Consider the following 246,852-nt stretch of genomic DNA (forward strand, 5'->3'; position numbering starts at 1 on the left):
CTGGAGAGACCTGGCCTGGCTCTGTGTTGGACTTGCAGAGTTAGAGGTAATTAGAGTGTGAGAGACCACACAGAGAGGGCTCTAGGCTGCAGGTCAGGCCAAGCATCGCCCTGGCTGCCAAGGGTGCTGGTGTGAGGGGACAGTGCCAAGGAGAATGACCCCAGGTCTGGAGAGGATTTATTTAAAAGTATAAGATTGGCCTGGCACAATGGCTCACACCTGTAATCCTAGCACTCTGGGAGGCCAAGGTGGGTGGATTGCCTGAGCTCACAGGTTCAAGACGAGTCTGAGCCAGAGCAAGAACTAAAAAAAAAAAAAGCCGGGTATTGTGGTGGGCACCTGTAGTCCCACCTACTTGGGAGGCTGCGGTAAGACAATCTCTTGAGCCCAACAGTTTTCTGTGAGCTATGACTCCACGGCACTCTACCAAGGGCTACAAAGTGAGACTATCTCAAAAATAATAATAATAATAATAAAATAAAATAAAGGTATAATTTTATAAGAACTTTAAACGTTGATAGGTTTTTAGTGACAGACAATATGATGGTATACAACAAAAAATGCTATTGTCAACAGAAAAGATCTCAAACTCTGTAAAACAAAGAGGTTTATTCTGAGCTGAATATGTGCAGTCATTGACCTGGGAACACACCCAAGAAGCCTCAAACAAGTGGTTTCACCCTGGTTGGTTGTGTTTCATTGTGGTTTTGTACATTTCAGGGAGCTGAGAATTACAGGTACAGTCATCAGTCAATACAAGGAGGGTGTATGTTAATTTGGACGAAAAGGCAGGATGCCTTCAAGCGGGGCACTACATGTTATAGGTGGATTTAACAATTCTTTGATTTGTGATTAAAGAAATGAAGCTTTGTCTAAAGGCTTAGAATGTTTTAAGATAAGGAAATCTGCTGATCAGAAATGAGCCACTCATGACTTAGGACACACCCCCAGACTCAAGTGATCTGTTAAGTAAATGTGTGACCTGCAGGTGTGATTGAAGCTTTGTCTTGCAAGGCCTTAGCCTGTTAATGAGCTACAGAGGACAATGCCAAGAAAAGAGGAGACGTGAGGAGATATGTCTGATCTCCCTCTCAGCCTTTGGATATTTCCTTGGCCATTCAGTTCCCTGGGGGGGCTTAAGATTTTATTTTAGTTCACAGTGGAATTTATGATAAGGAGTTTATCATAAATTTTAAGCCCCCTAGCTGACTGAATGCCCAAGAAAATACCCATAGCCGGGCGTTGTGATGGATGCCTGTAGTGCCAGCTGTTTGGGAGGGTGAGGCAAGAGGAAGGAGGTGGTGGCACAGCTGCCCTGGGAGGACAGAGGATGTGGAGAGAGCAAGGCCGGGGGCAGTCAGGGGCCAGGAGAAAATATTTACAAACAATATATCTTCCAGAGGATTATGTCTAGATTATGTAAAGAACACCAATAGGCCAATAATAAAATGACTAACAAAAATGGGCAAAAGACTTTGACACTGGACAAAAAGAGATATATGTCTAATCCACCAAGCACATCCCAAGGAGCTCAATACCAAGAGTAATTAGAAAAATACAAATCTGAATCAAACAAGATGGCATTTAAAACCCACTATAATGGGATTAGGGGAAACCCTCAGGGCAACAGGCCTGAGGTCCTGTTGAAGTTGGGAGCCATAACCTCCAGGAGGCTCCTGAGGGCTCAGCAATGGCATCCTGGGTAGAGGGGCCCGTGGAGTCCTATTGGGTGGGGGGCTAGCACACAGTGAGGCTGAAAGAACAGGGCAATGTTGGTGCAGGTGTGGGGCACAAAGGATGCAGAGACCCTGAGGGGTGCAGAGCGGGAAGGAAGTGGTGGCACAGCTGCCCAGGGAGGACAGAGGATGTAGAGAGAGCAAGGCCGGGGGTCAGTCAGGGGCCAGGCTGCCAGAGGCTCTGTGGCCCAAGGGCAGGGAAGGTGGGGAGACACAGGCCAGGGTGGCTGTGAGTAGGGAGGGGGCTTGGAGAAGAGGTCAAGATGCTGGACACTTAGAAGCACCTCTCCCCTTGGCTCTCCCTTGGCCTCAAGGCTTCAGCAAGATCTCTGCCTTCCTGCTGCTCTTCCATCCTACAGACAGGCCCAGGGTAGGCCTTCCTGACTCTGTCATAGCCAAGTGTGGCCCAGGGATAAGGCTCTGGCCAATAGAAATGAAGAAAGTGTTTTAGGAGAGTGTTTTTAAAGGGATGGCAGCCTCTTCTTTGGTCCTTCCTTTTCTCTGATGGGGAAATGTGGCTGCAAAGACTGGTGCTTGAGCAGCTATTTTGTGCCTAGAGGCTGTTAATTTAAAAAAAATAATGTTTATACTGTAGAAAAAGGAGACCTTTATTTCTTGTGAAGAGTTTTCAGCTCATGGTAGCCATTCATGCTCCAGCCATATCAAGTGAAAGAGAAAAGGGACAGGATTTTATACTGAGCAGAATGGCTAATTATATGTACTTAGCAAGCTGTAGGAGAATCCAGGAATATTTATGAAGAGAAAACACACTTGTGCAATTATGCATTACCCCTCCCATTCCTTCATTGCAGATGACTCAGTTTGAAGGATTTTTCCTGGGGTCCCTTTGGTTGAGAGGGATATGTTCAGTTAACATAGGGACTGGATTTTATTTTTAGTTCACAAAATACAATCCTCCACATCCCATGCTGGGCTGACCCTGGGTCTCCCATCTGTGGGGCAGCTGCATTCCTCGGTGTCCTTATTTATGTAAGAATGAAATAAGCCTCCCTGGTGACACCTGCGGCCACTAAGTGCTTCACGGGACACTCTCAACCTATATCCTCCTGGTACCAGGGGACATGTTTTTAATGAGGTGTGACTAAAAATCCTAAGCCTATGTACCCTGTCTCAGCTAAGGAGACCCCAGAGAAACCTTAAAACTAAGTTCCCAGCCCTGAGGGGATGGGAAGTGGGACACACCTCATTACACCCCCTCCCTTGCTAATGGATATCAGGCCTTGTGCTAAGAGCTGAGCAGAAACAACCTGGAGATCCAGACCGGCAATCTTCCCCAAACAGGGACCACCAGCCACAGAGGGGGTTGACCAGTCCACGGAGCACGTACAGAGGGTTTTCCTGTCCTTGCTTCACTGTTTGAGGTGGGGCCGACATTTCCGAGCATGACCCCCTGGAGGGTGTAAGCTCTACTGCACAGGTGTGTGCTCTCCTTTCAGAAATATTCACGGAGCTCTTCCTGTGGCTGTTAAATATGTGCATTTGCCCCTCAGCATAAATTCCTGTCCCCACAGTCTAACCTTTGAAGTACCTGCTACTGGCTCTAGCCAGAGGCTCTGCGTCCAGCCTTCAGGGGGGCCACCTGCCCACTGCAACCCTTCACAGGAAATAAAGCTCTTCTTCCCAGATTTGTGAAAAATCATCATTTTCTTTAGTTAACAGAAGATTAGGATACAAATACAGCATCAGGCAGTGCCAGTGGGCAGTTTTCTTAGATAATGTTTGTTGTTGTTGTTTGAGACAGAGTTTCACTATGTCACCCTCAGTAGAGTGCTTGACTTTGTAGCTCACAGCAACCTCAAACTCTTGGGCTCAAGCAATTCTCTTGCCTCAGCCTCCCAAGTAGCTGGACTACAGGCGCCTGCCACAACACCTAGCTATTTTTGTTGTTGTCATTGTTGTTTAGCAGGCGAGGGCAGGGTTCGAACCTACCAGCCTTGGTGCATGTGGCCGGCACCCTAACCACTGAGCTATGGGTGCTGAGCCTTCTTAGATAATTTTTAAAATTCAAAGCACAGGGCGGCACCTGTGGCTCAGTGGGTAGACCGCCGGCCCCATATACCGAGGATGACGGGTTCGAACCCGGCCTTGGCCAGCTAAAACAGCAGTGGCAACTGCAACAAAAATAGCTGGGTGTTGGGGCGGGCGCCTGTAGTCGCACGTACTCAGGAGCCTGAGGCAAGAGAATCACCCTAGCCCAAGAGCTGGAGGTTGCTGTGAACTGTGACGCCACAGCACTCTACCGAGGGCGACAAAGTCAGACTCTGTCTCAAAAAAAAAAAAATCCAAAGTACGATATAATATATATACACAAGTGTGTAAATATGTGATACATGTGGACACGTGGCTATGTGCTATACATTTACACACGGGTGTGTAAATGCGTGATATGTGCACACATGGCTATGTAGGATAAAGTAAGCTCTGCCTTGATATAACTGTGAAGTGTGTATGCTGAGTTTTTCTCAGGGCCCTGGAGCAGGGCCCCTCCTTGAAAGCAGAAGCCTCCACCCCTGTTAAGTCAGCCGTCTATTCCTCCTCAGATGTGTCTTTGTTTATTCATGAAGACACCTGGCATCACATGTACAGCGTTGATAAAATATTTATTCCCACCAAGAAAGTATCTCCAAACATAATGTAGTAAGAGATTTTCCAAATCTGAGAGCATAAAATATTAAAATTCATTTTTCTAGTTATATAGTAACCTTCAATATCGTAAGTGCAGCACAAAGTTGGGTTCTGTTTTGTTCTGTTTTGTTTTTTGCAAGAAGGTGTTTCCTTTTGCCAAGTCAGGTGGGGCCCAGCCTGCTGCTTTGCTTGCCTGAGAACCAGGTGTGGAAGGAAGTCATGGGTGCCATGTACTCTCCTTGACATCCTCCTCCTCCCTGGGTGCTCTACCCTGCCTGTCCTGGACACCTGTGAGCTCAGGGACACAGGGCCTGAGGAAGCCTCCACCTTCATCCTGATGCTCTCTCTTCTCTCCACTGGGCCCACCCTGCCTGCCTCTCACAGCAGGGAGCACCACCCTGAAGCCAAGCTCAACGTGCCTGCGGGGCTGGTTTCTTCTCTGACCTCTGCGTGGCTTTAAGGTGGACATCTCCCTGTACGAAATGTCTCCAAGCCCAAATTTTCCCAAGACCGCTTCCAAGGACAGGGGTCATTAGATTCAGGACCCACACTTGACCTTGCTCTAAGTTGATCACCTCTGTAGAGACCCTATCTCCAGGTAAAGTCACATTCTGAGGTTAGGGGATAGGAATTTAAGAGGGACACAATTCAGCCCATAATACTTGCTTGCCCAGAGAGTGGCAAGAATTCTGAGCATTTGTAACTGCACCAAGCAAAAGCCAGCAGTGTGGTTGAATTGTTTTGGTTTTGGGTGGTGGGAGCACAGGACCTTGTTCTGTCATTCAGGCTGGAGTGCAGCATCACACTCACAGCTAACTGCAGCCTCTGACTCCTGGGCTCCAGTGATCCTCTCTCCTCAGCCTCTCGAGTAGCAGGACTGCAGGCATCACCACACCAGCTGGTTTTTATTAATAAGTTTTCTCTGCAGACCAGGTCTTGCTGTGTTCTCTAGGCTGGTCTCAGACTCCTGGGCTCAAGTGATCCTCCTAACTTAACCTCCCAAAGTGCTGGAAGTACAGGTGTGAGCCTGGCTAGTTGTTCTTTAAAACATCAGGAGATATGTTTGGATGGACTGGAAAGTTGAGGCTACAGCTCCTCACGCCCCATGTGATGCTAGAATTAAAACCCCGCTGGGCCTGGGCACATCTAAAGAGAATTTAGTTTAAATGGACCTGGAATCCCAGCTCCTGAGGACAGGTGAGGAACTGGGGCCCTAGCTCTGCCCAGCCCCACTCTCCGGAGAGCAGGCTGCTATCCTTTCTGTGGGAGGTGGAGGGGGGGAAGCATGGAAGGTCCCTGGGAGTGTGTGAAGGTTGGCAGCCAGGCCCTCTAGGGAAAAATAGATGAAATCCCTACTTGGGAGCATTTGTTCATTTTCTTTGCACAGACCTTCCTACCATGGCCATTGCAAACTGCTAGAGAGTTAACACCCAGCTCACCAGACTGCCATACGCCCAAGAGAGGACAGGGGTGCAGCACAGGCCAGGTGACCCCTCAGGACAGCAGGATTCGTGGGGGGCCTGGGCCATCACTGGGCCTGCTGACAAACCTGCACCCCTGCCCAGCATGATGAGCATGGACAATTCTGGGGGCCCATTCCCTCACTTTATCTTAGGGTACCCAGGCCCTGCCCTCACTCTGTCCTGGGGGGCCTCTGCCCCACTGTGCCCAGCTGCCATCCAGCCTCTGGAGGGCACTAGCTCTGGCTCCCATTGGGGTCAGTACCGCAGGCTTGGCTGCTTTGCTGATGGCATGAGAGTTAAATCTCAGGGTCTGGGAATGGAAGCTGCTAAAATCTCTGTGTCTGAGCCTGAGCTGGTCAGGACTGTGGGAGAGGAGGGTGGGGCAGCAGCAGCCCTGCCCCAGCCTGTGCTGGAGAGGTGCCGTGCCACTCAGGCTGGGGATGGCCATAGGATGGCCCACCACAGCTGGGGCCCCCGGAGCTGCTGCTGGGGAGAGTGTGGTGCATGCACATGTGGAGCATGAATGTGAGTGTGGGTACGCAGGTGTGACTCTGGCCCTGAGTGTGGGAGTGTGCAGATGAGTGTGCATGTATGTGTAACTCTGTGGCCCTCTGTGTGGCCAGGGAGGCCCAGGACAGACCTACTTCACAGGTGTCGCTGAACACTTTTCAGGACCAGCCTCTGGTAATCAGCCCCTGGTAGGATAAGTGTCTGCTCCCTGGACAGGCAAATTCTGTTGTGTCAAGATGGCCACACAAGGGTGTGAGACCTTGCCCTGCAAGGACCCAGCACAGAGCATCAGACCTTCCCAACACCCCAGATCCCCTATGCCCCATCCCTCCAATCCAACACCCCAGCACCCCAGTGTCCACCCCCATCCCTCCATCCCAGCACCCCAGTATCTCCCATCCCCAATCCCTCCACTCCAGCACCCCAGCATCCCGTCATCCTCAGTGTTCCAGCATGTTTGTCATTTCCTGCATGTTGACCTCCTGTACCCCAGTGTCCCACATTCTGGAGCATTGTCACCATCTGGAGTTGCAAGAAAATGATCCTGCCCCGCCCTCTGCCTCCTCCCGTGCCTCCCCTCTGATTTACTTCACTATCTTTGCCCTTTCATCTTCCCATTTGTAAGCTCATTGCACAGAAACATCTTCATGGAGCCCAGAGACTCCCTGTCCCTCCTCCTTGCCAGCCATGCAGAACCCAGGATCCCAGTTAAATGAGAAGTTAGATGATTTTTAATACAAGCATGTAGAAATATTACGTGGGATATTAGAAAGCTTATTCCTTATTTATCTGAAATTCAGATTTAACTTGTCTTCTCACATTTTCATTTCATAAAATGAAATTTTATCATTTAATTTCTTTTTTCCCCTTTTTATTTTATTTATTTATTTTTTGAGATAGAGTCTCACTTGTCACCCATAATAGAACACTATGGCGTCATAGCTCACAGCAACCTCGAACTCTTGGGTTCAAGGGATTCTGTTGTCTCAGCCTCCGGAGTAGCTGGCACTACAGGCACTCACCACAATACCCAGCTATTTTTAGAGACAGGGTCTCGCACCCCTGAGCTCAGGCAACCCACTCACCTTGGCCTCCCAGAGTGCTGGGATTATAGGTGTGAGCCACCGCGCCTTTCCCCTTTTTAAATTTCAAAATATTAAGGGAGTGCAACTGCTTTGATACACAGGTGCACTGTGCAGGGCGGAGGCCAGGGCTCCAGCGTGCCTGTCACTAGAACAGCCCTCACTGTACCTGACAGTGAGACTTTTACCCCCACCCTTCCCCATTCTTGGATTCCAACACCCTTTACCTCCCTTTGTGCGTGTGCCCTAGACCAGCTCCCCATTATTACTGAGAGCACATGGCATTTGTTTTCCATTCCTGAGATACTTGGGATCATCAGCTACAGTTCCATCCCAGCTGTTGCTAAAGACCTTATTTCTTCCTCTGCAGCACTCCACAGTGCACACAATGCACCACATTTTCTTTATCCATTTAATAATTGATGGACACTCAGGTTGACTCCACATCTCTGCGATTATGAACTGTGCTGCCGCAAGCATTCGAGTGCAGGTGTCTTCTTTTCCTTTGGGTGTGGCCTTTTCACTGAATCCAGATTTTACAGAACAAATCCTTTTAATAAAGGGATTTGTTCTGTGAAGTGTGGATTCAGTTGAAGGGCTGCACCTGCCCCGAGGCCACAGGCTCCACAGGTCTCCTTCCGTCTGCATCCCTGACAGCGTCTCTTGTTTCTTGGCTTTTTAATAATGGCCCTTCCAGTGGCTCAAGGAGTAGGGTGCCAGCCCCATATACCAGAGGTGGCGGATTCAAACCGGGCCCCGGCCAAAAACTGCAAAAATAAATAAATAAATAAAATAAATAATGGCCCTTCCGCTAGGGAAAAGGGCATCTTTGCTGTCCATATTTCCACACCTGGCCTGACTTACCCCCCACATCCAGAGCACAAGTCTGGGATGGTGAGACCAGTGGTCCTGCCCTGGCTGCTCTGCATACGCTATCGCCAGGCCATTGGGAAGTCTGCTTCTACATGCGCCCTCACAACTGCCTACATGGGTCAGAAGTGAGCCCGAGTGGATGCTTGTCTTCAATCCACTATCTCTACCAGAATGAGGGTTGGCAGATGTAGTGAGACAAACCAAAAGCAAAATAACAACCAACCAACCAAACAGAAAAAGATACCTGGTTAAGTTTCAATTTCAGATGAGTGATACATTTAAAATATATATATATAAGTGTGTTCCATGAATTATTGCATGGGTCATAACGTTACTGGACAAAGAGGGTCTGGTCACCTGTCACTGTCAGCTAATATGCAGAGATGGGGATAGGTCCACCAAACTTTGTCACAAGGCCAGGATTCTGGAGAACAGTGAGAGTAGCCTCTCCAAGACTGTTCTGTTCTTCCATTTCCAATTACAGTTTTAAACATTTGAGTTCAAAGTGAAGACCATGTTAACCCTTATCTTAAACAATAATCAGCAGAACCCATGACTCGTAAACAATAAACAACAGTTAATCTCCTAAATCAATCCACCTAAACTACTCAAGATAGGCATCTTCAGGGTGGGAGCTAAATTTATAAAACAGTAAGAATGGGAGACGGGGGTGAAAGTCAGGCAGGACCGAAACTGACCAGACCAGCTGTGTCATACCTGCCCAGCCTGACAGACTCCATCCTATTCTCACTCTATGTGCTTTCAATACTTACACTAAAAATTATCTGCTGCTGACCTGAAATTCAAATTTTAACTACACATTCTGTATTTTATTTGACAACCATATCTAGAATCTTAAAACTGAGCATTTCATATGCAGCTATACTCTTTTTTTTTTTTGAGACAGAATCTTACTTTGTCACCCTCTGTAGAGTGCGGTGGCATCACAGCTCACAGCAACCTCCAGCTCTTGGGCTTAGGCGATTCTCTTGCCTCAGCCTCCTGAATAGCTGGGACGACAGGTGCCCGCCAATGCAGCTATACTCTTGTTCACTTTCACATCAAGAATGCAGGAAATCTGGATCCCAGATCCTGAAGAAGTCGCTGGAAGGCAGATCTCAGTACCCAGCTTCCGGCAGAGAGGGAGTGGTACCAGCTGAGTCTGGGTGAGAGGCTGAGGCCTGCGGACAGGTGTCAGGGGGAATGCAGAAAAGAGAGCTCACTTAAGCAACAATAGTTATAAAGGGAAGGGAAGGGAGAGAAGGTGGAAAAGAGATTTTTAAAAAAATTATCATGTGTAATTAATGTGTCAGGTAATAAAAATGACAATATTTAAATGCATAATTAGGCTCTATACAAATTAAGAAAGAAATTATCATCAATTAAACTCACCTAAGGCAGGGAGGAAGCAGAACCCTGCTAATTTTGCCATGGGCATGGTGGGAGGCAGGCACACTAGGAAAGGGAAGTTGTAATTATATAGGAAACCACAAGAAAAGCTTTACCACAGAAGGCAAATCCTCAGTCTTGGGAGGAAAAGTCACAGGAACCAAAGCATATAAATCAGAGATCATCTGCTGAGAGAAAAAGACAAAAAGCACAACATACAAATTCTTAAATACGATCATGAAATATGAATAAAGTAAAACACAAATAAATATAGTATGTAAGATACAATGGTGTAAGATTGGTGTAATATCTATAACTGTAAAAGGGCCAGACCTCCCTGCTGGAAGAACAGGGCTCGGCAGGAGCACAGGAGAGAGAGAGACGCACACGCAAGGGACCCAGGAAAGCTGGACATGGGAAATAAGAGAGGCCAAGCAGACAAAGTGGGGAGGGAGATGTCTTCTGGCATCAAACAAGGTTAGAATTTTTAAAAAGGCATTGCCTAAAAAAAGTAGAAAAATAATAATGGTAAGTTTGAATTCTGCCTCAGATCAAGGACAGATTAAGTAGACAACTGTAAGATTTTATATATTAAGAGACCTCTAACGGGAATGTTGTCCATGGAAAAATCAAATTCTGCCAAAGTATTTAAAGGTTATTCTAGGCCAGGATGAGTGACCTTAGTCCGAGAAGCACCATCTCAAGAGGTCTTGAGAAAATGTTTCAAACTGAGGTTACAGTTTGGTTTTATAAATTCGTGGAAATAGGAATTACAGGTGAAATCGTAAACCAACACATGGGAGGTATACATCTTTTCAGCCTGAAAGGTGAGACACCTTGGAGTGATGCTGACACATCACACGTGGGACATTGTGAAGTGAGGCTGACACATCGCACATGGGGTTTAGGGATTCTTTGGTTGGCAACTGGTTGAAAGAGTTCAGCTTGTCAAAAGGAGTGAAGTCAGGAGGAAGAGGTGCTTGGGTTGGGAGTCCTCTCTCACACCATGCTGTGCTGCCCAAGTCCAGTGGAAGTAAACCACATTATACCTGTTAATAAAATTCATTTAACGAGACCTTATGGTTTGTAAGGTGTGACTTCACCAGGCATCTCAGAAGGTGAGAGTTCAGTTCTCTCTCTATGTTTGTATCTTAGGCTGAAAACAGAGAACAAGCCTTTCTTTTAATGTGTTCATGGAACGTTCTACTATTGGTTACAAATTAGGTAACAAAAAACTCTCATATAGTCCCCAAAGTACAAATAGTGCAGAGAACAGTCTCTGATTGTAAGATGACAACATTAGACATCTAAAACACTAGACACAACAGCCTAAGTAACTAACAACTAAGAACACCCATGCCTTGAACTCCTCTCAAGTTAAATGTGCTGAAAAACAGTTATCTCAAAAATAACAAGAAGAAAAAAAATACTTCTGATTAAAACCCAAACAAAATATTTAACCAACCAACTCAAGTTTAAAAAAGAATCACATTGCCCTGAGAAAAGCACAAGGAAGGGATTAGAAAGATAATAGAAGATAAATAGAAAACAAAAGAACCAAAATGCTAACAAATAAATCCAACTCCTGATTAGCCTGCAGCTAATGAAGAAAAATGGAGACAGTACAAATAATAAATGATAAAGAAAACATCACATTCATTTAAAATTAAAAATCCTGCAACAATCCTCTGCCTTTATGGAAGGTTTTCTAGGAAACATTAAGCACGAAAATTCTCCCAGAAGCAGAGGAAGTCTCTCAAAGAGCCAGTTACCCTGGTAGAAATGGAAAGTTGCTGAAGAACTACCCACCACTGCCCAGAAAATAAGGCCAGACAATTTCACAGGGAAAACGTGAAAAATCTTTAAGGAAAAGGTAACTCCATTGCTTTTTAAATGGTTCCAGAGCATAGGAAAAGAAGAAAAGCTTTAAAATTAATTTCAGAAGGCAGAATAACATTGAAATTCAATTTCAACAAAGGTTGCATAAAAACAAATGTGACAAGCCAACATTGCCTATAAATATCAACGTAAACATCTTAAATAAGTATTAGACAGTAAAACTAGCAGTATATAAAAAAGAGTGACACCTGGTGACCAAGTGCGATTGTGCCAGAACACTAAATTGAGCTTGTCACTAGCTTAAACTGGGATTGTTTCCAGACATGCCCACAAGGTATTTGACAAAATCCAGCCTCCATTTTTGATGGAAAAACCCTAAGTGAGGAATCCAGAAGCATTTTCAAGATCCCACATATGAGGACATTTCAGCCATTCTCAACAGGTCAGAAACAAGGCAGGGATGTTCTGTATCTCCTTGACGCATTGATAAAAGAAAGAAATCAGAGACATAAGGATGAGACAGAAGGAGGTGAGATTACTGTCACGTCAGGCTGGGACGGCTATTCACCTGGACGCCCCAGGGACACCTGACAAAGAAGAGGGTGCCGTGGGGCTGGTGCAGAATTGATTGTAACAATCTATAGGCTTCCTGTAAAACGGACAGAAGGAAAATAACAAATGACCCCATTTACGATTATCACAGTAACATAGATTAAAATGCCCAGGAGCCAATCTAACAAAAAATAGGCAAGGTTATTCTCAAAGAAAACCTCAAATACTATTGAAGATCAAAAACGAAGACTGGAAAAAAAGAAGACTGCCACATTTTTGGATCTAAAGACTCAATATTACAAAGATATTAATTCTTTCTAAATGAAGGTATACATTTAGTGTGATTCCAATACGAATGCCCATGTGTGTGTACGCACACATGTGTGTAAAAATTGGGCATGATCCTTCTCTGTTTTTGGAAACAAATATACATGAATTCCAAAAATGTTCTGCAGCAGAAGTGAGGGAAGATGTGTGTTAATAGATAATAGACATTTCATCAAGGCAGGCAAATTAGGGCTGTCCTCCAGCCAGGAGCAGATCAGGGGAACAGCCAGAGTCTCTGGCACGGAGCGGAAACCACCCAGACACAGGCGCAGTAGCGGGTTCTGGGCTCTGGAAAGGGCAAGACCCAGCAGACATGAGTGGATGAACTCGGGCTTTACCTCGCTCTTACATAAAATAAATTCTGGAACAATCAACAAGTTGAACAGAAAAATAAAATGAGCCTAAAACATTCCAGAAGGTAGTAGGAAAATTATAAATATTCTTAGTTTGGGAAATGACTAAGTATGAGCAGATCCCAGAGGCCGTGAAAGAAAGATTGGCAGATACAACCACTTAAACACTGCCAAGCAGTCAGACCTCTCTGCAAATAGGGCAAAGGTGCTGGACCACTGAGGACGCCCAGACCACACTCCCCCTGGTGCCCACAGGTCACTGAGGAGAGCCTGCACACAGGGGTGGAAAAGAGCAGCTCAGAGGCAGTAAGAGGGGGTTGGGGGGAGAGAGTACATGGCCAGCAGATGGCAGGTGGCTGCAGGAGGGAAGCCAGAGGAAGACTTGGCTTTGTGATGCTTCCCCTTCAGCTGCAGTACAACCCCTCACAGGTATGGAGTCACAGCCCAGCTTCACCCAGGGTCCTACCAAGTCGATTTCCTGAGACCCCCCCTTCCTGTCTGGTCTAGTTCCTCACCCCCTTCCCTAATGTCCAAGTCTTTAGGCTCCTTTCAGCAAGTGTCCTGCTAGGCCATTTGGCCAGAGTCCCTACCTTGATATCCCCTTTTGGTAACTTCCCTCCATTGAGCGCCTTGCTGGGATCCCTGGCTGTGAATCTGCAGCCGCCTTCCCTGTCTTCAGAAACACATTGTTTGACTGCAGACTCTCCCTGCTGCAACAGTCCTGAGTAAAACGGCTTCACTGCTGTTACTAGCGTCCTGCTCTATGTCCCCTCACAGATGCTGGGCACATCTGGGGCTCCTGCCTGCCCTTCCTCCCCACCCCATAGGCCTCTTGTCTGCCCTCCCCTCACCAGGCCTTCTGCCTGCCCTCCTCTCCCGTCCCCTGCAGGCCTCCTATCTGCCCTTCTCTCCCCTCTCCCCACCAGGCCCCCTGTTTGCCCTGACCTCTTCTCCCCTCCCCTATGGTATCTTCTGTTTGCAAGTCCCTCCACCAAGTGGGCCTGTCCTGCACTGGTCTGGCCATGGCCCCTCACAGGCTCCCTGCCTCCCTGCCCTCCTGCGTCTTGGTGACTCCTGCACTGAGGGTTTCCTGAGGGGTCAATGCTATTGCCCTTGTTAGAGGTAGAGGTTCCTTGAGCCTTGTCTTCCTGCCCTGGGGATATACCCGTGAGAGAAGGTACTCATGAGCATTTGTAGAACAAATGGGGGACTCCAGAAGTTTCCAGTCCTTAAACCTCAGAGGGAGGAAAGAGTCTGAGCCTGGATTCATGGCAATGCCCTCCTCCCCCATCCTACTGAGGCCAGACTCAGAGGGCAAGGTGAGAGGCCTGCTTGGGGCCTGACTGCTCCTCTGGGGTGGGCATGCAGAGAGGCATTGTGGGCCCCCAACCACTCTGTGCTTCACCTGGGTGGCACCTGCTGGTAAGGGCCAGATGATGTCCTGACAGATGCTCAGGCCCTTGACTGGCTGGCCGCACGCTCATGTGGCCACAGGACCCAGGGAATGGCGGGAGGCCTAGAGGGACCTGGGCAGGGTGCTAGAGGGGACACTGCTCTGGCCTCCTCAGTCATGCTCCAGCTGCTCTGCCTGGCCGGTCCTGACAGTGGGCCCATCAGTGACAGCCCTAGTGGCCATTCTGGGTGATCAGAGGTGCAGGAAATCAGTGTGGCCTGACCTCCACTTCTAAGCACGCAGCATGGTGAGGGCAGCCTGGCTGTCCCCAGAGCCTGGGGTAGATGCGGGTCAGTCCCTTCAGGGGGGCTGAGGCCTGAGCTGGCTCAAACACCCATTCAAAGGCTGGCTGAGAGCCATGTGGGGTTGATGTGTGCTTAGGAGACTGGCAGGCCTGGAAGCTGCCTCTGTAATATCCTACCATGGAGTCCCTGGGTGGCCTGCTCCCAGCCAGACCAGGACACACATCACGCCCTTCTCCTGAGTGTCCTCTCTCAGGGGCCTGTGGGAGCACAAAGCCCAGGGTGCCCCACAGACAGAAGCCTCCCCCGAAGTGCCCATGCCCAGCCTGGCCAGGTCAGGGTTAGGCCCCGTAGAGTGGCCCCATCTTCAGGACTAGACCAGTCTGTATGCTCCGCAGCTTCAGCCCTGCTGTCCTTCAGCCTGGGCGGGGGAGGCTGCTTTGAGGCTGGTGAGGGGCTGTCCTGATTGAGGCACATGGTGGTTTCACAGTTAATCGTCCCCATGAAGAATTTAGGGTTTCTTGGAGCCCGAACCTCTGCATTTGCCTCTTTGGCTCTGACACGGAGGCTCTGGTCGCACCAGACACGTGTGGCGACTCGCTTTAGCACTCTAAGCATGGACTGACTAGACAGGGCATGGGGGCCCCTGCCCTGCACGCTCTCTGGAAGAAGCTCCTGCAGGCACTGTGTGCTATTCCTAGGCTTCCTGTGCCGTGGGCCTCTCTCATCCCCTCTGTGCAGCAGGCTGGGTATTAGCAAGCATCCCCTATTATCCTCTGAGCACCAGGACACAGCAGGCAGCTGTTCAAATGCAGGATCAGTCGGCTGTGGCAGGATGTGGTGATTTGAGAGAAAATGTCACAATTCTACCCACAAATCAGAAACTAAATTGAGATGTTGGCAGTGACCTCACTGTCATGCACACAGTGGGTTAGAGGCTGTGCGAAGCCACTGGGCCTGCTGTCCGGATGACTCTCAGTCACTGCCAGCAGCCCTGGGCAGGGCAATTCGGGAAACAAGTGGGAGATCTGGGTGCTCATGAGTCTGAGGCTCAGTGTTACCCGCAGGGGAGCCCAGCAGTGGGGGCCATCTCTGTACGGCCACCACCCAAACCCTGCCCTAGGTGGTGCACAAGCAAAGGCACAGTCTCCACACCCTCTCTGGTGAGGCGGCAGCAACTTTCAGACTTCTGACATGGGATTGGGAGGATCCCTGCAGCATGGGGTGAGGCTCATGGAGCAGGAGGAGCTCAGCCCTCAGCCCCTCAGCCCCTCAGCCCCGCCGGCCGTCTCACCCTCTCCTCCTCTTGGACAGGCAGTTACTCTCCCAAGAGGTGCCCTATCGGAACTGGAGTCCCTCCTTCCTCCTGCCATCTTTCCTGCTCACCACATGACAAAGTAGGGACTGCCTCAGGTTTCCCCTGAGCCCTATTTCCACCCCAGGCGTTTGGATTGAACGGTGGTTTCTTCTAGGTGATGCCTAGTGACTCTGTGCAGAGGACAGCTAGTGCCCTGTGGCTTCTTGCCTGGCAGAGGAGGAGGAAGGACCTCCACTCCTAGCTGGGTCCCTGCAGGACTGAGCTCCAGGACACAGGTTGATCTCGCTGAGGCTCCTGCACCATTGTTCCATCTTCTTCTGCCTTCCCTGCTCCTGAGAACGTGTGGTTGAACTCTTGTCCCAGGCCCAAGGCTGGAGCCAGCCCTTGGTAAGGATAAGGTCTCCCCTGGGAATGGAAGCAGGCCTTGGAGCAGACCCAGCTTGATGTCCAGTGGCCACAGCTGCAATTTCCGGATCTGACCCACAGGGAAGACCACACCATCACCCCTGCTGAGGGTGATAGACAGTGTATGTGGCCAGGGCAGCTGGGTCTCACAGGCAGCAAGGCTCAGGCCTGGGGTGCCCCTCCCCCACGATTTGAAGAGAATGTGTCCCCAGGCATGGCGGAGATGGGGTGGTACCTGCCCATGGAGATTCCGTCCTTCTGGGTGAGGAACCTGCATCCTTGAGGTCACACATTGCCTTCCTAGTCCTTAAGTGCTACCTTTTGGCTGACTCCAAATTTTACATAACAAATCCTTTCAGTAAAAGGATGCAGCAGAGAAAGATGAAGCTTTTCTTGCCTCTTTTGGTGCTTAAAAAAGAACGATTTTGAAATCAGAAGGCTGCAGGCTCTCACCCTGAATGGGGCTGCTCCCTGGAAAGTGACGGAAGTAACACAGGGATGCCTCTAGTGATTTCATCTGCAGAGACCCTCTTTCTAAACTGGGACAGGACAGGACTTGGATACATCTTCAGGGAAAGAGTGCGGCCCACATGGGGGTCCAGACACAGGCCACAGGGCTGCTGGCAGATGAAAAGCCCAGGAAATGCTTCTGCATGTGCAGCTGGACAACACAGCCTGGACCTGGGCTCAGGGCTGCTCAGAAGACAGAAGAGACTGGCAAAGGCTGGCTCCAACCTCAGATCTAGATTTTTATTTTTAAGCTTTAAAAAGGTAGAAAAGAGGATGTTACCAGTTAATAATGTTAGCAAGAATACAGGCCTCGTGTTTTGAGCTATTGAAATTAAAATTTTTGTGACCTCCTATCCAGAGTGGAAACTGAGCAAAGATGTTTACAAACACAGGTTGATAGAAAGTGAAATATGTAAGGCCTTCTTGTTATTCATTTTGCATTAACTGCTATAAATAGACTCTGAGCCTGGTTTGCTTCACAGCCAACCCCCTGGCTTGTAGATCGTCCTCTTTCCTCCCTCTGTCTATCCACCAACATTTCTGGTGCCTGCTCTGCGGTGGTGGGGAGCCCCAGTTCCTTGGGTGGGGGACGGCCGTGGTGGGACCAAGGAGAGGAGGCGTCTGGCCTCCTGGGAGCCAAGGTGGCTCAGATGCACATGGCCCTGCTCCTGCTTTCCCTGCTCCTTGTCCCCAGGAGCACCCCCAAGGCCATAGGTCATGGGCACAGTTGCACTGGATCCTATGCAATCAACAGGGGAGAAGTGGCCATGAGGACATGGGTTTCCTGGGGCTGTGGTAGCAAGTGACCACAGACTGGGCCACTTAAGGCAGACACTGGTTCTCTCACAGTTCTGGAGGCCAGAAGTCTGAATCGAGGTGTGGGCAGAGCTGTGTGCCCTCAGCAGTCTGCGGGGGAGAGTCTGCCCCTGTCCTCTGGATCTGCGGCTGCCACACCCTCTCCACTCCACTGTGTGCATGGCTGACCCCTCCCTGTCCTTTCTCTCATGAGCACACCCTAGACGTGGAGCAACCTCATCTTGAGATCCTCTAGTAATTTCATCTGCAGAGACCCTCTTTCCAAACTGGGACAGGACAGAACTTGGATACATCTTTGGGGGAGACGCCATTTGCCTGCGCCCGGTGGAGGTGTGCTCAGAGACCAGGGCTTCAGAGTTGCTGAGGTCTTAATCCAAGCTTCATTTCAAGACTTTAGTGAAAAGGAGACTGTTAGCAAGTGGCATCAGAAATCTAATTAAAAAGACAATGGTGTGAGGGGAGGCTCCCCACAGATCCCCGTGGGTTTGCAGGTGCGGGTGGGAGGTGGCCAAGGCGTCTGTCTGCCCGTCTCAGCCTCAGACCAGGCTGAGTAGCCCCAGGGACCAGCCTGCAAGACCGTTCTCAATCCACAGAGAGGGTGCAGCTCTTCTCACACCACTTCTCTGTGCTTGAGGGATGAGCCTCCGGACTGAGTGAGAAAGAGCCCTGCTTCTCCCTGTCGTGTCACCTCCAGTCCCGTACTTTGGAAATTATCTCTCTGCTTTCTCTCTTCTCACCCACATACAACTCCCTCCTTGGGCCCAGCTGCGGGGATGTAATGTGCATAGGTGGTTTGGGGGAAGCCAAGGAATGACATGACGGTGGAGATAGTAACAGTTGTGAATGTGTGGCGAGGAAGGGCATGCCGGGTCATTGGAAGGACATGCCGGGTCATTGCACAGCCCAGGTCCTGCCCTCGTTGAGCTGGGTACACGCCAGTGATGCACACAGAGGTCACAGCGCCACCCCCTTCCCACCAGGTCCCTCTGCCACAGCAGCCAGCAGGCGTCATCTCCAACACAGAAGCCACCGGAAGGGCTTCACCGAGACCGGATGCTGTGCTTTTGGGTCTGCAGATTCAACAGGTGTGAGGAGCAGCTATTGTGGTGGCTTTTTGTTACTTAGCTGTATTTTTGTTGTGTATAATGCACATGTTTTTGCCAAAATTTTTGAGGGATAAATAAGGATGTGATATACATGGTAGTACTAATTCTATCTATATAAATAAACATTTTTAATTTTTTTATTTATGCTTACGCATTAAAAGTGTCACTCTAGAAAGCAGTAATTATACACAGAAAATACTGGAATACAGTTTGATGCGCTTCCCACCCTATCTCCATCTGTAGCTACCCCCTCGCCAGTCACATGCTGCAACTGCAGGAGCCCCCAGCCCACCTGCCCACCACCCCAACACTGCCACCGCTGCCGTCTCGGAGCAGGTGCACCCCTAACCGTGTGTTGGTGTCCCGGGGCCTCAGAACAGGGCCAGCTACACAGAGACAAGGCAGCCGGTGAGGGCAGGGACCTATGGTCAGCAGCCCGGGAGAGGGAGGGGCTGCCCTGGCCCCTCACATTAGCTTCCTGGGAATAAGCCTTTGGGGGAGTTTCGGTGGAGTGTCTGTGGCCATGCTCCCACCGATATAAACATGGGTGGGAACAGGAAATGAGAGGAGTCAGGGACAAGGATGGGCCAGGAGGGGCCAGCTGGGAGAGGTCAGGCCCCCGGCTCACCTGGACCACTCTCACCTGCAGCCTGGGCTCACTCCCAGCTTCTCCACAGCGGCTGGCTCTGTACCTCATACCTCTCACGAAGGAGGCACCACTGCGTGGCCACTTCCGCCCTCCTTTAAAAAATTAAAACAGAAGCTTTTCTTCCTGAAAGTTTTGGTATAAAGTCAGACATACATGAAAGTTGCACGAACACTACAAGAAACTATCCCTATACCCTTTGCAAAAATTCACCATTTATAATTTGCCCCATTTCCTTTGCTGTTATTCTGTTGTACTGTTCCCTTTCTCACACGTGTGTGTGCACGCCTGTGTGGATGAGTGCCCGTGTGTGTACACATGTGTGCCCTCTGTGTACATGTGTTCCTACATGTTCCTGTGTGTTCGTGTGTACACATGTCTACGTGTGTGTGCGTGTGTACTGATGTGTGCATGTGTGTGCATCCCTCTGAATCACTTCAAGAGTGTGTTGTAAGTTGAAGACATCGTGCCAATTTATTGCTGAGTACTCAGTGTGTGTTTCCTAACGAGGATAACTCTTTCATTACCACAGTGTAGTCAAAATCAGGGAAGTTAGTACCAAAAAAATATCTAATCCAGAGTCCATACTCAAATTTCATCATTGTGCTAGACCGAGGATTAGATCTGGGATGGAATGACCCGTTTTATTTTCATAGTTCTTATTTCTTTTAGTTTTATATGTTTTTTTAACCCTTCTTTGTATTTCTTGACCTTGAAATTTTTGTCACATGTAGGTCATTTTGTAGAATGGCCCTTAATTTAGGTTCACATTCAGATTTTCTATTTTTACTGTTCTGGTAAATTGTATTTTTCAAGGAGTTTTCCCATTTCACCTTAGTTACCCAATTTATTGATGTTAACATATCCTATTCTCTAATTTCCCTTTTTAATGACTGTAGAATTTCTATACTTCCTCTTTCATTTCTGTCAATGGTAATTTATGTTTTCTCTCTTTTTAAAAAAAAGTCTTAGGGCAGCGCCTGTGGCTCAGTGAGTAGGGCACCGGCCCCATATGCCGAGGGCGGAGGGTTCAAACCCAGCCCCGGCCAAACTGCAACAAAAAAATAGCCAGGCGTTGTGGCGGGCACCTGTAGTCCCAGCTACTCGGGAGGCTGAGGCAAGAGAATCGCTTAAGCCCAGGAGTTGGAGGTTGCTGTGAGCTGTGTGAGGCCACGGCACTCTACCGAGGGCCATAAAGTGAGACTCTGTCTCTACAAAAAAAAAAAAAAAAAAAAAAGTCTTAAGTCAGTGTTATAGGAACATATCAACAGTGTATTAATCTTTTCAAAGAACCAAATTTTGGATTTGTTGATTTGTGGTTGTTTTGTTGTTGTTGTTGTTGTTGACACAGGGTCCCACCCTATGCCCCTGAGCAGAGTGCAGTGGGCGTGGCAGCTCACGGCAACCTCAGACTCAGGCTGCGGGCAGTCCGCTGCCTCAGCCTCCAGAAGCTGCTGGGATTACAAGAGCTCGCCATGGCGCCCGGCTGGGTTTTTCCATTTTTTTCATGAGTCGGGGTCTCACTGTCGATTTGTTTTTTTTTCTATTTTCTACATTATTGAGTTTTACTTTTTTTTTAAATTACTTCATTATTATACTTATCTTTTTAAAAATTTACTCATCATTTACCAGCTCTGGCTGGTAAGACTTGTGTCAACTTGACTGGCAGAAGGACGCCTGGGCAGCAGAGGAAGCTCGGCAGAGTAACTGTGACGGTGTCTCAGGGCATCACATTCAAATTGACAGACTGAGTAAAGAGGATCCACCCTCATAATGTGGGTGGCCTCATCCAATCTGTGGGGGCCTGGATAGATAAAACGGAGGAGGCAAGTGGTGGTGGCAACTGCCCACTCAGGATGGGCTCATTCACAGGGGGCTGTGGGGTGCCCCTTCCCACTTTCACTTGAGGTCCTGGGTTTTTACTGCAGAAGCAACACCCAGCCTCATGACAACACTGGAGACTGCCAGACAGGCCGAAGCTTGTGGTGTCCACAGGTGCCTGAAGGCTTCCTCCATCCTCAGAAGAGACGGCCCTGCATAGAATTACCTGGATCCATTGCACCCACCCCAAGATTCCAGGGTCAGGGTATCCCCTTTCCAATATCTGTGTTGACACCTGGGAGTGGCTAGGCTTGGCCCCTGGCCCCGGGTAGGACAGGCCGTCTCCCTGTTGCACGGGAAGCAGACAGTCACATGCTCTGTGACGAGGGCCCTGCTAGGCAGGGACCAGTCTGAAGGTGGCAGACACAGGCCAGGAGGCCAGTTCCTAGGGCTGGAGAAGCCGGGAAAGCTAGGGAAGGGACTTCAAGAAAACGCAGAGCACCTGTCAGTCACTTGGGGGTCTCACACACCTCCCATGAGCCATCCCTTGGCCATAAGCCTGCCCTTGGCCTGCAAAAGGAGACACTGGGGAGTCTCCAAGCATGGAGACCAGCCCGTTCCTCTCCCTGTAACGTGGTTTTGCTGCATGTAGCCTCTCTATTTTCTGCAGTAAACGCTGTTTGTGTGGAATGGCCTCCTGTCTGCGATCACTCAGTCACACCAGCCCTTCTGTCCTTCTTCCAAGCAAGGAGCCAAACAGCCAGGGCAACAGTCAGCAGAGGGGCAGGACTTTATATTTGGCGCCCAAACCTGGAACTTCTCTTTGGAAAGTAAGGTGACGTGTGTGTTTCTGGAGGCTGCCGTGTCACATCCTCTTTAGGCTTCCTGGCTTTTCTGAGTGAGTCTGTGAGATGTGAGTACAAACACAGGGCAGACCCGACAGCTCCTGTGCTTACGTTAGGACACGGGGTCCTGCCACCTGCTGGGCCAGGTCCTATGGGGCAGCCCTCACCCTCACCCCATGGGCAACCCTCACCTTCACCCCATGGGCTCCCTGCATCCTCACCCCATGGGTAGCCTTCGCCCTCACCCTATGGGCAGTGCTCCCCTCACCCAGTGGGCTCCCTTCATCCTCACCCTATGGGCTGCCCTCACCCTCACCCTATGGGCAGCCCTCACCTCACCCAGTGAGCTGTGCTCAGGCCAAGGAAGCAGTGGGTGGGTGAGAGACACCCTGACTGGTGTTGTAATTATTTGCCACCTATAAAAAAGACTCGGACCCCACTTCAGGGATAAATCAGATGGTGATTTATTACACCTGCGCAGGTGGGCCGCCACCCTGAAGTGCAAACGGCCCTGAAGAGAAAAGCAGGCTGTCTTTTATCTCCTTTTATCTCCTTTTTGTGCTACGTGGCAAGCCAAGCAAAAACAGAAGCAGAATGTGGCTGGTTAGCTCAGGGGTGTGGCAGGGGGGCTACAGCATGGCAGTTAGCATGAGGGCAGGGTTACAGAGAGTCAGGGGGGTTTGGCACCGGTTATAGTTACATCGTGGCAGCTGGCACAGGGACAAACTTAGGGGATGTAGAACTTCGCGTAGGTAATTTCTTTCATCATTGTTTCGCCATAGCTAGGGGGTTGGGGGAACTGAGAGAACTTCCCTGTTCTATGGGGGAAGTTTTTCCCATTGTTTTACCTGTTGCTAGGAGTTCTTGGGAACTCAGGGAACTTCCTTGTTCTATTCTGAAACCTGCCTTTGAAATTAACCAGGGTGGGGGGTTGGGGGGGGAGAACATGCCGGGGACCAAGGCTGAAACAGGCTAAGACAAACCTGGGTCTTTTAGGGGGCTGCTCTTTATTACACTGGGACCCTTCCTGATTGGTGGGGCCCACAGTGGCTGTGGCATCCCCTATGTCTCTCACCAAAACTTAGTCTCTAGTGTTGTGTCCCATGATGTCCCATGCTGTTCAGACAGGGAGCTGAAGGAAGACCGACCCCACCACCTGCCATGTAGTTACGGGGGGTGGGGAGGGCCAGGCAGCTTTCACTGGGTCTCCAGAGCCAGGGAGGGCTACAACCATAGGGACAGGACATGATGTTCCCATGGTGAAGTACTACCAGCAGAGGGACACCTAAATAGGTGGTGGCCAACATGTCAAGGCTGCGGATGCCTGGTTCTATGGGCAGTTGGAATAAAGGCTCTGGGCACAGCCCAACCAAGCATGCTCTAAGCCAAACCTGCTGGGCATGGGCACCTGGTCTGATGTGGAATCTACTCCTGGTCTATTATATTCTCTTCTCACACAGACAATGGAGCAGGAAGCCTCTGTTCCCACCAATCTCCCCAAATGTCTGCTAAAAACCTGGAAGACCCTTGGACTCTAAGCCTCTGCAAAAGAAAACCAATGTTGTTCTGTAAACCAGCCTTGCCTCCAAACCAAGTGCCAGCAGGAGAATCCTGGCCTAATAACAGGAGTCTTAAGCTTGGAGTGGTTTGTCAGAGTCTCCTGTGTTGGGCCTTTGTGTGCCTGAGCAATAGCTCTCATGCTGTGAGTTGTGTGTGGAGAAGAGTCAAGTTAGCAAGACAGAAAAGATCTGGGGGCTCTTTGGCTCCAGACAAACCTCAAATTTAAGAAAAGAAGTCAAGACAAGATGAAGGGACTGTGGCTGCAGCCTCTGCCCCAGAGGAGCTTCATACTTCGCCAAGTGTGGTCAGCCACTCTTTACCCCTCTTTTTCAAGGCCGAATCCACTTTCCATGTGTCCTGCATGGGAAGCACCAGGGCCCCCAGGACAGCCTGTGAGGCCCATGCCCCACTCTTAATGGGGGGTCTCAGCTGGCCTAGTGGGCACAGAGGAGAATTTGAACACCTGTGGTTGCTTCTGACTGGTGGGAAGGACATGCGGGTCTTGCTCTCACATTGCTGCCCACTGGACAAAGAAATAGGGGTGGGGCAGCTGGTCAGGTTTGTGGAGATCAGCTTTGTGCACTGAATGGAAACCTTGCTCCTGGGATTCAGGCAGTTCCAGTGGGCCCAGGGTGGAACCACCAGAGGGTCACCCCCCAGCCAGGAGAGTGAGCCTTCTGGGGCCTGAGAGCTCCTCAGGAGGGAGCTATTCAGGGGGCTTTCCCATGAACTGTAGTTGGGGGGTTCTGTGTAGGGGGCTCTAACCAGGGGGTTAGACCTTCTGAGTGGTCAAAGAGCTGACTCCACACCTGTAATGGGCTCTGGCCACCGCCAGGCCTGTCTGTGCTGGCCTAGACCCTCCTGCCCACTCTGGCTTCCCCCTCCGATTCAGTGAACACACTGGCCTAAATTATGTAAGCCCCTCCTGCAGCCTGGGCAGATACATTTAAAAATAAAACCTGTCAGGTGCTGTTACCTTCCACTGTCCCCAAAGTCCAGTTGTCTGATCTCAGGGCTATTTACAGACACACCTCAGCAGCATTTGCTCTTGGGGCACAGGCCGAGCCTCAGTCAGGGGGAGCAGGGACACCCTGCCTGGCCGCTAGGGAGGCTGGCTCTGCTTGGCTTCCCCACCTTCCCTCTGGCTATGCGGGGCTGAGCAGATTCGGAAAGAAGCCCTGGGGCGGGTGCCTGGCCAGTGTGGAGGTGGGGGCATGATACCAGGGATAGTGCCTCTGCCCCCCTGAATGATTGAGAAGAGATGGCTGGAAACCCAATCAGACCTGAGCAGAGGCCTGGGGCACATGCTGGGGCCAGGTCCTGGAGGAGGCCCTCTTCCCAACGCTGGAGCTCAGAGGAGTGCCCCGACAGGAGCGTCATCGCACCCAAGAGCACATAAGGCGCAGCACACAGACCTGCTTGCTCAGGAAAGAGGGCACGTGTGGGACGCGCAGGCTCTGGGCACTTGCAGAACCAAGTGGGGGCTCTGCAGATCCTCTGGTGGAGGGGTGACGGCCCTTGTCCAGACTTCCTGCCTCCTGCAGTAGCCAGTGAGGACACAGCCCAGGAGCCAGGAAGCCCCATTTCTACCAGACCAGGCTGCAGGGCAGAGGCTTCAGGGAAAAGGTCTGGACTGGGGGAGGAGGGAGGATGACCCCATGGAAACATGGCTCCCAATGGTCCCCAAGGCCCTGACCTCAGTGAGCTGACTGCCTGGACAGGCAGTGTCCTAGCCCCTGGCCCCAAAGTGGCCAGAGAGCACCAAACATGAGTGGCAGTGGAGCTTAATTATTTACCACTATCTTAGAAAAAAACAAAGGCAAGCTGGAGCCACAGTGACCAGTGATGCTGCTTCAACAGCCCTTCCTAGCGTCCCTGAGACAACCCCGGGGCTCCTCTCTCCCAGAGTGCTCAGAGCAATGCCCAGCCCCAGGTCCTCTCTCCGACTCTCCCTCCCTCCATTCCTGACCTCTAGACAGGTGTTTTCCCTACAGCCCCTCTGGCTTCTGCAGACCAGCCTCTCCAGTCCGGCCCCTTTCCTGCCCGCCCAGGTCCCCTTCCCCCTCTGAGCTGGGGTGCTGCTCATCCCTCCGCGGGGCACCACCTCACGGGCAGGCAGAAGCAGCAGTGCCCACAGGCTGCCCTCCCAGATAAGCCCAGAGCCGCTTGGCAACACTACCCTGCACCTTCCTTGGGGACGGATTCCTGTCATGACGTCAGTGGGCATTTGCTTTGGGAAGACTGTGTGAGGACACAGTGGGCACTTTCCACAGAAGGCCTTAGAGCCCACAGCCACACCCTGGCATGGCGGTGCTCTGACCTCCAGCAAGGGCAGCAGTGTGGCCTCATGTTGGAGCAGGCATTATGGCCCCAGCCAGCACAGCCTGCGGCCAGCGGGCATTTCCCATTTGTGGTGAGTTTTCAGACTTCCCCAAAGAGCCAACCGCATGTCTACGGCAGGGCCAGCTGTAGGCTGGGACTCTTCAAGTGCTGCACCCCTTAAATTCTGGCACTTCTTCGCCTTTTCTGATGGTTTTTCAAAATGACTGATGTCACCAGGGTGGGAATTCCTCATTCACATGGACTCTTAAAGGAGATGTCTGGCTTTGAGCTATGAAATATTTTTTCCTGGTAACTGATGCCTCAGTGAAAGAATACACATTCTCTTGGAAACGCTGATTTAAATTGAATCGAGATAACCTCAAGCTGCGAGTCTGCGACAGGATGGAGGGAAGTGGCTCTGATGATCCTTTGCTGGGGCTATTCTTCCAACTGTGGCATCCGACTTCTCAGAAAACGGTCTTCTTAGCTTATACATTGCTTGTTTTAACTCAATGTGAGAGAATGAAATAAAAGCAAAGCCCCAAATACTTAGAAAATGAAACGAATAAGGAATTTCAACTGTTCTCTAAAGTGCTGAGGACGCCACCCGCCGTCCTTGAATTGTAGGCCCCTGCATCTGGAGGACCCGGGCACGCTGCTGACAGGCAAGCGGCCTCTGCAGAAATGAGAGCCAGTTCAGACGGTGGAGGAAGGTGGCTGCTCTGATGTTTGAAAATGTTTTACTTTTTCTATCTTTATTTCCGGACATTGTACCTTTGCCACCCAGAGGTGACATACTAGTAAGAATAAAGTTTAAAGGAGCTGTTGACGGAAACATGCAGAAAGTTTAGACTTGTTCTCCATGATTTCACTTGAGTTGGAGTAGGTAGGGAACGTCCAGAATCAAAGCATGTTGCCTCTACCGGCTCTGTTGACGTCTCACAATCAGGCCTGGCAGTCACTGGGGTTGTGTGCAGTGGGTGATGCCCACATAATGCATCCCTTCCTCAGCTGACCATCTGCCTGGACAGCCTCTATGCAGAGTGTCCATCCCACCCCTCTGCCTGTCCACTGTGGTCACAATGACTGCTTTGCAGGGCAGCGAGGGTGGGCACAGGGCAGGCGTCCATAACACCCGGTCCAGCTCGCCTGCCTATACTGTTGACCCTGAGGAGTTGTCAACCCTCTGAGCTCCGTCCTCAGAAGTTTCAGTCTAGCACCTGCCATGTGGGCTCTGATCATGACGGGGACACGAGGCCTGTGCTATCCCAGGGGGAGCCCTAGTGCCCCCAGAGCATGCAGCCTGCCCTGATGTCTTTCTCCTGCCTCCGCCCCAGAGAAGTGGAAGCTGGTCACTCGTCCAGCTTCTGGTATGGGCAGAGAATTGGGGCTAGTGGTGGCCCTGGGAGGCAGTGCCAGGGGCCTCCCTGGGATGGCAGGACCTGCTCTATGGGGCGGATCCCCCTCCTGCCCCAACTCCCTATGTCTTCCCCACCTGGTAGCTCTTCCTAACTCCTACCTGGGATCTGCCTTGGTGGTGACTCGGCAACTGTCTAAGCTTCTCCCATTGCCCAGATCTGGCCAGACCTGGCTGGATTTCAGGGCCAATTGTCTCCTGGCCCTGGAGTCAGCCTGTAGTCCTCAGAATGACTTTGCTGAGTCCACACTGCCCATTGCCTAGAGTCATGGTCAGGGCTGGGGAGGTGTGGGTGGAGACGGGGTGGCACAGTCCCTAACCTGCCTCCTCCCCTCACCTGCACCATCAGCTCAGCAGACTGGACCTGGTGCCTCCTGGGGGCCTCGCTGGGCCTTCTCCTCTGGCAGCTTGGAGCCCAAGGTGATGGCCCACGTGGGAAGGGGTCAGGGTTGGAACACCTTGAGTTGTTTCATCTGAAGTGGACATTCCCACCATGAGGAGGAGAGAGGGATGGGCCTTGGTTAAATTGGACAGTCCAGATTCTGGCTCTCCATGTGAAGAAGTTCTGACTTAATCTCTGTGAGCCTCAGAGTCATCAGCTGAGCGTCCACCTGACACTCCCCTCCACGGGCACCCCTCCTGACAGGGCATGTCTGCAGGGACTATGGGAGGGTGGCAGTGACCCCTGGCCCACCACTTTGCCACAAGCCCACAGGCAGCCTGGGGTTGGGGCCTCCTATGGCGAAGTTGTCTTGAAAAGTTTGCTTGTGTAGATCACAAAAGGAACAACCAAACTGTCAGCTTCTGAACAAAACACAACTCAGAAAGATATAAATACATAATCCACCAAAGTTGTATCACTGGGTTTTATTGAATCTTTTTCTTAGATTTTTGAAGACAAATTTTACATTAATGGCAGCAACTGTGGAGCAAAAGAGAAGAAACCGTCTCTGCCACTTCCCTAAAAGTACAAGCAATTTAGTTAAAAATAGCCTCTGAGTGACCCTCTTCACGGCCTAGAAATCGCAGACGCATTTGCCTTGTCAAGAATGCAGTGTGCGGCCAGACATGTGGTGGGGACAGCTGGGCTGCCCGGCACAGCCTGGCTCTCGGCTCTGCTCAGCCTCCCTGGGGCCCGGGAAGGAACTGGCTGAGCTCGTGGCAGGGGCTGTCCACCTCTCCTCGGTGGTGAACACCAGAAGCGCCTCTTGAAAAGAGATGGATACTTTTGGTGTTGAAAACACAGTAGAAGTAAAAGGAAAAAAATAAAACTTTACTGTCAAAACACATCTTCATTTTTGCAAGAACTGGAGGAGAACCACAGGCCCGGGGACACTCATCCATACAGCAGCTCTGCAGTCCAAAGGCCATGTGGACTGGCATCACCTTTGGGGGGCACCACTGTGACACTGGGAGCCTACCTGGAGGGCCGGGGCATCTTTCTAGGGGTCCAGGGTGCCTTGCCCTGGGGTGTCTGTCTGAGCCGAGTGGGGCCCTGGGAGGGGGAGGCTGTGTCTCTGGGCTCACTGCGGGTGTAGATGCTGTAGATCCCCTGCCCGTGATCTTCCGGCCCCCCTGAGTCCTTTCCCACTGTCCTGCTCCAATCACAGACCAGTCAGATTCCTCTGGCCATGAGCTGGCCGTGCCTGGAAAGTGCTGACACCCTGTTTACTCCCCAAACCTCATCTCCATGGACAAATGGCAGCCCAAGGGCTCCACTGTGCAGCAATGGCTCCCCCTGGAATCTGCCTTCTCAGGTGTCCATCTTCACACCTTGAGCTTGGATGAACTCTGCAGGTGACATGTTTCCTGAGTGTCTTCACTTTAGATTGACAGGCAGGAGTGGGAGTCCACTTGAGAGCTGGAGCTTGGCAGGTGGGACGACGTTCAGGCACATGTGCCCGGCTCACGTTTTCCCACCACGGTCAGGGTCAGCAGATGACCAGGAGCACTCTCGGCCTCCCTGGGATGCTGGCCAGGGTCCCCTCTGAGCCTCTTGCTTTCATATGTGGGTTTTCTTTTTGGTGAAGCCGGTTTCCGGTCTGATCTGCCACACCCGGCCTTTCAGAATCAAGGTTCCCTAAACAGAGTAACGCTGTCTCTCACGAGGGGAGACAAAAAGGGGAGTTTCAGCGTCACCTGTGTTCCTCCTGTAGGACTGCTCACCCCTTGCTTTCTTGTCACCAGTTCACCTTTTGACATCGAAAGTGCCATTATGAAGCCACATGAGGGCCAACCTTCTATATGTCTCCTGATGCTCTGGTTGTTTCTGAAGCAAATTTGTGGGCAGATAGACCTTTTAAAATCAAGACAAAGCTTGGGTGGGCATGGGCTTCCCTCTCCACACTGCTGCTGCTTCCCCCTGATTTCGTGAGGTTGTCCATGTAAGCTCGGCCCTTCCCTGGGCTGGGGCTGGAAAACTGAAGACTGGACCCATGATTTTGTCACCAAACACAGTCAGGTAACTCCTCCGGCTGTGCATGTTGGAGCAGCAGTGTGTTCATCCCTGTCCTCCCCCCATCCTCCAGCCTGCATCTGAGCACAAGGAACAAGGGCTGGCCCTTGCCATGGACCCCTGGAACTCCTCTCCTGGGATGTCTTGGGTTCAGACTCTCTTGGTCCACTGGCCCGTGACACTGCCCTGGCAGGCCAGCATGGGCACACTTGCTCCGGGCACAGCCCAGGACGGCAGGCACCCTGGGGACTCCCCATGTCTGCCCCGCAGAGTGGACACAGTGACGTAAGGCCTGAAGACCAGTGTGTGGTTTTCTGCTGCACTTACAGGAACTTCTTCACAGTGCCAATCGGTGTAATGTCAGAGTGGCAACTTCTGTCTCTAGAGTTGACCCAGCTCCTCTACTTTCTGGAGTTTCCCTTAAAAAAATTCCTAGTTCGGGTGGCGCCTGTGGCTCAAAGGGGTAGGGCGCCAGTCCCATATGCCGGAGGTGGCGGGTTCAACCCCAGCCCTGGCTGAAAACCACAAAAAAAACCCAAAAAAAACAAAAAAAATTCCTAGTTTGTGACCAAGAACTCTACGTGGCCACACAGGGCAGTTTGCCAGCAGTTTGCTGGAAACCGGGGTGGGGGCTGCTAGCAGGCCAGCTTCCCTGTTCTAAATCCCACCCCCCATCCCACCCCACTCAGCACCTCCCAGACTCTCTGGATCCTTCTGTGCTGACTCGGGTTTTAGCTAACCCCCCCTGTAGTCTTGCCAGGCCCAGTCCCCACCCACGAGACACAGGCCCGTGTTGCTTGCCTAGTGCTGTGGGCTGTCCCCTGTCTGTACTCACTGGTAGGCCATCCCTAAATTCTCAGGGGTTTTGTGAGCTGGTTTTCCAGTGGCAGCTTGGCACCAGCAGGGCTGACTGCCTACAGGACAGAGAGTGCCCATATTATTGCACTTCAGGGCCCCTCCTCTGCCCCCAGCCAGCACTGGGCGTCCTGTAGAGGGCTTGTAGCCTGAGACCCACTTCTCTACTCAGTGGCCTGGCCACAGTGTGGACACTGAGCGTGGACATTGTGCAGGAGCCTGCGGGGGCCAGCTGGGGTTGGGGCCAGGTGGGGCCCGGCAGGTGCTGCTTTCTGTTCAGCTTGCTCTGGGGGCAGGACAGCAAAGTTTCTGCTCCTGGCTCCCAGGTCAGGGCCTGTCCTTTGGAAAATGCTGCCACCCTCCTCCTCCCCCTTCAGTGCCACCTCCTGCAGGAAGCCCTCTGCCACACAGCACAGGGCCATACAGCACACACCTGGGCTGGGAGAGACCAAATGCTGTAGTCCTGCGTGACCCTGACTGCCTGGCCAGCACCACACTCCCTGTACCTGCCCACAGCCCCATCCCAGTTCCTGGATGTGTGGCATCTATGCCCAGTCTCTGCATCTACTAAGTAAACGTCCATTTGATAAAAAGACGAGGGAGAAATGAGGCGCACCCAGAGATGCTCAGGAAGCCTGAGAGACATGCGTTCATTTCTCTATAATAACTGAGCTGCAATGAACTTGCTGTTTGTGTTCTTATTAAAAGGAAATGTGTGGAAGAAGTAATTGCCTGCTCCACAGTTATAAATTACTGTCTCTATTTTATTTATTGCGATATAATAAAACAGAAATGCAGTACATAATTTAGTGATTACAACTTTACTGACTTCATTTCATATAATTGGATGTTTTTATTCACTACAATGGTTGCCCTGTTTGTTCCCTTAACGCAGCCCCCACTCTGGCCTCATGCAGGCTCCTAACCCCTGGGTAAGGAAGGGACTCTCGGGCACTACTGTCCATCCCCAGCCCACAGCAGGAGCTGCAAGGGACTCACATATGGATGAGGCTGCCAGATCTGGCTGGTGACAGTTCACAAGGTTGAAGGCCACTTCTACCTGTGACCCAAACCCCCCAGCCAGGGAGGGAGCTTGAAGTCCTGTAGCCCCCCCGGTCTGGCTGCACCTGAGTCTGCAGCTCTCTGCCAGCACCCTGCCTTACATCCTGGAGCAGAGTCTGTGAGGTCCTCTCTCACTGGGGTGACTTTCCTGCAGGTCCTGTGGGGTGGGGAGAGCATGAGAGGGGCCATGGAGATAAGGATGGAGGAGTGGGAAAAGGTGCAGCTGGATGAGTGTCTGGCCCAGGGGCTGAGAGCATGGGGGCTGCGGCAGTGCCCAGAGCCTGCTCATACTGCACAGAGGACTTTGGGAGTGACACCCAGGACACTGGGTGGGAGGGACGGCTCAGTGACCATGTTCTTTGCTGAAGCCCTGGTAGGGCTCTGTTCAGAGCTCAGTCTTGTTCATGTCAGACGCAGCCTGGGTCCCCTTAGTACCAGCCACCCCAGTGCAGGAGACGCGTCCCCTGAGGGAGGGAAGGGAGGGGCCGCCTATCCTCTTCCAGGCCTGGGACCACCTGTACTTGCCCAGCGTCCAAGTGAGGGTTGAGCTGGGAAAATCGAGGCTGCTTCCTTCAGAGGGATCCCCAAGAGGTCCTGTATGGCTGGGGCCCCTGGGACGGTCTTGTCCCCTCACAGCTCCTCAGGTAGCCAGCTGATGTCCAGGGGTCCAGAGCTACACGAGCACCTCCCACCTCCCACTCACCCAGCTTCAGGGGCCCCTTGGCTGGGGACGCATCACTCCAGTCTCTACCCCCGTCCTCACACCGTCTCCTTCCCCTCGTGGCCTTGTCATCAGGATTGTAGCCATGGATTAGGGCCCACCCTGCCCAGGGCGCCTCATCTTGACCACATTAAGGTCACACTGGCAGGTTAGAGGAGGATGTGGATTTGGGGATCCTTCAACCCAGCACGTGGCTGTCAACTCCCCAAAGAACGGAGTGCAGTGGCCTGCTGTCCCTGGGAGGGCAGCTGTGACCTGGGGCCCTCCACCTCACTGGCCTCTGGAATTTCACTCACTTCAGCCCAAGTGTTGACCAGGCTGTTTCCTCCACTGAGTTACTTTTGTGCCGTTGTCCAAGCTCAGCTGAGTGTGTTTGGGGGGTCCATTCTGGGTTCCCCCTCTGCTCCACCAATACCACACAGTCTGAAGAGTAGGGCTTGAAATCTGACAGACAAATTCCTACCACTGTATTTCTTTTTCCCTCCCCTTCAATGTAAGTTTCAGAACAGTCTTTTCTATGTCAATAAAAAAATCTTGCTAGGATTCAGGTAGGGGTTGTGTCAAGCCCTGTACACCCTCCTGGGCTGTGCGTGCTGCGTCCCCACCTTGTTACATTTCCTCTGACTGAATTCATCAGCATTTTGTAGCTGTGCACACAGGTCTGGTGGTTTTATTATGAGTCGGTCAGTTTTGCTGTCCCCCTCCTCCCCCTTTTCCTCTCTCCCCCTCCCCCCTGCTTTCCTCCCTTATCTCACCTTCTTCCCACCTTTCTTCCTTCTTCTCTAGTAATTTGAGTAATATTTTTTTTTTTGTGGTTTTTATTTTTTTTGGCCGGGGTTGGGTTTGAACTCGCCACCTCCGGCATATGGGACCGGTGCCCTACTCACTGAGCCACAGGCACTGCCCAATTTGAATAATATTTTATCTTTAATGTCAATTTCCACATGTAATTCCAAGCATGCAAAAATGCAATTGATTTTTTTCTGCTGACTTTATACCCCAAAACCTTGTTATTCTAGATTTTTTTGGAGAGTCATTAGGATTTTCTACATAGGCAGTTATGTCATCTGCAAACAGAGATGGTTTTAGGTCTTCCTTTCTGGTGTGTGTGCCTTATATTTCCTTTTCTTGCTTTATTACATTGTCTAGAACTTCAGCACTATGTTGAATATGCGTTGATGTGACAGTGACCATCCTTGCCAAGTGACTGACCTTAGGGGAAGAATATTCATTCTTTCCCTAGTAAGTACGGGAATAATGTTGGTGTAGGGTTTTTAAAAAACGCTCATTACCAAATTGAAGGCGTTTCCCTCTCTTCCTATATTTATGAGAACTTTATCACAAGTATTGACTTTTTCAACCACCTTGTCTGCATTAATTGATATTAACACACGTTTTTTCTTCCTATGCTTATTACACATGCATTTGGTGCTATAAATTTACTGAGTAATTATTAAAATTACTGAGTAATTATTATTACTGTCATGGCCAGGCTTAAGGAGGGCAGGAAGGGTGGGCAGGAGAGGTCTGCAGGGGCTTGGAACAGCCTCTCAGGGTGCCTGCCTGGCTACTCGTGACCCACAGTGTGGCCGTCTGCCTGTTGGTCAGCCTGAGGTGCTGATGAGAGCTGGGGCTGGGTTGTAATTCCGCATCAAGAGAGACAAGTCTGCGGTAAGGCGCCAGCCCCATATACCGAGGGTGGTGGGTTCAAACCTGGCCCCGGCCAAACTGCAAAACGAACAAACAAAACAAAAAAAAAAAAAAAAAAAGAGAGACAAGTCTGCACTCACCCAGCAGGGACATGGAGCCCAGGATTGCCCAGCTGCTCCCGTGCTCCAGACCTGGGAGCCCACGGATCTTCCAGAAGTCCTGCCAGGTGCCACCTGAAGGCTGCTGAGACGGGAGAGGGTAGAGCAGGGTCACACGCAGCCCAAAGAGGAAAGACGTTCCCAGAGTCAGAGCCGCAGGTCTGGGAGCTCAGGGGACACTTGCTCAAGTGTCTGTCAGGGCAACACCTCAGGCACCTGCCATGTGCTTCCTGCCCCAACAGGACATTGGAATAGTCAGCATTTTAAAAAATGTGTTGGTTTTCCCTCTTAACAATTTTTTGGTACTTACACTGTCATAAATGAATAGAACTCAGATACATTTTACAGTTTATGTGGCCCATTTCGTGTCATCTACGTGCTTCAGGGCTTTGAATATTTCCCTTCCCAACATTCCTTGGAAGCTGCGTGCAGACCATGTCTCTGTAGGCCTGGTGTGTCCCACGAGGGAGCTCCATGGTCCTGCAGCTCCATGGTGTGGGTTCCGGGCGCTGTCTACATCTGCGCACTACTGGGATCACATTGCCTTGGGCTGGGATCTCTGAGCCAGGCTGGGAAATTTACTGAGGAAAGGGAGGCACAAGTCCCCACAGGCCAGTGGCCCCTTGACTCCACCTGTGAGTTCCTGGACCCTGCTGTGGACACAGTGACAGAGGGAGGGCTGGTGGTACCTGTCCTTGAAGGTTTTGGCTCCGCACGATGTTCTGTTGTCTTACTCTTAGGCCAGTGGGTGAGTGTGTGATGGGCCAGTCACCCTGTGGCCATGGCCCACTGCTGTGCCTCCCTGGCTGTACAGCCTGAGGTCTGAGGTGATGCTGTGTGGGACTCCATGTTGTCAGACTGGACTCTGGCAGCCTGTGCACCCTGGTGCAGGTCCCACTCTGATTAACCACTGTCCCTTCTGGGCAGAAGCGATCCATATAGTCAGCTTGCCAGCAGATGGCTGGTCAGTGGCTTCTCGTGCTGGTGCCACACCAGGATTTAGCACTAGCCACTCTGGGAGGTCTGGACCTTCAGCAGTGATGGTGGCCAGACCAGCCACGGCACTATGGACAGCCCTCACCCCTGCTGCACGCCCACACCATCCGTGTGTCCATGGCCACACCATCTGCACGTCCTCTGCCCCAGAACTGAGGGGACAGTGATAGAACTGGCCGATGTCAACTGGCCCAACTTTTGTGCCTCTCATTACTTTGTGTCTGATGTTATAGTCAATAAACCAGCTTTTGACTAGGATTTGCACAGAATTTCTTTTCTCACCCTTTAACTTTTAACCTATTTGTGTCTTTGTGTTGAAGCGTGATTCTTGTAAGCAGCGTATAGCTGGATCTTGCTTTTTGATCCAGTCTGACACCCCCCCTTGTAAGTGACGTGATGTTTAGTGAGACTTTAATGTGGCAGAATTCAAGTCTGTCGCCTTCTTACCTGCACTGTGTCTTCCTTGGTCTGTTTTCCCTTTTTCATTTTTCCCTGTCTTCTTTTGGATTCGTTCAATACTTTTGTAACTCCATTTGGCCTCCTTCAGTGGCTTGCTGGCTAGACCTCTTTGTTTTGCTATTTTAGTGGTTGCTTTACCGTTCATTGCCTTGCGATTAGTTCACACAGTCTGCCTCTAATGACATGACCCCCCTCTGTGGGCGGGTCGGAACTACTGAATGTGACTCCCCTTTCTCCCTCCTGCCTTTGTTCCTCTGTTGACACGCAATTCACTTACACTGATGTCCTGCGAAGTGCATGACCTTTGTTTTAGTAATAGCCCCTAAATAATAAGAAAACAGTGTCACCTATTTTCCAGGTGGTACCAATTTCTGAGCTCTTCACTCCCACTTGTGGATCTGTATCCACATCGCGGGTCATTTCCTTTCTGCCTGAAGAGTCTCCTCTAACATTTTCTGTAGTCTAGATCTGATGATGACAAATTGTTTCAACTACAGTATACCTAAAAAGTATTTTGTCTTTGTTTTGAATGATTTATTTTCTGGACGTGGATTTCTAGGTTGACAGGTTATTTTTTCTTTCTGTGCTTTAAACTTTGTGCTCCATCATCTTCACACCTGCACTGTCCCACTGAGAGGTCCCCTCTTGTCACTGTCCCTCTGAGGATTGTCTGTCTTGCAAGTTTGGCCTAGCTGCCTTTTCATTTTCTTTTAATCACTGCTTTGAGCAATTTCTGATGGGCCTTGGCGTGGCTTTCGTGAGGTTTCCTGTGCCTGAGTTCCATTGAGTCTCTCAGATCTGTGGGTTCACAAATGTAGGAATGTTTCGGTCACTATTCCTTTAAATATTTTTTCTATGTATCTTCCTCCTTTGTGGACCCCAGTATTTTCATATATTAGGTCTGCCAGACTCTGCCTCTGTTTTCGGAGCCTGCAGCACAGAAATTCTCTCAAGGGTGTGATAGTCCTGGGCCCACCTGGTCTCATGTATCTCTGTCCTTAGTCTCCTAACACGCAATGTCTAGAAAAATGTCTATTCATTGTTGTTTTTCTAAACAATAAGACATATCTGGCCCCTATTACTTCCTCTTGTCCAGCAGCAGAAATGGAGCAAATTTCTAAAGATTTTCTTTTGTAGATTTCACCATCTCCTTGGGTTGCTGTTTCCTCCAATTTCCTCTGTTGCCTGTTATTCGGCCTCTGCCTCTCAGGTTGAAGGTTTCCCCTAAACGCCCTGTGGGCCTTGTTTTCCACTCTCCTCTACAAGTCCTGCACTGCACCCCGGGGTGGGGTGTGGAGATATGGGCTGGTTTCCGGGTCGCAGGCCCCTGGGGGGAGGATGCCACAGACACAGCTGTGCACAGGCTCCTTTCCTCAAGCCCCCCATCCCTGACTGGGGATCAGCCCGGCCACAGCAGTCCTTTCCCAAACGTCCACCTTCCTGCTTAGTCCTGCCTGTGTAGGTGCAGGTGTGTCCGGACCCCAAGCCTTCCAGGCTACAGCACTGCCCACCTCCCAGACCCTCCCTCCTGACACATCCTTGCCCCGTGCGGCCTGCCCTCTCTGACTACAGCCGTCAGTGCCTCTCAGCCCTTCCCTTTGTTCTTCAGGGTTTGTGCGCCTTCTTTAATCCACTTCGGTCCTTTCGGTTCAGTATCAGGAGTGATCAGAGACAAATAGATGACAAGACGGGTCACATGCAGACATTGTTAGAATCAAAACAGAGTTGCTGTATCAGGCCTACAGATGGGAGCACCACCGAGGCTCTGATGCATGAATCTATGGCGGGTACAATCACACATCTGCAATGACCAGAATCTCACACAGATGGTTGTCCCACATGTGTCTGTGCAGCTCAGGCTGGCGTTGCCCTCGTGTTGACCCTTGTAACCACAGGCAGTAGTGTGATCCACCCCCCAGCACATGGTGACCCTGGCTCACACACCTCCCCGGGAGGCCCCTGCCCAGAGAGTCTGGATCAGTCTGGGTCTCCAGATGTTGCTGGTCCTGAGAACTAGTCATGAGAAGTTCCAGTGGAGTGAGTCGCAGCTAGAGTGACTTTGCCAAGGGCCCCAAGTGTCCACAACGTGGGTGGTAGAAGTGGCAGGCCTGGTTTGTGGCTCAGTCAGTGCAAGGCCAGGACACAGTCAATAGCAGCCTGGAGAATTCCTCCGAGGCCAAGCTCAGAATAGGAGAGGGCTGGGCATTGGCTTCCTGCTCTGCCCTGGGGTCCCCACGCCTTGGTCCTACCCCAGTGGCTTCTACCAGGCAGAAGCCCAAGGACCCCAGGCAAGAGTGACCCAGAGAACTGAGCAAGCCAGAGGAACAGCATCCCAGAGGAGAGAGCCCCTTGGGCCCAGGGGCAGCATAGTCAAGGCTAACTGCAGAAGGAGCTGGTGAGGCTGGCGGGGCTCAGGGTGCTCGGCGGTCAGCTGTGCGCCCTGCAGCTGTGAGGTGGCTCTTAGAAAACAAAGACAGGCAAACTGTAATTAACCTAAAGAATTGTCCGTAATCACAGTAAGATAGTAGTTACATTTCCCAAAATCAGGAATTGTGGAGAAAGATGGGCAACTGAACACTTTTCATCAAAAAGAAAAAAAAATATATGAAAATACCACAGCAGACTTAAAAAGGAAGAAGCATGCTCACATTTAAGAAATACATGTTCGGGTGGCGCCTGTGGCTCAGTGAGTAGGGCGCCGGCCCCATATGCCGAGGGTGGCGGGTTCAAACCCAGCCCCGGCCAAAACTGCAACAACAACAACAACAACAAAATAAAATAGCCGGGCGTTGTGGGGGGTGCCTGTAGTCCCAGCTGCTTGGGAGGCTGAGGCAAGAGAATCACGTAAGCCCAAGAGTTAGAGGTTGCTGTGAGCCGTGTGACACCACGGCACTCTACCGAGGGCGGTACAGTAAGACTCTGTCTCTACAAAAAAAAAAAAAAAAGAAAAGAAATACATGTTCACGTATTTTCTTCTTTCTCTTGAAAGTTTTCTAGACTTATAAGCAGTTTTTCTCCTCTAGAGTTTGGTTCTGTTTTTTCTAATGTGCACTGGGTTAAATAGCTTCTCTTTGTCACATGAGCATTCCAGGTGCCTCGGAGCCACACTTGAGTAGCTGCCAGCCTTGTCCCAAGAGTCAGGCCAGCTGTGGTCTGTGAGACATTTGTGCTAAGACCAGGAGGACCTCCCACAGCATGAAAGGAGGAGGCCTCAAAGGCCCCCTGTCCGAGTCCGCTGTGTCTCAAGCAGAGTCCTGGGCTCTGCTCCAGGCCAGACACACCCAAGATCCCAAAGGATCGAGCAAGAAAGTGCCCTGGGTCCAAATCTGGGCCTTGGACACAGAGGCCTGGGCCCTGGACCCACATGTGGCTTTGACAAGGAATCTACTGCAGCAGGGCACCGTGGGTCTGGAAACCCACTTTCTGCTTGGAATTGCAGTCAGTAGCCTTCTATCACAAGTCCCACAAGACGTGTCCAGCTGCCCAGGCCAAGGGTTGTGAATCAGCTTCACGTGGCTGTGGGATGGTGTGTCCACCTCTGGCTTGATCCTGGGACCCAGGGGCTGCACCATGTGGGGAGAGCAGGCGCTCTGGGCCCAGCCCCTTATTAGGGCTGAAACTCAATTCAGGGCAAGTCCACTCCCAACTGCCAGGCTCTGGCGAAAGGAATTCTGGGACATCCCCTGTGGACTCAGCTTATCTGTGGCCCTTGTGGCTGATGGGCAAGGACGGTGCTGGGTGGCAGGGCGGGTCCTTCACAGCTTTCTGTCCACTGTCGTGGTTTTTCCAACTCTCTTGTCCTCCTGGTGGGGCAAGTTCTGCTGGGCAGGGTCCATGGCCTCTGCATTAACCCCGAGCCCGGAGTGTACACAAAGTGTTGGGCTCTTCTTCTTAGCGCTCCCCGGGGCAGAGGTGGGAGTGGGGGGGCAAAAAACGCGTCAGCACAAAGTATGGTCAACACTGTCACTACTGCTAATGAGATGTTTACCGAAAAGCCAAAAGCCAAAGCGGGAGTTTTTCTACTTAATTAAACCAGGGCATCATATTCCCAGTGAGACCCTGTGGGTGACAGACACCAGTTCCCTAGAGGGGGCGAGGGACCCAGTAGTCTGGTGGGGAATGGGCAGCCCAGGACACTGACCCCGAGGCTGCCTTGATGTGTGAAGTGCGAGCAGACAGACACTTTGGACAAACCTTGGAGGGGATGGGGACCCTGGGAGGGTTTTTCCAGCCAGCGACAAGAAGAGTATTTGAATTTTCTTTTTAGAAAAATGAAAACAAAAACTGAGGTTTTTGTCTTCCCTCAACTGTGCTAAACACTCAGCACAGGCCGCCTCTTGCACTGGGCTGGGAGTAGTGAGGACACTGAAGCAGACCGGTGTGCCCCACGGTGGCTGAGCTCCTGATCGGGAGCCAGGGAGACGCAAGCTCTGAGGCTTCAAGGTAGCAGGGCTCGTTGTCCAGGGGGCTGTACACCTGGGGCTCCTCAACCCTAGGAGGACTTGACAGCCCAGTATACAGCCACAGCCTCCAGACCCCAGGAGGATTAGACAGTCCAGCACACAGTTGCAGCCTCCCGACCCCAGGAGGACTGGACAGCCCAGCATACAGCCACAGCCTCCTGACCACAGAAAGACTGGACAGCCCAGCACACAGCTACAGCCTCTGGACCTCAGGAGGACTGGACAGTCCAACACACAGCCACAGCCTCCTGACCCCAGGAGGATTGGACAGCCCAGCACACAGCCACAGCCTCTTGACCACAGGAGTACTGGACAGCCCAGCACACAGCCGCAGCCTCCTGACCATAGGAAGACTGGACAGACTGGCACACAGCTGACCAGCACACAGCTGCAACCTCCTGACCACAGGAGGACTGGATAGATAAGCACATAACTACAATCTCCTGACCCCAGGAGGACTGGACAGCCCAGCACACAGCTGCAACCTCCTGACCCCAGGAGGACTGGACAGATCGGCACACAGTCACTGCCTCCTGGCCTTGTGTGTGTGCAGTTGCTGTGCCCCAACGTTCACCCAGGAACACCAGGGTCAGCCACTGGGGAAGAGCCTGTCCTGCTGTCAGAATTTAAGCTTGGCTGCTGAGCGACCTCCTCAGCAGCGTCAGGACATCCAGGCCCCAGGCTCAGGGCCAATGGGCACAGGCTAGGTGGCCGAGCAGGCTCTGCCCACTGCCCAGGCTGCCAGCCTTCCCAGTGGGCTTGGCCTCTCCACTGTGGTATCGTAGGGGTTCATTTCACTGTGGTCTGTACCCTCGTGGAACACTGGCTGGTATTGGACAAGTCCCTTTCCCAAGGCCTAAGCCAAGCACTATAGCCCAACCTGGGTCCCGCCACACCTCCTGCTGCAGGGCCTGGGGAGGACAGAGCCTGGGGCCTCCAGGTGAGCAGGGCAGCCTCACCTGGAACACAAGACTGACAGGCACCCTAAAGCCTCCCCCAGAAGCCTCCTCCCAGGAGCTTCCAGAACTGACTCACTTTTAGAAATCTGATTAGAGCAATGATGTACAAAGCCCAAGGACCCCCAGGACAGTCTGGGTTCCCCACTGGTGTCCAGGGATCAGGACTAGTAACTGGGGAGAGTCAGGCTGCAGAGACCTTCCCAAAGGCCTGTTTGAGGCACTCTGAGAGCAAACATGTTCCCATCCTTCCCAGCCCAGCTTGGGGTACCCGTGTCCTCACAACTCTCCACTGAACAAAGCTGCCTTCTGGGACCATCTGATCCACAAAGAGCCTCGAGAAGCCTAGTCTTTCTCCCTCCTTTGTCCTCGGATTATTTGCGATCACAGCTCTCCATTCAGATAAAAGGAAAAGAGCTAAAAATGGAGCAGGACACTGCTGCAGCACAACCACCCCCACCATCTCCTGCAAGGCACTGGCAGGGCTCCCGGTCATGCTGTGTGACCCCTTCCAAGGCACAGAGAGGCCTAGGAACCCAGCTGTGGCCACAGACCCTTGACAGTCAGGACCACACTCCCCAGAAGACAGCTGTGTCCCCACACTTCCAACCATATTGTCTCTGAGCTGCTCCACGTTCTGGCAGGGACAAGCTACCTGTGTTTGTGGCAATGGCCTCCGGGTACAGGTGCTAACCCAGGACCAGGGCTGCTGCTCCAGGCCCACAGGCTCTATGGGAACTGCCATACAGGCAGGGATGAGCTATGGGACTGCCAGGTGGGGCCTCATTGCCTGTGGTAGCTGCCTTGTCCCTAGAAGGTAGGCTGGCACCAAGGGCCAGGGAGGACTCAAGCGAGGGAGGCCCCAGGTCCTGGGACACTCCTGACACACCTCGTGCCAACTGGTGGTCCTCACAGTCGCTCACCCTTCGCCAGAGCTGGGGACCCGGAGGGGCAGGGTGTTGTCCAGTGGCCATGGGGCTGTCAACCTCCTATGTTCTCGCTCTGGGAGGAAACATACAGGCTGATTCGATCCCTAGCACCATAATTTTATACAGAGTATTTTTTTAAGAGGAAAAAGGATTTTTCTACCCTGAAAAATAACATTTTGCTTTTGTAAAATCTATAAAGAGACTCTGTGGTTTCTCTTTTGTTCAGTGCAGCTTATTGAGCAGTGAGGCTGGAATTTCCTTCTGACGGTTTAATATCCAAAGACAGCCAGGCTGCGCGGCAAGCTGCTTTCTGAACAAATGAAAAAACATATCTTTCCTGATTTAGATAAAGGTGAAGGCTGTCTTGGGTTTGAAATGTTTTCTTAAGATGTGGAATAAATGTGCACCACACACCCCTGAGATTCTTTTCAGCACTTTCTGTGCTCGGGTGCTGTCATCCACGCTGGCTTGCAGGTGTGAGTCTCGGCGTGGAGGTGCCTGGCCCTCTCTTCTACATATCCACATGCTCTGTCCAGCTGGGGCTTGGGAGTCCTGGGGACAGCAGCAGTGTCCTTGTGGGGACAGGGGACAGTGAGAGCCCTGAACACTCCTGGTTCACACAGCCACAGTCTGAGCCGGGGGTGAGGGGGGTGTGGCCCAGGTGGAGCTGCAGGGCCTGAGCCCCTCCTGCTGCCCACTGGGGAGCAGGGCAGGCACCAAACACCTTGTTAGATTCAGCTGGACATGGAGGGCATGTCCATAGATGGGACCTGCTGTCCCCAAATCCTCAGTGCAGAGTCCGAGGTGGTGCCTCTGGCAGGGCACACGCTGCAGCGTACATCTAGGGTATAAGTCCATAGCAGAAGTGCCAGCCACGTGCGAAGTCTTCAGACAACGTCCTCTCTGCATCTCCAGAGCCAGAAGAATGGCCTCGAGAGGGCTCAGAATCTGGGCTATTGTCTCCGTCTCTGCCTTCTGCATGGAGGCGCACCTGAAGAGAGGGCTGTGCCCCGTGCAGGTGTCTCTGGATGGAGCGCCAGATGTGGGTGTCATCAGCCACTGCCCCCTCCCCCCAGTCCCCTTGTAAGACCAGCTGCCTGAGCCCTTGGGACAGCACTTTACTTGGAAGGAATCTGCTGGCCTGTTGTTGCTGCTTAAGGGAAACTCTCAGGCACCTGCTGGCCTCGGGCCATGTGTCTCCAAACAGCCCTGCTCCCTGCCCAGCAGGTCCTGCTATAGCTCTGCCTCCCCTGTGGTCTGTCCTGGACCAGGTGCGTTTACAAACACGGTTCAGCCTCATCACCCACAAGAGAAGGCACAGAAACTGCCGCCCAGACCTCAGGGGTCAGCACAAGGTCTGCTTCTGTGGCCAGATTCTACCAGGGTCTGGAAATAATCATCCATACTCACAGTGCAGGCCTGGCAGGAACTTCTGCAGCACCTCTAGACCAAAACAGAAAGTGGGTAAAACTGCTGTGACCACAGCAAGAGTCTGGGTAATGCCTGACAGCTGTGACACACAGACATACCCATGGAAACACACGCACCGTCCTGCTGGCCCAGAGCAACCTGGTGCCTCAAGTGAGTCTTGCAGAGGAAGCCTCAGGTATCAGAGCCTCCACGCAGGGCCCTGGGGCCACTCCTGCCTCGGCCTAGGCCTGGTGCCCGGGTGACCGCGTGGGGCAGTGTCCAAGCTGCAGTGTGAACAGGCGCAGGAGAGGGCAGCAGACCCATCTGCTGAGAAGAGCCCCTGCTGCTTCCAGGTCCAGGCCACCGGCCTTGCTGAGGGAGGAGGAGTGTGCTGTGCGCGAGCTGCTTGCTACAGGTGGCCTTGCCCTTCTCAATGCAGAAAGACGCTGCTCTTGACCATGCCACACGGGTGTGCCTGAGCCAAGGCCTGACCGTGTGTGAGCCGACAACATGTGAGCTGACCAGATGTGCCTGAGCTGAGGCCTTACCACATGTGAGCTGACTGGGTGTGCCCCGAGCTGAGGCTGATGAGACCCCCTGTCTGACTACCTCACCTGCTACTGACACATCTCCTATGAGCCAGAAAACACAGTTCCCCGTAAGAAAGTGTTTCCCATGCAGAGGTTTTCAGGGGGCTGCATGGCAGGCAGTGTTCTGACTGGGGTCTGGTGCTTTGCAGAGGGGCATTTGGGTCAGATGTGGCTGCCTAGTCTGGGTAGTGTCTGCCTGGCCAGCTCAGGGCCCTGTGTGGGTCCCTGGCCATCTGCATGTGTTCTCAGAGCGTCTTCTTTTCCTCAAGGGTCAGCAAGGAGTTTGGTATTGGCCTAATTTGTTCTGTGTTTGATTTTTTTCCTCCATGGATTAAACACTAGCTGCCTCTGGAAACTTGAAATATGCTCCTTTGTCTCCAGGGAGCAGAAGTCCCATTTAAAGCTCCACCCCAAGCATCTCAATTGCTTTCAAATAACAAGGAAATGTCACTGCATCCACCCTCGCCAGCCACAAAGGCTCTCATTCCTCTGTGTCTGAAAGCAGCTGCTGGTTCTCTATGAGAGGGGGAGTTGGGGTGTCTCTGTGTTGGGCACAGTCAGGGGATGGATTGGGCCTGGAGGCACTCGGGAAGGGATCCCACACAGTGTCCAACTTGGGTGGACACCCTACAGGTCAGATGTTCACGGCTGTGCTGTTTTTACCTGTCCTCTGCTGCCACAAGAGCCCGGCTGAGCAGTCCAGCGTGGCTTGGGATCACAGGGCTTCAAATTCAGCCTCTCACTTTTGTACAATGTGGATAGGTAATCAGCCAGATATGAAAGTCGTGGATATTTTTCTAAGTTAGCCACTGTCAGAGGTGAGCACTCACCCCTGCGCTGTTCAGTGGACCTGGCTTGGGTCATCCAATGGTACCAGCAATTTGGGCTGAGTCAAAGGGACAGAAAGAAACTCGGGGAGAGAAGAGAGGCAGCTGGGCTCCAACATAGCAGAATAGAAGCAGAGTTTATTTAAAGTGAAGGAAATGAGCAAAGGAGAGCAGAGCGTGGAGAAGGGTCCCCTCGAGAGTGAGAGGAGACCCTGACAAAGGCATGGCACCCACATAAGCACTTTCACCCTGATTCCTCTCACAGTATCTGTCAGGGTCCCCACAGCACCACCACCACCCCCAGGCCTTCGGGTGGACTGTCTGGTCTCATTGGTGGTGGACTACCTCAGTTGCCACGTAAACCCAATTTCTCTACTCTGTATCGATAATTACTAGCTACTGTTTTACTAGCAATAGTATGGCAGTCTGTTAGTCTCAGCCTGGTGGTGGCACCCACAGTGTGCACTGCTCTGTGCCAGGGTCCTCATCTGTCTATGGGGGGTCACTTACCAGCCAGAGCACATGGGTCCCAGGCGAAAAGCCACATTTTGTAGGAACAGTACATTGTGCTGTTAATTAGTGCTGAATAGTGTTAACTAGAGCTAACTAGGGCTAGCTAGTGCTAACTAGGGTTAACTAGGTCACACCCACCCAATACTTGTTTTGCCTCAGGGCCCCCTTTTCAGCTGTCCTGTCCAGAGGCCACTCTCTCCCACCCCTGCAGCCCCTCAACTTCTTTCCATCCCTAATAAGTCACCTGATGTCTGTAGAGCTTGGGTTTCTCACAGACGCTGGGCATCAGGCGTCATCTCATGAGTACCAGGGTGACAACTGACACTGGGAAAAGCCACAGACATCTCATGAGAGCCCAATCAGGAGGCAGCTCTGCTCATCTGGTCTCCCTGCCACCTGCCCAGGCCTGTCCCAGGAGGGGACTGGAGTCCACCAGGGGATCATGGGCCAGCAATCTGCAGAGGGGCGGCTGCTCAGGGAGCTCATGGTGGCCAGGAGGCAGGGTCACGGCTGCTAGAGGTTTGACCTCAGCTCCCATTTGCAGAGACATGGCCTGCAGCCCTGGCACACAGCAAGTGCCCCAGAAGCATGTGGAGGGAGATACAGGGGTGGGGGTCCGGGGGAAGGGCTGCTGAGGGTTGGTTCTGATCAGCTTTGGGGGGAGCAGTGCCCTGGGAACAGTGGTGGCCCAGTGTGCATCCCCTCTGTAGGTGGTGTGAGATGGGGAAAACCCTGGGTCACCCAGAAGTAGGAAAGCCCAGAGGTGCAGCTCTGTTGGACTGACCCTCTTGGGTCACAGCGCCCCTGCCCAACTGAATACCTGACAGGCCAGAAGAAGCTCAACCCAAGGTAGGCCAGGGCGTGGTGTCGTCTGTCTGCAGGATCCCTGGCTCCTCAGTGGAGCCCCCGGGCATAGCCAGGCCCCTGTAGCTCACCAAAGCCCCCCTCCCCCAGCATCAAAGGCAGGACCAGGACTGGGGTAGAGGGACTTAGGAGCAGGGAGGGTCTGTCACCCACCTGCAGGCATCAGGGCCACCTCAGCCCATGCCCAGCTGCCTTGCAATGTGCCTTGCAACTTGACAATTACAGACTACTTCTCATTTCCCAGATATTCTTGCCTTTTAAGACCCTAATGTTTTACTTTTTTAGAGTAAGTGGTTGAAGCCTAGGCTTATATTTATTAATATAAAGTCAGTACAGTGTCCCTTGTCACTGGTAACACACAGCCACATGTGGCAGGGTGCAGGCTTGGACTTCTGAAAACAACCCTGACGTGCTGGGCACCATCCAGAGAGGGGGTTGCCCCAAAGCCCAGGTGCTAGTCCCTGTCCCTCCTGTAATACTGCCCCAGCGAGTAAAATTTCCCCAGGCAGGAAACCCAGAGCTACAATGTGACGGGGCAGGTATGGACATGGCTCTGTCCACCCTGGGCAGCTTTCCTGAGTCTTGGGGGGACTTGCCATGAGTCTGGGCTTCTGTCATCCCCTGCTGCCTGTTTGTGGGCATCAGAGTCGCTTTGCTTAGCTTGTGTGAGTGTTGTCTCACCCAACTCCCAAGCATCCTTCAGGCCAGCAAGGCAAGCTGAGCTCATAGTACAGACACTGGCCCTGAGGAGCCTGTTCGGGGTCAAGCAAGCCCGGCAGTCTTTGGGGTCCCAACAAATTCATCATTTGAAAATTAAACTGCAGATGTTTTGGTTTGGGGTTTTTTGTTTGTTTTCATTACTGATTGGCCAGTAGTTAGGATAAGCACAGGTCATAGGACCAGCCTGGGTGTCCTCTCAAACCTGGGGCCCAGCCCAGAGGTGACCCCCCAAGCCCTCCTTTCTGACACCAAGCCAGCCCCTTCCCCTAGACACAGGGGCCCCTCACGTCTACAGCACCTTCTCCCTCCTCACTGACGTTTCTCTAAGCCAGTGTTAGAGCAGTGCCCAGAGTTGGTGATTCTGGAGGATAAGTGTTGCACCTGTTTTTTCTCTAAACCTCACTGCATGGTAGTTAAGGGCTCAGTTTGTCTGTTGAATTAATAGCAGGATGACCAGACCCTTGGCTGGATGGATGGATGTGTGAGTAAATGGACAGATGGATGGGTGGTTAGTGGAGGCAGAATGAATGTGTAAGTGGATGGATGGATGGATAAATGTATGGGTGAAAAGATTCATGGATAGATGGGTGGATGGATGGATGGATGGACAGATAGGTGGGTAGATGGGTAGATGAGTGGATGATTGAGTGGGTAGATAGAAGGAGGGGTGATGGGTAGATGGATAAGTGGTAGATGAATGGGTGAGTGGATGGGTGGATGGATACATAGACGGGTAATGGGTGGATGGGTTGATGGGTGGGCAGATGAGAGAGGGGTGGATGGATGGGTGATGTGTGGATGCTGATGGAGTGGATGAGTGAATAAACATATGGGTAAAAAGATGGATGGTGGGTCCCTTGCTACAGGTAGGCAACTCTAGGGGGTGAAAAGGGGTGTGAGTAGTAGGGTGGCAGGCCTGGTTGAGGCCTCCTGGGGCGGGGAGCTTTGTGCAGCTCCTTTCCAGGATGGAGCAGGGCTGCTCAGTACTTCCATGGCCATCTTGCCCAATGCTGGCCCCTCTGTCCCCTGCTAGAACATTGCACAAACAATTCGAGAGCCTATCAGCAGCACCCCGTGGACATGTCATTTCCCTGGCAGGGGGTGTGACCTCCTGCAGGGCTGCCCCATTACTGGAGAGTGCTGCCCCATGCTGTCCCAGGCTTGGGGCAACACAGCTGCCAGCCAGCCTGCATGCAGCAGGAGACTGACCTCAGCTGTGTCCTGCCAGAGGGCACCTGCATTCTTCTGCAGGGGAGATACTGGGGCCCATCCAAGGGGTCAGGGTCCCAGGTGTGCTGCGGACACCTCAAGTTGACCAGGCACCAGCCAAGCCACAGAGTGGCTGGGGAAGGATGGAAACATCTGTGAGAGGCCTGTGGCTTGCACAGATTGGAGGCTGAGTCCTGCTGCGCCCTGTTGCGTTACTCTTCCCTGGGGCTCAGGCAGGGCCATGGGCAGGGTGGCCCTCTTAACTGAGTGCTTTCACCTCACTGCTCCACCTTACCCCAGGGAATTGGGCCAAACACCCTTCTCACTGGCTGTCTTTGGAGGAGCTGATTCTGCATGCAGCGGGGATGGGGAAGCGCAGGAGGGAGGGGAACAAAGGAGGGTGGGGTGCTTGGGTGGCCCCCTGTTACAGGGGCTTAGTGGTGAATCACTGCGGGTTCAGGGCCTTCAGGAACAATGGCACATCATGAATAAAACATCAGCAAGTCCAAACCCACAGACCAGGCTTGCCCCTTTTTTCTGTCATAAGACTTACGTGAGACGATATTGAACCAGGCCATGGTCCAAGTGCCAGGCCTGCTTCCTGGGCCTGCAGGCCTGGATGGCAGAGGCTGCAGGAAGTAGGTATCCACACTTCCCTTATGTCTGAGTTGGGACATACAGGCGGACAGAATGCACCATGTGGCCAGACCATATCTGTTCCATGTCTTAAGAAAAGACTGTTGCCACCTGTCACTTCTCTAGGATCTGAGAGGGGAAAGCCCACCCTTGAAGAGGTGTAGGTGTGTGTGTGGTTTTGACACATGATAGCAGAGACCCCTCGTCCACAGGGGCACATGCCGAGAGCCACTCTGTGTTTTAAGGATGTCCCAGTTCCCAGTGCAGGACCCACAGCTGTCCTCTGATGCCGCTGGTCAGCCCTAGTCACAGGTCAGGAACAGGCTCCCGGCTGGCCATGCTGCCCCATGCCAATGCATCTGGTGTGTCAGCCTTTTCCAACAGACACACCATTGTCACACCAGGCACAGCACCCTGGCGGCAGGTCTGGGAGATGCGGGAGGAGCCACTCAAAGCCAGCATTTGAAAGTCTTTTCTCAGTTAGACATGAAGAGGTCCATCCTTCCTCCAAGTCCTGGGCCCCCATCACTGGGTGTGGACAGTACAGTTAAAAGTAAAATTTTAAAAGCCCATTATCTGGCATCCAGAGCCACGTGGTGTTCCTGCACAGAGGCTCCTGCATGGTGAAACCGGCACCAGTAAATGTGATTCTCTTCCTTTAACAACAAAAGGTTTGTTCAAAATTTCTGTACTTTGTAACCAAAGCCAAGGGCACCTGTCACCGTGCAACAATCAAAGGGAAGGCAGATGTGTCCCTTGGAGTTGCTCGGTTTTATTTCCGGAGTGCACATCAAAAGCCTGTGGGTCCTGCTGGTATTTGAAGGCTGGGAATTCAAGACTATAGAGCGTCGCTGGTGAGGGCCATGAGGCCAATTCCAGAAGCTGCCTTTGAGGAGCAGCAACCGAGCTTTGCGGGTCCTCTGAGGCCTGAGCTCACGGCACAGCTGGCAGAAGAATGCCAAGAAGGCTGGCAGTGTCTTCTGGGGTCACGGCCAGGGAGGCTGAGTCCAGAGCTGAGGGGGGCGTTTGCAATTGATGGCTTCAGGAGGGCAGACCATCGGGAACCAGTGCCCACGCTGCCTTTGTCTACCTTGAACCAGGAGCTCCTGGACCTCATTACCAGATGAGAGGCAAAAGCCATCCCCACTCCACTGAGGAGCAAGGCTGGAGTTGGCCACTCTTGTGTATCTGTTACACACTCTTCTTCATCTGGAGCTGGGAAAGGCGGGAAACTCTGTCCCACCAGGAGGTGGAGGCAGCAGAGGAGAGAATTGGAGGCAACACACTTGCCTTGGCCTGCATGGGGTCACCGGATCCCTGCACTGCTTCCTTTCTCCCCCATGCCAAAGAGCTTGGGCCTGGCAGTGCTGTGACTGCACAGGACAGTGGGACTGGCCAGCTACTACATTCCCCCTGCCAAAGGAGGCCCTGGGCTACTTCAAGACCTCACACCTCAGCCCAGCTCCTGGCCCCCAAGGCTCTCAGCTCCGATATGGCCTCCACTCCTGGGGTGACCCAGCCTGGCCACACCTGACCTCCCTCCAGCTCTTCCCTGTGCCTAGAAAAGGTGCCCTATCTGGTTCGGGGATGCAATGTAGATACAACCCTCCTGGTATGGGGTACAGCACGGACACCCCTCCTTGTGTGGGGTACAGCATGGACACCCCTCCTTGTATGGGGTACAGCATGAACACACCTCCTTGTGCGGGGTACAGCACGGACACCCCTCCTTGTGTGGGGTACAGCACGGACACTCCTCCTTGTGTGGGGTACAGCAAGGACACCCCTCCTTGTGTGGGGTACAGCACGGACACCTCTCCTTATATGGGGTACAGCAAGGACACCCCTCCTTATGTGGGGTACGGAATGGACACCCCACCTTGTGTGGGGTACAGTATGGACACCCCTCCTTGTGTGGGGTACAGCACGGACACCTCTCCTTATATGGGGTACAGCAAGGACACCCCTCCTTATGTGGGGTACAGCATGGACACCCCACCTTGTGTGGGGCACAGTATGGACACCCCTCCTTGTGTGGGGTACAGCATGGACACCCCTCCTTGTGTGGGGTACAGCACGGACACCCCTCCTTGTGTGGGGTACAGCATGGACACCCCACCTTGTGTGGGGTACAGCATGGACACCCCTCCTTATATGGGGCAAAGCATGGACACTTCACCTTGTGTGGGGTACAGTATTGACACCCCTCCTTGTGTGGGGTACAGCATGGATGTATCTCCAGTCCTCAGGGCTTGGGTTAAGGTCTCATTCAAGAGAGGCCTCCCTGGCCTGTTCTCCAGCACTAGGTGCTCACTTGGGTCCAGCAGGAGCCCAGGGAGGGCATCTGAGGCACCCACAGGGACTCCCCAGCACCCTGTGGGGGTTCCCAAGTGATCCATCCATTGCTTGCCCTGGTCTAGGTGGGGCAGGGGCTGCCAAGCCCTTGTGGAGTGCCAGCAGCCCCCATCCCAAAGATCAGGATCACCCACAGGTGCAGGTGGTGGGGACAAGTGGGGCATTGAAGTCACAACTGGCCATCTGTAAAACCAGCACAGGGGCAGGACCTGGTTCCGGTACAGAGGACAAAAGAGCAGAGTGGCCAGGGTTCCTGCAGTGCCCCCACTCCAGACCCACTCCCTCCAAAGGGCTCCTCAGCCATGGCCCCCAAGCCACCCCCTTCTGTGTTGTGTGTTCCCTAGACCTGTGCTCTACTGGGGCTGGTGGGAGGGGTTCGGGTCAGGGGTGGATCCCTCATGGACTGACGTGGCCTCCCTGGAAGGAGCAAGTGTGCACCCTCCCGCTGGGTCAGGCAGCCAGAGGGGCAGGTGGGGAAGTGGTCAGTCATGTCCCTGCAGTGCCCACCATTGATGTCTTCAGCTTCTTGGAAGCAGCCTGGAATCTATGGGAGCAAGAGAGAAAACTTCTGCCCCTGAATTTAAGGAGAAATGCTTTCTAAAGTAGTGTAGTCACCCAGGCCGGCCCCAGACCCCCGGGGTCGGGGAGAGGATGTGGAGGGGTCTGAGGGACAGTAGCACAGCACTGCCTACAGCTTGACTGAGTCATCATGCCCCTATGAGCCCTGAAGGATGAGGTCTGGGGGGAGGTGGGGCAGGGCCCTGCCAGGACTGTAGGGTGGCGTGTAGGGGTCCCCATCCTGTGGAAGCTCCCTCCCAGCCCCCAGCTCCTCCATGGCAGTCAAACCCCACAGTACCCACACATTTAGGGTTGAGGCTCTGGACTGCTGACTCCACGCTAGAAGCCCTGGGGGCACAAGCTGCATAGTGCTTGTCCAGCTGAATCCCACAGCCTGTGAGCACCCCGACCAACTCAGAAACAGCTGGTGCCTCTGGAGTTCCATCCTTTCTCACTGGCTTTGTGTCACCAGGGGAAACCTTAATCCCCTTCTGCAGACAGCCTGGGTCTCTGCAAGCTTGTGGCCATGCTTGGCTCCCAGGAGCCCTCTGTGTCCAGTCCCTGTTCCTGGGTGGCAGGTGCTGGGTTCACAGGGCAACCTGTTGTATCAGAGGCAAGGCAGCATTGGTCTGGTTAGTACAAACACACCAGCAGCCATAGGAGTCACCCAAGAGCAGCTCAGGAGGCATCTGGGCAGTGGAGGGACAGGCAGGTGCACTGGAGAGAGGAATCCCTCACCCCACTCGGGCCTCATCCCCAAGGCGCTGCTCAAAGTCAGGCTGGTGGTCTGACTCAGGTTGCATGTGCCTAATTGGGATGTTCAGCCCTCAGTGTCTCTTCTGGAAAGGACCAAGTGATGGGAAAGAAAGGCTCTACCTTGGATAGAGTGGGCATCCCCTCCCTCGCTCGGGTCCTGGGGGCTGGGCGGAGGGAGGTAGCCGTGACTATCCACTGTCATCCGCATTCTTCACCCCACCACAGGTCAGGCCGGCCCACAGCTCAAGTCAGAACTTACATGTCCCCATCCTGGGCCAGCTCCCTCCTCTGCTGGGCCTCCCACCTCACATACCTGCCCCAGGTTGCCACACATCCCATACTGCCCACTGAGACCTCCCCAGGGCAGGGCTCTCATGATGTCTCTTCTGGCCTTATGAAATCACATGTTGACCCCTGAGTGAGGTTCAAGGGACAGTGGGCTACTCTGCAGGACGTCCTGAGGGGCCAAGCCACACAGTCCCTGGTATGGCTGCTGCCACAGTGGGGCCCAGGCAGACCCCAGGGTTTGGGATGAGTGGGTGCTGCAGAGGCTCCCTTCTGGGGCTCTGCGATTGTGCCAGGGGGACCCCTCCAGGCTGGCACACCCAGACGTGGGGGCCCATCAGCTGGGCTGCACCAGGGCTCTGTGTCAGTCTTCCCGGAAGGAAGCCTGACTGCAGAGGCCCAGCAGTTGGTGGTCTGTAGCTGCCTCCGTGCAGACCCTTGGGGCTCATTCAGCTGCCTGACCACCCTGAGCAAGGAGGATCCGGGGCTCCCCTATGCCCTGGAACCCCACAAGACCTGTGTCAAGTTGTGACAAAACCAAGGAAACCCCAAACACCAGAATACGAAGGGGGTGCCAGAGCTGGCAGAGGTGTGGGGTGTCTTGGTAAGGATGGATCTTTCATCCTGAACAGTCATTCTGACCCTTGATTCAGCAGGTCATTTAGAATTCTATGCACACAACTCCTGTTGAATAATGAATCAGACCATCCTGGCACGATTAATTTTTTTAAATGAGCTATTTGCATATTGTGATTAATCACAGTCCCAGCTGGAAGCCACTGAGATGGAACCACAAGAGCCGGTCAGGTGCCGGCATCTGTGTCCTCAGCCTGCTGTGGGCAGAAACCAGGCTGGGCATAGGGTCACCCCTCAGCATTTGTGGGCAGTGGTCAACCTCTTCTGCCCAAACACTGCCAAAGGCCCAGAGCTTGCTGCTTATGGAGGGAGCCTCAGTCCCGCTGACAACCAGCTCACCCGGCACCAGCAATCCACATCTTCCAGAAAAATTCTGGCCATAATGACTACAGCAGCTCACAGGAGACCCAGTGTGGGACTTAAATTTGGGCAGAGACGACGTAGGCCAGTGGCTCAAGACTCTCAACCCAACTGCTGTCATGAGCACCATTAAAGAGGAACATAGTGCCTGGACACTGCAGCTGGCTTGAGGCAACTCAGGCCACATGTGCAGGACTTGACAATCCTCGATCCCTGACCTAGGGCAGGCCGGAGACCACAGCGGCCTTCCAGTGGCAGACACCAGACAGCAGCACAGGCAGCAGGGCCAGTGGCCCCCTTGAGCAGGAGAGGTGGGAGGCTATGAGGAGAGCCCTCAGGGCCCTGGACACAGGACGGGAGCTGTGGTGAGGGTGAGAGTGGACACCACGCTCCAGCTAGGACAGCACAAGGGCAAACCTAGGAGAGAAGACTCAGGCCTTGACAGCCAGCTGAGCAGGGGTCAGGCTGCTGCACACCATTCAGGGAGCCATTGCTGGGGAGAGGGGACACTGAGCCCCTGGTCCTGCTGTCCTTTGTGATTGACTGGCGCTAGCAGGGCACTCAGATCATGCTTCCAAAATACTTCTTCAAGCGGACCCACCCAGCACTGCTCAGCCCTAGTCCTCTGGGTGAGACACACTCTGCATCCCCAAGGGCCTGTGCCCTGGCAGCTCCCCAGCAGGGCAGCCAGGTTCATGAGGACACTGCAGTACCTCCATGCAGGGCCCTTTGACTCCAGAAGTGAGACGCTCTGAGGACAAAAGTGCAAGGACACAGGTACTGTCTGCTCCAGGCTCCCGCTCCAGCTGGTGGGACGAGAGCCCCTGCAGCTCAGAGTCCAGCCAGCTGCCATGCTGACAGATGGCAACAGAGTCCCTCCTGCTCTCAGTGGCCTCCCAGAAAATCATCCAGAGGCTTTTGCTGTGAAACCATCCAGTTTCCAAAGGTGTCATCCTCTATGCACCCAAGAGTCGGCCAGGCCCTGGGGGCACAAGGGCAGACCTACCCAGTGTGGCCAGGAGCTCACAGGGGACTTCTCCTGCCTTGGTAAGTGCCAAGGTCCACTGGGGCCCAGGTGGGCTGACTACCCACTCCTGGGCCTGCAATGTGTGCAGATAGGGCTGGGAGAATGTAGTGCTGTGGCTAGAGGAGGGGACCTTCCATGCATCTTGCACCAGGGAACCAGGTGTTCATAAAATCATAAGAGGACTGGAGAATGATTGTAATAAAGACAGCTGAACAGAATGGTCAGCACATTTTTAAAACATTTATCAAAGTGAAACACTGGAAAAATATCCCAGACATGTAATTTTCCTTTTCGCTAAGCATGTCATTAATCCCGGGCATTGGGCTGAGGGTCACCCTTAGCTTTGTGCTGAGGGTCACCCTTGGAGACACTCTAGCCCAGCCCTACAGCACCCTGTGGAGCTGCTTCCCTCACCCTGAAACTAGAGGGGAGCTTGGGCAGCTTTCCAATCACCCATGTAGCTCAACTAGAACCCTTGAGACCAAAGTGAGATTTCCTGTCCAAGTTCATGACAAGAAAGCATGTTGTCCATCTATACTAGAGTAAGGTCACCAAGCCTGGATGTCAGACCCTAAGGGCAGCCTGGACACACCCCACCTTGTCACACCCCAACTTGGACCTGTCCCACCTGGACACACACCACCTGGACCCATCCCAACATGGACACACTCCAACTTGAACCCATCCCCACCTGGACACACCCCACCTGAACCCATCCACACCTGGACACACCCCACCTGGACATATCCCACCAGAACCCATCCCCACCTGGACACACCCCACCTGAACCCATCTCTACCTGGACACACCCCACCTGGACATACCCCACCTGAACTCATCCCCACCTGGACATACCCCACCTGGACCCATCCCAACATGGACATACCCCACCTGGACATACCCCCACCTATACACCTCCCCACATATGGTCACCCCCCCGGACACACCTCACCTAGACACACACACCCTGGATTCCTTCTCCCCTGCCTGGTGCTATGCCCCCACATTTGGGGTCTGGGCAGCTTCCTGTGGCTGTGGTATCTACGGACCTGGAGCACAGGGCCCCCGGAGAGGCCTCTGGTGCAGGTGCAGCCTGGTGGACTCATGCTGCAGTCAGGAGCCCAGTGGGAACTAGATGCTGTCCAGGCTGCTTCAGGTCATCTGGGGCCACTAGGGCAGGGCGGGAAGGTGGGCTAGAGGACCAGAGGGGCTCTCACAGCCTGGCCTTACAGCCCTACAAACAGGGGCTGTGGACCCCACTGTTAGCTCGGGATAGTCAAGAAGACCCCACATGCTCACCTCACCCTCTACCTCTTAAGCCCCCTTCCCCTCTCCCTCCTGGGCTCCCCTCCCCGGCCTTCACCACAGCCTGTGCCAGCAGCATCCTCAGGTGGCCCCAACTCAGGGTGCTCAGAAGACATCATGCCTCCCCCATCACATGGCAGCACCTTGGTGGCCTCCACCCAGCTGTCCACAACCTCTGGAACCCACTTTCCTGTTGGTGAGGGGGCCATTGCCCTGCCCTGTGGAGGCTCAAGCTGGCCAGGGCCACCCTCATCCCATACAGAAGCTGGATATATTATTGCCTGAGAGCCCCATGGCCCCATCCCCATCCAGGCTCTGCGTGTGTTGGAACTCCAAGCTGGCCTGGGGGGAGAGACTGAGCCTTGATACTGAGCTCTCCCCACTGCATCCCAGAGGCAGGCCGGGCACTGCCCAGGGTACCTGAGGGGCAGGTGATCGTCTCTGGCCCCATTTCCCAGCTGCAGGCAGCTCTGAGGCTGGATGGAACCCAGAAGCTCCTTTTATCCAAATGCAAACTTTTAATGGATGAAATTCTTCAACAGTGACTTTTTGGCTTTTTATAATAAGAAAAAGATATTTTCTTGTTTTGGGATGTTCTAAAATTTACTCATGAGACATTTTTAGAGCCTCAGAATCAGAGACCAGAGGAGGCCTGGCCCCGCCTGGCCCAACAGGCTGAGTATGATCAGGGGAAGGAAATCCAGAACAGGGACAGGACAGTGGGCAGGACAGTGGGCAGGACACTGGTCGGCCAGAGAGACAGACCCCCAGGCCACTCTAGAACATTCAGTCCCAGGCTGTCCTCCCACCACCAGGAGGTGCCAGCTGCCCTTCTTCTGTGCTGTTGGGAAATGCTGTTTGTCCAGACACCTCTGGACGGGACTTCTGGCCATCCGTATTCCCTATGTCCATGTGTTCCAGAGGCGGGAGTTCCTGGGCCACTGTCCATCCTCAGGGCTCCTGGTTGTCCTGTCCTCTGCCCCATGCTCTTTGAGTGACCTGCAGAAATATGTGAACCTTCCTTAGGCCTCAAAAATCTGAAAATAAATCAACATCAGCTGACATGCAAGGTGACACGGTAGAGTCTGCCTCTCCTGCCTCTCAGGGACCTCCTAGGGCCGCCCTATGCCCACGTGCCTTCTGCTTGCCTCATGCACCCTGAGGGCCGACACTTGAGGTTCACTCACACACAAGGTAGAAACACACTCCGCCTCTGGGCGGAGCCTGATGATCACACGTGTTCATGTGTGTGAGTGCCTACAGCATGCATATGCAACTTCTCCCCACCCCAAGGCGAGAGGTCTCTGCAGGCCCCACATGAAAGCCACCTGGTCTGTGCTATACTATGGGACAGCCATGCTGGACTTGGTGCCCAGTAGATGTGAGCGCCAGGAGCTCTCCCAGCATGCTGGAGACTTCCAGTCACTCCGAAGTATGTGTTAGTTAAAAAGCAAAAAGGAAAAAAAAGCCCCAGGTCAGAGCAGGCCATTCCAGGCCCTCTCATTAAGTAGGGAGTGTTTTTCTTTCTTTTTTTTTTTTTTGTAGAGACAGAGTCTCACTTTATCACCCTTGGTAGAGTGCCGTGGCCTCACACAGCTCACAGCAACCTCCAGTTCCTGGGCTTAGGCAATTCTCTTGCTTCAGCCTCCCAAGTAGCTGGGACCACAGGCTCCTGCCCTAATGCCCAGCTATTTTTTTTGTTGCAGTTCTGCCAGGGTTGGGTTGGAACCCCCCACCCTCGGTATATGGGGCCGGTGCCCTACTCACTGAGCCACAGGCACCGCCCGGGAGTGTTTTTCTGAAAGCTTCCTCCCGGCCCTGCGGTCCTCAGACACTTGCAGTCTCTACCTTCCTGACTGGCAGCTGGCCACCTGGGTCTCTCTACTCTCCTGACCTTCTGAAGCCTGCTGGCTATCCAGTCCTCTCAACATCACCCAGAGGAAACAAATCACTCTGACGACACCACCTCGAGAGATCAAGTGCTCTCGAGGCTCAGCAATCAGGCCCTCCTGGAAAGGCCACCCTGCCTGGGCATCCCATCTCCGGGATCCAGGGTCCCCAAAGAGGCAGCCTACTCTCCACCCTGGCAGGAGCCTGGGGGTCCTTTGGCCCAGAACAGTCTTCCAACCCCAGCATGCCAGGGGTCTTACTCCCTTGAGAAAGGAGATGGCCCCTTCCCCAGATTCTAATACCTCCTGGCACGAGACGTCAGGGTTGGCAGGGCCCCTTAATTGGATCTGTTCCTCAGTTGCCAGTTAATGTGACTAATTAAATCCACCACTGATGCAGAGACAGGTTCTGTGGTGAGAGTCCTCCCACGGCGGGATGTGAGCTGCAGCTCCCCACGTGGGGACTTGGATGCTCACTGCCCGCCCCGCCTGCTCCCTGCCCCCAGCCTGGACTCCTGTATTCCTGTCACAGAGATAAATTTAGCTCTTACTTTGAGTTTTGCTTTTTTGATGGGAAGAGAGCATCTTCAAATAAAACCTACATAAGCAAATTAAGTTCGAATCAGGGAAGGAAGCTTGAAATTAATTGTTCAGTCTTCCCTGTGTATCATCCCTTGCCCAGACTAATGGAAGCTACGACCGTGTGGGGCAGGGGACAAGGCTGTGCCTGGAGGGCTGGATTCCCAACATGTATCCAGGTCACTCTGGGCAGAGTGTCGAGGGGTTGGCTACCCTTGGAGACTGGCTGCCGGGAAGGCCCCGAGGTGAGTGTAGGTTTGACTGGAGAAGGTAGCTGTGAGCTATCCGAGGATGTTAGGTGTCGAGCACTCAGGTGGTTTTTCTTCTCCTTTGGAGGTTTAGCCAGGAGAACCTAACCAGGGTCCCTGGGATAGAACTGGGGAGTTCCTGGGAAATAGCAGGTCACCACCCAGGAGTGACATCCAGGTGTCTTCTCCAAGGTCCCACACAGGTGTCCCTGCCAGGTGTCCCCCACAGGCGTCCTCCACAGGCGTCCCTCACAGGCATCCTTCACAGGTGTCCCCCACAGGTGTCCCTCACAGGCATCCCCCACAGATGTTTCCCACAAATGTCCCCCACAGGTGTCCCCCATGGGCACCCCCATAGGTATCTCCCACAGGTGTCCGCCATAGATGTCTCCCATAGATGTCCCCTTCAGATGTCCCTGACAAGTGTTCCCCAGGGTGCCCCCACCAGGTGTGTCCTTCAGGTGTCCCCATGGGTATTCCCTGCCAGAATTCTCTCCCATCCAGGAACATGGTAATGGGAGACCTGTGTGCCCTAGTTTTGAGCTTCTCTGTAGTCAGGGCCTCGGTCATCAGCCCCCGGTGGTGCTTCCTGCAATAGGCTCTGCTGAGACATCCTCTAGTCAGCACCTCTGGCCACTTCGAGGCCCCCACAGGGCCCCACCTCACTTCCTGCATGGCAGAGGCTGCCCATGGACACCCTGCTCAGAGTGGCCCCACATCCATGGTCAGGCTGGGGGTCTGCCCTGACCAGCCCATCCCAGGGCCTGGCCCTGTTCCTGGATCTTACTCCACAATGCCCTTTGTTCACAGCCAACAAATGGCCTCCAGACACTCAAACTTCCTCTGCAGGCAAAGCCACTATGTTTCAGCCTCTGGGCTCTCAATACCACCTTCGAAGTGGCCCCCAAGTGACTGTGCTCACCGCCTTCAGGGGCATCTCAGGCATCGGGGGTGCTGTGGACTTGTCTTTCACAGTCACCTCTGGTCATAACTTTGCCTCCCTCAGAAGGCAGCACAGTCTATTGTCAGTGTGTGAGTGTGGAAAGAGGCCTCGGGGACACGTGATGACACTGACAGGATCAGCAGAGCCTCTCGGCAGTGTTGGCTGCGTGGCAGGCGTTTCTCAGCCCAGTCATGGAAGCCGCTGCAGGGAGCACAGAGCTGCAGCCTCCTCTGGCCCCCACGCCAGGCTGCTAGGACAAAGAGGCCACCCCATACCTACAGCCCACTCCGCCCAGATTTGTCATGTTTCAGGTAAAGATGGAGAGACCCCCGTGAGTGCTGGGAGGACAGAGGGGAGCTGGAATTTCTTGTTGAAAAAAAAAATTTTTTTTTTTGAGACAGAGTCTCACTATGTCACCCTCGGTAGAGTACCATGGCATCACAACTCACAGCAACCTCAAATTCTTGGGCTTAAACCGTTCTCTTGCCTCAGCTCCCCAAGTAGCTGGGACTACAGGCACCCGCCACGACGCCTGGCTATTTTCGTTGTTATTGTTGTTGCTGTTGTTGTCATTGTTTTAGCAAGCCTGGGCCAGGTTCAGACCCGCCAGCACCAGTGTATGTGGCTGCCACCCTAACCACTGAGCTACAGGCACAAAGCCTCTTATTGAAATTTTGAAACCGGTTCTAGGCCAGCAGCACCTGAGGAGGCCATTCAAGCTGCTGCTCAGAAACGGTGATAGAAACTCCTCCTGCCTCTTGCGGCTCAGGTCACCTGAGGATCAAGTCACTCAGGCTGCCAAGCTGCGGGATGGCAGCCCCACCCCGCACCCCACAGCCCTGCTGCCCAGCTATCCCCCCAATGGGCATGTCAGCCTCCAGTGGCTGCTGCGGCTCTGCCCCTGGGTGCCCCACAGGCAGCAGATGGCCCTGCCGTCAGATCTTGTCTCAATACTCCCTGAAGAGTATTTATTTGGCCTTTTTTGCCATTCATTGAAGTGATGGTTTTCTTCAGTTCAGAAAGCCAAGAAATAAGATTCCTTCCAGACATAATAACAGTCCTGAGTGGGAACTTTCTGATCCTCTGAGAGTCCACTGCCCACTTCTTCACCTGAGATCACAGGGAGCTAAGGAGCCAGGGAGAGCATGACCTCACATAAAAGAGTCTGAGCTGAGGGGCCAGTCTCTGAGTGCCCATGGAACGGGGTGCAGTGCTCCGTGGGGCTGCTGTGCTCCATGGGGTGCAGCACTCCATTGGACTGTAGTGCTCTGTGGGGTACAGTGCTCCATGGGGTGCAGCGCTCTGTGGAGCCGCAGGCTGATGAGAAACCCTCAGTCCTGGTCTTGGCAAAACCTCACTTGCCCAGCCTGCACCTGCCCCAGAACCCTGATCAGAACCCGCTGGACCCACCTCTCCTAACCCAGGGACTTGGCCCTTGCCCTCCTTGGCCATGAAAACCTGTCTGTCCATAGCCCCCAGCCATTCCCAGAGTCTGCTGAATTCCTCTGCACCAGGGACCCCAGGAGCCCAGCCCTTTCCTGTCATGTGTGGACTCTGCTTGAAGTGAGCGGCTGTGCAGACACTGGCATTGGGAAGGTGAGAGCCCCATGGAGCCACGCTCCTTATTCATGGACATGAAGCACAAGAGATAAAGCGGCGTGCCAGCTCCCAGCACTGACTGCGTGACAAGCACAAGCGACCCCACACCCACAGCCACTGCTGGGGTGACAACCAGGGCTGGGTCTGCGTTTAGTCTGGTGGCAATCTGCTTGACATCCTGTAGCATCCTACAGCCACAGAGGAAGCAGCCTGAGGAACAGGTGCCCGGCCCCTGAGAGCAGGAGCAGGAAGGTTGGAGAACAATTTGCGAACCAATTCTCAAGTGCCACTCCCAGGATGGCCCAAGAGCAGCTCCATGATCCGCCCAGGGAAGGCAAGGACAGTGGGTCCCTGGGAGCAGAGGGAGCAGCTGAGGGGATGTTAGAGTCATGCACAGCCCCCAAGCAGGAGCAGAGATTCTAGCATATTCTTGGCATCTCTCAAGACTTTAAGAAACCACGTGAACATGAGAGACAGAACGTAGCTTAATGGAAAAAGCACAGAATCATCTGGAAATCATCATTCTTTGTCTGCTAACAATGGCCGAGTGGCTGCAGGCAAGTCACATCTTGTCCTGAAAGCTGGCCCAATTCCTGTCTTACAGAGTTGTGGGTCCTTGCTGGCTTGGAGAGATTTGAGGTGGCTACTATTGCAGATAGGCACGGAATTCAGGCAGCTTAGAGATAAAGAAATCTGAACCAATTAGCAAATCAGTTAACTCACAGAATGGCTGAGCCCTCATTCATTCCCGAGCTCCCTGGGAGCTCAGGGAAGTGGGGCGTGCCAGTGTACTGTCCCCTGTAGACCCAATGCCCCATCCACACCCTGTCCTCCCTCAGCGTGGGGTGGAGGTGGGGAAGTGTATCAGCTAAGGCCATGAAGAAGGCCAGAACTTCCAACAGAGTGCACAAGCCCTTGCATGAGGGTCACTCTGTGGCGACACCTAGCCCTGGGGGAGCAATGCCCACCTTGTCTCTTGTGTGACCTGGAGCCAGCAGCATTGTGCTGAAGCCCACTCCTGGTCTAGGGGCAGAGCCTTGGGGCCTCCCAGCACCCGCTGAGCCCACCCCTCCTGCCTGTCCTGAAACACACCACTGGTGTCAGGGTCTGGCCCAGCCCGGCCTCTGTGCACCAGCTCTGGGCTCTCTCTCCCCTGGGAGGCTGCCCGGTGTCCACCCAGGTGGCCACGAGGGGCCCTTGGCAAGCTGGATGTAGGAACCCCAGCTCAGCAGTCTCCCTCCTGTGGCCACCCAGGGTACATGGTGGTCCCAGAGGCCAGCCGTGCTTCTGGGACCTCTGTCTCCCTCTTTGGGCCTTGCTGGGGCCTCTGTCACTTGGGCCAGGCTCCTGTGGGTCCTGGAGGGCCACTTGCGTCCTCTGCATTATCCTCAGGGTTTTCTGCTCATGGTCTTCATGGTATCACAGCTTGGCCCCACCACTTGGCAGTGAGTTACACTGTCTGGAATCCCGGCCACCTTGCAGCTGTGAACTATGGACAGGGAGGAATGGCCTGTGTTTCTGCTAAATTTGGTCCAAGTTCCCACAGAACCTGGATTTGATGAACTGGCGTTTATAAGGACAGCCCTAGCAGGGCTGGACTGCAGGCCAGGATAATTTCCCACCACCTGGTGCTTCCTGAAAAGAAAAAGGGCTGAGAGCAGCTATTTAGTGCCAGCAGCACTGCCAGTTCGCTCCCCAAATGCTTTCCATAGGGTTTGATAGTAATTAGGCCCCAAGTTTTGGCTCCTCTGGGGTTGGCCTGTCCTCTCCACCTCGCAAGTCCCTCCTACCCCACCTTGGCTGCACCTTCTGCCTCTCTGAGCCCCCACCCATCCACAGGGCTCCAGAGGAGGACATCTGCAGCCCAGGGCAGCACAATGGCAGAGCGGTCACACCTTACTCTGTCCAGAGCATCCAGGTCCTTCCGGGGCCTTGGAAACACCATGTCCAGCCTGGACCATGCTGACCACCAGCCCTCCCTCACGAGTATGGTGGGGGAGGTGCTAGGATAGCCCAAGACCCTTCCCACAGATCTTCTTCAAAATTTGGAGAGATGCACCCCCTGGGGCAGACAGGGCAGCTCTCCAGATCCTGGGTGTGGGGGCTGTGGCTTCCACCTTAAGGGAACCCCATCCCAGTTTCCAGTTTCAGGGTGGTGTCTGAGCTGCTCCAACACAGATGCTCACTGTGGTGGATCTCAGGGCCAACCTGAAGGCTGGCGATGCCCTGCCCCAGAATAGAGGCTCTGGCCTCTGGGAGGAGCAGAGGAGCTTCCCTGTCTCTGAGTAGGAGCTCACCGGATCATCCTTAAATGGTGGGAGTGTGGCCACAGCCTGGTAGGTGCCTGTGACCTTGGCCAGCTGTCCCCATGGAGCCTGAGGGCCTCACTGACTGTGTCCTCTGGTCCCCTGGCTTTCCAGGGTCCAGCAACCCAGGGCTGGGCAGCAGGGTCAGCTGGCCTTCTCTATGGAACTGGCAGCCACACTGGGCCACAGCACCTTGCACACAGAGGCAGAGTGCATCCTGCCAGCCATACCAGGGAGGACAGCACAAGGTCACAACTCTGCTCCCTCCTCTGCCACAAGAAAGCTGGGCTGCTGGAGGGTAGGCTGCCCTCACTACTCTGACATGGGGCTCTGACCCTGTGACCTAGGGTGCTCATTCAGATAGTGGTGGCTGGCCGTGGTGCTCTCCCACTGGCCTTTGCAGTCTTGCCCCAGTCGACGAGATGCCCTGAGTTCTCATGGCCTCCTCTGAGACTTATGGGGGAGGTCCATGGAGGTCTTGCATCCTGAACAGTCTGTGTGGGGTCCACATTACCACCTCAAGGGGCATCTTAGGCCAGTGCCCTGAGTTTCTGGGCATGGTAGCCTTTGCCACTCTTGGGAGTAGAGTGGTGTGGAGCAGCATAGGGCTGTGTCTTCTCTGAAGTGTGCCTGGGAGGCCCTGACCACAGCAGGTCCTGGCCTCTGCTTTGAGCTGGCCACCTCACCCTGTTTTCCCAAGGAAGCTTCTGGAGAAGGCCCCTCTGCCCAGCCTCACCACGTCTAGTGGCATCTCTTTGGCTTCCTACCTGACCTTGGACAGGCTGTGGTCTGCCACCCACTGTGTGTGGGCATCATTGTTCTGGAATGAGCCCCCTTGGAGGGGGACTCAAGCTCCTGTAGAGCTCACCGAGGGGACAGGCAAAACTCATTGGCAACATAGGGCCGGGAGTGGCCACAGGCCCACTGTCTAGGGCTGAGGACATTGCCCAGCCTCAGAACCACCAGCCAGGAGGACAGAGAGGACCAGGATGGCTTCTGATCTGGAAATTGTTATGAGCAGACTGTGTGAATTCAGTAGATTGGCCACACAGGACCCATAGGGGGACAAGTCCCATACAGAGGAAGAGGAGGTGTTTCCATGCTGAGCCTAAGGAAGACCTCTGCCCTACAAGGCCAGGCTCACATGAGTGGCAAGGGCCCCAGGAGCGACCAAGTGCAGAGTGGATGCTGGTCTCTCGGCCACAGGCTCGAGTCTGCTGGCAGTCCAGGGAGCTCTGTCCTCTTCCAGCCACGTCTGAATGTGAGAACACAGGCCAGACCTGCCAGGTACAGACATTGGACAGATCTAGCATGCACTCAGAAATGGCCAGGGCATTACAACTGAGACTAGGAGCTGAGGGGCAAGTGGCTAAAGCCAGGGCCTAAGGTCATGGGAAATGGCCATCAGAGATGGCATTGCCACAGGGACCTGTCAAGCTCACAAGGGCTACCCAAAAGCTCATTCTCCACACCAGGCCCTAGCATCTGTGTTGGAGCCCACAGGTGTGGGAATGGGCACAAAGGATAGAGTTGGGGGCACAAAGAACACCTAATCATGTGTGGGTGGAGTAGGAGGGCAGAGAATATCCACTCATCTGGGGCGGAGAGGGGGACACAGAGCACCCATTGTCTGGTGTAGAGAGGGACACAGAGCATCCACGTGTCTGGGGTGGAGAGGGGGACACAGAGCATCCACGTGTCTGGGGTGGAGAGGGGAACATGGAGCATCCACGTGTCTGGGGTGGAGAGGGGAACACGGAGCATCCACGTGTCTGGGGTGGAGAGGGGAACACGGAGCATCCACGTGTCTGGGGTGGAGAGGGGAACACGGAGCATCCACGTGTCTGGGGTGGAGAGGGGAACATGGAGCATCCACGTGTCTGGGGTGGAGAGGAACACGGAGCATCCACGTGTCTGGGGTGGAGAGGGGGACACGGAGCATCCACGTGTCTGGGGTGGAGAGGGGGACACGGAGCATCCACGTTTCTGGGGTGGAGAGGGGGACACGGAGCATCCACGTGTCTGGGGTGGAGAGGGGGACACAGAGCATCCACGTGTCTGGGGTGGAGAGGGGAACATGGAGCATCCACGTGTCTGGGGTGGAGAGGGGAACACGGAGCATCCACGTGTCTGGGGTGGAGAGGGGAACACGGAGCATCCACGTGTCTGGGGTGGAGAGGGGAACACGGAGCATCCACGTGTCTGGGGTGGAGAGGAACACGGAGCATCCACGTGTCTGGGGTGGAGAGGGGGACACGGAGCATCCACGTGTCTGGGGTGGAGAGGGGGACACGGAGCATCCACGTTTCTGGGGTGGAGAGGGGGACACGGAGCATCCACGTGTCTGGGGTGGAGAGGGGGACACGGAGCATCCACGTGTCTGGGGTGGAGGGGGGACACAGAGCATCCACGTGTCTGGGGTGGAGAGGGGGACACAGAGCATCCACGTGTCTGGGATGGAGAGAGGCATGTAACCTCTGTCCTAGCACACCCCCACCCAGCCCCCAGAAAATGCCCAAAGTCCTTATGAAGGTTTTCAACTGAGAGGGCTAATTTAGAAGGAATAAAATAAATGATATTGACCTTCTAAAAACCTTGCCCAAAATAATTTTTCCTTCCTTGTAAATGTTACTTGGACACTCTGAGACCTATGATGAACAGCGAAGCAGCTTGAGACTGCTAAAATGCTGCAAGGGCAGCTGGCCAGGCCACATGGCTAAAAGGCTTGGCCCAGTGTGGTCTGACTCCCAGTGGTTGTAGGTCCAGGGGATGGCTGCAACTCCCACAACCCCCTTGCAGCTGTACACACCTCAGGATGGATGAGAGCCATGTTGAGGACCTCCCTGTGGGAGACCAGCCCTGGACAGCCTCCAGACAGCTCCCCCCGCCCCAGCCCCTGGACAACTCTCGCACTGCCGCAGCCCCTGAACAATTCCTGCACCGCCACAGCCCCCAGACACCTGCTATGCCACAGGACGTGGCAAAGCCAACTGAGGACAGGGAGGAAGGAGCCCACATGGGCTCGGGTGGCCCTAGCTGCTGACAGGAAACACCAGAGGTGGTCAGCAGGGAGGCAGCCTGTGTGGCTGGAGGGGCCACGCATGAGGCTGCCAGCATGGGATGCCCACTTCCCCTTCTAACAGGGAGAAGGTGATTTAACCCAAAGAAGACTTTAGGTGCTCTCCCCACAAAAGCTGTAACTATGTCAGGAGGTTCTCAGGCTGATGAGCTGGGAGTAAAGATCACTTCACAAGTGACATAGATGAGAACATCACAGACTCCTCAAATATATTCCAGTCTATTTGACAAATTTACCCCAATACAGCTGGAAGAACAAGCTCCCTGTCTGCACCTCCAGGTACCCAATGTACATCCAGTAAAGCTGGGAAAACAGGCTCCCTGTCTGCACCTCCAGGTACACAGTGTACACCCCAGTACAGTTGAGAGGACAGGCTCCCTGTCTGCACCTCCAGGTAAACAGTGTACACCCCAATACAGCTGGGAGGACAGGCTCCCTGTCTGTACCTCTAGGTACACAGTGTGCACCCCAGTACAGCTGGGAGGACAGACTCCCTGTCTGTACCTCTAGGTACACAGTGTGCCCCCCAGTACAGCTGAGAGGACAGGCTCCCTGTCTGCACCTCCAGGTACACAGTGTGCACCCCAGTATAGCTGGGAGGACAGGCTCCCTGTCTGCACGTCCAGGTACACAGTGTGCACCCCAGTACAGCTGGGAGGACAGGCTCCCTGTCTGCACCTCCAGGTACACAGTGTACACCCCAGTACAGCTGGGAGGACAGGCTCCCTGTCTGCACCTCCCGGTACACAGTGTGCACCCCAGTACAGCTGGGAGGACAGGCTCCCTGTCTGTACCTCCAGGTACACAGTGTACACCCCAGTACAGCTGGGAGGACAGGCTCCCTGTCTGCACCTCCTGGTACACAGTGTACACCCCAGTAAAGTTGAGAGGACAGGCTGCCTCTGTGCACTTCCAGGTACATAGTGTACATACCAGTACAGCTGGGAGGACAGGCTCCCTGTCTGCACCTCCAGGTACATAGTGTACACCCCAGTACAGCTGAGAGGACAGACTCCCTGTCTGCACCTCCAGGTACACAGTGTGCATGCCAGTACAGCTGAGAGGACAGACTCCCTCTGTGCACCTCCAGGTACATAGTGTACACCCCAGTACAGCTGAGAGGGCAGGCTCCCTCTGTGCACCTCCAGGTACACAGTGTACACCCCAATACAGCTGGGAGGACAGGCTCCCTCTGTGCACCTCCAGGTACACAGTGTACACCCCAGTACAGCTGGGAGTACAGGCTCCCTGTCTGCACCTCCAGGTACACAGTGTACACCCCAGTACAGCTGGGAGGATGGACTCCCTGTGTGCACCCCTAGGTATACAGTGTACACCCCAGTACAGCTGGGAGGACAGGCTCCAGGTCTGCACCTCCAGGTACACAGTGTACACCCAGTACAGCTGGGAGGACAGGCTCCCTGGTTGTACCTCCCAGGAGACAGTGTACACCCCAGTAAAGCTGGGAGGACGGACTCCCTGTCTGCACCTCCAGGTACACAGTGTACACCCCAGTACAGCTGGGAGGACAGGCTCCCTGGTTGTACCTCCCAGGAGACAGTGTACACCCCAGTAAGCTGGGAGGACAGGCTCCCTGGCTGCACCTCCAGGTGCACAGTGACACGAACAATGTTGGTTTCAGGTACAATTGTGAAACTTTCAATTCATTGTCTGTAAGTGAAGAGGAAGGTCAAGAATGGACAAATGGGGCTGGTGAAGAGTACTGTACTATGAGCACTTCACTAGGAGGAGGGTGAGGGCAGGTGAGCACCTCCCCACAAGGAGGAGGAAATTCAGGATAGATGAGCTCTTCACAGGGAGGTAGGTGAGGGCAGGTGAGCGCCTCAGGGAGGAGGGGACAGGTGAGCACCCCGCAGGGAGGAGGAAAGTCAGAACAGGTGAGCACTTCACAGGGAGGCCGGTGAGGGCAGGTGAGCTCCTCAGGGAGGAGGAGGCAGGTGTGCATTCTCTTATTGTTCCTGGCTCCCCAACCATGGGCAGATTTCGTTTTGTTTTTTCAGTGCCCATCAGGAACTAGAGTCAGGCTATACCTGTCAGGAATTACTCAAAGGACTCTGAGAAATGGTGGATTGGGACATAAATTTTCTGTCCTTGCAAGCCACAGTGTCCTCATTCTGCCACAGTGCTAATAGATCAGTCCTGTCTCAGCGCAGAGTCAGGTGCACCTAGGTTGGAGCCGGGCTGGGCATGCTGACCTCCAGTGGTGAGGGCTCCCACCCAGCCGCACAGCCCTGCCGTGCTCCCTCCCCTCGCCTCCCCCTCTTGGCTGTGTGCCCAGGTCAGCGTGTCCCCTGGGGCTGTCTGGCTGGGCGGCTGCACCCTCCCTCGGGGGTAGATGTCCCCCTCCTCTCCCTAGTCCTGCCTGCCCCCTCCAGAGACATCCCTGTCTTTCCTCCCAAACCTTCCCCCACAGGCTTCTCACCACAGTGATTTTGATTTAATTCTGGACCCTCCTTCCTTGCCTGGTTTTTCTTTTCCCCCAACATCTTGTTTTGGTTTCTGGTTATAACATCTTAGACCTTGGGTCCTTAGTAACAAGTTCCACGTCTTGGTTTGTTTGTGAGGGAACTTGCTTTCGTTCCCCAAGGGCTGGATGTGAAAGAACCTGCAGGGATGTGGGGGGCTCTCTCCTGGTTCACCAGCATTTGGGGGTGGGAGGGAGAGGGCATATGTGGGGCAACACCCCCCTCTGGTGTGTTGCTGATTAGTTCATATCTGTGATTGAATTCCAGGTTTTATTTGGGTGTCAACAGGCTTGACCCCACTGCCCCTTCTCCAGCCCTTGGCATAGATGGCATTAGCACCATGGTCCCCCGAGAGGCTGCAAGGTAGCAGCACCCAGATATTTTTGTTTCGGTTCCCTTTTCTTTCCATTTCTCCTAAAATGCTTAGAGGAATTTAGAGCATTTTGCCTTTTCCCTGGGAAATAAAGAGTTCACTTGGCCCCCAAGGTCAACACAGTGATTTAAATTACCTGGAGAACATAAAGAAAGTTGGCCTTGCTGAGGGCGTGGACCCCTGATCGGTGGGAGACCTGCTCCATCTCCCCCAAGGCTCCTGCGGTCAGCAGGATGTGCACCCAGCACATCCAGACCACCCTGAGGGTCCCGGGGGCCATGCTGAGTTGTAGTGACTGCTGTGTTTGCCACTTACAGGAGGGTCCCTGGGCCGGTGTGTGCAGGATGGTGACCCCGCATCCCCAGCACAGCCCCAAATGAGAACTACTTGGCCAGGTGTGGTCCGGTTTCTGCCATTCACTAGAGGACGCCTGCCCCAGCCCCAGGACACCACAGGCAGAGCACAGGTGGGTAGCAGATAACACCATTGGTAGGGACCACAGCCACGTGGGGTTGGGGGACATGGCTGTTGGGCAGGGCTCTGGAAGCTCCCGGATACTGTCAGAGGACAGAGCCCTCCATGCTGTGGCCTGGACCCCTGGGACACAGGCCCATGGTCTCTGCCAGTGCACATCAAAGGCCTCCGCCACTGTCTTAGCACCACTTGGGACAGGCACAGGCCGCTAATTGGGCATCCAGGCCCTGTGGACAAGGGCCACTTACTTCCCATCTTGAAGGGACATGCCAGAGACCCAAGTCACAGAGCACATGGCTCAGCCCCCGGTCTGGCTCCACAGCAAGGGAGAAACAGCAGGTCTCCGCACGCAGCTGCCTGCTGTGTCAGTACATCTGCAGGAGGCATTAACACATGGTGGTCACATCTATCTTTTATGTGATGGAGTCAAAAACTCCCCATCTGTACATGATTCGCAAAAGCTGCTGACGTGGAGCTTCAAGGTCGCCCAGGACTCAGGCTTCACCCTACATAGCGAGGGCTGGGAGGGGCCTGAGGGCCTCCCAGCCTGACGACAGCGGAGCACCAGGGCAGGTGTCACACAGTGACCCCCTGGCTCCTCAGCGCCCATATCCACTGGGTCGGGTTAGGCCCACACAGCTGACTCCTATCGTCCCCTCTGACACACGCACGTTCACTGGGGTTTTAGCACCCAGTGTTTCTAGTGACTTCCAGACAAAAAGCGTCTATACTTGTTACCAGGCTAGCCTTTTCCAGAAAGGCCCAGAAAGCCAAGGTGTGGGGCAGCCTCTGGAAAACAGGAATGGCTGAGGCTCCAGGCCTGCCCAGCTCGGGCCTCCCTGAGGGCTGTGGGAATGAGAGGTAGACACCAACACCCCTGGGGAGCCTCCAGGAGCTGGCATGTATGACCAATCCTGCCCCACCCCAGGGCGCCCCCCTACCTAGCCCAGCCTACAGCTGCCCAGGGAAGAGGGAAGACTCTTCTCCTCCTATAGGTGGGCAAGGTCTGCACCCTCAGCCTCAGGGCACACATAGGGGGCCATCCACACAGATAAAATCAGTGCATGTGCCGCCTGTCCTACAAGACTATGTTCCCATCCCTGGTGTCTGAGCCCAGAAGTTGGCCTACCATCTCCACTTGACAGCCCTCGGGGCCCCCAGGTGCCAACCGTCGCCCTAGGCCTCCCTAGGGAGTCAAGAACTTTCCTCCTCAAGTCTTACAGCACTGTCCATGCTGAAAGTCCCGTGCCCACAAGACGAGGCCCCACCGCTGCAGGGACCCCACCTCCCCTCATCTGAGCCCTGCACCCACAGCAGGTGCACAGTGTCCTCTGAGCCCTGCCCTCCCCACACACAGTGGGTGTTTGGTGCTCAGAGGACAGGGGAGGAAAGTGCTCTATGATGAAGCTTGTGTCAAATTCCAGTCTTACAGATGAATACAGATACCTCATTAAGAGGCCAATCATTTCTAAAGGTTAAATATGATGGTGCTTAAAAAATAATTCTAGCTGTTTAAATTCAGGGCCAACAAAGTTCAGTCCAAGCACGTTCTCTGGCTCGAGGCAGGCAACATGCCCCTCGGTGGTGCAACAGACGCTTTGAGCTCACTCTCACCTCCCTCCCAAGGTGCCAGTGTGCATGCTCGATTTCCTGCAGGAAGTCATGTGGGCCCTGTGGCCGGCCTCTCCTGCCTCCCCTGGACAATCATGTCTCTGCCTCAGGCTGCCTCTCTCCACCTTCCTTGTGGGCTTCTCTCTCCCAGGAGCCCATCTAGAAGAGTGGGCTACGTCTCCTGAGGCTTCCCCACAGTTGCTTTATCTGGTGTGGCTCAGCCTCGGGGACCCACACCCCCATACCAGCCTCCTGACAGAGATGTGGAAGGCCTGCTGTAAAAGCCAAACCCCTGACCCATGCCCTGCAACCTTGAACTTGAATAAACAAAATCATAACTCATACTTTTCCATCAGTGAAATTCATCCATGTGGCAAATGCCCCCCTCTTTCTTAGAGACAGGGTCTTGCTCCCCCCATTTAGGCGGGATTCCTTATGTGAACACACCATTGACATAGTATTCCTTATGTGAATACTACCATTGACAAATACTTAAGTTGTTTTAAAACACACCTTTCACCATTAACTAAGACTGTCACTGGATTAAAGATTTAAACTTAAGACATGAAACTATAAAAATACTAGAAGAGAGTGCAGGGAAAACTCTTGAAGAAATCAGTCTGGGCGAGTATTTTATGAGGAGGACCCCCCAGGCAATTGAAGCAGCTTCAAAAATACACTACCAGAACCTGATCAAACTAAAAAGCTTCTGCACAGCAAGAACACAGTAAGTAAAGGAAGCAAACAGCCATCAGAATGGGAGAAGATATTTGCAGGTTATGTTTCCGACAAAGGTTTAATAACAAGAATTCACAGAGAACTCAAACGTATAAGCAAGAAAAGAACAAGCCATCCCATTGCAGGCTGGGCAAGGGACTTGAAGAGAAACTTCTCTGAAGAAGACAGGCACACGGCCTACAGACATATGAAAAAATGCTCATCTTTAATCATCAGAGAAATGCAAATCAAAACTACTTTGAGATATCCTCTAACTCCAGTAAGATTACAAAAGCCCAAGACCAGAAATGTTAGCACGGATGTGGAGAAAAGGGAACACTTCTACACTGCTGGTGGGAATGCAAATTAATACATTCCTTTTGGAAAGATGTTTGGAGAACACTTAGAGATCTAAAAATAGATCTGCCATTCAATCCTATAATTCCTCTACTAGGCATATACCCAGAAGACCGAAAATCACATCATAACAAAGATATTTGTACCAGAATGTTTATTGCAGCCCAATTCACAATTGCTAAGTCATGGAAAAAGCCCAAGTGCCCATCGATCCACAAATGGATTAATAAATTATGGTGTATGTACACCATGGAATATTATGCAGCCTTAAAGAAAGATAAAGACTTTACCTCTTTCATGTTTACATGGATGGAGCTGGAACATATTCTTCTTAGTAAAGTATCTCAAGAATGGAAGAAAAAGTATCCAATGTACTCGGCCCTACTATGAAACTAATTTATGGCTTTCACATGAAAGCTATAACCCAGTTATAAGCTAAGAATAGGAGGAAGGGGGAAAGGGAGGGGAGGGAGGGGGAGGTAGGCGAAGGGAGGGTGATTGGTGGGTTCACACCTGCGGTGCATCTTACAAGGGTATATGTGAAACTTAGTAAATGTAGAATGTAAATGTCTTAACACAATAACTAAGAAAGTGCCAGGAAGGTATGTTAACCAGTGTGATGAAAATGTGTCAAACAATCTATAAAACCAGTGTATGGTGCCCCATGATCACATTAATGTACACAGTGATGATTTAATAATAAAAAAAAAGGAAAAAAAAGTTTAACTTTTAGGAAAAATACTGATATTATGTGGCTTTCTTTAGTAGACATCAGTACTCATTTTTCTTGGGTAATTTCCCAGAATTAGAGTTTGGGGTCACAGAGTACAAGCATTTCAGCATCAGTCGATACCACCTACATTGTTTTCTAGAATAGTTGTGCCTGTGTGTCCTGCACAGACTTCTGGGCTCCATCAGCACATGTGATTTCAGTGCTCAGGCAAGGGGTGTGTGTGGTGCCTACTGCATCCCTACCCTGTGTTTCCTTGGTGACTCGGGGTGTTGACTAACTTATAACACACCTACTAGCCATTCAAAGACCTGCTTTTGTGAGGTACCTATTCACATCTTTTCCAGTTTTTTTTAAGACTGTCAGTCTTTTCTGTCATCGAGTTCTGGATGTATTCTGGATCATAGACACCTACATCTCAACATACATTACAATGTTTTCCAAGTCCACAGCTTACTTTCTCTTAATGGTACCTTTTGATGATATCCAGTGTTTTTCTGTTATAATCTTTTGTAATTATAATTCTGATATAATTTCTGCATGCCTTCTTTATAAAAATCTCTGCCTCTCCAAGGTCTTGAGAATAGTCTCTTGATTTCTTCCAGAAGTTATATTGCTTTCCCACAGGTCTGCTGAGTTTGGGGTAGGTGCTGTGTGTGTGGCTTATCCCTTTCTCCATCTCACCAGCAACTAATGCAGTAATACCTGTTGCAAGAGCCAGAATTGTAAGTGGGAGGAAGTATGGATCAGTTTCTGGGCTCCTCTGGTCCCAGGGTCTGGTCTCTGCCCTCGTGTCAGCAGCATGACTCATTGCAGCACTAGCGGAAGTCTCGGCATTTTAAAGTGGAAGGCCTGCAGCTTCCATTATCTTAAGATCACCTTGGGACCAAGACGAACGCCCATGTCCACCCTGGTAGGGGCCAAGCCCGGGCCTGGGTACAATGGTGCAGTGGGTGGAGTTCGGGCCCAGGAGCTCTGCAGGAACGAGAGACACAGGTATGCTTGAGAGCGATGCGCAGGCTGGGTGCAGAGGCAAAGTGTGGAGGGCCCAGCCTGGACGGGACAGCCCTGCTTTAAGACAGCCAGGGCTCTCGAGGCCACTGGGCACAGGGAGAGCCACACATCCTCTGACTACCAGAGTTTTCTTTATGGGAAAGTTTTCCAGTCTACGCATCATAGTTCTTCTGAGGTCAACAAGAATTAGCCCATGTCACCTGAATGGACCGATGCATGGATACAGAATTGTTCACCATGCTCCCTCGTCACATCACCTTTGAATGTCAGTCTGGTCTGTGGTTATTTGGCCTTTCCTTTCTGATCTTTATAACTTCTTTTTTCTAGATTGTCTTGCTGGGGATGTATGCATTTCATGAACGTTTTCAATAAAACAACTTTTGGCTTTATTAATTTTCTGTTTTATATTTCCCAGTGTCTGGGAAATTTACTGTTTCTATGATTCTACTTCTTTGGCTTTGACTAGCTATTTTTCTAGCTTCTGGAGTTGGAAGGTTAGATTATCAGTTTTCAACCTTCCCTCTTTCCTAATGTGCATTAGAACAGTACCTTCCCACAAGCTTTAGCCGCACGTCCTACCTTTTTATATGTACTATGTTCATTATTATTTAATTCAAACTTTTTTCTGTTTTTCATGTTAAGTTCTCCTATGACCCACGTACTATTTAAAGTGTGTTGCTTAATTTCTAAACACCTGGGAATCTTCCAGTTATCTTGTTCTCATGATTTCTATTTTAATTTTATAGTAGTCAGACATCATGCTCAGTATGATTTCAAACTTCTGAAATTTGTTGAGACTTGTTAATGCTGAGTGGCACTCTCTATGTTGGTAAGGTGCACTTGGAAAAGTCTGTATTCTCCTGTTGCTGTGTGTGGTGTTCAACATGTGTCAGTTAGGTCAAGTTAGTTACAGAGGTCATTCAAAGTGTCTAGAATTCAGGGGTCCTCAAACTTTTTAAGCAGGGGGCCAGTTCACTGTCCCTTAGACTGTTGAAGGGCCAGACTATAGTTTAAAAAAAAATATGAACAAATTCCTATGCACACTGCACATATCTTATTTTGAAGTAAAAAAACAAAACGGGAACAAATACAATCACACCACCTCATGTGGCCCGCGGGCCGTAGTTTGAGGACCCCTGGCTAGATTCTGACTGAATTTCTTTCTGTTTATTCTACTGTATGCCTAGACCCAGCTGTTTTCTGAGCCTGTCTTATGTCAAACTGCACACCCACTCCTCAGCCTGAGGAGTCCTTCCCCATGGGCACACCACTTCCCTGGTCTCATCCCTCTCAGATGCAGCTGTCGTTTGTTTGCCAAATCCACAGGAAGGAAGACCCTTAGAAAGGAGTGAGAAGGCAGGTGGGCAGAAGGGCACATGGACAAACAGATGAATAGATGGATGGATAAATGGATAGAAGACAGACAGACAGACAGATGGAGGAATGATGTATAGGCAGGTGGTGGAATGAATGAGTGGATGAGTATATGGGCAAATGGATGGGTGGATCAATGGGTAGATGGATGGATGAGTGGATGGGTGGATAGGTGGATGAGCAGATGGGTGGAAGGGTGGAAGGGTGGATGAGTGGGTAGATGGACGGGTGAATGGGCAGATGGGTGGATGGATGGGTAGATGGGCAGATGGGTGGGTGGATGGGAGGGTGGATGGATGGGTGGGTGGGCAAATGGGTGGATGGATGGGTGAGTGAGTGGATAGGGGGATGGATAGATGGATGGATAGATGGATGGATGGATGGATGGATGGATGGGTGGATGGGTGGATGAGTAGGTGGGTGGAAGGGAGAATGGGTGGATGCATGGGCAGGTGGGTGGGTGGATGGGCAGATGGATGGGTGGGTGGATGGGCAGATGGGTGGATGGGTGGGAGAAAGGATGGATGGGTGGATGGGTGGTGGATAGGTGAATGATACACAGGTAGATAGGTGGGTGGATGGATGGATGAGTGGATGTGTGGATATGTGGGTGGGTGGATGGATGTGTGGAGAAATGGACGGGTGGGTGGATAGATAGAGGATAAGCGGATGGGTGGATAGATGAATAGATGGATGAGTGGATGGTTGGATGGGTGGGTGGATGGGTGAATGAATGGATGAGTGGATGGATAGATAGGTGGATGGATGGATGGTTAAGTGAGTGGATGGATAGATGGGTGGGTGGATGGATGGTTAAGTGAGTGGATGGATAGATGGGTGGGTGGAAGGATGGGTGGACGAATGGGTGGACGAGTGAATGAATGGGTGGGTGGATGGATGGATAACTGAGTGGATGGGTGGATGGATGAATGGATGGGTGGATAAGTGGATGGATGGAAAGGTGGGTGGGTAGATGGATGGATAGATGTATATCTAGGGGTGGATGGATAGATGGATAGATGGCTGTGTGGATGGGTAGGTGGAGAGCTGAGAGCTGGAGAGCACACCCAGTCTTCATCAGCCCCCTGTAGCCATGGTACCTGGAATCCTGGCTCTTCACAACCCCCATATCTCCTTGCACTTGTCCCCTATCCCAGACCCAGAGTTTCCCTCCATCCCTCCTCCCCCAGCTTCATGCAGGGGACTCTCAGGGTATTCCCTGAAACCAGGCTGTTAATGGTTTCTTGGCTTTGTTTATCAAGCAAATTAGGAGACATTGAGGCCCCCCAAGGTCTGGGGATTCACTGTGGAGGAATGAGGGCCAACTGTCAAGACCACAATGGGAGCCAGGGAGGCATTGTCCGAGGTCCTCCTTAAGCTGCAGAGCCATTAACAGCAGCCACAAAGAAGGTGGGGTGGGAAGAGAAAGGCTGGGAAGGCTGAGATGGGGCTAGAGGAACGATGTCCGTGTAGGTACCCAGTAATGGGATCTAAGAGATTCCTCCTCTGTCCCCTTGGTCAAGCGCTGAGTGAGAGCTGCCATCTGGGCATAGGGGCACATGTGGCAGCAGCTGCTCCCCTGGACTCACCTCCCTGCGGGTCTCTGTCCACAAGCTCACTGCCTGTCCACAGCCTTGCCTGTCCACAGCCCAGGGCACAGCAGGGCTCCTCTCTTCGGGGGCCACAGCAGAAGGCTTAGGACCTCTGCCCAGGCCAGTGGTCAGAGCAGGAACAGGCCAGGGCCCAGGAGTCTTTGTGGTCTCCAGCACCTCCCAGCAGGAGCCAGCGGGCAGCTGTCCTCTGTGTCGAGGTTTTACCAACAGAGTCTCCTTCCCTGGGAGGCCTCAGCCATAAATGTCACTGCCCACTTTGAGCACCAGCCACTCCACTGATTCCCAGATAGCAAAGAAGCCCTAGTGCAGGACCCTGAGCCCTCATTACAGGAGCAAGTGCCAGGGTCCAGGGCTTGGGTCACAGGTCTGCCCACAGCCATGCGGGGGTTGCATAGAGGAGACAGCACGGCCCAGGCCTTAGTCACCATCCCTGCCCACCTGGAGAAGCAAGTTGAGGAAGATGGCCCTGACCCCCACCACACAGACACTGGGAGGTGCTCAGGTCATGGCCAGGAAGCCCATGTCTGTGGCAGAGACTCAGGGGACGGGGCCTTGGGGCTTCCTCAGGTGTGGAGTGGGCTGGCACCTTCCTTCAGCCTCCCGTGACTCTGAAGCATGAGGCGGGAGGGAGGGCAGAGGCTGGAAGAAGGAACTTGAGTCAACTTGAAAGACAACCCAGCCATCTGGCCGTGTCTAGACTGCATCTGAGGAAAGCTGCTTCATCAGGAATCTTGTTAAACCACAGATTCGGAAGGCTGGTTTTATCAGTAGTTTAGAAACAACTAAAGGCCACAACTGCAGGGCAACAGACCACAGGGCTTACCCGCACATTCCATGAGGACCCTGCACCCTGCAGGGTCGGACACCCTACGGAGGATGCCCAGGCAGGCTCTACTCTACCCCAAGTCTGGGGGCTGTACCTGCCCTTGTGCTCCAGAGGTTGCCCAGCAAGTCTAGACGCCATTCAAACTTGCTGGGCAACCTCTGCCTGGTCCCCACAGGTCCTGGATCCATTGCTGCCCCCCATGCCCAGGGGAGCAGGCAGGGAGTGACCACCTGCAGCTGGGGGACAGCAAGTGCTGGGGGTTCTCCCAGAGGAAGAGGCTGGTGTCAGCAAGTGGGCTGCAGGCAGCCTGTGAGCTGGACACTCCCTCCCTCCGCACATATAGGATGGATGCCCCCACCCTGTGCCCTCTTCTTCCTCATCTCCACCAAATCCTCCAGCACTGTGGGACCTCCTGGGCAGGTCTTGGCCATACTCTGGGGACTCCAAGGCCCTTCCGCCTGCACAGCCACCGGCTCCTTGCCTGGGACTCGCCTGCGCACACCCACGGCTTCCTTGGAGCGCCTGTGTTGCCTACGGCTCTAGCTGAGAGAGCTGTGGAACATATGGCCGCACTGGTCAAATATTTGGAGTTTGTGAGCTGTATTTTGAAATTAATGAGGATTTTAGCTTTTAGACTTCCAAAACACATAAACATGCTTCTGCGAGCTCCTGCATGGACTCGAGCTTCTGCGTAGAAGTAGCTCTGTGTTGGCTTAGCTGCTTTCTGCCCTGTGGTGTCCAGAAGCCGTGGGCGTCCCGCTCAGTGACACGTGTTGTGTTCATGCGGGTGCGGGGGGCCGGGGCGCTGTCCTTCAGGCTGTGCAGGATGCAGCTGACAGTGGTTTCCAAGAGGGTGAAGTCTTCCACGAGGACACAGCTGCCCCTGCCCAGCCTTGCCTGTCCACAGCCCTGGCTGTAACCTGCAGACATGGTCGGTACATTGTTCATCATTCCTGTGTACCCCGTGTAACCCCAGAGGGCAGAGCCTCCACTGTGCCCTCACTGCATCTCCTTATATAGGAGCAGTATTTAGAAAAACGGGAACGTGAGGGAGTCACCAATGTCCCTGAGGCCCTGGACGTGCACCAGCAACAGGTATATGAGTCTTACTGACCCACCCATTCGTTAGTATTTAAATTGCTCTAAATTTCTGCCATTACCAACAGCTCAAGGCAAGAAAATTATTAGAAATTTTAAAATAAAAAAGATTATTTTTAGGATCAAAGATATTTGAAATGATGGAAATAAATGTTTCAAGATATAAAGAATTGGACAATTTTCCCATGGTGCAAAAAAATTGTTAATCCTAGAAAACCAGGGACTCAGGAATATTAATTTTCAAATAATCATTTTGACACAATTGCTGGGTGGAACGATTTGCCTGAACCACATCTAATTTTGTGGATTTGCTCTGCCCAGTGGCCAGAAGCATTGGCAGGAACCAGGCCGGAAACAGTGCAGGGAATGGGGGGACAGTGACACCAGACACTGCGTGTGAGCTGGGCAATGGCTGGGTGAGAAATGCAAGGACCAGGCTGGTGCCCAGGATGGGACTGCACCTGCCCCACTCATTCCTCAGATCCGATAGCCCCGTAGATTGAGCCTACCCTGAGCCTCAGGCCAGGGAAGATGTTTTCTTAGTGACTGGAGAATGGCCTTCTCGAGCCAGGAGGCAAATGCAGGTGTGTGCAAGAGTGGCTGGTCCTGTCTGAGCTGGACCAGGACCCTGAGGGGTGTGGTGTGGTTTGGGGCCAGGCAGGCATCCAGCCACCATGCAGGGATGGCAGAGAAAGGCCCCAGAGCTGGGCCCACTCCTGGGAGGACCCAGAGAGAAGAGGGCAGCCCCAGCCCAGGAATGTTCTATGAAAACCAGGTCATTTGGCTAATTCTTCTCATCTAGAAAGTGGAAACTGCCTGATAATCGACTGCTTCTGTTTTGGCCTTCGTCCCACCTGTGAGATCAGGATAGACACCAGCAGGTAGAGAGGTGCGGCTCCGATGGGGCAATGCTGGATGGGACGGCCCCTGCGCTCCACATCTGTTGGTGCTCCCGAGGGCACAGTACTTCCCAGCTCAGGGAATTACCTGCACAGAACAGGAACACCAAAGTGCTCTGCATGTCTTTGCAAAGCCAGGGTTGCATGGCCTGTGCTCTGCCATCTGACCTAGTGGGACATTCTGGAAATACAGGAGCATCTGCTGCTAAGCTGAGCGGCACGTGTGGCTTTCCCTATGATTCACCCTCACTGGAACTCCATGCCACATGTGCATTGGAGTCTCTGGGAGGCCTTTTCACCCCATGCCTGTGGCTGGAGGCCAAGACCATGCTGCGGCCTTGGGCGATGCAGATGGTGACACATGTGACACACTCAGGAGCCTTCTTGGATGGCCTCTATGCTTACTCCCAAGCACCAGTGGTCCCCAGGTCTGTTGCACCACAGCTCAGGGACCGTCCATGCATGTCCAGGACTGTGACAGAGCCAGGGGGTGTTGGACAGCAGGCTTGTTGGAGCCTTGACCACTCACCATCCCTGCAGCCCACAAGCATGCCAACACACTCTGTGCCAGACCCCTCAGGAGCCAGGGCAAGGCTCTGCAGAGCTGTGCTGCACCATGGGCAGTGGGCTGCAGGTGTTTCCCAGACTCCAAGACCTGCCCCCCACCCCTGCCCCATGCCGGGCATGGCCTCCTGCCCTCCATAGTCTCCCTGCAGAGTTGCTTCTGCTGCTATGTGGCCAGCATTTGCTCCAGGGCCCAGCTCCTTGAGGGCTCTAGACAGGTTAGCAGAGCACCACGGTGAGCTCATCCAACCCATGGGCAACTGAGAACACTGGAAGGCATGTCCTGCGGGTAAAGGGGCCTGTGGGGCCTCAGGAGGACTGACCAGGGAGCAAGAGGCAGCACCTGCACTGTGCTGTCCCAGGACAACTGTGTGCAAACCCACCCCCACTCTCTGCCCAGACACTGCCATGTTCCTGGTACCACAGCGCACACACCGGCCTCACTGCCTCGCCCACAGCCTGCAGGGTCTGGTGGGCTCCGCTGCGAAGGGACACAGAGCAGGCAGGAGTCGCAGGTGCACCCAGCCACCGAGCCTGCACAGACCTCACAGGAGGGGACTCCTGAGAATCCCTGTCCCATCATCAGGAGCACATGCTGCTCCTCCCTCCTGCCAAAGCCCCACAAGCTCAGCACCTCTGAGGGTTGTGGGCAGGAGGAGTCCTTCACACCGTCTGCAGGGAGGAGAATGTATCTGATGCCTGGGAGGCCAGTGATGACCCTGCCCAGACCAGGGCCTCTCAGCACACCCCACCCCTCGCACCCAACCCAGTTCTCTGCAGTGTCCACACCCACAACTCACCCCAGGCCACCAGGGCCTTGGCTTTTGAGCCTGGACATGCCAGAGCCCCGGGTAACTGAAGCCTTACAGAGTAAAACCCACAAGAGACCCTCCTTCAGCTGAGGCCCAAAACAGCCTGCAACTGTCTGTGGGTCACAGGAAGCTGTGTACAGGGCCCTAGTAGCCTCCCAGCAGCTTGGATGGAGGCTGAACCCACCCCTCACCCCTGGGGCTTCAACATGTACTTTGTTAAAGCAGCAGCAGCTTTGAGAATGCTTTAAGTTTGTTAATTTTGTTATTTGGTTCTCAAAATAGGCTTAACCTCAGGATAAGAACCCATTTGTTGGCTCAAGTGTTGGTTGGAGATGGTCTGCACAAATTCAAATCCACCATGGGGGAGGCGGACGGTCACCATGGCAACCAGAGAGCCATATTTAATTCCGCTCTGAATGCAGCAGGGCAGGGATGCTGTGGCCGCATGTCCTGTGCCCGTGGGCCAGGCTGCCCACCCACCCATGGAGACTAACCACCCATCTCCACCTGTCTCCAGGGCTTTTGTGCTCAGGTTCTCAGAGTCCCCAGGAAATGATGGAAAGCCAGCAACTCCGAGATCTCCCAAGGTCAGAAAAGAGGCACATCCTGCCTGAGCCACAAGCAGCACCTGGGGCCCTTCTTATTCCAGACATGTGGGTTTTAATAAGCACCCCACACCCGTGTTGGACCCACAGCCCCTCCAAACCTCGGTAGAGAGGCTGGATGCTCACCACTCAGTCACTGGTCCACCCTGGGTCCTGCCAGCTATGGCAGCCCTAACCCTAACTCGAACCCACAAGACGCACAGAGAAACGCAGTCTCCTAGGCACCCTGTGCCCTGGGTGTTTGTGACCAAGGACCTCATGTCAGTGGTGCCTGATCTGTCTGAGCAGGGACTCGACAAAGTTCCCTCCCTAAGAGGGCAGTGCCCACAGCAGCCACCTGCCAGCTGCTCCGTGTGCCCGGTGTGCCCACAACAGGTACTAAGGGAGCAAGGGCCCTGGGAGGGCCAGGGCTTTGGTCAACGCCCAGTGTTTCAGAGGAGGGGCAGTTACCTCCCCATCCACAAGAAGGGCTGGTGGACCCCACATAGAAGGCACGAGGAAACTGACCCTTTAGAAGGGAGACAGTGGCTTAGCGCAGTGAAACGGAGGGGTAAGCACCGTCCACACTGGGGACACTTGTGAGCTAGCTGGGTGCAGGGGCTGCATCTGAAGAGCTCTCCTTTGTAGGATGGGTGGGGATGGCACCAAAGTGAGACTGTGCCTGTTCCCTGAGAGGAGGACCAGAGAAGGCAAATCCAGAACAGGGCTCCCCTTACTCATTTCTTTCAAGGACATTTTTGCTTCCACAGCAGGACTGGGGACTGAGGCCCAGGGCCTGCTGCAGTCCCTTGCCTTGCCCTCCCCTGGCTCTGCCTCCAGAGGAAGCCCACCTACAGCTGGTGACAGTCACACAGCCTGGCAGCTGAATGGTTTTAGTTTTGAGTGGTCAAAAAATCAAAAGAAAAATAATATATCATGACACATAAAAATTACAAGGAATTCAAACCTCAGTACCTGCAGACATGCCCTGCCCACTCACCAACCTCAGCAGTGGTGCTCAGCAAAGCAAGACTCCTGCCCACGAGGCTGACAGAGCTGGGAGGGCCTTGTGAGCTCTGCTGCGAAGGGACACAGGAAACATTCACTTGTGCTCACTGAGACTGCCGTCCACTCGGTGAGGCTGCCGTCCACCTGCCAAGGCTGCCATCTACTTGGTGAAGCTGCCGTTCATCTGCTGAAACTGCTGACCACCTACCAAGGCTGCTGTTCACTTCGTTAGGCTGCAGTCTACCTCCTGAGATTGCTGTCCACTCAATGAGCCTGCTGTCCACCTGCCAAGGCTGCCGTCCACTCGGTGAGACTGCTGTTCACCTGCTGAGGCTGCCGTCCACCTGCCAAGGCTGCCGTCCACCTGCCAAGGCTGCCGTCCACTCGGTGAGGGTGTCATCCACTTGCTGAGACTACCATCCATCTGGCGAGGCTGCTGTGCACAGTTCTCTAATCAGGTACCAACTCAGGTACTGCCATAGAGGGACTATGCAGACGCAGTTAACACCAACACACAGTCAGGCCATCTGTGCCTGGGGGGCCACGTAGGCTGACCTGGCCACTCAATGGATGAACAGGCTGCGGAGCAGACAGAGGACTCCCTGAGGAGAAAGGAATCCCACCAGGGATGGCAGCACCAGCTCCTGCCCCAGAGTCCCAGCTGCTCAGCCTGCCATCCCTCCTCTGTGTCAGCTGACTTCAGGCAATACATCTCTTAACCTGCAGAAGGACCGAACACAACATAAATAAACAAGGACATCCCCTGGCTCTGCCTCCAGAGGAAGCCCATCTACAGCTGGTGACACAGCTACTGAGCTGTGCAGGTGAACCATTCCCTGTCCAGAATCTCACCTCCTCTACCATGAGAACTACTGATCTGGTCTTAACAGTTTCAGTTTATTTGTTTTGGTCTCAATTTGCTTTGCCTTCTTGCCACTGTCCTGATCTACCCTGTCTTTTGTTCCTCTTATTCTCCTCTCAGCAGGTAAGAGAAGGAGGAAACTGGTAAGTGTCCTCAGCCAAGGGCTTCTGTGACACCTGGTGGGACATTTCCTTCTGACAGAAACTGGAAAGGTGAGCAGGTGGTAGGACCTTGCGTGTTCACTCTGCATCCCGGAGTGTGGAGGCTGCACTGATCTCCAGGGCAGGGCGAGCGTGGATGTTCTGGGGTTGCCAGGCAGGCTGGGCAGAGGCTCACAGCTGGGCACCACCCTGAAGCCTGCATGAGGCCGCATGATGACCAGGCCCTCTGGGATGCTCTGCAGCAAATGGGGTCCCTCCAAGCTGTGGGTAAGAAGTGGTCACGGCAGCTGCAATCTCAAGATACTCTGCATATACAAGCCTCTGGAGATGAGGCCAGGCCAGTGCGACGGCGCAGCAGCAAAGAGGAGGATGGACCTGAGCCTGGAGCTGCCAGGTGGAACCAGAGACCAGGGAGCTTCTGGCTGCTCCCTGCCTCAGTTTCCCCATCTCATAGGTGTGCTATTCTGTGTCGGGGCACAGCCTAGACTCCATCTCCATGTGGGGCTGTTCAAGAGGCAGTACCCTGTCCTTATACCCCTCACCCCCGGAAGCCCTTCTGGACCCTGAGGCAGCTGAGGAGGGACAGCTATGGGTGACTGGGGGCCGCCCCACCCCACCCCTGATCTTCACAGCTCTTGTCCATGTGGCCACCCCAGTTCTGTTCAACAGTCCCTCTCCTTCCCCAGTTAGTGCTGGTTTGGACTCTTGGGTGCTGGCCCCAGGTGGGTTATGACTTTGCCAGGCAAAGTGCAGAGGGGGAAACTGCACAACACAGAGTGCCTGTCTGCCTCAACCCTCACCTATGGAGGGGCCCCTAAAACACCCATGACCCTCTGTGCACCCCACTTCGACACTGAGGGAGGTTAGGGAGTGATAACATTTCCATTTGGAGCAAGTACATGCTGAGGACAGGGTGGGAGGGGCTCCTCAGGGCCCTGGACATGGCTGGCTCCCCTGCCCCAGCACATAGACAGCTTCTTCTATACATTCTAGGCAAGGCATCCTCCCCCAGGTTCTACTCTCCAGGCTCCGCACAGTGGAGAGACAGGCCCATGGCCCTACAAGGACATGGGCAGGGCTCCTGGCCAGGATGAGCTCTGATCCTGGGCCCAAGGCCGCCCCATAATGTGCTGGGAGCCCTCTGAGGAGACATAGGCCAATGTGTACCCACTGTCACAGACCACTCCCGAGGAAGACTCTAAAGAGGGTGCGGGGGGTGGGGGTGAGACTTCAGGGGCAGAACCCCTGGAGACACCATGGCCTGAGGCATCAAGGCAGAATCCTTGGATTCAGGGGGCCCTACCCCACTAATGTGCCCAGGACCACTTGCCAGAAGCAACCACAGTGGTCCAGGGCTGTACTGAACCCCAGGGGCAGCTGACAAGGGAAAGTCAGGGCAGCTAGACTGGGGCCTGAGGTTCTCTCCCAATTCAACACAGATCCTCTGGGGACCACATCCCACGTTCCTCATAGGAGACAGAGCTCAGCACAGCATCCCACAAAGGAGCAATGGGAGCACCGGTAGGAGAATAGAGCAGAGTGGGGAGCACAGGGAGGGAGGGGGCAGAGGAGGGAGGTAGCATGGGGTGGGAGGGGGCAGAGGAGGGGGGTAGCATGGGGTGGGAGAGGGCAGAGGAGTGGGGGGAGCATGGCGTGGGAGGGGGCAGAGGAGAGTGGGGAGCATGGCGTGGGGGGGCAGAGGAGGGGGGAGCACAGGGTGGGAGGGGGCAGAGGAGAGTGGGGAATACAGTTGGGGTATGGCCCAACAGGCCAGGAGCAACCCATTCTGAAGCATCTGCCAGAGTGCTAAGGAGGCCGTTTTTGCCTCCAATTCTACCTTCTTCACCAAGGCCCCACAGTAGGACAGGCTTGGAGCCCCTCATAATCAGGGCCTGCAGGGCCTGGGACCCTCCTTCCCCCAGCAAGGGCCAGTGTCCAGGAACCTGGGGTTGGAGCTGCCGCACAGGGCTGGGGCCCAGGAAGGAAGGGTGGGGTGTGTGCTGCCTCCCCCCAGGTGGCAACTCCCTGTTCACTTTTGCTGGGTGTTGACCCCACAGCTGGTGCCTCCCTGGAGAATTGAGCTAGTGGAAGAAACTAAATTCAGTGGTGACCCCTCTCTTAGGGTGGACAGCCCTGATAAGGGGGATGCGCCTGGCCTGAGGCAGCCACCCCCCACTTCAGGTGGGACACTGTGTTGCCCTCAGTCCCCTCCCAGCTCAGGGTGTTCTCAGTGAGGTTGGGGGGTGACCCTGGGCAGCTGGGATCTGAGAGGGGCTGGGAGCGAGTCCAGGGTGGGAGAGAGCACAGTCTGCACAGCTGCAGGCCTGTCTATACTGGCTGGCTCTGCCCTGCTGACTCACGCAGGGATGGATTCATTGTGGGTTCACTTCAGTGTTCCGCATATTTGCGTTTGAGAATATTTTAATGCAAGGACTCTGAAAATTCCTTCAAAACCATTTTTTTTTTTTCCTATTTCCATTCCTGGAACCGTCAACAGACAGAGATTTCCTTCAACAATCAAATCAGTCATCCAGTCCACCTTTTGGGGACGTGTCTCAATGTGAGTTGTCTCATTCTGCTGGAAGCAAAAGGCGACCCCAGGCCGGTTGTCTCTTTAAATCGCTCCGCAGCGTGACGGGCTGGGAGGAACCATTGCTCGGCCGCGGGGAGCCGCCACCGTCCCCATGGTTACACTCCCGCTGCCGGGCCAGTCCCTGGTCGCACTGTCGCTGTCGCCGCGGAAGGCGGGCGCAGAGGCGACTGTGGTGCTGGCGCGCGCGAAGCCGCCTGCTGAGAGCGCAGCGCGCGTCCGTCCCCGGCTCTGACTCAGCCTCTGCGCTCCGGCGGCCGCCGCCACCGCCCGCCGCAGCCCTGCAATCTGTTGATAACTCCGTTAGCCGCCGCCTTCCGGGATGGACTGCTGCCCCCCGGCCGGGGGACCGCGCCGCGCCGCGCCCGCCGCAGGCAGCTTCGGACCGCTGGCCATCCGGCTTCTGCCAGAATAGGTGAGAATGGGCCAGGCGCTGAGCCACCAGCCTCCCTCTCGGGACGCAGCGCGCCGGGCCCTCGCTGGGCAGAATCGCCAGCCAGGCGAGGCGATTCCTGTGGCTCCTGCTTTGGGCAAGCGAATTTCGAGCAACTTTGGGTTGAACAGGGGCTGGAGCCCCGGGCAGGTTCGGCACAGGCAACAGCGGCTCCTTGGGGACAACGCCAGCCCTGAGGTCAGGGCATTCAGGTTCCGAAGGTTCCGCCTGCCTAGGTCTGGCGGTGGGTTGGGAGATTCGTTCCAGGTACATCTGGTGCTCCTGGATGAAACTGACAGACGTGTCTGTCTAGCTGTGTACAGCTGGAACGGTTGAGAGTGGCTCTGGAGTTGGGACGGTAACCACAGAGCAGTCTTTAAATACGGAGAAGGAGGCACTCCTGCACATTGAGTCCTCTCTGGGAACCTCTCCATGTTGAGGACTCCACAGGCTGGCCTGGGGAGAGGGGCAAACTTGCCAGGTAGGGCTGTGAGCCAGGGTGGGGAGGACCCCCAGCCTTGTCTCTGACCATGCATTGTCTTCACAGATGGACGCAGCCTGGAGACCCCCACCAGCCCCATCACGGTCAGCCTGACGCCCGCTGCCTGGGAGCGCAACCGCCTGGCCGCTGTTTGGGACTTTGACCTTCCAGATGGCCATGGAGGCTGGTGGAGAGAAGGGCGCGACATAATCACCTGGCCTGCGGCACCTCCAGGGCACTCACACTTCAGTAACTTTGCAGAGCTCATGGTGAGTACCTGGCCCTTAGGGCCCCTCACCTGGGGCTGGCCTCGGGAGGGCTGCCACCCACTCCTTCCCTACAGCTGAGGGCAGAAGAGTTGTGGGCATTAGTTCTGGAGTCGGGCTTGGGGCTGGGCACAGGTCCCTCCCGCATGAGGGGTCAGGAGGCACCTGGGTCTCCAGGCAGCCTGTCTCAGCGCTTCTCAGAAATGGCTTGCTCTTGTTGATCATACTAATTAGTTACAGGCCTAGGGCAATGTCCAATCATTTAATCAGTGGAGGTGACATCCTCCAAGGCACTGTAGTGTCGACCCTGCCCCTCCTCCTCCACTTCTTCTGAGGGACGCCTGAAGCCCCTCCCCCACCCCCGTCAGCAACTTGACCCAGCCCCAGTGAGCGTGGGTGGGCTTCACAGCTGAGGCTACAGCATTGACAGCAAATGGGGACAGTGTCCTCTCGCCAGGAGGGGAGAGGCTCCTGCAAGCTTTTATTGTGGTTGCTGCCAGTCTGGATTTAGAAAGGTTGACAGCCGAGTAAACAATGTGTTGTGTGTGCTAAGGGACAGCTGACAGAGGCAGCAAGGACCAGGGTGCGTGCAGAGAATGCCGATAGCCTGGTAGGATAGGGAGGCCGTCCTGGCCCAGCGTGAATGCTCAGAGCCACTGAGCGTCTGCTCCGTGTGAAGTGGAGCAGGCTGTCCCGGTCACCTGCTCCTTTTCTTCCTGTGCCATTCAAAATGTCCAAATGAGAGAAATGCCTTTGGCCCAAATTCAGCATCAGCTCAAGGTGCTGCCGGGGCCTCTGAGCTGGAGGACATTGGCCACACTTGTCTTACCAGCATCTGACAAGGTCACATGATCTGACATGTAGCCCACCCTGAAGCTGCCACTTCTCACCCACAGGTGCCACACCCAGAGTGGCCAGGGCCTTGGGTTGGCAGCACTCTGGCTTTTTCTCCTCAAATTTAGACCCTCATTTGCAAAATGGAGATTTGCCATTGGCAGATGAAAGATGAGTTGAGGGTGCTTTGGAGGCTGGGGTGGCCGTAGCAACACTGATGGCTACAGCAACCCTGGTGGCTGGGGGCCAATCTCAGCCCCCTCCTCTCCTCTGTTCTGACCTTCCACCCTTCTGTGCAAAGCTGTGCAGAGGCTGAGCCATCTGAGCTGAGCCACCTGAGCGGTCTGAGTTCACTGCACACTCTCCTGCCACCAAGACTCAGAACTGGTCGCTTTGCCTGGGAATTTGTGAGGATTTCAGCATTTTGTGGAGTTGTGTTGTTAACAGATAGCATTTGCACCTGAGACATTGCTGAATGAAATAGAGAATGTGTGGTGTTGCGCTCCAAGTTGTATGAATCTGGTTCAAACACTTTCTGCTTGCTTCTCTGAATTCATGGTGTCATTACCTGGGTAGGTTCCTCTGGCAGCTGTGGGGTGTGGGAAGGAAGCTGGAGTACATGGCCAGGGGAGGGTGGTCCTGACTCTGCCTGACCCCCCACCAGGACTCCTGACACTTGCTGAGGGGCAAGCGGCCTTCTGAGTATGGACGTAAGTGAGAAGACACAGGCCTGCTCTTCGGGCCAGTCCCTAAAGCGTAAAGTAGCACTGAATTCTCTTGCTAGGGCCTTGAGCTCTCCTCTCTGCCTGCTCCCTGTCCATCTCTGGCACTGACAGACTAGACGGCAAACACCCTGGGCAGGGCCTGCATCGGCCTGGCATCCAGTATTTTTTTTTTTCTGAGACAGAGTGTCCCTGTGTCGCCCTCAGTAGAGTCCTATGGTGTCACAGCTCACAGCACCTCAAACTCTTGGGCTTAAGGCAGGCGTCCTCAAACTTTTCAAACAGGGGGCCAATTCACTGTCCCTCAGACTGTTGGAGGGCCGGACTATAGTTTAAAAAAAAAAAACTATAAACAAATTCCTATGCACACTGCACATATCTTATTTTGAAGTAAAAAAATAAAATGGGAACAAATACAATCACACCACCTCATGTGGCCTGCGAGCCGCAGTTTGAGAACCTCTGGCTTAAGGGATTCTCTTGCCTCAGCCTCCCAGGTAGTTGGGAATATAGGCACCCACCACAATGCCCGGCTATTCTTTTGTTGCAGTTGTCATTGTTGTTTAGCAGGCCCAGGCCAGGCTTAAACCCACCGGCCTCCGTGTATGTGGCCACATCCTATTCACTGAGCTATAAGCGCCAAGCCTGGTGTCCAGTATTAAAGCTGAACCCTCCTCCTCCATCCACCTTCACCCTGCTGTTAATCAGCAGCAGCAGGTGGGAACTAGCTGGTTTCTGCAGGAAGTGCCACGGGCACTTAGATCCAAGCAGACACCAGAGTGTGTGTTGTTTTGCACCCTATAACCAGCAACTGGTTGACTTAGAGTCATTCTGAAGGGAACAAGCTGATGGTCCCTGAAATCAGGGTATGGCATGTCACACCTCTGTGCTTTCTCTACATCTGCCCCCTTAGAAGTTCCCAAGCCTGGTGGGCAGATGGAGGCACCTTGGCCCCCTAGCCAAGCCAGACTCTGGTTTGCCCAGCAACACATCTCCTGGGGTCAGGAATTAAGTAGAATAATATGATTGGCACGACCAGTACAGTAGGGTATATATTGTCCGACATTGTGTGGTGAGGTGTGAAGCCCCATAGCACAGTGTGTGGTGAGGTGGTGTAGCATAGGGTAGTGTGGTGTGGCACAGTGTGGTATGATGTAGCATGGGGTGGCGTGATACAGTGTGGGGTGATGTAGCACAGCATGGTATGTTACAGCATGGTGTCGTATGGTATAGCGTGGGGGTTCAGCGTGGTATATTAGAGCGTGGTGTCATACGGTATAGCACAGGGGTACAGCGTGGTATGTTACAGCATGGTGTAGTATGGTATAGCATGGGGGTACAGTGTGGTACGTTACAGTGTGGTGTCATATAGCATGGGGGTACAGCGTGGTGTCGTATGATATAGTGTGGGGGTACAGCGTGGTATGTTACAGCGTGGTGTCATACAGTATAGCATGGGGGTATAGCATGGTATGTTGCAGTGTGGTGTCATACAGTATAGCATGGGGGTACAGTGTGGTATGTTACAGCGTGGTGTCACAGTATAGCAAGGGGGTACAGCGTGATATGTTGCAGTGTGGTGTCACAGTATAGCATGGGGGTACAGCGTGGTATGTTGCAGCGTGGTGTCACAGTATAGCATGGGGGTACAGCGTGGTATGTTGCAGTGTGGTGTCACAGTATAGCAAGGGGGTACAGCGTGATATGTTGCAGTGTGGTGTCACAGTATAGCATGGGGGTACAGGGTGGTATGTTGCAGCGTGGTGTCATACAGTATAGCATGGGGGTACAGCGTGGTATGTTGCAGCGTGGTGTCATACAGTATAGCATGGGGATACAGTGTGGTATGTTGCAGCGTGGTGTCATAGTATAGCATGGGGGTACAGCGTGGTATGTTACAGCGTGGTGTCACACAGTATAGCATGGGGGTACAGCGTGGTATGTTACAGCGTGGTGTCACACAGTATAGCATGGGGGTACAGCGTGGTATGTTGCAGCGTGGTGTCACACAGTATAGCATGGGGGTACAGCGTGGTATGTTGCAGCGTGGTGTCATACAGTATAGCATGGGGGTACAGCGTGGTATGTTGCAGCGTGGTGTCATACAGTATAGCATGGGGGTACAGCGTGGTATGTTGCAGCGTGGTGTCACACAGTATAGCATGGTGGTACAGCGTGGTATGTTACAGCGTGGTGTCATACAGTATAGCATGGGGGTACAGTGTGGTATGTTGCAGCGTGGTGTTATACAGTATAGCATGGGGGTACAGCATGGTATGTTGCAGCGTGGTGTCATACAGTATAGCGTGGGGGTACAGTGTGGTCTGTTATAGCGTGGTGTCATACAGTATAGCGTGGGGGTACAGCGTGGTGTCATACAGTATAGCGTGGGGGTACAGCGTGGTGTCATACAGTATAGCGTGGGGGTACAGCGTGGTATGTTATAGTGTGGTGTCACAGTATAGCATGGGGGTACAGTGTGGTATGTTGCAGTGTGGTGTGGGCCCTGGAGCGACTTACTTTCAATAATCACAGTGTTGAAGTGGTATGGTTTGGATAAGTTCACCCTCTCTTCAGCATTCAGGCCTGCTGCTGGTGCTGCAAAAACCTCATTTTAGTGACTGCCCGGGTACGACTGCCTGGTGGCTACCAGTAACCTCAGTAGGGTTTGGGCTCTCACAGAGAGTTCAGCAGAGCCCCTCAGCCCCGCTTGCCTTAAATTCAGGGCTGACCTTGTTGCCATCGGGGGTATCTTTTGCTGTGTCCTGCAGTGGTCTGGAAGCTGACATAGCAGGAGAGCCCAGACCTGACCCAGCCTCTTTGGGGCAGAGGAGCCCAGAGACAAAGCTTGTTCGGATGCCTCTTGGAGCTCAGCTCACGCTTCCATTTGCAAACATATAAGAGCCTGGCATTCAAAAAAGATGTGATGGAACCTAAACCTCCAAAGAGAGGGGCAGGTAGTGTGAAAGGGTGGGAACCTCAGGCTGCACAGGCAGCAGACAAGCCCAAGCACAATGCCAGGCTCATAGCAGCACCCCAGAGGCGGGGGTCAGGAGGTCCGAGAGGGGCACACTGGCAGGTGCTTCTGAGGCTCCATGAGGGATGGGTAGCTCTGGAAGGGCTGAACAAGGACTGGGCCAAAGATGGGTCACAGGGCATCATCTGAGTCATTAGCAAGCAGGTAAACCCGCGTGGTGGACCTATCTTCTCCAGAACCCTGCAGCCACCTGTGCCCAGGAGTTGGAAAGGGGCCTAGGAACTGCCTCCCCAGTGGGTGGGGATATCTGTCACATTTACAAACATTTCAGAACTTTAGTAATTGTTTTTGGTTTGTTGCTTTTTATTCAGTCCTATATCTAAATTACTAAAAACTGCCAAAACTACAGAGGGGCAAGTTGTCATCCCACCTAACATGCCCCCTGCAATTAAGAACTTTAAACAAGCAAGAAACATCTAGAGAGAAAGGCCCTATGATTTTTTTCAACTTGTTTTTCTCTAAATATCTTCATAATTTTACTAGCCTACATGTAAGAAAAAAGAAAACCACACTCCACCCTATATGCAACAAGGGTGGTCGGCGTGCTCCAAGAACAGATGTGTTCTCTTCTGCCTCTTCCTGAACATGGCCCTGAAGTGGTCAGACCCTCAATGCGACTCTTACTAAAAAGGCAGGTTCGGGCAGCACCTGTGGCTCAACGGAGTAGGGTGCCAGCCCCATATGCCAGAGGTGGCGGGTTCAAACCCAGCCCCAGCCAAAAATAGCAAAAAAAAAAAAAAAAGGCAGGCTCTCATGAAATCAGTCTTCCCAGCACAAAACCAGGAGCAAGAGCAAGAAGAAGGGAGAAAAGACCTGCTTCCTCCCTAGCCAAATGGAGCCCACAGTCCTGGTCCAGAGAGGAGGGTGCCAGCTGGTGGGTCTGCACCCCTCCCCGCTGCAGGCTCGAGTCTTGGTCAGACTCAGGCTCTGAGCTCTCTCTGCCCATCTTCCCTCCTTCCTCCTTGTCTTTCTTTATACCCTGACCCTTTTCATTTACAGAACACTCTGAAAAAGATGCATCCAGCTAAAATAATAATGGAATGTAAAAAGAAATTATGACTCTAGAAAAGGAGAAATGCACAGGAGCCCCAGGCCAAGGGCCGACCCATCTGTTGGTGTCGCTGAGCCCAGCCTGCAGGGAGCTGGATGCTTGGGTTCCTTCTGTCTGGCTCCTGAAGCAGACCAGCGGCAAAGCTGCCTTGATCCTTTCCTGCCGCACCGGGACATCTCTCTGCCTTCACAGCCTTAGAGGGACTTGTCTGTCCATCAGCCAGATTCTATGTAGCCACATATCAGACCATCATCGTGATTTCAAGTATTGGCAAAGTAGAGTCTTCCAAGAGGAACTGGTGCATGTGTGAACTTTAAAATATAAAATATATCTCTGTTTTGCATTACCTACTTTGAATTTTAAATGTCACCTCTAAAAATGTAGAAAGGCACTGTCGATAATTCTAATCTGGAGAAAGAAAAAAAGCAAACCGAACCAAATTGAATCCCTATTTCTTATCAAACATGTTCTGACCCCCAGGTCATTTGTCCCCCCAACCCGTCACAGAAGTTCTTCCCTACACAGTGAACGCCCCAGGCCCACATGCCTGAAGGCCCACCCATGGCCACGTTGGGGTCAAACGCCTCTCCTTGAGGCCTGGTCCTTGTGGATGGAGGCTCAAGATGTGGCTGTCCCATGAGCAGTAACCCCCACAGTGGCATGGCCCAGCTGAGTACCCCTGGCCCTGGCAGCATCCTCAGGACACACCTGTGCATCATGAACCAGCTCTCTGCAGTGTTTCCCTTGTGCCTGAAAGACAGTTCTGACTTATTTGGCTTAACATGAAGGTGTTTTATGTGTGTGTATAAAACCCACAGATAAGATGTGTTTAGACATTAGCTTTTTTATGTGGGCCCTGGGCACTGGTGTAATGGCAAGTGTAGCTCATGGGCACAGGACCACAGGGTACAGCTGTGACTGCTGCTCTGGGCCCCCAGCCAAGCCCTCCCACCCACCATGCCTGCCCCCCGCCCCCACCGCCAGCAGAGTAGCCTGAAACCAGCACCAAGACAGCCATGGTGAGGCCGTGGGGGGCTTGTGAGCACCCCAGTGGGGCAGGCCCACCTGCCCTCCAATACAATGGCCACCAAGTCCTTGTTCCAGGACACCCAGAGAGACCTAGACACAGAGAATGGACCGCACACTTGGCTTTTCCTGTATATCCAGACTTCAAACTAGTAATAGGACCATAGCAGGCATTACGTAAGGAGTGCTCAGATGTTCCACAGACCCTGATTTCACAGGAAGGAAAAGCTGCTGATTCTCATGGAGAGAACCGTATGGACAAGCTCCTGGACATCACTTGTGCCAGTTAAGCCTTAACTTCTGATAACCTCACATGCACTCCTCACCTCTCAGCAGCAGAGAGCACGTTAGGATTTGACCAAGAAAACTACTTCCCATGACTTTCAGAGTCACTTGCACTTGGCAGGAAGCTGGTGTGAATGCGGCCCATCCAGCCTTGGCGCTCACACGACGATGGCAGAGCCAGAGGTCAGGAGCACCCATTGAGACACAGTGTGGGGGAAAACTCTGGTGACCCTGGGAGCTGGCCCTGTAGGCAACAGCCCCCCAGCTGGGTCTGGGACCAGAGACACTCTGAAGAATCAGGACAGAGGCCCACACAGCTCAGCGTGCCCAAATGGGAGTGGGGGGTCTCCCAGATCCAAATCTGCCCCCAAATCCTCAGGAGTCTGTTCAGAGTGTGCCATGGAGCCAGCCCTGGACACAGCTTTCTGTCTCCAGCCTGGTGCTCCATGTCCAGGGAGAAAGGGACAGGCTCTGAACACGCCCTGGGGACGAAGAGTGCTCTGCCAAGACCTCCAGCTCTGCCATCGCTCTCATCAGGCAGCTCCTGGTTCCGGGACAGAGAGCCCAGCTACTGGCCACTCTGGCAGCTGGCACCGCATTTGTGCTTCCCTGTAGGCAGGGTGCCTGGCCAGGAGGCTTCCCTGGTGAGCTGGGCCAGCCCTCTGGTGTGTGGACCACAGACCCTCCCCCAGGGCCTCGGCCAAGTGCAAGCAAACAGGACCTCCAGGTCCCTCTCCAGGACCTGCAGCCCTTGGTGTTCCTGACATCAGGGAAGCTGCCCGCCAGTGGCCCTTCACACAAGGAGGATTCTGTTTTCTGAGTTATTCAGCCTGGAGCCAGCAGATGGCTTTCCGCTGCTCTGACTGCCCAGAGAGGTGCCAGCCGTGGGAAGCTTTGTAGGCTGAGGGAGGGGCTGGCATGGCTGCAGGCCCCGACTGACTGCCAGAGCAGCTCTTGTGGTCTCTCAGGGGACAGTGGGGGCAGCGGACACTGGCCCACCTGCCAGCCCAGGGCCTCTTCCTGGGGGCCAAGCAAAGGATGGGCTGGGAAGTGACTTCACCCTCTGCCCAAACAGCAGGCCCACAGCACCCCCCTGTGAGGACCTGCCAGGATGGCAGCACCCGTCCAGGTGTGTCAGTCTGCTTGTGGCATCACAGCCAAGCGCCCCAGGGCCCTCGAAGGGCTGGCCTACCGAGGCGGCAGGAGTTTGTGCTGAGGCCTTGCCTGGTCCACAGACACCCGTGTGTTATTTTCTTTCTTTTAGAAAAACCTGATGTTTATTTTCTACCAACCTTATGTCCATCTTGTTTAAAAGCTAGTGCAAGAATAGCTAAGACCACTCAGTGGTTGTTCCCAACCAATCAGTGGCCTGAGCAGTGGGAGCAGCAGACCAATCTCCGTGGCAGGCTGGGCACTCCAGTCTCCTCTGCTACCTAGGCACAGAGGGCACCTGCAGCCTTCTGACCAGTTTGCCACCTTGGACTGAGTAGCAGTGCACGCAGGAGCTGGGGCATTCCATTCACCCTGAAATTCCTCCTTGGTCACAGCTCTCTCTGCAGCAGCCTGCTCTTCCTTTTCAATCTCCAAGATCTCTGTAGAAGTAGAGATCAGGCATGATCTCCCATGGATGTTCACGGGAGAGGGTGCCACGCATGCGGAGAACTTCCCGGGGCAGCATCCACCACATCAGACCTACTGAGTGAGCTCCCTTGTTGTTGCCTGGAACGGTGACGTCCACATAACCCAGAGGAGAATCTGAGTTACACAGAGCAATGGGAGGCAGGTAACATACAACACCTCTGTGAGAGGCTGGTGATCAGTCCTAGGGTCAGTAACCACTAGAAGATGAGGCTCCCTGAAGCCTGCCTGGATCTGATTAGTGAAGGTTCCGGGAGTGAAGCAGCCAGCAATAGGAGTGACTCCCTGGGCAGCAGCAAACTTCAGCACAGCTCCCTGGCCAGTATTCCTAGAGGATATGATGCTAACATCAGCAGGGTTTTCAATGGCAACAATGTCCTGAGCTGCCAACAGAAGCTTCTCTCAGGTCCTCTCCAGATTTATGATGTAGATGCCATCACTTTTCCTTTTGTAGATGTCCTGTTCCATTTGGAAGTCGAGGTTGGTGGCACCTAAGTGGGTTCCTGCTGCAAGGAATTTGAGGAATCCTTCATTTACAGGACATCAAGGGCTCCAGACATTGTGGAAGTTTCCCTTTAAGTTACGATGGGAATCCAGAACAACGCCATGTGGACCCTCCCTGAGCAGGACAGAAAGCTGGCCGCATGTTCTGATGTGTCCCCATGCAACTACTGCCCACACACCTGCCATCCGTGTGTCTTCCTGTGCCAGGCACAGTGCACCTCTCCTCTCCCGTGTGACAGATGGGACATGACACCCTGTCTGGCCCAAACATGTCCAGCTGAGCACGCTCCCAACTCACCCCAGAGGACCCTGATTTCCTTGCACTCTGGCCTCAAGCCCTTACTCAAACCATGTACAACGTGCAGTGCAGCCGGCAATGTCCAGGAAGGGACACGGGGCCCCAGCTGCATCCACGGTGCCTAACAGCCTCTGCTCTTTCTCTGTGGACTCAACCTATTGCTACATGGACTTACAGAAACTGGGCACAAAATTCTAGGAGGGTTATAAGGAGGATTTCCCTAGGTGTGATGCCCAAGGGTGGGGTGGGTTACCTGTGCCTCCCCCACCTCTCTGAAAAGCCCACAACGATCCCACCAGGCGGGTGACATGCCATCAGGTGGAAGCCAGCACTGGTCCCTTCCTCCCACCAGCCATGTGGGATGAACAGCAGAAGTGCCACTCCCACCCCCACCCCGAGCTTGCCTTTAGGGCATGTAGAGTCACGTGGGCTGGGCACACTGGCCAGGTGCAGACAGACCATGTCCAGCGGCCATGCCATGAGCAGGGCCTTTCACAGCCACCAGCCCAAACAAGCAGCTCACAGGGGAGGCTGGACCCAAGTGGGGAAGCAGAGGGCTCGGCCACTGCCGAAGCCTGTGGCTCATCTAGTGTCCTGTCTCCTCCCTAGGATCTGAAGACCGTGCTGTCCCTGCCGCAGTACCCAGGGGAGTTCCTGCACCCCGTGGTATACGCGTGCACCGCCGTCATGCTGCTCTGCCTCCTCACCTCCGCTGTCACCTACATTGTGCATCAGAGGTGAGCCTGACTGGGATCCCATGCCCCACAGTGTCCTCCTTTCCCTTCAAACACGACTCCCCCAAAGTGAGGCCTCCTTTCCTCCAGGGGTGGAGGTGCTGAGGGCAGCCACACCCACCACTCCCAGCCTCCAGCAGATCTTCCCAAGGCAGCTCCTGTGCACTTGACAGGGTGAAGTAGGCTCCTCCTGAAACAACTCAGGTCAGCAGGGCATCCTGGGACCCCCCACATCCTGGGGGGTGGTGGAGTGGCCTGTGGAACACATGGAGATGCTGGGAAATGTGAGGGTCCCACAAAACAGGGTCAAGCATAGTCAAAGTCACGGGCAGTGCCAAGGCCATGGTCACAACCGTGGTCACTGGCAGAGGCTTGGGAGTGTCTGTGGCTGTGGTCCCAACAGGAAGCCGAGGCTCACAGGTAGAGACTTGGGCATGTCCACAGCCTCAGTCATGTGTAGAGACTTGGGCATACCCAAAATTAGATAGACTCAGTGGCTTGTAAACAGTAGAGGTTGATTCCTCGAGGTTCTAGAAGCTGGACATCCCAGGTAAAGGCACCAGCCAGTTTGGTGTCTGGGGAGGCTGCTGCTTAGTTCACAGACAGCACCTTCTCACCATGTCCTCAGGGGATGGGAGGGATAATAGAGCGTTTTGGGGCCTCTTTTATAAAACTCAATTGATCCCAATTAAGTCTGCACATGTGACTTGGTAGGGGACACAAACCCTCAGACTACAGTACCTGTGGTCACAGAAAGAGGCTTGGGCATGTTCAAGGCCATAGTCACAATCCAGGGATATTCGTCCCAGCCAAGCCTCTTCCCTAGGTAGCAGACATTTAGGGGGAGCCTGTCCTGGGCCCTGGGGAGCAACTTGTACCTGAGACTCTGCACGGTCACCGGGTCTCAGGGCCCAGATGGTCCCTGCTCAGACCCTGCAGACCCCCTTCCAGCACAGCATCCCAAGATGATGTCACTCGGGACCTTCCCTGGCACAACCTGTCTCTGCCACCTGACCTGGTCCTATGGACAGTCACTGCTGCCCTGCAGAGGGCCGGCCACCCTGAGGACAGGGCTGGGTAGGATGAAGGCTCAGTTCCTAACACGGGACCCCTCTCTCCACAGTGCCATCCGGATCAGCCGGAAAGGCCGCCACACGCTGTTGAATTTCTGCTTCCACGCGGCTCTGACCTTCACGGTGTTCGCAGGCGGCATCAACCGCACCCAGTATCCCATCCTGTGCCAGGCGGTGAGTTCTCTGGACCTCCGTGGGCCACGGAAGTGCTGTTGTCTCCCCCAAGGGCATGTGGTGGTGCTGGTCTTGTGTGAGACCATCTGCCCGCACTCGAGCCTCTTGAGGCCTGAACCCACCCAGCTATTTTGCTAAATGTTTTCTGGGGCTGCTCTATGCCCAGCCCTACCCAGGGGTAACCAGCCCCAACAGTCACCTCCAGGCCCCAGGCTCGGTGGGTGGGGGTGCCCCACCCCATATGCTGCAAGATGTCTCACCCAGCCCTGTGGTTCCGTCCCTCCCTGAGTGTGCCAGGCCTATGGGACCACACTCAGCCTGCTGTGCCCAGGCAATTTGGCTCCTCACTGGCCCCATAACTCAGCAAGCAGTGAGGATGGCTCTGTGCACAACTCCACCAGGTGCCTCCTGTACCTGGCACTGATGTTGGGCAGCTGTCTGCCCATACTGGTGACCTGTCTACCTGCACTGACAGTAAAGGCAGACCTGCCCTGGGGGTAGACAAAGGGCTATTCCCAGGGAAAGCAGGGCTGAGAATGCTGGTCCATCCAGTACCTTTCCCCCTAGCACTGGCGCAATTACAATTGAGGCCACGCAGTCCCACACACACAGGACAGTCCTGCTACTCCAGAGCCTGTGCACAGAGGAGACAGCCCATCTATATGACTGTGCATCTGGACCAGCCACCAGGAAGCCATGTCCACCGCCTCAGGCTAACCCATGTGGCCTAGCAGAGAAGCCTCCAGCACATGCCGGAACAGGGCCATGGTGGACACACTTCCTTCATGGAAACAGCCACAGAAAGCACCTGGGGGTCCAGTTTCTGTCCTCCCTGCTGGGGCCCTCTGGGCAGCCCTGAGATGGGTCATGTCTGTGTCTGTGCTTGGCCATCCAGGCGCCCCACACACTGCAGCAAAGCCACCAGCCTCACAGGAGCCCCCCTGGAGCCTCAGAAAACCTCAGACTATCCCAGGCCCTGACCAGGCTCCCCGAGAACCTCACAGGTGACAGCCCAGGGGGACACTCAAGACGTGTGATTGGGGGGCAGGTCTAAACTCAGGAGAGGTGAGATCTTGAGGACATGGGTGGGTGAGCTGTGCACCTCCTCCTTGGGATGGTGTCCCGGGGGAGACTGCTTTGCGTTCTGGAATCAGAAAGACAACAGCCTCTCCCAGGTTCTATCCTGGCCTCACGGTCACACTCCAGAAGGCGCTGTCCATTCACCTGGGGCCTACGGGGTGCTTGGCACAGCCACATGGAACCCATGTGCCCTGGGGGCTGTGCACAGCAAATGCACACACAGTGCCATGGGGCTGTCACAGTTGGAGAGGCCTAAGAGGAGGAAGTTGGGCTTGGGCCCCACGCGCTCCTTTACCCTGCGCTTTGAGGGCATGACCAGAGTACCTGTCACTGATTCTGAAGCTTCTGAAAGGCAGGGGTTGGGCAGGCTCCTCATGTGGGCCCCGTGGCTGCCCTCACCACCCTGCCAGAAGTGAGGTTTAAACATAGCCGCAGGAGGGCAGGCCACGCCCAGCAAGGGGTTCATGACTGCCAACCCCAGGCCCCTTCCTACTGAGCTAGCCCAGCACCCCATGGGGTGGGGCAAGGGGCGCAGCGCCCAAAGCCTTGGAGAGAACAGATGGCTGTCATGGCAGCAGATGACCACAGGCCTCATTAAAGTACTTAAGCAGCCTCATGAGCAAAGACAGATGGCCACCCTTGACTCCATGCAGCTGAGCCTTGGCACTGGCCCTGGACACCCAGGGGCTGGGGTGGGCAGCAGAACCCTGTCTGGACGCCAGGCCAGCATCCTCACAACATCTCTGTGTCCAGCCTGAGGGCCACATTTGGGAGACATGGTTCTATTTACACCTCCCGTAACCACTGCACACAGCTAGGCCTGGCCCTCCTGGCCCTCCTCACTGCCCAGGCAGCTCCCCGAGGCCCGAGGGCCGTTGTCTCTGATCATTTCTGGTTGTACACGACACCTACAGCCACACTGCTGCCCTCTTCCTGGGCCCTGCTTTGGCAGCACATGCGCCCTCACACATAGGGCCAGGCCCAGAGAAAGGGTGGGTTCTCTCTGGCCACCACCACATGCAGGGAGCTCCCCTGGAGCCGTGAACAAAGCCCCTACCTTTCCACCCCGCAAAGCCTTATCCATTATCATAGTATTTCCTCACAAGTAAAACTGGAGCTGCAGGTTTAACACATCATTACAATGGCACAATGTTAGCTTTATTCAGAGTCTCTGTGTTCCTTAAACATTTACAGCCTTTCCAATTATAGCAATATTTTACTTGTCATTTCAAAATGTCAGGTTATTACTCCAAGATAGCCTCGTTTTGTACACCCAGAGGGAGACAGAGTGTGGGATGTTGTCCCTGTCCCCTCCTGACACACAAGGTTGGGAGCCTCAGCAGGCTGGGGAGACCCTTGCCGAGGACACCCCCCGATTTGGACTCCCATGTGGGGCTCAGAAGCCCAACCCTCCAGTCCACAGGGCTCTAGACCTGAGCCCCCAGTGACCACAGGAAGCTGTGTGCACACAGGCCCCCACAGGCTGGCGCAGACTCACTCAAGGACACGCATGTGGCCCTCCAGCTGCTACGGGCTTCCAGGGCTCCCTGCCCCCATCTCAATTCAAGGGCCTTTGTAACCCACATGTCCCCAGTGAGTTCTGGGACCCCTGTGCTGTCCCCAGCTTCCCTGAGCTAGCCTGCTAGCCCTTCTGCTGCTGCCATTCTTGTCACTAGACAGCTGCCTCCTGAAGGTGCCCAGGGAGATCCAGGCTCCACAGCTTGGGCATCAGGGAGGCAGGGCTGGGACTGGGGGCCGGCTGACTGCTCCTTCTTCCAGGTGGGCATTGCACTGCATTACTCCACGCTTGCCACCATGCTGTGGATTGGAGTGACTGCCAGGAACATCTACCAGCAGGTGACAAAGAAGGCCCCACCATGCACAGACAGAGACCAGCCTAGGCTCCCCAGGCAGCGGCTGCTCAGGTACTGAGTCTCCTCACACACCTGGCCACCCACGGGGACCTGGGGTGAGGCCAGGTACATTTGCTGGGTCAGGATAAACTCCTCAATAGGCAGAGGGGGTCATAGGAGCCCATGTACCTAGGGGCTTAGGGGCGGAGAGGTGAGCCAGGGACAGAGTGGGGATATGAGAGGTGACCTGGGGACAGACTGGGGTCTAAGGGGTGAGCCTGTGACAGGGTAGATCTGGATGGTGAATTGGGGACAGGGTGTGAGAGCAGGAGGTAACCTAGGGACAAGACGGGGGGCCAGCATCTATAGCTGGGCCATCAGGTCTGGGGAAACCACCTGTGTGCCTCATGTGTGACACCCCTGTGCTGCTGAGTTACTGTCCTGAGACCCTTGATGGGGGCTGTGCATGGAGACTGGCCCAACTGGCCATGGTGGCCATCTGGCCCCCAGTGTCCATGGTAGCCTTAGTGACATTGGACACCTGTTCCTTAGCTGGTAGAAAACAATGGCTCACTCAAACACCAATTTCAAGGTGACCCTGACCTGGGCCCTTTGCAATGGGGCTGGCAGGCCTGCCCAGCTGGTGGTCCCTTGCTGGGACCAGGGACGTGCCTGGGGGTGCAGGCCAGCTGGAGGGCGAGGGCACGTTGCCATCTGCAGATGAAGAGGCTCCCCTCCCACCACTTTGGGGCTGGGAACCCCTGAGGCAGAAGCACTTGTTCACCATGTGCCAGGGCAGCAGCTTCCGTGGGGCATCCTCAGGGCTGTGCTGTTTGCTTGGCTGAGTCATGGCTTCATCGCAAATCCTAGAGTTGGCAAAAGCCAGATTTAGAGTGTGACCCACAAGGAGTGGAGTGTGGGCGCCAGCCTGCCCTGTCCTCCTGGTGCCCCCTGGGGCTCCTTGAGTGCCCACCCCAGATACCTGTGCATTTTGCCCAGGTGGTGCCTGCAGGAGGCATTTCTACCAGTGCCAGGTGTGGCCACATGAAGGCCTCAGCCTGGCAGCACCTCCATGGGTTGAAAGCAGCAGAAAAACTCATTCTGAAGCAGAAAGAGCTATGTCCTGTGTCACGTAAATATGGCTGGTTCCCACCCAGACTATTTCTGGCATTGATTTCCAGGCCCGGGTGAGCTGTACCCATGGCCAAGTGGCTGGATTCCATTACCTCGTCTCTGTTGGGGACACTTGAGGTTCCTTGTGTTTAAAAATCACTCTCACAATGTGTTTCCTCATCTGTGAGAGTGGGATGGGGCCACAGAGCATCGAGTGCTTCTCTCTGCCAGGGGCCTGCACGTTTGCCGTGGTACTCTGAGGGATCTCGAGGTTCCTGCCAGGGCTACCTGGAGACCCCACCATTGTCCCCCACTGGCCCCTTACTAGTATAGAAAGGCCTGGGCATTCTAAGGGCATCTGCAGGGGGGCCGTGATGCTGCAGAGTTCCTCAGAGACTGACTGGACTGGTCACTCCACTCTTCCCAGCCACACTTCCTCCCACCCCGTGGCCCGCCATGGTGGCTGGTTGTGGCCTTACTGTGTACTCCTGGTAGCAGGTGCAGACTCAGGGGTGAGGATGCTAGCTTTTCACTTCGTAGAGGGCCTGGTGCTCTCTCTGGCTCGGGTCGGGTGGAAGGTGAATGTGCAAGGGCTGCATCTTCTAGGGAGGCGGGGCTGGCAGGCGGAGTCTTTCCTCTCAGCCTCCAAAGGGGTCACTCTGAGGCTATGCCGCACAGCATGGGCTTCCCCCATGGTAGAACCACTATAAACACCCCAGCTTGGTCCTATGTAGGGGAGGGCACAGGTGAGCTGGGGGACAGACCGCACAGAATGCTGAGCACGGTCCTAGGGAAAGGTCAGAGAAGGCCAAAATGCCTTAGACAATGTGGTAGATTATGTGTCTCAAAGGTACACTGCTTGGTGCTCAGAGTGACCCTCAATAGCCACAGACAGCATTTATCAGGGGTCACACCTGCTCTGACAGCCAGTGGGATGGCATCGCAGCTGGAGACCACACCAGGAGGTATTGCCAGGTCGGCTGTGTTGACGCATCCGTTCCTCAAGGTCAGCACGCCCTGGTGTTTATTTAGGTCTTTAATGTCTTTCAGTGACACTTTGTCATTTTCAGCACATAAGTCTTGTACCTCGTTGGTTGAATTTTTCTCCCCAAGTATTTTATTCTTTTTATTATAAATGAATTATTTTCTTAATTTTCTTTTTGGATTGTTCATTGCTTGTGTATAGAAATACAACTGATTTGGGGGTGTTGATCTTGCATCCTGCGACTTTGTAAGTGTCTTCTATTAGTTCTGATCAGGTGTTGTTAATTCTTTAGGATTTTCCGTGTGTGTGATGATCGTGCTGTCTAGGCACAGAGGCGGTTTTATTAATACTTCTTCCATTCCAATCTGGGTGGCTTTTGTTACTTTTTCTTGCCTAATTATTCCAGCAAGAGCATCCAATGCAATGTTAGTCTTTTTGCTTTTTTTTCTTAATCTAGTGAAAGATTTACCAATTTTGATGATTTTACTTATTTATTTTTTGGAGACAGAGTCTCACTCTGTCACTCAGGCTGGAATGCAGTGACATCATCATAGCTCGCTGCAAACTTAAACTCTTGGGCGCCTGCAATCCTCCAGCCTCAGCCTCCCAGTGACTGGGACTACAGGTGCCACCACATCCAACTAATTGTTGATCTTGTTAAAGAACCGATTTTGGTTTCTTCGGTTTTCTCTATTTTTCCATTCTCTGTTTTATTTGTGTCTCTGCTCTAGTCTTTACCATCTCCTTTCTTCTGCTAGCTGTGGGTTTAGTTTTCCCTTCTTTTTTCATTGTCCTCATGGTATAAAATTAGATTATTTATTTGAGATCATTTTCTTTTTAATGTAAACATTTACAGCGATAAATTTTCCTCTGAGCATTACTTTTGCCACACCCTAAGGTATGTTGTGGAATTTTTTTCCATTTATCTCAAAAGTATTTTGTCGTTTTCCTTGTGGGCTCTTCTTTGGCTTGTTGTTTATGTTAATTTTCACAGATCACTAGGTGTTGGTGGATGGGGGGGATCCACCCTCTCTAGAATTGTGTGAAATTTTTAGAAACACCCTGAATGAATGAAATCCCAACTTCATCAAAGTGAACCCGTGGTTTCAGCTGGTTTGTCTCTGTGGAGAGACCCTTGTTACAGTGATGACAAACAGGATGTCATTTCCTCCCCCATGTCTGCCAAGAAGCTCTGTCTCTGGGGTCAGGCCGTCTGGAAGGTAAAGGCACGGGTGATTCTACACATCCCTCTGTGTGGCCTGCCACGGCCAGGTAGGCGTCATCTGCCTCCTCAACCCGTGAGGAGGGGAGCAGGTGTGGGGCCGGGTCCTGCCTCCAGATCTCACCAAACAGAGCCACCAACCTTTCTGGTGTGTTCAGCATAGGCATGGCTGTAATTTGAGGGTGAATCTTGTGCAGAAACCGAGACTTCTGTGTCAGGGCTGTGCTGCTGGAAGACCCCCCCATGAGCCTCTGGCCAACAGAAGTGCTAGGCACATGTGGAAGTCGAGTCTGGGGAAGGACAGGCCCGCACCTGAAACAGGTCTGGGGGGTCCTGTCATGAAGATGGTCAGATGGTCTGGCTGGCCCCCTACTCAGTGTCCATATGGACACAGCACCTCCCCCTCCTCAGTGTCCATGTGACCCGGCACCTCCCCCTCCTCAGTGTCCATGTGGACACAGCACCTCCCCCTCCTCAGTGTCCATGTGACCCGGCACCTCCCACGCCTCAGTGTCCATGTGGACATGGCACCTCCACCTCCTCAGTGTCCATGTGACCCGGCACCTCCCCCTCCTCAGTGTCCATGTGGACACAGCACCTCCCCCTCCTCAGTGTCCATGTGACCCGGCACCTCCCACTCCTCAGTGTCCATGTGGACATGGCACCTCCACCTCCTCAGTGTCCATGTGACCCGGCACCTCCCCCTCCTCACTGTCCATGTGACCCGGCACCTCCCCCTCCTCAGTGTCCATGTGACCCAGCACCTCCCCCTCCTCACTGTCCATGTGACCCGGCACCTCCCCCTCCTCAGTGTCCACGTGGACACGGCACCTCCCCCTCCTCAGTGTCCACGTGGACACGGCACCTCCCCCTCCTCAGTGTCCACGTGGACACGGCACCTCCCCCTCCTCAGTGTCCACGTGGACACGGCACCTCCCCCTCCTCAGTGTCCACGTGGACCCGGCACCTCCCCCTCCTCAGTGTCCACGTGGACACGGCACCTCCCCCTCCTCAGTGTCCACGTGGACACGGCACCTCGCCCTCCTCAGTGTCCACGTGGACACGGCACCTCGCCCTCCTCAGTGTCCACGTGGACCCGGCACCTCGCCCTCCTCAGTGTCCACGTGGACACGGCACCTCCCCCTCCTCAGTGTCCACGTGGACACGGCACCTCCCCCTCCTCAGTGTCCACGTGGACACGGCACCTCCCCCTCCTCAGTGTCCACGTGGACCCGGCACCTCCCCCTCCTCAGTGTCCACGTGGACACGGCACCTCCCCCTCCTCAGTGTCCACGTGGACACGGCACCTCGCCCTCCTCAGTGTCCACGTGGACACGGCACCTCGCCCTCCTCAGTGTCCACGTGGACCCGGCACCTCGCCCTCCTCAGTGTCCACGTGGACCCGGCACCTCCCCCTCCTCAGTGTCCACGTGGACACGGCACCTCCCCCTCCTCAGTGTCCACGTGGACCCGGCACCTCCCCCTCCTCAGTGTCCATGTGGACCCGGCACCTCCCCCTCCTCAGTGTCCATGTGGACCCGGCACCTCCCCCTCCTCAGTGTCCATGTGGACCCGGCACCTCCCCCTCTTCACTGTCCATGTGACCCGGCACCTCCCCCTCTCACTGTCCACATGCACAGCCATGCATCCTCAAGCACACTGCACATGGGACTCGCTGGACAGGCAGGTGTTTCAAGTGGGCAATGGCATCTCCCCCAGGCCCTGATGGTCAGCCCAGGTTCAGAACAGTCCTCTGAGAGAATGCATTTTTTCACATTTCCTACTCCCTTGGTCAGCTAAAGGAAGCCACTCTGGGAGCAGGCATATCTCACTGTGGTGTAGTAGATGCTCAGGGACTAATTCCCATTGGAGTTAGGTGTAATTGCAGCCTAGTTTTGTAGTCTCTTGCCCTTCCTGGTAAAGTGTGCCAAGGCGGTTCCTGTTACTTAAGGTCTGCTGGCAGAGAAAAGCATCACAGTAGCGCCAAGACATGGGTGTCCCACACCCTGGGGCTGGCATGGTGAAGGCCACCCAGGTCCCCTCTCACCCAGCACTGGGCACAGGCTTGTCCCTGACAGCAGAGGAGCATGCCCTCTCATCTTTGCGTGATTCACACATGGCCTCAGGGGTTGAAATAGCTAGGGCAGCTGGGAGCGATTTGGAGACGGGGCTGCAAACGCCCTGTGGCAAAGGTCTCAGGACCCCAACCCAACTCCAGCTGGCAGCCAGCAATCACACTGACCTCCAGGCCCAGATCTCTGCCCACTCATGGCTGTCTGCCTGTGCATCCATCTGCTGGCCAAGGTTGTGCTTGGAAGCAGGAACAGGGCCACAGGGTGCAGGCTGGGAGGTGTAGAGCCTGTCCCTTGCTACCCACTGCTGCCCCGAATCTTCACTGCCTTGGGTGTCAGGTCCTTTCTGGCCTCACCACCTGTGGACACTAGGACCCATGAGCCTTGTCCTGCCTCACCCCCCACACTCCTGTACCTGCCACTCCACTGAAGAGCGAGACCCCTGGAAGATCCTCACCTGGTAGCTGTGCAGTCCAGGGGGGCCTCAGTGCTCACACCACATCAGAGCACCCACACTCCAGTTGAGGCCTCTCCTGCCTCACATCTCTTGGGGTCCACCTGGGTGGCCCTGTCACCTGAGCTACACTTTGACCTGCTGCTTCTTGGAGGGTGTTTTTGGAAATGGTGTGTGTGTGCACATGTGTGTGTTCATGCATGAGTGCCTGTGTGTGAGTGCATGTGTGCTTATGTGAATGTGTCCACATGTGAACATGCATGCATGCCTATGCATGTGTGCACATATGCGTGTGCATGCACGTGTGCACCTGTGTGTGCATGTGTGCTCACGTGCCTGTGTGTGCCTGCGTGTGTGTGTGCATGTGTGCTCACGTGCCTGCGTGTGCCTGCGTGTGTGTGTGCGTGTGCATGTGTGCTCACGTGCCTGTGTGTGCCTGCGTGTGTGTGCATGTGTGCTCACGTGCCTGTGTGTGCATGCATATGCATGTGCCTGCATGTATGGGCACACCTTAGAGACACCCTGTATTTGGTTGCAGATCACCACAATAAAGGCAGTCACACGAATGTCTTGGTTTCCCAGTGCCTGTGAAACTTACATGTACACTATTCTGTCATCTATTAAGTGTGCAATTGTATCATGTCTAAAAAAATGTACATATCTGAATGTAAAAAAACATTATTGCTAAAAATGCTAGTGATCAGCTGAGCCTTCAGCAAGTCACAGTCTTTTGCCGGTGGAGGATCCTACCTGGATGCTGATGGTGCCGTCTGACCAGAGTGGTGGGTGCTGGAGGCAGGGCCGACAGGGGCAGTTTTTTAAGTAAGACAACAGTGAAGGTTGACTCATCCACTGACTCTTCCTTTCACAAGAGATTTCTCTGCAGCACTCAATGCGGTTCAGCAGCATTTCACCCACAGTAGAACGTCTTTCAAAAATGGAGTCAAGGCTCGGCGCCTATAGGTCAGCGGCTAGGGTGCTAGCCACATACAACAGAGCTGGTGGGTTCGAACCCAGCCCAGGCCTGCCAAACAATGACAACCACAATCAAAAAAAAATAGCTGGGCATTGTGGCGGTCACCTGTAGTCCCAGCTACTTGGGAGGCTGAGGCAAAAGAATCGTTTAAGCCCAAGAGTTTGCAGTTGCTGTGAGCTGTGACACCACGGCACTCTACCGAGGGCAACACAGTGAGACTCTGTATCAAAAAGAAAAAAAAAAGTGGAGTCAACTCTTGCAAACCTTGCTGCTGCTTTGTCATCTAAGTTGATAGAAGATTCTAAATCCATTGTTGTCATTTTAACAATGTCCATGCCACCTTTACCCGGAGTGGATTCCATTTCAAGAAACCACTTTCTTCACTCATCCCTAAGAAGCAACCCCTCACCTGGAATCCCTCAAGTTCCATCCTGAGATTGCAGCAGTTCGGTCCCAGCTGCCGGCCCCCCTTCTCATCCTAGTTCTCCTGCTGTTTCCACCACATCTGCAGGTCCTTCCTCCACGGAAGTCTGGAGCCCCTCAGAGCCACCATGAGGGTTGGGACCACCTCCTTCCAAACTCCTGCTCACGCTGATACTCTGACCTCCTCCCATGAGTCATGAATGTTCTTAATGCATCTAGAAAGGTGAACTCTTTCCAGAAGGTTTTCAATTTATTCATCAGATCCATCAGCGGAATCACTGACTAGGGCAGCTGTAGCTTTAGAAATGTAATTTGAAATAATGAGACTTGAAAGTCAGAAGTACTCCTTAATCCATGGGCTGCAGAATGGACATTGTGGCTACATGAAAATAGCATCAATTCCTTGTACGTCTCCATCAGAGCTCCTAGGTGACAGGTAGATAGATTGCCAGTGGACAGTAATATTTTGAAAGGAATCGTTTTTCTGAATAGTAGTTCTCAATGGTGGACTTACAATATTCAGCAAACCATACTGTAAACAGATGTGCTGTCATCTAGGGTCTGTTGTTCCATTTACAGAGCACAGGCAAAGAAGATTTAGCGTAATTGCTCTATAATTTTCAGAACGGTCAGTGAGCACTGGTTTCAACTTAAGTCACCTGCTGCATTAGTCCCTAGTGACAGAGTCAGGCTATGCTTTGAAACTTTGAAGCCAGGCACTGAGTCCTCTCCAGCTGGGACAGTCCTAGATGGCCTGTTCTTCCGACACGAGGCCGTTGCGTCTGTGCTGAGGGTCTGTCGCTAGTGCAGCCGCCTTCATCAGTGGCCTTCTGGGTCTCACTGCAGCTTCTCGTCAGCACCTGCTGCCTCCCTTTGCACTTTATGTTATGGAGGCAGCTTCTCTCCTAAACCTCATGAGCCAACCTCTGCTGGCTTCAGACTTTTCTCTGAAGCTTCCTCACCTCTCAGCCTTCCCCGAATTGAAGAGAGCTGGGCCTTGCTGTGGACTAGGCTTTAGCTAAAGGGACTGTTGTGGCTGGTTTGATCTTCTGTCCAGACCCTAAAGCATTCTTTGTACCAGCAGTGAGGCTGTTTCTCTTTCTTACCTTCTGTATGGCACTGGAGTGGCACTTCCGGTCTCCTTCAGGAACTGCGTTCATAGCTGGGCTCACTGTTTGACACAAGAGGCCCAGCTCTGGGCCTGTCTCAGCTTTTGATGAACCTTCCTCACTGAGCCCAGTCATTTCTGGCTTTAGATTTAACAAGACATGTGGCACTCATCCTTTCACCTGAGCACCTGGGGGCCCGGGTAGGGATATGAACTGGCCTAACTTCAATACTGCTGTGTCTTGGGGACAAGGGAGACCCAGGGAGAGGGCGAGTCAGGAATCGCTGGTCAGTAGGGTAGGCAGAGCCCACCAAACACTGCTGGATGTTAAGCCTCCCTGTCCTATGTTGGTGCAGCTCATGGCACCCCAAAACACCTGCAGTAGTGACATCAAAGATCAGTGATCCTAGAGAACCATAAAAGACACAGTAATGATGAAAAGTTTGACATATTGTGAAAATTACCAAAGCATGACACAGAGACATGAAGTAAGCATGTGCTGTCAGAAAAATGGCACCGATGGACCTGATGGCCACAGGGTTGCCACAAACATTCAGTCTGTAAAAGCCACATGGTCAGTGCAGCATAGTATAGAAAAGTGCAGTGTAAAGAGGTGTGGCTGTGGGGCAGCACCTGTGGCTCAAAGGAGTAGGGCACCAGCCCCATATGCCAGAGGTGGTGGGTTCAAACCCAGCCCCAGCCAAAAACTGCAAAAAAAAAAAAAAAAAAAAAAGAGGCGTGGCCACACATGTCTGTGTGCACATGTGTCTGGATGCACGCCTGCGTGTGTACATGATTGCACACACGTGTGCACGTGTGTAGGGCTGCACTGTGTATGACTGTATATACGTGTGTACAGCAAATGGTTGCAAGTGTGCTACAAGTGTGTAAAAGCAAGTGTGTCCTCAAGTTGTGTGTGAACATAAGTGTGCTTGTGTGGGATGTATGTTGATGTGAGTACATGTGAGTGCAGGCAGGCACAGGAGTGGGAAGAAGGGCGCAGGGCAGGGACAGCACAGATGAGTGTCCCACAGTTTGCTGGCTCAGAAGCAAGCCCGCAGGTGCAGGGTGGTCCTAGAGGAGGATCCTCTTAGGGAAGACGCCACGGATTTGGTTCTTTCTGTCGTCTTTTTCTTTTTTTAAATACTTCTTCAATTTAAGCTCTGAGTGTGTAATGGACACTGCACAGATATGTGCCACACACAGGGGAGGGACTCATGGAGCTGTGCGGTGATGGCAGGCGAGGAGGCCCTTTGGGCACCATCAGGCCAGCTGTGCATCTCCCGGCTGAGCACTGACTCCTAGCCGCGCACATGCGGGACCTGACTTGGAGTCACACACATGGGACCAGCATGCGGGTCAGCCCCATGGGGTCTCTCATGTCTGGTTCCTTCCGCACCTGCCTGCAGGGCTCACCACGCATAGGCCTCAGCTCTCACTTCCCCAGAGCAGCCTCCATGAGTAGGCCATGAGCCTACTCTCCACACTGGCACCAGAGCTGGGCCTCCCCAGCCTCTCTGGGAGACACCTGCTGAGACTCCTCCTTGGGCGCCCCACCTTCTCTGACTGGGCTGGGGAGTGGCTGCTTCACTCCACAGGGCAGCCTCGTTCAGCTGTGCGTGTGAACTTCCCCACTGCCACTAAGTCAGCTCTGAAGCAGAAGTCTGTGACTGCGACCTTGTGCTCTGTGCTTTTTTGTCTTACTTAAGGAATCTGGTCCTCACTTGACATTCAGCTCTCTCCCTCCAGCTCCAAATTCGCCCAGGTCACTTTCTGTGAATGGCATAGGCTGGACCACACTGCTGGCCCTCAGTGCTGGGACAAATGTCATGACCTCTGTGACTTAAAGCAATACAGATATAGCATCTAACTCCTGGGGTCAAAAGTCCAGCATCAGGTCACCAGGCAAAGGCAGGGCAGGGAAGTGCCTCCCTGCATGTCTCCCCAGCACTGGACACTGTCATGACCATCTGCACTCAGGACTTGGGACCCCCTGTGCTGAAAGACTGCAGCCTGGTGTCCTCCGTCTGCTCTGTCCTCTGCCCTCCCTCTCGTAAGGACCCCTGTGATGACATCAGCCCCACCCAAACAATGCAGGACACTCTCCGTCTCAAGACCCTTCTAACCACATCTGCCAAGTCCTTTTTGCTGTGGAAAGTAAGACACTCACAGGTCCAGAGAGTAGATCCTGGGCATTGTAGGGGACCAGGAACTGGCATCCAGTTCTTGTGTGCAAACTCTCATGCACCCCCCTTTATGAACAGCCTATCTATCCCCCACCACATGCCCCATGCGTCCCTGAGCCCCAGATAAAGTGCTGCGTGTTCATGCCAGTGTCCGGGATCCTGGCTTGTCCCTCAGTGAGCTGTCTCATCCAGATTGCTATACCCTGACAGCCCTCTGGAGGCCTGTGCTCTGCAGGGAGCAAGCTCTGGTTCTGGCATCTTAGGATCTGGTTCACAGCTTCAAAGGGGAAGCAGGATTTCACTGACAGTTTCCTTCCTAGAAACTATCACCTAAAGGAAGAGGTTCATCAGACCCCTGGAAGCCATGTGACCTCAAGATGTCCCAGCAGCTGGACACCTGAAGCCACACCAGCTGAACACCTGGAGAGCTGAGCTCAAGGGGAAGGGGCTGGGTTGGGCCCCAAAGCCAGGTTTACTAGGCCCATTGGTGTGTGCTGGGCACTTGGAAGACAGAAACTCACTTGGTTTAATGAAACTCAGTGCAACAGAGGTGACATTTGAGTGTCCAGAGAACGCTCTGGAAGGCCCCCAGGTTAGGCTCACACCCTATCAGAGAGGATGTGACTTCGGCCTACCTGGTGGCCAAGGTCTGCTGGCTGCCAGGCTAGGTGGGTTCCCAGCCCCAGATCAGCTGGACCAACTCTCCCAACACCGCCTGGCTGAGGCTGGTGCCAAGGTGCCCATATCAGTCTTGGTATGGTGGACACTGAGCTCAGCAGAGTTCCATGGTCATCCATACTGGTAACTAGCAAGTAGCAGCAAGAAAAGTGTAGCCAGGCCAGGATAGCTTGCAGAGGCCTCCAACATCCTCTCTTGACAGAACTGTCAGCACATGCCAGGCGGAGGGCCCAAGGGTGGGCTCAGAGATGGTGTTGCACATGGGAGAGGGGTCTCCTGCCTGGTCAGCTATGGAGAACTCCAAACCCTGTGAGCAGTGGCTATGACTGCAGGAGGTCCCCTGGGGTCACTCCAGGAGCTGTAGCCACAGGAAAGGCAGAGGGACTGGAAGTGCTAAATTTCCCCATGAGTCCCGGGCAGGAGCCCTGGGCAAGCCAGCCTTCACTATCCCTCTCAGGGATGCCCTGCTGCAGGGGTCCTCAGGGGCTCACCCAGCTCATGAGGGCCCAGGGGCATCACACGTTAGCCCTATGGAGCAGAGTAAGCCCTGAGTCATCTTGCCACATGGCTCACAAGGCCTGCCAAGGATGCTAAAGAGTACCTGTGGGCCTTTCTCTCATTGAGACAGTGGAAGGCCTGGGCAAGGAGCCCTCTGCCCACACAGAGCAGGTCCTTGGGCTCCCTGTGCACAGCATAGCAGGACCCAAGGGCAGGGCTTTCTGCACCAACACCAACCCTGGGGCACAGCAGAGAGGTCCCTGTGCCTAAAATCACTGGTCAGCTGGGCTGGACAGCCAAGCCCAGGGTGGAGCTCTGTCAGCCCTGCTAGAACAAGCTCTGTCTCAAGCTCTGTCCCAGCATGTGCCACTAGTAGGGGATGTCGTTCTGTGATTTTGTCCTCTCTTACCCGCTGACCAACATCGTGGCTGTTGCTTTTCTTGTTGCACTGGAATCCGCTTTTTCTAAATTTTTTTTTCTAATTATTGTTTGAGAATCACAGAATTAGGTTACACTGATTGCATTTGTTAGATAAAAGTTATAATTGTGTCCTGCCCCCAAGAGGCATGCCATACACCATGACCCCCATCCCCCTCCCTCCTCCTCTCCCCCATCCCTCATTCCCCTACCCCCCACCTTGTATTAGATCATCTATTACCTTCATATTAGAATTGAGTGCATTGGCTTCTTGCTTCTCCAATCTTGTTATGCTTTACTAAAAAAAAACGTGTTTCACCTCCATCCAGGTTAATATGAAAGATGGAAAGTCGCCATCTTTTTTAGTGACTGAATAGTATTCCATGGTGTACATATACCACAGCGGGTTAATCCATTCCTGGGTTGGTGGGCATTAGGTTATTTCCACATTTGGGCGATTGTAAATTGAGCTACAATAAACAGTCTAGTGCAAATGTCCTTATGAGAAAAGGATTTTTTTTCCTCTGGGTAATATAAGCCTAGTAGTAGGATTGCAGGATCAAATGGGTCTAATATGAGTTCTTTTCAGATTCTCAATATTTTCACCCCAAAAGGTTGTATTAATTTGCAGTCCCACCAGCAGTGTAAAAGTGTTCCCTTCTCTCCACATCCACGCCAGCATCGGTAGCTTTGAGACTTTGTAATGTGGGCCATTCTCATTGGGTTAGGTGATATCTCAGGGTCGTTTTGATTTGCATTCTCTGATGATTAGGGATGATGAGCATTTTTTGATATGTTTGTTAGCCATCCATCTGTCTTCTTTAGAGAAGGTTCTATTCGTCTCTCTTGCCAAGTGATATATGGGATTGTTGGTGGGGGGAGGTTGTTGATTAATTTGGGTTCTGTATAGATCCTAGTTATCAATCTTTCATCTGATTTATAACATGAAAATATCTTTTCCCATTCTGAATGTTGTCTGTTTTGGCAGTTGTTTCTTTACCTGTACAGAAGCTTTTCAGTTTAATTAAGTCCCATTTGTTTATTTTTGTTGTTGCAATTACCACAAAGTCTTCTTCATAAAATCTTTTTCTGGGCAAATATCTTCAAGTGTTTTCCCTACATGTTCTTTGAGGATTTTTATTGTTTCCTGGCTTAGATTTAAATCTTTTATCCATCTTGAATCAATTTTTGTAAGTGGTGAGAGGTAGGAGTCCATTTTCAATCTTTTACATGTGGTTATCCAGTTTTCCCAGCACCATTTATTGCATAGGGATTCTTTTCCCCAGTGTATGTTCTTGTTTGGTTTATCAAAGATCAGGTGGCTGTAAGATGTTAGATTCATCTCATGGTTTTCTATTCAGTTCCAAATGTCAATGCCTCTATTTTTTGTGTCAATACCACGCCGTTTTGATCACTGTGGCCTTAAGTCATAGACTAAAGTCTGGTAGGATGATACCCCTGGAATTGTTCTTATTACTAAGAATTGCCTTTGCTATATGGGGTTTCTTCTATTTTTGTCCCATACAAAATGAAGAATTATTTTCTCCAAGTCTTGAAAGTATGATGTTAGTATTTTAATAGGGATGGCATTGAATCTGTAGATTGTTTGGGAAGTATAGACATTTTGATAGTGTTGATTCTTCCCAGCCATGAGCATAGTCTTCCATTTGTTAATATCTTCTGCTATTTCTTTTCTTGGGGTTTCATAATTTTCTTTGTAGAGGTCCTTTATCTCTTTTGTTATGTAGATTCCTGGTAGTTCTTTTTATTTTGAAGCTACTATTAAGGGAATTGTGTCCTTGATTAGCTTCTCATCTTGGCTATTATTGGCATATACAAAGGCTACTACTGATTTGTGGACATTGATTTTATATCTGGAGACATTACTGTATTTTTTGATCACTTCCAGGAGTCTTCGGGGTTCTTTAAGTATAGGATCATATCATCAGGAAAGAGGGAGAATTCGACCTCCTCTGCACCCATTTGGATGCCCTTTTTCTCTTTCTCTTGCCTGATTGTATTGTCTAGAACTTCTAGGACTATGTTGAATAGTAGTGGCGATAGAAGACAACCTTGTCTGGTTCCAGTTCTAAGTGGAAAAGCTTTCAGTTTTACTTCATTCAGTAAAATATTAGCTGTGGGTTTGTTGTAGATGGCTTCAATCAGATTAAGAAATGTGCCACTGGATGGGACGGCGCCTGTGGCTCAGTGAGTAGGGCGCCGGCCCCATATGCCGAGGGTGGCGGGTTCAAACCCAGCCCCGGCCAAATTGCAACAAAAAAATAGCCAGGCATTGTGGCGGGCGCCTGTAGTCCCAGCTGCTCGGGAGGCTGAGGCAAGAGAATCGCATAAGCCCAAGAGTTAGAGGTTGCTGTGAGCTGTGTGACGCCACAGCACTCTACCCGAGGGCAGTACAGTGAAACTCTGTCTCTACAAAAAAAAAGAAAAAAAAAGAAATGTGCCACTGGATCAGTGTCTGTAGCTCAGTGAGTAGGGTGCCAGCCACATACACCAAAGCTGGAGGGTTTGAGCCTGGCCCAGGCCTGCTAAACAACAATGACAACTACAACCAAAAAATAGACAGGTGTTGTAGCAGGCGCCTATAGTCCCAGCTACTCCAGAGGTGGAAGCAAGAGAATCGCTTAAGCCAAAGAGTTTGAGATTGCTGAGAGCTATGACGCCACAACACTCTAGCAAGGACAACATAGTTAAGACTCTGTCTCAAAAACAAACAAACAAAAAGAAATGTGCCACCTTTTTCTGCATCTGTTGAGAGGATCATATGGTCTTTGTTTTTGCTTCTGTGGATATGGTGAATTACATTTATGAACTTGTGTATGTTAAACCAGCCTTGCATCCCTGGGATGAAACCTATTCGGTTGTGACAAATGATTTTTTAAATGTGTAGCTATAATTTATTGGATAGGATTTTGTCGGGAATTTTTGCGTCTATATTCATTTGTGAAATTGGTCTGAAATTCTCCTTTTTAGTTGGGTCTTTTCCTGGTTTGGGTATCAGGGTGATGTTTGCTTTGCAGAACATGTTGGGGAAAATTCCTTCCTTTTCAATTCATTGGAATAATTTCTGCAGTATGGGTATAAGCTCTTGTTTGAAGGTTTGATAGAATTCTGGTATGAAGCCATCTGAACCAGGGCATTTTTTTTGGGGGGGGGGGAGAATTTATTGTTTCTTAGATCTCAATTCTTGAAATCAGTCTGTTCAAGAGATCTATTTCTTCTTGGTTAAGTCTAGGGAGAAGGTATGATTCCAGGTATTGATCCATTTCCTCCACGTTGTCAAATTTCTGGGCACAGAGTTTCTTGTAGTACTCAGAGAAGATCTCTTGTATCTCTATAGCATCTGCTGTTATTTCCCCTTTATCATTTCTGATTGAGGTTATTAGAGATTTTACTTTTCTGTTTCTAGTTAGTCTGGCCAAAGGTTTATCAATTTTATTTATTTTTTTAAAAAACCAACTTTTTGTTTCATTAATTTTCTGAATGATGCTTTTGTTTTCAATTTCATTAATCTCTGTTTTAGTTTTGGTTCTTTTCTTCTGCTGGGTTTGGAATGAGATTATTCTTCTTTTTCCAATTCCATAGATGGTTCATGAGTTTGTTGATGCACTCTCTTTCTGGTTTTCGAATGTAGGCATCTAATGTAATCAATTTTCCTCTTACAACTGCTTTTGCTTTATCCCACAGGCTTTGGTAACTTGTGTCCTCATTGTTGTTATGTTTGAGGATTTTAATGATTTCCTCTTTTATCTCTTTCTGAACCCAACTATCATTCAGCATAAGGCTATATAATTTCCAAGTCTTTGTGGGGAAATGAACGTTTTTGTTGGAGTCAAGTTCCACCTTTACTGCCTTGTGGTTTGAGAAGATACAAAGTATAATTTCTATAATTCTTTTAATTTTGCTGAGGTTTGATTTCTAGGATGTGGTAGATTTTAGAGTACATACCATGGGCTGATGAGAAAAAATGTATATTCCTTAGCTTTGGGATGGTGTATTCTGTATATGTCTACTAAGCCCATTTGTTGTAGGGTCACATTTAAGTCCTTTGTATCTTTATTTAGTTTCTGTTTACAGGATTTGTCCAGTTCCGTCAGAGGGATGTTAAAGTCCCTGACTATTATGGTGTTATGGGATATCATATTGCTCGGACCCCTCAAGGTCTGTTTCATAAATCTGGGAACATTTAAGTTGGGTGCATAAATGTTTAAAATTGAAATGTCTTCTTGTTGTATTGTTCCTTTGATAAGGAACAATAAAGTATAAAGTATCCATCTTTGTCTTTTTTAACTTCAATTGCTTTAAATCTGCTTGTATATGAAAATAAGATTGCAACCCCTCCTTTCTTCTGATTTCCATTTGCTTGAAATATGATTTTCCATCCCTTAACCCTGAGTCTTGATTTGTCCTTCAAGGCTACATGTGTCTTGGAGACAGCAGATGGATGGCTTGTGCTTTTTTATCTAATCAGCCAGCCTGTGCCTCTTCAGTGGTGAATTCAGTTATATTGAGAATCCATTTATTGAGAGAATTTGTAAGTGTGGTGGAGTTTTATTCAGCTTATTTTGTGAAAGTCCATTGTGTAGTTTTATCCTTTGTGCCATTGTGGAAGCTAAGTTTTGACCTTTAGTTTCCAGGTGTTTGTTTACTTTGCTGGTTGTCCATTATGGTGGTTAATGTTGAGACTAGGTCTAAGTATCTCCTGTAGAGCTGGTCCTGTTGTGACAAATTTCCTCAGTGCTTGTATATCCTCAAAAGATTTGATTTCTCCATCAGTTTTGAAACTAAGTTTAGCAGAGTACAGAATTCTGGGCTGAAAATTATTTTGTTTAAGAATGTTACAGGTGGTGAGATCTCTTTCTTTGTTTCTCCTTACTCAACCCCACTTTTTTTCCTTCTTTTTGCCTCACTGTCAGCTGGCTGCCATAGGTCAGTGGAGAACATGCTGGCCCTTCACACCAGCAGCGGCCAGTTAGAACTTTGCCTAGGCCTGATTAACAAAAAGAAAAAGCAACCACAATATCTGTTATAAAATAATTTTTAAGACAACTTCCTTTTACTTAATTCTATTTCTCTGAAAAATATTAACCACCCCCCTCAATGCAATGCAAATGTACTGAATAATTTTTTAAAAGTTTCTCCAGGTAGGAATTGTGGTAAGATGGCTAACTAGAAACAGCTTTAACTAGAGGTTCATGGTCAAATGGAGAGATATTGGACTAAAGTGGATAGAAGCTGAATGAGAGGAGCTCTACACTCAGAGGACTGAATGAGGTACACATCACCCAGGCTGAATCAAGTGGCAGAAACAAGAAAGTGGAAGAAAAATAACACTGCAGCGGTGGCACTGCTCCATGGTGAAGAATGGAGTCATCAGGGACAACCTATGAATTCAACTAAAAAAGTATAATTAACATTAAAAAAAGAGAAAAAGAGGAAGAAGCTGAAAATACTCATGAGGAGGAATTTGCTGAAGAACTCTGGCATTATGAAATATCAGAGCAGGCTCAGCACCCATAGCACAGTGGTTACAGCGCCAGCCACAGACACCAAGGGTGGCAAGTACGAACCCGGCCCAGGCCAGCTAAACAACTGCAACAAAAAAATAGCCGGGCATTATGGCGGGTGCTTAGTTGCAGCTACTTGGAAAGCTGAGGCAAGAGAATCGCTTAAGCCCAGGAGTTCAAGGTTGCTGTGAGCTGTGACTCCATGGCACTCTATCAAGGGTGACATAGTGAGGCTGTGTCTCAAAAAATAACAAGAAATAAAGAAAAGAAAAGAACTATCATAGCAGATCAACACCTCCTGGGATCAAAGAAAATACAATAGAGAATCTCATCCATAGAGAAATTGCTGAAATTTCAGAAATGGAATTTAGAATGTGGATAGCAAATAAGATAATAGGAATGGAGGGAAAGATGGAAACACAGAACCAAAACACAGTTCAGAATTTGTCTCAAGAAATTAATGAATCCAAAGACAAAGTTAGCAAGGATGTGGGCACAATGAGGAAAGATATAGTAGAGCTTAAGGAATTGAAAAGGTATTTGAGGAGCTTCAAAACACAGGAAAGTCCCTCAGAAATAGAGTTGAGCAGTGCAAAGAAAGAATCGCAGATAAAGAAGATAAGACTTTTGAACTATCCCAAGCATTCAAAGAGGCAGAAAGGCTGGGCACCTGTAGCTCAAGTGACTAAGGCACCAGCCACATACACCAGAGCTGGCAGGCTCAAATCCAGCCAAGGTCTGCCAAACAACAATGACAACTACAACCAAAAAATAGCCAGGTATTGTGGCAGGTGCCTGTAGTCCCAGCTACTTGGGAGCCTGAGGCAAGGGAATTGCTTAAGTCCAGGAGTTGGAGGTTGCTGTGAGTTGTGACGCCATGGCACTCTACCCAGGGCAACAGCTTGAGGCTCTGTCTCAAAAAAAAGAGGCAGAAAAATGGAGAAAAAGGACAGAATATTCCCTAGGAGAGTTATGGGATCGTTCCAAGAAATCAAGCATCTGAATTATAGGAATTCCTGGAGGAGGAGAGGATGGTACCATAGGCACAAATTCTCCGCTCCAAGACATTATGGTGGAGAATTTTCCAAATATTGCAGGAGACACTGAAATTCAGATAATAGATAGTTTCAGAACCCCAGCACAACTCAATCCAAACAAAGCATCTCCCAGACACATTGTAATTAATTTTGCCAATGTTAATATGAAGGAGAAACTTCTGCAAGCAGCCAAGCATAAGAAAAGTATTACTTACAAGGGAAACCATGAGGATGACCGCAGATCTTTTGGCCAGAACTTTCCAAGCCAGAAAAGAATGGTCATTGACTTTCAACCTTCTTAAACAAAACAATTTCCAGCCCAGAAACCTATACTCTGTTAAACTGAGTTTCATTTGTGATGGAGAAATCAAATACTTCACTGACATCCACATGTTGAGGAAATTTGCTATGACTCGACCAGCTCTACAGAAAATGCTGAGACCCATTCTTCATAACATGCAACTGGAGGGTACACCACCAAAGTAAACCTACCCAGAAATTAAAGAACAAAGCATAGCTTCACAATGGTGAGAGGCATAAAATTAAACTTAGGACTTCTGAAAAACAGGATGTCCAAAACTCTGCCATATCTATCATTTCTCTCAATTAATGTGAATGGTTTGAACTCTCCTTTAAAGAGGCACAGACTGGCCGACTGGATACAAAAACTGAGGCCAGATATCTGTTGCCTATAAGAAACTCAGCTTACCTCAAAAGATAAAACAAGACTCAGGGTGAAGCGATGGGAAATGGTATTCCAGGCAAATGGAAAGTAGAAAAAAACTGGGGTTGCAATCTTGTATGCAGATACAATGGGATTCAAACCAACATAAATAATGAAAGACAAAGATGGACACTTGAAACTGGTCAAGGGAAACACAATATGAAGAGATTTCAATAGTTAACACCTATGCACCCTATCTGAATGCTCCTCCATATATAACTGATCTGAACAATATGGTATCTTCCCACATCATAATAGTTGGAGATTTTACTACCTCATTGGCAGTACTGGGCAGATCCTCCAAGCAGAAACTAAGCAAAGAAATAATCTAGCAATAACATAAAATAGCAAATACAGTTCTTAGAAATAAAAACAAATCTGGAGGCATCACGTTGCCAGACTTCAGATAATATTATAATGCTATAGTGATCAAAAAAGCATGATACTGGTGGCACCTGTGGCTCAAAGGAGTAGGGCACTGGCCCCATATGCTAGAGGTGGAGGGTTCGAACCCAGCCCCAGCCAAAAACTGCAAAAAAAAAAAGCATGATACTGTCACAAAAATAGAGACACAGATCTATAGAATAGGATAGAGAATCTAGAGATGAACCCAGCCACATATCATCATTTAATATTTGACAAGCCTAACAAAAACATGCAATGGGGAAAAGAATCCTTATTTAACAAATGGTGCTGGGAGAACTGGTTAGCCACATGCAGAAGACTGAAACTGGACCCGCACCTCTCAACATTGACCAAAATTAATTCTCATTGGATAAAAGATTTAAATTTAAGACACAAAACAATAAAAATTATAGAAGAGAGTGTGGGGAAAACACTTGAAGATACTGGCCTGGGAAAAACTTTATGAGGAAGACACCCCTAGCAATTGTAGCAACACCAAAAATAAATAACTGGGACTTGGTCAAGCTAAAAAGCTTTTGCACAGCTAAGAGTACCACAAACAGAGCAAACAGACAGCCCTCAGACTGGGGGAAGACTTCTGCATGTTATGAATCTGACAAAGGCTTGATAACTAAAATCTACAGAGAACTGAAATTAAACAATAAGGAAAGTGCAAATAACCCCCTCTACAAGTGGGAAAGAGATTTGAACAGAAACTTCTCTGAGATGACAGATGAATGGCAAACAAACACATGAAAAAGTGCTCATCATCTTTAATCATCAGAGAAATGCAAATCAAAACCACTCTGAGATACTGCCTAACACCAGTAAGACTAGCCCACATCACAAAGTCCCAAAGCTGCAGATGCTGGCATGAATGTGGAGAGAACGCTTCTACACTGCTGGGGGGATTGCAAGCTAAACAACCATAATGGAAAGAACTATGGAGAAGCCTCAAAGAACTAAAAGTCATTGATCTTCCATTTGATCCCGCAATCCCATTACTAGGGTCTGCCCTGGACCACTCCCGAACGACTGTTGGTCTTACCTGGACCACTCCCAGACAAATGTGGGTCTGCCCTGGCCCACTTCTGGATGACTGTGGGTCTGCTTTGGACCACTTCCAGATGACTGTGGGTCTGCCCTGGACCACTCCTGATGACTGTAGGTCTTCCCTGGACCACTCCTGGGTGACCGTGGGTCTGCCCTGGACCACTCCTGACATCCATGGATCTATTCTGTTCCCTTTGTCAGTTTGTCCTTTCTCTGGGACCACATTGTCTTGATTACTGTGGCTTTTTAGTATGTCTTGAAGTCAGATAATGTGAGTCCTTGAAGATGGCGTTGAATAGTCTTCTACATTTCTTTATAAATGTTGGAATCAACTTTTAAACTCTTACATAACCCCATCTTCTGGGGTTATGATTGGGATTTTTATGTCATTGTTAATAACATTTTATTTTCCAAATAACACAGTAAAGTGGGCCCCCAAACTGGGGTCCAACCTGGGACCAGGCTAAGTGGGTTCTTGGCTTCATGCAGGAAAGAATTTAAGAGCAAGTCGATAGAGTAAAGCAAAACCAAGTTTATGAAAGCAAGAAAAAGAGAGAAAAGAAGGCCACCCCATAGATGGGGCAGTGGGCTATCTCTCAGAGCAACAGAGAGTTTCCAGAATATACCTAGAATGTTAAGCAGAGCAAGAATTAGTCAATATTTCTGGGAAGTGGGTAGAGAGTTTTCCTGGAACTGAGGGTCTATCCTCTTTTTAAACCATACAGGGTAACTTCCAGGAGTTGCCATGACATTTGTAAACTGCATTGGCACTCGTGGGAAGTTCCTTTCGCAATGATAATGCGTTACAACTGGCATATAGTGGGCAGCCAGAGTAACCTGAGGTCAGCTTTCTCGTGGACTCTGGCTCCAACTGATTTTGGCTGGTTTCCCCACCACCTCCTGTTTCATCAGAGACCTTGGTTTGGACCTCATGACTATCGAGTGGGGCACGCTGACTCCCTATCTCACAAGATTTCCTGATAACTTATAAATATATAAATGATATTTGTATATTAACCTTACCACCTTCCTAATTCACTTACTAATCCTACAAGTTGTTTTTCAGATTCTACTGAATTTTTTTATGTGATCAATCAGTCCTCATGTCATCTACAAATATTTTGTCCCTTTTTTTCCTTTGCTCGCCTCATTACAAACACCTGTGTAACAGGATCCATGCAGGAGACGCCCTTGTCTTTGATCTTAGGAGGAAAACATTCAGTCATTCAACATGAAGAGTGACATTAACTATACATTTTTCATTTATGCCAATTTACAAATTGAGGGAATTGCCTTTAATTCCTAGTTCCTGAGATTTTTAATAAAGAACATGTAATTAACTTTGTCAAGTAATTTCCTACCTCAATTAGAACAATTATATTGTGTTTTCCTTATTTAGTTCATATGTTGAATTATATTGATTGATATTTATGAACAACAAAACTGTGTTTTTAAAATTATTTTTTCTGCTCTTTATTATCTTCTTCCTCCAGTTACTTTGGACCTACTTTGATCTTTTATGTTTCTACTTTGTTAAGGCAGATTCTTAGAATACTAAATTTTAGATCTTTCCTTTTTTTCTACTAAAAGCACTTAAAGTTATAAATTTCCCTCTAAGACCTGCTTTAGCTAGATCCCAGAAATCTGGATTATGTTGTATGTTCTTTATCATTTTTTAAATACTTTCTAAATCCCCTTGGGGTATCTTCTTTGCTCCATAATAAATATTTGGGTTTTCCTAGTAATCTTATTGTTAATTTCTCATTTAATTTAATTATCATCAGGGAATATATTCTGTATGATTCCAGTCCTTTTAAATTTATTGAGACCTGTTTTGTGGTGCATGGTCTCATCCACCATGGCAAACAGACCATGTGTGTTTGAAAAGAATGTGCGATGCCACTGCTAAGTGTGAGGTTCTATGAGAGCAGTTAGGCCAAAGTGGTCAACATTATTGTGCACAGCCTTGTTTCGTTACTGATTCCTGTGTAGTTCTATCAATTGCTAAGAGAAGGGTGTTAAAATCACCAGCTATGATTTTGGAATTGTCTATTTCTCTTTTAATTTTGCCAATTTGGGGGACTATTTTTATTTGTTGGTTGGTTTGGTTGGTTGGTTGTTCTGAGACAGAATCTCACTCTGTTGCCCTGGGTAGAGGGCTATGGCATCATCATAACTCACAGCAACCTCAAACTCTTGGGCTCAAGTGATCCTCTTGCATCAGCTTCCCACCTAGCTGGGAATACAGGTACCCACCACAGACAGGGTCTTGCTCTTGCTCAGGCTGGTCTCAAACACCTAAGCTAAAGCAATCCACCTGCCTCAGCCTCCCAGAGCGCTGGGCTTACAGGTGTGAGCCACTGAACCCAGCTGGGATCACGTATTTCGAATCCTTTGTCAGACATGCTGTGGCTGTGCCTGACAGAAGTGCACTAATGTCATTCTGAAGTGCTCCTTTATGTCCTTGTCTCTGGTGTCATGTAACCCCTCTAGTTCTTGTGGGCTCACAATAGGCACCACATGGCGTTTTCCATCTATTCACTTCCAACCTGTCTGTGTCTTTGTGCTGAGGATGTTTCTGTTCCAGACAACGCCTAACCGGGTCTTTCTTTCTTAGCTATTCAGCTTCAATGTCTGCCTTTGAAGAGGAGTATTTAGTCCATTTAAGTTTAGTGTAATTTTGTCTTGGTTGGACTTAGTGTCCAGTTGACTGCTTGTTTTTGTTTGTTTGTTTGTTGTTCATTTGTTTTTAAGGAAAGACTTTAATAGAGGGAAAAAGCAGAATGGAGACTGACCAGGTGTCAGCTCTCCATTTGACAACTTGTTTTCTTTTTTCCCCTCTTTTTGTTGTTGTTTGGTTGGTTTTTATTCTTCCTTTACTTCCTTCTTTTGGATTATTTTAATAGTTTTTACATTTTTGTTTTAATTTCTCTATTAGCTAGTGATTTTTTTCTGTGTGTGGTTACCTTAGCATTTAAAGCCCACAAACTTTTCAAAGTCTATTTAGAGTAGAATTTGTACTGTTCCACATAAAAATACATAGGGACCTTAGAAGTGTACAGAGCCATCTTCTGCCCTTTATGTCACAGATGCACATGGATCACCCACACACATTATGAACTCCACAGGGCAATGTTAAAATTCTTTCTTTAAACAGTCATATGTATTTTGAGGAAGTTAAGAGGAAACAAAATCGTTTGTATTACCTTGGTAATTAGGGTTTCTGGTGTTCGTCATTCCTTTCTAATGACCCAAGTTTCCCTCTGGTACAATGTCTCCCCAACCTGAAAAATTTCACTTAGCATTTCTTAAAGTACAGGTTGTCCGATGGCAAATTCTTTTAGTCTTATTTCTATTTTCAAGTCTTCATTTCACCTTTATTCTTGAAGGATATTAATAATTTCTTGGGATATAGAATTGTGGGGAGCAGATTCCTATGTGGTTCATGGAGAGTGACCCTAAGTGGAGCCACCTACCCCACCCTTGTGTCTGGAGTGCATGATGCTGTGCTTGCCAGGGACATGGGCTGACTTTAGGAGTTTGTGATAGATATCCAGAGGAACAGCATCCTGTTCGTGAGGAATCCTCTCTGAGGTGGCCCCTTCCACAGGCCAGCATGGCTCTGTGGGGCTGGCAGCTGTGGGTAGCAGCACGTGTGATGGGCCAGCATGGCTCTGTGGGGCTGGCAGCTGTGGGTAGCAGCACATGTGACAGGCCAGCATGGTTCTGTGGGGCTGGCAGCTGTGGGTGGCAGCATGTGCCAGCATGGCTCTGTGGGTCTGGCAGCTATGGGTGGCAGCATGTGTGACGTGCCAGCATGGCTCTGTGGGTCTGGCAGCTGTGGGTAGCAGCACGTGTGACAGGCCAGCATGGCTCTGTGGGGCTGGCAGCTATGGGTGGCAGCATGTGTGACGGGCCAGCATGGCTCTGTGGGGCTGGCAGCTGTGGGTAGCAGCACGTGTGATGGGCCAGCATGGCTCTGTGGGTCTGGCAGCTGTGGGTAGCAGCACGTGTGATGGGCCAGCATGGCTCTGTGGGTCTGGCAGCTGTGGGTGGCAGCATGTGTAACTTGCCAGCATGGCTCTGTGGGTCTGGCAGCTGTGGGTAGCAGCACGTGTGACAGGCCAGCATGGCTCTGTGGGGCTGGCAGCTATGGGTGGCAGCACGTGTGACGGGCCAGCATGGCTCTGTGGGGCTGGCAGCTGTGGGTGGCAGCACATATGACAGGCCAGCATGGCTCTGTGGGTCTGGTAGCTGTGGGTAGCATCACGTGTGACGGGCCAGCATGGCTCTATGGGGCTGGCAGCCGTGGGTGGCAGCACGTGTGACAGGCCAGCATGGTCTGTGGTCTGTGCACAGGTGGTGAGCTTGGTGCAGCTCCAGGTCCTCAGATGCACGGCATCCCACATCCAGGGTCAGACACCTGAACTCTGCCACTGGAAAGTTCAAGTTGGCTGAGGCCCAGTGGAAGGGAAAGTCAGCTCATTCCTGCCCAGTAGGCCAGCTCCTATCAGGATTAAATGCTGCCCTTCCAGGACACGAGGTCAAATACCTGCAGGCCCCAAGCAGCTGGACACAGCAAGGCTGCATGGGTCTGACAAGGAGCTGGATGGTCCCTCTGACTTTCTCATCCTGAGGCTATGAATGGGGTCTTAAAACTCAGGCACTGGATAGTAAATGGACCAGGCTGCCCTTGGGAAGGAGGCACGATCTGGGGACCCTGAAGTGGCCCAGGTAACTCCAGTCAGCATCCACTGGGATCTAGTCCTCACACTGTGGATGCATGTGACCTCTCAGTGTGCCGCCCTCCCCCAGGGCCTTCCTATTGTCCATATTGAATGTACAGTGGGAACCAGAACACACCCAAAGCCCCAGGGCCTGTCCAGGATCCTCTAGGCATGCTGTAGCCCGCAGGAGGCAGAGGGGTGGCCCTGGGCTCCTGGATGGGTGCTGGTGCTGGTCTGATGAAGATGAGATGCTTGGCCTCCCCTTCATACTAAGGAAGGTGGGAAAGGTAGTGCTGTCCTTCTTCAGGACTCAGGCACCTTCTGCTCTCTGACAGGTTCTACCTCGTCAGTGGAGGGGTTCCGTTCATCATCTGTGGTGTCACGGCTGCCACGAACATCAGGAATTACGGGACAGAGGACGAGGATACTGCATAGTGAGTACAGGGCCACCTGGGGGGTGGGGGGGTGGAGAGTGGGCCACCTGCCCGGAGGAGGGCAGCCAGGGAAGGCGCTCAGTGGTGTCACTCTCTGCCTATGGACCCTGAGCTGAGGTCCACCTGGGCAGGGGTCCAGCTACCCGCTAACTGTCCAGGTGCTGCTGTGAGGAGATCCCATGAGGTAGAGCAACCAGTCTTGGCCCCTGCCTGGAGTGGTGATTCATGCTGTGCCCTTACCCTGCCTGTGCTGCCCACAGATGGGTGGAGCCCTTCCTCCCTAAGGACTCAGTTCCCCCCTTAATCCCTTCCTGTGCACATGGGAGGCTGGGTTTTCTTTAGAAACAAAGGGCCTGAGGAGCCAGGTACAGGGGCTCATGCCTGTAATCCCAGCACTCTGGGAGGCCAAGGTAGGAGAATTGCTTGAGCTCAGAAGTTCAAGACCAACCTGAACAAGTAGGTCTCTTTTGAGTGAGACCTGTCTCTACTAAAACTAGAAAAACTAGCCGGTCATTGTGGTGGGCACCTGTAATCTCACCTATGCAGGAGGCTGAGGCAGGAGGACGGATTAAACCCAGGAGTTTGAGGTTTCTGTGAGCTAGGCTGACCATGCCACATCTAGACCTGGCAACAGAGTAAGACTCTGTCTCAAAAAAAAAAAAAAAAAAGGCTTGGGAGACAAAAGCAATTTGAGCTCAGTTGAGAATGGAAGCCCCATCTCTGGAGGAAGCAGGGAAATAACAGATCCAACCCATCTCCTAAATTGGGGCCCAGGGCCCACATCCAACATTCCTCACCATCCTCGCTGCCACCTCCTTCTCCTGCTGCCCAGGGCACCAGGAGCACCTGCTGCCTGCCCGCCCGCTCCCCCCAGCACCCCCTTACTCGCACCATCCACACACACACCTGGCTCCACCCACCCAGATCCATCTTCCAGGCCCGCCCAGCCTGGCACTCCCAGGGTCCCTGGCCCAGGCTAGCCCAGGTCACCTTCCCATGGCTGCCCCGCCCTCCTTTAGACACACTGACACAGACTGTCTCAGGGCAAGTGGGCGGGTCCAGTCCTGGACAGCTGCTGGGTACAGCACGCCTGGGACAGGCCTCAGGCTGGGTGGAGGCGCCCCAGTCTGGACGCCAAGGCAGCTGGCCCTCCTGACCCAGGTCTCCCTGCAGCTGCTGGATGGCCTGGGAGCCCAGCCTGGGCGCCTTCTATGGGCCGGCCGCCTTCATTGCCCTGGTCACCTGCTTGTACCTGCTTGGCACCTACGTGCAGCTGCGGCGCCATCCAGAGCGCAGATACGAGCTGCGGGCGCGAACAGAGGAGATGCAGCGGCTGGCGAGGCCTGAGGGCGGCCTGAGCCGCGTAGCTCGGCCCTGCTCTCCGCCCGCCCGCGACGCCCCTGCCGCCTCGCTGCTGCAGAACGAGCACTCGCTGCAGGCCCAGCTGCGGGCTGCTGCCTTCACGCTGTTCCTGTTTGCCGCCACCTGGGCCTTCGGAGCGCTGGCTGTGTCCCAGGGCCACTTCCTGGACATGGTCTTCAGCTGCCTGTACGGCGCCTTCTGCGTGACGCTGGGGCTCTTCGTGCTCATCCACCACTGCGCCAAGCGGGAGGATGTGTGGCGATGCTGGTGGGCCTGCTGCCCTTCCCGCACCGACGGCCCTGCTGCAGAGCTGGGGGCCCGCGCGGCGCTCCATGCCAACGGGGATGCACCGTGCCTAGGCCAGCTACATGGCTTCGGCCACACGCCCGGCCACTGCAAGATGACCAACCTGCAGGCCGCCCAGGGCCATGTCAGCTGCCTGTCGCCGGCCACCCCGTGCTGCGCCCAGATGCACTGTGAGCAGTTGATGGAGGAGGAAGCCCACTCGCACCTCCAGGAGGAGGACGCCTTTAGGCACGACCCCCATCTGCACAGGTGTCTTAAGGGCAGAACTAAGCAGCACTACTTTAGCCGGCCCCGGACGTCGGCCGAGCTGGAGTACCCCTACCACATCCCCTCCAGCCTGGATGGCAGCCCCCACAGCTCACGCACAGACAGCCCCTCGAGCTCGCTGGAGGTCCCAGCAGGGGCTCACACGCTGGCCTGCTGTGCCCAGGGTGACCCTTTCCCCATGGTCAGCCAGCCAGAGGGTGACGGCGCTGCCCTCTACGGCTGCCCCTCAAGGCTGGGCAGGGAGGCAGCCCTCGGCCCTGGCCACTTGGAGATGCTCCAGAGGACACAGTCCCTGCCCTTTGGGAGCCCAGGCCAGGACGGGCTGCTCCAGGGGGACCTGAGAGAATGCCTGCCATTCGGCACCGACGGGACGGGCAACATCCGAACGGGCCCCTGGAAAAACGAAACTACGGTGTAGATTGGGGGAGGTCTTGTCCCTGGAGGAGCATCAGAGCTGTCTGCCACATGAGGCCTGTGGGGGTTCTCCAAAGTGGCTGGACCTTTCAGAAGTGGTTCGCACTCCCAGCTGACCCCTTCCCTATAAAAGACCCTAGCAAGGGAAAAAAACACTCTTGCCATGCCCACTTCTGCTGATCCCAACGTCAGATTGCCTGTCCACCCACAGTCATGCCCTCTGTTCGCAGTATCCAGTCCCGGGATTCTGTCAAAGGGACACCCCACCCCACCCCCAGTGGCTCCACACTATGTCTGAGGCCTGTGGAGCCCTGAGCCCCTGCTGTGACCCAGCCTCAGAGAGGCTCCCTCTAGTGTCCCTTGTGTCCCACATGTGTCTTGGGCTCTGTCCCTGGCTTGGCAGCCCGGCTGCCCCAGTGCTATGGCTGTGAGCCTCTCCCTGTCCTGTGTCTAAGCTGCCCTTCGTCTTCATTGGGGAACCCCTGGCTCCTTTGCCAGCTCCGTGTCCACCGTCAGTCCTGGCTACCAGCAAGGCCAGAGAACTGTGCAGATACTGCAGGATGCAGACTTGATGTCACTAGAGAGAGGGCGCTCAGGGCCCATGCCCTGGGAAGATGCCCAACTGTTCTTTCATATACTCAACTTATAAAGCCAGCCACCCCCAGGGCTGGATGCCTCTCCAGTGGGGAGCTTGGGGAACAGATAACTCCTATTCACGGAAGAAGAGGAGCTACTGGGTGGGATGGTCGTCATGGACAAAGTCCCTTTCCTTTAGTTGCATCTCCATGAACATCTGGGCACAGAGCCCTGCCTTGAAGGACAGATGTTTGTGACAACAGGACTTCTGTGAGAGCAGGTGGCTCAGCCCTCTGTGCGAGGGAGTCCCCTGAGGCAGGAGCCCATGTGTCCAAAGGGACATGCATGTGAGACTGTGCACAGCTGTCTCTTCCTCCTCTCCTCCTCTCCCTCCCTGTCTGTGGCAAGTTTGCACAGGTCCACATACACACATGTACACAAATGTGCACACCACACACGTGCACACACTCAGAGGCAGTGTGTTTTCCAGCCTCCCCGAGCACTGTGTTTTCATGCAGACAGTGTCACAGACGTGTCAGAGTGCTCTGCCATCTGGGTGGGGAGGGCCACAGCAGGGGAACCCCCTGCTGCACACCTTGGAGGGGGGCATGGCGTGCTCTCCAGACAGCTGATGCTCAGTATCTGAGTACAAGGAGCCTCGCTCCCGGGGTGTTTGTGAACTAACGCTGGTGTAGCTCACTGCACCATGCTCCACCCACCACAGACCCATGTGTCTTTACAGGTCAACCAGACAAGCAATCGAATGACCGCCAAGCGGTTCTGTTTCCATCACTGTCCCCTGTTCACCTGCTCCCACAGCTGATATGACCCGGAAACCGCCGCTATGCTGTGTATACACAGTAGAACTGTCCAGATAAAAATCCAGTATTTTGCATTGTCTGTCCTTTGTGAGTCTGGTCAATGGCATCCCTGTGTGCTCCTTGCCACTGATATGGGCAGGGGGCACCTTGGTGTGTGGCCCCTGCTTCCGTGTCCTGGGTCGGGCTGGAGGCTAGCGAGGCTGCTATCCCTGGCTCTTACAGCACCGCCCATCCTTTCTGCCCTCAGCTCTCACTAAACAAAGAGGACCTCACCATTCAACCAAAGAAAGCCAGCATTAAACACTAATTTCTTCATGTCTCGATATTGATGTAACCTCTTGAGTCCATGTGGGGCCACGGCTGCGAAGGACCCATTGGGGTGTGAAGGTCCTCACCACAGCGGCATCAGGGAGCCTTCACATACAGTCAGTTTTCCCAGGCCCAACTCCTATTGTCTGTAGCCCAGTCACTTCATTCCTTCATGTGTATGCTAGTGTGCATGTGTGTAGGCAGGTGTAATATGTGCATGCATGCATGTGTGAGTGTGGTGTGAGTGTGCAAATGTGTGTGCATACATGTGTGTGGGTGTGGTGTGTGTGAGTGTTGGTGGTTCTGGTATGAGCGTGGGTGGGTGTGGTGTGAATGTGCGTGCAAGTGTGATGTGTGCATGCCTACATGCATGAGTGTGCATGTAGTTGTGTGTAGAGGTGCTTGCACATGAGTTGCATGTGTGTTGTGTGGGGCACACATGCACAACTGCACCAGTGCACATCTGTGCATGTACTCTTGAGAGGGACAGTGTGAGTGGGCCTAGTGTCTCACCAGGATGACATCCCTGATGACACCCTTTGAGGACTTTGATCTGCCTAAAGGACTCCAAGGCAGAAGCTGCCGGTGCCTTTCAGCCCTGTGGATCTTCTCTGGAGCAGACCTAGCCGAGGAAGGGCCTGGTCCTCCTCACATGGTGGCACCTGCTGCCTCTCCTGTGAGGCACCAGACAGGGCTTGGCTCTGGTCTACCTGCTCTGGTTCTGAGCAGGTTACTCCTGCTGGGGCTGGTGGAGCAAGGGGTCCCCCCAGCTGGCAGAGGCTCTACGAGAAGCAGATGGCTCAGGGAACTCTGGTCCTTGAGAGTGGGGGCTTTTGTGCATGATCTGTTCCAAGGGACAGCACTCTCTGCCCAGTGGCCAACTGTGCAGGCCTCCTGTAGCCTGTAGGACCAGTGACCTGAGCACAGACACACCTGCCCCACAGACAATCCTCCAAGGACCCCAGACGCAGGATACTAGGCATCCTCATGGGACAGCAGCCTGACCTCACAGAAGACAAGGGTGAGCCCACCCAGGCGAAAGTGGGTGCCAGACTCAGCCTTACAGCTTTACCTCCAAGAGTCCCAGGCACTGCCTGGTGCCATCAGGGCCCAGCAATTCCTCCCCTTCTGGTGCTAAGAGGACACGTAACATCGCCCCTAATTATTTCCATGCCACATAAGTTCCAGCACATTATGGAGGAATCAGGAGACTCACACAGAGGGAGTCCAGCTCAAGTCTGCAGGCCTCAGCTCCCTGCAGCCTCTACTCAGACGGGGCCATCTGCTGGGGAAAGGAAGCAGAGACCAGCAAGGCAGAAAAGTCCCCGCCCTGTCCCAGACGGTACTCTTGGTCCACGTCCCAGAGGGTGAGTGGACCAACCCCAACCCTAACCCTAACCCTAACCCGTGGTGGGGAGCAGCCCAGGTAAGCACCCTGTCTGTGTCCTGGTTCACAGAGTAATTTTGGTCCATGTCCCAGAGGGTAAGTCCCCCTGGTGGGGGCACCCCAAGGGGGCTCTCATTTCCTTGTCCTGCTGGACACTGTTGCTGCTCTGTCCAGTGAGCTGAGCACTTGTGTCTATCCCTCTGCAGGCGGGTCTGGGCATTACTGAGACCACTCTCCTGGTAACAGCGGAGTGGGTGAATGTTCACATCAGTGTGTCAGGGCTGGTGTTGGCAATGAGCAGAGCTGCTGTGCCTTCAGAGCTGTGTCAGTCCACCGGGTCTTTGTGTCATGGCAGTGGCTAGTGCTTGTGGTCTGAGCCACCCAAGCTGAGCACCAGCATCTGATCACATGGGGTGAGCACCACAGTCTGCACCACGTGTGGCAACACTCCTGGTATATGTGGCTGAAATGGGTGCCCATGGACCGTGGCCCATGAGGAAGATGGGGACCTCACCCTGTGTCTGGGGCTTGGGCACCTGGATGCAGTTTGGCCAGTGGCCTGTACCACGTGAATGGAGTTAAAGTCAATGATTGCCCAGCACTGCGTGTTAACAGATGGTAAGGCGACTTTATCCATAACCACAGAGTGATGGGTGCAGGGACTCCCCGAATAGGGTCTTGCCCTGGAGAGAAAGACCAGGCTCATCCCGAGTACCACCTGCCACATGGGGATTTGTCACCACACCCCAAGTGGGCTCGGGATGAAACATGACCCAGAGGAGATACCCAGAGTGAGGGAACCCAGCAGGGTGCTTGCTGGGGACAGGCCAAGGGACCAGTCACCAGCTGGAGAGGTGGAGGAGTTGCTGAGAGGAGGTTGAGCGGAAACACTGGCTGAACTGACTGTGTAAGAGCTGCTGGGCCAGGTTTGCAGGGACATTACAGACAGGCCTCGGAGAAGGTACAGGAGCTAAAACTGAATCAGGCAGAGGCCCTGCCAGTGCCAGGAGCAGCCTGAGAGGCCTCTGTCACCTCATGGGCTAGTGATCCCCGTGGAGAGCCACAGCCCTGAGTCCCCATGGAGCTGGCTACCAGTGCTCATGGCTGAAGCAGGATGACAGTGTCTGTGCTGCTGAACGGTCTCCTTTCCCCACTGGGAGGAAGTTCAGGAGACTCAGGATGCTGGAGCTCAGTGACAGGAAACAGGTCAAAACCAAATGTATATCACACAGTGCCACAAACTTGACGAAAGGGGCTGATTCCCAGGGGATAAAGGGGGTTTTACTCTGCTTCAAACCCACAAGAGAAACACCGCAAGCTAGAGGCTGACCCTGCTGGCTTCTCCAGAGAGTGCCCCAGGCCCATGCTAAGCCCTAAAGGGCTGGAACAAGGCCCTAGCGGGGGTCCCCATGCAGGCCAGGCAGAGCAGCAGGAGGTCCAGATCCCACTCACCTGTCCAGGGCTGGGAAATCAGAGTTGGCATTTGTTCTTGGCAGGGTCCCTCATGAATACATCCAGTGAAAACATGGGAGAACACACCACAGGGGGTGTCAGTCATTAAACCTGTAGTTGCCACAGTCAGGACACTCGCAGCCTTGAAGGAGGGGCGCTAGGCCCAGGGCCTGACGACCCCTGAGCCTGCAGTGCGGACTGACCCTCAACAAGCAAGGAGCTCTGCCTGGCTGTAGGGACGCACCACATCTGCCTGGGTCCCGGAATAAATACTCTACACCAGCCAGAGCTATAGACAGTCCCTCAAGGCAGGGCCCTCACTGCTGTGGATGGCCCAGTGTGGGGCCTCCATGCAGGGGAGGTGCTTCCCAGAACAGCAGGGACAGAAACAGGCATGTGCAGCCAGCAAGAGCCAAGGCAGGCTGGAGCACACTGCCCAGCAGCTCTTCCTAATGTAACATGCCCAAGTCCTTGCTCCAGGCACCTGTGAGTGGACCTTATGTGGGAATAGAATCTTTGCAGATGTGACCAGATTTAGAAGAGTCACCTCAGAGCAGGGCGGTTGCTCTCTGGGTGGGAAGAAGAAACTTTGGATGCAGAAACACTGAGACTGGAGGCAGAGGCTGGAGTGATGCATCCATGAGCCAGCAAGCATCCAGAATTGGTGACCCACCCACCCCCTACCCACCCCCACCTGCCCCCCAACCCCCTGCCGCAGAAGCCAGGAGAGGCAAGGGATGTCCTTGCCTTGGGGCTTCCACGTGGGCCTGACTTCAGACACCCGACCTCCACAACTGTGGGCCTCAGTGATTTGCTCTGGGGTCCAAGGAAACACTTACGGGTGCCCATTCTACAAGGTGCCCAGAATAAGCAAGATCCCTGCCTCTGCCCCCAGAGACTTCCTCTACGCTCCCACTGGCACCATGTACCCCAGAGCCTTTCCACTAGCTACCCCTCTGCCAGGACTACTCTTCCTGAGCGACTGGGGTTCACTCCTTCACCTCCACTTAGGAACTGGACAAACATGACCTCTGTGAACCCTTCCCTGATGGCTGTCCAAACTGTCACATCCTATCAATTTATACATACTGTATGATGTGCTTTTTGTAATTATATCTGAAACTTACTATAACCTATTAAGCCGGACAATAATTTTTCTTTTTTTTTTTGAGACAAAGTCTTACTGTGTCGCCATGGATAGAGTGCTGTAGCATCACAGCTCACAGCAACCTTAAACTCCTGGGCTTAAGTAAATCACCTGCCTCAGCCTCCCAAGTAGCCAGAACCACAGGGACCCACCAAAACACCCAGCTATTTTTTGTCATAGTTGTCATTATTGTTTAGCAGGCCCAGGCCAGGATTGAACCCACCAGCCACAGTGTATGTGACTGGCACCCTAGCTGCTGAGCTACAGGCACAGAGCCAAATCTGACAACTAAATTTGCAAACTCATCCAGGAGAAAGATGGATCATTACGTCATCATTACTAAATATCACTACAGTCACCTTCAAAGCATCCTCTTTGGAAGCTGTGCACTGACACCAGCCCCTAGTCCACTCTTCACAGCAATTTTGGAACCCTTTCTGGAATGGCCATCAGAGTCATCGTCATATTACCTTGATGTCCTGAATATCATCCAAATGTCTTCCTTTCAAAATTTCCTTTATCGGGCAGCACCTGTGGTTCAAGGAGCAGGGCGCCGGTCCCATATTCCGGAGGTGGTGGGTTCAAACCCAGCCCCGGCCAAAAACCAAAAAAAAAAAAAAAAAAATTTTTCCTTTATCTTTGGGTAAAGAAAAAAGTCATTGGCAGCCAGATCAGGTGAGTAGGGAGGGTTTTCCAACACAGTTATTTGTTTACTGGCTAAAAGCTCCCTCATAGACAGTGTGGTGTGAGCTGGTGCATTGTTGTGATCCAAGAGCCATGAGTTATTGGCCAAGATTTTCTGTTAAGATTTTCCTGTTTCTCTATTGATGTTTACTTGGTCTGCCATGCTTCTCATAATCAGCCCAGGATTTTGATGCACAATTTGATGAACTTTTGCAATGTTTTCCTCGGTTCTGCTTGTTACTGACTGCTTTGATCTCTCTTCATCCGTGACACTTTCTCTACCCTCGGAAAAGCATTGAACCCATTTGTATACATTTCTTCATGGCATTATCCCCATAAACTTGGACTAACATGTCCCTGATTTCACTTCCACTCTTGCCAAGTTTAATAAGAAATTCAATACTTGTTTGTTGCTCTAATTCAAGCTCCAACATTCTCACAACAGCACACAAAAGCATAATAATGATTGCCACTCAGCAGGATACCACCACACGTCCACACGAACACAGCTGTGAGACACTGGTACACCAGGGTTAGGAGCACTCACTGAGCCGTTTGTACAGTGCTGCCCACATAAGCACATGGTGACAAGTTCGTGAATTTAATTATCAGACCTGTATTTTGGCATAAATAGTGCCAGAGGAACAAACTAAAACCCTTTCAAGGGAAATGTATGGAAAACTGTTCCCTGACCTTGAGCATAGGCTTGCTTTCTGCTTGAGAGACCTCAAGAGTCACGAGAATGGCACATGAGTTGTGTACATGTGGAAGGGCAGAAAACTGACCTCCGAGAGAATGTGTATGTCAGCTGTGGAGATAAAGATTCTCTGGATTCCAAAGACTCTTGATGCTGGATGCAAAGGTGGTGCTCAAGGTCTGCAGTTTTGCAAAAGCAAAGGTGGAAACCTTCTATCTGGCCTTCTCCAGGTCCTCCCTATCAGGGCTGCTATCAGACAAGCAGCTTTTGTCTACTGCTTCCTGTTTTATGATAACAAATATGGACTCAAATTGCTCAGGAGGGGTCCTCCCTGAGTTCCTCAGTCCCCCAACACTGAGTTTGTGTCAAGCCTCTTCAGTCCTCATGTCAAAACCCCTTCAAGAAAGATAAAGTAAGCCTAGGCCTTCAATTATTGCCAAGAATACTTTTTCAAACACAGTATAATTTAGAATAACAAGGCACCCAAACAGAAAAGACCACATAAATAAAAACCAGCAGAAACAACAGACAAAAGGAAAAGACACATGAGGTGTCTACAGGAAAGGAAGAAGCTGAGGCGCATAGAAAGTTTACTTGCCACAGTGTGGACAGCTGCCCAGGATACTCAGACCTGCTCCATTTGGCCTTTGTGACCAGCAAGTTTTTAAAGACAAGAAGAGTGGACAGAGAGTGGCTTATATATTTGTTGGTCAGGAATTCTCACTGGTTTACAGAATTAACATTGATTAGTGATTAGGTATACATTGTTAAGCTATACAGTGTGGGTTGATGAGGCATTATAGGTTAATTTATACTTGTGACAACGGCAGTTTCAAGAGATGAATGCACAGGTCCATGGGATGCGATTGCCATCTCGCCTAATGATTTAAAGGGACTCACCCTCCTCAGATAAGGGTTGTTTCCTCAAGGGGTTGGAGTTCAAAGAGTTAACAGACACACCTGTTAAAATAACCATGAGTAGCTCAAGGATGTAAGAGGTAAGGTCAAGAAATTTGGCAGAGAATAAGAAATCATTAAAATTTAATATAAATTTTAGCACTAAAAAAAATAACTAGAAGAATTCAATGAGTGAGTTTAATGATAGGTAAGACACAGTTGAAGAGAGCTGTGAAATGGATGATAGACCATCTCTATTTATTTGAGATAAAGCTTAAAAAGAAAATAAAAAAGAGAGGGTAAGGGGCATAGATGATTATATGAACAAATCTCTTGTTCACGTAACTGAATGAGGGTGAGGAGCAGAGAGAGTACATTCAAATAATAGCCAAAGAAATAATGGTGACATCTTCCACAAACTGACTCAAAACACAAGCCGTGGATTTCCAGATATTCTACAAATCTCTATAAACAAAAAAACTTACCCACCGGCTGAATAAATGGCCCCCTTTTGGCCAACAGACACCCTAAAGCTGAGGTTCTGGCCAAGAGAAGGGAGGTCAGAGAGGCCTCCTCAGGCCCCTCCCTTCTTGGAGACGTCCTCGGTGACTCAGGACAGGCTAAGGGCACATGTAACAATGCTTGAACCACGCCTGGAGCTCATCAGGTCACTTGAGCTTCAGTAAATGTGCGGTGGGTCGTCCCTGATCCGTGGGCTTCCTTACCTAAACATAAATCATGCCAAGCCTTTAGCCAAAGCTTCATTTCTTTAACGTTTTAGGCAAAAAGAAATTGCTCTTTAAACCCACCTATAACCTATACCCCTGCTTTTGAGATGTCCCACCTTTTCAAGCCAAACCAAAGTACACCTTTCGTGTTTTGATTTACGACTTTACATGTAATCCATGTCTCCCTAAAACATACAAAACCAAACTGTGACCCCACCACGGTGAGGCCACTTGCTCAAGGCTTCTTTGGTGCATGGCTCTTCAGGCCGTGGTCACGTATATTCGGCTCAGAATTAATGTCTTTAAATTACTTCACAGAGTTTGTGTTCTTTTCTGTTGACACTTCCAAACTAACACAGAAGAAGACACAACAATAATTAATCAATACAGGGCAGCGCTTGTGGCTCAGTGGGTAGGGTGCTGGCCCCATATACCAAGGGTGGGTTTGAACCCAGCACCGGCCAAACTGCAACAGCAACAAAAAAAAATAGCTGGGTGCTGTGGCCGGTGCCTGTAGTCCCAGCTACTCAAGAGGCTGAGGCAAGAGAATAGCCTAAACCCAGGAGTTGGAGGTTGCTGTGAGCTGTGATGGCACAGCACTCTACCAAGGGTGACAAAGCGAGACTTTGTCTTTAAAAAAATAACAATAATAATAATAATTAATCAATACAAAATAAGTAGATAGAAAAACCAGCACATAGCAGGTAGAAAAATAGAAAACACTTTTAACAAAAGGTAGTTTTAGTGAACTAAATGCTCCAATTGACACACAAAATTTGTCACATCAGATTCGATTTGTCTTTTTCTATATCCATATGCACTATTTACAAAAGATACAACTTAAATATAAGGATATAGGAAGGTTACAAATAAAAAAGTAAAAAAAGCCCTCCGAGAAAACAGATATTTCATTAATATTAACATTAATACCAAACATTACAGATTTAAGGTCATGAAGTGTTTGCCGAAATACTTTTTAGGGCAAGAAGAAATTGCTCAAATGCACAAATAAGGAAGTAAATTTCACAGAGACAAGGAATAATGTAAATAAGAAAATATAACAGTCAGAAGTTTTGTATGTACTTTATAACAAATGTAGTAGGCCCTCCACAGCTGACCTCCTCCCCACATTGACCACCTCCTTAAGTTGACCTAATTTTGATAGCTCAGACTTGACCCACGTGTACTCAGTGGAAGGCTGACCTCTCTATACTAACCACCACTGTAGGTTTTATGTTGACCACTTGGTCTGTGACACACAGAGTCAATTTTCCCTCTATAAATTGACCAATCAAGTCCACTCTACACCACGAGGTGTGGGCTTTGCCCCTTGGTTATATTGGGATTTGGGTTTTTTGTTTTTTTGAGACAGATTTTCAAGCTGTCACCCTGGGTAGAGTGCTGTGGTGTCACATCTCACAGCAACCTCAAACTCTTGGGCTTAAGCGATTTTCTTGCCTCAGCCTCCCAAGTAGCTGGGACTATAGGCGACCACCACAACACCCAGCTATTTTGTTGTTGTTGTTGCAGTTGTCATTGTTGTTTTAGCTGGCCCAGGCTGGGTTCAAACCCACCAGCCTCAGTCAGTATATGTGGCCAGCGCCCTACCCACTGAACGATGGGTGCCACCCAGTTGTATTATTTTTTATTTCGTGTAAGTTCTTTTTTCATGTCTCATTATTACCACATGTTGGATTATGATTAATGTACTGTAGATGAAAAAGAAGCCATACTCTCTAAAATAATTTTAAAAGGTTTATTCTAAGCCAGATTTGAGGACCATGACCCAGAGACACACCCAAGAAGCCTTGAACAAGTGGTCTCATGGTGGTGGGGTCACGGTTTGATTTTATACATTTTAGGGAAGCAGGAATTACAGGTGAGGTCATAAATTGATGCATGGAAAATATACACTGGTTTGGCCCCAAAATGTTGGACATCTGAAGGCAGGGGCCACAGATTATAGGTGGGTTTAAAGATTCTTTAGCTGACAATTAAGCTCTATCTGATAGACCAGGAGTCAGTGAAAAGGGATGCTTGAGAGAAGGGTCTCTGGACAAACCTCAGGACAGTGCCCAGACTCAGGTGATTTGTTATGTATATTGAGGACCTATAGGTGTGTCTGTCTGGCAGAGCCTTAGGCCTGTTAGTGAGTCACAGAGGACGTCTCTGAGGGGGCAGGGCATGATGAGGCCTGTCTGATCTCCTTTCTCAAAGATAGCAACTCAGTTTTAGTAATCTCCTTGGCCAAGATGGGGTTCAGTCAGTCAGCTGCAGGGGTGAGGGAGCCTTAAGATTTTATTTTAGTTCACAATCCTACTGTCTCTCAGGTGTTGTGGAAGATTATTTCAACATGAAGGACTGGTCTGAATTGTGGGTACATCCTACAGTCACCAACAAATTTACAGTTAATTGAGGCATGATGGCCCAAAGGAAAGAACTCAACTGATGTTGAAGGAAAAGGCTGATCTTCTACATTTTCTGGAAAGCAGCAGCCAAAGAAAGGCAGCAGGAGATTTTTGTAAAGATGGTCAATCTTCTAGTGAAATGACAGAGAAATTCTTAACTATAGTTCTTCAGTAAGGACTAAAATCGGTGCTCCCCCCCACCCCACCCCATCTGCCTTCTCCCTCTGCCCAGCAGGCTCACCAGCAGCCCTGCCCAAACCCCAGCTCCCTTTTCATAAACCACTGAGAAGAACAGACAGAAAGGAAATGCAAATTCTTTCTCTTTACATTTCATCAACTCTCAATCTTCCAGAATCTTGTTGCTATGGCCTCCCGGGTTCCTGAGTAGATCCTGGAACAACAGGGTGTGAGCTGAGCCTCTGTCCTCACACCTGCTAAAAATGATATTTCAGAACAGAATCAATAGCAGGATCAGAAACACAGAGAAAAGTGTCTGCAGCAGCAGGACAGTTGCTAATCATCCTGGGGAGGACCAGCAGTGGGCCAGTGCCATAATGCTGTGAGTTTGGCTGCAGCTCCCTGGCCCTCTGCTAGCCACTGGCCTCGGGGCTGCCATTTCCTTTCTTTGGGGGGGGGGGGGGTGCTATGCTGTCTCCTCTTTTCTCTCCCTCTTTCCCCACACTCTTTCCCTCTCACACTCTCTTTCTTCTCCTAAGAAGATAAAATAATGACTATAATTTTATATCCTAATCTTGGTCTAGAAAAATTCTTTTCTCATCCCATGTAGACCACCAGCTGAGCTCCACCTTAATGACTGTGGTGTCAGCAAGGCCATGGTTAGCAGTATCCAACTAACGTGACCTGAGTCCTTGGAGAGAGATGTAGGGGAACATGGAGACTGTCAGTAGAAAAAGGAAAACTCCTTCAATGAAGCCAGTGAAGCCCCATGAAGGGCAGGTAACACCAAATCTCCAGGCCAATGATCCTAGAAGTTGCTAAAAAAATGTGCACATGATTTCAGGTGGCAGATTTCCAAGCATCAAGTGGTTGTCTCAAGAAATTTGACCTGTGATAGGAGATCTCCCAGGAAGTTTTGTGTGGTGAGTCCAATGAAAGTCCAGTAGGAGTTGTGGAGAGTTCACCAAAAAGTTCCTGGATTTTAGCAGAGGCTTCAAAGGTGACGACATCTTTAACAATGATGAATGCGGACGCTTCTCTGTCAAGGTGATTCCTGACAGGAGTCTTGTGATGAAGAGTGACAAAAATAAGAGTAGAAAACTTTCTAAAGAACCTTTCACATTCTGCTTTGTACTGGCTCAACTGGAGGGAAACTAAAGCCCTTGGTGACTGATGCATCAGCAAAGCCACTTGCATTCAGGACTTCCCTGTCACTTGGAGATCAGACAGATGCACATGGATGGCCGGGGTCCTGTCTGGGGAGTGGGTGAGGGGCACCGACGGAGAAGTAAAGAAGAAAGGGTCTGCTCCACTGACAGTAGACAGCTGTCCTGGCCACCCACAGGTGAGTCATCTCACAAATGTGACATTGAAATTCCCACCTCCAAACACGACCTCAAATATCCAACCTCTTGACCAAGTCACCATCAAAACATTTAAAGTGCATGACCGAGCCCAGCTCCTGCAGTGGGTCATCACTGAAACACCAACCTGTGGTCCCCCTGTGGGGGCGACCTCGCCTGCTGTATCAGTTAACACTCTGGACACTGTCCTCTGGGTCAGTGCTGCTTGGAGTAAAGTTCAGCCAGAAACGATGCAGAAGTGTTTCAAGAAAGTTGGATTTGTCACAACCTGAGAGCAGGATGTTTTGGCCCCACCAGACAGTCCGTCTCCCAGGGCAGATTTCATAGGAGCAGACTTGGAAGGTTTCATTACAATGGATGGGGTGGTGACCTGCAGTGAACCTGAGCCACACTGACCGAAGTACAGACCAGGTGGAAGTGCGTGACGCAGCTGATGAGGCGGAGGAAGCAAGGGGGGGAGCCACAGACACTGCGGAGACCCCACAGGAAGGGGGCCAGGTTCCTGGTCATGCACGGGAGTCGCCTGCTGAGGGAAAGCGCCCTGGTGTACCGAGTGGTGTGGCCGGCGTCCAGGGGGCTCTCTCACTACGTTTGTAAGGAGAATAAGAGACAGACCAAGACTGAGTCTTTTTTTCAGAAAGAATGATTAAACCACGAGAAAACAGTAAATGTACTGATGTCATATGAGGCAGTATGTATGATTTTACTGTTTTGATTATGTATGATTTGGTATGATATTCTCCAGGAAATGCTGTACAGGAAAGTGAAGTACTAGTTCCTTGTGTTGACCACCTCCGTATGTTCACCTGTCTGTTAAGTCCCTTGAGTGGTCACCTTACAGATGTGCTACTGTGTATCGAATACAGGCAGATTTAGTGCCAGTTCTAGTGTAGTGAATGGTTTTCACATACCTTTCTTAATACTAGAAGAACAAGCAGACTAAAATCGGATATGGAAATTTGAACCATAGGAGCAGTGACTGTGAACTAACAGCGTAGGGAGAAAAGCAGACTATGGGTCACAGTGGAGTAGACTCAGGCCACAGACAACGTCACAAACATTCTCCCATCAAAACACATTTAGGCTACCGATCATCCACAATGAGATCACCAGGAAATGCTCATATACTTGGAAAATTTAAGAAATTATTTGACCAAGGGCGGCGCCTGTGGCTCAGCGGGTAGGGCGCCGGTCCCATATGCCGGAGGTGGTGGGTTCAAACCCAGCCCCGGCCAAATTAAAAAACAAACAAACAAAAAAAAAAAAAAACTTACAAGAAATTATTTGACCAAAATGATAAGGAAAATCATTTCTGCTCTTATTTTTATGACACATCAAACCTTGTCATGCTGAAATAGTGCTTAGAGAAAATTTATAGCTATAGACAAATTTTTGTAAAGGCTGAAAATCAGTGAGTTATGCATCATTCTCAAGAATTTAGAAATGTGGCTCGGCACCCATAGCTCAGCAGTTAGGGCGCCGGCCACATACACCAAGGTAGGCGGGTTTGAATCCAACCCAGGCCTGCTAAACCACAAAGACAATGGCGCCTGCTAAACCACAATGACAATGGCAACAACCAAAAAAAAAAAATAGTTGGGCATTGAGGCAGGTGCCTATAGTCCCAGCTATTTGGGAGGCTGAGTCAAGAGAACCGGTTAAGCCCAAGAGTTTGAGGTTGCCATGAGCTGCAATGCCACAGTACTCTATCGAGGGCGACATAGTGAGACTCTGTCTCAAAAAAAGAGAGAGAAAGAATTTAGAAATGTAATAATAAATTAACCAAAAATAGAGCAATGGAAACATAAAAATAAGAGTAGAAATTAACAAAAGAAAAATCATATATTCTTTTAAAAGGTTAGAAAAGGTTAGAAAAATCATATATTCTTTTAAAAGGTTATGGCAAGTCTGATCAAGAAAAAAGACACAAGCAACAGAAACCAGGATCTGCAGGGGCACTACTACAGACCCCACACACTATAAACAGAGAAAGACGGTGGAGGGTGGAGGACACAGCGCATTCAGTGAGCTTGAAGAGTCAGGCAGAACAGACTCCTAGGAAAGCGCAACATCACAAAACTGACAAGATTATGAAAGCATCTAATAGTTACACACATACGACTATTAAAGAACTGAATCCATAATTCAAAACGTTCCCATTTTAAAAAAAGAAAAAAGCTTTTAGATCCAGAGATGGCTTCACCTGAGAATACCATCAAACAGTTAAGAGACAAAATTTTTATAAGAACTCTTCCAGAGAAAAGAAAAAGCAGAAACATGTCCCAGCTCTTCTATGAGGCCACACAGCCTTCACACTCAAAGCCAATAAGGACATCATGAGAAAAATTACCAGCCAATAAAAACAAATGCAAAATCCTCCCACAAAATATTAGTGAGCCAAATACAGTGATACTGGGGAAAGATAATATATCACACTGTAGTGGATTTATTCCAGCGATGCAAAATTAGTTCTCCTGTCCATTGGGCATCCCGTATGGCAAAAATATGAAATTTAACATACACGTTTGACCCAGGAATTCCACTCACATACACAGACCAAAATTCACGCACACACACGAATGAGAAGCCTGAACAAAACACACCTCCGGTTGGTTGCTTTGCCCAGAGTGCTGGGAAGCAGCCAGAATCCATCAACAGTGGGAAGAGAAAGTCAGCCAAATTGTTACTGTCCATAACAACATGGTTAAATCTCAAAAACATGCTGAGTGATAAAAGCCACACACAAAAATATAGACTGTATAATTCCATCATTCACAAACAACCAAAACCCAAAATGGGCAAAACAGAACTGTGGTGTTTAATGACATGTGCTCAGGTGGTGAAACTACAAAGAAAAGCAAAGAATTGTTTCTATAAAAGCAGGATGGTAAGTGCTGAGGCTGGGGTGGGTGGTGGGAGGAAGGCTGGTGGTCAGAGGACAGCCCCACACTCCGAGTGGCAATTCCCCTGATTTCTGCTCTTCTGTGTACAGCCACACGTTGTGCTGTGTGACCTAAAGTAAGTGTACAGAAAGCCTCTCTTTGGTGCCTGTGACCTGGCTTGACAGAGATGCAGTCTCTGTTGGCCCCACCCTGTGGCTGTGTCCCTTGGGGAGGCCTGGGCCCAGCGAGTCTGATCCTGAGACTGCACCCACCAACTCAGCTGGGTCTCCCAGAAGGTAGCAGAGGCTACCAAGGGAGAGAAACCAACCTATGACAAAGGACTTCGTTCAGTCTGGGCTCCATGCCGGGGTTGTGTGAGACCCTCCACACTTGTCCTGCTGTGTTGGGGTCATTAGGGATATGGCCTCTCCCTCTCCCCTGCTCACTGGAGGGGCCCTGCGTGGGGAGTGGTCTTCTTGTGCTCCCATCTGGGTACTAGTGTGTCCCCACTGGAGAAGCCTGTCCTTCAGTGACCTCATGCTCCCATCCTCTGGGCACTGCAAGGCGGAGTGTCCCATGCAGGCATGGTAACCTCCCAGGCCTCCTCCAGGAGCCTGGTGAGCTCAGCCCCCCTCCTACCCTGAGACTCAGTCCGTGACTCACAGCGTTTGTGTCTGCATTCCTACTTCAGACACATTCACGAGGCCTTCCTGAAGGGAACCCCAGCACCAGGGTCAAATAGGAAATCAGAAGCCACCCTGTCACTTCAATCAACAGAGAAAGGTGACTAGGAACAACAGCAAGACTGCAGGAAGCAGCCTGCCCACCCCAGAGGGGAAGGGACCCACCTGCTTGCCAGCCAGCGGCTGGGAGAGTGGTAGGACAGGGATAGCCCTGTGTGTGCAGAGACAAAGTAGCAGGACAAAGTGGCAGCCACACAGTGTCAGGAGCAGGCTCCAATGCCAACGGTCTACCGTCGGGTCAGAGCCATCTACCGTCAGGTCAGAGCAGTCTACTGTCAGGGTTGGAGCGGTTCACCATGGTGTTTGCTTTGCCTCTAACAGAAACATCATAATTTACTTTTGTCATTTACTTTGATGTCATCAAATGAGTCTTGTGGTCACTGAAAAAAAAAAGTTTCAAAATTTGTACATAATAAATATACAATTTATTAAAACTTACGTGTATATTTGTTGCAAAGTGTGGTGACGGGTCAGCTGAAACTACAGCATAGAGATGTATCACAGTCAGAAGTTCTGAGCAAAATTAAGCGGCCACAATGTGCCTCGGTCCAGAGCACCGGGAGGGAGGTCTCTGTCAGAGGAGCATATGCTTGTGTATTTTCTTAAATGATTGATGGTGGCTATCAAAACCACTTTCGTACTTAGCTTCATGGATATATTTACAAGCATGACTGACAGTTTTATTTCAAAGTCTCAATATTTAACCATACCAGCAATTACTTACATTCTTTGCAATTATTTATATTTTTATTTTTTTTAAACTATAGATGTTGACTTCATAATGTGTGAGTGGTTTGACAGCTTTTCAGAATTTGTTTAGGAAAAACAAGAGCCAAGGTTTTGCAGACCCCTGCCCCAGCGACCTCAGCACGCAGCCTGGTCAAGCTAAGCACCAACTGCATGCCCTGAGGTGCCCACTGCATGCCCCAAGCCAGGAGCCAGCCTCCTCTGGTGGAGACATGAAAGTCTGGAGAGCAAGGCTAATTCTGATGGTGTCTGAGGTGGCGAGGGGCTAGTAACTAGCACAGAGCAAGATCTTAGGAAGAAGTGTCCAGGGACAGCCCCAGCCAGGAGGGCAGTGTAGGTCAGGAAGAGCAGGCAGGAGAAGCATCCGTGCAGATGGGAGGATCTTGCAGGAAAGGGGAGGAAGAGAGAATGAGTAGATGGGCCCAGGAAGAGTGAGAAGTCAGATGTCAGGAAAAGGCATGTCAGGGGTGGCAGGAAGAAGTGATGCAGCCTCAGCACGCAGCCTGGTCAAGCTAAGCACCAACTGCATGCCCTGAGGTGCTCTAGGGGCCAGAGCTAGGAGGCTACCCTTGTGGCCTCTTCACAGCCCTTCCTGAGTAGACACCCAGAAGTTGCTTGTACACCCACATACACACCTATGCCATCTCACTAGGCCTGGGAAGATTTTGAGTGCCTAATCCAAACACGTTTGATCCCAGGAATCACTTCCTCCCTCAACGTAGGAGCACTAGGGCTCAAGGCCAGCAGCACACCCCACTGTGGAGCAGAGTGGGCTGCACACACAGGCGAGGGTTCAGATCTTGACCAGACCAACAAAGCTTCCAGCAGGAGACACTCATCACTGAATAATAAAGACCACAGGCCACAGACCTTTACAAGAAACAGCATGCAGGTGAGAGAAGAGATAGCAAAGCAGCCTGGGCGGGCCCTCCAGGGGCTCCTCAGCCCCCACCTCCTGGCTCCTCGGCTCCCACCCCCGCCTGTGTCCCTGCCCCTGTGCAGGAGTCCTACTGACCAAGGAGAGGGGCCAGCAGCTGAGTCCTTCCAGGCAGCAGCCCTGGTGTTCTGCATTTCACCCAAATTGGAGACACCTTCTTCCTGAAGTGGGTGGTGTCACTGGAGCTATGATGTGCCTGCTCCTTATAGCAGGGGTCTGCCTTTGCCCCTCCTGTCCAGGGCCTGTGTCCTCACCCTGAAGCCTGTGAGGTAACCTGCACCCAACCTGACAAGGTTGCACATTTGCTGACTGCAAGTTCCCGGGGGCCTCACTTTGTGGTCACCTCAGCCATGGTTTCCCCCTCCCCCAGAGACTCAGGATAGGTGGCAGGCAAGAGGCTCAAGGCTGTATCCAACCTCCACAAAGACAGGTGGCCACCCCCAGCCCAGCAGCAGCAAGGCCCAGAAGCCTAGGCGCTCTGATCTGTGGACCTAGAGCTGAGCACCTGCTGCCACATCTACCCACCTTCTGAGCCTGGGGCCCACAGAGAGCACTCAGGATGGCCAGCTGGCCACAGTCACACAGCTGGGAGACGTCTTTTCTCCAGCTCTGATGACATCCACTCCACTGGCTGGCTGCTCTGAGCTTCCAAACACCCCAGGAGGGAGGAGGCTGCACACCATGGTTGATTCAGTCAATTTGGGTGGGCCCTAGTATCAGCACTGAGTCCGAGGTGAGACCACCTGGCTGCGTGCAGGGACCCTGTCTCCTAGCACCTGCCCTGGTTCCCAGCCTAGAGCCTCAGTGCCCTGAATGCAGACCAGGGCCAGGAGCCACAGAGACCTGACCCAAGGACAGATGCTGGGATTAGCATCTCTGCCCATGCTTACACCCAGAGCTTTGTAGGCCCTGCCAAAAGCCCTGCCTTGTTCATTCAAGGAGCACTTATTAAGCACCTTCTGTGTGCCTGCCCAGGCTGTGTGCTAAGGATAGCCTGTCACATAGCAGAGCCAACAGCCTGGCTCTGCAATGTCCACTCTCAGGGGCTCTGACCCACAGTTCTCCTAAGTGGGAGTAGCAGGCAATGATGAGATTATCACCCACCCTCCTAGCCCTTTGAGAGGACATCCTGACTGTCTGCCAGGCTGGGATGGGGGTTGTCGGGGCCCTTGGGACTAAGCTCCTCCAATATTGAGGGAAGCCCAGGGAGTGGACCCTAATGGAAGAAGGGGTTAATCAAGAGCCAGCAGGACTGCCAAAGCGGGGGATGTGGCTGCTGCCCCACCTCCCAGGCGAACTCCATATCCACCGCCTGCCCTTCCGCCCCACATGCCCCCACGCAGCCACCTCTGCGGAGCCCCCTACTGCTGCAGCCCCGCCCCTCGGCCCGTGGGAAGGGGGCACTGGGCCAAGGACGCGGTGCCCTCCTCGGACGGACTCCACCTGCGGACCCGCCATGTGTCCAGGTGGGCACAGACCCTGGGGCCTCCTGCGCGCCTCTGAGGACTGCGGCCACACACATGGCTCCGCCCCCAACAGTCCCCGGCCGCTCTGGCCGCCGCCTCCAGCTCTGCCCCGAAAGTGGACCAGATGCCCAGGGAGCAAGGCCCAAGATTGCCTGCGAAGTCTCCGGGCGTCCCCCAGCGTCAGCCGCGGTGGCTGCGGCTCCGGGCGCCGCCCCCAGCCCCTCCCCAGACTCCCGGGGCGCGTCCCCTGCCCGGCGACACTGCGGCAGGCGGCGCACCGCGGGGCGGGCCCGGCGCGGGGGGCGCGCGGCGCGCGGCGCGTTGCCACGGCGCCTGAGAGCGCGTAGCCGAGCCTGCCCAGCGCGCGAGTGGGGCGCAGAGCTGGGCCACGGCGCGGGGGGCGGCGGGGACGGCGGGGACCGCTGGGCGTGGAGTGGGTTGGATAGCGCGGCGGACAGCGCGCCCCCAGCCCGGCACGCTCGAGGCCCTGGCGGCACCGTGCAGGATGCAGGCCAGGGATCCGGCCGCGGCGGATCTCTACGAGGAGGACGGCAGAGACCTGGACTTCTACGACTTCGAGCCGCTCCCCACTCTGCCGGAGGACGAGGTGAGCCGCCCGGCCCCACGGGGACCTCTTTCCCTGTGGAAGATGAGGAGCAGGAGAGCTGGCCCCAGGGGATCCCGCAGCTGTCCTCATCGCCCTCCTTCCACACTTTCTCCAAAGGGTCAGGACCCCTGGATAGAGCACCGTACAGAGTAGAGGGCACGATCACTGCAGAAGTTGGCACTCTCTGGGGGGTGGGTTCCTGACCATAAACGTTGGCTGGACGGTGTGGGCGAGTTCTGGGGGACACTGTTTACCTACCTGCCAGCCGCCTGGGAGGCTCTTGGGAGTAAAGGGCAGCAGACCCCATTCAGGTGCCCTTTGAGGGGGGGAGTGAGACCCCCCACGGTAGAGGTTTTGGAGCTGGGAGTGGACCATGCTGGATGAGAACCGTCCTAAGAGGTTCAGGAGCTAGGGGTGAGGGACGGGGCTGGATGAGACACCCCTCCCACCCCCACCCAGGGCTGAGGTTCAGGAAAGCCTCTGGAGGAGACCCCCCACCAGGGCTGAGAGCTACTCCTGCTCTCTGGGGGCTCCAGGCCTGATCCCCTCCCCCAGGCATAGAGGGATATGCCTGCTGTCTCCATCCCACAGCTTCTGGTCATGCTCTGGCCACATGCCCACAGAATCAGTCTGCTCGACTCTGGCAGAGAAGCAGGTCCCCACCTGGCCTGGGTCTGTCTCTGTGGCTCAGCTCTGGCTTCCCATAGTGCCCTGCAGGCTGTGGGTTGGGGTCAAATCAATAAGCTCCATGTCCTGAGAACAAGCCAGACCCAGAGGGATCCTCTTATCTCCTGTGGATATGGATCTTCCAAATGTCTGAGCACCAGGCTTCTGCAGCTGCTGGTGGAGCACTGCAGGGCCTGCCTTTTAAATGTCAGGCTATGATTCTGAAGACCCTCCACTTGCCCTTCTGAGCAAACCTGAGGCAGAGAAGCACACACAACAGCCATTCCCAGGGCCTTCCACCCTCTGACAGCCCCCGCAGTAGGAGAGGGCTCCAAAAGCCAGGAGCCCATGCTATGAAAACAGTGCTGTCCTTCAGGGAAGGTGCTGCCGGCCCCACAGCCGCGGGGACAGGGCTGGGGTTGGCTGCCTCACCCCCACAGTGGCCTGGATTTGGTGCAGCTAGAGGCTGCCCAGAGGAGAGGCAAAGGGACATCTCGTGGCTTTGATGGAGAAGAAGGGTGCACTCAGCCCACAGCCTTCGGAAACGCCCCAGAGGGCACATTTCACTGAGTGATCACTATGGGAAGCATCCCTGAGCACACGGCTCTCCTCACAGTGCCCTTTGTACCAGGCACCCAAGCCTTGAGGCAGCAGCTGGTGCCCTATAAACAGGGTGTGTGCGCCACAGCTCAAGCCCAGATCCATTTGGCTGTCTTTCCACCATCCCCTAGCCAGCACCCTCTCGCCTGGAACAGCTCCTGCTGTGCACAGTGCATGGGGTGGGGGGCTCCATCCTGTGACCCTGAGAGAGGCCTGCAGGTGATCTGAGACACCAGTGATTTAGTAGCATCCAGTGGGAAAGGCCAGGTGGGCTTCACCTGAGGAGGTGGTGCTGCCTTCACAGGGGCTCCCAAAAAGCGAGGACATCCCTAGGCGCAGCTCTGACTGATGGATTCTCTGTGTCTGAGCACACATCTGGGCCCAGACATAGCTTCTGTACACATCTGGTTCCTCTTGAAGGTTTTAGATCTACCTCAGGGCACATGTCCTGTAAGTGACGGTGTCGTCTGGTCAGCTCACATCCAAAAGCCGTCCTGGGTGGAGTAAGGGAAGAGTGAGGCTGTACCATTGTCCCAGGGGGCAGGGCCGAAGCATCCTCTGGAGAGACCCAGGGTGGCTGCACCCCTAGGGCAGCTGCCAAGACAGTGAGGTGGCACCAGGCCCAGAACACACACAAGCTGCAGAAGACCTAGGAATTCACTCCTTAAACACCTAATTCTGACAATTGACCACGGTAAAGTGGGGAAACAGAAGGCACCCAGGAGCCCCTGGAATATCCCTCCTCCGTCATGACTTCAGAGAAAATCCAGATGGCTATAACAGAGATGTTAACTCACTGTAACCAGGGCACGCAAAAAGAACTGCTGTGAGTACCTTCCAGACTGCCAGGCTGACCAGAAGTTAAAAGCCAGACAGTGGCTCGTGCTAGCCAGGACCAGCCCTCCCAGCTGTCCCCCTCGCTGGCAGGAACATGAACTCCAACAGCCTCTTTAGAAAACAGCTTGGTATCCACCAGTGAAGGACAGTTACTAGCAGCCGTGTCCCAGCGATTTCACTGGGGGTATGGGCCCCAGAGACATGCAGTCTGAGGGCAACAGTATGTGTCCAAGAACACCCTTAACTGGAAACCCTTAGGCATGTGGTGAGGGGACCAGGCTAGCTTGGTCCTGGAGGCAGCACCACAGGGTCAGTACAAGCCAAGGACTACTGGCAAACAGAGAGATGCTTTGCCTAGGCACTGAGCAGAGCACCTTGGGGAGGTGTCCCTAGCTGGATTCATGTGGGATTTCAGCCACTGAGGAGGGATGTGCTATCTGGGCAGGACATACCAGGCAGTTGCAGCCCAGAGTGGGCGACTCTGGCTAGTCCTGTCATGAGCAAATGGAGTCGTTGGGCCTTAGGGGAGCCGTCAAGGGCAGGTCTGGGGATGAAGACAGCCAGGTTGGGTGCCAGAGCCGGGGGTTCCCAGGTCACAGAGACTCCCAAGAGGCAAACAGCATTCTCCCCCTCCCTGAGTCTGACGAGTGCCTCCCAGAGCTTTCTGTGTGCTGGCCGGGCTCAAGATTTGAAGGTGGGTGAGCCCAGTCACTGCCCAGAGGAGCACAGGTTGGGTTACCCAGGGAAGAAGGGGGTGTCCCAGGGAGCCCCCCAGGCCTGTGTGACATCTGGGCCAGAACCAGCCCAGAACAGGAAGCCCTGGAGGGAGGCAGGGACTAAGGAGGTGGGAGCTTTGGGGCCAGCAGGCACTGGGGGTCTGCCAGCATTGGGGGAGGGGGGGTCTCAGTAGGCCCAATTGGAGTTTCATGTCAGCAAGTCCTATTAGAATATCCCAAGGCTGGCTCGGCACCCGTAGCACAGTGGTTACTGCGCCAGCCACATACACCAAGGCTGGCGGGCTAATCAACAATGACAACTGCAACAACAACAACAACAAAAATAGCTGGGTGCTGTAGTGGGCACCTGTAGTCCCAGCTACGTGAGGCAAGAGAATGGCTTAAGCCTAACAGTTTGAAGTTGCTGTGAGTTGTGACGCCATGGCGCTCTACCGAGGGTGACATAGTGAAACTCTGTCTCAAAAAAAAAAAAAAAGAACATCCCAAGGCTGAAAAAGTCCGTTGGTTATAAGAGAGTACATTTGAAACATGCAAATTGATAGATGGGTCTCCATGAAACCTCAGCTCAAAGTCTGCCTGGGAGGTTTCCCCAATGCAGGGACCCTTTGCCATTCCTGGGTGGGAAGCTGTCCTGCCCTATGGACCCAGGAGCCAGCTGGTGTGTCACTATTACCCCTGGGGTCACATCCGCCTGCCTTACCTTATCCCTTCTCCCACAATTGCAAGGTGGGGACAGGAGTTGGATGGTCCTTGCACTCAGATCCATAGCCACCTTGAGTCAAAGCAGGGTAGGAGACCCAGTGACCCTCAGGCTGGGCTGTGAAAACCCCAAGGCCTGCGAAAACCCCAAGGCCTGCCTGAAGAGCATGGTCTATACACTGTGGACAGATCATGTTGGCAGGAGCAGGGTGGGAGCTGTGACACCCCAGCCTACCAAGAGCCCTTGTGGTGCCCAGAGCTGGGCTGGCTTTGCTATTCATAGCACATCACCTCCCTCTGAAATGTCTGCCACAGCCCTGTTAAGCTCTTGTCAAGGCCCCCTCAGGGCCCTGCACCCTGGCTGACACCTCCTGGCCCCGCTGTGGGACTGGATCTGCCTGGTGGTGAGGTGGGCCACGGGATCCCCAGGCGGCCCCTCCTGGAGGCAAGTGCAGGTGTTGCTGCCACAAGGCCCCATGAACTGGGGAGCCCATGCTGAGAGAGCTGTCTATGTCCCACCCAGCTCTCCTCTCATCTCTGTCCCTGGCACTAAAGCCTGGTCTGTTGCTCCCACTTGCCCTAATTCAACCACTGTGCATTTGGGCAGGGGAGGGTCACTGTTCCTGTAGGCCCAAGCTGGGGGGATGCCGCAGGGCCTGGAGCCCTCAGCATGTGACAAGGCCCTCGTGTGCCAGGGCAGCCAGCTCCGCCTGTGTGAGCTGAATCCTGCCCCAGAACAGTTGGAGTTGTCATGGCTGAGACATTTCTGTCCGAGAGTGGAAGCCTCAGCCACAGACCCCATGGAGTCCAATCCTGCAGCCATGCAGAGAAAACCCTGCCAAATTTAGGCACTCCCACCTCTGGCAGTAGGGGTTGCAGAGTCCAGCCTTTCAGGCGGAAAGGACTCACCATCACCAGGCGTCTTCCCACTGGGCCTAAGCAGGAGGCGGTCCTGTCAGCAGCACACCTGACCTGGGTCCCCCATGGCAGCACATTCATCACTCACTGTGTGAGCGGGCTGGAATTGGGACTGGCTCAGACTCAACGTAATGGGCTGGCTTCATTCCCACTCAACAGCACAAATCCACAGTGTTTCTGGAGTTGTTTGTTACTTCATTTCATGCATGCCTGTGTGTATTTGCATGCATGTGTGCACATGAGACGGGCTCACCTGTACAGCCCTGTGCATGGTGTGCAGGTGCACAGGTGTGTGTACATGTGTGTGCAGCTGTGGTACATGCCTATGTGTATTTGCATGCAGGTGTGCACATGTGTACCTATGTGCTGCCCTGTGAATTGTATGCAGATTCACGGATGTTTGTGCATGTGTACCTGTGTGTTGCCCTGTGCATTGTGTTCAGGTGCCTGGGTGTGTGCACATGTGTGTGCAGGTGTGGTACATGCCTGTGTGTAAGGCATGCATGTGTGCACATGTGTACTGTGTGCTGCCCCATGCATTGTGTGCAGGTGCACTAATGTGTGTACATGTGTGTGCATGTGTGGTACACACCTGTGTGTATTTGGATGCACATGTGTACCTTTGTGCTGCCCTGTGCACTGCGTGCAGATGCATGGGTGTGTGTACATGTGTGTGCAGGTGTGGTACATACATATGTGTATGCAGACAGGGCCCAAGCACCCCTGCAACCAGGCCCATATGCACTCCTGAGACCTCCAGGTTCCCCTGAGGCATGAGGAGTCTCAGACAGTACAGAAAGGGCTATAGGTTGAGTGCAAATCAGAAAGACCTTTTCTCAATCAGGAAACCCAGGAACACTGCATGGAGATTCCTGCCATGGAAGAAGCTAGTCAGGAAGTAACATCATAATGCCCCTCCCTGCCGGGCAGGCGGAATGGTCCCTGCTGGGGGGCTGGCACCCAAATGCCATTGCTTGAGTGTCTCTTTCCTTGGCTTAAGCCCTTTGTCCCTTCACCTGTGGTTGTGGGGGCTTGGTGCAATACCCACTTCAGGTGGGGGAAATTCTAGGATGGGAGTCGCTTTTTAGTCTCTAGTGGCTTGGCTGTGCTGGAGGGGCCAACACACAGGGCTGGGTGCTAAGGCGCAGGTCCGCCTCTTTTATTTCACATCCCAGCTTAGGTGTTCAGCCTCCTCCTGGCCACATCCACACCCTCCAAGCTGCAATCCCAGCTGGGCTCCTCAAACCTTCAGCTCCTGTTGGGTGGTGGCACAAACATGCAAGCTCACCGAGGTGGTGGTCCTGGCACCACAGGCCTAGAGAGGGTCTGGAGCCCAGAGCATCTGGTGTGTGCATGTGGATATATGTATGAGTGTGTACTAAATGTGAGTGTGGAAGGATGTGGGGCCGTGTGTGAGAAAGTGTATGTGGTTGGCATGTGTGAATGTGGTTGCACATTGTGTGTGGATGTATGTGAGAGCATGCATGAGTAGTGTGTGTGAAGCGTGTGTATGTGAAGTTATTTGTGTGAAGTGGACAGAAGCATTGGAAGACTGCATTGGACACCAATCCTGAGCATTGGTGTCTTAGTATGTAGGTGAATGCATGTGTTGAGTTGGTGTATGTTGGCATGTGTCAGTGTGTTGGTGTATGTTGGATGGGTGCATGTGTACACATGTGAAAATGTCATGCTTTAGGTGGGATGTTGTGTGCACATGAGTATATGATGGGTGTGTGTACACTGTATGTCCAGGCAGTCATCCTGATCACAGCTGAGCCTTCACAGAGTCAGGGGTGAGGCCAAAGTGGAGAGGCCTGGGCACTCTGGCCATGCAGAGGGACCCACCAAGACAGGGTCAGCTGGAGCCATGCCTGGGCAGCTCTGTGACCACTGGGCCATGAGCCTGTGGCATTGGAGTGTCCTCGAGAGCAATTGTCACAGCTGGGCATGAGTTCTCTGGCTCCAGCCAACCTTCTGAGAGGGGCTGTGCTCCCAGCTCCTTGAGCAGACACCTGCTCTGGGCAGCACGCAGCATTCCACCAGGCATCCCACAGCTCTGATGTCCAGCAACAGCCGGTGACTCTTTGTTATAAGGAGACCTTGCCCCAAACCCTTCCCCAGAATTGCTGAGCCATTCTCAGAGAATCCCTCTCAGGACTGGGGTGCCCGGATGGGGCAGTGCTACCAGGCTCACACTGGGCCTCTCTTGTCAGGAAAACGTGTCTCTGGCCGACATCCTCTCCCTACGGGACAGCGGCCTCAGCGAGCAGGAGGCCTGGGCCGTGTGCCTGGAGTGCAGCCTGTCCATGCGCAGTGTCGCGCACGCGGCCATCTTCCAGACGCTGTGCATCACGCCAGACACCCTGGCTTTCAACACCAGCGGGAACGTGTGCTTCATGGAGCAGCTCAGCGGTGAGGCCGCGGGCCAGGCAGCCACCAGAGGGCATAGGGCGCGTGGGATGGGATGGGCTGGGTGGGAACTGCCACGCTGCTCCTGCCTCACATCCTAAGGGGAGACCCTACTCCTGGTCCCCTGGACCAGGCCTAGTGGCCCTGCGTGGACGTGGCGCCTCCAAGGTGAGGCTGGCCTGCCCCAGTGGGTGGCCTCAGTTTCCTTCTGGAAGCCGCAAAGCCCCGTGTGCTCCCACCTTGGAGCAGTTTCCCATGGTTACCGTTGAGTCACCTGCAATGCTTAAAGCACCTTTGGGCTCCAGGTCAGCCAGATCAGAAAGGGAGGACGAAGCTCCCGCTGGCGGGTTTCTTCCATGTGCGCTTCCTGGTGAATGAACGGAAGCCTTCTCTTTCCTTCCCCAAGATGACCCCGAGGGCGCTTTTGTCCCCCCAGAGTTCGATGTGACTGGAAACACCTTTGAGGTAAGTGTGGCTGGTTGGTGTGCCAAGCCCCTTCAAGGTCACCGTGGGATCCCTTCACCGTGCTATTAACTCCAGAAAGGCACCTACCACTGGGGCTGGGGCAGGGGGCTGTCACTGAGGTGCACCCACCTCTGTCCACCACCACGGTCCTGCATGGGCAGCCCAGTGACGGCTCCGTGTTTGAGAGCAGTGGCTTTGGACATGTCTGTCATTATTGTAACTTTACATTGTGACTTCTGGGATGCAGTTATACCACATGTAACATATCAAAAGCGCTTGAAATTACCAGTGATGACAAGCAGGCACCATGGTTCCTCTAAGGGGCTTGACAGGTATGTCTCTCTCAGTGCCCTGAGGAGACATGCAGCCTCCAGGTGGCAACTCCTGAGCTCTGGTGGCCACCACCCTGACAGCTCCAGAGCCTGAGTCTTGAAGACTACCTGAGGTGGCTGCTCCCAGGCACACTCCACCCACCCCGGGGCACAGCCTAGGGCCACTGCATCAGAGCCATGGCTGCCGTGTGGGCATCTGCTCAGCTATGCCCAGCCCTCAGGCTCAGGCTCTGTCCATCTGAAGCTGCCTGTCCATCTGTAAGGACCAGTCTGTCCGTTGGGTAGAGAGAGAATGGCCCACTCACAGTACCACCGTCATGAAGCTCACAGTCCTGTAGGATGACAGAAAATATAAGTCAATTGCTAACAGATAAATGTGCAATGACAAACTCAGAACTCTTTCCAGTGGAAGCCTTGGTATCATTAGCTTAAATTTGACCTTGAAGTAAGAGTTGTGGGCCTGACCTCTGTGCTTGCTTTCACTTAAGTGGGTGTGAGCCCTCACCCCAGAGGCTGATGTCCAGCACCCCCTCAGGCCTGCCCCGGCCCGCGGGGAATTCAACGGGGACCTGGGAAACAAAGGGGTCAGTCGAATGAGGGGACAAGAGACACGAAAGAATGAGAGCAAGTCAAGAGTCTGATCAAGCTCCGTTGAGTTTATTTTTCAGCTGGGCTTATAAGCACACAAACGAGGAAGTAACTAAGGGCTATTCCTAACAGGGCGGGGAGGGGGCTAGTTTCTGGAAAATTACTAGGAGAAGGACCCTAAGGCGGGGGGTGCATTTTTGAGGAGATACGCAAGGGGAAAGTACCATTACTGTTTACGGTTGAATTCCTGAGAACAGTTTGCCTGTAAAATCAAGATAGCAAGGGGCATTTTTGTGATATGTTTTGGCTCCCGGCACAGGCCCACAGGGCTGGAGCTCCACGGCTCAGCTTATTGGACCTCAAGGGTCTGGAATCCCAGCCCTCATAACCCCTGGCTTGTGCCAGTTCTCACCCTGGTCCATGCATGGATTTAGAATTTAAATGCATTTCTGGGCCTGTAACCCAGGCCAAACAGATGGCCAAGACCTCTTCCCACGCGTGCCCTGCCCCCCATGACGGGACCTAGCCTGTGTCTGCACCCCTTTTTGTTTTTATCTCACCGTTACGTATCCCTAAAAGTGATATTATTTCATGTGTGTGGTTTTTAACTTTCTGAAAAGAGTACCAGGCTCCATGTAGGCCTCTGGGAATCCCTTGACACACCCACTGCCACAAGGATGATGTTCCACTGGTGAAACACCACATTCAACCCACCTGCTTTGGTCGTGGGTGCCATTGCATTGTCCCCAGGTGTGTCCTGGCATATGCACCAAGCATGTATCCCCCCAAGTTTCTCCCAGGCAATGGGTTCTTCAGATGCCCCCACTTGTGCACCACTGGCGTGACCCCGTGGGTGTGGCAGGGCTGGGATCTGCCAGCAGGATGCGCCAGGCTGTATTTCTGCGATGTGACGTGGGGGAAGGGCTTTCTTTGGTCAAGACCCATTTTCTAGTCAACTGGGCTTCCTTTGCTGGTGCAGAAATTCTTGTCCGTGCTGTTGGGTTGGCGAATGCTACGTAGCTCCAGCGTGATCTGCCCAATACTTTCTTTAAAAAAGTGGTTTTCAAACTTTTTGGTTTCAGGACCCTTTTTCATTCCTAAAAATAGAGATCCCCTCACGAGCTTTGGTTTATATGGATTCTATCTCTTAGTATTTACTATAAGAGAAAACTAAGAAATCAAAAGATATTAAACTATTAACTCATTTTAAAATTACAGCAGTAATCCTGTTGTGTATTAACATAGCATATGTTATGAAAAATATTATTTTTCCAAAAAAAATTCATAAGAAGAGTGGCACTGCTTTACATACTTTTTGTTTTTCTTTTTTCGAGACAGAGTCTCACTATGTCCCCCTTGGTAGAGTGCCGTGGTATCACAGCTCACAGCAACCTCAAACTCTTGGACTTAAGCAATTCTCTTGCCTCAGCCTCCCAAGTAGCTGGGACTACAGGTGCCCACCACAATACCGGGCTATTTTTTGTTGCTGTTGTCATTGTTGTTTAGCTGGCCCAGGCCTGTTTGGAACTCACCAGCCTCAGTGTATGTGTCTGGCACCGTAACCACTGTGCTACGGGCACTGAGCCTGCTGTACATACTTGTAAGTCTCGTTGATGTCTGGCTTAATGGAAAGCAGCTGGGTTTCCACAGCAGCGTCTGTATTACTGTTCCATGACGTCACATGTCACTCTCCGCTGGGAGAGAACAAAGTGGAAAGGCAAGTGACATCTCAGTCTGTAGAGAGAGCAGTGCAACCTCTCAGACACATGCTAGGAAAAGCCGCCTGCAGGTACCTGCTGATGAAAAAGCTTCTCAATATTAATTGGGCAAATTGATTCACGCTTCTTTCCTGGTCAGGGTTTTGTGTTTTAAGAAACTTTCCCAATCTCAAGGTCCAACAGATATTCACTGACATTTCCCACCAAGAGTTGTAAGTTTTTGCTTCACATTTGATCCACTTGAAGTTCATTTGACATTAAAAATAAAAATTCAGCCAGGCTCAGTTGCTCACACCTGTAATCCCAGCACTGCAGGAGGTCAAGGCAGGTAGGATCCCTTGAGCTCAGGAGTTCAGACTAGCCTAAGCAAGAGCAAGACCCTGGCTCTATTAAAAATTTATAAATTAACTGGATGTCCTGCTGTGTACCTGTGGTCCCAGCTACTCAAGAGGCTGAGGCAAGTGGATCACTTGGGTCTAGGAGTTTGAGGCTGCTTGGAGCTATGTCACCACAGCACTCCAGCCTGAGTGACAGAGCAAGACTCTGTCTCAAAAAAAATTATTTTTACTAAGGAGTTTTAGAGTTTATTACATTTATTCTCAAGAATTTGATATTTTCTGATTTCATTCTAAAATCAATAGTCTGCTTTTTAATTATATTTTCTGCTTGTTACTAGAAATACGATTCACTTTACTATCTTAATTTTATATCCAGCTGTTCTTGCTAATTTTTTTTTATTATTTCCAATAACTTATAGATTCTTTTAGATTTCCTATTTAATCAAATCACCGGTAAAAATCTGGCCTCACCCCCCAGTGGTGGTGCTCAGATTCTCTGTCCCTCTCTCACCCTTTGGAACAGCAGCTCCCAAGAAGCTGAAAGGCGTCTGGAGTGGGCACCGCCTTGGGGGGTTACCCGGCCCTAAAGAGTCCTTCCCACCTTCCACCCCAGAGGGACACTCGCGGCCATGGGGTCCCTGTGGTGCTGAGCTTTTTGTGGTGTGTATGTCTTCTCTAGGAAATGCTGCTTCTGCATCTTTTGAAATGATTGCATTGTTTTTTATTAAGATTTTAATATTTACATATTCATTTTCTGGTATTAAATCACTCTTAGACTGGTATTAAATCACAGCTTAGACTGTCGGAGAGTCCTGTCTTTCTCACCCACTGTTACATTTACTAGTGCTCCTTTGGGGTTTGTGCGTGTTTTGAGCAGGGACTGGCCGGTTTTCTGTTCTGTGGACATTTTCGACGCGTGCCGGCCTGGGGCTTATTCTAGCCCTCTATGAGCCTTCTTTCTTCCTCTGCCCTGTGTATATAAGTCTGTTCCTCAGAGTCTAGTGAAACTCATTTACAAAGCCATCTGTTTTCTTGGAGAAAAGCTTTTTAATTACTGCTCAATTTTTAATAGTTACAGGCTAATCTGCATTCCTTAGTCAGCTTTGGGTCTGCAGTCGGCGGCTCACTGGGTCTCTTCCCTTCTCTGTCTTTCTCCTTCTCCTTAGCTTTTCCAGAGCCCCATCTGCCCTGTAACCCTCTTGAATGCTGGTGTTTCCCTTTCCAAGGTTCTCGCTTCTCACCCTCCCTTTCCCTGCGATGGTTTTCAGTCTAGCGTGTGCAGCCCATTCCTTTTCTGCACAGGGCTAGCGTTAACACTTAGGCTGTGGGTTCCCTGACACACAATTGGGTGCGTTCTGCGACTTTGCCGTGTAGTGTCTGCGTTATCATGTGCTTCTAAGTATTTTGCATTTCTCCCGGGATTTCTTTTTTTTTTTTTTTTGAGACAGAGCCTCAAGCTATCGCCCTGGGTAGAGTGCAGTGGCATTACAGCTCACAGTAACCTCCAACTCCTGGGCTCAAGCAATTCTCCTGCCTCTGCCTCCCAAGTAGCTGGGACTACAGGCACCTGCCACAATGCCCAGCTATTTTTTGGTTGCAGCCGTCATTGTTGTTTGGCGGGCCGGGCTGGATTTGAACCCACCAGCTCAGGTGTATGTGGCTGGCATCTTAGCTGCTTGAGCCACAGGCACCAAGTCAGCCAGGATTTCTTTAGCTCTTGTGCTATCTTGCAATGTCAATGGTTATTTTTTTTCTTGCTTTTATTGAGATATACATGCAGGAAATGCATCTGCACAGCATGTGGCCTCATGAACTTTCTCAAATGCACTCAGGTCACAGAGCAGAGCAGCACCTGTCCCGCCTGTCCCAGGGTGACACTCTCTAGACAAAAGGAGGTCCTGCTTTGTGCCTCCAGTGGATGGACTTATGCAGCACTGGTCCCATGTCAGGCTCCTGTGTAAGGTTACGTGTGTCATATTCACCATGCCACATGTGACCATGGGTCCACCATGCCACGTGTGGCCACAGGAGGGCACTTGTTCTGAACAATTGTTTCTGAACTTCTGAACACACCGGGGCTTCTTGTCTTTTTCTTTCTCTTTTTAATTTCCGACTCGATGAAACTCTGGGTAGAGTGCTGCCCGTATGTCCTGTCGTTTGAAGTTTGTCAAGGTTTTCTTTGTTTTGAGGAGAGGCATGTTTCTCATCCTGGGCTCTCAGTGTGACTCCAGCCTATTCACAGCTGTCAGGTCTCCGTGGTGTTCTTGCCCCACTCACCCTGTGAATTGCCAAGATGGGAGCATTGACACCCTGGCCCTGCTGGGGATGATGGGTCCTCATGGGAGGAGGCACTGTGTCCCTGCCACTTGCAGAGATCATTGCCTGGACACAAGCCACCGGTTTCCTGATGCTGAACCCTTGGTGCCCAAGCTCTGTAGGGAGGGGCTCGAGCAGGGGCCGCCACACTGGTGCAGGGTCAGTGGTGTGGGGAGCCGCTGTGGACCTGGAGGCCTATCTTTGCGCCTCACTGGGCTCTTCTTCCTAGTGAGATACATCTCTGGAGGCCCCAAGACATTTTATACCCTGCTCAGGAAGCCCCAGGGGCCTGCCCTTGCTGGCCCCCACACGGGGCTCAGGGTCCCAGCTAGCATGACTTCAGCTGTCCCCCACTGCTGGAGTGTCTGCTTGTCATTGGTCCGCAGACATGTGTGCTTAGCAAGTGTCCAGGCCCACAGAGAACAGAGCAGATGGGATCCTGCCTCATGGCAGCCACAGTCTACACCAGGGACAGAACTGACTGGAGCCAAATGGGACCTGACCATGGGCCACAGAAGTCACCGGGGCCTTGTTGTACCCAGGCCTCCAGAGGCCACTGTGGGAAAGCAAAATTGGGAGCTGAGGATGAGGACAGGGAAGGGCTGTGAGAGAGCAGGAGACTGGTGCCCTGCTGTTCAGGGTCTGTCAGCCAGCAGCCAAGTTGTCATGTTTTCAAAATACAGGAGACGGGACAGCACCCATGGCTCAAAGGAGTAGGGCGCCAGCCCCATATGCCAGAGGTGGTGGGTTCAAACCCAGCCCCTGCAAAAAAAAACCTCAGCTGTCCACCATTGCTGGAGTGTCTGCTTGTCATTGGTCCACAACATGTGTGCTTAGCAAGTGTCCTTGCTAAATAAAACCCTGCAAAATACAGGAGATGGACAGGTGGGTGTGTGGATGGATAGATATGTGAGTGTGTAGATTTGTGGGTGGATGGGTATGTGGCCCAGTTCCAGGGTGCCTGGAGGGAAACAGAGGGGGTGAGGGCAGGAGTGAACATGCCAGCCCCTTGACAGCTGTGGTGTAGAGTGAGGCTGTCTTCTCCACCCGGTGGAGGGTGTGCTGCTTGGGTGCCTGTCCTCTGTGCTATAGTATGGTGTGTGTCATGGACACACTTGTGACCACAGTGTGTGGTGTGGACGTACTGTGTAACATAGTGTGTGTTGTGAACGTACTGTGTAACATAGTATGTGTTGTGAACGTACTGTGTAACATAGTGTGTGTCATGGGCACACTGTGTACTGTGGTGCTTGTCATGGGCACACATGTGACCACAGTGTGTGGTGTGGACGTACTGTGTAACGTAGAGTGTGTCATGGGCACACTGTGCATTGTGGTGCGTGTCATGGGCACACGTGTGACCACAGTGTGTGTCGTGGACATACTGCGTAATGCAGTGTGTGTTGTGGCACAATGTGCAGTGTGGGCACAAGTTTATGGTATGGTATGTGTACAGGGAACACCTGTACTAGGATGTCATGGACACACATGTGTGGTACGGTGTGTGTCTTGGACACACATCTGTACTATGACAGGTGTTGTGGGCACACTATACTGTGGTGCATGTTGTGAGCACATGTGTGTGATGTGGTGCATGTTGTGGGCACATGTATGTACTATGCTTTGTGTCATGGGCACACTGTGTACTATGGTGTGTGTCATGGGCACACTGTGTACTGTGTGTGTTGTGAGAACATGTGTGTACTATGGAAGGTGTTGTGGGCACCTGTGTGTGGCATGGTGAATGTTGCGCCCACACGTGTGTGATATGGTGCATGTGTGGGCACACATGTAGCGTGGTGTGGGTCTATAGCACTGGATCGATTCTCAGCCTTAGTCTTTGGGTGTAGACAAGGCTTTCGGTGAATGGTGCTTTTTTATTTTTTAATGTTTGTAATGAAACATTTCAAACATATGAGGAGAGAAAAAGAACAGCACGTTGACCCTGCCAGTTCTCACTCAGCCTCAAAAATGACAGGTGTGGTGGCTCACGCCTGTAATCCTAGTACTCTGGGAGGCCGAGACAGGTGGATCATCTGAGCTCACAGGTTCAAGACCAGCCTGAGCCAGAGTAAGACCCTGTCTCTAAAAATAGCTGGGCGTTGTGGTGGGTGCCTGTAGTCCCAGCTACTCAGGAGGCTAAGAGAATCACTTGAGCCCAACACTTGATGTTGCTGTGAGCTGTGACACCACGGGACTCTACTGAGGGTGACAAAGTGAGACTCTGTCGCAAAAAAAAAAAAAGATGCATGATGACAGGCCTCAGATTTACTTCTGGAAGACCAGGACTTGCTTAAACATAACCATAGAGCCATGGTCACACTTAGGGACATGGGCAGGAACTCTCAACGTGAGTCTATGTGGAGCAAGAGCTCAAGCCCATCTGCCACCAGGACCCTCTGTCTGGTTGCTTCCTATGAGGGTGCCCAGCCAGGGCCTCCCAAGTCTCTCCCAGGAGCCTCATCTCTTTTTTCTGTGTGAGTTTCTGGTTGAAGAAACCTGACCAGTGTCCCTCCCCTGCCCCTTGTGAAGGGCAGTTCCAGGTGTGATCAGACTTAGCAGCCTGCAGGTACCTGTGTGTTGCGGTATGGGCCTCTGCTTCCCCCACAGCCACCGACAACCATCCTACCTTCCACACCCCCAGGCTCCTGCCCAGAGAACCCACCCTCCACAGCCTCAGGCCACCCTAGAGACATCCACACAGGGCCAACAGGAGCGGAGCTTGATTCTTTCTCCTGATTTACCTGCTGCTTTAAAAGGATGAACTCATCCCCATCCTCCCATCCTCCATCAGTGACCAACACATTTGTGCTTTATGATCTCAGCAGCATATGACTCAGATGTATCTGGCAGCTTCAGTCAGCTGAGTGGTGATTCTAATAGCAGTTCTGAGGCCCCATCTCTCTGCAGGGACCATGCTGAATGGTATCCCCATCCCTGGGACCTGCCTGGTGGGCTCTGACCTGCTCCCTGGTGTGACAAGGTGCTCCAGCCCCAGATCTGGACCAGCCATTTGTCCACAGAGCCCAGTCCATGAAGCCCTGTCTGAAGTCAGGGGACCAGTGGACAGACTGGTGCCCAGGAGCCCTAGCAAGCGTGTTCACACGTGTCATTGAGAGGGGCAGGGCACAGGCCTCCCCTCCTCAGGGTGCTGAGAAGTCACCTTCCCTCCCTTGAACCCATCACCTCCGGTCACTGCAAACCCCTCCCAAAGCTAAGCACCTGCCTCTCAGGGCTAAACTGGACCCCAACCCAAGGACCATGGCAGACCAGAGGCCTCCTAAACCTAGGCTCAAAGCAGGACTCGTCTGGCCAGGAGCTCAGAGCCCAGGGAGCAGACTCTCACTCTTGATGCCCAGAGAGGGAGCTTCTAGACCAGGAAGAGGGCTGTTTACCAGGTGCTGAGACAAACCTGTCTCACTTGACTGCATTTGCTCTGGAGCTGACTCAGGGAAGCTTCAGGATGCACTATCCTCTGCATCCCGTGGGCAGCCGCTCCATCCCTGTCTGAGGCTAGTGCATCAGTAAGCGGCCAGGACGCCCAGTGACAAGCACCCCACGGCCTCCACAGCCCCTCCGTCTGCAGCCCAGGGTGTCATCCTTTCGCTGCTGACCATGTGGTGCCCTGGCCAGCCTCCCTCCACCCCTGCCACTGGCCGAGCCCACCCGGCAGGCAGCTCGGTGCTCCCATAGCTTGGAGAGGTGCCGATCGAGAGGGCACGCTTCTTCTCTGTCCAGCTCCGTCTTGCTGTCCTGGGGCCTCAACATCCTCACTCCGAGAGGGGCTTTCCTCCAAGGATGTGCCCAAGCTGCTGTTATTAAAGGCCAGTCGGTCAGATATTAGCACCTCTTAGGGTCCAGCCCCACATTCTTCGGAGCAGTCATTTCTCCACTTGGCACTGCCCCCAACCTCGCACGTGTGGTGCACGGTGCACCATCCTTCAGCTCAGAGCTTCCGGAAGGTAGGAATGGAATGCGTCTTGCTCCCTGCCTTGAACCTCACGAGGCTCAGCACCCAAAGGTCACTCCCTTACAGCTCAAGGGGCCCTGTCCCACCCTTCCCTGGCTCAGTGCTCCCTCTGCAGGCCGCCAGCCTGACTCCCCACTGCCTTGACAGCAAGGCACTGGCCTTTCCCACCAGTGGCCTAGCACACTTGTCTAGTGCCTTTGTCGGGTGAGGTCAGCGAGGGCTCTGGGGTGCCTATGGCATGGCATCTGGCCCCACTCCTACAGGTCAGTGGTGCCTGCTACCACCACTCTCCTGCTGGCCACTGTGGCACTGTGCTGCCTGTAGTCCTGGAGAGGGCGTCAAGCTCACCCCAGTGCAGTGGAATCCGTGCAAGGTCTGGGGAAGGGGCACCCACTCTAAAGAGACCTCAGAGGGCATCTTTCCTGAAAAGAAAGGCAGAGGTACCCCTGTGGCTCTATATCCCACTGTGATGGTGCCAGTGGCATGGCCCCATTGGCAGGTGCCCACTGCAGACAGCATGCAAGACAGGGTTTTCTAACAAGCAGACCTGGCTGTTGTGCAAAGTGACAGTCATCCCCTAAGGACTCCCGCTGCTGACAGCCAGGCCTAGGTGTGGGAAGCTGGCTCTGCATCTGGCTGCCCAGTCAGGTGCCACAGGAACTTGTGCCTTGGTGCCTTCCCAATGCCTCCTTGACTCTCTCCGCTCAGGCCGGTGGGTGCCAGACCCCCACCTCCCAAAGCACAGAGCATGGATGGATGGATTCCAGGTGGTCAGTGCCAATATGGGCAAGGCACACTGGCCACAGAAGCTGCACCCAGGCCTGGAACTTCAGTGGAAACTGAGAGAATAAAAGACTCCAGAGCCAGCTAAGAATAAGGTGCATCCCCAAAGAAAATGCCTGCCTTTGTGCTGGTAGTTACCAGTTAGGAATAAAATCAAAATGTACCACTCACAGTATTAACACCAGCAGACACCGTAGGAGCTTCAGGCAGTGGAGACAAGACAGGAAGGATGGGGTGGAGCCAGCCACAGGTGTCCTGTGGAGACTGACAGGGGCCTCTGAGGCACAGGCGGCACACACAGCAGCATCATGCATGGCACAGCCACTGCTTGTCAGCTGAAGGAGAGGTACACGGGAGGGAGGTGCTGTGTCTGGGCGTGGAGACGCTGCTTTGGGGAACAGTCAATCCTTTTCTGGTGAATATAAAAAGCCCGCAGTTACAATAGAATCTCGGTCATTTGGGAGCTTCTGTTCTGAACAGGAATGGGAGAGCTTATACGTGGGTGTTTATCTTTTTAAATCTAACAAATTTGAAGATAGATAAACTATTTTTGAAAGAAAAACAAAATGAAGGGTAACTTGTCCTCCAGATAGTAAGCACACAGTGGAGCTGCTGTCATTAAAATGGCATAGTCCCGATGTGGGGGGAGGAGGCGAGGACCAGCCGGCAAGAGGGGCAGGAGGGCCAGGCCCAGGGGCCTGGCACAGGAGGACAGTTTTTCACAGGCAGTGTCAGCACCTTCGGTGTGCCCCCCAGCTCACACCCACAGCATGCCAGCATGGAGGCAGACTTCAAATGAATTAGGGCTAGATATCTTAAATTATAAAAGTATTAGCAGAGGCCAGATGTGGTGGCTTACACCTGTAATCCTTGCACTCTGGGAGGCCAAGGTGGGTGGATCACCTGAGCTTAGGAGTTCGAGACGAGCCTGAGCAATAGTGAGACCTCATCTTTAAAAAACTAGCTGGGCACTGTGGTGGGCACCTATAGTCCCAGCTACTTGGGAGTCTGAGGCAGGAGGATCTCTTGAGCCCAGGAGTGTGAGGTTGCTGTGAACTATGATGCCAGGGTAACAGAATGAGAATCTTGTCTCAACAACAACAACAAAAAGTATTAGTGGAAACAAAGGAAAGCTTTTTTATTGCTTGGGGCATAGAAGGCCCCAGGAGGCAGCTAAAGCACAGAGATGGCAGCTGTCACAGTCACAGGTGGAGTTGCTGGGGGCCAGAAGACATGTAAGGTTACGGGATGCACAACTGGTGTTGGACCAGGGCCGCTGTGGCAGGCCACCCATGGCAGGAGGCCACTTGGTCCAGAAAGCAACAAATCCGTGAATGGGCATTTAGTGGAAAAACTTGCAATTGCAAGTTGACAAGGACAAGTGTGTGGTCTCATTCATGATCATGAAATGCAGACTGAGTTGTACTAGTTCCTGCTATAGACAGGCTATGTCAGAGAACCAGAGCACCATGTGGGGCGGGATGTGGACGAGGCAGGGCATTTGTGCGACTCATCAGCAACTGACCTGGGGACGCCCGGGGCCCAGCATCCCACTCCTTTACACAGCACGAGGCATAGAAATTCCCACACAGGACGTCCCGACACATCAGCTACATCAGCTGGACACTGGGCCTCCATGCACCTGGACATGCTGTCAGGACTCCCAGAGGATTGGAGCCAAGCTCAGGCCCACCAAGCATCTTTAAGGACTCAGAATGTGGGCAGGTGGCAGGCACCCCGTTGGGCCAGGGGAACCACAGGGCTGGCAGCATGGTGGCCATGGTGCTGTGACCTGAGGTGCAAGGTGGGGACTGCAGGGCCAGACCACTTGCAAGCCAAGCCTTGAGAGGGTCTGTGGGAGGTGTCAGAGTGCACCCAGCAAGGGCTATGGGGGATACCAGCAGCCTGTGCCCCACGGGCCTTCAGGACATGGGGCAGGGTACAGAGAACTCCCTGCTCAGGGTGTCGGGGCCTGCTCAGGGTGTGCGGGAAAAGCTGTGAAAGAGCTGAAGTGCTGGGTGAGGGCCTCAGGAAAGGGAAGGAAGGGCCTGGTTGCCACCAACGCAGGCTAGGGCTAGAGCACCTCGCCCTCTGGGCCACGGAGCACTGGCAGGGGGTGGTGGGGTCTCAGTTTCTTCCTGGGATGCTTTTTATCTTGTGCAAAGAAAACTTCTGAGGAGAAAAAGGTGTTTGTGGCAGAGCCAATGACTATGGGTGTACCAGGCCCGATGGGCCACACTCATGGAGAGAGGCCTGTGAGAGATAGGGCAGGGCAGGCAGCCGGGCCTGGGCTCCCCAGATGCAGAGCTTCCAGTGAGAACTGGACAGTCTGCAAGGCATCCCGAGTGGGCCTCATAGCCAGCTGCAGAGGTGGCTCCAAGGATCACAACCACAGGGAAGGCCTGGGACGCATGGACTGGACCAGCAGCTATTCCAGGTCCTACAGTGGACACCAAAGGCTGCACAAGGGACCAGGCTTACCTCTGGAAGGGAGTGTGGTGCAGTGGGGGTCCCAGCTTGTGTCCTGGGTCCTCACATATGCTGGGACTAGCCTCCCTGGGCTCCACTCTTGCTGGTGACATGGGACAGAGAAGCCATGTGTGCTGCTCCATGATAACATTGGCCAGGCCACCCTTAGAGCCCCCACAGTCTCCAGGGAGACTCTCTCCCCCGCTTTGTCTCCCTGACACCCTGAAGGAAGCTTGGTCCTGGGGAGAAAGGGGGAGGACAGGCGCAGGCCCGGCTAGGCATGTGCCCGCATTGACGCTCCTCCCTCCCGCGTGATGATCCTCCCTCCCTCACTGACACCCCTCCTTCCTGCACTGATGCTCTTACCTCCTTGCAGGCACACATCTACTCCCTGGGCGCCACGCTGAAGGCTGCCCTTGAGTACGTGGCAGAGCCCACGCTAGAACCCAGGCTGAGCCGCGACCTGGATGTACTGCTGGGCCAGATGCAGGCAGAGGACCCCAGGGACCGGCCTGACCTGGAGGTAAACATGCAGCTGAGCCCTCACCTTCCTGAGGCAGAGCCCCAGCCTCCTGCTACCGCGTGTACTATGTGCAAGCGAACACACGCACACTCATGAACACACGTACACACACTCATGCACACACACACAGGCAGCACTGCCTTCTGGGAGTGAAGACCTGATTCACCAGGGCACACTTTTGTTGCGAGTGGTGGGCTTACAACTGTCGCAGCCAAACAGGGTCACCTGGGCCCTGCGACCCTGGGACGCTTTGCCTTCTATGACAGAAAATGGGCAGGGCGGGGTGGCACCTGTGGCTCAACACATTAGGGCACCAGCCCCATATGCCAGAGGTGACAGGTTCAAACCCAGCCCTGGCCAAAAACTGCAAAAAAATAAATAAATAATAATAATAACAACAATAATAATAAAAAGAAAATGGGCAGGGCGGGCAGTGGCCAGCCCTGGGACTATGGCGTTCCAGAGGACAGCCCCCCATGACCCCCTGTCTGTCTGCAGAGCATCATAGCGCTGTGCCAGGAGAAGATGCAGCTGGCGTCCTCCTGCCGCCTGTGCCGGAGCCTCTCTGCCGCGGGGAGGAGAGTGCTCTCCATCGAGTCCTTTGGAGCACTGCAGGGTGAGCACTCCTGGGTCCATGTGGGTGTGTGTGCACATCAATACGTGCACGTGTCCACTTGATGTGTCTACACATGTGCTTCTGCAGTGCTATGTGCATTGCACACATATGCATGTGCATAGGAGGGTTCACACTCGTAAACATGCACATAGAAACACATGTAGACCTGTGCACATACCCAGCATGCACACCCATTGACACAGATCACATGCATAGTCACATTCATCCTAATGTACTCCCATACCTTAAAAACATCTACACTCATAATCACATGTACCCCCACACTCACACCTCCTCACAGTTGTACATACACAAATCCATGCATGTCTATGCTGCACTCCCACATTCTCACACACATTTACACGTGCATACGTACTCACTCATGCTCAGTGATACCTGGCAGCTTTGTAGACCCCAGGCAGTTAAGAGCTAAGAGTCAAGATCACATTCAGAATTGCCTGATACCAGTGTGGGTCTCCTGTCCCGGCTCACGGGCTCAGTAAATGTACGTGCAACCTCTCCCAATGCCTGTCTGTCTGGCAACACCATGACACCACTGCAGTCTCAGGCTGCCTCCACATTGCAGCGCGCAGCCCCAGAGCCTCAGGAAAGTAGCATCACCATAGCCACATGGAGCCCGCAGTGTCCAGCAGGTGGCATTTCCTCCCAGACTGTGTTTGCAATGCTGTGTCCCAGGCAGGCAATCACAGAGGCACGCAGAGAGGCACACTGTTAAGTAAGGGCTGCGAGTATGCAAAGCTGCGCACCCTAAGTGTGGAGGAACATCCGCCATGATGACTGTGGCCAGATTCAGTTTCTTCTTTTGGGGACTGTCGCTTATGTAGTCATAGTGGGACAGCTGTGCCCTTTGTCTGAGATAATCTGCATGGGCCCCCCCCCCACCAGCAGGAGAGAACAGCCCCAGAGCTGCTGTGCCAGGGTTGTGTGAGGAGTGAGGCAGGACAGGACATGGGAGCCTGAGCCGGGCTGGGTCCTAGGGTGGCTGGATATGCCTTCCCAGCTTGGCCATCTGCTCTGTAGTAACTGTGTCTGGCTTTGTGCAGATGTTGGGGAGAACGCCTGGCGGCAGAGACCTGCTCCCAGAAGCACAGGGCCCAGGAGGCCACCTGGAGACTGTGGCACTGACCCAGAGCCCCTGTCCCCCACCCCTGCGGGGCCAGAGCCAGAGACCAGCCCCCAACCCTCCACTCCCACTCCTCTGCCACCCACTTCTGTGAGGAACAGTGAGAGTCACACCCGGGAGGGGCTGGCCAGCCTCTGTCTGGACACCAGGGGGCCCCTGGACGAGCCGGACAGTGACCTAAGGAGGGGCCACCTGAGGAAAGTGCAGAATGTCCCCAGGCTCCTGCCCGATGGCCCAGAGGCCAGCTCACTCCACTTGTCAGTGGCCAGTGGGAAAAACCAGCTGCCCACATCCGAACTCTTCCCTCCAGACCCTGGGAAGATCTTTACAGAAGTGAAAAGTGGACCCTGTAGCTCCAGGGCACAGCCCACAGGCAGACCATGGCCCAAGCAGGACCCCACACCACAGCTGGATGGGGATCCCAGTGCAGACTGCAGCAGGGATAAGGGACCAGGGGGGCCAGGCAACTCAGGATGGCCTGAGGCCTCACACTCTGGCTGGGAGCTGACAGAGGACAGACCCGCACCCTGTCCCATAAACCCTCGTGAGGCAGGCCATGAAGCCTGGATGCCTAGAGGAGACAAGGGGACGCTGGAAAGAGCTGGGCAGCTGGGAGCTACTGCCACGGAGCAGGTGGGTGCGCAGGGCTCTGTGTGGGGGGCAGGTGGGCAACTGGGGCTGCCCTTTTCCAGGGCCTGGGGTGCTTTCCTGATGCAGGCAGGCGGCCTCAGCCTTCATTCTTGCATACGAATTAAGGTTTCATCAAGCGCCCTGTGTTTAAAAGAAACTGACCACAGCTGGGGCCGGGCTGCTGCCCCAGTGTGAACCCTGGACAGAGCACCTCTGACATCCTCCCTGGAGGTGGATGTTCACCTGTGGATAAGCCAGAGGGCAGCTACTTCCTGGGCTCCACCCTACAAGGCCATCCTGAGGGTCGATTTTCTTCCCTGGGCCGTGGGGTTATTTTAGGGCCCCATTTCCCCAGTCCTGACACTAAACCAAAACAGTGGGTGCAGATGGTTCACACATCTACTTTGCATACGAACGACACAAGGACATGTCCATGCTCGAGTGTCCCCCAGTGCACCCTTAGTGACGCTGGGACTTTGTGCAACTGCTGGGACAGCCCCAAAGTGGGACCAGCCCCTGGGTCCACAGCCCCTGGTGAGGGACAGAGGACTCTGCTTGGACCCAGCCATTCTGGAAGGTTCAGGTTGTTGTGTCACCATGGTGTTCTGAGCAGGCTGGCCCCTCAGCCCTAGCTGAGGACACAGGCCAAGCCCTGCCCCCACGTGGGTACGTGGCAAGCCACCCCACTCTACGTCCCCATGAGCTCCTCAGAGCGAGGACTCTGGAGCCAGTGGCCCAAGGCCCATGCTCCTTCCCATCAGGCCTGTTGACCCAAAGGACACAGCATAGACTCAAACTTTCATTCACCTCCCGATAAGTATGTGGGGTCTTTGCTGGGCTTCATGTGCCCACAAGTGTGCCCCAACACCCTCCCTAGCACCACCTGCCACCTACCATGCCCGGGCGCCTCATGACTGCCCACCAGGTAAACTGAGGCATAAGGCTGGCTGAGCTGCCTGTTGGAGGGTAGGCACTTCTGAGGGGCAGTGCTGAGGTCTCAGCCTCCCTGCCCTAAGACCGAGTGGTGCTGGATGCTGGAATTGCGACCACCTGGACCTCAGGGTGGTCCTGCAGGACCTGCAGGCACCAGGTCTGATCCAGAACTGGGGATGCTGCAGCCCCACATGACATATGCAGGCTGCCAGCCAGCAAACCAGGAGAGCCGCAGGGCTGAAGCTGCTATGCCAGGGCTCGGAAAGGGATCTCAGGAAAAAATGGCAGCCTCTGGAAACCTCCAGTAAGTGTGCGCTTCTGAGGCCCATGGCTGGTGGCATTAGTCCTGGCTGTCCAGTGTGGAGAGCCTCCTTCTTGGCTGAAGGCACTTTTTTGACTTCAGGATGTGTGTGTATTAAAATACACATAACAAAACTTACCATTCTCTTGTTTGAGACAGAGTCTCACTCTGTCGCCCTGGATAGAGTGCCATGGTGTCATCACAGCTCACAGCAACCTCAAACTCATGGGCTCAAGTGATCCTCTTGCCTCAGCCTCCTGAGTAGCTGGGACTACAGGCGCCCACCACAACACCTGGCTAGTTTTTCTGTTTTTAGTAGAGTCAGAGGGCCTCACTCTTGCTCAGGCTGGTCTTAAATTCCTGAACTCAAAGGATCCTCCCACCTCGGCATCCCAGAGTGCTGGGACTACAGGCATGAGCCACGTGCCGGCCTCAAGTGCACAGTGCATGATGTGTGTCCATGCTGCTGTGCTTCCATCAGCACTGTCCATCTCCACAATGCTTCCCTTCAGTTGACCAAAAGCTTTGCCCATGTTAAACCCTTCCCCCCATCCCCCAGCCCCTGGCACCACCATTTACTTTTCATCTCTGTAAATTTGATTACTCAGAGTCTTGGAGGTCCAGGAGCCGTGTGTAAGTGGAGTCAGCATCTGTCATGCTGTGACTGGCATAACAACCCCGAGATCCATCCACACCACACATGTGTCAGAATCTCCCTCCTCTCTGAGGTTGGAGGATAGCCCACTGTGCAGAGGGCCCTGATGGCTCGTCCACTGGTCCACTGATGGACACTGGGCTGATTCCACCTTTTTGGCTCCTGAGACCTGCCACTGTGAACATGGGTTTGGTTTCTGAGGCACTGCCAGAATATTCCACGTATAGCACCAAGGGCCCCGGTTTCCCATGTTCTTGCCAGGCTTGCTCTACTAAAAACAGAAAAACTAGCCAGGTGTTGTGGTGGGCGCCTGTAGTCCCAGCTACTCAGGAGGCTGAGGCAAGAGGATCACTTGAGCCCATGAGTTTGAGGTTGATGTCCCTACCTCTCTGTCAGGTGTGTCAGGTGGTTCTTGCCCTGGTGGTGGTAGCTGACGATGCTTCTCTCCCACAGTGGGTGTCCCTGCAGGACCTCCTATGGCAGCTGGGCCGGCCCCTCCGGGAGTACGAGTTGTGGGCCCTCTGCCTCGCCTGCCTGGGCATGCTGCAGACGCTCCCTGAGCACCCAGGTGATGCACTTCCTCTGCCATCCTGCATGTGCCCTGCCCTCACCCATACCCAGATATCCCAGGCAGCAGGGACACTGTCCACTCTGGGGCCAGGGGCAGGTACTCACAAGTGGGCCTTCAAACCAAGGTCCAATAGCAAAGAGAAACGGGAAGCACACCACAGCCTGGCCACACATTCTCAACAGGGTGGCACTGTCCCCAGGGAGACATACATAGGCTTACAAAGGTGGGGGAAGGAATCTAAGACATTACACTGGTTTGTGACTCTCTGCTAGAGAGTAGGACAGGTGGACAGAACATCTGTGACATTAGGCTGCAAGGTGGGTGATGAGGACAGAAGGGCTAGGAAATCAGACGGATGCAGCTATCTGGCCCCAGCATCCCTTTACCCTGTGTCCATAGCCCTCAGGCCAACTCAGGATGGGACTTGTGAACCACAGGGTAGTTGACCGGGCCCCAGCCTCCTTGGAATCATCCTCTGGGGCAGCCCTCAGCTCAGGCCCCTCTCATTTCCAGCTTGGGGTAGGACACGGGCACACAGTGGGAGGTTGGAGGGCAGCTCAGAGCCCCAGCACTGTAGGGCAGGCGGCCAACCCATGTACACCCCAGAGAGCAGGGTGGCACCTAGGCCTGCTGTTGACTACAGATCTTTTGCAGCCTACCTGTGTCTGGACTCCGTGCTGGTGGCCGAGGATGGTGCTGTGCTCTTCGGGCCACCCCCGGCTGATGGTGGGTGTTCAGGGCAACCAGGGCAGCACCAGCTGTGGGACGGAAGGAAAACTAAGCAGGCCCTTCTCACACAGGCTCTTATGATGCGTTCTTCCTGGCTCCCGAGGTGGCAGAAGAAAGGCTGGTGACTGAGAAGGTAATGGGTCCCCCTCCAAGGCCCTGCCCCAGCCTGAGGCTGCCATAACCACCTTCCATCCAGAGCCATGTCAGGCTCAAGAGTCACAGGGCTGGGGCTGGGGTGCCCCAGAGACAGCTTCTATGTGTGCTGGGCTGTGCCTCCTAGCATTCAAGAACCAAGGGCTATACCTTCAGGAATATCTATGAGACACTCGATAAACACAGCCATAACTAAAAATTAAATTACACAAATTGTACATGTAATACAATTGAATAAATTATGTTCAAAGCTACGGTAGACCCTCCACTCTGGGGAGCTGGACGTGTGCCCACCAGCCAGACACCCACACACCGAGGAGCGAACAGGCTAAGAGGGTCGGCAGGGGATCAAGGAGGAGCAGCCAGGGACTTGGGACCAAGGAGCAACACCCTCAGTGCCCTGGGCTTTTTGTGACCTGTGCATGGAGACTAGGAGCTGAAGGCAGCAGCTGGGGAAACCAGTGGGTACAGGCAGCAAGGTCCCTGGGCTCTATAGCCAGAGACCCAGGAAGGAGCAGGCTGACACGGTGTCTTAGTCATGAACTGCACTTCTCCAGCCAAACACCACAGGAAACACTACTCCCCAGCCACAGGCCAGCAAGACTGAGCTAGAACTGGGACTCGTGCAACTGCAAAGAAGCACACAAAGCCTTTGCAGATGCCCCTCCCCCCCAGTGAGTACACCCTCCCTGCTGGGGATGTCAGAGGAGGCCTGGGGGAAGCAGTCTCATGGCCAAGTGGAAATGGTCCTCTTCCTCCAACCAGGAACCACACCCAGAAGTGAGGAGGAGCTCCTGCCCCGTGATGACAACGCGGGGCCCTTTCCTCCACCAGAGTGCATCAGACAGAGTAGGTAAAGGGAGGTTGAAGTAAGATCTAGAGTTTTCTATCATGAAAATGCCCAGTTTTAACGGAAAATCACTTGCCATATAAAGAAGCAGGAAGACCTCGAACTGAATGAAAAAAAGGCAACCAATAGCTGCAATCGTGAGAGGACAGAAATGTTCAAAATGACTGAAAAAGATATTAAAGCAACCATCATAAAAATGCTTCACTGGACAGTTACAAAGATGCTTCAAACATGGAAAACAGGCAGTCTCAGCAAAGAAAGAGAGAGTAAAAAGAAAAACCAAATGGAAATTTTAAAACCGACTTAAGAACAACGAATGGGTTTAATAGAAGAATAGAGAAAGCAGATGGAAGAAGTGGTGAAATGGAAGATAGAATGATAGAAAGTACACAGTTAAAACACAGACAGAAAATAGACCCAAAAACTTGACAGAGCCCTATGAACTTGTGGGACTATAACAAAATATGTGATACTCATGTCATCAAAATCCCAGAAGGAGAAGAGAATAAAAAGTATTGTGGTTGAAAACTTCCCACCTAGGGAAAAACACATAACCTGCACATTCTAAAAGCTGATAAAATCCCAAGCAGGATGAATCAAAAGAACTTTACACTAGGCATGTGTGCTGGCTTATTCCTGTATTCCTAGCACTCTGTGAGGCCAAGGCAGGTACATTGCCTGAGCTCAGGAGTTCAAGACCAGCCTGAGCAAGAGCAAAAGCCTGTCTCTTAAAAAAAAAAAAAAAAGCCAGGCATTGTGGCAGGCACCCGTGGCAGGTCCCAGCTACTTGGGATGCTGAGGCAAGAAAATCACTTCAACCCAAGATTTTGAGGTTGCTATGAGCTGTGATGCCATGGCACTCTGCCAAGGGCCACAAAGTAACACTCTGTCCATCCCCCCAAAAAATCTTTCCACTAAGACATACCATAGTCAAGCCTCTGAATACTAAAGACAACCCTCCCCCAAAAAGGAAAAAGAGAAATACCAGCTTGCATATATCAGAGTGGGAGAAGGCAATTCAAATGATGGGGGGCAGGTCAAGATGGCAGACTAGAGACATCTCCTTGCCGGCTACTCGTATGAGATGGGAAAGTGGACTTCAGCCACTCTGGGGAATCTGCACAGAAATATCCCTGCTGGGGCACAGTGAAGCAGCAGGAGATTTTAGAAGCCAGTGAAGAGGTCTGGAGCTGAGGAAAACCAACACAGAAGGCCAGTGTTTGGTATGGGCAGAGGCTGGCCAGTTGGTCAGCTCTCCTGAGGAAGGCTAGAGATGGAAAAGGTCTGTCCTATAATATTTTGATTTTGGACTGGGCTGCTTGCTGGAGCAGCGAGTAGACTCAAACAGTGTCTGACGGCCAGGGTTGAGCACCAGGCGGGGAGGTTCTCCCATTGGCTTGGTGGCTGGTGGGGCACCACCATTGTGGGAAGGGCGCTGGCATGGGAAGAACAGTCTGTGAGATCCTAGTGCATGACTGGCTCCCGCATGCATGCTGAGCTTGAGCGGCCACCCTTGGTGTGAGCTGAGCAGCTCCTGCACCTCCTGGGAGGGACGCTTTGTTGTCAAGGACACTGGCGAGCCTCCTAGGAAATCTGGTGAGAGCTTCAGGACCCAGATTCCATGAGGACTGAACACTGACTAAGAGAAAAGGCCCAGATTTAGGGCAAAGAAATCAGGAAGACACGATCCAATCCCCTTTGCAACTAGAGAGTAGCTTCCAACCCCCATCATATAAAGAAAACCCAGCATGTATTCTCGATCTCCTAACACCACAGCACCACCTGTGCTATATATTGCCCAGGCTATATATTGTGATATGTACATATACAAACACACACACATATATTATACAGGGTGGACCTAAAGTTCATGTGCAATTTAAATTAGTGTGCAATTTTTTTTTTTTTTGTAGAGACAGAGTCTCACTTTACTGCCCTCGGTAGAGTTCCGTGGCGTCACACAGCTCACAGCAACCTCCAGCTCTTGGGCTTATGTGATTCTCTTGCCTCAGCCTCCGGAGCAGCTGGGACTACAGGCGCCCGCCACAACGCCCGGCTATTTTTGTTGTTGCAGTTTGGCCGGGGCTGGGTTTGAACCCACCACCCTTGGCATATGGGGCCGGCGCCCTACTCACTGAGCCACAGGCGCCGCCCCTAGTGTGCAATTTTTAATTGCACATAAACTATATGGCCATCCTGTATATTGTTTTACATTTTTTGCTTTTTTTTTTTGCAAAAGAATCTCACTATATCTCCCTTGGTAGAGTGCAGTGACGTCACAGCTCACAGCAACCTCCAACTCTTGGGTTTAAGTGATTCTCTTGCCTCAGCCTCCCAAATAGCTGGGACTACAGGCATCCGCCACAATGCCCAGCTATTTTTGGTTGCAGTTGTCATTGTTGTTTAGCAGGCCCAGGCTGGGCTCGAACCTGCCAGCCTCAGTGTATGTGGCCGGCACCCTACTGACTGAGCTACAGGCACCACCACTGCTCATTTTTTGCTTCTTGATTTTCAATTTTCTCTTAGGTTTTTTTCTTTTTCTTTCTTTCTTTTTTTTTTTTTTTTGTAAGACAGAGTCTCACTTTGTTGCCCTTGGTAGAGTGCTGTGGTGTCATAGCTCACAGCAACCTCAAACTCTTGGGCTCAAGTGAACCTCTTGCCTCAGTTTTTCATTTTTAGTAGAGACAGGGTCTCACTTTTGCTCAGGCTGGTTTCAAACTCGTAAGCCCAAACAGTCCACCCGCCTCTGCTTCCCAGAGTGCTAGAATTACAGGCATGAGCCATCATACTCGGCCTTTTTTTCTCTTTTATTGTTGTTTTTGTTTAGATTTTTATTGGTTTGGTTGTTTATTTTTTCAGTTTTACTTTTTTCAATAGCGAAGGATCCTCCATTTTCGTTAAGGCTTTTTAGCCCTTTTATTCCTATTTTCCTTTTTAATTTCTCTCCTTTTTCTCTCTTTTGGTAGAGAATTTTTACTGTTTTCATCTTTCCCACATAAATTTCTCATATAACAGCTAAGATATGCCTTATTTTCTTCTTTATTTTATATAATTATATTTTTGCTTTTTTGTCTATTCTTATTTTTTTCATTTTTTTTTCTTCTCTGAGGGCAGGGAAGGGTGTCACAGCATTGATCTGGCTCAAGGAGGCCATAAGCTCACAGTCTTGGGTGTCCCTTTAACTTTGGCCTTTGGAAAGAAGGTATTGGTAGGTATCCACTGTGAAACACTGCTGATTTCTTTTTATGTTTGGCAGAGGTGAGGTCTTGCTTTTCCCCAGCCTGGTAAAGGAGCTGCAGATGTGGTTAAAGCACTATGTTGAACACCATCATTTCTCCTGCCACTCTCTTTCTCTTTTAGCTGTCCTTTTCCTCTCCTTTTCTTCAATTCTTTCCTTCCATCCCCCTTTCTTTTTTTTTTCCTCCTTATCTTTTTCTTTTCTTTCTTTCTTCTCACTCTTTACCTTTACCTTCCTTTTGGCCTTATACCAAAAGGCCACTTCAACACCTAAGCTCTGAGACAAGGCAATTCCAAATGAAGGAGGTAGTCAGAAGGAAAAAGTAGGAGAAGGAAGTGAACAGAAGAATACATACATGAAGAGGAACCAACAGAAAAATTATGGCAAAAAATCAGAATACAGCAACCCCCTAAGGGATCTTGAGGTAGCTACCACAGAGGATCCCACCTATATAGAATTAATGGAAATGACAGAAAGGCAATTCAAAATATGGATGGCAAAATCAATAAAAGAAATTGATGAAAAAGTGGAAAAGCAGAACCAGAAATGGATGAAAGATATAGAATATAGAAAGGCTATGGTACAGCTTAGGAAAGTGAAGCAGTCAATCAGGGAAATTAAAATGCAGTATAAAGTATTAATATCAGATTAGACCATGGAAAATAAATAATCTTAGAGCGAGAGGATAAAGCTTTTTGAGCTAACCTGGGCAGTTACAGAGGCAGAAAAGAAGAGAGAGAAAGCAAAATATATGCTCAGAGAATTATGGGACTTCATGAAGCATTCAAACTTGTGAATTATAGGAATACCTGAAGGGAAAGAAGATGCCCCAAAGAATGGAAACCCTACTGGATGGTATCATAAATGAAAATTTCCCAAGCATTACTAAAGATTCTAAAACAGTCCTTTTAGAGGGATATTAAACTCCAGGTCATCTCAACACAAAAAGAGCATCTCCAAGACTCAATGTAATGAGCCTGCCCAAAGTCAAGACAAAAGAGAAAATTCAGCAAGCAGCCAGGAGTAAGGGCCAATTGACCTATACAGGCAGATCCATCAGGGTGACAGCAGACTTCTCAGCTGAAACTTTCCAAGCCAGAAGGAATGTTCAGCTACCCAAATTCTATATCCTGCTAAACTAAGCTTCAAAATTGATGGAGGAATCAGATATTTTACTGATATGCAAACATTGAGGAAATGCACCACAACAAGATTAGCTCTACAGGAAATACATAGACTTATAATTCACACTGACCATAACAGTGGCCCACCAGCAAAGTGAACACCCACAAACTAAAGGATAAAACCTAGCTTCCATGATGGCACAAAGGATAAAACCAAGCAATGGACTTTCACAAAATAAGATGAATAGAATTCTACCACATTTATTGATTCTCTCAATAAATGTTAATGGCTTAAATTCCCCATTTAAGAGACACAGGCTGGCAGATTAAATAAAAAAGCACAAGCCATCCATCTATTGTCTTCAAGAAATATACCAAACCTTGAAAGACAAAGCAAGACTCAGGGTAAAGGGTTGGAAAACAATATTTCAGGCAAATGGAAAACCAGAAGAAAGGAGGGGTTGCAATCTTATTTTAAAATACAAGTGGATTTAAAGCAACTAAAGTTAAGAAAGACAAAGATGGTCACTTAATACTGGTCAAGAGAACAGTATATCAAGAGGACATTTCAATTCTAAATATTTATGCACCCAACTTAAATGCTCCCAAATTTATGAAACAGACATTGATTAGTCTGAGCAATATGATATCCTATAACACCATAATATCTAGGGACTTCAACACCTCTCTAGTTGAACTGGACAGATCATCTAAACAGAAGCTAAACAAAGATACAAATGACATAAATGTGACCCTAGAACAAATGGGTTTAGTACACATACACAGAACACACCATCCCAAAGCTAAGGAATATGTGTTCTTTTCATCAGCCCATGCAACATACTCTAAAATAGATCATATCCTGGAACACAAATAAAACCTCAATAAAATTAAAATAATTGAAATTATACCTGGACGGCACCTGTGGCTCAGTTGGTAAGGCACCGGCCCCATATACCGAGGGTTTTGGGTTCAAACCCGGCCCCGGCTGAACTGCAAGCAAAAAATAGCTGGGTGTTGTGGCGGGCGCCTGTAGTCCCAGCTACTCGGGAGGCTGAGGCAGGAGAATCGCTTAGGCCCAGGAGTTGGAGGTTGCTGTGAGCTGTGTGATGCCACGGCACTCTACCGAGGGCCGTAAAGTGAGACTCTGTCTCTACAAAAAAAAAAAAAGAAAGAAATTATACCTTATATCTTCTTAGACCATAAGGCAATAAAGGAATTCAACCCCAGGAAAAATTTTCATCCCCATACAAAGACATGGAAATTAAACAACTTTATGCTGAATGACAGTTGGGTCAAGGAAGAGATAAAGGAGGAAATTATTAAATTCTTCAAACATACCAACAACGAAGCTATAAGTTACAGAAACCTGTGGGACACTGCAAAAGCAATCCTAAGAGGGAAATGTATCCCATTAGATGCCTACATCTGACGAACAAAAAGAGAACACATCAACAACCTAATGAATCATCTTAAGGAAATGGAAAAGGAAGAACAATCCATTCCCAAACCTAACAAAAGAAAATAAATAACCAAATCAAATCAGAAATAAATGAAATGGAAAACAAAAGAATCATTCAGAAAATCAGTGAAGCAAAAAAGGTGATTCTCCAAAAAGGTAAAATCAATAAAACTTTGGGCAGATTAACTAGAAAAAGAAAAGTGAAATATCTAACAACCACAGTCAGAAATGAGAAAGGGGAAATAACAACAGATACCCGTGAGATACAAGACGTTATCTCTGACTACTACAAGAAACTCTATGCCTCGAAATTTGACAACGTGGAGGAAATGGACCAATACCTGGAATCACACCATCTCCCTAGACTTAACCAGGAAGAAAAAGATCTCTTGAACAGACCAATATCAAACACTGAGATTGAAGAAACAATAAAAAATCTTCCAACAAAAAAAATCCCTGGACCAGTTGGCTTCACATGAGAATTCAATCACACTTTCAAAGATGAGCTTGTACCTATACTGCAGAACTATTCCAAAACATTGAAAAGAAAGGAACCTTCCCCATCATGTTCTATGAAGCACACATCACCTTGATTCCATAACCAGGAAAGGACCCAATAAACAATGGCAATAAAAGGGAGAACTACGGACCAATTTCACAATGGATATTGGTGCAAAAATACTCAGTAAAATCTTAGCCAATAGATTACAGCTACATGTTAAAAAATTATAAATCATGGGGGCGGCGCCTATAGCTCAAAGGAGTAGGGTGCTGGCCCCATATGCTGGAGAAGGCAGGTTCAGACCCAGCCCCAGCCAAAAAACAAAAAAAATTATAAATCATGATCAAGTAGGCTTCATCCCAGGGATGGAGGTTGGTTTAACATACGCAACTCCATAAATGTAATTCACTATATGAATAGATGCAAAAACAAAGACCATATGGTCCTCTGAGTAGATATAGAAAAAGCATTTGATAAAATTTAGCATTGTTTTCTAACAAGAACACTTAAGAATATAGGCATAGATGGCACATTTCTTTCTTTCTTTCTTTTTTTTTTTTTTTTTTTTGAGACAGGGTCTCAAGCTGTCACCCTGGGTAGAGTGCTATGGCATCACAGCTCAACCTCCAACTCCTGGACTCAAGCGATTCTCCTGCCTCCGCCTCCCAAGTAGCTGGGACTATTGCAGCTGTCGTTGTTTGGCAGGCCCAGGCTGGATTCAAACCCGCCAGCTCAGGTGTATGTGGCTGGCACCTTAGCCACTTAAGCCACAGGCGCCGAGCCAGGTGGCACATTTCTTAAGCTGATTGAAGCCATCTATGACAAACCCAAAACTAACATCATACTGAACAGAGTAAAACTGAAAGCTTTTCCACTTAGAACTGGAACCAGACAAGGATGTCCACTATCATCACTACTATTCAACCTCGTTCTGTAAGTTCTAGCTAATGCAGTTGGGCAAAAGAAGAATACATAGGGCACCCAAAGTAGGGCAGAAGAGATCAAACTCTTGCTCTTTGCTGATGATATGGAGCTCAGCGGGTAAGGTGCCAGCCCCATATTACCAAGGGTGGTGGGTTCAAACCCAGCTCCGGCCAAACTGCAACAAAAAAATAGCTGGGTGTTGTGGTGGGTGCCTGTAGTCCCAGCTACTCAGGAGGCTGAGGCAAGAGAATCGCCTAAGCCCAAGACTGGCGGTGGCTGTGAGCTGTGATGCCATGACACTCTACCGAGGGCGACAAAGTAAGACTCTCTCTAAAAAGAAAAAAAATTAAAAAATCCTAGAAGAAGGGCGGCGCCTGTGGCTCAGTGAGCAGGGCGCTGGCCCCATATACAGAGGGTGGCGGGTTCAAACCCAGCCCCGGCCAAACTGCAACAAAAAAATAGCCAGGTGTTGTGGTGGGTGCCTGTAGTCCCAGCTACTCAGGAGGCTGAGGCAGGAGAATCGCCTAGGCCCAGGAGTTGGAGGTTGCTGTGAGCTGTGTGACGCCACGGCACTCTACTGAGGGCAATAAAGTGAAACTCTGTCTCTACAAAAAAATAAAAAATCCTAGAAGAAGGGTGGTACCTGTGGCTCAAGGAGTAGGGTGCCAGTCCCATATACCAGAGGTAGCAGGTTCAAACCCGGCCCCAGCCAAAAAAAAAAATCCTAGAAGAAAATGTGAGAAAAACTCTTGATGATGTCAGCCTAGGGAAAGATTTTATGAAGAAGACTTCTGTGACAATTGCAACAATAACAAAAATAAACAAATGAGAATTAAACGAAAAAGCTTCTGCACAGCTAGACAATTAAAACAAATAGACAACCTTCAGAATGGGAAAAAATGTTTCCATGTTATGAATCTGACAAAGATTTGATAACTAGGATCTACAGAAAACTCAAATTCATCACCAAAAAAAAGCAAACAATCCCATCTATCACTGGGCAAGAGACATGAACAGAACTTTCTCTGAGAATGACAGACGAATGGCTAACGAACATATGAAAAAATCCTCATTGTCCCTAATCATCAGGGAAATGCAAATCAAAACCACCCTGAGATATCACCTAACCCCAATAAGATTAGCCTACATCACAAAATCCCAAAGCTACAGATGCTGGCGTGGATGTGAAGAAAAGAGAACACTTTTACATTCTTGGTGGGACTGCAAACTTAGACTCTTTGGAAAGAAATATGGAGCTCAAATTAGACCTCCCATTTGACCCCGCAATTCCACTACTAGGCATCTACACAAAAGAAAAAAAAAATCATTTTATCGTAAAGACATTTGCACTAGAATGTTTATTGTAGCTGAATTTATAATTGCCAAGATGTGGAAATAATCTAAATGCCCATCGACCCACAAATGGATTAACAAACTGTGGTGTATGCATACCATGGAGTACTGTTCAGCCATTAGAAAAGATGGTGACTGTACATCTTTTGTATTTATCTAGATGGAGTTGAAGCACATTCTTCTTAGTGAAGTATCACAAAAATGAAAAAGAAAGTATCCAGTATACTCAATACTAGCATGTAGCCAATGGACAATCTAATACATGCCCACATAGGAGAAAAACTTCATTCTATTCAAATTGGGGGGAAGGTGAACAAAGGAGGGGAGACAGGAGGTGAGGTTTGGGGTGCTCCCACTTAAAGGGCGCAATGTAGAGGTACATGACACACTTTCTGGCTGTGGGACACAACTACAAGAAGGATTCTACTAACAAGTTCAAAAATTATGACCTGGTTGTTTGTACCCTCACAATAACCTGAAATTTAAAAAAAAAAAAAAATGACACCAAATTTCTTACCCAAAACCATGGAGCCAAGGAGCAGAATCCCATCTCCAGCAGAAGTATCCTTCAGAAATTAAGAAGACATCAAGATATCCTCAGATGAAGGAAAACTAAGAATTTAGTTCACCAGCAGATCTGTTCTAAAAGAATGGCTAATGGAAGTTATTTATGCAGAAAAGAAATGATCAAAGAAAGAACCGAGAAGGAAGAACATACTAAGCAAAAATATTGGGTAAATACAATATACTTTCTCCTCTTGAGTGTTCTAAATTATATTTGGTGGCCAGATTTTGTAATGAATATTTTGTAAATAAATGTGTATTTAGCTATAATTTGCCATCTTCCCTATGTATTATGACCTTATGGGTGACTGACTTTGGGGACATCTGGAGTTGGCTGTTATTTACACCCTTGGCACTGTCTGGTCTGCTGTATCTGGATGGCAGAAACTCCATAAAACCAGCCTCTTCATTCCTCTTCCTGGCTCTGCGTTTACTGTGCACCTCCCAGCAGCTGGAAGTCAGCCACATGTGAGTGTGTACACCATGGAACTCGGCAAATGCTACAAACATGGTTTATTGACTGTCCAGATTGGATGAATTAATGGAAAAATGCTGACAATGGGGTTATACCCAACATGGGCCATGCCAGTGGTTCCTGCATGGGGACTAGCCCAGGAGCTCGCAGAAATATCCCTCCAGCATCCAGCTACTATGTTCTGAGTCAGCAAAGATACCACTGAGAGGAGCACTCAGAACTCTGCTGCTCACCTTCCCTGTCCCACTCCAGTCTTGCTTATTGAGATAGTGAGAACACCACCAGCACTGACATGGGAAGTACTTGGGCAGCACAGGCTGGCTCCAGATGATAGAGCTGGGTACAGAGCAGCGAAGCATTCAGTGAGGATCACTTGGCTCTGTGGACACCACGAGAAAGAATGTGTTAAACCATGTGCCATGCAGCCCTTACACACATCCAGGCTGCATGTTTGCCCAGAGAGCACATTGTTCGCCTTCGGCAGCACAGCACCAGTTGGGAGGGCTCCCAGGCAGGTCTAAGGTGGTGAAGGAATAGCTGAATCCCCTTACTCCCAAGCTGCTGCCTTGCTGAGGACAGTGGGATGGGGGAAAGTCCAGCCCAGGCTCTTCATGCCTGAGTGTTAAAAACCCAGATGAGTGGTCGGGCAGGAGTCCTTGCTAAACATGTAGATTCCTGGGCTGCACCCTAGGCTCCAACATGAGGGTCGGGGTGAGGCTGTGCCTTGGTGTCTCCTGAGAGGACAGGCCTGCTGAGCACAGCAGCTGATGCTATTCTCTGCACTGCTGCCCAGGCCTCGGTGTACTGCGTGGCTGCCATCCTGTGGACAGCCGCCAAGTTCAGCGTTCCCCGCAACCATAAACTGGCCCTGCCACGCAGGCTCAAGACCCTCCTCCTAGACATGGCCAGGTGCAGTGCCCTGGAACGGCCGTCCATCGCTGAGGCCAGCAAGGTAACTGCAGAGAAATCGTGGCCTAGCTTGCAGTCTGAGGACCTTGAGCCCTGGCCACTGTCCCTGGGTTGGGCACGTGGGGGCTAGTGTTCAGGTACTGTCCTTCTAAGAGGGGGGAAGGTGGAGGGTTTCATCTGTGGCCCCATCCACGTGGGTAGGCAGCATGGGGTCCCTGCCTGCTCACCACCGTGGCCTTCCTCTAGGGTACCCCAGTCTCTCTAGTGTGTCCTGGTGGCCAGAGAATGGGCAAGGGTGTCCCAGAGTTGACCTTTAGGGCTGGGTTGTGACCACCCTCTGGAAAGGGGCCTGTGCCCATGCCCCACAGGTAACCCCCACTGTCATGAGGCCATCAGACCCTCTGGAAGAAGTCCCATGTGGATAGGAGGGGAGAGAGGGCCATGGAGCTGGACACCTGGGCTGGTCCCTCTCTGCCCTGGGCGCTCTGTGATCTGAGCCAGGCTGATCCCCTGAGGATGAGCTCTGGTGTTCACATAGTGGGACTGGGTTGTCCAGGAGCCGCAAGCAGCAGGGCAGCAGGGCTCTGCACAGGCTGCCTGGGCTATGAAGGGAGCTCAGGTGGGAAGGGAAGTGTGCTCCTGGGGGACTACAAGCCCTTCCTGGTAAGTGCTCTAAGAAAGGGGATTGTGGGCCTGTGGTCAGGTGTCCAGGGAACAAGAGTGAGTTCTGTGAAACCCAGAGCTGTTTCAGACAGGAACTCACTGTGTGGGGCTGGTGGCCGTAGTGGAGGCCCACAGCTCAGCTTGTCGGGGTATGAGGATGGTCCCCTGCTCTCAGGTGTGTGGCAGTTACCTCCTCCAGCGGGGCATGGACGGCAGGAAGGTCTTGGCCCACCTGAGGGCATCCACCTGCAAGGTAGGTGCACACCACAGTCGTGGCCCTTCCCCCTGCCTTTGTCAGCCTTCTCCCTCCAAGGGGTGCCAGACTGCAGGGTCCTCCCTATGTGCCCAGGGCCCCTGCTGCACCTGGACCAGGCCCCTGTGTCCTCCCTCCCAGGTTCACCAGGAGGAACAGAGCATCAGTCTCCAAAAGGCTTTCTCAGTGGCTGAGCCGAAGCCCAGCGTGGTGCCCACTTCAGAGTCCGGCCCAGGTGGGCCCCTGCCCCATCCAGCTACCTCCACCCCACCCCATACCCAGGCCACCCTACCCCTGGAGGTCCAACCCTGAGTGGATACATGCAACTAGATATAGCCTTGAAGCCCAGGGTAGCATGCCTGCTACTCAGCCCACATGGCCTATGCCTCTCCCAAAACTCATCTCAACAGCAGCTCTGCCCTGGCTTCCATACCTGGCCTTCCCTTGGAGGTCCACATTCCGAGATCCTCAGTTCTTCAGCCTACTTCCCCACCACCTGGAGCCCACCAGGTGTCAGTACCCCCACCTTGGCAGGTCCTTGGACTCCTGCCATGCCCAGCCTTTCTGGCCTGGCCCCAGGCACCTGCCCACCCCCAAGCAGCGGCCAATCTGGCCTCCACCTCTACCTCGGGACATAGAGAGAGCACAGTCCCACACAGCCTGCAGACCAGCCAGTGGGGCCCTGGGTGCCGGGCCCCCACCACACCCACCACCCCACCCCCAGGCTTCGTGACATTCAGCAGCAGCACCAGAATTGCAGCTGTGCCAAGGCCCATACCCTGCCATCCTTCCTGCTGTGATGGAGCCACCCCGCTGCCAGCTTCCTTCACCTCTGAGGCCACTCACTTTAGGCCCATTGTCCTTGCACAAGACACAATAGTTCCCAGGTGAGTCTCCCCAGAGCCGGTAGGGTCTCAGCATGGGGCTCCCTGCCGAGCTTTTTCCTCTCCCGGTGCAGGGACCAGCCTGCCTTGAGCTCAGTGCCAGTGGAGGGGCCAGCGGAGAGAAGCAGCCAGCCAGAGGGCAGCAGTGAGGGGACACACTGCTCCGGGGCCCCCTCTGGAGACAGCCTGGAGGCACCTGGTCCAGAGCACCAAGAAATGGCCCCAGAACCTCTCAGGGAGTCTGTATGTCCAGGCTTTTCCCTAGGGAACCCGCACCCCCCACCCCTGGCCCCCGAGAACCTGTTGGAGGGGGCCTTATCAGTGACTTCCAGCTCGGCTGACCCAACCCCACCCCTGAAGCCATCAGTGCCACCCCCACAGCAAGGGACAAATGGGCAGATCCTACCTGGATCCACTTCTGAGCTCAAGCCCTGCCCTCCAGGGCCCACCATACACCTCATGGGGCCCCGTCCTGGCCAGGAAGGCCACAGTCCCCGCCATCCCCCCAAGCCACCCCGGAGCAAGGCCACTGAGCGCCTGGGCCATGAGCCAGAGGGTCCCCCACCACCCTCATGGGGCCCCACCCTGGCCAGGGAGAATCCAGACAGCCCCAGGGGCAGCCCTGCCGGGGGGTATGATGACAATAGCCCCAAGAGGCCCCAGCCAACAGACTGCAAGCTCTGCCTGCCCAGCGTGGACCCTTCACCCTTTGCAAAGAGGGAGGCCTGCCCATCCCTTCAAGAAGCCACACGCCTCATTCAGGAGGAGTTTGCTTTTGATGGCTACCTGGACAACGGGCTGGAAGCTCTGATCATGGGTGCGTGGGAGCCACAGCAGTCCCAGGGAAGCCCCCAGAGCAGGGAAAGGGTGCCTGCCCTAGCCCCCAACCCAGAAGGCTGCTCTCGCCCACAATTGAATGTGTCGCCATCATTTTGCAAAACCAGGGGAATATATTTTCGCCTTGAAAGATCTCACCTTTGCCACTTTCTGTGGCGCCATTTCTGAGAAGTTCTGTGACCTCTACTGGGATGAGAAGCTGCTGCAGAACCTCTTCAAAGTGGTGAATGGGCCAGCCCTGCCCTCCCGGAGGTGAGAACCCCAGGGGAAGTCCCCCAGCCAGGCAGGGGATCAGCACCAGTGCTATAGGCAGTGGTGGCCCCAACCTCATAAGGGGAGAGGCACAGGGTAGACCCCGCAGTGGGAGATGGCTGTGGGGAACAGGCAGGAAAGTAGACCACAGACCACGCCAGGGCCTGGCCTACTAGGGGGATGAGGGGCCCACCCCCCGTAGAGCAGCATCCGCAACAGCTGCAGAAGAGGGGCTAGGGTGGGGGTCGGTGGGCAAGGCCATGCCTGGAGCACCCCAGACACCCTGCACTGAGGGACACATGGGCCCCAGCACCAGGTAAGGGTGACAGTTATTGCTATTAGGGGCTGGAGAGGGGACCTGCCTTGTCCATGGCCCCAGACAGCACCTGCAGCAGCCCCAAACATGAAGCATTTTCGTGGCACAGAGCAGGGCCACCCTAGACCATCCTGATTCTGTCTCGGGACCCTACAAAGATAAGGACCCAGAAATCCCTTGTGTGCCCATGCCCCGTAACAATCCTGGAGGAGCATGCTCAAGACCTTCTATGGCCCACAGCGGAGGGCTCTGCATGGCCATGTGGCTCTAATAAGTCCTGCTCACACCCTGGAGTATTCCCTGTGAGGCCTCGGGGATGGGGGTTCGCCACTGAGCCTGCAGTCTTGTCCAGCTGACAGGGCAGGGTGGGGCTGTCTGACCCAGTTCTCCTCTCAGAGCTTCCGAGGAGGCTGGGTCTCCAGAGTACAGGCCGAGTGGTGGCTCACCATCCAGCCAGACACCCTCTCTGCAAGGACTAGGTAAGAGCCACGCTGTGCCTCGCAGGCCCCACAGACAGGGCTCCTCACCAAAAGGGCCAGCCTCTGCCCTGAGGGACACCCCAGGCTCCCAGGCTTATCCCAGCCTTCTGGGGTTTTCATCCCCATCAGGGTCTAGGCAGGGAGCCAGGGCCTTGTGTTGGGGCTGCCGGACTCAATCCCTCACCACCACTATGGGGTGGACAGGGCCTGACCCCTAAGTGCACACAAGGAGTGTAAAACTGGAGCCCACAGGCACCCAGTCTGCAAAGGGACCTCCAGGTGCAGTTCCACATGACCAGACATGATGGCCAGGTGCAGGAGGGCACCAGGCTTCCTGGAGCTGGTTAGCACAGCCTCTGCCCACCTGGGCCAAGCAGAGTCACTGCCCATGTGACCTGCCTTCCTTTCCCTCAAGGAAAAGAGAAGCCAGCTATGGCCAGGACTGGCCGAGCCCCCAGCTCTGCCCCCACCCTGCCAGACCTGGATTCAGACGAGCTCTCACAAGGGAACTTCGAAGTGGGGTTTAGGCCACAGATGTCTGTGAGAGCCGAGAGACAGCAGCCTGAGGACAGCCAGCCAGTTGGCAGGGCCTCCGATGCAGAAGCAGTGGTTCAAATGGCCAGGCCTGGGGAGGGTGGCCCTGTGGTGTCCCCTGGCCCAGCTGGGTTCCAGAGCTGCAGCCCTGGCTGGTCCAGCGCCTTCTACGAAGCTGACTGCTTTGGGGCGGACGTGCACAACTACGTGAAGGCCCTGGAGCGGCAAATGGCCAGTGGCCTCTCACAGCTGGATGCCCAGGTCCCGGTGAGTCCAGGCACCCACTGGGGCATTCTTAGAGCAAGGCCTCCTCCAAGTAGAGCCTGGGTCCCTCCAGGCTACAGATGGTGCTGTGAGTGCAGACACCCTCCCCAGGGTCCCACTGCCATGGTTTGCCCCTCACTCCCAGTGCCAACGTTCCTGCTCTGTCTGTGTCTCCACTCAGGCAGGTGGAGCCTACCCTCCCCCCGCCCCAAGTTCATATCATCTCTGAGATGAAAGAAAGTGCCTTACCCCTCAAGCTCAGGCTGGGCCCAGCTGCTGCAGCCTAGCTGGGCTTCTCTTCCAGTCCCGCCACCCTGGGGCAGGAGCAGCAGAGAGTAGGTCAGAGCTAAGCAGCTGGGCTCAGCCACCTCATGTGCCAGGAGCCCCAGCAGACCCTTGGACATAAGGCTGCCCGTGACCTTGCGGGCTGCCTTGAGTGATTAGAAGTCGCAAAGGCCCAGGCACCCAAGGCAGCTAACAGGAGGGCCCCCGGCATTGCCTTCTGCCCTGCCAGTTCTGTCCCCACCTCCTGTTACAAGCATCTCTCCAACTTCTGTGCATGGGAGCCTTCCCTGCCCACCTCTGCTGCTCCAAACTTCATGTCACTGCCTGGCCTAGGAAGGGACCCACATCTCCTCGGGAGCAAGTGTAGGGATGGGGCTACACCCTTTGAAATGCTTTGGGCTGCGTGGCACGTAGGGTGTCATGCTGTGGTCTCTGCATGTGCCCAGTCCACAGGCCTGGAGTTGTGTACTGAGGGGCTTCAGTGATGAAGGAGTGGCCCACACAGTGTACCCCCAAATGTATAGAATCCAGACAGGGCCCACTGCTCACCCCACCTCTCAGATCAGATGAAAGCGCCATGCTGCTACTTCTGAGTCTGGACCTCTGACCAGAAGGATGGAGATTCCAGTCCCTGCCAGTCCTGGGTCTGGCTCTTCCCTCCAGTAGGGTCTGGCCCTCCTCCTGCTTCCCTCCTCAGTGTGCGTTTACATGGGGGCCCACAGAGTGGACCCACAGTGTTCTCCAGCAGCTCTCCACCTATGGCCACCTTGCCAGGGAGAAGAAAATAACCCAACTGCACTAGAAAGTGTAAGCCTGGGCGGCGCCTGTGGCTCAGTGAGTAGGGCGCCGGCCCCATATGCCGAGGGTGGCGGGTTCAAACCCAGCCCCGGCCAAACTGCAACCAAAAAATAGCCGGGCGTTGTGGCGGGTGCCTGTAGTCCCAGCTACTCCGGAGGCTGAGGCAAGAGAATCGCTTCAGCCCAGGAGTTGGAGGTTGCTGTGAGCCGTGGGACGCCACGGCACTCTACCCGAGGGCGGTACAGTGAGACTCTGTCTCTACAAAAAAAAAAGAAAGTGTAAGCCTGGCCACAGGCCATGTTGCCCTCTGGTGATCTTGGGAAACTAAGGCTGAGGGAGGGTTGCAGCCCTACAGCTAGTGAGAGACCAGAGTGGGGCTGGCACAAGGCTACTAGGCTCCAGCTACCCAAGCCACTGTGGCAGGGCCAACTCATGTGAGTGCTGGCCTTGTGCTGAGTGTGGCAGGTCCCCCACTAAATGTCTGCTTAGATATTAGTGGATCATGTGACATCTTGGGCCTTCACCAGCTTGAAAAGGACCCACGGACAGCAGATGTTTGCCATGAGGCTGTCACCAAAGACGCAGTGGGCTCTGTCCTCTAAGAGGGCCTTGGAAATGTACTCTGAGTCCCACGCAGGCCAGGGTGACTATTCTTACTGGTTTCTGACCCTGTGGCTGGGCTGAGGTTCCCTGGCTGAGTTAGCAGAAGGCCCAGGTGAGCACTCTCCTGACGTCACTCTGTGGGCAGCAGCAAGTCCACGTGATTGTTCAGGAGGAGCTGGTTTGGGGGAACGTGGCAGGGCAGCAGTATGATCCATCTCTCCCTCTCACATGCTCACTTGGAGAGAAGTGTCTCCTCTGGCCCAAATGCAGCCAGGTGGGTCTCCAGAGCCCTCCCTGCTTGGTGGTGGGTTCACATGAGACCAGCCATGGGCGCAGCTTCTCTCTGTGAGGACCCACTGAGGATGTGTCAAAACAGGAACGTTAGAAAAACAGAAAAGGCATTAAAACCACTGCTAGGCAGATTTTCGTATTTGCCACCCAAGATGGGACAGTGGAGGTGCAGGCAGCCAGCCTCTGGGTGGCAGAAACGGGCGCAAGGTGTTCATACTTGCCCACAGCATGCGCCTCCCTGCACCTGCGCAGCACAGCCCAGCTCTCCCAGAGTCAGTGTGAACAGCAGTGGTTTTGGATCAGTCTTCTTTGTCTTCAACTTCTGGCTGTTCCAGCTTCTTTCTAGTTATTGTTTTGTCAACTCCCTGACACTCCTCAGACATTTGTCCAAGTCCGCCAGCCAGTACCCTACATTGTGCTACAGCCTGGCCACGTCTGCTTCGCTAACAAACTAAGGCTCTTGTAGCTTTGTGGGAAGTCCTTCCTCAGGTTAGGCCACAGCAAAACAGCTCAGCTCAAACGATCCTAAATGTTTTATTTAGATCCGCTGATGTGATTCAGCCTGTGGTCCAGATGTGGCCAAGACAGGAGGCCCAGCCCCCTGATTTCTTCTCCCTTACCCCCCCCCCCATGCTGTGAATTTCACTCCATGCAGGCTTATTTAAAATCCACCAAAGCAGTCCTCAGAGAACCTGTTCTATGGTTCAGTAACAGGAGCAGCAGTGCTGCCAAATCAGCACCAACGCCACAGCCGGGTTGCAACATTGCTGCCCTGTGAGGCATGCTCTTGCTCAACACCAGTTCTGGGTAGAACAGCAGTTCTCAACCTGTGGGTCGCAATGCACAGGAACTGTATTAGGCGTGAGCTCACACCTGTAAATCTCCAGTACTCTGGGAGGCCCAGGCAGGCAGATCGCCTGAGCTCACAAGTTTAAGACCAGCCTAAGACAGAGTGAGACCCCGTCTCTAAAAATAGCCAGGTGTTGTGGCAGGTGCCTGTAATCCCAACTACTTGAGAGGCTGAGACAAGAGAATCACTTGGGCCCAAGAGTTTGAGGTTGCTGTGAACTGTCATGCCATGGCATTCTACCAAGGGTGACAGTGAGCTGTCATGCCATGGCATTCTACCAAGGATGATAAATAAATAAACACTATCAACAAAGTCAAGCCCATTGTAGGATGATGAAATCAGGGCAAAGCTGTGTTTGGACTTTAACTGACAAGACTTCCCAAGAGGAACCTGGAGGAGCTCTCAGACCAGCCTCCCTCAGAGCAGCTGCCTCAGGGCAACTGAACCCAGCCAGAAGAGCTTATAATTCTGCCTGTGGAGGCGACATGCCTCCTCCCACCTTCAGCCCTGCCTGCCAAACCTAGGCCTACAGCCATTCTCCTCCTGCAGGAAAAGCTGCTAGAATTGAAAGGCCAGCACATGGACCCCCACGTCCCAGACCCTTTGTCACCCCAGAATCACTCCCTCCTCTGTCCAGGCCCACAACCTTGTGGGTGCAGGCATGAGGCTGTACCTGTCCTCACCTCTGTGAAATGAGGGATGACTCTGGATTTGGCTGTTGCCACACTCATTGCCCTCAGCAGCCTGTCCTCGCGTTCCCCCTACCTCAGCCTCTCCATGAGATGAGAGCACTGCCTGTCTCAGAACACTGCAGGTGGAGCTCACACCCATCCAGACACTGTGCACACACCCTCACACACCCATGGGGCAGCACGGGAGGCCCTGCCACCCCTGGCTGGGCAGCAGGTTCCAGAGAGAAGGAGCAGGGGTCAAGTCAGTGGTGCCACCTATGTTGTTGGGCTTCTTTTTTCTTTCCTTTTTTTTTTTTTTTTTGAGACAGCCTCAAGCTGTAGCCCTGGGTAGAGTGCTGTGGCACTCAAGCTCGCCATCAAGCTCGCCATCAAGCTCACAGCAACCTCCAACTCCTGGGCTTAAGCGATTCTCTTGCCTCTGCCTCCCAAGTAGCTGGGACTACAGGCGCCCACTACAATGCCCAGCTATTTTTTGATTGTAGTTGTCATTGTTGTTTGGCAGACCTGGGCTGGATTCGAACCTGCCAGCTCTGGTGTATGTGGCTGGCGCCTTAGCCACTTGAGCTACAGGCACCAGCCATTGTTGTTGGGCTTCTTTAAGCTTAATTAAAAAAAAAAAAAGGCAGCAACCCAAAGACACATGGGCATACTTCGGGCAGCCGTGGCCCTATAGCAGTGCCCTGGCACACTTAGCCCCTACAGCAGTGGTTCTCAATCTTCCTAATGCCACGGCCCTTTAATACAGTTCCTATGGGTCACAACCCACAGGTTGAGAACCGCTGCCCCAGAGGGTCCCAGAGGTGCCCCCTCCCCATGCTTTGGGGAGGGCCTGCTGCTTCCCTCAAAGGCCCCAGGGCAGGGACATGGTAGTCACATAGGTGTCCCAGTGGTAGACCTGCTGTTCCCTGAGCACCCCCAGGGAGGGCCTGACTCTACGTGCCCAGTGGCTGAGGGTGGTGGATGGCCCTCCCCATCCCCAGGCACTGCCCTGTGAACTTGGGGCAGCACAGGGGCCTCCCGACCACGGGTACCAGGTCAGGGCTGACCTTGGGCACTGAGTGGGCCTCCACCAGACACCCCAAGGCTGATCCCTGAGGTGGGAGACTACAGAGGAGTGAGGCCTAGCTGGGAAGTGTTGGAATGGGGGTGACTGCCCAAGTGGCAGCCAGGGGACACACGCCATTTCCTTGCCAGGAGCTGGAGCAGCAGCTCCTCATAGAAAGGAGAAACTACCGGAAGACTCTGAAGTTCTATCAGAAACTCTTACAGAAGGAAAAGCGGAGTAAAGGTAACCACAGGGCAGTGCCTCCAGCTGTGGGTAAAGGCACCTGGCCCTATGGGGACGTGCGGTGCCAATGCTGCCCTGCCTGCAGGCTCCGAGGTCAGAGCCATGCTGGCCAAGCTGCGGGCGCAGCTGGAGGAGATGAGGGCCAAGGTGCAGTTCCTCGGGCTGGTCAAGAAGTACCTGCAGGCAAGTAGGGGCCACCAGGCCTGTGGGTGGGTCTGAGGGGCCGGCGGGCTGGGGTGACGGGCCCATCCCCACGTGGCAGGTCCTCTACGCGGAGCGCTGGGGCCTGGAGCCCTGCGCCCTGCCAGTGATTGTGAACATCGCGGCCGCCCCCTGCGACACACTGGACTTCAGCCCCCTGGACGAGTCCTCCTCCCTCATCTTCTACAACGTCAACAAGCCCCCGGGTGGCGGGCGGCAGAGGAAAGCACGCATCCTGCAGGCTGGCACACCACTGGGGCTCATGACCTACCTGTACTCCAGGTGAGGGCGAGAGGATGCAGGTTTAGGAAAAACAGAAAAGGCCACAAGAGGAGACAAAGGTAGGAGAGGGGTGGGTCTGTGATTCGTTAACCTAGAAAATATTGGGTCAGAGTTTACATGGACCGGTGAGACTGCCACCTGCTTGCTGCCTGGCGTTGGGGACCTGGGTCTCAGGGTATGCCCAGTAGTCCCTGGGCCCTGCTCAGTTACCAGCTGGGTGGCTTACAAATGTGAGCACACACAGGAACCCATAAGAAGACCCAGAGCAGGGCGGCGCCTGTGGCTCAGTGAGTAGGGCGCCGGCCCCATATGCCGAGGGTGGCGGGTTCAAACCCAGCCCCAGCCAAGCTGCAACAAAAAAATAGCCGGGCGTTGTGGCGGGCGCCTGTAGTCCCAGCTGCTCGGGAGGCTGAGGCAAGAGAATCGCGTAAGCCCAAGAGTTGGAGGTTGCTGTGAGCCGCATGATGCCACGGCACTCTACCTGAGGGCGTTACAGTGAGACTCTGTCTCTACAAAAAAAAAAAAAAAGAAGACCCAGAGCAGCCATCTGGTTCTGGAAGGCTGGCTCAGTGAGCTTGTGGGGTGCTCCTGCGGCTGCCACTCCATGTCAGCCCTGTCTGGCTCACAGACAGCCTGGCCAGTGGCATGGCTCAAGCTCATCCTGCAGCAGGGATAGGGCATGGTGCAGGTGCATGGACCTTCTCCCAGGGTCCCAGGCTGCCCCCATGTCCCCTTCTGCCATGCTGTCCTGGGGCAACTGTGTCACACTGTTCTCAGGCACCAGAAGCTCCCCAAGCTCTCCTGAACCAACGCCCGACCCACATCTGGGCACAGGGCCATGGACCACCCATCTTGGCTTGTAGGGAATCTCTGATACCACCTTGGAGCCCCCAGGGTCCTCAATGAGTGGAGATGGTGAACCCCTTGGGACATGACCAGGAGGGCAGGCAGGGAATGAGGGCTCTTAACAGTCAGCAGGGAGCAGGGAGGTCCCCTCCGCAGACACCCTGGCCTCAAGGGGCCTCTTCCCCAGCAGCTTCATTCTCCTGAGGTGGGCTGCATGTGGGTGTGCTGGGGGCCACCAGCTGGCTGGCTGACCTTTAGACTCAGGTCTCAGCCTCCCCTACATCTGCAAGACGCCCCATGGTGTCTCTGTGGGTTATAGGGAACATGTATGTGTGTGTGAACATGTACATGCAGATGCATGTATGTGCAGTGTGGTGTATGTGAACCATGTATGACTAGGCATGTAGTATGTGTGAGTGATATGCACACGTGTCCACATCTGTAGTATGTATGGTGCATGGTTGTGCATGTGTGGTATACAGGTGTGGTGCACACGTGAATGTGTGTAACGTGTGGGTGGTGTGCATGTGTAGCCATAGTGTGTGCTATGGCGGGCATGATGTATGTGCTGTGGGGTGTATGGCATGTATGATGTGTGGCATGTGCTCATGAGGGGTGTGGTATGTGGTTGCAGGCGTTCTGTACCATGTATGATGTGTACAGTGGTGAGCATGTGGCATGTATGGGTGTATATGTGTGGTTTGTATGTAACGTGTGTGATGTGTGGTGTGTAGCATGTATGATCTGTGGTTTGCACAATGTGTGTGGTGTGTGCAATTTGATGTGCATGTGTGGTGTGTGTGGCATTTATGATGTGTGGTGTGGGTGATATGTGATGTGTATTATGTGTCTCAATGTGAGTGAGCACAGCACTTTGATTAAGGCACAGCCTCCTCGGCAGAGTCAGTGCTCATGGGCCCTTCCCAGCTCTGATGGGGTCAGGCTGGCCAGTACCTGGCCTGAGTTGTGGCCACCAGGTGCCCAGGCTCCCACGCTCCTGGGATATAGACCCTCTGATCTCTGGTCATCCTGCTCCTCAGATTCACAGACACACATGTGGGGCCCGTGTCCCCGGGGTGCTGCCCACCAGCCTGGTCCACTCAGTGGCACCAAGAAGCATGTAGTACCTGGCCCTGCTGTTTCCTAAGGCAGCAATTCTGTCTTGGAGCTGGGTCACCACATGGGGGCAGTGGCTTCCTGAGTTAGCAGGTTCTAGATGCCAGAGTCCAGCAGTGAGAGGCCTTTGAGACTGGTCCTCACACTGGATAGGGTGGGGAACTTTGAATGTCACCCAAAGCCCCTTCATTTCTCTGGGTACTGTCCTAACAAGCAGCACCATGCACAACCATCACACGCACCCAGAACGCTGGCAAGTGGGGGTGGGGGAGCGGCTAAGCCTGCCATCTCCCCCCGACCCAGTGATGCCTTCCTCGAGGGCTACGTCCAGCAATTCCTCTACACCTTCCGCTATTTCTGCACACCGCACGACTTCCTGCACTTCCTCCTGGACCGCATCAGCAGCGCCTTGCCCAGGTACCATAGCTGCACAGCCCCACAGCAGAGCTTCTGACCCGCAGTGCCACGTTTGGCTGCTGTGAAGGGTGAGGCAGTTCCCAGGGCCCCCAGCAAGGATAAGGGGCCAGTGGAGCTTGGGCAAGAATGTTCAGTGGGAGAGCAGAGAAAGAAGCTGGTGGGTGGGCAGGGCCTGAGAGGCTCTTACCTGCTGACCAGGAATGTGACAGTCTGGCTGGCCTTCAGCTGTCTTGGGTGGGGCACCCATGGCCAACAGTTGGGGCAGGAGGGGGTGGCAGCCATGGGTGGAGGTGCTCTTGCCTCTCTGAGCTCACCTGTCCACACTCCTAGGATGCCCCAGGCATCCTCTCCTTTCCAGGCTGAGTGCCCCCAGGCCATCAGCCAGTCAGCTCTTGCCTTGGGGGAAAGACTCACAAGAGGCCCCAGGTCTCCTCACTCCCCATGTGAGAAGGTGGGTGGGCTCACACGGCCCTTGGGAAGGTTGGCTCGCTGCCTGCTGCTCCCCCACCTCTGCCCGCTCCCCCAGTGTCCTGGGCGCCTCAGGCTGCTCCGTGTGCCTCCAGGGCCCACCAGGACCCCACGTCGACCTTCACCAAGATCTACAAGCGGAGCCTCTGCGTCCTGCAGGCCTGGCTGGAAGACTGCTACACCGTGGACTTCACCAGGAACACAGGGTTGCAGGGGCGGCTGGAAGACTTCATATCCTCCAAGGTGGGGCCACGCTCTGGATCCCCACTCTGGGGGGTGCTGCCTTAACCCTGGAAGAGGCAGTGACCCCTACCTATATCTCTGCTAGATCCTGCCATTGGACGGCTCTGCGGAACATCTGCTGGGCCTTCTGGAAATGCACATGGACCGACGGGCTGAAGGTGCCCCTCGAGGCACAGACTTGGAAGATCTCAAGGAGGCTGAGGAGGACACCAGACCCTTCAACGCTCTCTGTAAGAGGCTCTCTGAAGATGGCATCTCCCGGAAGGTGGGGGCCCTTCCAGGGGTTAAGGTAGGTAAGGCTTGCTGAGCCTAGCCTCAGGGACACAGCATGTGCATACAGAAGCACACACATGCACAGGCATGCAAAGGAATATACATGTGTACGTGTGCACACACAAAAATGCAGGTGTGCAGAGTACACATGTACACACATGCATATACATGGACGTATGTATGTGCATGAATATACATGCACATGTGCGTCTGTGTGCACACATACACCCGATACACAGGCACACACATCTGTATGCACACATACACCCAGTGCACAGGCACGTGCATACATAATACATGCACACGTGTGTGTGTGCACACAGGCACACACACGCACTCTCTGTGTCTTGGGCTGGCACTCTGTGCCCTGAGTCTGGTGCTCAGGTGCTGGGCCTGCTGTGTATAACTCACTGCTCTCACCTTCCTGATCTGGGCCTAAGATCTGGGTGGAAGAACCTTCGGTGGAGAAATGAATGGTCTTCCCATCAATATGTAGGGACAGCCCCAAAATTCAGCAGCTTTGTCCATGAGGAACTGTTGAAATGATAAGGACAGGTATCCTTGTGCCAACAGCTGTGGAGGGGCAGGTTTTGGTCTCTGGCTTCGCTGAATCATAGGCTTGGACCCAGGCTGCCCCACCCCGAGCCCTGGACCCCTGACCTGGAGGGGACATCCAAGCTCAGGCCCCTCTACACCTGGCCTGTCCTGCAGAGCTTCCCCTGGAGGCTTCCCCGGGGCAACGGGCTGGCACTGCCACAGCACAAGGAGCGCCCATACACCATTGCTGCTGCCCTGCCCAAGCCCTGCTTCCTTGAGGACTTCTACGGTCCCTGCGCAAAAGCCAGCGAGAAGGGGCCCTACTTCCTGACGGAGTACAGCACACACCAGCTCTTCAGTCAGCTGACGCTGCTGCAGCAGGTAAGGGAGAGTGAGGACCCCATGCCCTGTCCCCTGCAGGTGTCCCAGGGTCACAGGCACCACTGCGGCCTCAGCCCACGCTTCTTGGAGGAACAGATGCATGGTCAGGGAATGGGCCAGCTGCCATGTGCATAAGTCTGAGGAAGCTGCCACCTGAATAGGGGGCCCAGAGTGCCTGGACTCCACCAAAGGATCCACTCACTGGGCCTGGCCCTTCTCGCCACTCTGGCACTTCTGCCTCTCGGGCAAGTGCTAGAGGGCATCCCAGGGCTACATGGGCACATGGCCTCCTCCCCTCAGCTGGGCAGCCCCTATGCTACTCCTCCCTCTGCTCCCACCCAAACAGCCCAGGAAGCCCCCCAAGTCCCACCATCCTGGGAAGTCATACAGCCAATCCCATCAGGGCTGAGGATGCTGTGAGCCCCTGGGGGCTGGACACAGGGGAAGCCCTGCTAGCCAGGCCTGTGGGCTATTGGGTTGGCACTGAGCTGAGATTGTAGAGAGGGCTCCCAGAAACCACTGCCCTCCCTGGGACCCTTCCTTGGTCACAAGGCCTTGGGGACAGTAGCCTAAACCTGTTTCTGTGCCTTGGGCAGGAATTGTTTCAAAAGTGCCATCCTGTCCACTTCCTGAACTCACGGGCCCTGGGCGTCATGGACAAAAGCACAGCCTTCCCCAAGTGAGTGTTCCTGTGCTATCACTGGGCCCTTGGTTTGGAGGGGTGGCGGGAGGGTCTTATGGACACTCCTGGCCAAAGGGAAATGCCTGGGTCTCACTCAACCTATGAAAATAGCCCCTCAGCCAGACCCCCGTCACTGACACAGAGAGCCCCTGCAGCTCTGAAGCAGAGAGGGCCCCCTACATATGTGCTGGGGTGACCCACACAAGTTCTATTCCAGGTCCAGCTCTTCTGAGTCCCTGTTGGCCAAAACCTGCAGCTTATTTCTGCCCAATTACATCCAGGACAAGTACCTGTTACAGCTTTTAAGAAATGCTGACGACATTACCACCTGGGTGGCTGCCGAAATCGTGACCAGCCACACCTCCAAGGTGGGTTCCTGGCTCTGCTATCAGAGCAGGGCGTGGGGTTCACCAGCTGCAGGGCCAGCAGCACCTCTGCTGCACCGTGGTCACTACCTTCTCAAGGAGGGAGGCCCCCACTTCATCCCTCAGCACCACACCCAGCCACGGCAGAGGCCCCCGTTAATGAGGGCCTTCCGCCATACCTTCCACTTCCCCAAGGCACACTAGTCACGTGCCCAGCACAGCACTGTCCACCTCTGCCTGGGGCACTGGTCAGCTGTGAGCCACTGGGGCTGCTGGGGATGCAGGATGAGCTGCACCCCTGACAGGCCCTGTCTGTGCTCACAGACAGTCCCCCCACAAGCTTCCACACACCCACACACAATCCCCACACACAATCCCCTTTACACACACACAATCCCACACACATACAATCACACACATAATCCCCCTCAATCACACACACAATCCACACACACATAATCTCCCTCACACAATCCCTATACACACAGTCACACACACTCTCACTCTCTCTCATTCTCCTTTGCACACACAGAATACACATACACACACAGCTAAGTCAGAAAACACTCCATCCAGGGACTGGTCACAAAGCTGAGCTCCTCTCCAGGGCTGGATGTGTGACTCCACCTGTCTCCCCATACCCTGCATTAGGAGTACATCAACTGTGTATCATCCAGTTTGTGGAGGAAGTGAGATGCAGCTCAGTGGTCTTGTCCCTTGACCAATTCAGGGCAAGGAAACAGGGAGCCTGGGTCGCCCTTTATCCTAATCCTTGACATCCTGAGTGTCATGAGGGATTTTAAAACAGTGTCCTGAATCAGGGGCCAAAAGGCTGGGCTTCTTGAGGATGAGAATTGTGGTGCTAACCTCATGTCCTGGGAGCACCCTAACCCTGAGCTGCCCAAGAAGGCAAGGGACGGTGCCTTCCATCCTGAGAGGGGCCCCTGGTCTGCAGCGTCCTGCCCAGAGGCCGAAGACAACACTGTCCTGGTGGGCATCTCCTGTTCCCAATCTCAGGTCAGCATCAGGCATGAGCCAGGCAGACTCATACCCAGGGCCGGCAGCTGGGAGGGAGTGAAGGACTCTGGTGTCACCAAGATGAAACTCTCTCCATAGCTCCCATGTCCCTGTAAATGAAAGGTGGATGTAGAGTCAGTCAGATCAAGCAAACCACACAGTGACCAGCACGCATTTCATGTCACTCACTGTGGTGTCAGAAACATCCAGAGACTGAGTTGGACAGTTGTAAACTTAGGATCCCAGAAAATTATTAAAATGCAGAATTTGAGCCAGAGTGTAACGCTGGCCAATAAAAGCTCTCCATGATAACAGTACATCCCATTCAGGTAAAATCGGGGAACAATGTGGAAATACAAGGCCAAGAAAAAGTGCCTTACTGTAAAGAAAAATTTGCTGTCTTTTGTTGGATGAATAATGGTGGTTTTGATGCATCAAATACATTTAAGAGCATGCTGCACGGCAGCCAAGAAGCGGGAGCACCTTGATATCCACGGACAGGTGAATGGGCAGAGAAAATGGGTCTACGCACACCACGACATGTCAGGCAGCCTGAAAAAGGAAGGAGATTCTGGCACAGGCTGTGAGAGCATTATGCTCAGTGAATGAACCAGTCACAGACCACAAATGCTGCATGTGTACAACGTCCCAAGGACTCAAACTCACAAGGACAGAAAGTGGAAGGGGCGCGGGGGTAGGGAGCAGAAGGGGAGTTAGTGTTTGATGAGGACACAGTTTCAGTTTTGCAAAGTGAAAAAGTTCAGCCATCGGCTGTACAACAATGTGAATGTAGTTAGCACCACTAAGCTGTGCGCTTTAACACCAGTACAAGGGTAAAGTCTATATTACATATTTTTTACAACTACAAATTTAATTAATAAAAAGGTGATAGAACAGTTTTATCTGAAAGTAAATGCTTTGCATCTATTTAAATCTATAAAGAAAAAAACTAAGATGTCTACTTAAAAAGTGTGAGCAGGTAAATGTTTTTCAAGATCCTTTAAGGGGCGCTCAAGACACAGGCCACAGTCATGAACAATCTCAGGGTCTCATCTGTGTCTGCAGACAGGACTCAAGCCCTTTGGAGGAGTGTCCTTGGAACCTGCAGTTGGTTTGCACCAGGATAGCCCAAGCTGTGGTGACATTCCTTAAGCTGCTCTGGAATGACATCTGAGTTCTCCAGAATCTTCAGAACCACTCTGAAAGGAACGTCAATCCCACTCAGCATGGCATGTGCTTCCCACAGGTGTTCTTGTCAAATTCAGCACATTTGTCACTTCCAGCCAAGGAGCCCCAGAAGAAGTGTCCACTCTCAAGGGGCTACATCCTGATAGCACTGCCACCCTCCTGCAGCAGACTCAGCAGGTGCACAATGAGAAGTGCCCACTGGTTCCACACCTGCCTCTGGATGTGTCCGCTTCATCTCCCTGGGGGCAGCGTCCCCCTCGAGCCACTCCTAGGGCAGCTGGGAACCTGGGGAGGTTTGTCCTGGTGCAACTTTGCTTTTGAAAAGTGAGGCTGGACTTCTTTTCACATCTTTCCACTACCAGAAAAGATTTTGCTTTATTTTGTTTCCAGTAATGCCCACCCCAACGCCAGCCCCATGACACAGTACACGCTGTTCTGTGCCTTGAAGCTGGACTATTTTAACAGTTCTCAACGGTGCATTTGTTCTCCTTAAACTAGAAGACAATGAGTGTGCCATTTTCTCGTTTCAGTTGCAAGTGAACTTGCTGTCTAAATTTTTGCTGATTGCAAAATCTTGCTACGAGCAGAGGAACTTTGCGACAGCCATGCAGATCCTGGGTGGGCTGGAGCACCTGGCTGTGAGGCAGTCCCCTGTGCGTCTCCTTGGGCTGTGCGGGTGTGGGTGTGAGCACCACAGGGCCGCAGGCGTCTCAAGTGTGCTTTCGTTTCAGGCCTGGAGAATTCTTCCTGCAAAGATGGCAGAGATACTGGAGGAGCTGAAAGCTGTGGAGGTACTAGTGCCTAGCGCCTACCTGGGGCCTCTCGTTACCGACCCACCTGTGTTAAAGCACCCCAGACCCACAGCGCCAGCTCAACCCTGCTGTGGGAACCCTCCAGCCAGTTCCTGGTGTGGCCTCTGCCACCCACCTGGGCAAAAGTGCCTCCCGCTGGGTCTCCAGGCTTCCCTGGTCCAAGCTCCCTGCACAGGCTATGGGTACCCCAAGGATGGGGCTGAGGCTCTTAACTGAGACCTAAGCCTACCTGACCAGGAAGCCTCCCCTAGGAGATAACAACGAGACGCCATTTCCCTTAAAACCATCTGATCAGGAACTTGTCAAAATGAGGCAGTGGGAGCCACAGAGCAGGCACGGCCTGGCCGGTCCTGGAGCTCAGAGCCCAGACTCAGTTCTCCGCAAGTGAGAGGAACATATGCATGTCCTCACCGGACACACAGATGTAAGGCCCCTACTGCTGGCCAGCCCGGGTCTGGTCCAGGCAGCCCTGCAGAATAAGGAGAGGGTTTCACCATGTTCACAGCATTAGGTGTCTTCTTGTGCCAGCAAATATGAGGCCAGGAATTGCCAACCTGCAGTCCAGTAATGCAGGCCACACTCTGGACTGGGTCCTACATCAGAGTCTGCACAGCCCCCGTGCATGGAGCCTGCAGGCATCAACTGGCCCTGGACAGGCTGAGCTGCTCCTGGCTGAGCCTCTTGGCCTGACCACCCCCATCTCTCCCCGGCCCACACTCCTGGCTGGTCCACCAGGTCTTCCTGAAGAGTGACAGCCTATGTCTAATGGAAGGGAGGCGCTTCCGGGCCCAGCCTACCCTGCCCTCAGCTCGCCTCCTGGCCATGCATGTCCAACAGCTGGAGACAGGGGGCTTCACCATGACCAACGGTGCCCACAGGTGGGGCAAGCTCAGGTGAGGAAGGCCCAGCATGACCCAGACCCAGGGGGAGAGGGCTAAAGTGAGGGAGCCCAACATGACCACAGACCCAGTGAGAGGGTCAGATGAGCCTCAGGCCTGGGGAAAGGGAGCTCAGGTGAGGGGACCTAGCATGACCCAGACCCAGGAGGAGGGGGCTAAGGTGAGGGTGCCCAGCATGACCCAGACACTGGGGAGGGGGCTCAAGTGAGGGACCCAGCATGACCACAGGTCCACAGGGAGAGGGCTAAGGCCAAGGGGCCCAGGTGACCACAGACCCAAGGGGAGGGGGCTCAAGTGACCACAGACCCAAGAGGAAGGTCAGGTGAGGGGGCCCAACATGACCACAGGCCTAGGGGAAGGAGGCTCAGGTGAGGGGACCCATCATGACCCAGAGCCAGGGGGAGGGCTCAGGTGAGGGGACCCAGCACGACCTGCCAGGGGCCTCAGCACCCGCCTCCCCCAGGAATACCGCCATCTCTGCTTCTGCAGACAGTGCATTTCCTGCAGTTCCCAAGTCTTTGGTCTTAAAACACTACCAAGGTCAATGGTAGTGTTTGGGAGTCTGAGCACACCTCCCCCACCCTTGGTGTCAGTGCACAGAAGCCACTCAGGTGGCAACCCTCCCCCCAGGGCACACACCTGCCCTCTCCCTGACCCCTCTGGCCTCTCCCTAGAGATATACATGCAGGACCCATGGTTAGGCCTTAGCCCGTCCCCTGGTCCCACTGTTCATCTGCCCAGAACACCTGAGCCAACACCCTGCACACAGCCCAGGAGTGTCCCACCACTGCCACCTCCCCACACAGCGACTGGCACCTCCTGGGCCATAGAACATCACCTAGCTGGCACAAGAAGACACCTAGCTCTCACTTCTGCCTCAGGGGCCCCTTGGGGGCCCACAGCACATAGGCACTCCCCCCCATAACCTCCCACCCTGTGTCTCCCCAGCCTGTACACTAACAGTCAGGCGGAGGCTGGTCAGGCCACAGCCAGCCACTCACTCCTCCAAGGGCACATGGCCTCAGCTGGTGAGTGGAACCCAGAGGACACAGTCCCAACCTGCCTGACCCAGGACCCCTTCTTACATAGTCACCAATCTAAAAAAAAACAAACGATATACCATAGACACATGGTTATTGTGAGACCAGGAAACCCCTATCAGCAGAAAGGAAGTTGAGGGCGGCGCCTGTGGCTCAGTCGGTAAGGTGCCGGCCCCATATACCGAGGGTGGCGGGTTCAAACCCGGCCCCGGCCAAACTGCAACCAAAAAATAGCTGGGCGTTGTGGCGGGCGCCTGTAGTGCCAGCTACTCGGGAGGCTGAGGCAAAAGAATCGCTTAAGCCCAGGAGTTGGAGGTTGCTGTGAGCTGTGTGAGGCCACGGCACTCTACCGAGGGCCGTAAAGTGAGACTCTGTCTCTACAAAAAAAAAGAAAAAAAAGAAAGGAAGTTGAAAAGTTAATGCCAGAACTGAAAAGTCCGTGACTGAGACTCAGTGTTTGCTCTTGACTCTGTGTGAGAGCATGTTCACACTTGCCCTTTAGTTGACAAAGACGACATCGAATTGGGTGTACTGTTTCTTCATCCAACAACAGGGTGGAGCGTCTGGGGGCTGCAGCTCCCTGGGCAGGATTAAGGGTGCCTTCTTCTGAGGCCCCAGTCTTTCTGCCGTGGGTGTTGTTTGATGGCGTTCTCTAGGGAACAGCCCGGGTACACAGCAGGGCTGGCACCTGGGCTGCAATTGCCCAGCCAAGGCAGTGTCAAGCCCACAATACCACTGACGTGCCACGCACACTTCTGTCTGCCCAGCCTTCCCAGCTGTGAGCCCCAGGCCTGACACTGGGTGTCCCTCTCCGGACCCTCAGTCAGAGTCAGACACAGCAGTTTTTCAATAAATACTCGTGGACTGAGAAGTGAATGGACAGACAGACAGATGGCTGAACGGACAGACAGAAAAAAGGCCTGAGTACCACCCTGTTTCCCCGAAAATAAGACATCTTCCAAAAATAAGACCTACTTACAGGAAAGATAAAACATCCCCTGAAAATAAGACCTAGTGCATCTTTGGGCGCACACCTTAAAATAAGACACTGTCTTATTTTCAGGGGAACAGGGTAAAATGAGATTTGGCCTTGTAAATAAATACTGAAAACACACCCTCAGTTTTTCCAATTTCAAAGAGTTGGTTCAAACTAAGAACATGCCAGGAACTCACTCACCACAGCAAGCTGCCCCTTCCAAGGGAAACTAACATCTCTTTTCCCTCCTCCCCCTCAAAAGAAACATAGCCAAGGTGGTGAGCCAGGTCCACGCGTTCCAGGAGAACCCCTACGCGTTCAGCCCAGACCCCAAGCTCCAGTCGTACCTCAAGCAGAGGATCGCTCGCTTCAGTGGGGCCGACATCTCCACCTTGGCAGCAGACAGCAGGACCAACTCCCACCAGGTCTCCAGCGAGAAACACTCGCGCAAGATCCAGGACAAGCTGCGGAGGATGAAAGCCACGTTCCAGTAGCCGAGCAGGTCGGGTGTGGAATTCTGAACACCAACTAGCCAGGACAGCTGCAGGCAGAGGGAGCACACACCAGGGCCCCAGAGCCCCACTGGGGCTGCACGCCTGGGTGAGGCTGATCGCATCGCTGTGAGGTCCAAAGGTGGGAGCTCCACCCAGGCACCGCAATCTCTTCCCAGAAGATGGAGGCAGGGCAGGCCAGAGTCTTAGGGGCTTGGATATTTCTGCTAGAATTAAAAATTAACTTTATAAATGAAAGTAGAATAGACTTCCGGAGAGTTTTGCAATACCTTTCATATGACCCCCTTCAAAAATCTGCACTGGCTCACCCCCAGGGAGATTCCAGCTGCACCTGCCCACAGTCTGGCCCCCATAAAGTGGTCTCAGAACTGCAGCCAAGCACAGCTCCAGGGTTCACAAACCTGCCTAAGCCCCTGCCCCATCACCCTTCCTGCCCTCGAAGTGTGCAGATGCCTGGGGCTCACCTGGGAAAGGGAGCAGCATCCCAACCCAACCTCCTGCAGGGGTGAGCACCTGGGGCTAGACTCCCCCATGCAACCTAGCGCTCCTCAGCATGGTACTGCCCTTGTGAGCCAGCCAAGGCTGCAGGGCAACAGGCGCCAAAGAAGAAATGTCGCAGTCTAGTGTGGGGGCAGCCAACTGCCTCCAGCACCTGCACCTATACCCTGACCACCATGCCCACCATGTCCACGCGCCCGCTGCTCCCAGCATCCCAGCACTCAAGCCCAATACCACTGTGCCCATGCACTGGGCGCTGTCACTCGTGCTTCACCAGAGGAGGACAGCCAGCCCCGGACTTGGTGGCACCAAGCCCCTCCCTGAAGCTCAGCCCCCTAACAGCTGGGCTGAGCTACAGGTGGGAGCCTCCGTGCCCAGGAGGCTGTGAACAGGGCACGGTGGTTCCTGGGGCCAGGGTGGCGCTGGGCTTCTGGCAGGGTCATTGAGCCTGGGTCCATCCCACGCTCTGGCTATCACAGCACGAATTGCCACAAACCCCAGGAATTTTGAGTTTTAGAACTGGTGATTCTTTAGACCATCCAGCTAGTGGTGTTTCTAGGAAAACTGTTACTTGTGACAAAACACTTAATTTTCAATGTTGAGTCGAGTTTTCCCACTCAAGTCTATTGGAGACACTGGCCCTGCTTAAATGGAATGCAGGAGGGCTCAGCGTCTAGTCATGCGAAGGGACCATTCTTAGGGTTTTAGGGTTTTATGTGAGAGGACTGTGTTCTGCAGATCAATTCCCACATTTCAGGTTTTGTATTTAACATAGTAGTGTCTGGCCACAGCAGAATTTCCATCTTAACAAATTGTTTTCATGGGGAAGTGATCAGGCTTAGGCTTCAGCACAATCATTTGCATGTCTCCCCCAACATCACATGGCACCATTTCTAAATAAAGTCATCTCTACCAAACTGCTTTCATGAGGCTCACTCTGTGGGTCTCCAAAGCAACATCTGCTTTGGGGGTCTAAGTGGTTCCCTTGTGGCCAGAGAAAGATACCTTTACAAGAGCTCATGCACTCACAACTGCACAGAGAGAGGCCCAGGTGTGCAGGACTCTAGTTTAGGACCCTAGAAGGAGAGACACCCCCAGGCTTCCAAACCGTGTGAATGGCTCACTCACCCTATAGCCCCAGTAGCTTGCTCTGCTGAAGGGTGTGAGCAGCCTAAGAACTGAGGCATTAGGGCCACTGAGCACCTCCAGCCAGAGCCTGTTCTACTGTAAATGTTGCCCATCCCAGCCAGTGGCCACCTGGCAGCCCAAACACCACCAGCAGCCTGTGGGCAATACAGAGCTGGGTCCTCTGCTGCCCACAAAGGGGCTCCTCAGAGCTCTGGCCATGTCCCAAGAGGGAGGTACAGTAGGTGCCCTCATGAAGCTGGGGGCTTCAAGACCAGTGCAAAAGGACCCCTATGTCATAGTTTAGGGTTGGTGGGTGCAGCAAAGTGACAGACAGAAGTCACTTCTGTCTGACAGAAGACCAGGACTTAAAGAGTTTTAGAGGGCGGCGCCTGTGGCTCAAAGGAGTACAGCACCAGACCCATATGCTGGAAGTGGTGGGTTCAAACCCAGCCCCAGCCAAAAAAAAAAAAAAAACTGCGAGAGTTTTAGAGAGGGAAGTGTAGGTGCTTTTTATGGAGTCACCAGTCTTTGGGGTCTTTGGGGAGGTTCCCGGGATGGACAATGCAGTTATCTACTGGGGCAGGAGGACCAGGAGAGGAAGGCCAGGCTAACAGAGAGACATTTCAGTGAAAGCCAAGCAGAAGCTGCCTCCCCTGGGTGTTTTGATATCCAGGTGGAGTGTGGTGGGTGCTTTGGGCCTTACTCACTCTAATTAAATCACTGAAAACCACCCTCTATTTTCTGGCTTCCCTGCTGAGAGGTGAGGACACTGCCTGCCATGTACACAGGGTCTCCCTTCACTCTACTCTGCTGACCCCAGGTTTTTTTTTTTTTTTTTGGAGAAATGGCCCCAGAGCCCCTGAGAGCTTCGCTGCCCAGGTCCCATCTCTGCAATGGTGGGGAAGCCACTGCCACACAGCATGTTCCACCACCCTGAGACCACCACAAATGGTGGTGTGGCAAACCATGGCAACACACCGTGGGCTGCGGAGAACCACCCATCTGCCCCTATTGTCCAGCCAACCCAGCCCAGCCCAGCCCAGCCACAGCACCTGCCACTTGAGGAAAGCCTGAGGGTCTCTGGAAACAGTGCCAGAGGGGATACCCTTACCTGCCCCAGTCACAAGAAACACAGATGAGCAGATTCTGGCCTTGTCCAAGCTGCTAACCATAGAATGCTCACATAATAATCTGGCATGGCCTTCTTCACTGCTGTAGAGAGGTTTGCTACACCACAGGACACTACTAAAATTCCACTCCTACAGCATTAGGACATGAGTCACCCAGTCCGAGACCCGATTTCCTGTCTTTAAAAACAAGGTAAGGCCTTGGGCAGTGCCTGTGGCTCAGTGAGTAGGGCACTGGCTCCATACACTGAGGATGGTGGGTTCAAACCCAGCTCTGGCCAAACTGCAACCACAACAACAACAACAAAAAAAAAAAATAGCTGGGCGTTGTGGCGGGCGCCCATAGTCCTAGCTACTCGGGAGGCTAAGGCAAGAGAATTGCCTAACCCAGGAGCTGGAGGTTGCTGTGAGCTGTGATGCCACAGCACTCTACTGAGGGCAACAAAAAAATAAATAAATAAAAATAAAAATAAAAGCAAGATGACACAAGCTAGCTTAATAGCGGGAGAGGGGAGGGCTGTGCTGCTCCTGCTGTAGCCCATATCCTGAGCATGCCACTAAGTCTGTGTGACTTCTCCGTGGGCAGCCATGCCTTTCGCCACCACCACCTCCACTCCCTCACCCTCATCTTAGCTCCCACACCATGCACTCACCAGAAGCACACTGGTGGCTCCAGTACTGGCTGGGTCACACTCTCACACAGCCATTTTCCAAGGGTTTTTCAGAGAAGTGAGTGTCCTGTCCACAGGCAGAAGCCGTGGCCTCTGGGGGTCTGTACTTTAAAACTACTGCTATGGCCCCAACAGAGCAAACATCCCTTTGTGGCACAGCCCTCCAAGCCCTGGCACCCATTGACCAGCTCTCCATCCTGAAGTTTTGCCTTTTCCAGAATGTCCTTCAGACCGGACCACTCAGGGCATAGCCTTGGGGTCTGGCTTCTTTCACTCAGGTAATGCAGGTGGGATTCGCTCCCGTTGCACAGACAGAGCCCAGGTGTGCTCTGCAGCGAGGATGCACTGCCAAGGGTTTGCTCGGCACCTGGTGAGCAGGCTTCTTGGCCATATCTGAGGCTTGGCAATTATGAATAAAGGCTGCATAGACTCTTTGTGCAGTCTTCATGTAGACGTAATTTTTCAACTCTTTTGGGTAAATACATGGATCACAAATGCTGGGTTTTATGCTAAAAGTGTGCAAGAAACCACCAGACTCTCTTCCAGAATACCTGTGCCATTTTCCATTCCGACTAGCAGTGGTGAGAGTTCCTGTGGGTTCTGTCAGTATTCTGGGTTTGGGCCATTCTGCTAGATGCGTGGTGGTTCTCATTTGAGTCTTATTTTGAATTTCTCTAATAACAAGTGATGGCAAGCATCTATTCACATCTCTGTTCGCCCTCTGTCCATCTTCTTTGGCAAAGATCAGGTATTTTCTCCACTTTTTATGGAACTGTTGTGTATGGTACAGGGTAAGAAATACCTAACTCCGTCAAAAACCCATGGAGGCAGTGGCACCTGTGGCTCAGTGAGTAGGGCGCCAGCCCCATATACCGAGGGTGGCGGGTTCAAACCCAGCCCCGGCTGAACTGCAACCAAAAAATAGCCGGGCGTTGTGGCAGGCACCTGTAGTCCCAGCTGCTTGGGAGGCTGAGGCAAGGGAATGGCGGAAGCCCAAGAGCGGGAGGTTGCTGTGAGTCCTGTGACGTCATGGCACTCTACCAAGGGCAGTAAAGTAAGACTCTTGTCTCTACAAAAAAAAAAAAAAAAAAAAACCATGGAGGCCAGGTGAGGTGGCTCACACCTGTAATCCCAGATCTTTGGAAGGTTGGGGCAGGAGGGGCCCTCAAGCTCAGGAATTCGAGACCAGCCTGAGCATCAGTGAGATTCTGTCTCTACAAAAAAGAAAAATCAGCCAGGCATGGTGGTGCATTGTCTATAGTCCCACCTACTGGGGAGGATGAGGTGGGGGGTATTGCTTGAGCCCAGAAGTTTGAGGTTGTTGTGAGCTACAATGAAGCCATAGCATTCTAGCCTGGGTGACCTTAACTGTAAACAGGATGTTGGGGACCCCAGAATGGAATGATTTCAATGGAATGACAAGTGACTCTACCTGTACTACAAATGGTTGAAACTATCTCACTGACAGGAATGTAAGCAAATGGCCCCAGTGACCACAGTAAACCCTAAGGCAAAGACAGGAGACTTCAGACAACACTGCACTCTGGGGGGCAAATGGTTTCTCAAAGAGATTCAAGTCAGCTACCTTCCACCCACACAGGGTTTAACAATAAAGGAGTTGTAGGTAAGGCAACCAGGACACCCCCAACCATCCCAGAAAGAAGTTGCACATGGCTCAGCGGCTAGGGTGCCAGTCACATACACCGGAGCTGGAAGGTTTGAACCCAGCCTGGGCCTGCCAAACAACAACGACAACTACAACCAAAAAACAGCCAGGCATTGTGGTGGGCGCCTGTAGTCCCAGCTACTTGGGAGGCTGAGGCAAGAGACTCGCTTAAGCCCAAGAGTTTGAGGTTGCTATGTGCTGTGACACCACAGCACTCTACCGAGGGCAACATAATGAGACTCTGTCTCAAAAAAAAAGTTGTACAAAAGCAAGTGGGGAGAACAAACGAGTACCGCATTGGGGCAGAGACCTTGCATGAACGCATGCTCACTCCAGTAAGATAGTTAGACACAGAAACAGAGAAGTGTGCCTATGTGGCCAGTCACACACCTGCTTCCCAGCTCTGTCTACTGAACAGGCGTAGAATGGAGTTTCTCACCCAGAGTGCCGCTGGCATCATGACCATCACTCCAGGGCAAGGCGCCCTGTGCACCACCTCTATCCCTACCCACCAGATGCCAGCAGCACCTCCCAAGCCCCAATTATGACAACCAGAAATGTCTTCAGACATTGCTGAATGTCTCCTGTCTGCAAAATCCCCCCCAGAACCACTGGGTTAGGAGTGACACCCAAGAGAAATGGGCACACCTCTGCCCAGATCTTAATGGCAGATTCCACCTCCAGTAAAGGGGACCAGAAATTCAGAGATTTCTTGAGAATTGTCTGAACAGCTAATTCTAAGGCTAGGGTTGGCAAAGTCCCAAACAGCTCAGGACCATCTTGAAGAGCCAGAAAGCCAAGAGTGCTGGAGGGTCAATAGGGCAAAGGAAAACAGGAAAGAGCTAGAAAAGACCCTGATGGTCAGAGCTGGAGGCTCCTGCCTATCATTCCAGCACTCTGGAAGGCCACTCCGGAAGGCTAAGACAGCTCAGGAGTTCAAGAACAGCCTGAGCCAGAGTAAGACCCCCGTCTCTACTAAAACTAGAAAAATTAGCCAGGCATGGAGGTGGGCACCGGTAGTCCCAGACACAGGGGAGACTAAGGCAGGAGGACCACTTGAGTCCAGGAGACTGAGGTTGGTGTGAATTAGGCTAACATCATAGCACTCCAGCATGGGTGAAAGACAGAGTGAGACTCTGTCTCAAAAAAATAAATAAAAAATAGGGCGGCACCTGTGGCTCATAGGGGTAGGACACCGGCCCCATATGCTGGAGGTGGTGGGTTCAAACCCAGCCCCAGCCAAAAACTGCAAAAAAATAAAATAATAAAAAAAATAAATAAAAGACCCCGATGGTAAAGCTGGAACAATCTGGACAAAAAAATAAGTAACAACATCACTGAGTTATAAACTAAAAGATAAAATAAGTATCCACGAGGCCGAGCTTAGTGATTCACACCTGTGACCAGCACTCTGGGAGAATAAGGCGGGTGCATTGCCTGAGTTCAGAAGTTTGAGACCAGCCTGAGTAAGAGTGAAACCTTGTCTCTAAAAAAATTGAAAAAAACAGTCATTCACACCTGTAATCCCAACACTTGGGAGGCCAAGACAGGTGGATTGCCTGAGCTCACATATTCAAGACCTGCCAGAGCAAAAGCAAGACCCCATCTCTAAAAAATAGCCAGGTGTTGTGGTGGGTGCCTATAGTTCCAGCTACTTGGGAGGCTGAGGGAAGAGAATCACTTAAGCCCGAGAGTTGGAGGTTGCTGTGAGCTGTGATGCCACAGCACCCTACTGAAAGAGACAAAGTGAGACTCTGTCTCAAAAAAAAAAAAAAAACACACAGGCTCACGCCTGTAGCACAGTACTTATAGCACAAGCCACATACACCGAGGGTGGTGGATTGGAACCCGGCCCAGGCCAGCCAAACAACTGCAGCAAAAAAATAGCCAGATGTTGTGGTGTGCACCAGTAGTCCCAGCTACTTGGGAGGCTGAGGCAAGAGAATCACTTAAGCCCAAGAGTTTGAGGCTGCTGTGAGCTGCTGTCACCTGAGGGAGGGCAACATAGTGAAACTGTGTCTCAGGTGGCGCCTGTGGCTCAGTGAGTAGCACGCCAGCCCCATATACCGAGGGTGGCTGGTTCAAACCCGGCCCCAGCCAAATTGCAACAACAAAAAAGCAGCGTTGTGGTGGGCAGCTGTAATCCCAGCTACTCTACCGGGCGACAAAGTAAGACTCTTGTCTCTAAAAAAAAAAAAACAGCTGGGCGTTGCAAGAGGGGGTGTGCCTGTACTCCCAGCTACTCCAGAGGCTGAGGCCAAGAGGATAACTTGAATCCAAGAGTTTGAGGTTGCTGTGAGCTGTAATGATGTCATGGCACTCTAGTCAGGGTGACATACACCAAGCCTGACCGGTACAAACCCAGCCCGGGCCAGCTAAACGACAACAACCACAACAAAAAAAAAAAACCTGGGCCTTGTAGCAGGCGCCTGTGGTCCCAACTACTTGGAAGGCTCAGGCAAGAGAATTGCTTAAGCCCAAGAGTTTGAGGTTGCTGTGAGCTGTGACGCCACCGCACTCTACTGAGGGTGACAACGTGAGACTCTGTCTCAAATAAATAAAGAAATATATAAATAGGTATACACAAGTGCACACTGGCAAAAAAATAAGTGGGGAAGAGAGACAAACCTTCCTTACAGAAGAACCCCCAGATAACACGCTCCCCCTCCAGGAAGCAGAGCCCATGGGGACAGATTTAGTGACTAGGTCACTCTGGTGACCAGAGTATGGACTGAGAGATGAGGCCTGGACACTGGAGAGGCTGGCAGACACCACCCTCCCCAAGTAAAGGGATTGACATCACCAGTGCTGAGCCACAAGGCAGACAGCTGTCCTGACAGAATGGGACAAGACGGGCACTTCACCTCTGCACTTTCTTCCCCAAAACCCACTTGCCCAGCCTAATCACGGAAAAACGCCAGGCAAACCCACACTGAAGGACCGGTAACAGAACACCTGGTCAGGCCTCCCCAGCAGTGTCAATGAGGCAGTGTCAATGATGTGAGAAACTGACATAGACTCAAGAAGGCCCAGGAGGCTCAGCACCCATAGCACAGTCAGTACAGCACCAGCCACATACAAGGAGGGTGGCAGGCTGGGACCCGGCCCCGGCCAGCTAAACAACTGCAACAAAAAATAGCCAGGCATTGTGGTGGTGCCTATAGTTGCAGCTACTTGGGAGGCTGAGGCAAGAGAATAGCTTAAGCCCAAGAGTTTGAGATTGCTATGAGTTGTGACGCCACGGCACTCTACTGAGGGCGATGTAGTGAGACTCTTTCTGAAAAAATAAAAGTAAAAATAAAAAAAAGAAGGCCGAGGAGACAGGATGACTGGCTGGATGCAGCCTGCAGCCCTGGATGGTATCCTGCAGCAGAAAAGGGACATTCATGGAAAACTGGCAAAACTTGATATAGAGCAGTGTAACAATGCTGACGTCCTGATTCTGGCAAACATGCCACCAGTACCTAAGGCGTCCCTGTTGAAGGGAATGCAAGAATCAAATGTGAAATCATTCCTAAATTAAAAAAAAAATGTTTTGAGACGGAGTCTCACTGTATCTCTCTCAATAGAGTGCCGTGGCGTCACAGCTGACAGCAACCTCAAACTCTTGGGCTTAAGCGATTCTCTGGCCTCAGCCTCCCAAGTAGCTGGGACTAGGGGCGCGGCCACAACACCCGGCTATTTTGTTGTTGTTGCAGTGTCATTGTTGTTTAGCAGGCTGGGGCCAGGCTGGAACCTGCCAGCCTCAGTGTATGTGGCTGGCGCCTTACTCACTGAGCTACAGGCGCAGAGCCTAAATAAAAAGATTTTTAGTGGCGGCGCCTGTGGCTCAAGAAGTAGGGCGCCGGTCCCATATGCCAGAGGTGGCGGGTTCAAACCTAGCCCCGGCCAAAAACCACAAAAAAAAAAATTTTTTTAGATTGCTGTGGTAATACACATAAATAAAATACTAAAATTGATTTTTTTATAGTATTGCATTCAACGACCTTGTGAAATTCACTTAATTCAAATCCTGTACTTCTAGATTATTTTGCATGTCCTGTGTATATTACATATCATCTTCAGACAATGGCTGGTTTATTTATTCCTTTCCAATCTTAGTACAATTCCCTTTTTCTTGTCTTCTTGCACTGGCTAAGACTTCTGGAATAATCATGAATAGAAGTGATGTTGGGTGTCCCTTTCTAACCTAATCAGAGGGAAGAGTTCGACATTTTATGTTATCTATAATGGATGTAGACAGACTTTACCAGAATAAATAAGTTCCTTTCTGAGTGCGTGAACTGTGACACTACGCCTGAGGAAAGGTCCCAGCTCTTTCCCAGATCCACCCTAAACTGCCTGCTTGCAAGGATGAACACTCAACTGCTACCTGGGATAAAGATTCGTGAAAACCCCAGCCAGACTGGGAAGGACCGGGAGGAAGGGGGACACGCTAGGGGCACCAAAGACCCAAAATAAGGGCCTCGAGCTTTCTGGAGCGGGCAAAGCGCCAGGCCTCGCTGTGGGCGGTGATTGAAGAACACAGCACATGCGTAAAAGCTAATGGAACCTTACGCGCCTTCGGACGCGCCTGTTATCATGCTGTACCTCGGTTAAACGGGTTTAAAAACACAACCACTTTTGGCTTGCAGGTTGTTCCCATTACATGAGGGCGGAACTTTGCTTCGGGTACTAACGGCCTAGAAGCCCAAGGGAGCCCTGGAAAACCAAGACGTAGAACAGACTAAGTTGAACTAGTCGGGGCAGAGGGGGCGGGGCGGAGGGGGCGGACCGGTAGGTGGGAGGGTCGTGTAGACCCGGCTCCGACGGCGGACTGCGGAGCAGGGTCTTCAGAGCGTGTGTGGGCGGCCCTGGCTGCGCCCGCTCCGTCTTCCCGGACGCTACCCGCATCCTAGCGCGGCCCGGCCCTGCCCGGCCCCGGGATGCTGCTCCGGCCCCGGCGGCCGCCCCCGCTCGCGCCTACCGCGCCGCCGTCGCCGGCCAGCCCGGACCCCGAACTGCAGCCGGCCGGGGACGCCCCGAGGACCCCGCTCGGGCGGCCTGCCTCGCCTGACGCCCTGGAAGAGCCCGCGTTGCCAGTGTCCCCAGGCTCGGCTCAGCGCACGCCCTGGAGCGCCCGGGAGACGGAGCTACTGTTGGACACGCTGCTGCAGCCGACCGTGTGGCGTTCGCTGCTACTGGACCGCCGCCAGGCGCTGCCCACCTACCGCCGCGTGTCTGCCTCCTTGGCCCGCCAGCAGGTGCGGCGCACTCCCGCTCAGTGCCGTCGCCGCTACAAATTTCTCAAGGATAAGCTCCGCGAGGCGCAGGGACAGCCGCCCGGGCCCTTCGACGCCCGGATCCGGCAGCTCATGGGCCTACTTGGTGACACCGGGCGCAAACGGCCCCGCCGCCGCTCTCCTGGGCCCGGGCGCCCCCAGAGAGGCCGCCGCCCTGCGGCCAGTGCGCCCGCCCCCGCCCCAAGAGAGTCGGGTAGGCGGGGGGGAGGGGCGAGTGAACAGCGGGGAGGGGGAGGCCAGCGCCGGGAACCCCAGTTCCGACTGCCCGCTCTGCGTTCCCAGGTGCCATGCCGCTGCCAGCCTCCCGTGATCCCGACGCGGACCCCACCTGGACGCTCAGATTTAGCCCATCCCCGCCGAAGTCTACGGACGTCTCCCGCGCCCCCTCCTCCCCGCCAGCACCCACCCCGACGGTCCTCTCCACCTTTACCCCTGGGCCTGTCTGCCCCGAAGACCACGCGACTTTCCGCGTCCCCGCCTCCCCACCGCCGCCGCCTGCCCCCGACCCAGCCCAGGAATACCCCGACTCGCCTCCCGGCGGTCCCGAAGACCGCGCGTCCCCCCAGGTTTCGCCATCGCTGAATGCAGCCCTGCTGCAGACCCTGGGGCACCTGGGCGACATCGTGGCCGTCTTAGGCCCGCTGCGCGACCAGCTGCTCACCCTGAACCAGCACGTGGAGCAGCTGCGTGGCTCTTTCGACCAGACCGTGTCTCTCGCCGTGGGATTCATTCTAGGCAGCGCGGCCGCCGAGCGTGGGGTCCTCAGGGACCCGCGCGAGTGAGACTCGGCCCGCTCCAGCCCCCTGCTCCAGGCCTAGCCGCCTCCCCGCTGCCTACCCTACCCTGCAGTCTCCCCCAGACCCAAGCCTAGGTACGTTCAATAAAAAGGTTGCTTTCTTGGACTTTGCTCTGTGGACGGCTCCATGAGAGTGGGCGGCAGAATAGGAATAGCTCGAAATCAGGGCAAGGTTAAAATGCTTCTAGGGTCTGGGGAGGGGCCTAGCTGTTGAGGGTGAGGGCATGTGGTAGTTGATGTCCTTGTTACCTGAAGGCCTCCGGGAACTCCTTCCTCACAGGCCAGCTGTGGGCAAGGACTGTCTGGCCTCCCTAGGAACCCCACTAAACGGGCCAAAGGGGGAGTTCTGGTCCACTCGGGACCCTGAAAAGGCGGGGGGACATAGGAGTGTTGTGTCCAGCCTGTCCTACAAGGAGAGCCCCACTCCCCATCCAGGTCTGCAATGGAGCGTCCAGAGGTGAAACTCTAGTGATTCTCTTAGCCTCCCAAGTAGCTGGGACTACTGGAGCCCGCTACAACACCAGGCTATCTTTAAAGATGGGAGTCCCTTGCTCAGGTTGGCCCAGGGAGCTTGTTCTAAGTAGCTATAGGAAGGCCCCACCCTGTAACCTGGAGTCTGAGGGGGTAGGGAAGGATGGGTGGGGCTGGAGAGGCGGGTGCTGCTCAGAAACTTCACTAGCATGACAATGCAGTGCTCAGGGCAAATGATTGCCCCACTTTACAAATTAACGGGCCCATCCGGAGAGACTGGGGATTTGCCCCGGGCCATCTAGCTGCTAAATACTGCCTGCCACCCACTCTGGAGTCCTGAGGGCAACCCTGGGTGGGGGCAGGGTCGCAGCCCTTCCTTCCTCGCCCTGGTGGCCCTGAGGCAGCTCCTGGGGAAGTGAGGCCTCTCTGGCTGAGTCTTGGGAGAGACCCTAGCCTGCACTTCACCCTGCTGTCTACCCTGAAGATCAAGCTACCAAAAACTTGGATGTGTCAAACTTACAAACAGCTCCTACACACACCCTCCTGCCACCCACAGTTCAGAGCCACAGACTGGGGGACACTGGGACTCTGAGACAGCTGCTGTGTCACCACAACACAATCACTCTAGAAAGTTTTGCTTCACAGCCCAGGTCCAAGTGACCACATCCCAGCAGACACACAACGGCAAGGACTGGAGTGTGGCCGTCCCTTGGTCACTCGGGCACCCGTCCTCACAGGAGGGCTGTCATGGGGCCTGTAAGCAGTCAGCCTAAGTTTCTGAGCCACAGCCATTTGGGAGCACCAAGCAGAACCATCTGCCTTTCTGCCCACAGGTTGGAATGGAGGGTATGTGCCATGGCCTCAGAGGCCTCCTGCTGGAGCAACCCTCTGTATACTCCCGTCCTGGTCCCTGACGTGAGATTAGCGTTTACGTGGGGTTTGTCAGAGGGTTCCCGCCTCAACTCCCCTAGAGAGGCCAGACTTCACCTGCAGAGGGGCTGGTGCAGGTGAGGTGAACACAGCCCAGGGTTGTGACCCTGGCCTCAGCTCATCTCCCCCAGGTTGGGACTGGTCAAGAGAACAGGGTGAGATCTGGGTTAGGGTCCCTGCTGTCTGGCTGGGGGCCTACTGGTCAGCCAATTCACACCTTGTAAATTGTAAAATACATGTATTAAATTTTATCATCTTAACCATTTCTAAGTCTGCAGGTCAGGGGTGGTAAGTACATTCTCATCTGGGACAACCAGCCCCACCATCCTTCCTCTCACATGCCTCCCCAGTCCCTGGTAACCACCCTCCCATGGTATGAATCCGAATCTGAGGGCTCTGGATACCTCCCAACTTTCTCTGCATCTGGCTAATTTCAATTAGCATAATGTCCTCTGGGTTCACCCTTGCAGCAATTGACCAGATTTCCTTCTTTTATAGGACTGAGTAATATTCTGTTGTAAGTACACACCCCATTCTGTTTTGTCTACTCATCCTGCAGTGGATATGTGAGTTTCTAACATGTTATAGCTACTGTGAATAATGCTGCTGTGAACATGGGCATACAAATGTCTCCTATGCCCAGGAGAATTGCTGGATCACATGGCAAGGCTGCTTTCCATTTTCGGAGGAGCTGTCCTCACATAGCCAGCAGTGCCAGGCTCCAACTTGCATGCTTGCTATTTTCTGGCCTTTGGTGGTATGAGCCCAGTGGCCCCAGTGAGGAAGAGGCTTATTGACTTGTCCCAGCATGTGGAGGTCCAAAAATGCCTTTTCTTCGACCAGGAGACAGATGCAGATGTGTGGGTGCCTAACCCCCCACTGCATGGCCACCATCCAACTCCTGCTTCTACTACTGACTTCTGGCACTACAGCTGGAGGCTGTTCTGTGGTGTGTGAGCAAGCACCCAGGCTGTGGGTCTACCATACACCACACTGCACATCCTTCACAGCACCTTCCCCATCTGGGCACCCCATTTACCAGGCTCAGCAAATACTTGTCCAGCTACTGACTGCTGCCCTGACTTGGGGTACAGGTGACCCCAGGGATTCTTCTCACTGGTTTGGATGAAGCCTGTTTTGGATGAGACCTGTAGAGCCCTGTCTTCCCCTTCTGAGGGTCAGCCTCTGTGCAGAAGCTCAGAAGGAGCCCTGCCTCAGCTCCTTAGTGCCACCCTTGTTGTTCTCCACAGAGCAGTCCATTTTGACTCTTGTGGCCCAAGGGCCATTATGCCTGGGGTGGCAGGGGCAGAGTCTTGGCATGAGCCTCTCATCCAAATTACGTTCCCATGGGGGGCAGGGGAACATGAGAGTCACAACATTTTCACACTGTGGCGGCATTTGTTGCTCAGTGGGTAGGGCGCTGGCCACATACACTGGGACTGGCGGGTTCCAACCCAACCAGGACCTGCTATACAACAAAAAAAAATACCCAGGTGTTGTGGCAGGCTCCTGTAGTCTAAGCTACTTGGGAGGCTGATGAAAGAGAATCACTTAATGTTGTGGCAGGCTCCTGTAGTCTAAGCTACTTGGGAGGCTGATGAAAGAGAATCACTTAAGCCCAAGAGTCTGAGGTTGCTGTGACCTAAGACACCATGGAACTCTACCCAGGGCAACAGCTTGAGACTCTGTCTCAAAAAAATTAAGAAAAAACAAAACAACAAAAAAAACATTTTCACATCACGTTTAACGCAGCAAGGATTGGTGCTATTGGGCCCACAGAAGTCAGCTTTCCTAGTTCTACAATGCACTGGTTATGAGAGAGTATCTAAATGTTAAATTTCTTCCAAATTACTGTCTCTTCCAGTTACATCATCTGCATAGCACTCCACCAGGAAGCTTTTGGTAACCTGCTGCAATCCAGTGAATCTCCAGGGCCTGCTTGTAGCTCTGACTTCCAAACCACTTTCCTCATGCAGCAGAAAAACATACCCATAGGGGCCGAGTGAACATGGTCATATGCCCCTGCTCCACCTGGCTTATCAAGAGCTAAGAAAGCCCCTTGGTGCTCCCCAGGCTCTAAAGTCATCTCAGCATTTATCAGTAACACCTGTGATTTATTCCCCAGCTCTGTGTCTAGGGGTCCAGCCCCCAACCAACAGGCAAGAAAGACCATTGGCTCCCCCTGCACCTCACTTATTGCTGAATGGGAGTGCCCTCTGCAGGGCGCGCTGAATCCCACATGAGCGCCCCTCATTCTCAAAGGCTTCACAGCCCTGGCCTGGTGATCACGATGCCCACCCAGGGCTCATTTCACTCCCTTGTCATGTGCTGGTGTTTTCCAAAATTGTTAATCACTGTGATCTGTATCTAGTAAAATCCTAACACTTTTTGAAAGGTCTTCCAATTTTTTTTTTTTTTTGAGACTGAGTCTCACTTTGTTGTCCTCAGTATCGTGCTGCATTGTCATAACTCACAGCAACCTCAAACTCTTGGGCTCAAGCCATTCTCTTGCCTCAGCCTCCTGAGTAGCTGGAACTACAGGCGCCCACAACGCCTGGCTACTTTTAGAGGTTGGGGGTCTAGCTCTTGCTCAGGCTAGTCTATAACCCACGTGCTAGGATTACTGGTGTGAGCCACCGTGCCCGGCCAAATTTTTTTTTTTTTGGAGACATAGTCTCACTATGTCGCCCTCAGTAGAGTGCTATCACATCACAGCTCACAGCAACCTCAAACTCTTGGGCTTAAGATATTCTCTTGCTGGGTGGCGCCTGTGGCTCAGTGAGCAGGGCGCCGGCCCCATATGCCGAGGGTGGTGGGTTCAAACTCAGCCCCGGCCAAACTGCAACAAAAACGCCCCGGGCGTTGTGGCGGGCGCCTGTAGTCCCAGCTACTCGGGAGGCTGAGGCAGGAGAATCGCCTAAGCCCAGGAGTTGGAGGTTGCTGTGAGCTGTGTGATGCCACGGCACTCTACTGAGGGCAATAAAGTGAAACTGTGTCTCTACAAAAAAAAAAAAAAAAAGATATTCTCTTGCCTCAGCCTCCCAAGTAGCTGGGACTATAGGTGCCCACCACAATGCTCAGGTATTTTGTTGTTGTTGCTATTGTTGTCATTGTTATTTAGCCGGCCCAGGCCAGGTTTGAACCTGCCAGCCCTGGTCTATGTACCTGGCGCCTTACCACTGAGCTACCGGCATCGAACCAGGACCAATATTTTTTTTTTTTTGTAGAGACAGAGTCTCACTTTATGGCCCTTGGTAGAGTGCCGTGGCCTCATACAGCTCACAGCAACCTCCAACTCCAGGGCTTAAGCGATTCTCTTGCCTCAGCCTCCTGAGTAGCTGGGACTACAGGCACCCGCCACAACGCCCGGCTATTTTTTGGTTGCAGTTTGGCCGGGGCCGGGTTTGAACCCGCCACCCTCAGTATATGGGGCCGGCACCTTACTGACTGAGCCACAGGTGCCGCCCCAGGACGAATATTCTTATTCCTTCAGCACAGGCAGCTGTGTTGAGCCTGGTCACCATATGCACATCTGGAGTCCCCTCTCCTTCAGGGCAACCTGCAGGACTTCCAAGGGATTCATCCACTCCAAGGACTTGCTTGGGTGTTGCTGGCAGGTTCTGGAGTCACCACCTCCCTCACTGTTGGCAGACAGCCCTTTGCCTTTGCAGGAGCCATCCTGCCAGGTACAGGTTGGAAAGGAAGAGCTTGAGGGCTTGTGCCGATTATTCCTTGACATGGGGCTCATTTGCTCTTCCACATTCAGGGCAACCACTGGGCACCTGTCCTTTCTTTGTCTTCTGATCTCTTTCTCTAAGGTGCCTTAAACAATCTAACAGGGGCATTTCCCCCTGGCTAATTCAGCTGGGACATAATTAATACCACCTGTGCTTTCTGGTTTATCTTCAGACAGTTCACCAATGTCCACCATTTTCAACTGCACAGTTCCCTCCCAAAGGTGCTCCCTTTAAACAGAGTCCCAGCTAATAGTCTGACAAGGCCTGGTGCCCCCTGGTCCTGAGTCTTTGCCTTTGCAGCTCTGCTAGGGCCTGAGGTCTTCATCTTGCCCCATGAGTACCATGATGTCATGGCCCCATCCTAGCACTCACTGGCTGAACCCAGATGGACCTGTCTTGGCAGTCTGCATCCACAGTGCCTGCCATCTCTGTCACCAGTCTCCCGGAAAGGTCTTTTCTTTACAAGCCTAGGCAGCACCATCCCCATTGTAGTTACAAGAAGAGGTGCCTTTGCCTCCCCAGCTCTCTCTGATCCATCTGGGTTTTCTTTGGACTCTTACAGTGCCAGGCACATCCCTTACTGCCTTCAGCAGCCCTGTGCAGAGCACCTGAGATGGCAGAGTGTTCTAGAACTATACTGTCCAGCACAACAGCCACAGCCACATGTGGTCACTGAGCCCTTGGCATGAGGCCAGTGAGACTTAATTTTATTTCATTTACTTTAAATCATCACATTTGCCTCAGAGCTCCATGTTGGACACTAAGTCTCTACACAAAATTTCTTTTTTTTTGAGACAGAGCCTCAAGCTGTCACCCTGGGTAGAGTGCTATGGCATCACAGCTCACAGCAACCTCCAACTCCTGGGCGCAAGCTAGTCTCCTGCCTCCGAGTAGCTGGGACTACAGGTGCCCGCCACAAAGTCCGGTTATTTTTTGGTTGCAGCCGTCATTGTTTGGCAGGTCCGCCAGCTCAGATGTATGCAGCTGGTGCCTTAGCTGCTTGAGCCACAGGCGCGGAGCCATTTTTTTTTTTTTTGTTTGTTTGTTTGTTTGAGACAGAGTCTCACTATGTTGCCCTTGGTAGAATGGCATGGCGTCATAGCTCACAACAACCTCAAACTCTTGCATTTAAGCAATTCTTTTGCCTCAGCCTTCCTAGTAGCCGGGACTACAGGCACCTGTCACAATGCCCGGCTATTTTTTGTTTGTTTGTTTAGCAGGCCTGGGGTGGGTTCAAACCTCCAGCTCTGGAGCATATGGCCAGCTTGACTAACCACTGACCTAGGGGTGCCCAGCCAATATAGTTAAACTTCAAAATCCCATTCCTTTCACCGTCATCCAGGGCCTGTGGTCTGAGACCTGGTCAAGGTTTCCCCCAGCCACCCAGCAGTCAAGATTTGTCCAGCTCTCACTGTGGCCTGCAGCCAAACAAGCCTCATCAGGGCTAGGCCCTGGGCCTTCAGCCCCATAACTTACTGCAGTGGGAGAACAACACAGCCTCGGGCCCACACTGAGCTGTGGGGTGGGCATCATACCCCAGAATCACAGAACAGAGGGTCACAGGCCACCCACTGACTGAAGCAAGGGGATAGTGAGGGAAAGCATAAGAAGAGGGGACACCCTCTGGCCGTGCAGTGCCCACCTCAGGTGTGTGATGCAAGGCTAGGACAGGGGTGCCCAGCCACCACTTCCTGGCACACACCCAAAGTGCCCACAGGTGCTGACCACAGGCACGGGTGGTATGTGTCCTGGAAGGAGCTGTGGGTGGTCTAGGGTCAGCAGCAGCAGCTGACTCAGGCACACCTAGGCTGGCTCAGTCTCCCGCCCTCTATCCCCATTTCACTCCCCAGGAGGTTCTTCCATACTCATCCACAAACCTCCGCAACAGCAAAGAGCCTCCACGGGTAGGGCCCTTTTAGGTCTGGACCCCCGTGTGTGCTTCACGGGCAGGGATCCTTGGACTGAGCCCTTCTATCTCCCGTGTTCACAGAACCCTGGGGCCCCATCTCCGCCCCGCCCCTCTGTCCACAGAGTCACCACCGGCTCTGGTCTCCGCCCCCTGCACCCGCCGAGCCCCCGCCAGCTGCGCCGACTGGAGGAAGGCACCGCCCAGCAGGACCCATCGGGTATTCCCAGGAAGGGCTGCTCGGCCCTAGGAGGCCCTGGTGAGGGACCTGACGGAGGCTGGGAAGAACAAACGAGGGCCGCCCAGAGCTCATCTTCCCAGGAGCCGTTCGGGCTCCGCCGCCCCCTCTTCCCTAACGCCCGACCAGGGCGGGGAGCAGCGCAGCCCCGCGCCCTCCCTCGGCCCGAGGAACTCAGCGGAGACGAGAGGGCTTCACTGGGGGAAGGGAGGGGAGGGGCGCGGGCCAGAGAGGAACCACCTTGGGAGCGTGGCGGCAACTAGCGAGGCCACGCGGCTGTACCTCGGTTCCCCTAAGACCTGGAGAGACACCCGAGGAAGGCGGGGCAGCGAAACGATCACACCTAGGACTGGTGCCCCCTTCCTCATGGGGGAGCGGATGGGCAGTCCCCTCGGTGGGTCTTAGAGGCGGTGCCTGGCCGCCAGCTGCGGCGCTGGAGGAGCCCGCGTTGGGATAAATTTGACTTTAGACTGTTCCGGAAGCACTTTCGAATCACACTAGGGCACGGGTGTGCAGTGGAGGGCGCGGCTGCCGCCAGGACACAGAGCCCAAGGGGCGGCAGACCCGCCCCGTAGGATGCGTGAGTCTCTCCGGAGATTGCGGGGGTGAGGGACCCTACTAGAGAGTCGGTACCCTCAGCCTCGGCGTGAGCAGATCACGGGGTATTGGGGGGAGGCCTGAGCCAGACAGTGCCGGTGGGAAGGCTGAAGGGCCACTGGTGGGGGATCTGCTAGGGGTTGGGGGCAGGGCGGCCCTGGGGGGAGGGGCTGTCTGACCCTGCTGCCAATGCGGGTGGAAAGCAAGGTACCCAGGCCCTTGAAAGATTAGAAATGAAAAAATACTAAAACTGTTTTCTTCTGTTTTTTTTTTTTTTTTTTTTGAGACAGTCTCACTATATCGCCCTCGGTAGAGTGCCACGGCCTTCTAGCTCACAGCAACCTCAACCCCAAATTCCTGAGCTCAAGTGATCCTCTTGCCGCAGCCTTCCGAGTAGTTTGAGACTCCAGGCCCCAGACAGCACACCCGGCTGATTTTTCTATTTTTAGTAGCGCCCACGCGCCCCTCCGCACCGCCAACGCCCCCCCAAGCCCTTCCAACCTCATTCCCAGAGGCCGCGTCTGAGGTCCCAGCGTCCCCCCACCCCCGCCAGCCTCACCCTTCAGGGTCCAATGACCTAACTGGGTTAGCACAGGGTCAGCGGCGGCACTGCCCCTCCCAGACCGCGCCCCTGGGCCCGCACGGGTCTCGGCGGCCGCCTCCTCCCGCTCCCCTCAGCCTTCCCCACCTCGGGGGCTCGGGAGGCGGAGTCAGGCGTTAATCTAGAGGCCTTTGATGTCCGCAGGGCGGGGTGTGTGCGGAGGCGGCCGTCAGAAGTCCGCCGGGACTGGCGCCGGCGTCCCCGGGGGTCCGGGCTGCTGACTCGACGCGGTCTGCAGAGAAGCCCCGCGTGGTCCGAGGGGAGCCCAGGGCCCCGCCGCGTGGGGGTCGGAAACACCTCCCCGCCTTTGAGGAGGACGCAGCACGTGCCTGTCAGTCCCGGCGCGCGGCCGGAGGGGCAGTTCACGGCGCTGGGCCCGCTGGCTGTATCCACCCTTGAGTGGCTACCTGAGAGCTCCCCAAAACTTTGTTGCCGCGTTCCCTGAGGCCACCGGGGTGTCCGGAAGGTGGACACAGAGAGTCCGGATAAAAGCAGCTACGGTCGGGATGCCGGACCCGAGGGCGCGCACTCGGACTGTCCCCCAGCGGCTCTGCCACAAAGCGGGAACTCGCGAAGACTGTAGCCCAGGCGGAATCCTGGCACTCGCCCTGTTCTTCCCGCTTAGATGCCCAGGGCGAGCATCCTCCCCAGGGCGGACGTGGGACCCGAGTCCGCAGAATACTCCTGTGGCACTGGGGTGACACCCTTCCTACTGGAGTTGCCTGCCTTCTGTTCCTGCCCACCCACACGGCACAGGGCAACAGACCGGCGCTGTCCCCCCGGACTCTGCTGTCCCTCAGGTGTTAACATCTGCCACCTCCAGGCCAAGCCCTGGTGCTGCAGACCGGCACAGGCTCCAGATCACGCTTATCCAGGCACCGCTCTGGATAAGCCCCAGTGGGAGTGGGCCCCTCCTCACCGTCCTTCAGCCTCAACAGCCGGGTGGGGGTTGGCGAACAGGGCTAACTAGCCTGGAGTCAGTACATCTCAATTCAGTGGAGACCACAGCCCCACCCCTGCCCAGACGTCTAGGAGCCCGGGAGGTGTGAACCCTTTCCTTTGTGCCTCTGAATTGAAGGCAATTAGGTGCTACTTATCTGGGGGAATTCACAGGGATCTATGCAAACCTGCTCTCACTCCCTCCTCCACTTATAAATGCAGCCTGCTCTGCTAACCCTGAGGTGGATCGTGCCACCAGCCCCTCCCAACCATCTTTCCAGTGTTTCCCCCTCGTCCTGGCCGCCATGAACCCCTCCACCGCCCTGCCCAGCGGCCCAGAGAGGCTCTCCAGCTTTGGCTCAGTGGACTGGCTCTCCCAGAGCAGCTGCACAAGGCCAACCCACATCTCCATGCCTGCCAAAGTCTCCTGGGGGAGCCCCTCTGGCCCAGGCCAGGCATCTAGCACTAGGGATCCCCCTCAGACCATCGTCATGAAGGAGGCTACATCCTCCGCTATGTCCTCGGATCTGCCTATGCGAAAGAAGCCCTTGGCTGGTAGGTTTGGGTGGGATCCCTTCTTTCCCAGGCAGGAATGGGAGTTGGGGAGGGTACAGGAGCCAGGAGGGCTGCTCACCCCCCTGCCATGTCCCCATGCATTTGGTGGGGGCTGGGAAGCTCTTACAAGGGCTGGGGCTGCAGGTCTCACTGCCCCTTCTTGGGAGTAAACACCTTGGAATCTAAAGCCATGGCAGGCTTTTCTGCCCTCTCACCTCTGTTCCTCAGCCCTTCTCGCCGGCTCCCCTGCTGCACAGAGCACAGACGTGAGCATCTCTGCACAAGGTTTCCCAGTTCCCTAATCCTTGGGACTTGGTTCCAGGGATGGTTGTCTCCCTCCCAGGGAAGCCAGGCTTCTGGATCAGCCTCTGACTTTGGCCTCACTGCCTCTTTGGGGTCCTTTTTTTAAAAAGCCCTGAGGTCTGTTTGGGGTGACCAGGGTGGTTGTGGAAACCCTGTCCCTTGCTACTAGGAGGTGGTCTCCATGACTTCAGCTTTATGTTAACTTTATGGCTTGCTGACAAGATTTTCTCAGTCTCTGTGATGTAATGGTTGTGTTTGCATTCAAATACTAGATGGTCAAAAGTGGGGTTGATACTATCTATAAATTTTTATTTAAAAAGAGTTTAACTAGGCCACCACAGTTGTTCATGCCTGTAATCCTAGCACTCAGGGAAACCCAGGTGGATAGATTACCTCAGCTCAGGAGTTGAAGACCAGCCTAAGCAAGAGGGAGACCTCGTCTCTAGAAAGAAAGGAAGGAAGGAAAGGGAAAGGAAGAAAGAGTTTGACTAATCCTTATGGAATAATTTTACACTTCACTGAGGTGAAATATTAAATTTATTCTCCCCCAACCCAGAAAGCCACCCCATAATCCCTTTGCCCCTGAGGTGACTTGAATTTCAGGTGTTAAAACAGGTTTTGCAAAACTTGTTTCCTTTCAGCCTAAAAATCTCCATGGGTTTTTTGTTTTGTTTTGTTTTTTTAGAGACAGAGTCTCACATTGTTGCCCTTGGTAGAATGCTGTAGCATCACAGCTCACAGCAACCTCCAGCTCTTGGGTTTAAGCAATTCTCTTGCCTCAGCCTCCCAAGTAGCTGGGACTACAGGCGCCTGCCACAACACCTGGCTATTTTTTATTGCAGTTTGGCCAGGGCCGGATTCGAACCCACCATCCTTGGTGTGCAGGGCCAGTGCCCTATTCACTGAGCCACAGGCACCACCCTGTTTTGTTTTGTTTTTGAGACAGAGTCTCTAACTTTGTCACCCACGGCATCATCGTTCACAGCAACCTCAAACTCTTGGGCTTAAGTGATTCTCTTGCCTCAGCCTCCCAAGTAACTGAGACTCCAGGCACCTGCTACAACACCCAGCTATTTTTTTAGAGATGGGGGTCTTGCTTTTGCTCAGTCTGGTCTCCAACTCCTGAGCTCAAGCAATCTACCTGCCTCAGCTTCCCAGAGTGCTGTGATTACAGGCAAGAGCCACCAGGCCCAGCTTAAAGGCCCGGGTGTTTCCTTGAATATTTTTTTGTTTCTTTGTTCTGTTTATCAGGCCCAGGCCAGGCTGATCCTGCTGCCCCTGCTGTGTGTGTGTGTGTGGGGGGCCTGTAGGGGCACTAAAACTGAGCTGCAGCAGCCAGCTCCCCTTGGGCTTTTTTGGTCAGACTTAACAAGTTCTTGTAACAACTGGTGCTCACCACGGTGGCCTCCTTCCTGGGACTGAGACCACCTCATGGGGCACTAAATACCATCCCATCTCTTAACTTAGAAATTAGAAAGCAGACTTGGCAAAGATACAGCCAGGGTTCATGTGGGAATGGAGCCGGCTGGGCCCCCTGAGTCCCTGGGCCTTTGCCTGAAAAGACTCTGCAGAAAGCCTTTGTGCCCATATTGCCCACAACCCATCTCTCCTGGTCAATCTCCAGTTCCTGTCTGCACCCTAGAAAGCTATGGGCATGAAGGCGGCTCTGGGGAGGGGAGAAGAGGGCAAATATGGGGGTGGATGGGACAGTAGGCCGTCTGTGGAGTTGTCCAAGCTAGAGTGATACTCCCATACTCCTTGCTTTTGTTTTTTTTTTTTGGACAGTCTCACTTGCCCCCAATAGAGTGCTCTGGCCTCATAGCTCACAGCAACCTTACTCTTGGACGCAAGCAAGTCTCTTGCCTCAGCCTCTGAGTAGCTAGGACTATAGGCGCCCAGCTATTTGTAGAGATGGAGGTCTCACTCTAGCTCAGGCTTGGCTCTAATGGCTCGAACTTGTGAGCTCAGGCAATCTGCCCACCTCAGCATCCCAAAGTGCTAAGATTACAGGCATGAGCCACGGCACCAGGCCTAGGAGGCAATACTTCTTGTTACCTGAGTCTCAGCTCTATGCTCCACTCCACACCCTTGGTGGGGGAGGTGAGCTGCCTCCTGCACCAGCCCAGCAGGGGAGTGTGCCCCTTGCAGTGTGGCATTTTAAACCAAATAGACTCAGTGCTTCCTCTTCCCTCCTTCAGGGCCCAGCAAGGAGCCAGACCCCTGGCGGGTCCCACGTATGCGCACAGCCTTCTCTGCAGAGCAGCTCCGCACCTTGGAAGGTGTCTTCCAGCACCACCAGTACCTCAGCCCCCTGGAGCGGAAGAAGCTGGCCAAGGAGATGCAGCTCTCAGAGATGCAGGTGAGGCCTCCAGCCCGGCTGGGTGGCAGCCTGCACCCCTCCCAGCTCTGATCTTGTTTTTTCCACAGATAAAAACCTGGTTTCAGAATCGACGAATGAAACACAAACGCCAGATGCAGGACTCCCAGCTCAATGTCCCCTTCTCCGGGCCTCTGCTCTCACCTGTCCCTTTTGACACCGTCTTCAGCCCTGAGCAGTGGCCTGCAGCAGCCATACCCTTGGGCACCCCTGCTGGGACTCCGGCTCTGGTGCTGCCCCCCAACTCCTTCTGGGGTTTCTGCCAAGTGGAGCAAGACCCCCTGGGTCTGGCAGGGGCCTCCTGCTGCCAAGAGCTTCTGGTGTGTCACCTTCCAGACTCTGGAAGCCATGTGCATATGCTAGGCCAGGCCTTGTCCTTGGGACCCTAGGGCCTGTGTGCCCCATCGGAAGCCACTGATGCCTTCTGAGGAGGCACGTCCATCTCCACAGTGCCCACACAAGTGGCGTGCCAGTGTCCCAGAGGACCTACTCTGTTCCTGTTGGTGTCGCCACGGCCCCATCTGCAACTGGATGGCGCCTTGAGTGAGTCTGGTGACACTTCTAAGCCGGACCTGCCTCAAGATTCTGGAAATTTATAGTTGGAGTTTGCAATCTGCCTGTTTGCTGGAGATTACAGAGTAACTTATGCATCCATCAGTGGGCAGAATCAGAAGCCAGAAATGGGCTTGTTGTGGGTAGAGCTTTCCTAGCATGATAAATGGTAACATCCTGTAAAAGGTGTGCATGATCATTCACATGTTCAAAGGAAACGCTCAAAGACAGCAGCTACATGCCTTACAGCCAGGACTCTGCGCTCACCGCTCTCTCTGGTACTCTAGGATGGGATGAAGGCCAAGGCTCATCCCCAGCATGGCCACCACCAACTTCCTGTGGAAAATCTGCTTATGCCCAGGGACCCAGGGACAGGAGGCTAGGTGGCCCCCCTAGGCAGGGACAGGGTGTCACCAATGTGCAGACAGGGCAACAGTCTCAAAACTTCGGCTGTGTTGTACAGGGCACAAGTGTCTGGGGTATCTCTGGGGGGACATTTCAGTCCCAGTGGGACACGGTTGGGGTTTACCTGACCGAGGATGACCTGTGGGAGCCAGCCCAGGCATCCCAACGAGAATCAGAGTGTGGTCCTCTCTCAAGTGTGGCAATATGAGTTCACTTATGTCACCAGCCTTAGAGTAAGGCTCTTACTCTGTCATCTGTTATTGGAAGGTTTTCTCAAATAGTTCATACAAAAATAAGCCACTGAGCCTGTGGTCAGGATGGGCCTTCTGAGGGAGCAGGTGGGCCAGGGCACAGCCTGGAGTGGTCAAGTTTGCAGGGGTGGGGGCAAGTTCCCAGTGATAAAGCCATTCTCACATATCCCCTGGCCACAGAAGCCACTCAGCCTTCATCCCTAAGCTCCTCTAGTGAATGAGCAAGGACTTCAGCTCGGGGGTGTCTCAAGGTCCAGCCAGCTCAGGGGGCCAGCACAAAAAGTCCTAAGGGCTGGGCAGGAGCAGACTCGGAGTTCCCAGATCCTTCATACCCCCCCCACCTCCCCCCCCACCCCCGGCCTGTGACCATTTAAAGTAGCAACAACAGCACTGCCCACACAGCCCTTACCTTCCCACACCCCAGCAGTGACCACTCTCCTGGCCTTGGCTCAATCTCCCTGCTCCTGGTTGGTCCTCTGCACCAGGTCCCCTCTGTGCTCCTGGGCACTCTCAGCAGCCCCCACATGCTTTCAGGCCCCATTGTGGCTCAGTGTCCTTACATGGGTGTCTAGCACCTGAGGCCCCCAACACTGGCCCTTATCCTCAATTCTGCCACCCCCCAGCCAGCCCAGGCATCATCATGCCCTGCACCCTGGCGTTATGAACAGGGTGGGCCAGGGAAGGAGCAGAGAATCTGTACCCAGCCCACTTGGGAAAACAGCTGGCAGGTATAGGTTCACAGTGTGGCAGGGCAATGCCCACAGGGGACACAGGACAGTAGCAGGTGACTGGGGAAGGTGTCTGTAGCAGGAACCTCACAGCAGAGCTGAGAGTAAGGTGGGAAGGGCCAATAGGGCAGAGGCACTGCTGAGGGCACAGAGGGGTGGTCACACTGTCTCTGGGAGAGACCTCCTGGTGATTACCCATCTTTTCCGAGCTCCTCAGGGCCTCTCACGTATGAGAGCTGTGTGCTGTGTATCTGTCATGGGTGTGTACTGTGTAGTGTATGAGTGTTATATATGCTGTATTGTGAGGGGAGAGCATGTGCGTACTGAGCCCCATCATGGCCATTCTGAGCCATGGGGCCAAGCTATGCCCCCAGGGCTTGGGGCCAGGCCACAAACCCTGGAGTCCATGTGGAAAGGGGGAGTGGGCTTGCTGAACAAATGCAGCCCCTCCAGCCCTCTCTGGGTCACTGTTGGGGCCTAATCTCCCCACCAAAGTAATTATTAGCTCTGTAGCCATGTGCTCTAAACACATCCCATTTCCATCATTGTTCTTGAGCCCTGGGCAGTGGTGGAAAGGGGGAAGTGCAGCCCTGGGGCTCCTGGGCACCAGCGGAGTGCACCCCTCCAAGCAGGGTCCCCAGATACTCCCCTTTATTCTAGGCCAGTGAAACCCCCATTTGCCTGTGGCCAAGTGACAGGTGAATGGAAATCCCCTCCCCAGGAAGGTGAGGTGAGGGCATCCTCCTCTGCCAGTGCCCTTTAGGGGCCCTCAGCGTTCATGGGACAAGGGGCCCTGGAGTCGATGCCTGTGAACAGGATGCCTGCCTTTCTAGTGCACCCTGCCACCCCACCCTGACCCCTGCACTGCCTCTTTCTGCCCTCTGCTGAGTCCCAATGGGCTCAACCTGCTTAATGGACACTAGCTGGCGTGGAGAGCTGCCTGGCTGCCTCCACGTGCTTCTGGTAGTGACACTGGCCTTCCTCAGGGCTCAGGCAGCTGCAGTCTAGCCCAGGCCTCCCTCCCCCACCCCAAGCATGCGCGCAGCAAAGGCATCAGAGAGCCCAGGGAGGGTGGGGCCCCTTGTGGGACCCAACACTGGAAGGGCAGTGTAGCTGCTGTGGCCACAACTCTGCAGGGACACAGTTAGGCAGGGTAAGAGCTGAGAGCAAAGCAAAGCTCTCAGCTCCCTGAATCCAGCTGGGCTTGCAGCCCAAGATTCTGTGACAGGCACCACATCTACTTCAGACTATGTAGAGGTTTCCAAGTGTCTGGTGGAGAACAGCCCAGAGACTCTGGAAGGGATCAGAAATCTGCAGTACAGCTGCTGCACTTCTCCAGGGGTCCTGGGGGGAAAGCTGGAGGTCTATTGGGGTGGAGGAGTGGCTGTCTTGCTGGGAGGTCCCACCTGGAAGTCCCCCAGTCGATCTTCCCCCTTCCAGGTCCCGACTTTCAGATCGGATTAGGGGAGGGGCTGGCCTGGGCAGGTCAGGGCTGATAAAGGCCCTAAGAGCCTTGTTCCCTGGTGAGTTTGATAAACTGTTGGCCCTGAAGCCTGACAAGACTCTGGGCTGCTTAAGGGTGGCTTCTCACAGACTCCTGTCTTCAGGCCTCCTTTTAAAAAACAACAGCCGGATGACTGTTATTTGAACTGATTTGGGGGCACCTTTTTCCCTTTTTCTACACCGGGAAGTAGAGCCCTCAGGCTCCAGGAACTTCTACCTTGGCCAGCAACTGTTGCCCAGAGGCCAAAATGCCAGGCAGAGGGGGCAGCAGGCTGCTATGCTGGCTCCCAGGCAGATAAGAGTCCCTCACACTCAGCATCCCAGTCCCAGGCTCTGGGCTTGTTCCCAGCCCTGTACCCGTTCTATTCCCCTGTGTGTATGTGTTTTTACTACACTCCCCCAAAGACCACTCTTTACTGACAAGACACCCACATCAATATGATAAGAGATGAGAGGAAAAAACAGCACAACAGAGTATTATCTTCAAATTTCATTTATTGTCAGAACTTTGCCACAATTAATGAGTTTAAATGAAATTAGCCTTATTACCATTTCTAATCAGAAACCAGCTCATACCCATCATTACAAAAGTGCAACAGGTGTTAAGAAACAGAAGTCCCCCCTACCCAGAGCCCAAATGACAACCCCTGCTGACATCTCCAGTCTTGGCCCCACGTTTTTCTAGGCATCTAGATCCATAGCCACCCACTTGAGTAAAAAATGGGGTCATCTGTGGGTGCACTTCTGTGGTCTGTAAAGAAAGTTTCCAAAGAACAGGTCACGGGTCCTCCCAATCAGTGTCCAGGCGCCAGACTCCCGGCTACACATCCCTCTGCCCCGCCCTACCCCACCAGGAGCCTTGAGAACCCAGGTCTCCTAGCACAGTCCTGTTCTCGCACCTTCTGTGACCCTTGCCCCCACCCCCAGACAGCCACCAAGCCCTACCCCACCCACCCACGCCCTCCTTTCTGCAGCTCCTGCCCCAGCTTCCTGGCTGAGAAGATCAGCCAGGGTGGAGACTGGACCACATTCACCTCAGGCACTTCCAGGACACACACAAAGGCAAACTTACACTTTTATCCTGGCCCCACAATGTTTAGCCAGTCCAAATGCAGGTAAGTGGGGGCGCAGGTGCCAGCTGGGAAGGACTTCGTCGCCCCATTTTCCCATGCCCTATACCTCTTTAGGCCAGATCCTCAAAGAAGTATATGCATAGGAAAAAGGAACAACGAGCAGGGCCAGCTTTTCAGCACCCTAAGGGGCCATTGTCCAGGAGGGTTCCGCACAGGTCAGCAGAAAAGAGTCATCAGGTTCGAAGTCCCCTGGGCAGTGAGCACTGAGATCCTGCAGGTGTGAGGAGGGACAGAGACTTACCTGGAGTTCTGGGAGATGTGGTGGAGAACTCGCCTGCTGAGCAGGGAGTGCTGCTGCTGCCAACCCGAGCTCCTCATTTATGAGTAGCAGGGACCTTGGCCGGCACTGTCACATGTGGTCAGAGGGCTGCTGCGTGCCAAGGACCCCATCCCACCCCCGCACCTGCAAGATTGGAGCACAAAGACCTATTCTGAGCAGAGTAGTGAGCCAGGGCCTGGCAGGCAGGTGGGTGGTGGGCAGCGAGGCTCATGGCCCAGGCTGTTGGCTGGGGGCTGGGCTGGGGCTGGCCTGGCCAGCCACCCTCCTCCAGCCCTTATCTCTGTGTGCTTCTGCTTGCGTCAGGAGTCCGGAACACACACATGGGGGAGAGCAGCTAGCCCAGGGACGGTGGTGTCTCTCCCCTTCCAGCTGGCCCAGCTCAGCACCTGCAGCCACACAGCCTGGCCCTGGAGTAATCTGTAGGATCAGGTGGACACTGGCTAGGGCATGCAGCCCAGAGCCCTGCCTGGACCCCAGACCTGACATGGCTCTGTTCTACTACTACCAGGGCCCAGACAGAAAGGGGTCCCCAGGCAGGGTCACTGAGCCCCTATGGGTCTGGCCTGCCCTAGTGCCCAAGGCCCAGAGACCCCTGCTCATGGGAGTCCAAGAGGAGGGGAGATGCCTTAACCCCAGCTGGGCATCTTCCCAGGACACTGTGGGGGCTGAGGACTCATAAGCCCCTGCCAGATACCATTTCCTCAGGGGACATTCACCAGTCATGGGCCAATCTGTGGCAGCTTCTGAGGCTGATCTGTAGAGCTAGGATCCCAGCACTAACTCAGCATGGCCACTTGCATGGAACATGAACAACCAGACACAGACACACACATATACACACATGCAGATATACAACACAGGCACTCAGACACATAGACAGACTCACACACACACATAGATACACAGACACATACAGAAACAGACACACACAGACATATGCATGCAAATACACACAGACACACAAACAGCCCCTTCCCATAGTGGGTTGTCCCGAGGCAGGGGGGTCTCCAGACTGGGCAGCTCAGCCCCTGCTGTGTGAGGTAATAGGTGTCCAGTCAGTGCCAGTTGGAGCTGGGGACAGCTGGGTCCACACAGTCCACCACTCTGTCAACAAGTGAGGCCACATTCCCAACATCCCAGCACCTCTCATCTGGGTGAGTAGAGCCACCGTGGATCTGGGGGGTCCAAAACACAAGGGCTCAGGAGCTCGAGCTCCCCCTTCCGTCAGGTGCCCCACTGGCTCCCCAGAGACCACACCCATCCATCACCAGCCCTGCAGTGCTCTGGCCTCAAGCCCCCTGCCCCCTTGGTGTCCTGAGATGAGGAGAGGCCTGAGGTGGCCGTCTGCCCTCTGCCCTGAGTCTGTGTCCTTGTGTGTGTGTATCTTCTGTCCTGCAGCAGCCCCAGGCCCAAATCTCCTACAGACCCATGGTCCTGGGGTGGGCAGAGCCAGATCCCCAAAGATTGGGGCCACTGGAGGGAAGCCAAGTGGGAAGAGACCATCCATGCCCTTCTGACCACCCTTGGGGAGGGACTCACAGGCCCCTGGGCAGGAAGGTCTGTAGGGACCATGGGGACAGGGCAGGGGCCCAGCCGCCCCTCCAGGCAGCTCAGCAGACCCCTCCCCTCAGGGAACAACGGTCCCCCACTTGTGGACGTTCAAGTCATGCAGGTTGCCAAGCACTGTCATGGTTGGGAGCAGAGGGAGGCAGGTTGGAGCTCAGGCATCCTGGCAGGAGTGTAGGAGAAGCCAGCCCTGCCTGTCTCAGGGCCAGATGCACCCCAGGGGGCCTGAGTTGGGGACAGAGGAATGAGTGGGACCCAATCCTCCTGCCAGGGGCCGGGGGTATTATGGAGGAGGGTGCACCCCCAAGAATGCAGACACACTTAGGTTCACCTGTACACTCACACATGCATGCTCATGCTCACAGGGCCCCCATCCCTAAGGCCCATGGATCCAAGGAAGGGTCCTTGGGGACACGGGGGCCCCAGTTTTCCAAAAACACTGAACCTAAAGAGAGAGTCACAGGATCACACCTTCAGGGGCTGTGGGGGCTGTGTCCAAGGGGCCCTGTGAGCTCCCACCTGAGCCTCCCTTGGGCCCAGCCCCACAACCTCCTGGGGCTTCTGGAAAGTGCTGCTGAGGTGACCCTGACCTTGGGCATCAGCCTCAGTTCTGCAAGAGGAAAGGAGAGAGACAGAGGGCCAGAGATAGAGAGACAGAGACAGAAAGACAGAGAGATGACAGAGATAAACAGAAGAGAGACAGCGTCTACAGGAGATACAGAGACAGAGAGACAGCCTGGTAGGGGCAGGCCCTGGAGTATTCTGAAGCACTGCTGAGTTCTTCACTTTGTTTCCTTAAACTGTTTTTTACAGATTTTAAAATGGACACCTGCTAATTATAAAGTAGTTTAAAAACCCCAAAAGGAGACAGGTGAAGAAAGTGCTGTGGGCAGTGTGAGGATGTCACCACCTGTACCCTGCTGGCCTGGCTTGGCCCCATCAGCTGGAGGGCTAGAGTTAGGGATGGGTAATGGTCCTGGGGCGGGGGCAAGCCCACCGTCTGCTTCCTCCTATGGCCACAGGGAGTCACAGAGGGCTGTGGTAGGGGGCCAGTGTGATATGGTGGGGTATGGTCTGGATACCTCTCAGGCTGTCACTCTGGGCTGGTCAGAGGGAGGCGGGGCAGAGGGCCACTCCCAACCTCACCCCCAGGCAGTTCTGCAATTCCTAGGGTCTCAGCCACTCCTCAAATGCCCCAAGAGCTGAGGTCAGGAGGAACTGCCCCACAGGCACACCTACACTTCTGCCCCTGCTCTGAACTCCCCAGTGGCTCCTCAGTGAAGCCCTAACCTGTAAACAGGAGCATCAGCATCAGGACTCCCATGGCATCCCCCACCCCACACGCTGTATGGATGCAAGCCTGGTTCTGTTCTGTCAGGGGGATTCCCCAGCCAGAGCTACAAGAGCAGAGGGTGAGAGGGCCTGAAAGCAGAGGACCCCCCACCCCAAATGGTAGGGCCTCCATGGGCATCCCTCCCAACATCCTAGGGCCTTCTGCTGGCTGCCAACCCCAGACTGTGGATGGTTCTCTTACTTCGGTAGGGGTCAGGGGCCCAAGGGGTAGGGGCCCTGCTGCTAGGTCTAGCCAAACCCTGGGTACGATGGACCCCAACACTGGCCCTAACAGCACCAGACACACCCCCTCCCCCCAGGAGACAAAGTATCCTTGTGGGCCTGGGAGGACGTGCTTGGCACAGCGCTGGCGGGTGATAGCGCGTGGCCTTCAGGCTGCTCCTCGCTCCCTCTCTGCATTCCTTGTTGGGGCGGGTGAGCGGGATCCCTGCAGCCTCCTCTAGTCTGACCAGACTGCAGCCCCTAGAAGGTAGCCGACCCTTGACCCCTGGTAGATCCCCTAGCCATGGTTCCCAAAGAGGGTAACTATTTGTGTCAGACACTGAGACCCTAGTTTCTGTATTGCCCATTGCAGGGCTGGGATGTCCTGGAAGTCAGAGGCTGGGCCCCACCCTGGCCTGTTTCCCAACCCACCCAGCGCCCTGACCCTGGGGCCAGCAGCTCCCCAGGCCATTACCTGTCAATCTTCTCCCCACTGAGGGGAGGCCAAGAAGGTTCTGGGGCTACTCCCTAGAAGAGCCCCCAAGGCCTGGAACATAGCTGGCCACCATTTCCCCACTTGTGAAAGGTGCTGGAAATGGCACAAACCTCTCAGAGATGGGCAGACTCTTATAAATTAAACCAGTGCCCACCCTATGATTCCTAGGTGTTTACCCAAGAGCAATGAAATCATTAGGCCCCAAAAGATTCTAAAAAGAATGACCTTAAGGGCCAGGCATGGTGGCTCATGCCTGTAATCCTAGCACTCTGGGAGGCCAAGGCTGGGGGATTGCCTGAGTTCATAGGTTCGAGACCAGCCTGAGCCAGAGTGAGACCCTGTCTCTAAATAATAGCTGGGCCGGGGCAGCGCCTGTGGCTTAGTGAGTAGGGCACCAGCCCCATAATACGAAGGTGGCGAGTTCGAACCCGGCCCTGGCCAAACTGCAACAACAAAAATGTAGCTGGGTGTTGTAGTGGGTGCCTGTAGTCCCAGCGACTCTGAAGGCTAAGGCAAGAGAATCGCCTAAGCCCAAGAACTAGAGGTTGCTGTGAGCTGTGATGCTACCGCACTCTACTGAGGGCAACAAAGTGAGACTGTCTCTAAAAATAATAAAATAAAAAAATAAAAATAGCCAGGTGTTGTGGCAAGTGCCTGTAGTCCCAGCTACTCGGGAGGCTGAGGCAAAAGAATCTCTTGAGCCCAAGAGTTTGAGGTTGCTGTGAGCTGTGATGCCACAGCACTATACCTGGGGCGACAAAGTGAGACTCTCTCTCAAAAAAAAAGAAAGAAAGAAAGAAAAAAAAGAATGACCTTGGGGTGGTGCCTGTGGCTCAAGGAGTAGTGCGCCAGCCCCATATACTGGAGGTGGTGGGTTCAAATCCGGCCCCGGCCAAAAACTGCAAAAAAAACCCTTAAAGTAGATGCAGACAACTGGAGATGTAAAAAAAAAAAAAAAAAAAAAGGGTGGCGCCTGTGGCTCAATGAGTAGGGTGCCGGCCCCATATGCCGAGGGTGGCGGGTTCAAATCCAGCCCCGGCCAAATTGCAACAAAAAAATAGCCAGGCGTTATGGCTGGCACCTGTAGTCCCAGCTGCTCGGGAGGCTGAGGCAAGACAATCGCATAAGCCCAAGAGTTAGAGATTGCTGTGAGCCATGTGACATCATGGCACGCTACCCGAGGGCCGTACAGTGAGACTCTGTCTCTACAAAAAAAAAAAAAAAAAAAGAAAGACAGTGCCTGTAGCTCAATGGGTAGGGCACCAGCTACATACATCCAGGATGGTGGGTTCAAACCCAGCCCGGGCCAGCTAAAAAAATAACTACAACAACAACAAAAAAATAGCCGGACATTGTGGTGAGTGCCTGTAGTCCCAGCTACTTGGGAGGCTGAGGCAAGAGAATCACTTAAGCCTGAGAGTTTAAGATTGCTGTGAGCTGGGCGGTGCCTGTGGCTCAGAGGAGTAGGCGCCAGCCCCATATGCCGGAGGTGGTGGGTTCAAACCCAGCTCTGGCCAAAAACTACAAAAAAAAAAAAAAAGATTGCTGTGAGCTGTGACTCCACGGGACTCTACTGAGGGTGACACCTTGAGACTCTGTCTCAAAAAAAAAGAAAGAAAATCAAAGTGTAAACCACTCTAAGACCCCAACGCAGAGATAGACCCACAGCTGTGACAAGGGGTACAGGAAAGCAGCAGACACCAGGGTCCCCAGCCCCTGCAGCGCAGGCCTCAACACAAGTGACAGGTCTGCTGTGGGTGTTCATTCCAGTCTGCAAACCTGGGTTCAAAAAATGAAAATAAAACTGAAGTGAGGGGCAGGGCTCAGTGGTGCTGAGTAGCTCAGTGGTGAAATTGGGGGCTGAGGAGCAGCACACCCCATGAAGGCTTGCCCAGAGTTAACTCAGGACATAAATCTGCACGATTTCTAGAGAAACACAACTTCTTACTGTGTGTCCCACGAAATATTTGGGCATACACCAAAAACTTTTCATTGTTCATGCAAAATTCAAAATTAACTGGGTGTCCTGAATTTTTACTTGCTGAAGCAGGCAGCCAGTGTGCATGCAGAGAGCACAGGACAGCAAGAGTGCCTAGGCCTGGGCCTCTACTTTTGGCCTCAGGCTTCAGGGAGAGCAGTGTGGCCAGTGTGAACAAACCCATAGGCCCTTGGGACCCTGGGCACCCGAGAGAGGCCCTGTGGGACTGGGACCCTGGTGTGGTGAGTGAAGGCTCTGACCATGGCCTACTCCCAGGCAGGGCCTGGGACGGGCTCCAGGAGCTGGTGGGCCCAGGGCTCAGCTAAACCCCCTGGGCAGCACCCAGCCTGGCAAAAGGGGGAGCAAGGAGTTAACCCATGGCCCTGGGAGGCGTCGGCCTGCCTGCGTCAAAGCCCTTCAAGGCTGGTCTGTTTGCCTCCCTCTAGGAAGAGATAGGAGATAATCAGTGGCTTCTTGATATTTTTTCTCCTCTCCCACGCCCACCCTGTGTATCAGGAACACTTGCTGGGCCACGGGAACTTCATCTGCTCCAAGGACACAGTGCAGGGAGCCTTTCCAGGAGACCCTACCCTGGCCAGCAAGAGCCACTGGACTGGCCCCCTTGGCCTCATGCACCTCATGAATACACACACACATGCCACACATACACACCTGGCCTGTCACCTTCACGTCCACCTGGGTCCTGACTCCACACTCATCGAGGTCCCAGCCCTGATCTTCAGCCCTAGCATGGTCACTGCTGTCCACTGCCAGGGGCCAGGAGTCTCTTTCCCCCTGAGGAGGGGGCTGTCTTTCTACATGCTCTGGTCAGACTGCATCCACAGCATAACAAGGACTGCAGGAAAGAGGCCCAGCAAAGTTCCCAGAGACAGGGCTGGCCACAGAACTAATGTCCTTTTGACCTCAGCACAAGAGGAGCATGGAGCAACTCTCCATGCTCCCTGGGTGGGACACAGGGTCCAGGGGGACCCGTGAGGGATAGGGGGCACTACCTCCCAAGCAACCGAGGCCATGTGGCTTAGGGGTCTTACCAACCATATCCTGGGGAGACCCTGGACCTAGGCTACTGGTACACTCAGGGGTTTTGTTCCCAAAATGAGCCAGGGCAGCTGGGCTCTCAGGTCTCAGGAATGCTGAAGCAAGGATTAGTGCTACCACACCCAGTCTAGAAAATCAGAGAGAGACCAGGGATGAATGAGAGCTGTGGATGGCAGAGAGAAGGGAGCTGGAGGGGAGGGGGGCTAGATGCAGTTGTGTGAGCAGCCCTGGGGAGTTCCAGTGCTGTGTGAGGGTACGCAGAGTAGTCTGTGCCTGGGTGGGGGCCCAGGCAGTGAGAGCCCTGCAGAGGTAGTGGCCCTTCCCTCTCCACTCCCCCCACCCCACAGGTGAAGGTCAGGCCAACTGCACTGAGGGTTCCAGGGCAGAGCTAGGTGCCACCTGGGGCACAGTGCAGAGGCCACAAGGATCCTCCAGCCTGAGATGCTGACACACCAGTCGTGGCACGGGGTGGGCCCAGCACTCTCCCTGAGGCCTCTACAGCCAGGGCCAGGGGCCTGCCTGCGTAACCCATGGGATATCCAGGGATGTGCAGCCCTCATCTCCCCCACCATCCTTGGGCAGCCAGCAGAGTTCTCTCAACAACCAAGTTGGGTAAGTGGGGAGGAGACAGGGACCAAAGGACAAGCAGGCTATGGGGGACCATCTGCTGGGGCGCTTGCCTCCACTGACCACCTCCTGGTCACATGGCCCCATTTCTCCTGGGTAAGGCCCAGTCATCATGCTGACTGGCACTCTAATGGTTCTCAGAGGAAGTCTTTGTCTTTTTTTTTTTTTTTTGTAGAGACAGAGTCTTACTTTATGGCCCTCGGTAGAGTGCCATGGCCTCACCCAGCTCACAGCAACCTCCAACTCCTGGGCTTAAGCGATTCTCTTGCCTCAGCCTCCCGAGTAGCTGGGACTACAGGCGCCCGCCACAACGCCCGGCTATTTTTTGGTTGCAGTTTGGCCGGGGCCGGGTTTGAACCCGCCACCCTCGGCACATGGGGCCGGCGTCCCACCGACTGAGCCACAGGCGCCGCCCAGTCTTTGTCTTTTTTTTTAAATGCATGAGTTCTTTTCAGAGTCTGAGATTTCAAAAATATGTGGGAAAAGTTGCAGCAGGACTCGGGATCTCTCAGGCTGGTTTTAAAGAACCATTATTTTCATTTTTTCCTGATAATAAAACAATACATTGTTACTATAGAGAACTGCAGACAATATGGGAAAGAAATACATTTTGCCACCATAGACAATCACTGAACACGCTGTGTTTCTGTCCAGCCTATTTGGGGGCACAGTTTCACTGACTTCCTATGAACTCAGGGACATGGACACCACCCACAGGCCTCTCACTTGGGCAGCTTATCACCCCAACATGCTTGCTCCTACTTAACTTTAGTCAAGTGTCCCTGCTCTGTTAATTTCCTACTTGAAGTTATTTGAAGGTTTTCTAAAGCTTCGTTTTAAATCTTTTTTTTTGAGACAGAGCCTCCAGCTGTCACCCTGGGTAGAGTCCCGTGCCATCACAGCTCACAGCAACCTCCAACTCCTGGGCTCAAGCGATTCTCTTGCTTCTGCCTCCCAAGTAGCTGGGACTACAGGCGCCCACCACAATGTCCGGCTATTTTTTGGTTGCAGCCATCATTGTTGTTTGGCGGGCTTGGGCTGGATTCAAACCCACCAGTTCAGGTGTATGTGGCTGGCGCCTTAGCCATTTGAGCCACAGGCACTGAGCCTTAAATCATTTTTAAAGGGGACTTTTTGTTGTTGTTGAGTCCCACCTTATGCCCCTGG

General features: G+C 52.9%; 3 protein-coding genes across 15 annotated transcripts; all 3 read left to right on the top strand.

Annotated features, from left to right (window-relative positions):
* The first annotated feature begins 86,881 nt into the window (after positions 1 to 86,881).
* On the top strand, positions 86,882 to 132,348 carry ADGRA1 (adhesion G protein-coupled receptor A1). Of its 6 annotated transcripts, none has more exons than XM_053586133.1 (7): positions 86,882 to 87,696; positions 87,763 to 87,965; positions 97,967 to 98,094; positions 99,215 to 99,338; positions 102,198 to 102,343; positions 128,210 to 128,308; positions 129,482 to 132,348. In XM_053586133.1, the coding sequence occupies exons 1-7, from the start codon at positions 87,648 to 87,650 to the stop codon at positions 130,659 to 130,661; spliced, it is 1,929 nt and encodes a 642-aa protein (XP_053442108.1). In that variant the 5' UTR covers positions 86,882 to 87,647; the 3' UTR covers positions 130,662 to 132,348. The 6 variants fall into 6 exon arrangements, with proteins under 6 accessions (XP_053442108.1, XP_053442110.1, XP_053442107.1 ...); XM_053586135.1 differs by having other exon boundaries at positions 86,882 to 87,482; XM_053586132.1 differs by having other exon boundaries at positions 86,882 to 87,312.
* An 18,102-nt stretch (positions 132,349 to 150,450) lies between these two features.
* KNDC1 (kinase non-catalytic C-lobe domain containing 1) lies at positions 150,451 to 211,140 on the top strand. 8 transcript variants are annotated; one of them, XM_053585649.1, is made up of 30 exons: positions 150,451 to 150,686; positions 157,357 to 157,555; positions 157,959 to 158,017; positions 170,908 to 171,054; positions 171,553 to 171,670; positions 172,735 to 173,447; positions 175,787 to 175,901; positions 176,559 to 176,630; positions 176,705 to 176,766; positions 188,072 to 188,230; positions 189,026 to 189,103; positions 189,245 to 189,338; positions 189,828 to 189,990; positions 190,062 to 190,804; positions 190,932 to 191,076; positions 191,789 to 191,871; positions 192,287 to 192,672; positions 197,383 to 197,476; positions 197,562 to 197,659; positions 197,739 to 197,959; positions 200,225 to 200,338; positions 200,902 to 201,049; positions 201,135 to 201,338; positions 202,034 to 202,240; positions 202,837 to 202,919; positions 203,140 to 203,290; positions 206,023 to 206,145; positions 206,224 to 206,283; positions 207,040 to 207,197; positions 209,482 to 211,140. In XM_053585649.1, exons 1-30 carry the CDS (start codon positions 150,585 to 150,587, stop codon positions 209,711 to 209,713), a joined length of 5,331 nt encoding a protein of 1,776 aa, XP_053441624.1. In that variant the 5' UTR covers positions 150,451 to 150,584; the 3' UTR covers positions 209,714 to 211,140. The 8 variants fall into 8 exon arrangements, 7 of the variants coding, with proteins under 7 accessions (XP_053441624.1, XP_053441626.1, XP_053441627.1 ...); XM_053585651.1 differs by lacking the exon at positions 207,040 to 207,197; XM_053585652.1 differs by lacking the exon at positions 206,023 to 206,145.
* An 8,606-nt stretch (positions 211,141 to 219,746) lies between these two features.
* UTF1 (undifferentiated embryonic cell transcription factor 1) lies at positions 219,747 to 220,885 on the top strand. The gene is made up of 2 exons (XM_053582460.1): positions 219,747 to 220,296; positions 220,386 to 220,885. Exons 1-2 carry the CDS (start codon positions 219,747 to 219,749, stop codon positions 220,883 to 220,885), a joined length of 1,050 nt encoding a protein of 349 aa, XP_053438435.1.
* The last annotated feature ends 25,967 nt before the right edge of the window (positions 220,886 to 246,852 follow it).

Source organism: Nycticebus coucang, chromosome 3 (genome assembly GCF_027406575.1).
Source record: "Nycticebus coucang isolate mNycCou1 chromosome 3, mNycCou1.pri, whole genome shotgun sequence".
Lineage (NCBI taxonomy): Eukaryota > Metazoa > Chordata > Mammalia > Primates > Lorisidae > Nycticebus > Nycticebus coucang.

Excerpts from the sequence above, each read along its gene's own strand:
- ADGRA1 (XM_053586132.1), top strand. The coding sequence starts at position 87,204 with ATGGGCCAGGCGCTGAGCCACCAGCCTCCCTCTCGGGACGCAGCGCGC. Across the intron at positions 98,095-99,214 it reads ACCTACATTGTGCATCAGAG|TGCCATCCGGATCAGCCGGA; the intron begins GTGAGCCTGACT and ends CTCTCTCCACAG. Across the intron at positions 99,339-102,197 it reads ATCCCATCCTGTGCCAGGCG|GTGGGCATTGCACTGCATTA; the intron begins GTGAGTTCTCTG and ends TCCTTCTTCCAG.
- KNDC1 (XM_053585649.1), top strand. The coding sequence starts at position 150,585 with ATGCAGGCCAGGGATCCGGCCGCGGCGGATCTCTACGAGGAGGACGGC. Across the intron at positions 176,631-176,704 it reads CGGGCCACCCCCGGCTGATG|GCTCTTATGATGCGTTCTTC; the intron begins GTGGGTGTTCAG and ends CTTCTCACACAG. Across the intron at positions 197,477-197,561 it reads GAAGGAAAAGCGGAGTAAAG|GCTCCGAGGTCAGAGCCATG; the intron begins GTAACCACAGGG and ends CCCTGCCTGCAG.
- UTF1 (XM_053582460.1), top strand. The coding sequence starts at position 219,747 with ATGCTGCTCCGGCCCCGGCGGCCGCCCCCGCTCGCGCCTACCGCGCCG. Across the intron at positions 220,297-220,385 it reads CCCCGCCCCAAGAGAGTCGG|GTGCCATGCCGCTGCCAGCC; the intron begins GTAGGCGGGGGG and ends CTGCGTTCCCAG.